Source organism: Canis lupus, chromosome 11 (genome assembly GCF_011100685.1).
Source record: "Canis lupus familiaris isolate Mischka breed German Shepherd chromosome 11, alternate assembly UU_Cfam_GSD_1.0, whole genome shotgun sequence".
NCBI classification, from domain to species: domain Eukaryota; kingdom Metazoa; phylum Chordata; class Mammalia; order Carnivora; family Canidae; genus Canis; species Canis lupus.
In genome coordinates this window covers 22313380-22551752 of record NC_049232.1, presented here as the reverse complement: position 1 = coordinate 22551752, position 238373 = coordinate 22313380, and the positions used below count along the sequence as shown (strand labels likewise).

Below are 238373 nucleotides of genomic sequence, written 5' to 3'. Positions count from 1 at the left end.
CTAAGTGAATCAATGAAGTAGACAGGTACTTTGTTTACTGAGCAGAAAATACAGTTATTAAATAAGGCACCTTTAATAGCTTTTTTCCCCACTATCTTCCACCTACAGGAATAAGACTTTTTAGATCAGTTTTAGAAGTTATTCGTGGAACTTTTATTGGTGTGGGGACTGGTACTGACTGAAGGATGAAGGGGAAAAAATGTGGTTTATAGAAAAGTCATAGGTCTTTTATATCAGAGACTAGAAAGTGTTCCTATATGCAAAACAAAAATGAAGAGGGAGAAAATGGTGGTCGAGAAAATGTCTTCACTGGGTAGATACCAGTCTGTACCCAAGTCTAAACTCAAGTATTTTTAAAAATGGGAGGGCATTTTAAAGTCTATTAGACTTTAAATAATTAGACTAATAGATTAGTATTTTTAAAAACAGGAGGACATATTAAAGTCTAATAGATTTTCTAAAACAGAACTCAATCCCTTAATATCTCTTAAGGAATAGTCTACTTCTTGGCTAAAAGACCAGATTGCCCAGATACAAATCTCAGCTCTATCACTTGCTAGCTTGATCTTGAGCAAGTCACTTAATCTGTCTGTACACTACACTCATCTGTAATATAACTGTACCAACCTCACAGGATTACCGTGTGTCTGAAATGTGGTCATATACGTTAAAGTGATTCGAATAGTGCCATGTGCACAGAGCATTCTATGTTAGTACTACTGCAGAGAAAATGCACCACAAATGCATTTAAACTTTAGCATGAATCCAGCTTCATACCAAAATAAGTTGTTAACTTAGTTCTAGCCTCCTGCTATGCCACACATTTAGAAGATTTACCTAGTTTAAAATTAAACCTTTTTAGTACGGTATAACCTTGTAAATTAAAGGTTTACATCTAGTACTTAACTAAAGAAACAGGAATCTGTTCCAAAGCTGAAGAAAAAAATGGAGGAGTAATTGGGAGAGGAATATTCCTAAGAATTTTCTCCAGTGGGAATGTGAACTAGGTGGTTTTAGGTGTTGAATTTAGGACCTAGAGCTCAGAGACTTCCTGCAAAGTGAGATGTAACCCCCTTCTAAGTATCAATACTTGAAATATTTCAATTTTACATAGGGAAAGGAAAAGAGATTAGGATAAAAATAGATTTTGAAGCAGTACAAACAGCATTTAATAAAATAAGAGGGGAGACTCTCGTATACCTACTGTATATTAAGAGTCAGTCATTGGAGTAAATGTCTCCAGAAGCTACACTTTGTCTCAGAGCTGAATATGAAAGCATCACATTTACTATGACCAAAAAAGTAACTGTAAGCATCTTTTTTTTTTTTTTTTGGCCATTAATTCCAGTGAATGGACTCTCATTTGTATGAAAAGCTTTCTAAGACCATACAATTACTCCCAAATTTGCCAAGTAATAACTTTTAAAGGGAAACATCAACATTTAGTCTTCCAGTGTCAAACTTGGCTTAATAAATAGAAGCTGTAGACACTGCCATCCTGCAGTCTTCCAACAGAGAAGCTGTTAGCTTACTAAACTAGTAAGAACAGGACAAGAAACTATTGGGGTTACTCAAATAGCTGTTTTTAACTACTAGAAAGACTACACAGGTGGTTCAACAGAATTTACTTGTATATTTTCCATTTTCTGTACTATTTGAAGGCATAGGATAGCTTTGTATAAGCTTTCTACAATACTGTGTTTTAAATTTATCCAGTAAACTAAGATGCAGTACAACTTTTATACAACTTAGGAGATTAAAAAAAAAAAAAATCTCCACAAGAGAAAGCAACTCAGCAGGCCCTGATATTAAAACATTTTTCCAGAATAAACATATGCAATTGCATTAAAAGGCAGTTTTCAAATATTTTAAGTTACACCAAGAATCCTTCCAAGTATCTGCCTTACTAAACCAATGCAACCAATTCTTACTCAGTGTTAATAGTGGGGCGTGAATTTTAATAAATGTTTACTGTTTTACTTTCTTCATTATCAAAAATCTTTTAAAGTGCTATCAAGCAGCAAAGTAAGTTGCATTAGCTCTCTATTCCCGTAGAGGTGCCAATTCCTCATGGCAGAGGTACAAACTGTGAAATTGCAAAAGGTACAGTTTAACAGTAAGTAGTGCATGAAGAAACAGTAACAAGTGGCCTAAATACAGAGTTGGACAGAATCAAACCAGTTATGTCTATAATTGCTCAAGTGAAATGGATATAGTTTCATTCAAACATTCAAAATAAAGTTTGAAAATTATAATTGGTGGTTAGAATCAAATTTGAAGAATTTCTTGATAAAATATAAATCTGTTCTTTTGAAATTGGAAATGAAACTACTATCAATTGATGGAGAGCTAGAGACTTATTAACCCCTCCTAAACAGATAAGGAAATAAGTGACAAAGTCTCTTGCACTGAAGTTATGTATTTTAACAGCTTTACATGTAATATTCATATATAAAAAACTTTAAGTGCTTTTCTCCAATTTAAAAATCTAAAGAATTCAAAAATAAGGCATTCAATATTTGAAAAAAGTACAGATTTACAAAATGTGTATTATTCTGTCATGAAAACTCCACACCAACATTATACACTTGGAAAAAAATACAAACAGGATATATTACAAATTTATGTAAGCAATAACTTAGTTCACACCATGCAATAAAAAGTACATTAATCAAGATACACAAGCTTTTGTAGGTTCTAAACTGAAGGACTTTTTTTTTCTGCAGAATCCTTAAAACCTGTGGCACTTAAAATTTGTTAGCCTTTCTACTGAGAGGTAAATTATACACAACAATGATGAAAAAAATTAACAGACCAGTTGTCTATTATGAATCATTCCAGCTTTGTTCAACAATGGCCGAAACTCTTTTCTCATATTCTCGTTTGTTTTCCTGATAAAGCTGTGCTGCCTGGCTATTGGCTGGACTGTTTGGATTCGGTTCATCCAGCAGAGACTGAAAGGAAAGAGAAAAGGGAAAAAAGGATTAGTTGAATTGCTCTTTACATTAACATGGGTCAGATATGGAGCATAGAGGTTGTATAAAAGAACAAATTACTCAGGAAAGAAATGGCAGATATTAGTATATCTTCTGTATTTTTAGGTCTTAAATACTTTCAGAAATGGCTTGATCAATTTAATAATTTCCTGCTGCTAAAGAACTGACGCTTCCAAAACACAGTACTCAACTGCAGACCTCTAATTTCAAGGAAATTGGAAAAGAATATATATATATATATTTAAGATTTATTTATTCATGAGAGACACAGAAAGAGAGAGAGAGAGAGAGAGAGAGGGAGAGAGAGAGGGGCAGAGGGAGAAGCAGGCTGCATGAAGAGAGCCCGACGTGCGACTCAATCCCGAGTATCCAGAATCACACCCTGGGCAGAAGGTGGTGCTAAACCGCTGAGCCACCCAGGATGCCCCAGAATATTCTTCTTTAACATACTTAAGCATTAGCCAGGAAATAAACAGCTTGATTTGGTTAATATACAATATCTGGAAATAGCACAGCAACTAACATTAGTTAGTTGTATAATATTAATTATTGTATAATAATATACAATACTTGGAAATAGCACAGCAACTAACATTTTCCAAAGTTAAACTTTATTTTTATGGTTTACTTTGCAAATGTCTGATAGTAAGCTGGGTAGGGAATCTTGTTTCCTTTAATATAGAAAATATATACACCTAGCAGCAAGAGAATGAAATAGGGAAGTTCAAAATGTTTATACAATGACTTGAATTAAAGCAGAAATACAACAGAAAAAGTTTTAAAAATATCACAAACCAAAATTTGACTTCTGCTCCTTTTACACCCACATAAACTAAAACATCCCTCACTTTACTTCTAAAACTGTCATTCAGGGTCAACTCTGAAATAATCTGCCAGACTGGTTTGGCAAATGGTTACACTATCTGTTTTTAAAAAAGGATTTCTTGGATGGGGTAACATACTTAATGCTTCTCTGCACTTGGCAGTTTCCTGAGGTCACTATGGTTTTTCTAAGCAATCATCTTTATTTCCAAGAAGAGTTTTCCTTCTCCACATCCTCTAGCTATCCTTGATGGTCATAAATAATACTTGACCTGTGAGAACACTTGATTTACACAAGGACCAGGAAAATGACTGTAGGTTTGATCCAATGTGATCACTAAGAGAAAGGCAGGCCAGGGATGTCTGGGTGGCTCAGTGGTTGAGCAATCCACCTTTGGCTCGGGGCATGATCCTGGGGTTCCAGGATCGAGTCCCGCATCGGGCTCCCTGTATGGAGCCTGCTTCTCCCTCTGCCTCTCTCTATTTCTCATGAATAAATAAAATAAAAACCTAAAAAAAAAAAAAAGAGAGAGAAAGAGAGACAGAAAAGCAGACCAGCTGTCTGAAAATCATGGGATTATCTAAACTGTGATATTGGTTACATGGGTGCTAGGAAGCAAAGTTTGCTCATGTGGTCTTTAGACTGCTCCTAAAGAAGCTGACTCCTAAAGAAGCTGACTATCCCACAGAATTTTGAAAATTCATGATGCAACCTAACATACACTTACCTGAATTGATGTTAAGATAGAAGATACATCATATGTTGGACTCCATCGATTCTGAAGGATATCTAAACATATGCTACCATCAGCATACACTGTAAAGACAATACTAAAATTGGTTACATATTGACTTTATCATATTTAACAGTTAAAGAGAAATCTTTGCCACAAACAGAATGCTTGGCCCAGTCAGAAGTTTTGAACATTATTTACCAAACCCTCTTGTCTCACAGAAAAACCACTGTTATAACTAAGGTCTCTTATTTTGCATCTTTTTGTCAGGAGGCTTTGCTACAATTAAATTTTTTCAAATACCCATCTTCTATACAATCTTTTTAAATCCCCTATTTCTAAATTCCTTAAATAAAGCTCCGGAAAAAAAAATTATTTTTTAACATCATAATTACATTCCCAGAAATTACTTCTAAAACAAGTAAGTGTGAACATACGAAGTTTTATTTATAGGAAGTTCACTGTAATACTGTTTATAAGAGTATAAAATTAGAAACTACCTTGTGGTTCATAAAGAAGTGACTGGCTAAATAATAGTACATTCATATCACATAACCAACAGCAATGTAGCCAAGAGAAATGATACATATCTACCTTCTGTTAACTAATGCAGAAAGACCTCCACAATGCATTACACCTAAGATTCCATTTTTAGAGGATGTCCTTTTTTTTTACAAAATATTTAAATATTTTCATTTGAACCACGTAACTATTTTGACATTTTGTGTAGTCACAAAACATCTGTAAGACTAAATGCCAGAATATAAGTACTGGCTCTCTGTAAATAAAAGGATTCTTGTATTTCAGGATTTGTTTTTACGATATGCATTCCTTTCATACTCAAAAAATAAACTAAAAATCAAGTGATTAATAGATTTTAAGTCTTTAATATTTGGAAGGTTCTCCTCCCTCTGAAACTGAATAAATTTTTTTACCTGCTTGTGGGACTCTGTCTATATGACAAATTTCCATAACTGCTGTGTTGACAAAGAATAAATGCATTTAAATGTTATACTTTCAAACTTTGGAAAGTTTCACGGAGCAAGCCAGATCCTCTACCTAAAGACACAACTAAGTAAGGCTTTTGGGGGGAAGAGGAGGCAAATTATATCTAAATACTGTCATTTCTTTTTTTTTTTTTTTTTAAAGATTTTATTTATTTATTCATGATAGTCACAGAGAGAGAGAGAGAGGCAGAGACACAGGCAGAGGGAGAAGCAGGCTCCATGCACCGGGAGCCCGACGTGGGATTCGATCCCGAGTCTCCAGGATCGCGCCCTGGGCCAAAGGCAGGCGCCAAACCGGTGCGCCACTCAGGGATCCCTAAATACTGTCATTTCTCAGGGCCCTCTCAATCCTCTTCCTTCTTGCCCTCCTGTATATATACTTTCTGGGCATAGTTATTCACTCTCATGGCCTCAATCACCATTCATGTGCTAGCTACTTCCACTTACTAGTTTTTTGTTTTGTTTTTTAAAGATTTTATTTATTCATGACAGACACACGGGGGAGGGGGGCAGAGACACAGGTAGAGGGAGAAGCAGGCTCCATGCAGGGAGCCCGACGCGGGACCCGATCCCAGGACCCTAGGACCACGCCCTGGGCTGAAGGCGGCGCTAAACCGCTGAGACACCCGGGGCTGCCCGACTTACTAGTTTTAGAGCAGATTTAAAGCTCCACTTTAAAGCAGCCCAGTCAACTGCCTAGTATTTATCCCGCATGAACATCAAACTTGGCAAGCCTAAAGAACAATGATCACCCCTGTAAAATCCATAAAAGTACAAAATGATTTTAAAATTCTGAACTAGTAACTACTTCTAAGAAGTAATCCAAAAGCAAACAAGAGGGATCCCTGGGTGGCGCAGCGGTTTGGCGCCTGCCTTTGGCCCAGGGCGCGATCCTGGAGACCCGGGATCGAATCCCACGTCGGGCTCCCGGTGCATGGAGCCTGCTTCTCCCTCTGCCAGTGTCTCTGCGCCTCTCTCTCTCTCTCTGTGACTATCATAAATAAATAAAAATTTAAAAAAAAAAAAAAAAAAAAAAAAAACAAAAGCAAACAAGAAATAAACATCAACTGACAAATGAGTAAACAAAGTATAGTATATACCCATAAAACGAAATTTCAGCAATAAAAGGAAATGGAATAAATATAGTTACAACATGGATGAATCCTGAAAAACTATCCCAGCTAAAAGTAGTAGTCACAAAAGACTATATTTATTATAAGATTTCATTTTAATGAAATGTCCATAACTGGCAATCTTTTTTTTTCTTTTTTTTTTTTAAGATTTTATTTCAAATAGAGAGAGAGAACATGGGCAGGAGGAAGGGCAGAGGGAGAGGGAGAAGTAGGCTTGCCACTGAGTGTGGGAGGCCAATCCAGGCTCTATCCTAGGACACTGAGATCATGACCTGAGCGAGGGCAGATGCTTAACCAACTAAGCCACCCAAGCACCCCCCTAACAGGCAAATCTATAAAGAAACTACAACTGCCTAGGGCTAGGGTGCTGGGAGAAAAGGGAGTGAGTGCCAACTGTCATGGGATTTTTTTGGAGATGAAAATGTTCTAAAATTGATAGGGTGATGGTTGCACAACTCCGTGTACCAAAACTCCCTGAGTTGTAAAATTTAAATGAATGAACAGCATGATACGTGAATTATATTTCAAGTAAAGATGTTTAAAAGGTAGACCAGAAAGTTAATAAAACTACTGATAAAAGACAAAGAGAAACCATTGTTATAATACATTGTTAAATTGTATATAATACAATGTATATATAATACATTGTTATAAACCATTGTTAATACAAAAGGATGAAAATACTACACCTATACACAGATCCCCTCTGCACATTCTACAGTCTTTCCCACCTTGATTTACAAAACCTTACTATATTGTGGGTCAATTCAATAACAAGTCTAAGTCAGACAAAACTAAAGTGGAATAAATGTAAACTGACTCCTTCTAAAACTAAGTTAACTGATGGAGAAGTCCATATTTAAATGAGCAAAGGCTACGAAATGGAAAGCTTAAATATTTTGGAAAATAACTTTTCTAATTTGTAATCCAGAAATATACATGCATTAGAAGTGAACAAGAAGTTACGGAAGAGCATATCAATTACACAGAGTCACTCAGCATTTATGGTAAATAGGAATAAAAAAAATTTCTCCAAATGAAAATAGAAACGAGAAAAAAAAATGGAAAACTATATTTTAAAAAGCCTTAAAAACATATGAACTTAAAAAAAAAAAAGATTTTATTTATTTATTCATGAAAGACAGAGAGAGAGACAGGAAGAGACACAGGCAGAGGGAGAAACAGGTTCTCTGCAAGAGCCCGATTTGGGACTCAATCCTGGGACTCCAGGATCACACCCTGAGCCAAAGGCAGATGCTCAACCGCTGAACCACCCAGGCGTCTCAATGTATGAATTTTTTTACCCAATAATACCACTTCTAAAAATTTATTCTGTAATACTCTCACAGGTATTTGGGAAAATTTTTCAAGAATGTTCAAAGTGCTGTTTAAAATTACAAACAGGGGCATCTGGGGGATTCAGTGGTTGAGCCTTTGGCTCAGGTCGTGATCCCAGGGTCCTGGGATCGAGTCCCTTATCAGGCTCCCTACAGGGAGCCTGCTCTTCCTTCTGCCTATGTCTCTGCCCCTCTCTCTCTCTCTGTGTCTCTCATAAATGAATAAATAAAATCTTTAAATAAAATTACAAAAAACTTGGGGTACCTGGGTGGCTCAGTTGGTTAAGCAACTGACTCTTGATTTTGGTTCAGGTCTTGATCTCCGGGTCATGAGACAGAGCCCCAAGGCAGGCTCTGCTGAGTGTGGAGCCTACTTAAGATTCTTTCTCCCTCTCCCAACTCACGCTCGCAGTCTCTCAAAATAAAATTTAAAAGTCTTACAAAAAAAAAAAAAAACCTGAAAATCACCAACTGGACATACATTAATTATGATAATCGCAGAGAACATTTTGCAGCCATTAAGAATGATGCAAAAGAAAAAAATGATGCAAAGGATATTTAACAAGGAAAGATGTTCAATATATTAAAATAAGTCATTTTATATACATGACCTCAATTTTGTATAAGCATTAATTTGTGTTTTTTAAAAAATATTTATCTGAGAGAGAGAGACAGAAATAGTGAAAGAGCACAAGTTGGGAGGAGAGGAGGGAGAAGCTGACTCTCCGCTGAGCAGGGAGCCTGATGTGGAGCTCAATCCCAGCACCCTGGGATCATGACCCAAGCTGAAAGCAGATGCTTAACTGACTGAGCCACCCAGGCACCCTTTTTTGTGTTTTTTAAAAGCTAAATTTTAAGTGACAAGTTCTTTTTGGTATCCTTCACATTTCTACACATGGATAGTATTTTAAAATCAAAAGTATAGGAGCATCTGAGCTCAGGTCATGATCCCAGGGTCTTGGGATTGAGTCTTGCTTCCGGCTTCCTACAAGGGAGCCTGCTTCTCCCTCTGCCTATGTTGTCTCTGCTCCTCTCTGTGGGTCTCTCGTAAATAAATATATAAAATCTTAAAATAAAAAGTATTAAAACCTTACCTGAAATTTGGAACCTTCTAAAGATTCTAGGGTCCAAAAATGTAGCTAATACTGACATGGAAGCAATATCTAGAAGTGGCCCCTAGCAGTGAGAAGTATGGGTCAACTCTTAAAAGGAAGGAAAAAACTATCCCCACCCCCCATCATTTGTGAAGTTTAATAAAATGTTACTTACCATTTGGATGAAACATTTTGGATAAAAACCTAACAGTTGGTGGTTTATTTGGATACTCTTCAGAAAATTCTATTACTAGTTTAAAAGTACCTAGATAGAAAACAAACCAAAATAATTATGGTAAAGACAAGCATTAATTTTTAATCTCTTCATCAATGAATTCCCAACCCATACTAATTTTTGCACAACCATACAAAAATTAATGTCACTTCTGCCTTAGCACATAAAACATACTAAATATACTTTGATTTACGTTAGACTGGTAACATGCAGCATTGGCAAGCACTTGGGAACACACTTTGATGTGCTATTGGTGGGAATGTGAAACTGCCATACTTTTGGAAAGCAATTTGGCCCTAGCTACTGAAATTTAAAATGCACATTTGGGGAACTACAGCTAGTTTATTATAGCTTAGAAGAGGGTATGTAAAAGATTTCAAGAGGGGTTAACGACCACATGACAAAGGACTTAGATTGGAGGCATGGACATTAATCGAAAAGGTCTCTTCTGTCCACACATGAATCCTTGCACTTAAATATGCCAAAAACCAGTAAGTATTAGTGTAACTGCCTATAGACCAATGTGGTACATTCTGCAAAGCAGTATTTTATGGTCAGTACAGACACAGGCTTTTAAAAAAATTACACATTTCTAACAAAGTCAATCTGTTCACAAGGTACAAAGTAGAACTCTCTCAACTCCCAATTCCAAATCTGTTTTGCAGAAATGACCATTATTACTGGTTTGGTAGGTCTTTTAGACTTCTATTTATTCATTATCCAGAGTTCTTTTATTTTGAAGAAATCCACCTGAAGGTTGGAGAGGTATTTTAACTACAGCCCCTTAAACATACTTGGTAAATTGAGACTTTTTCCTAATGAACTCAATAAAAGACATTCCAGATGTCCCTACAAGGTTCTTCCCTTATTTCATCAATGTAGTTTTAGAAAAACTAAACAATCTTCTCTATTTTATCTGATATTTTATCTTTGCATATTTGGTATACAACCGCTACCTTTTAAATCTTTTAAAATTATTATTACTGTTATTTTTAAAGATTTTTATTTACTTATTCATGAAAGACACAGAGCGAGAGGCAGAGACACAGTGAGAGGGAGAAGCAGGCTTCCATGCAGGAAGCCCGATTTGGGACCTGATCCTGGGACCGCAGGATCATGCCCTGAACCAAAGGCAGATGCTCAACTGCTGAGCCACCCAGGTGTCCCAACCTCTACCTTTTTACATTTTTTTTGCCCTTTGGAAATTTGGGATGAGGGAAGCTAAAGATACAAGCAAAATCTGTTGTCTATTTTATATTCCAACTATATCAGACTATTATGAAACATACAGTTAAATAGTGAAGACAGCCTTGTATCTAACTTGAATTTTGAAGGTTTGAATTTTAATTAATTAAAAAAATGTAATTTTAAGAATTTCAGCCTACAAAATATGGAACAGCCATTTTCAAGTTTTTTCCTTCCACTTTATGGAGTCTCAGGACCCCCTTATACTCCTATTCCCAACCAACACCAAGCTTCCAATGGGAAGTCAACTGAATGTGAAGCTGGAAAGAGATACATGGGACAGCATACCATTTTATGTATTTCCACCAAAGATGAAAAATCATTTCACTTTTAAATATTGGCTCTTTAATAAATAGCCTGCAGAAATTCCCCCAATTTTTAACAATCTGTTCTCATGAACTCGTACAAACTGCCTCCAGTGCTATTGGATGTTAACTATTAGTATTTCCTGTATTAGACAGTATTTAACTTATGAATTTCCTTAAAAAGTAATTTCTATTTTCAATGTGAGGCTGTAACTCATGACCCCGAGATCAAGAATCACATGCTCTACCAACTGATCCAATCACGCACCCCTAACTCAGAAAATTTTTAAAAATTCACTAATTACTGTAAACTCACTACAAAATAACCTGAGTAACATTTAATGAGAAGTAATATATTTCCCCACAAAGTTAGTAAAAAGCTTAGCACTGTTTTACATTTTTTGCAAATCTTAAATGATTGACTTAATACAAGACAGCTGGATTCTCTCAGCTGCCTCTGCATTCGATTTGTTGCAATATGTTGTTTTGGGATGAGATATAGAAGAAAATAAGGCCTCACAAAAATACACAAATGAAAAAATATTTTCATAGTTTTCTCAGATAACTGTAGATACTTTTTTTTGGTTACTATACTAAGGAAGTGGTAAGCTTTTAAAGGTTAGCTGCAATGTAGACTGAAATAATATAAACTTTTTGCATCAGTTAAACTAAAATCTGTTACTCATTGCATAAATGTTTTATCCATCCATAATCTTCTAACATGATACATTGGTCATTCAGAAAATATTGGTTCAATGAATTATACAAATCTTGTAAATGTTGCCACATTTCATTTCACACTATCCATAAACATATAACAACTAGGTAATACTGCCTACTGATGTTTATCAGAGAAGTCTTGAAGTACTGGGAAACCATTATTTTATCAGCAGCAACAATACTGTCAGTTACTTTCCTTGATCTAACAGCTCATTTCAGTCACTTATGAGTCTAAACAGTTGAGTCTAAATTATCAATTTGTCTCTCATTCAAGTAAAAATGTTCCATGAAAAAAAGTGTAAGTTGCAACTCAAAACAATTGCAAAAGTGCTTTGCCTCCAGAAAATCATAAGAGAAGTGTTTTATGTGTATTTCCCACTTAATCACACAGAATATTTTAAAAATGCATACTCAAAAGTCAATAATTAATAATATCTACTTTTTTCATCAAGACGAATTTCCTTTGCTATCAAGACATTTTTAAGCGAAAATGACAGTTTTTTAAAAATGCAAAGAATATGGGGCACTAGGCTGGCTCAGTCAGGCTCTTGATCTAGGGGTGTGGGTTCAAGCCCCACATGTTGGGTGTAGAGATGACTTAAAAACAAAACAAAACAAAACCAGGGACGCCTGGGTGGCTCAGCGGTTGAGCATCTGCCTTTGGCTCAGGGTGTGATCCTGGATTCCTGGGATGGAGTCCCACATCAGGCTCCTTGCATGGAGCTTGTTTCTTCTCCCTCTGCCTGTGTCTCTGCCTCTCTTTCGGTGTCTCTCATGAATAAATAAAATCTTAAAAAACCAAAACTAAAACCAACAAATAAAATGCAAAGAATAGGGGTGCCTAGGTGGCTCAGGTCATGATCTCAGGGTCCTGGGATTGAGCCCAATGGGCTCCCTGCTCAGTGGGAAGCCTGCTTCTCCCTCTACCTCTGCTCCTCCCACTATTTATGCCCTTTCTCTAATACATAAAATCTTTAAAAAAAAAAAAAAAAAAAAAAAAAAAAAAAAAAAAAAGCAAAGAATACAATGACTATTAGTACAGTTTAGAGACAGTCTTAATTTGTACCAAGATGCTAAACTGCATAGGTCCAAGTTTAGCCACTAATGTTTTTGTACCATCACTGCAAACGCTGATAGAGCAAAAAAAGACAAATGTCTTAAATTATAAAGACAGTTTTAATTATAAGGAACCCAAGAAAGTCTCAGGGACTTGAAGGGGGTTTATGGACCACCTGAGAACCCCTGGTACAGTGCAAAAAGCTGAAGTCCTTAGAGCTACTTCTCTTCAATTCCTTATCCCCACTTAGAAGAAACCACTGATAATGGTGTGGTTTATAACCCTTTAATACCCACACACTTGGATATATGTGTTTAGTAAAAATATACGTTTTTCTAAAACTTTGTCTCGAGACATATGTCCAGATTTGCCTTATTATTCTTCAACAAGTACATAATATTCCATAATATAGATACCTCATAATTTGCTTAACCATTTTCCCCTATTAAGCATTCAGGTTATCTCCTTAAAAAATAGTATCTTTGTTCAAATATTTTCAATGGGTTAATTCTGGAGACATTTTGATAATTAAAACAAATCTGTTCAATAATTTTTAAAAATCTATGCTGTAATTAGAGAAAATCTAAGAACCCGATTACAATCAATTTGAAAAGTGCAATTATAAATACGTATCAGGACCAGTTTCCCATTTTCCTGGCTTTTGGTGGAAATACTAAATTTAAGAAGTAAAAAGATTATACACAGAATGCTACTTATGGGTGTCAAAAGCCAACTGTATGTGAAGCTACTGGCAGGTCTTTCTTACTTTCTTTTAAGATTTCAGTTATTTTATTTTTAAGTAATCTCTGCACCAAATGTGAGGCTCGACCTTACAACCCTGAGACAGAGTCACGTGCTCTACTGAATGAGCCAGCCAGATGCCTCAGCTATGAAAGTTTAAGAACAATTTCAGCTTGACACTTTATCAACATAGATAACAATGTTAAAAAAGCACCATTATCCACCATTAACCTACTATCTAGGCCTACAGTTCTACAGCCAAATACCAAAGTAACACAAAGAACTGGCAATGGAGGTGGTCAAGCTGATACAGAAAATAGTTTTAAGTATGTTGGTGTTAACAATTATTTACTTAAACGCAGCGTCCTAGTATTACAGAAAACATAATTGAGAATGACTTACCATCTTCAAAGGGTGTCCCTTCTGGTCTGAAAACAAGAAGATTTCTGATTAAAAGATGTTTCATTCTGCCTTTTCCTAATTTTTTTTTTTTTTTTTTTTTTTAAGTAGGGTCCAGGCCCAATGCAGAACCCAACACAGTGCCTAACTCCAGAGATCTAAAACCTGAGGTGAGGGATCCCTGGGTGGCGCAGCTGTTTAGCGTCTGCCCTTGGCCCAGGGCGCGATCCTGGAGACCCGGGATTGAATCCCACGTCGGGCTCCCGGTGCATGGAGCCTGCTTCTCCCTCTGCCTATGTCTCTGCCCGCCCCCCCCCCCCCCCGCACCGTGTGTGTGTGTGTGTGTGTGTGTGTGTGTGTGACTATCATAAATAAATAAAAATTAAAAAAAAAAACCTTTTAAAACCTGAGGTGAGATGATGAATCAGTTGCCCATACAAGCCACCCAGGCACCCCTCTTTTTCTTGATTTTTAAGAGTCAAAAGGATAAACACACAGAGAAAGAGGGGGCTTATTCTAATGATTTGTGGAGTTTTAAAGATACTGATAGTTTAGTACCATCTTAGCTCTAGATTTTTATAGAGATAGGCATAAAGGATAGCTATTCTAGGTTTTCATTTTAGGGGGGATTTACAAAGACAAGCCTCATAGTTTTAGCACCAATTCAGTTCATAAATACCAACCAGTCACTTTGTAAAAGTATATTCTTAAGAGAAAAAATCATATTTTCAATTCACATCAATAAGATGGAAATGCCCCTGCAAGATAATTATATAACACCAAACCAAGCATCCTGCTTCCCAACAAAGCAACACCTCTTGTTCAAAACAGCTAGAGAACTGATGTAACCAAGAAAGCCACTTTCTTTTGCTCAAACCTTTTCCCTGCCTCCATACCCCAATTTCATCTTTCCTAAGCAGCACCATCAAGCGTTATTTCTTCTTGCAAGGCACATTCAGGACCTCAAAGCATGTTAGCCTGAATTTAATGTAATCTATTTTTAAAAAGATTTTATTATTCATTCACGAGAGAGAGAGAGAGAGAGAGAGAGAGGCAGAGACATAGGCAGAGGGGAGAAGCAGGCTCCATTGGCAGGGGTGGGGTGGTGGTGGTGGTGGTGGTGGTGGTGGTTCCTGCTTGATGCAGGACCCCATTCTAGGACTCTAAGACCTGAGCCAAAGGCAGATGCTCAACTGCTGAGCCACCCAGGTACCCCAAATATAATCTCTTTAGAAGAATAAACTACACTCATTTTTCCACTAGTATTTAATATAGTTTCATAACTAATTCAATGGCTACTCAGAATTGTTTATGAAGGTGTACCTTTAAGGTTTTAGTACAAACCCCTGGTTTTAAAAAGTGTGAAAGAAAAAGAGATCAAGTCCAGAAAAATAAAAGACATAAGGAAATTTTAAATTAAGAGGCATATATATACAGGGCACCCATATAGCTCAGTGGTTGATTTGGGCTCAGGTCATGATCTCAGGGTTGTGCCATGGAGCCCTGCGTTGGGCTTGGCACGTGGTGTGGAGTCTGCTTGAGATTTTCTCTCTCTCCCCCCTCTACTCCTGCCTCTATTAAAAAAAAAAAAAAAAGTGTTATATATATAACATGTGATACATTTCTCATGAATTCTTGCCACACTGGAAGCTCTGGGTATTTTTTAGTTCTTAGTCTTTTTACAGTTCCAAAAGAATGCAAGCATAAACATTTGCTTGGTACAATTTATTCTGTACAATAATTTACCTTTTCTTGTTTAATTTTTATCAGATAAAACCCAAAGTGATTGTAAAATCATAAATAATACAACACAAATTTTAGTTAACTGCAGAAATACTTAACAGAATTTCTTTTCTAATTTACTTTGCAGTTTCTGTAAGAGCCCTCAATTCCACCTCAGCCTCTTTGCCTACTTGCTACATTCACTTTTCTTAAAAGAATTACTATACCTATCATTTTTTATATCTTTCCACTCACCCAAATATAACTGCATTCCACTGCATAATGTTGTTTTCAGATGGTGCGCCACTGACACCCACAGGTGGGTCCTCTTGCAATCTAGAAATCCAGAGTAGTAATTTTCAAAGTTGAACATTAAGGTCGCTATGAAGGCCAAAGAGAACCCTTATGGACTATTCTACCTACTTTAACACCATTTCCTTGTTCTTGTGCTTAGGGGGAAAATAATATGACTTTAAAAAAAAGAAATCAACCACATATATACTTCTTAAACACCTCTCCAAATTGACTAAAATTCCAAAGGCCTTTGGACTCATCCTTTTTTGAATATCAAGCTTAAGATGTACCTTTGAGAAGTGATACACACAGAATGCCATCAACAAAAATTAAAGGCCCCGAGTCCGATTTTCACAGACCACCTTTTTTGGTGCTCTAAAGATGCAAAGACGGTCTGATTCCAAACCACAGCTACCTGTGCAACATGACCACCCCCGCCCCCCCACCAAAACCAAAAAAAGGATCCTCAAGGCAAACACTAAATGACTGAAAACACTTATATTCAATTTAATTAGGAAACTAGTTTTAGGAGAGTAGCCTTCTCCTATTTGCTTCAATTAGCAGTAGCTTTTAAAGTAATCAAGCTTCAGTTAGGTTTTTTCATCAGTCGCTATTTTAAAGATCTGCGCTACAGCTAAATCTACCTCTTTTATCAAGAGACTCGATACAAAGCTACCTTCCAACACTTGTCATAATCAAATTTTTGTAACCTGAAGCCCCTTGGAAAACTACCAAAGGTGCCATGTGTTCAATTCAGAATTAACAGAGAAAGGCAGTAATAAACCAGAGTAACAATGGACACGAACTGCAAGTTTTATTATTTGGATTTCACTCTTCGGAGCTAACGTGAAATTTGATTTTAAGCTTCAGAAGACAAACTTTTAAAACAAATATAGCATTTTATATACATATATCAATATGTAGTGATTGTCACATAGATACTTTGAAATTAGTCTACATAAAAATAGTTCTCTCCAGTCAACCTCAAACACATCAAGCCTCGATAACCAGAAGCCTTAATGGATTTATGCTGCTTCTAGCCCACTGAAAGTACATTAGGAATATATTCAATGATAAACTGCCCAAAGCCTAAAACAATGGCTTCCAAATGCCTCACCTATGGCTTTATAATGGCGAAGTTAAAAGGTTGCTTCCTGGACAGCTAACCCAAGTTTCTATGAGCAGGTCTCCCCAAGAAAACAACAAAACCCCCACAAAACGTGCAGTGGATCGTAATGGTAAGTTTTCTTATTTTTATCGGCCTCCGTACTTCCAAGTATCCAAAGGTAAACTGAAAAAAAGGTCACTTCCTCCTTACTAACCCCAACACCTCCTAACAAAACCCTATTTTACAAAAGGAGGCCGAGCGAGTATCAGGTTAGCGCCAGTCTCAAGGAAGGCATTTTTCCAGACTTTGGAGGCTATAGATAGGGCTTTAGACACCAGGCCACAGAGCTGAGTTCCAGAAGGCCCTGGCAGCCCAGCCCGGGCTCCCAGCCCGAGTCCCAGCTCTCTAAGCCAGTTCTCAAGGTCCTTTCGGGCGGCGAGGGAGAGTCGGGTTTCCGAGGATGGGTTAATAACCCCCGGACCTCGCGCTGCAGACCCCACCCTCGCTGCAGAGAGAATGGGGGGGGGGGGGCGCTTTTCATCCCAACCCTGCCCCTCAGCTAAGACCGCAGAGCCATCCAGCAAAACTGGTGCAGCAAGCAGGGAATATGATTCTGCAAGGGTCTGCTTTGGGGGGACAGAGGAAGGGGAAATGAAGCTTGAGCTCTAGGACTAGACGTCGGGGGGCTGACCCAAGTGGGCAGCGGGGAACCCTAGGACAAACCATAGCCATCTTTTTACTTTTGGGGGAGGGGTACCGAAATTTCTTACGTCGGCAGAGTGAGCAAGGATGAAGGAGTGCGAACCGGGACTGGGGCTGGGCTTCCTTCGGGACCCCTGGGCCCAGAGGAGGCCCTCTTAGGGTTAGGAGAGGAAGGTGTCCCGGATCCCCGCCCTGCAGCCCCATAGCTGTGGGGAGGAGCCGTCATCCAGGCGGAGGTGAGCGCCCTTACCGCTTGAAATCCCGCATGAGCCTCCTCCGGGCCGGAGTCGACATGCTCCCCAGCTGCCCCGCGGTCAGTCTGAAAGAAAAGAGTCCCGCGCAGCCCCCCCACCCCCCGGCGCGGCGGCCGAATCACTGTGGGTCACCGCCGCCGCCGAGGCTGCACAAACAACCCTGCAATGACGTCTCCCTCCGCCGCCTCCAGATCCCTCCGCCCTCCGCCAGTACCACGGGGTGAGGGGGTTGGGGGAGAAGGGCACGGGGCGTCTAGACCCGTTTTGGGAGCTCTGCGGCAGGGCTCTACCAATTTTGGCTTCCTAATATAATAGATAAATTAGTCCTCTCTGTTCTCTGATTGGAGGTTGTGGATTAAGAGACCCCGAAACCGAAACACCATCCTATGCCTCCCCCTTTTAGTAGTTTAAGCTCGACCGGGTGGGGACAGAGAGCCGCATCCGGGGCCAGAGATTTCAGGGAAAGGAGGTGGGATGACGTAAGGTCACGTGACCGCCGGCGGCGTTGTCAACAATCCACCCCTGAGGGGGAGGGGACGAAGTATCTAGAACCACGTGTCCCTATGACGAGGTTGGAACGGATCACGTGAAAGTGTCGTCTGAATCTGAGTCTCAGGTCTATGGAGCGGGTAGTTAAGTTTATGGGGTTGAGGGCGGGTATGGGTCTTTAGTAAGTTTTCCCTCCAGTTTCATGAAAAGGGTCTGCGGTCGTGGCGGAAGCAAAAGCTTGTTTTGCTTAAGTTTTAAAAACAGCTAAAAGTAATACGGACTTAAAATCTTTTCTGGTTGATTCAGTGGCTTATCAAATCTGGTACCTGGGGCAGAGTGAGGGAACCTCTGTTTTTCATAATTAGCCCAGCATTGAAATGTTGAGGCCCACACCAACTAAAATTCCCCGAAATGCTTCCATGAGGCCACCAAAGAGCCTGTATGTGCATCACAATGGGGTTTGCAGGGTTGGAAATTCCGAAGACAAAAAAAAAATGGTATAGAGATTGTCTTAAGGTTTGTTGACTATCTCTATGGAATTACAGAATTTTATTTTAACATAAGCCTCCTCTCATTTGAGGATTGGTGTCAAAATGTGTCAAAGTCCATGACTGGCTAAGATAGGGTACATGGAGATGAGATCGCAAAGCATTTAGAAGGGTGGCTGGTTGTCAAGAAAGCCTAAAAACTTGGATGTGGGGAAGAGATTTTGCAGACGTGGGTGGGAGTTATATAGCTAACCTGGATAACTCATTTCAGGTTTCCTACACCAGCAAGTAAGGTGCAGATGGGTCTGAGATGTCCACCAGGTTGCTCAGAGGTGTTGAGTTCCCTCCTTCCATTGCCTTTGATTCCTGGCCTCAGGGCTTTGCTGGTCTGGAGGACTCTGAACACCTTATATCCTTCTGGGTAATTCTTCAGCCCAAGGCATAGTGGGAGCGTTGCACCAAGTTGCCCATAGTTTCCTGGAAACTGAAAGCGTTAATTTCCCTCACTTTCTTGCTGTCTCCTTTTCTCAAAACCCTGAATTCTATCTTTTGCTTTTATAACTTCATTGGTGATCAAGTAAGCCAAACCTAACTCTTGATAGGTTCTGCGATGCATCCACAAATGAAATTCTGAAAGTTAAAAGCTGAATATTCTCATCTTTTGCCTCCCACAGTAGCGATCCTAATTCTCACCATAGCTAAGGATGAAGACATACGGGTCAGTATGTATGCAGTAAAATGCCAAAGAAAATCTTCAAAAAATATCCCTATTGGATCATTAGGTAGCAATGTGTAATTGTTCTGGAATCTCACAGTGTATGGAGGCTGTCAGGCCAGCAGAACCCCATGTCTAGTTTTTAAGCAATTAGATAATGTTTATCCCCCTTTTGCTGTGTCCTTTTATGTCGATTTGTTTTCTCAAGGAGGGCGTTTCTAAAAAGGAGTACTACGAGTTCGAAAAATTTCTAAGCATATAGCAAGTGTTCAAGAAACATTAAGAACCGTCTTAACCCCGTCTTAAGGATGAATGCCGACCCCTGTGGTCGAACTCAGGTCTATGGAATATTAATATAAATAGGTAACTTAGACGACCGTAATTACACAAGACTTCCTTGGAAGACTTGTTTTACAATGTGTCTCTATTTCACGACTCAAGCCATCCTTTTAGGACCCAGCACCTGCGGCATGTTGTTCTTTGGCCTGGGAGCAAGCCTCCACCCTTCTCTAGGAGACAGACTCTCGGGGCAGTAAAATGTGGATCCTCCCCTCACCTCTGCTCAAAACTCAAAACCAACCTTGTGAGTTGGTCTCAACCCATATAATCCCCACCCCGACCCCCAGAAAGCTTTCCCTGAGCCTAAGCCCACCGGCAACTCATTTTCAACCCTTTATGATTTTCTCTTCCGGGTCGGGCCGGGCCGGGCCGGGCGGATGTTCCTGTCTTGCGCAGTAGGTCCCGAGCGCGGGGGGTCTGCGGCGCCGTTGCCATGGTAGCGGGCTGCCGGAAGCTAGCCGCGCTCGCCAGCTCGGAAGCCTCGGTGTCCGGTTGTTCAGCCGGGTCTGCGCGGAGCCAGGCCGGCGGGGCTACAGAATGGGCTGAGAAGTCGGCGGCTTGACCGGACGAGGTCGACTGCGGGGGAAGGGGCGCAGCGCAACACTGGTCCGGGACCATAAGACGTCGGGTTTGAGGAGCCGGTGGGGCTGAGGTTTTCTTGGGTCCGGGGGCCAGAGCTGTAGGTGACTTCCGCCTTTCGGAAACCGCGCTTTTGACGGGGGTATGGCAGGAGGTGTGCGGACCACGCTCCTGATGGACAGGTGGCACGTAGTGAGGGGCTCTGAAGCCTTCGTGTGGACGGGGATGCCTGAGGCAACAGGAAGCCCCCTCGTGGCTGTGAGGTGTGCAGCCCCACACAGACACCCTCCTGCCTCGTGGGCGGAGTTCCCCAAGACGTGCAACCGTCTGTGGAAAAAGAACAGTTTTCGCGTTCACAAATGTCAAAATACGGGTTTATTGTGGAGATGCATTGGCCAGCTTGTACGCATGAACGTACAAATGTCTAACTTTTTTTTTTTCCCTTTCTTTTTATGAAGAAGAATCGGGCTTGAAAATGGAGATGTATGAAACCCTCGGAAAAGTGGGAGAGGGAAGTTATGGAACAGTCATGAAGTGTAAACATAAGGATACTGGGCAGATAGTGGCCATTAAGATATTTTACGAGAAACCGGAGAAATCTGTCAACAAAATTGCAACAAGAGAAATAAAGTTTTTAAAGGTTTGCTTTTTTTACCTTCATTGGTGTAAGTCAAAAGAGGAATTGTTAATGGAACAGAATTTTTTTTTCCTTTAAAGATTTTATTTATTCATGAAAGACACACAGAGAGAGGCAGAGACAGAGGCACAGGGAGAAGCAGGCTCCATGCAGGGAGCCCGACGTGGGACTCGATCCCGGGTCTCCAGGATCGCGCCCTGGGCCAAAGGCAGGTGCCAAACCGCTGAGCCACCCAGGGATCTCTGAAACAGAAAATTGTATGAGGAATCTTTTAGGTAACATGTATCAAGACACAGAATAGGGGGAAAAAAAGTGTACTATCCTTATTGTCTATATTTTGGAATTTTATAGTGATGCAAGATGTTTATGCTTATATATAATGTAACAAAAGCTTTGCCAAATATTATGAAATATTTATTCAGAAATATCCAGGTATAGTTATTAATAAAAATACCTGCTTCATGTAAGGCATTTTGCCAGATGCTGAGATTATAGTGTGGCAAAAGAAAGATGGGAGGGCACATGACAACAATATTGAATAAAAAGTGACTCATAATAAATGCCAAGTGATTAACAAAGTCCAGTTGGGTAGAGAAATTTTCTTGGAGGAAGTGGGACATGCATTTGGCCTTAAAGGATGTGCACAATTTAGGTAGGAGGGAAAAACTATTGTATTCTAGGTTAGAGGAACAATATAAACTTAGAGATGCTCAAGCAGGACGGAGGACAGAGAGCAGAGACATTGGGCTGTAGAGTTTTTGTACAGGAGTAGAAAGAGGTGAGATTAGAGAAGTAAACTAGAGTTAGGGTTTATTTTTTTGTAAAAGATTTTATTTATTTATTCATAAGAGACACACAGAAAGAGGCAGTGACCTAGGCAGAGGGAGAGGCAGGCTCCCTGTGGGGAGCCCAATGAGGGACTCGATCCCAGGACCCCAAGATCACAACCTGAGCCAAAAGCCGACACTCAACCACTGAGCCATCCAGGTGCCCCTAGATTTAGGGCTTAAAGTCTTGTCTTAAAGGGACAAAATTTGATTTTGTAAGACATGGAAGGTTTTAAATTCAGAATAAAGCAACTATGCATATTAATCTAGAACTACCTTTTGGAAAAGATTGGAACACTGGAAAAAAAAAAAAAAAGATTGGAACACAGAGTAAAAATAGACAGGTCTCTTGTAAGTTTAATTCAAGAATCCTGGTAGGTAATCCCTGGGTGACTGGGAATCCCTGGGTGACTCAGTGGTTTAGCACCTGCCTTTGGCCCAGGGCATGATCCTGGAGTCCTGGGATTGAGTCCCACATCGGGCTCCCTGCATGGAGCCTGCTTCTCCCTCTGCCTTGTCTCTGCCTCTGTCTCTCCTCTGTGTCTTTCATGAATAAATAAATAAAATCTTAAAAGAAAAAAAAAAAAAGAATCCTGGTAAATATCATGAGAGCCCTTGTTGGATTGCAGCAATTTGAATTTAAGGTTAGAAAAGCAAAGTTAAAATAGAATATATTGCAAAAGAAGACGTGAAAGAATGTAGAAGGAGACAGAAAGAGGGAGACAAAAGAATTAGTGAAGTTCAATGACTGTTCTCACTGATGGAAATATGAAAGACCCAAACAAGGAATGGTCAGGGAATTACTTCAGTTTTAGAAATGCTGAATTTCAGATGACAAGAATACATTTAAGTAAAGCTAACTAGTATACTTTTAGAGATGGGGAGAAAAATAGAATATTGTGTAGGTATGACATGTCAACTTGGGAAAGAACTCAGGAGTGTGAAGAAAGAAGCATTAACATTCCCTGGGGTACAAAATTAGTGATTAAGTAAATACTTAAATCTACATATTTTATTTATTAGAATTTATCTGCATGCTTTAAGGTTTATGATTTTGACAACATAGGCTAGATGTTTTACATGGTGAAGAAAACAAATACTCTTTCATTTTTATGTGATACAAAAGTAATATTCACCTCTTTATAATTGAAGAATTAAAATACAATGTTATATTAATTTCAGGTATACAAAGTAATGATTTGACATTTCTATACATTACTGAGTGCTCATCATGATGAGTGTAGTGGTCATCTGTCACCATACAATGTTATTGACCATATTCCCTGTGCTGTACTTTTCATCTCTGTGACTTTTTAGTTTTATCACTGGAAGTTTGTACCTCTTAATCCCTTTTATCTATTTCACCTACCCACTGCCATCCCTCCTCCCCTCTGGCAACCTCCCGTTTGTTTTCTGTATTTAAGAGTCTGTTTGATTTTTGTGTGTTCGTTTATGTTTTTTGGATTCCACATGTAAGTGAAATCATCTGATATTTGTCTTTCTTTGACTTATTTCACAGTGTACTACTTTCTAAGTCAATCCATGTTGTCTCAAATGTTAAGATCTCATTCTTTTGGGGGCACCTGACTGGCTCAGTCAGTAGAGCATGCAACTCCTGACCTCAGGGTTGTTTGAGCCCCACATTCGGTTTAAAATACACTGGGCAAAAAAATAACTCATCCTTTTTTTTATGGTTGAGTAATATTCCATTGTGTATACACGTGTGTGTGTGTGTGTGTGTGTGTGTATGAATATATACACATACCAAATTTTCTTTGCTCATTGTCTGTGGATGGATACTTAGGTTGCTTCTGTATATTGGCTATGCAGATAACACTGCAGTAAATGTAAGAGTGCATGTATCTTTTTGAATTAGTGTTTTCACTTTCTTTGGGCAAATACCCAATAATGGAATGACTAGATCATATGGTATTTCTCCTTCTAATTTTTTTTTTTTTAAGATTTCTATTTATCCATTCATGAGAGACACAGAGAGAGGCAGAGAGGGAGACATAGGCTCCCTCTGGGGAGCCTTATGTGGGACTCTATCCCGGGACCCTGGGATCACGCCCTGAGCCAAAGGCAGACACTCAGCCACTGAGCTATCCAGGCATCCCTCCTTCTAATTTTTTCAGCAACCCTCATACTGTTTTCCATAGTGTCTGCTCTAATTTATAGTCCCCTCCCCTGACAGGGTACCCTTTCCTCCACATCTTTGCCAACACTTGTTATTTTTCTGTCTTTTATTTTTTTTAAGATTGTTTTTATTTATTCATGAGAGAGACAGAGACAGAGGGAGAACCAGGCTCTTTGCAGGGAACCTGATGTGGGACTCGATCTCAGAACTCTGTGATCACACCCAGAGCCAAAAGCTGATGCTCAACTGCTGAGCCACCCAAGCGTCCCTTTTCTTGTCTTTTTAGTACTAGCCATTCTGATTGGTGTGAGGTGATATCTCATTGTGGTTTTGATTTGCATTTCCCTGATGATTAGTGATGTTGAGCATCTTTTATGTATCTGTTTGCCATCTGTATATCTTCTTTGGAAAAATGTCTATCCAGGTTCTTGACCCATTTTTTTAAATAGTGTTTATCATTTTTTTTTTAATTTTTATTTATTTATGATAGTCACAGAGAGACAGAGAGAGAGAGGCAGAGACATAGGCAGAGGGAGAAGCAGGCTCCATGCACCGGGAGCCTGATGTGGGATTCGATCCCGGGTCTCCAGGATCGCGCCCTGGGCCAAAGGCAGGCGCCAAACCGCTGCGCCACCCAGGGATCCCAGTGTTTATCATTTTTAGTGCTGAATTGTGTAAATTTTTCATATATGTTGGATATTAACCCCTTAGCTGATACATCATTTTAAAGTATCTTTTCCCATTCAGTAGGTTGCCTTTTTGTTTTGTTGATGGTTTCCTTTGCTTTGCAAAAGCTTTTTACTTTGGTGTAGTCCCAATAATTTATGTTTTGCTTTTGTTTCCCTTGCCTGAGGACATAGATCCATAAACATGTTACTAAGGGGGACCTCTAATAGATTCCTAATGTTTTTTTTTTTAGTCTAAAAAGGTTGCCATAATGACTTCATTTGTATTAAATTTTCATCTGCTAGAGTTCTATTAAATAGATTACAGTTAGAGTAGTGAAAATATCTGTGGAAAAGTTGTCTGGTAATGAAGGAAAACAAAAGTAAACAACGTTTGGAGCAATGGAGGATTTCTAGGACCTTCATGGTTAATCTGAGGAAGTACCTGATGCCTTACTTTGGGGGATCTTCTGTAATCCTTACTAACTCACGTTAACTCTTCTTTGCTTTAACCTTTAAAATAAAGACTGGAAAAAATTTTAAAAAAAGACTGGACAGGGAGCCAGTAATTTTCCTTAGTTGAAAGATTAGTAGTGTAGTGTCCAAAAGCAGTCAGTTGTTTTTTGCTGCAGCTAGCATGGTGTCACTGCAGCATGCTGGCATCTTGCCAACCAGAGAAATTGGGAGCAAAAATAGGAAAGGAATCTGGCATGTTTTTCTTTTAGTCATATTTTAAGAACTTTGATCTATGTGTTAGTACAGATAAATAGAAAAATGGATGTTTTGCTGTTAGAATACAAATATTTTTTCATAAAAAGTATAATTTTGTAATGAATCTAACATTAAAAATATATCTCAATATTTAGTCAAATGAATAAACATTTTTGGTAATTTGAAAATGTTAAATATTTGAGATTGGTAAAAATTAAATTAGTGTGTTAAAAAATAAAGTGGGCAGAATAGAATACTGAATTTCATTTGTTTTCTAAGCTGATAAATCCTATTTTGACCTTTTGAAGCTTTTTTTTTTTTTAAGATTCTATTTATTTATTCATGAGAGACACACAGAGAGAGGCAGAGACATAGGTAGAGGGAGAAGCAGGCTCCCTGTGAGGAGCCCGATGTAGGACTTGATCCCAGGACCCCAGGATCACGCCCTGAGCTGAAGATAGATGCTCAACTACTGAGCCACTTAGGCATCTCAAGAACATCTTAAATTTCAAATGTTAAATTTAAGTATAAACTGAGTTAAAGGATAGAAAGATATGTCTTTGAGGCACCTGAGTTATGCAGTTAGGGGTCTGACTCTTGGTCTTCTTGGCTCAGGTTGATCTCAGAGTTGTGAGATTGAGCTCCACGTGGAGCTCCATGCTCAGTGCCGAGCCTGCTTGGGATTCGCTCTTTCCCTCTCCTTCTGTCCCTCCTGCTTTTTTTTTTTTTAAGATATTATTTATTTATTCATTATTCATTTATTCATCTCTGAGAGAGACACAGAGAGAGACAGAGGCAGAGACAGGCAGAGGGAGAAACAGGCTCCATGCAGGGAGCCCGACGTGGGACTCAATCCCAGGTCTCCAGGATCATACCCTGGGTTGCAGGCAGGCGCTAAACCGCTGCGCCACCAGGGCTGCCCCTGTCCCTCCTGCTCGTGCATTTTCTCTTTCTCTCTTTCAAATAAAGAAATAAAAAAAAAAGATGTCTTTACAGCATACCAAGTTGCATTATACTATGTTAACTCCACAAATTATTTTAATAAACAATCAAATGGCAACTTGAAGTAAGGCAACACATCTCCCCTTGTTCTATACATAGTAATTATGAAATATTTTACCATTTTTAAAGTTTATTATTTTTTTTAGTAATCTCTACCCAACATGAGACTCAAACTTACGACTGCAAGGTTAAGGGTTGTAAGCTCTTCTGACTGAGCCAGCCAGGCACCCCTAGTTTAGCATTTTAAAAGATAGGAATGTAAACAAATAAGTCGAAAGTTTTCAATTGAAATGCATGGAGTAAAATAGGCTGAGGGTATTTCTGCTTTTAAAAATTGTATAGGTATTATATGTACAAATTACTGTTCACAAAATAACTTATCATAAATCTGTTTCTTTTACCAATAGCAATTTCGTCATGAAAACCTGGTCAATCTGATTGAAGTTTTTAGACAGAAAAAGAAAATTCATTTGGTGTTTGAATTTATTGACCACACAATATTAGATGAGTTGCAACATTATTGTCATGGACTAGAGAGTAAACGACTTAGAAAATACCTCTTCCAGATCCTTCGAGCAATTGAATATCTTCACAATAATAACGTGAGTGCTTCAGAGTAAGCCAAAGTATAGAATGTGTATGAATCATAAGTGCCCTTTAATGAAGGTTTTATTTTTTATTTTTATTAAGATCTTATTTATTTGAGAGAGTGGGAGCATGAGTTGGGGCGTGGGGGAGGAGGCAGAGGGAGAAGAAGACTCCCAGCTGTGCAGGGGGAGCCTGACTTGGGGCTCAGTCCTGGTACTTGGGGATCATGACCTGAGCCAACCGAGCCACCCAGGTGCCCCTAATGAAGGTTTTAAAAGTATTTTCCTGTGTAGTCATTATTGACACCCTGAAACTGGGGTCACTATGCTATAGTTGCAGAATTGCAAAACATGTTAAGTACATAGTGATAAAGCTGTAACTCTAACAATAGGGCAGACCAAGTATGGGATGCTAAAGGAGGTATGGTAATTTGGTAAGGAGGAATCAGCAGTCAATTGGGGCACCTTTTATTGCGGGGAAAGTACAGCAAAATGTTTGTGGGTGAGAATGAGGGGAAGTTTGGAGGTGGGAACTGGAAATTAGGACAGGGAAACAGCAAATGAATGTGGATGTCTTTACGAAAAGAGCAGAAATTAAGTAGCTAAGAAGTATAGAGTCTTGTTTAAGATGAAAAAATCAAGACAGTAAAGATCAACTGTTCTGATTTTTAGTGTTGCCTTTGACATTGCCTAGTAAGCGAAATAAGGCTCAGCAGGCTTTTATGGAGGAATTTCATTCCCAACTTCAGCTCTATTTTCTGGAAAGTTAGATATATATTCAGGAAATAACAGGAAGAGCCTCAAAAAATTTATTAGTAAATAACAGGTATAACGTCCACATGTCCTAAGCTTTTTAAGATACCTTGGTTTTAAATTTTCTATTTTGCTAATAGTGCATCTCATTTTGTGGTTTTGAAAAATGAGGTGAAAGTGACTGAAATTCAGATTGTCATTTCCTTGCCGGCTGGATCCATTGGGAGGCAGTATAATATAACAGTTAAGAGCATAGTCTGTGGAATTAGACTATCCTATGTTTTCACCCACCAGCTTTTCTCTGGATAATCACACAACTGTGTAGTTCGTGGCTCACTGCAATAGTGCACAATGATAGGTAGCAGACCCATTACCTCTGGTCCCAGGAAAGTTACCTAACCTCTCTGAGCCTCATTGTCCTCATCTATAAAATCATGTAGTACTTCACAGAATTTCTGTAAAGATCAAATTAGGTGGTAGGTATAAAGTTTTTAGTGCCATGTCAAGCATATTTTAAGTGCTTAATAAGTAGTGCTGGTAGGGAGCCAGGAATAGTTGTGTTATTCGTATCCCTATAGTGCCTTAAGTATTTGAAAGTATTTCTTGAATCAAGGGAGACACCAGTACTGCCTCTACTCAGAGTAGAGGATTTCAAAGAGGAAGTAAAACTAAAGTAAGTAGAAATTGGAATTGTAGCTAGGATTTCTCTTTCTTTCTTTTTCTTTTTCTTTTTCTTTTTCTTTTTTTTTTTAAGATTTTATATTTATTCATGAGAGTCTCAGAGAGAGGCAGAGACACAGGCAGAGGGAGAAGCAGGCTCCATGCAGGGAGTCCAATGTGGGACTTGATCCTGAGTCTTCAGGATCATGCCCTGGGCTGAAGCCGGCACTAAACCACTGAGCCACCTGAGCTGCCCTGTAGCTAGAATTTCACTGGAATAGTAAAGGAAATAAATTCAGTTGGGGTCCCACCATGAGAATAGCGGCAGGCCTGAGCAGGGGACTTCAGAGAGTGGTGGTAAGTAAGCTTTACAGATACTGAGTCAAGGGTGATAAGATTGCACAGATTCCCTGAGGAGAAGTTTCCAGAGTCTTGAAATAAATGCTGAAGAGTTTAGACTTTTTCCTGATGATACTGGAAAACCACGGGATGGTTTTGAACTTGGCTGTTAACAGGATTACAACAAAACCTAAGTTTATTTTGGCAAGCGTAGAGCATAAATATGAGCAGAAGCAGATCAGGTGAGAGGCTATTGTGACAGTCCAGCTATAAAGTGGTGAGGGTTTGAAATAGGAAGAGGAAGGATGGCAAAGGGAGAGGATGGAAAGACTTCAAAAGAGAATAGGATATGGGGACTAAGGATGTTATCTAGGAAAGGGATGTGAGCAAAGTGAGAAATCAAAGATAATTACAAGATGTTTGATTTGAGTGTAGGAGAATTATGGTGCCATTGGCAGTAACTGGTTTTACGAGGGAGATTGCTTTTAGAAATACTGATGTATTTTAAGAGAGAATTTCTAAGTCAAAATAGTGGTTGACTTATTATTTAACATGGCCTTCCTAGGAATTTGCCAGAACTGGATATACAGTTTGGGGAATATTCCTCTTAGAGACTCCGGTTGAAGAGGTGAGGGTGCATCATTCTCCAAGGGACAAAAAAGGAAAGTAAAAGGTAGTTCTAAGCACCAAATATGGAAGAATATCCATGGGATTGTGGAGGCAGCAGCAAAAAAGGCCTAGACAGTAGAACCTCATCAATTCTTTTATTCTCTTGGTCTCACCTAGGGCCTAAGGTAAAACTATCCCTGTTCCTTCACCTGACAGAATATTGTCAAGTTAGTTACTCCTGAGAATTAAGGCAGCCATGAGTGAAGTGGCTTGTTCAAATATTATTAGGCCTATCGTCTGGATATCTGGGTTCTAGCCTTGATGATTTAAGGTTACCTTCACGCTGATAAAAATCAAGAATGGAAAACTTTATTTTCCTAATATCTTCAAATTTCAGATGAATGTTTTTATGTAACTGAAATGTCGGAGATAGTGTCTACCATGGATACTCCTGTTACTTTTCATAAGAATTTTTGAATTCAGATATGGCCCGGTACCTGAAAAAGCTTTTTATCTCCAGAAGTATTTGTCTACCTTCTTTTATTTAATAATGAAAATATATCTCCTATATATGTTTCGAGGCAGCTCAAATAAAAATTTACTATTCAGTTGCAGTAACTAGTTAATTACAGGAATTTAGTTTATCTTTTTCATTCTGGTTGTTTTGTTTTTAAGATTTTATTTGTTTTTTCATGAGAGAGAGAGAGGCAGACATAGGCTGAGGGAGAAGCAGGCTCCCTGTGGGGAGTCCGATGTGGGACTCGTTCCCAGGACTCTAGGATCACGACCTGAGCCAAAAGGCAGATGGTCAACACTGAGCTACCCAGGTGCCCTCATTCTGGTCATTTTTTAAAATTTAAAATTTTGGTGTGCCTGAATGGCTCAGTCGGTTACATCTCCTTTTGTCTCAGGTCATGATCCCAGGGTCCTGGGATCACGTCCTGCATTGGGCTCCCTGCTCATCAGGGAGTCTGCTTCTCCCTCTCCTGCTCCTGTTCCCCCTGCTTAGTCTCTCTCCCTCCCTCTAGCTCTCTCTCTCTCTCTCTCTCAAATAAATCAAATCTTTTTTAAAAAAATAAAATTTAAAATTTTGAGCTGGTTAATAGCATAAGCCTCTTACACCTGAAACGAATGTAACATTGTGTATCAACTACAATAAAAAATTTTTTTAAAGATTTTATTTATTCACGAGAGAGAGAGAGAGAGACAGGCAGAGACATAGGCAGAGGGAGGAGAAGCAGGCACCCTGTGGGGAGCCCGAAGTGGGACTCGATCCCGGGACTCTGAGATCACGTCCTTTTTTTTTTTTTTTTTAAGGACTTTATCCCGGGCTGCCCTGGGATCACCTCCTGAGCTGAAGGCAGACGCTCAACCATTGAGCCACCCAGGCATCCCTCAATAAAAAATTTTAAAAGATATTTTATAAATTATCGAAACCATGTAGCATAAGATTACATGCTGTTTCTGCTGACATGCACTGCTGGTCTCCCACTTTCAAACATGCAAGTGAGAGTTGACTGTGTTTGGCTTTAGCAAGTGAGATGTCATGTAATTTTAGTTCATTATTTTAGCGCTAATGGGTTTGACAGATTAAAACTGTGTAAATAGGGCAGCCCGGCTGGCTCAGTGGTTTAGCGCCTCCTTCAGCCCAGGGCCTGATCCTGGAGACCCGGGATCGAGTCCCGCGTCGGGCTCCCTGCATGGAGCCTGCTTCTCCCTCAGCCTGTGTCTTTGTTTCTCTCTCTCTCTCTCTCTCTCTCTGTCTCTCATGAGTAAATAAATAAAATCTTAAAAAAAAAAAAAAAAAACAAGGGATCCCTGGGTGGCGCAGCGGTTTGGTGCCTGCCTTTGGCCCAGGGCGCGATCCTGGAGACCTGGGATCGAATCCCACGTCGGGCTCCTGGTGCATGGAGCCTGCTTCTCCCTCTGCCTGTGTCTCTGCCTCTCTCTCTCTCTCTCTCTCTCTGTGTGTGACTATCATAAATAAATTAAAAAAAAAACAAAACAAAACTGTGTAAATAATAAATCTTACCATGCTAATTATTAAAAAATACTCAGTTTTGGAATTCCTGTGATAATTCAGACTGCTTATTGTTTACTTACAGAGAAAATAACATACTGTACCCAAAGTTTTGAACTTCATACAAATCAAAATAATTCTTCAAAGATAGTCCAAGTCCTATAAGCTTGTGAAACTTACCTAAGTGATAGGTAAACAGCTTGTTAATTCTAAATGGATAAAGTTTTGTGAATCCTGACAAAAAAAATATTATAAGCTTCTTTGAAACCATTTTGGAAGCAGATTTTAAATGCAAGCATTTGATTACTTATGGGGAAGAAATAGTTATTCATTCCCTCATTCATTTATCCAATAACTATTCATTGAGCATCTTCTGGTAACAGTCATTGATTGTAGTAGGAGCTGAGGATGCAGCCTAATAAAAGACTTGTTCCTACCCTTCTGGAGCTTCCTAAATTTTATTCAGCTTTCAGTAATCTTTATGAATTATGAATTATTCTAATATCTAAGGATTGTTCATCTTTCCTACCCCACCCACCTCCTTTTTTTTTCCATCCCACTTCCTACTGTACAAAGCCTGTACTCCCTAAATTTAGGCCACTTTTCCATAATTCCTTAACTCTGCTTTGAATTTTAAACTCATAGCCTTCCAAATAAGAAATTGTTATTTGAATAATGTTATTGTCAATATTTTACTATTATTTAGTATGTTTTGGGGTGCCTGGGTGGCTCAGTCATTTCAGTGGCCCACTCTTGGTTTTGGCTCAGGTCATGATCTCTGGGTCATGAGATAGAGTCCCAAATTGGGCTATGCACTCAGCATGGATTCTGCTTGAGATTCTTCCCTCCCTGCCTCCACCGTTTGTGCACACATGTGAACACACTCTCTCAAATAGATAAATCTTAAAAAATAATATATTTTAATATATTAGTATTTTGCTATATGTGCTTCATCTATTTTGTCTTCTGAGGTGTTTTAAATTATAGATACCTTAATGTTTTATCCCTAAATATGTCACTGTGTATCTCTTTATAAAAACATTTTTCTGTGTAACTCAGAGTTGTGATTACATCTGCACAATAAGCAATAATTCCTTAATGTCATGTAATACCAAATTTATGCTAAAATGTACCCAGTTGCTCCTAAATGTCTTTTACAAATGATTTATTAAGATCAGGATCCAATCAAGGCCTGCATTTTCCATTTGGTTTTTAGGGCAAACAGGGAATTCCTAGTTTTTTGATGTACCTCATACATCCTTATTTAGTCTCTTTCTGGAATTTATTGACTTATTTTTTCACATACACATTAGCATTCAATTGTATAACTTTCCAACTGAAAAGTTTATCAAATTGAAGTTCTAGTTGATTTAGAATCAGGTTCTCTGAGACTGTTAGATGATATGGAAATTTAAGCTCTCTCCTCAAATGACTTATATTCAAGTACACAGGGCTACATAAGCAGAGGTGTTATGTCAGATTTTTAAAAAAAATTTTAAATGTATTTTTTAATTTATTTAAATTCAAGTTAGTTAACATACAGTGTCATATTAGTTTCAGGTGAAAAATCAGATTTCGACATGGAGTTTTACGTAGTTCTGAGCATTCCACTACAAAGTAAAGGAGAAGCAAACTCTTTGTTTGAATCCTAGGCCTGCTAGTTCACACTATATACAAAAATTAACTCAAAATGAATCAAGGACATAAATATAAGAGCTAAAACTATAAAACTCTTAGACGAAAATGTAGATGAAAAACTGTGTGAGCCATTTATTGGGTATTAGTTCCTTTTTTAAGTGGATTTTATTGTTAAGTAATCTCTACACCCAGCGTGGGGCTTGAACCTACAAACCTGATCAAGAGCTGCGTGCTCTGCTGACTGAACCAGCCAGGCATCCCTAGGCAATAGTTCTTTAGATATAGCATCAAAAGCAAGAGCAATCAAAGAAATAAATGAACAAATTGGACTTTGTCAAAATTAAAAATGTTTGTGATTCAAATGCCACTTTTTTTTTTTAAAGATTTTATTTATTTATTCATGGGAGACACAGAGACAGAGAGACAGAGACATAGAGGGAGAAGCAGGCTCCTCACAGGGAGCCTGATGAAGAACTCAATCCCTGGACCAGGGATCTCACCCTGAATGGAAGGCAGATGCTCAACTGCTGAGCCAGCCAGGCGTCCCTTAAAGGACACTATTAAGAAAGTAACAAGTTGGGATGCCTGGGTGGCTCAGTGGTTGAAAGTCTGCCTTTGGCTCAGGGTGTGATCCCAGAGTCCCGGGATCGAGTCCTACAGCAGGCTGGAGCCTGCTTCTCCCACTGCCTGTGTCTCTGCCTCTTACTCTGTGTCTCTCATGAATAAATAAATAAAATCTTAAAAAAAAGTTAAAAATTTTACAAAATGGGAGAAAATATTTGCAAATCATATATATGATAAGTATCCTGGATATGTAAAATACAACTCAAGAGTAAAAAGACAAGCCAATTTAAATAGGGGCAAAGGACTTGAATAGACATTTCTCCAAACAAGGTATATAAATGGCTGGTAGCACATGAAATGATACTCAATATCATTAGTCATTATGAAAATACAAATCAAAGTTACAATGAGAAGTCACTTCACGCCCACCAGGCTGGCTGTAATTTAAAAAGCAGACAATGACAAATATTGGCGAGGAAGTAGAGAAATTGGAACCTTTGTACACTGCTGGTGGTAATGTAAAATGGTGCAGATGGTATGGAAAAAGTTTGGCAGTTCCTCAAAAAGTTAAATATAGAGTTACCATATGACATAGCAATTCTAGTCCTAGGTATCTATACAAGAGAATTGAAAACGTGTTCACATAAACACTTGCACGAGAATATTCATAGCAGCATTATTTGTAATAACCATAAAGTGAAAACAACTCAAATATATATCAGCCAGATGAATGGATAAACAAATAAGGTATATACATACAATGAAATGTATTCAGCTGTAAAAGGAATGAAGTACTGATACCTGCTACACCATGAATGAACCTGGAAAAAATCATGTTAAATGAAGAAATTCAGATGTAGGGGCACCTGGGTGGCTCAGTAGGTTAAGGGTCTGCCTTCAACTCAGGCGTGATCCTGGGTCCTGGGATCCAGCCCTGCATTAAACTCCCTACTCGGCAGGGAATCTGCTTCTCCTTCTCTCTCTGTCCCTTCCCCTACCTGTTTTCTCTAACTCTCTCAGCCTCTTACGCATGCTCTCTCCCAAATAAATAGAACCTTAAAAAACTTCAGATGTAAAAGACCACACAGTATAAATTTCATTAAAATGAAAACTTCAGAACTGTCAAATTCATATTTGTATATATTCTTTGAAGAAATGTCTATTTGAGTCCTTTGCTTATTTTTAAACTGGGTGATTTGTTTTTTTATTGTTGAATTATATTTTATATATTTTGGGTATTAGGTGCCTATCAGGTATAGGATTTATAAATATTTTCTTCTGTGGATTGTCTTTTTGCTCTCTTGATAGTGTTCTTCTGTATTTAGTTCTTTTTAACAATTTTTATCTCTATGGATATTCTTTATTTTTAATTTTTTAAAGACTTTATTTGACAGATAGAGGAAGAGAGCACAAGCAGGGGGAGCAGCAGCAGGAGAAGGAGAAGCAGGCTCCCCTCTGAGCAGGGAGCCTGATGTGGGCCTCGATCCCAGGACTCTGGGATCATGACCTGAGCCTAAGGCGACGTTTAACTTACTGAGCCACCCAGGCACCCAGATTTTATCTATTTAAAGTGAGAGTGAATGAGGGGAGGGACAGAGAGAGAGAGTCTTAAAGCAGAGTCTCCCTCTGGGCGTGGAGCCCAATGGGGTGCTCAGTCTCACAACCCATGAGATCGTGACCTGCACAGAAACCCAGGCACACCAGGGAAGATTTCTTAGTGACTGCTTTTCTTTCCATTAATGGGCCATACTTTTCTTTGCATATCTTTTTTAGGGGGAAAATTTTTTGAAATTTATATTTTTTTTTGTTGAAAAGTGAATTAAAGATAATATAATGTGGAAACTCTGGAAATCAGTTTCCCATCTCTCAGAGTTTGTTGTTGTGGCTGTTTGTTTAGTCACTTTACTGAACTAATTCTGCCAAATATGTATTCTTCCTCATGTGTGACAGAAATCTCTGCTCATTTGGCTTAGTGGTTAGCTAATGGTTGGACAGAAGTTTCCTTAAATGCCTGAAACCAAGAAATCTCTCAGCCTTTTTTACCGAGGGGCTCTTTCAGTGTGTTGGGACATGCCCTCAATGTTCAGGCAGGCAGTTTGCAGCTCTAACTTAGCCTCACCTTGCTTGCTCAGAACCTCAAGGTTGTCCACAGGTAAGAGCTTCCATACCATCTCAAATCTTTCCTGGACATGTGCACAGCTCTGCATGTGGCCTTTTGCATTCTCAGGAATATGTTAAAGCTTTTTAAACCCTTTATGGACATCTTAGTCCCAACCCTTCTTTTTAAGTATTTTGGTCAACTTGTTGTTTGTCCTAATTGTTTTTTTTTTTTTTTTAAGAGATTTTATTTATCTATTCATGAGAGACACACAGAGAGAGAGGCAGAGACACAGGCAGAGGGAGAAGCAGGTTCCATGCAGGGAGCCTGACGTGGGACTTGATCCTGGGACTCCAGGATCACGCCCTGGGCCAAAGGGGCAGGCGCTAAACCGCTGAGCCACTCAGGGATCCCCTGTCCTTTTTTTTTTTTTTTTTTTTTTTTTAATTTTTTATTTTTTTAAAATTTTTTTTAATTTTTTTTTTTTTTAGGGATCCCCTGTCCTAATTGTTATAGCCACCTCAGGTGGCTATCATGTTATAAAGTGGCTGCTGATTATTTCTGACCAAGGCCCCAGGAAGAAGGCTGTTTGAAGGCAAGCTCTGCCTTAGGTCAAATAAAGGGAAGGCTTCTGGTGGGATTTTCCAGTGACTTGTCCAAAAGCCAATGACAATTACCTGGGAATGGAGCTTTGGAGGAGATACCACCCATTTTACTTTCTCGGATGGCTGCTAGGCTACTGGTTTTCACCATGATTTTGGGGACTGTTGATTTACAAAGCTCCCAGTAGCGAGGGAGAAGGAAATAAAATAAGGCAATCCAGAATACTATATGGGGGAGTGCATGGGTGATTCAGTCAATTAAGCATCCAGGTCTTGGTTTGGGCTTAGACCATGTTCTCATGGGTCATGAAATCAAGATACCCACCCCCACCCCCACCCCCATTGGGCTCAGAGTTCAGTGAGGAGCCTGCTTGAAGATTCTCTCCCTTTGCCCGTCCCTCCACTCATGCACTCTCGTGTGCATACTCTCTCTCAAATAAATAATGAATAAATCTTAAAAAAATAAAAATATTACATGGGTAAGAGTGACTGGCTTCATCAGTAGAGCATGTGACTCTTGATCTTGGGGTTCATGAGTTCAAGCCTCATGTTGGTTGTAGGGCTTACATTAAAAGAAAAATAAACCATATGAGTTATGTGATTTATGTTTTAACTTTTTTGTTTTAACTTTTTAAAGAAACTGTCAAACTATTTTCCAGAGTGGCTGTATCATTTTACAGTCCCACTATCAATGCATTCCAGTTTTCCACTTCCTCCCCAATATTTGTTTATTGTCATTTTGGTTGTAACTATTCTAGTGGGTGTGAAATGGTACTTTTTTTTTTTTTGAGAAGTAAAACTGTCTTTATTTATAGATGATATGATCATCTATATAGAAAAGCCTGTGGAATCTGCAACAAAATTAACAGAACTAATTTGTAAGTTTATCAAGGTTGTGGGATATAAGCTCTATATAACAAAATTAATTATATTATGTATTGGCAATCAGCAATCAGAAATTAAAATAAAAAATACCATTAAACAGGAGTAACTGACTGGCTTCGTCAGGAGAGCCTGTGACTCTTGATCTCAGGGTTCTGAGTTCAAGTCCCAGGTTGGGTGAAAAGATTATTTAAAAATAAAATCTTCCTTTTTTTTTTTAAAACATTTATTTATTTTAGAGAGAGCACAAGAGAGAGTGCATTGGGAAGATAGGGGCAGAGAGAGGAGGAGAGATAGATTCTCAAGCAGACTCCGCACTGAATACAAAGCCCGATGTAAGGGCTCACCTCATGACCCTGAGATCATGATCTGAGCCAAAACCAAGAGTGGGACACTTAACTGACTGAGTCACACAGGCGGGCCAAAAATAAAGTCTTTTTAAAAAAGTAATTAAACAGCTTCAAATATAAGAAATGGGGAGAATCTGATAAAAGATATATAAAACCTACAAACCGAAAACTACTACACATTAAGAGAAATTAAAGAAGACCTAAACAAATAGAAATCCCCTATTTATGGAGGTCGTAGTATAATAGTGGAAGACCAAGGAGGATGTAGTCAAACAAAGAGTTTTAGAAGTTGGGATTTGGAGAGTGCTTGGTCCTCAAGGATCACAAAGTTCCACATATAGTCATGGTGTTAGTTGTGGAAAAGAATGAGAATATTAGGCTATCAACCAGGTGGATCTTTCTGCCCTGTGTTTAAAGGACTGTGGAGGAGGGTGATGAATGTGTAATGGGCAGAATATGTGAAGTGTGGTGTCTTGATGTGCTTTTCTATGTCAGTTTTTGGTCATATTCTTAGGTCTTGGTATGGTGCCTGGCATATAGTAGTCATCTAATAAAGCTTACAGAAATAAAAAAAAGTTGTAGATGGCACATTTAAGGTGGCTCATTACCCTCAAGTTAAATTATTGACCATTTATAGAGTAAGACTGAGGCAGAATAAGAGCCAATCCCAAAGACTTATAGGAGTAAGCTGTATAAGCAAGGAAAGATCTTAGATTTCTGTCCCTGAGACATTTTCACCTGTGCTCTGACACTTTGTTAGTGATGCTTCATTCATTTCATAAAATTTTTAAATGCTTTCTTTGTTTTAGGGACTGTATTGGCCACTGGAGATATAGCTTGAACAAGACAGACATACATCTTGCCCTTGTGGACCTCACAGTCTAGTGGGAGTTATAGACAAGGAAACAGGCAATTAGTAATATGGCATGACAAATAATGCGATGAGGGAAGAGCAAAATGATGTGAGACTATATACAAGGAACATCTAATATAAATATCTAAGCTAAGCCTTAAGAAAATAGTTGGCCAGCCAAAGTGTTCTGGGTAGTTGGAACAGCATCAGCAAAATCTCAAACAAGAGATGAGACAAACTGTGAAAAATTGGGACATATCCTATAGGTTAGGGAAGGAAGGTTGAGGAAGTGAACAAGGGCCAAATTCTACAAGGCCTTAAAAGCCATTTTCAGGAGTTTCAAATTTGTCCTGAGGAATGGGGAATCCTTAAAGGATGTTAAGCAGAGAAGTGACATGATCACACGTGATTTTTTTTAACTTTAAAATTTTTTTAGTAATCACTACACACAGTATAGGGCTCAAACCCATGACCCTGAGATCAACAGTCACATGCTCTTCCTCCTGAGCCAACTGGGTGCCACACACGTGTGATTTTAAAATAGTATCGTGACTGCCTTTTGTTAACAGTGGACTGGAGGGCATCAGAATGAATTCAGGGAGACCAGTTGGCAATGTAGTAATTTTGGTGAGAGAGTTGAGGGGACTTGAACAAGGGACAGAAGTATGTATGCGAGCTGAAGGAGAAAGATATCTTGGTTTCTGGCTTGAGCTATGGGGCCAATGTTTGTTCCATCCACTGAGCTAAAGGACTGTTGAGAACAAATAGGTTTGGGGGAGAAGATGCAATCAGTTTTGGATTTGCTAAGTTTGAGGGGAATGTGAGTCAGCCTTGTTGGACTTCTTGCGGACTTCCACTCCTTGTGGAAATCAGGAGAGAGATCTTGGTTACAGATAGAAATTTGGAAATCATCAGTATATTGTTAGTTACTAAAGGTAGAAGAGTAGATGAGATTGAGATATAACAGCCATTAGGTGAGAAGAAAACCGAGAGTATGGTTTCCCCATAACAAGTGAAGAAAGTGGTCAAAAAAACAAATGAGTATATATGATTGCCCAAGGAACATGATGTATGAGAAAAGAAAGGCTGAGGCCAGAATCCTACTTTTAAGAGATACATAGAGAAAGAGGAAATGCCACAGCAATAAGAGGGACTGGGAGAATTCTAGGCCCCAGAAATCAGGAAGGGAGGAGTAGTTGGCAATATTTTTACACTAAGATATCAAGTAAGTTGTGTATTGAGGGGTATATATTGGATATAGCAACAATGAAGTTCATGATGATTCTGGTTAGGGTGGTCTAATAGAAAGTAGAAGCAAAAGACAGATTATATTTAAGGACTAAGTGAGAGTGGTGAGAAAGAAAAGACTTGGTAGAGAGAATGTCTTCAAGAGGTTTAGCTGTGAAGGTTTGAGAGGGCAGTTAGAATGACGTGGGTTTAAAGGAAAGTTAACCTGTTTTTCATTAAGTTCTTTTGATTACTTTTTGAGAATGTGGTTTACCTTTTTAGTTTTATGTTTGTTTTCTTGGCTGCATTTCATTTTTTAAAAAAATATTTTATTTACTTGAGAGAGAAACAGAGAGCAAGCAAGAAAGCATGGTGGGAGATAGGGGAAGGGAGAGGGAGGGGCAGAGTGGAGAGACAGGGACAAGTGGACTCTGCGCTGAGCATGGAGCCCAATGCAGGGCTCAATCCCACCACCTTGAGATGGTGACCTGAGCCAAAATCAAGAGTTGGAGGTTCAAACCAACTGAGCCACCCAGGAGCTCCTGGCTTCATTTCATTTTGAGACGATGGATGGGGCAAGAATTGAAACTGTTTAGCTTTTGCATTGTGTAGTTAATCATTTGCATGTAGTAAGAAAATAGCTTTACTGGCTTAATTAGTTAGATTTTTCTCTATATAATTTTTGAGTGATCCTTTAGATAATGAAACCTCATTTTAATGTATTGCATCCTCTGTTTGTTTTTTAGATCATTCATCGAGATATAAAACCTGAGAATATTTTAGTATCCCAGTCAGGAATTACTAAGCTCTGTGATTTTGGTTTTGCACGAACTCTAGCAGCTCCTGGGGACATTTATACGGACTATGTGGCCACACGCTGGTATAGAGCTCCAGAATTAGTATTAAAAGATACTTCTTATGGAAAGTATGTATATTTTGGGGTCCTGTCTGACCTTTCTTGGTCATCCTTTTTTTCACTTTGTGTATCTGTCACCCCTTCTACCGACCCTCTGCCTTCTGTTTGTGGATTAGGGATAAGAAACGGACATGTCTAAAAAACAAGGGACCCTGTAGGCACCTGCCATGCCAGATAATGATGTTACCACACTTGCTCTGTACCATTGAGTGGCCCCAACCCCAGGTGATCTATGCAGACATCCCTCAAGTTATATCCAAGCTTGCTTTAAACTGTGCCCCACCCTTGGCAGAGTTGCCTCCTCTGCTTATCTTTAGCCTCTACATTCTGAAAAGATTTAAAAACCATTTACCTCACTCTGCCACTGTTACCATAGGAACTGCCACGTTTCTTATTTTCTGAAATATGGTACCCTCTTTACAAAATCTGGTAAATAATTTTTAAAGTGTACTGTTCTCTAGATGCCTTAAAAAAGTATCATGGCCTCAGTCTATTGTGAAACAGTAGAAACAGTATATGAAATCGCAACCTAATATACGAATAACAAATCTTGAAGTACATAAAGGGACTAAATGATTGAAATTATTACAATAAATAAGAGAAATAAGTGAATAATTTTCACACACTTTTCTTAGAAACCATTATTCTGTTTTGATAATGGTATCTAACTTTGGGGCACCTGTGTGACTCAGTTGTCATTAAGCATTTGCCTTTGGTTCAGATCATGATCCTGGAGTCCTGGAATTGAGCCTGGCATTGGGCTCCCTGCTCAGTGGAGAGCTTGCTTTTCCCTCTCCTCCTGCTGCTACCCCTGCTTGTGCGTGTGTTCTCTCTCTCTCTCTGGGAAATGAAGAAATAATCTTTAAAAAAATAGCAAGGGGATCCCTGGGTGGCTCAGTGGTTTAGCACCTGCTTTCAGCCCAGGGTGTGATCCTGGAGTCCTGAGATCGAGTCCTGCATTGGGCTCCCTTTAATTAGGAAGTATTTTTGTTATTTCGTGGTTTTTTTTTTTTTTAAGATTTTATTTATTTATTCATGAGAGACAGAGAGAGAGAGGCAGAGACACAGGCAGAGGGAGAAGCAGGCTCCATGCAGGGAGCCCGACATGGGACATGGGACTCAATCCCGGGTCTCCAGGATCACGCCCTGGGCTGAAGGCAGCACTAAACCGCTGAGCCACCCGTGCTGCCCCTGTGGTGCATATTTTAAAAAATCCTTTTATTGAAAAACAATACCCAGAAAAAAAGATCATACAACAAATGTATATAGCTTCACTATGAGATAAAAAAATAGAATTTTGGGGCAAAGGGATGGGTGAAATAGGTGAAGGGGATTAAGAAACATTTATCATGATGAGCAATGAATAGTGCATAGAATTCTCTAATCATATGCTTGAAACTAATACAGCATTTTATATAAATTATACTTGCATTAAAAAAATAGAATTTTTCTGCCTCTCTGAAAACCCTCCATGTACCCTATTCCAATTATATCACTCCCTTATCCCAAAAGTAACCATGATGTTGACTTTTATTATATTCAGTTCCTTGCATTTCTTAATAGTTTTATCTACTTACCTGTATGTACTTAGTTTAGCCTTTTTTTAATGACAGCTTTTTTTGAGATATGATTCACATACCATAAAATTCATCCATTTAAATTGTACAATTCAGTTGTTTTTAGTATATTCACAAAGTTGTACAATCATTACTACATTAAATTTTAAAACATTTTTATCACCCCCAAAGAAACCCTATATCTGTTAGCAGTCACTTTCTCTTTCCTGCCAAGCCTTCCAGGCTGAAGCAATCACCAGTCTACTTTTATTCTCTATGGTTTTGCCTATTCTGGACACTTCATATAAATGAGATTATGCAAAATCTGTTTTGGGGGGACCAACTTCTCTCACTTTGAATATTGTTTTGGGGGGTTCATCCATGTTGTTGCATGTATCAGTACTTCATTTCTTTTTATGGCTGAATAATATTCACCCTATGGATTATACCACATTTTATTTATTTATTCATTAGTTGATAGACATCTTGATTATTTCTGCTTTTTGGCTTTGATGATTAATGTTGAGAACATGTGTAAACATATCTTTTTTTTTTTTTAAGATTTTATTTATTTATTCTTGAGAGACACGAGAGAGGCAGAAACATAGGCAGAGGGAGGAGCAGCCTCCCTGCGGGGAATGTGATGTGGGACTCGATCCCAGGACCCCAGGATCACGACCTGAGCTGAAGGCAGACTGGTTACTGAGCCACCCAGGGATCCCTTTGTGTACATGTTTTATTTTTTATTTATTTATTTATTTATTTTGTGTACATGTTTTAGTGTGGACATGTGTCTTCATTTCTTTTGGGTGCATCTCTGGGAGCTGGAATTATGGGTCTTGTGGTAGCTCTATGTTTGATCTTTTGAGGAGCTGCCAGACTGGTTTCCACAGTGTCTGGATCGTTTCATATTCCTGCCAGCAGAATGTAGGGACTATGATTTCTTCATATCCTTGCCAACACTTATTGTTACATTTTTTATGGCCACCCTAGATTTTCTCCTCCACCCCCCAGGCATCCTTTTTAAAATACGCTTTTTATTTTGGATTAATTTTACATTTATAGAAAAGTTGCAAAGATAGTACAGAGAATTCCCATACAGCCCTCACCTAATTTCTGCTTTACCCAACATCATAATCTTACATTACTGTGGTATATTTGTTAAAACTAGTTTTGATTTTTTATTTAAGTCAGATCTGCTATGTTTTTTAAATTTCCTCTATCCCTTTATTTTTCTTACAACTTAACCTGTTGGAGAACCCAGATCATTGAGTTTCTAAGTCTGAAAATTTTTTTTAATTTTTAAATTTTTTTATTTATTCATGAGAGACACAGAGAGAGACAGAGAGGCAGAGACACAGGCAGAGGGAGAAGCAGGCTCCATGCAGGGAGCCCGACTCAATCCCGGGTCTTCAGGATCAGGCCCTGGGCTGAAGGCGGCGCTGAACCGCTGAGCCACCCAGGTTGCCCCTAAGTCTGAATTTTGTTGATTGCATACTTGCAGTGGAGTTTAACATACTTCTTTGTCCTTTATATTTTGTACAAATTGGCACCTGGATCCAGAGGTTGGATTAGTCTGAGATTCAGTCTGTTTGGCAGGATTATAGGCAGTGTTGTTTTCTTGCATCAGCAGAGGCTTGAGTTTGAATGTGTCTTTCTGTGATGTTAGTAGCCAGTAATGCTTAATGGCTAGATTTATTGGGGTTTGCAAAAATGGTGGTATTGTAATTATATCATCTCTTTTTATTACTTATAATGCTTTTATAAAGAGACATTTCCCCTCATCTACTCTTGGTTACTGGGGGTATGGTTCATATAGAGAAGATAGGATAAATGATTAAAATGAAATTTTTCCCAATGGTCACCTTAATTAAAGAAGTATTGTGAACTCATGGACTTATACATATGTAATGGGTTTCAACACATTACAATTATTATTGGTGTTCAAATTTTTCCATCAATGGATGATGGGAGCCTTTTCAAGTTGGCTCCTGAGTTCTTTTAACATGACCAAGTATATAGTCTTTGATAGTTTCCTTGCAACCTGACTCACATGAAGTTCCAGGCTCATCTTTTACATTTTTCCCTCTAGACCCAGAGTCAGTCATTTAACCAATAAGCCCTCACATTTTTAAATTTTTTTTGAGACTTTATTTATTTATTCATGAGACACACACACACACACACACACACACAGGCAGAGATGCAGGGGAAGAAGCAGGCTCTGTGCAAGGAGCCCAACGTGGGACTCGATCCTGGGTCTCCAGGATCAGGCCCTGGGTTGACGGCAGCACTAAACCGCTGAGCCACCCGGGCTGCCCAAGCCCTAGCATTTTTATGTGAGAAATGGTATTTTAAGACCACAGTTGTGTGGATGGCTATATCTGTGTATCTGAATGTGTATGTATATTATAGGATTATATGTCTATGTGTATATATACGTATATCATAGAATATACGTAACTATATATATAAATAAATCTTTTTTTAAAATTTTTATTTATTTATGATAGTCACACACACAGAGAGAGAGAGAGAGGCAGAGACACAGGCAGAGGGAGAAGCAGGCTCCATGCACCGGGAGCCCGACGTGGGATTCGATCCCGGGTCTCCAGGATCAGGCCCTGGACCAAAGGCAGGCGCTAAACCGCTGCGCCACCCAGGGATCCCTGATCATCTCTTCTTGAAGCCCTCTCTTTCATGGTTTATATGTCTTTTTTTTTTTTTTTAAATTTTTATTTATTTATGATAGAGAGAGAGAGAGAGGCAGAGACACAGGCAGAGGGAGAAGCAGGCTCCATGTACCGGGAGCCCGACATGGAATTTGATCCCGGGTCTCCAGGATCACACCCTGGGCCAAAGGCAGGCGCCAAACCGCTGCGCCACCCAGGGATCCCTTGTTCTTTTTTTTAAAGATTTTATTTATTGGGATTTTATTTATTGGCTTTTTTATTTAGCATAATGGTTTCAAAGTTCACCCTAGTTGTGGCACATATTAGTACTTCCTTTCCTTTTTTTCTTTTTTCAAGATTTTATTTTTAAGTAATCTCTACACCCAGTGTAGAGGGGGCTTGAACTCACAATTCCAAGACTAAGAGTCACATGCTCTTCTGACGGAGCCAGACAGGCAACCCCTTCCTTTCCTTTTTTTATAGCCCAATTATTTCCCCATTATTTGGATAGATCACTTTTTTTTTTAAAGATTTTATTTATTTTTTCATAAGAGACAGGCAGAGACCTAGGCAGAGGGAGAAGCAGGCTCCCTGCGGGGAGCCTGATGCGGGACTCGATCCCAGGATGCTGGGATCACGACCTGAGCTGAAGGCAGACACTCAACCTCTGAGCCTTCCAGGTACCCCGATAGATCACTTTTGTTTATCCATTTGTCCATTGATGGACATTTGAGTTGTATTCACTTTTTGGCTATTATGAATAATGCTGCTCTACATATTTATGTACCAGTTTTTATGCAGACATGTTTTAATTTCCCTCCGAGTAGAATTAATAGGTTTTGTGGTATCTTATGTTTAATCATTTGAGACATGCCCAGCTGTTTTCCCAGTGTCTGCATCATTTTAAAATCCCACCAGCAGAGTGTGAGAGTTACAGTTTCTCTGATATCTTCATCAACATTGTTATTATCTGAGATGGATTCTAGTCATCCTCTTGGGTGTGAAGTGGTATCTCATTGTGGTTTGATTTGCATTTCCTTGATGACTAATGATGAGCATCTTTTCATATGCCTATTGGCTATTTATATATCTTCCTTAGAGAAATGTCTGTTCAGATCCTTTGCCCATTTTTTAAAAATTTTTATTTATTTATGATAGTCACAGAGAGAGAGAGAGAGAGGCAGAGACACAGGCAGAGGGAGAAGCAGGCTCCATGCACCGGGAGCCCGACGTGGGACTCGATCCTAGGTCTCCAGGATTGTGCCCTGGGCCAAAGGCAGGCGCCAAACCGCTGCGCCACCCAGGGATCCCTTTTGCCCATTTTTAAATTGTATTGGCTTTTTATTATTGAGTTGTAAGAATTCTTTGTATATTCTAGATTCAAATCCTTACCAGATAATACATTGTAAAATTTTTTCTCTCATTCTCCCTAATTTCTCTACCCAGAACCTCCAGCACAAAGTCAAAAAGAAGTGAAGGGCACCTGGTGATTCTTGATCTTTGTGTTGTGAGTTTGAGCCCCATGTTGGGTTAGAGATTACTTAAAAAAAACAAACCTTAGAAAAAGATCGACAAAACAATATTCATACATTATCATTATAGTCCATCACTTTATATTAAGGTTCATTCTTTGTGTTGGATTTCCTATGGATTTTGACAAATGTGTAATGTCATGTATTCACTATTACAGTATTGTACAGAATAGTTTCACAGCCCTAAAAATCCTCTGTGTTCTATCTTTTCTTTTGTGTGTGTGTGTGTGTGTGTGTGTTCTATCTTTTCATCCTTTCCTCCTTCTCCCTGAACTTCTGGCATTCACTGATTTTTTTTACCGTCTCTATACTCTTGCCTTTTCCAGAATGTCATGTGTGTGGGGTCATATGTTATTTAGCCTTTTCAGACTGGCTTCTTCCACTTACCAATGTATATTTAAGGTTCCCCCATTTTTTGGTTTTGCTTTGCTTTGTGTCTCGATAGGTCATTTTTTAATCACTAAGTAGTACTCCATTGTATGTGTATATATGACAGTTTATCCATTTATCTAATGAGGGGCTTCTTGCTTGCTCTCAAGTTTTGGCAGTTATGAATAAAGCTGTTGTAAACATTCATGTGCAGGTTTTTTTTTAAGGATATAAGTTTTTCAACTCATTTGGGTAAATACCAATTAGTGCAATTATTTTTAAAGATTATTTATTTATTAGAGAAAGAGGGGGGAGCGAGACAGTGAGGGGAGGAGCAAAGGGAGAGGGACAAGCAGACCATACGCTAAGCGCAGAGCCCTACTTGGGGCTCAATCTCAAGACTCTGATATGATTTGGCCAAAACCAAAAGTTGAATGCTCAGATGCTCAACCAACTGAGCCACCCAGGCACCCCTGAGGCATGCTATTATTGCTAGTTTGTATGGTAACACTATGTTTAGTTTTATTGGAAACTGTCAAACTGTCTTACAAAGTGGCTGTATCATTTTGCATTCCCATGGAATGAGAGTTCCTTTGCTCCATATCCTCACAAGCATTTACTATTGTCACTATTTTGGATTTTAGTCTTCCTAATAATAGGTGTGTGTTTATGGTATTTATCTTATTATTGCTTCAATTTCAAGTCCCTGATGACTTATGATGTTGAGCATCTTTTCATATGTGTATTTGCCATTTGTATATCTTTTTTGGTGAGCTATCACCTCGTATTTTTAACTTGATTGTTTATTTTCTTATTGTTGAGTTTTAGGTGTGCTTTATATATTTTAGACACAAACTATTTATTGAATATTTGTTTTGCAGATATTTTTTCCAACTCTGTGGTTTCTTTTTTCATCCTCTTATCAGTGTCTTTCACAGAACAGAATTTAAAAATTTTATTTTATTTTATTTTTATTTATTTATTTTTTTTGAATTTAAAAATTTTAATGATGTACCGGAGCTCCCAGGTGGCTCAGTCGATTAAGGGTCTGCCTTCAGCTCATAACATGATCCCAAGGTCCTGAGATCAAGTCCTGCAGTGGGCTCCCTGCTCTGTGGGGAGCCTTCTTCTCCCTCTCCATCTGCCTGCCAATCCCCCTGCTTGTGTTCTCTCTCTCTGACAAATAAATAAAATCTTAAAAAATTTAATGATGTACCACTTATCAACTTTTTTCTTTTGTGGATTATGCTTTTGGTGTTGTATCTAAAAACTCATCACCTAATATCATCTAGATTTTTTCCTATATTATTGTCTAGAAGTTTTATAGTGTTGTATATTATATCTGTTGTCCATTCTGAGTTAATTTCTGTGAAAATTGTAAGATCTATGTCTAGGTTCTTTTTATTTCTTTGCATATGGATGTCCAGTTGTTCCAGTATCACTTGTTGAAAAGACTTTCTATTCTGTGCTGAATTGTCTTTTCTTCTTTGTCAAAGTTTATTTGAATATATTTTTATTAGTCTCTTTCTAGATTCTGTATTCTGTTCTCTTGATCTGTTTGTTCTTTCACCAATACCAAACTATCTTGATTACTGTAGCTTTATAATATGTCTTGAAGTCAGGGAGTATCTTTCCTCTGATTTTGTTCTTCAACAATGTATTCTGGGTCTATTACTTTTCCATATTGTTAAAACCAAATTTCAGCTGAGTAAAATTTAAAGATCTAAATACTTTTATTCAATGATTTGTGAATCAGGCAACATTCCATCTAGCAGACAGAAAGGCACACCAAAGGGCTATACAAATTAGATTTATATAGGCAGAGTGGGGCAGAACAAGGAAGTTACTAGTAAAGAGTAGATTGTGGCAAGGTCACCTTCCTTTAGGGGATGGCAGGGTTCTGTCAGTTTACCTCACTAGTGCTGATCATGTAATTCCAGATTGACTGATATAAGAGTCCACTTCTGGAAGAAGTTGAAACTGATTAAGTATTTTTTTTAAAGAATTTATTTATTTATTTACTTATTTGAGAAGGGAGCATGTGCATGAGCTGGGGGAGGGGCAGAGAGAGAATTTTTCTTTATTTCTTTTTCTTTTTTTTTAAGATTTTATTTATTTATTCATGAGAGACACAGAGAGAGGCAGAGACATAGGCAGAGGGAGAAGCAGGCTTCTCTCGGGGAGCCTGATGTGGGACTTAATCCCTGGACCCCAGGATCACTCCCTGAGCTGAAGGCAGATGCTCAACCACTGAGCCCTCCAGGCATTCCTCTTTTCCTTTCTTTTTTCTTTTTTTTAAGATTTATTTATTTGAGAGAGAGAATAGGAGCAGGAGGAGAGGAAGAGAATCTCAAGCAGACTCCCTGCTTAATGAGGAGCCTGAAGTGGGGCTCCATCCCACAACCCTGAGATCATGACCTGAGCCAAAATCAAGAATCAGATGCTTAACCAACTGAGCCTCCCAGGCACCCTGAGAGAGAGAATTTTAAGCAGACTGTACTGAATACAGAGCCAGAAGTGGGTTTCAATTCCATGACCCAGAGATCATGACCCAAGCCAAAATCAAGAGTTAGTTGATGGACTGAGCCACCCAAGCACCCCTAAATTAACTATTAAGTCTCAGTTTGGTGATGTGGGCTTAGCACAAGTGACTCCATTTTGGGCCTATGGTCTCTTTTTTAACAATATAAACTTTAGAATCAATCTGTTGATATCCAAATTGTATTTTGACTGGGTTTGCATTGAATCTATAGATCAAGTTGGAAAAAGCGGACATTTTGACAATATTGAGTCTTCCTATTCATGAACATGCAATATCTCTCTATTTATATACATTTTCTTGGAATTGTTCAGTGAATTTTACTTTTTTCACTTGAGGGTTAACCTTGGAGATAAATTTATATTGGCATATACCTTCTTTTTTAATACCTGAATAATATTTAATTGATTGTACAAAATATTACATAGCCATTCTCATATTGATGGATATTTAGGTTGTTTCTAATTATTTTCTACCACAAACAGTGCTTCAGTGAAATTGTCATATCATTTAATTTTTGTGCATGTTAGTAGATCTTTGGATAAATTTCTAGAAATAAAGTTGTTTGGCCAAAAGTAGGTACATTTTTAATTTTGGTAGCTTTTGCCAGTTTTCCCTTCAAAGTAGTTTTGTGATTTACACTCCCACACGAGTGTTCATTTTCCATGGCTTCACCATTACAATTTTTATCAGTTGCATCATTGAATGCTCTATCTCATTGTAATGTTTATATTTCTTCTGGATGTGAGATTGGGCTACTTTTTATCTGTATAAAATTCCTACTGGGGTGGTGCCTGGGTGGCTTAGTGGATTGAGAATCTGACTCTTGGTTTTGGCTCAGGTTGTGTTCTTGGGGTCCTGGGATTGAGCCCTGTGTCAGGCTCTCTGCTCAGTGCAGAGTCTCTTTGAGATTCTCTCTTCCTCTCCCTCTCCCCGCTCTAGTCCACTCACTGTCTCAGATAAATTAATCTTTTTAAAAAGTCCTAGTGGGTGCCTGTCTGGCTTAGTCATTGGAGCATGTGATGCTTGATCTCGGGGTTGTTAAGTTTGAGCTCTATGTTGGGTGTAGAAGTTACTTTAAAAAAATAAAATCTTTATTTATTTACTCATGAGAGACACAGAAAGAGAGAGAGACACAGGCGGAGGGAGAGGCAGGCTCCACATGGGGAGCCCAATGTGGAACTCGATTCCAGGAGCCTGGGATCACAACCTGTACTGAAGACAGACATTCAACTACTGATCCACCCAAGCATCCCCCCAAAATAAAATCTTTAAAAGTCCTAGTAATTTAAACTATCTTTTTTTTTTTTTAATTTTTAAAATTTATTTATGATAGTCACACAGAGAGAGAAAGAGAGAGGCAGAGACATAGACGGAGGGAGAAGCAGGCTCCATGCACCGGGAGCCCGACGTGGGATTCGATCCCGGGTCTCCAGGATCACGCCCTGGGCCAAAGGCAGGCGCTAAACCGCTGCGCCACCCAGGGTTCCCTAAACTATCTTTTAAAAAACTGATTATGTGGGGAAAAAAGTCGGAATTATGGAAGACTCACAATACCTTAAATAAATATGGGTGCCTGGCTGGCTCAGAGCATGTGACTTTTGATCTTAGGGTCATGAGTTTAAGCCCCACATTAAGCATGGAGCCTACTTTAAATAAAGTAATTAAAAAAATAAATATAAGTGGTAAAAAATTTAAGATTTTTAATTTTTACTTTTTATTTATTTTCTTTTATTGTTTTAAAGATTTTAGGGCAGCCCAGGTGGCTCAGTGGTTTAGCGCTGCCTTCAGCCCAGGGCATGATCCTGGAGACCCGGGATCAAGTCCCACATGAGGCTCCCTGCATGGAGCCTGCTTTGCCCTCTGCCTGTGTCTCTGCCTCTCTCTCTCACTCTCTGTCTCATGAATAAATCAATAAAATCTTAAAAAAGATTTTATTGATTTATTTGTCAGCACAAGGAAGTGGAGCAGCAAACAGAGGGAGAAGCAGTCTCCCTGCTGAGCAAGAAGCCCAATGCAGAACTCAATCCCAGGACAGCAGATGCTCAACCGCTGAGCCACCCAGGCACTATCCCCCCGCTTTTTTTTTTTAATTTTTAAATTTAGCTTCCTCACTTTCCTTCGTGAGTCTTCTATAGTTTTCTAAGTACAGATCCTTTGCCTCTTTGGTTAGGTTTTTTCCTAGGTATCATATGGTTTTTGATGCAGTTGTAAATGGGACTGACTCCTTAATTTCTCTTCTGTCTCATTGTTAGTGTGTAGAATTGCAACTAATTTCTATGCATTGATTATATATCCTGCCACGTTGCTAAATTCCTGTATGAGTTCTAGGAATTTTGAGGTGGAATCTTTTGGGTTTTCCACATCTAGTATCATGTCATCCACGAAGAGTGAGAGTTTGACTTCTTTGCTGATTTGGCTGCCTTTTATTTCTTTTTATTGTCTGATTGCTGAGGCTAGGACTTCTAGTACTATGTTGAACAGTGGTAGTGATAGTGGACATCCCTGACGTGTTCCTGGCCTTAGGGGGAAAGCTCTCAGTTTTTCCTTATTGAAGATGATATTTGTTATGGGCTTTTTGTAGGTGGCCTTATGATACTGTTATGTTTCCTTTATCTCTACACTGTGAAGAGTTTTAATCAAGAAAGGATGTTGTACTTTATCAAATACTTTTTCTGCATCTATTGAGAGGATCATATGATTCTTGTCCTTTCTTTTATTAATGTAGTGTATCATATTGATTGATTTGTGGATGTTGAACCACACTTGCATCCCAGGAATAAATCCGACTTGATTGTGGTGAATAATCCTTTTAATGTCCTATTGGATTCCTGTTGGCTAGTATCTTGATGAGAATTTTTATATTAATGTTCATCAGGAATATTGGTCTATAATTCTTCTTTTTGGTGGGGTCTTTGATTTTGGAATCAAGGTAATGCTGACCTCATAGAAAGAGTTTGGAAATTTTCCTTCCATTTCTATAATTTGAAATAGCTTCAGAAGAATAGGTATTAGTTCTTCTTTTAATGCTTGGTAGAATTCCCCTGGGAAGCCATCTGGCCCTGGACTCTTGTTGGGAAATTTTTGATTACTGCTTTGATTTCCTTGCTGGGTATGAGTCTGTTCAGGTTTTCTATTTCTTCCTGTTTCAGTTTTGGTAGTTCATATGTCTCTAGGAATGCATCCATTTCTTCCAAATTCCCTAATTTTTGGCATATCATTGCTCATAATGTATTCTTATAATTATTTGTATTTCTTTGGAGTTGGTTGTGATCTTTCGTCTTTAATTCATGATTTTATTTATGTGGGTTCTTTCTCTTTACTTTTTGATAAGTCTGGCCAGGGGGTTTATTTATCTTATTAATTCTTTTTTTTTTTTTAAGATTTTTATTTATTCATGAGAGAGAGAGAGAGAGAGAGAGAGGCAGAGACATAGGCAGAGGGGGAGGCAGGCTCTCTCTGGGGAGACTGATGTGAGACTCCATCCCAGGACCTTGGGATCACAAGCTGAGCCAAAGGCAGATGCTTAACCATTGAGCCACCCAGGTACCCCTATCTTATTAATTCTTTCAAAGAACCAGGTCCTGGTTTCATTGATCTGTTCTATTGTTCTTTTGGTCTCTATTTTATTGATATCTGCTCTAATCTTTATTAATTATCTTCTCCTGCTTAGTTTAGGTTTTATTTGCTATTCTTTGTCCAGCTCCTTTAGATGGAAGGTTAGGTTGTGTATTTGAGATCTTTCTTATTACTTTAGAAAGGCTTGTATTGCTGTATACTTTTCTCTTAGGATGGCCTTTGCTTCATCCCAAAGGTTTTGGACAGTTGTGTTTTCATTTTCATTTATTTTCTGAAGCAATTTTAGAATTATAGTTACTTTTCATCTGGACTACTACATGGCTTCTCATGTGATTTAAATACAAGCTAATTTTATTAGTAAAATGTGATGATAATGTTTAATATATATATTCTAAAGTTGGCATATGATATTAAAGTGAAAATTTATAAATGAGACTACCTAACTGTTCTTTTTTCTTTGGCTGGAACTTTATTTTAAAAAATTTTAGGGGCACCTGGGTGGTTCAGTGATTGAGTGTCCGTCTTTGGCTCAGGGCGTGATCCTGGGTTCCTGGGATCGAGTCCCACATCGAGCTCCCTGCGTGGAGCCTGCTTCTCCCTCTGCCTATGTCTCTGCCTCTCTCTTTCCGTCTCTCTCATGAATGAATAAATAAAATCTTTAAAAATTTTTAGAAGAGATATTTTACATATTTCTCCATGAAAAAAGTATTTATTCTTGTTTGTTTCAGACCTGTAGATATCTGGGCTTTGGGTTGTATGATCATTGAGATGGCCACTGGAAATCCCTATCTTCCTAGCAGTTCTGATTTGGATTTACTTCATAAAATTGTTTTAAAAGTAGGTAGGTACTACTGAAATACACTGTTACATAACTAAAGTAAATATTGCTATATCAGTTGTGCTTGATTTTCAGTTTCAGAGTTTTTTCTTTATATGAACAGGGAAGCACATTGTTTTGATAGATGGCAGGAAGTGTTCACCTTGTGCTGATAAAGAAGGTAGAAAATTCATCTGTTTTTGTAAATATTTTCTTTGCCAGGTTGTAAATAGCTAAGTCATTTGATAATGGCTGATACTAAGAAAAATGGTGCCATAGGAACCCACTTCAATTTGTCTAAAAGTTGTTTTGAAATTTTGGTTTCTACAAGTATTTGCGTCTCTCAAAGAGGACTTTATTTTATTTTTTTCTTTTCTTTTCTTTTTAAAAAGATTTGATTTATTCATTTATTTGAGAGAGAGGGATAAGCAGACCCCCTGCTGAGCAGGGAGCCTGATGTGGGCCTGGATCCCAGGACTTTGAGATCATGACCTGAGCTGAAGGCAGGCACTTAATCAACTGAGCAAACCCAGACACCCTTCAAAGAGGACTTTTAAAAAATAGAGTTGATCTAGATTTTTTGTAAGCACTTAGAGATAGAAAGTTACTTATTGAGAAAACTTTTTTTTAAAACGACAGTGGATATCCAGGTAGCTAAATAACTTATCCAAAAATACATTTGATGAGCAGTTTTACTTATTTGATGATCTGCTTTGACTACCCAAACATTTTGCTGGATAACCTTGATCATGGAGTTTCAATTTTTTTTTTTACATATTTCTGAATGATGAGCTTGAGGAGCTCCTTTTGTGGTAGAGAAGCTATACATAAACATGTAATTACAGGATCATGAGGAGGATACTGTACGTGACTATAAAAATCATGAAGTATGGATAAACATTAATTAAAGATACAGTTTGAAGTCTTAAAGCATCACACCTTTTTGGTTATCTTTAAAGTTCTAATTATGAGAGTAATGTTAGAAAAAATGTTAGAGGTGGGACTAATTCTGTCACTTTCCAGGTAAGGAAACTTAGAGAAGAAGCATAGAGAGGGAAGGAATTTGCCCAGGATCACAGAACTAGTTGTCGCAAAACTGGCACTGGGACTTAGCTCTCTCCATTCCTATTTACAATTCTTTCTATTCTACCTCTACTCTATAGCCTTGTTTCTTTGTAATAAATAATGTTTGAATAAGGCTTTGAAGCTGTTTGAGTAAGGCTTTGCTGATAAACACTTGTTAGACCATTTAGATACCCATATAGAAATGTGTAAGAGTTTGTGCTTTTCCTGATAACATTATATATGTCTTATATTTGGGGAAATGAAAATGAACCTGGTGGTTTTAAATTTTCTACTGCCTACATGCTATCAAGAGATTACTGGGGAAACTTCCAATTTTTTTGCTATATTCAGATGGTTTCTTATTCAACCTTAAAAATTAAAAGAACATGGGATTCCTGAGTGGCTTAGTGGTTGATACTCTGCCTTTGGTTCAGCATGATACTGGAGTCCTGGGATTGAGTCCCGCATGGGCTCCCTGCATGGAACCTGCTTCTCCTTCTGCCTATGTCTCTGCCTCTCTCTCTCTGTGTCTCTCATGAATAAATACACAAAATCTTAAAAAGAAATTAAAAGAACATACTTGTTATTCTCTTTTTAGTAATTTTTTCTTTTTAGTAATTTAATGCAGACCACATAGTAACTTGTTTATTTTGATTGTAGATTAATTTCCCTGTTTTCTTATATTCATATTTTTTTCTTTTTTCAGGCAATTTGACACCTCACTTACAGAATATCTTTTCTACGAGTCCCATTTTTGCTGGGGTGGTTCTTCCTCAAGTTCAACACACCAAAAATGCAAGAAAAAAATACCCAAAACTAAATGGATTGTTGGCAGATATAGTTGACGTATGTTAAGAATTAAGGACTTATTTCTGGGAAATTTGCATAAATTATAATATAGTTTTGTTATTATTTTAATGAAATTCTAAAAGGATTCAATAACATTCATTTATATTATCTCTTAAAAGTTACTGTATTTCTACTTTCTGTCTTTAGTCCAGAAAAATTAAAATTCATAGATTGTTAGAACTGAAAACTCTCTAGGATGATCCTGTCCATTATTTTTAGTTTATCCCAATTTTAATGATCATTAGGGATAAATTGGAAAATTTTGAAGGACTTAACCATGTTTATCACCACCTTTTAATAGCCAGTCTACCCAAGTTCCTTGTGTACTTGTATCCTGAGAGATCTACTAGGCATTGACAACTGCAGTTTTAATGTTGTTTGAGGTATACCAATGCCAAAATTTACCTTGAATTTGGAGAAAACAAAAACATTATACTATATATAATACTTGCTAATTATTTTTATTTTTTTTTATTATTTTTTTTAAAATATTTATTTATTTATGATAGTCACAGAGAGAGAAAGAGAGAGAGGCAGAGACACAGGCAGAGGGAGAAGCAGGCTCCATGCACTGGGAGCCCGGCGTGGGATTCGATCCCAGGTCTCCAGGATCGTGCCCTGGGCCAAAGGCAGGCGCCAAACCCCTGCGCCACCCAGGGATCCCGCTAATTATTTTTAAATGTAAATTTCTTTTTGAACTAGGTAATAAAGATAGTAACATACTTAGTGCAAAATTCAAAAAGTAAGAGAATTTACTGTGGAAAGTAATGTTTTTCTATTTATTTTGTCTATCTAGCTAATTTCCTTTCCCAAGGTCAACTGAAGTATCTTATTTCTGATGTATAGCCCTTTAAAAAAAGTGGTTACCTAAATTTCAAAGTAAGTATGGTGTAGTGTTTATAGGAAGGAGCTCTGGAATCACGTAGACTAAAACTCAGCTCTGTCACTAATTAGCTCTGTAACCTTGGGAAAGTCACTTAATCTCTGTGACCCAGATTACTGGGCTATAAAACGACATTAACAGTCTTTATTTTGGGGGGCTGGAGGATTAAATGAAGTAATGGTGAAAATGTTCTAAGCACAGGGCCTTGATTAAGCTGTTGACAAATTTTGTCAATTTTAATTGTTGCTGTTATTGTTTAGGTAAACTTGTTAAACATATAATATGTAGCATCTAAAGACTATTCTTTCTTTTTTTAAGATTTTATTTATTTACTCATGAGAGATACACAGAGAGAGGCAGAGACATAGGCAGAGAGAGAAGCAGGCACCCTGTGGGGAGCCTGATGTAGGACTCGATCCCAGGACCCTGGGATCATGACCTGAGCCAAAGGCAGAATCTGCTCAACCACTGAGCCACCCAGGTGTCCCTCTAAAGACCATTCTTAATGGGGAAAAATTATTTCATTGGTATCTGGAGAAAACTAGAGTTTATTAATAATCTGATTTGTCGGGGTCCCAAGTAGCTCACACAGTTGAGTGTCTGACTCTTGTTTTTGGCTCAGGTCATGATCTCAAGGTTGTGAGATTGAGCCCCATCATGGCCTCCACCCTCAACAGGGAGTCTACTTAAGATTCTCTCTCTCTCTGGAGGCACTTGGATAGTTCAGTTGGGTAAGTATCTGATGATTGATTTTGGCTCAGATCGTTGATCTCATGATTGTGAGATCAAACCCAGAGCTGGGCTCTGCACTCAGTGAGGAATCTGCTTGAGATTCTCTCTCCCTCTCCCTCTGCCCCTCCCACTCATGCTCACTCTTGCTCTCTCTCACTCAAATAAATAAATATATTATTTTAATGAATGAATTTAATGAAACATTCACATGGTAGGAAACTTTATAATTTCTTTTTTGTTTTTTAAAGATTTTATTTATTTGTTTGAGAGAGAGAGAGAGTGCATGAGTAGGGGGAGAGGGGCAGAGGGAGAAGCAGGCTCCCCACTGAGCGGAGAGCCTGACTTGGGGCTTGATCCCAGGACTCTGAGATCATGACCTGAGCCTAAGGCAGATGCTTAATTGACTGGCCACCCAGGTGTCCCTTTATTTATGTATCTCATTTATTTTTTACTTTTGTAGCCATAGTGTCCATTTTCCAATTTTATGACTGCTGAGGTGTTCTGACACCCTGTCTTAAAACCTGAGTTGATGTGTGGTGGGAGCCGCCGGACACTTAAGATATTTTCACTTAAGATATTATTCTTTTTTTAAAAAACTCCCGCCTTTTTTGTATATGTAATGATGAAACATGCTCTAATGGTTGAACAAGGAAGGAGAAAGAAAGACTTTAATTTCTGAGTGGAGATGTCTCCTTCTTTGTAGAAAAGTAGATCAAGACTGTTATCAAAATTTTGTCTGTTTTATTGCACCTGACTTTAGGATCCCCCCAAATTTTGTGACCACGTTGTTCCTTTCTTTCTAGAATTGTAAGTTGAACCCAAAGTTTAGTACCTGTTTACACTGTGAAGTGGACATTGTTACAGAGAACACACCGGAGCCTTTCTTACTATTAAGCAAATAATGCCTATGTGAATGTATGATCTGTGGAAAAGCCCCTGTATTTTTACCTGCTGATGCTGTTCTGTTGGAGAATAAATTTTGGATATTTTAAAAAATTTCCCCCAACAAAATAAAATAAAATAAATCTTAAAAAAAGAATTGGGGGGCTCCTGGGTAGCTGTGTTGGTTGAGTTTCTGACTCTGGTTTTCGCTCAGGTCATGATCTCAGGGTACTGAGATTGAGCCCCACAGCCAGCTCTGCACTCAATGTAGAGTCTACTTGTACGTCTCCTTCCCCCTAGGCTCCTTTCGCTTCTCACGCTCTCATTCTCTCTCAAATAAATAAAATCTTTTTAAAAAGTAGAAGAATCAAATTTGTTTACTACATTTTCATTTGAATTTATTTTTTATATCATAGTTTTAATTATACAGAGAATACATAATGATTATAGAAAAAGTAGAGAATGCATGATAAAAAGAAGTTAAGATTTTTCCCAACTCCTACACTCTGGGAAAAATTACTATTGACATTTTGATTTATATACTTCTAGACTTTTGTGAACCAAATATGTGCATAGAAATTTAAGCTTTTTTTCTCCCCACCCCCTGAAATTTATGCTTTTAAAAGATATCATACTTCACATAGTTATGTGACCTGTTTATGTTATGGAACCATGTCAGTGAATATGGAACTACATCATAATTTTCAGTGGTTGCATAGTATCATATATATATATCAACAGCCTGACTGTTCCATAGTTTAACTGATTTACAATTTTGAACATTTGTTTTCAGGTTTTCTCTTTTGGTAAAGATGCTTTAGTGAACATTTTTTAAATAAGTCTTTTTGAACTTGTTTTATTATTTGTTTAGGATAAATTCCTAGAATTGTGATTAGTGGGCCACAGTGTTTATACTTTTTCAGAATTTTTAAATCTATTTTGCTATTTTTTCCTCCAGAAAGATTTTACTGATTTATGTTCAAGTACTCTCAAATAACACTGGATATAAATTCCCACTCTCAATCTAACATTGGATACTATAATTTTAAACATATTTTCCAATTTTTTATAAAGATTTTATTTATTCATAGAGACAGAGAGAGAGAGAGAGAGAGGCAGAGACACAGGCAGAGGGAGGATAAGCAGGCATCATACAGAGAGCCTGACATGGGACTCGATCCAGGGTCTCCAGGATCACACCCTGAGCTGCAGGAGGCACGAAACCGCTGCGCCACTGGGGCTGCCCATTTTCTAATTTTTTTAGAGTAATCTCTATATCCAACGTGGAGCTCAAACTCACGACCCCAAGATCAAGAGTCACCATACTCAAAGAAAAAAAAAAAAAAAAAAGAGTCACCATACTCTACCAATTGAGCCAGCTAGGCGCTTCAAAATATTTGCCAATTTAAGATGCTTAAAATAGCATCCTTTTTTTAGTTGCACTTATATCATCACAGGAAAGGTTGAACATTTTACTAATATTAATTGGCCATTTGTATTTCTTATTTTAAGAATCATTAAACTGGGGACACCTGGGTGGCTCAGTGGTTGAGTGTCTGCCTTTGGTTCAGAGCGTGATCCCAGGGTTCCAGGATTGAGTCCCACATAGGCCTCTCTGCGAGGAGCCTGCTTCTCCCTCTCTATGTCTCTGCCTTCTCTCTGTGTCTCTCATGAATAAATAAACAAAATCTTTAAAAAATCATTAAACTATTTCTCAGACTATCTCTTTTCATATAGATTTGTAAAATAATAGGCATATTAGTCTTTTGTCATGTGTATTGTAAATATTTTTCTTCACCTTGAATAATCCAGTGACTTAGAATGCCACATTTAGCATACACAAAATGCTTATATACGCTTGGGTCTGTTTCTTTTTCATTGATTTCTTTCTTTTTTCTAGTATAAACATCAGTTTGATTATTGTAACTTTAAAATACATCTTAATATCTGGGGCAAAGCATGTATCATTTCCTAGATTTAAATTCTCTAAATAACTTTATTGTGATGTAATTATGTACATTAAACTACACATACTTAAAATGTATAATTTGATGAGTTTTGATAGATGTATACACCTATGAAACCACCATCGCAATCAAGATATCTAACATTTCCATCACCCTCCAAAATGTCCTTTTTTTTTTTTTAAAAAAAGATTTTATTCATGAGAGACAGAAAGAGAGAGAGAGAGAAAGGCAGAGGCACAGGCAGAGGAAGAAGCAGGCTCCATGCAGGGAGCCTCATGTGGGACTCGTTCCCGGGTCTCCAGGGTCAGGCCCTGGGCTGAAGGCAGTGCTAAACCACTGAGCCACTCGGGCTGCCCCCAGAATGTCCTCTTATCCTTTTACAATTCATCTTTTCCTCCATTTCTGTTCCCAGACAACCTCTAAGTTGCTTTTTATCACTATAAATTAGTTTACATTTTCTAGGATAGGTATATATATATGGAATTACATAGTATATACTCTTTGATACAGCATTATGGTTTAGAGATTCATTCATGTTTTTGTGTGTTTCATAGTGAATTCCTTTTTATTGCTGAATAGTACTCCATTGTACAGATGTATACAATTTTTATTAATCCATTCCCTGTTTTGGGTTATTTTCTATTTTTGTCTGTTACAAACAAGTGCTATGAACATTCATATGCAAGTCTTTGTAGGTGTATTTTTTTATCCTTCTGAGTAAGAGTGGAATGGTGGGTTTAAGCTATGTGTATATTTAAATTTTTTTAAATTTGTATTTATTTATTTATGATAGTCACACACACACACACACACACACACACACACACACACACACACACACAGAGAGAGAGAGGCAGAGGGAGAAGCAGGCTCCATGTAGGGAGCCCAACGTGGGATTCGATCCCATGTCTCCAGGATCGCGCCCTGGGCCAAAGGCAGGTGCCAAACCGCTGCGCCACCCAGGGATCCCCTGTATATTTAATTTTTAAAGAAACTGCCAGTCTGTTTCTCAAAGTATCATATTTTACATTTTCCAAACTAGGGCATGAATATAAATTTTCTTTTTTTAAAAAAAGACTTTACTTATTTGAGAGACAGAAAGGTAGCAAGAGCAAGCACAAGTGGACGTAGGGTGTGGAGAGGGGGAGAAGCTGGCTCCCCACTGAGCAGGGAGCTGGATGTGGGGCTTGATCCTAGGACACCAGGACCATGACCCAAGCTGAAGGCAGATGCTTAACCAACTGAGCCACCCAGGAGCCCCAGATTTAAAATTTAAAATTATTTTATTCAGAGAAAGACTCATTTGTCTGCCTCTAATAGGCTATGACTTGAGCAGATTTTTAAGACATTTTTATTAGTAAGTTTTACTGATGGATTACTATCATATTCTAAAATAAGCACATATATTTAGTTAGTTGCAGTTTTAACAGTCAGGGTATTCCTTCATCATAAAGTAGATAATACATTCAGTTTTGCTTTGTGAGTCAATGTATTATTATTGTGGTAAAAAACATAACATGAATCTACCCTCTTACCAAATTTTAAAATGTGTAGCACAGTACTATTAGCTATATTCTTTTTTTTTGTATAGCAGATCTTTGCAAGTTTTTTCATGGATCAGTTTGAGCATATACATTTTGAAATAAGCAAAAATGTAATATTATATTAAATTACCATTGATTTTCTGGATTTAATTCTACTCTTCTAGAGTAGAATCTGTCTAGATCTAGAATTTGATCTAGAACAGATCTGTCTAGATCTGTTAGATCTAGACAAATAACTTCATTTCTCTGGGCATCAGTCTCCTTACCTGTACAATGGGAATAGTAATAATACCTACCTTGTAGAGTTGTTGTTGGCGTCAAGTAATAGGAAAAGGATAAAAAAAAAAGGAAAGGTCTAGGTAGAATGTTATGTGGCACATAGTAAACATCAATAAAACTTACCTATTACTATGTTTTGCCTTTTTCTAAGGGAAGAAATGAAAACTATAAATAGCTTTTATTAAAATACTGTCTTTAATATTTTGGTTAAAAATATCTTCTATTTACAACTAGTTATTTGATTATATATAAATTTATGATATTTGACTTATTTTCAAAACTCATCCTTCCATCATCTGTTTTTGTTTTGTAGGTTTGTTTGTTTCTCTATTCAGTTGAAGTATTCTCAAGATAGGGAAACAAAAAAGAGCTGTTCTCATAATGGTTTATTGAAAGATTCAGGGGTTTGAATGTTTGTGAAGTTGTGTTATGCCATAGAAAAGGCACTGATGGGTAGCCCAGGTGGCTCCGCAGTTTAGCGCCGCCTTCGGCCCAGAGTGTGATCCTGGAGACCCGGGATTGAGTCCCACATCTGGCTCCCTGCATGGAGCCTGCTTCTCCCTCTGCTTGTGTCTCTGCCTCTCTCTCTTTCTTTCTCTCTCTCTGTGTGTCTCGCGTGGATAAATAAAATCTTTAAGAAAAAAAAAAAAAGAAAAGGCACTGATTAAGATTCAGACAATGAGTTAAGATTCTCATATAGTAAATCACTGATTATGCTTCTAGCTCTATAGAATGGAAGTAATAATCCATGAACTTTCCACTTTACAATGCTGATACGAGGATCAAAATGAACTAATTAATTTCTGCTAATTCCAACAGAAACAGACTGACTTCTGTTTTGGCTAGAATCTTAGGACATTTGAACTATAATAATGCTTTACCCAGTACAAATTTCTTAGGGAAATAAATGGTCAGAACTCACTGTCAGATGGGATCCCTGGGTGGCGCAGCGGTTTGGCGCCTGCCTTTGGCCCAGGGCGTGATCCTGGAGACCCGGGATCGAATCCCACATCGGGCTCCCGGTGCATGGAGCCTGCTTCTCCCTCTGCCTATGTCTCTGCCTCTCTCTCTCTATCTCTGTGTGACTATCATAAATAAATAAAAATTAAAAAAAAAAAGTTAAAAAAAAAAGAACTCACTGTCAGAAATTCCTAAGGTCTAAAGCCTTCTTTTCAAGATCATTTTAAAACTCTGGGTGATTATTTACTTCTACATATGTCAAATGAATTTAATTTTTACCTTATAGAGCCCTGTTAAGACCTTATTTAATGTTAGAATCTTTTTTTTTTTTTTCATTTTCTAGGCTTGTTTACAAATTGATCCTGCTGAGAGGACATCATCTACTGATCTTTTGCATCATGAGTACTTTACTAGAGATGGATTTATTGAAAAGTAAGCAAGTGAAGTGTGGACTTCTTAGTGTTTTATGTTAGGGAATTCTACTAGCATGAGAATTGTTAATGTTACACACACACAAAAAATCAATTTAAGCAAGAATTTTACTGAGTTCCTCTATTAACTAGGTCTATCGTAGACTTACAGGTGTCCTAATGAAAATTCTACTAATAAAAATAATTGTAGTTAACATTCATTACAGTTACAATGTCCTACGCGGTGTGCTAAGCTTTTTATACACATTTTCAATGGTAATCATAAACCTGAAGATAGTAAATAAACAATCAGTACTTTTTAGCTTTATTTCCATTTGGACCTCTGAATAGTCTAGATTTTCCTTTTCTGATAGCATCTCTGATCTATATGTTATAATTGGCATTTATTTCCCAAATGATTTTTTTCTCTGCTTTATTTACTCTCTGTTGTAGTGTTTGTTGTCATATTTTTCCTGCCAAAGTGAAAGTTCCCTGAAGAGAGGGACCATGCCTCTAGCCCTTCTGTGTTTTACATTATATGTATAATATATAATGACAGTGTAGATATAGAAATCAACTGTATTTTAAAAAAATGTTTATTTAAATTCAACTTAGTTCACATATGGTATATTATTAGTTTCAAGGGTAGAATTTAGTGATTCATCAGTTGCATTTTACACTCAGTGCTCATCATAAGTGCCTTACTTAATGCCCATCACCCATTTAGTCCATCCCCCTCACTTCCCTCCAGCAACCCTCATTTTGTTTCCTAGAGTTAAGAATCTCTTATGGTTTGCCTCTCTCTCTGTTTTTATCTTATTTTATTTTTCCTTCCTTTCTCCTATGTTCATCTATTTTCTTAAATTCCACATATGAGTGAAATCATATGGTATTTGTCTTTCTCTGACTGACCTATTTGGCTTAGCATAATACCCTTTAGTTTCACCTATGTTGTTGCAAATGGCAATATTTCATTCTTTTTGATGGCTGAGTAATATTCCATTAAATATATACCACATCATCTTTATCCATTTATCCATTGATGGACATCAGGGCTTTTAATGTATTTTGCCTAAAATCAGCTATATTTCTAAAAAACACCATTTTCTATTTGGGCTTTGAAAGAAATAGAAAAGAGTTTTCTTTAATTGCAGAGTCATTCAGTTGGGCTTTGAATGTGAGGTCAGAAAAGATGGACATCATTTAAAATGTGATGGACTTTTCAAAAAAATATTTAAATTTAAATATTTAAATTCAGTTTGCCAATAAAAATGTGATGGACTTAAGATTAGGCACAGAAAAGTTCCGGAACAACCATTGAAGACAGACTAAAATAGAAAAATGCACAGAAAAGAGAATCCTTTAAAGTATTTAGTGTTAAGTTTTTTAGTAAATAGATGGAAATGAGACCGCCAAGGCAAGCGAGAGTCCAAGAACAGATTTTATTGCAGGCACCCTCAGGCGAGGTTCCACGACTCATGCGGGAAAGAGAGTGAGTTGGGGAAGTCGCGCCAAGACAAGGTGGTAGGGGGTTTACCTAACGTTGTAAGGCAGAACGGTTTCCTATTGGTTGGCTCATATGCAAAGGAAGGATTGCAATCCAACCAGTCAGAGTGACCCTCACTATGCAAAGGAAGGATTGCAATTCGACCAGTCAAAGGTGACTTCCTCCTCTGGGGTTTGAAGGGCATTGGGTTCGGTTGGGGAAGTCCAAAGGAGACGTGTAAGGGTCTGCTCAAGCGGTCAGCAGGTCATTGGTCCATTGGCATCCCAAGTGGAGGTGGTGACAGGAACCTCAGCCATTTTGGCGTATCTGCCATCTTGAGGAGTTTCCCTTCCCGCCTGGCCCGAATATTTAGAACTGCAGTCACTTTAAGAATTTTAACATAAGACAAAATAATTTTGATATGAAACAAAAAATGAAAAGATATATTGAAAGTGCCATTGATGAAAAAAATGCCAGTTATTGAATTAAAAAGTTGCTTATATCAGTTCTATGTAGACCAAGTTGATTTCTTTTGGGTACTTAGGTACTAGGATTTTAGTATGTTGGGGTGAAAGTTCTTGAATTACAGTGATTGAATCCTCAGAAATTGTTTGGGGGAAGACCTTTTCCTTTAATAAGAGGCCTCTCTCTTTCACAGAACCTTCTGCAATACAAGGGAGTTTTGACAGAATTATGATAGGTTCTCATTCAGCCAGATAAATCACACTGGTTATTTTCTTCATCTCTTCACACTACACTTTACTTTGACATGTGCCCTGCACAGCTCTGGCAAGATTGGGCTAAACTGGGGAAGAATTCACTCGTGTAATGATATTTTAAAATTTCCGCAAACTAGGGGACACCTGGCTGTATTGGTCAGTAGAGCATGTGACTCTTAATCTCAGGATGGTGAATTTAAGCCCCATACTGGGTGTAGAGCTTACATACAATACAGTACAATACAATACAATATGATATGATAAAATTTCCCCAAGTGGATAAGTCTATCTATTTCAGGAAAGGGAACTGTGCAAGTCAGGAGCAGGGTAGGAAGGAGACTTTTCAATACAGCCTTTTGAATTTTGAGCCATGTGAATGGATTTTCTATTAAAAAATAAATAACTTAAAACAATTCAAACCAAAACCAAAACAATCTCCCTTCAATATTGATGCATTCTCTTACATTTTATACTAAAAATATTTCTCTAGAATAAATTTCAGAAACTAATTGGTTCATCTTTTAAGTATTACTACTTTAAAAAAAAACACAAAAAAGACAAAATGGCCTGAGTTTTCCTTGAAAGAATAACATATTTATCAAAATTAAAATAATACTTTTACTAAGTAAAGTTTGCATTACAAGAGGAATGTAATTCATATAAACCTATTTTGTAAAATTTTTATCTAGTAAATTCCCATGGCAAAGTTTTTGGAAGCTGTGTCTTTACCAGTAAGCAATCTGTATTAAGTATTGTACCATTTCTTGACATGCATTATTGAGAATTTATGTTTAGCTGATATGTAAATTAATTGATTAAATGATCCTTTAAAGATAAAATACTTTACATAAATAAAAAAGAATATTGGTTGATATTGTTTTATCAGATTCATACCAGAACTGAGAGCTAAGTTACTGCAAGAAGCAAAAGTCAATTCATTCATAAAGCCAAAAGAGAATTCTAAAGAGAACGAGCTTATGAAAGATGAAAGAAAAACAACTTATACCAATACACTGCTAAGTACTCCAGTTTTGGGAAAGGTAAAAACTGTTTTCTTTTTAGCCAGTATAACGTTATTTTAGTTAGCACTGTAATGATAAAAATGACTATCCTTTTTTTTTAAGATTTTATTTATTTATTCATGAGAGACACACACAGAGAGAGAGGCAAAGACACAGGCAGAGGGAGAAGCAGGCTCCATGCAGGGAGCCCGTTGTGGGACTGGATCCTGGGTCTCCAGGATCATGCCCTGGGCTGAAGGCAGTGCTAAACCGCTGAACCACCTGGGCTGCCCAAAATGACTATCCTTCTGACTCAAATTTTGGATGTTTCTATTCCAGGAAATGGAGAGAGAGAAAAAACCCAAGGAGATCAAAGTCAGAGTTATTAAAGTCAAAGGAGGAAAAGGAGATATCTTAGAACCAAACAAGATAGAGTGTGAAGGTAGACATTGTCAACAGGATGCCGTTGAAAATGCTCATTCTATGTCTCAAGATACAAAACCTGTAATCAGTGAACCACTACCAAGCCCTGTCAATCCCAGCACTAATTCTAATGGCATGAAAGATGATCCACATGCTGGAGGTAGTATGATGATGCCACCCATCAATCTAACTAGCAGTAATTTGATGGCTTCAAATCCCAATTCAAATCTTTCCCATCCAAATTCAAGGTGAGTTATAACAGAAAATAGAAGGAAATAGACCCAAGTTATACAATGCTCCCATATAATGGTATTTCAAAGAATCAAGTTCATAGTGTCTGATATAAACTGAATTTGAAGATATATTGAAATTATAATCATATAATGGGCCATTACTGTTTCTTAAAAATGCTACACAAGAAGCATTTCTTTTTTTTTTTTTTTTTTTATGGTAGTCACAGAGAGAGAAAGGGAGAGAGGCAGAGACATAGGCAGAGGGAGAGGCAGGCTCCATGCACCGGGAGCCTGATGTGGGATTCGATCCCGGGTCTCCAGGATCGTGCCCTGGGCAAGGCAGGCGCCAAACCGCTGCGCCACCCAGGGATCCCTGCAAGAAGCATTTCTTAATGCTGTTTCTTAATGCTTAAGAACTGTTTCTTAAGAATGCTACACAAGAATGTTTAATTTTTCACTAATGCCTTTTGGAAAAACCTCATAGAAAGAAAAGACTCTTGGAATAATTTCTTCCCATCTGAAGAGGAAAAAGGTGATATGACCTAAGTTCTGGCATTGATGTGCCTTAGTATAACAAAGTAAGCATTTTGTCTGTATCAGCAAATTTTCTAAATGGAGAAAGAATAGTTGAAAATAATCTTTTATACTCAAGTAGCTTTTAAAGATCAAATATTTGGGGGGTAAAACAACATATTGGGCCAGTTGTGGTTTTAGCTACTGATACAGATTGGAAGACTGTTACCACAAGTCTGCTTAATCAAGGGCAGTGTGTTATATAGCAAAGGTCTATCTAGCAGGGCATCACGGCCAGTCCTAAATTTAGGGAAACTACTGTGAATCTAGATGAGGAAGGAGACTATGTTCAGTATCCCAAACTAATACTAAACTAATACTTATAGCACACTGATTTGGGCTATAAGTTGTGAAGCTGAGAGGTCTGCAGAGATGGGCAAGTAGACATTTCTGTTAGTTCAAAGGTACAGCAGATTACAGACAGCAAGAACCCATTTGTTTTTGAGATGATTCCAACACCATGGTTGTAATAACCATGGTTGTCAACGGCCTTGGACAGCAAGCTCAGAAATTCAGAAACCCAATATTTAGGAGAGCCAGATTTAGAGGCACCTGGCTGGCTCAGTTGGTAGAGCATACTACTCTTAATCTCAGAGCTGTGAATTCAAGCCCCATATTGGGTGTGGAGACTACTTAAAAAATTAGAGGGACACCTGAGTGGCTCAGCGGTTGGGCTCAGGGCATGGTCCTGGAGTCCCGGGATTCAATCCCACATGAGGCTCCCTGCATGGGGCCTGCTTCTCCCTCTGCCTGTGTCTCTGCCTCTCTCTCTCTCTGTGTCTCTCATGAATAAATAAATAAAATAAAATAAATTAGAGAGAGAGAGAAAGAGAGAGTGGAATAGATACAGATTTAGAATAGAGACAAGGGCCCAAGTAGGACAGCAAGCATAAGCAAGTTGTTCTTTGCTCTGTTTTTGCCTACTTAGAGCAATTAGCAGTTACACACTCACAATTGCATTTTGGCACTCACTGTTCAAACTTTAGACTACCATGATACAACTTCCTCATTATTGAAGCCCAAACGGAAGTACTTCTGAGGGAGTTCTAATAACTTTGTGTTAATTTTTAAATAATAGGTTGACTGAAAGAGCAAAAAAGAGACGTACCTCTTCACAATCTATTGGACAGGTTATGTCTAATTACAGGCAAGAGGATGCAGGTCCCATTCAAGTAAGGCAAGAAGCTAGTTGTTAAAACATGGCTTCCCTCAACATTATCCTTGACTCCTTCCCCCACCAAATCCTTCTTTCTATCTTTGGGGCTTCTGCATTTAAAAAAATGTGCTTTGGGATCCCTGGGTGGCTCAGCGGTTTAGCGCCTGCCTTCGGCCCAGGATGTGATCCTGGAGACCCAGGATCGAGTCCCATGTCGGGCTCCCTGCATGGAGCCTGCTTCTCCTTCTGCCTGTGTCTCTGCCTCTGTATGTGTGTGTGTGTCTCTCGTGAATAAATAAATAAAATCTTAAAAAAAAATGTTTTTTAAATGTGCTTTTAGGAGTGCCTAGGTGGCTCAATTGATTAAGTGTTCGACTCTTGATTTCAGCTCAGGTCATGATCTCAGGGTCATAATAGCAAGCCCTGCATGGGGCTCTGCACTGAGTGTGAAGCCTGTTTGAGATTCTTTCTCTCTTTTTCTGTCCCTACCCCCCTCCCTGCTCTCACTCTCTCTAAAATAAAATTTAAAAAAATTTTTTTAATGTGCTTTTAGCATTTTTGTTTTTCCTGAGGTGAAAATAGGCCATTGTTTCCTTAGTGCTTTCACAATTTTAGTTAACTTCTTATAATTTGATTTCTGGATTTAATGTCTGACTTGCACCAAAAAAGTTAAGATTTTCGGGACACCTGGGTGGCTTAGCGGTTGAGCGCGTGCCTTTGGCTTGGGGCATGATCCCAGAGTGCCAGGATCAAGTCTCACATTGGGCTTCCTGCATGGAACCTACTTTTCCCTCTGCTTATGTCTATGCTTCTCTCTCTCTCTGTCTCTCATGAATACATAAATATATAATTAAATAAATAAAATCTTTTTAAAAAGTTAATATTTTAACCTTTAAAAGTTATAAAACTTGGGGCACCTGGCTGGCTCAGTCAGAAGAACATGCAACTCTTGATCTCAGGATTGTGAGTTTGAGCCCGATGTTGGATATAGAGATTACTTAAAAAAAAAAAAATGAATAGAATCTTAAAAAAAGTCAGAAGACTTTTGGGTCTTTCACTCCCCCAAAAATGTTTTTAATATCTTATTTTATAGATTAAAGGCAATTGATAAATAGATACATCAAACTTTTCACTAGAAAAATGTAATCAGTGTCGTTCATTCTCTCATTTTTTACATAGGGAAGTAGCTTATTCAAAATTGATACATAATGTTATTTATAATAATAAAAATTGAGAACAATACAAATATATCTAAGAGCAAGTGACTTATTAAGCACATTAATATATATCCACATAGAGGGATACTACACATTGCATTGTAGCAGAATGTTTATTAATTTAGGAGAATTTTCATTATCTGTTACCAAATGACCAAAAATAGGTAAAAAATAGGTAACATGGGCAGCCCAGGTGGCTCAGTGGTTTAGTGCCACCTTCAGCCCAGGGTGTGATCCTGGAGACCAGGGATCCAGTCCCACATTAGGCTCCCTGCATGGAGCCTGTTCTTTCTCTACCTGTGTCTCTGCTTCTGTCTCTCTCTTTTTGTCTCTCATCAATAAATAAATAAAATCTTTAAAAAAAATAGGTAATACTAAAGGTATTCTAGAATGCTGGATTCTCATGTACTCTGGACATGGTTTTGTAAATAGAAAAATAAATAAAATGAACTGAAGCAATTTGTCCAAAATCAGGGTACAATGAATAAGATTACATATTAAAAGTTAAGATTGTGGTTTTCCTGATCAACATTATTCTCAGAATATCCAACATATTTTTAAAAGTTTGCTTCTTGAAACTTTTATTGGAATTTGATGTTTATGTGTTTAAATGGTATTCTATTTCTTAATTATTAAAATAACTCTGCAAAGATAGATGTTTTGTGCCTATCTTATTACCTCCCAAATGGCTAGCAGTTTTGGGCTTGTCATTCAAATAAGTTACACATATTTTTTCATATTAACTCTTGTTTGTTTGTTTAGAGCCAAATGGAGAAAAGTGTATTTAATGAGCGAACAGGTCAAAGTGACCAAATGGCAAATGGACACAAAAGAAAGCTGAATTTTTCCAGATCTGACAGGAAGGAATTCCATTTCCCAGAACTGCCTTTCACAATACAGCCCAAGGAGGTGAAAGGAATGGAAGGTACATATTTGTTGGCAAGCTTTACAAATTTACAAGATCTTTTTTTTAATAAGACAACTTACATTTATGATATGATTTAGATAGAAGATAGCAAATTGCTTTGAAAAATATTTTCAGCTGAGGAGAATTTTTCCCTCATAGTCAAATAAGGAGACCTGAAGGAGAGAATTTTTAAAGAATTATTAGGGAAACTTTAAAAGGCGGATTTTTTTATTAGCTCATTATTGTTGAAATGTTAGAACAGTGTTTGCAGAAAGTGGTTTTGGTTTGGTGTATGACCTGGAGTAAATCAATTTCTTTTGTTTCCCTATGATTTTTGCCCAGATAATAGCAAGAATGATGTATGCGCTTCAGGTATCCAAAGATGTAGTAGATTAAGCTTTATAACATGTACTGAGCTCTTAAAATGAAACTCCTTTTTTTGCAGAGTAAATGTTTTGTTTCTTTGAAGAACAGTGACACCTTGTGAAAAGTTAATATAATAGCAAGGAAATAGTATTTGTACAGTTCAAGAGGAATTATCTGATCCACTTACCAGTTATATGCAGAATTAAAAAAAATATCTTCTTTTAATACCTGGTAGACTATTTATAAAGTTATAAAACAGATAATTTATGATTGGCATATTTTACATTACAAATAATGATTTATTCAGTTCCTTTATAATAAACTGAGAAACTGACTTTAGTGGATATCGGAATTTCTATTTGAACCTCTTGAAAAGGAAAGTAAAATTTCAAGGTAGGAATAACAAGTTGTTGTTGTTGTATATATTTTTGTAAAAGTTAAACAGATGAAAGTGCTGAAGAGGGAATCAAGGAAAACAGATTCATCTAAAATACCAACTTTACTTAATGTGGATCAAAATCAAGAAAAACAAGAGGTAAAACTTTTTTGTTTATAGTTTTACTATGGAGTGCAATTTGGAACCCTTGACTTGGTGTGTAAATTTAGTTATCACTATTGGAAAGTTATATAAAAATACAAAGTGATGTAGTCTTTGAACATGAGAAACACCTGTTTTCTCTTAAAATGGCATATTAGTAAGAGTTTTTAAAAGTTATTTTTTGGAGAGCAGTTAATACCAGCCCTCATTGGAATGTTGAATGATTAGAGTATATAGTACCCAGGGAAAATATTATGTGTATTACATATGATTGGGCAGAGGAAACAAATAATGGTGTGAACAGAGTTATGCTGTCCACAAGACCATATGTATTTATCTTTAGCCCCTTTCTTCCTGTTTTCAGTTTATCTCTGCTGTCCACCTACTGTTCTATCTTCACAAAGATTTGTTCTCAGCCATCTTTCAGATAACTGTGTTGGAATGTCCCAACCCCCACCAACCAGAGTCTTGAATTTTATTGGAAATACTTGAAAATCTCAGTATCCAAATGCATACTTTCTAAAGACCTTCTTTTAAGGAAAGGGGATTGTGCTCAGCTCCCACTTAATTAAAGCATATAGATGGCCTTCTATTCTACACATCTGTAAGGTCATCAATTTCATTATATCAGTTTCTTATTTTATAAATAAAATTAATTATATTTTTATTCATAATAAAATTAGAACATGCTTATTAAGGAAATTTGGAGAAATTAGAAAAAAATAGAGAAACTTTAAAACCATATAAAGAGGCATTTTCACTAAGTCTATTCCATCTCTATGTCATTGGATTAAAGAGTTAGCAGATACCATTAGCATATCTGGTATGCTAACTAGCATATACCAGATAGCAAGATTAGCATAGTGATGCTTAATGCCTTAGAGCTTATGGCTTAGAACTTGTTAAGAACTCCACAGGCCACTTTGTAGGAAAGAAATTTCCAGAACAAGAAAGTCATTAATGGTCAACTTTTAGTTCATTATAGAAAATAATAAGGTCGCTTTAAATTTTTAAACTTGAGCAACTTACTGATGTCCCAGCATGTTGAGCAGCACACCCTTTGCACATATTTTGAGTGATTGACTCATTGAGGCTCCTAATCTGTGTATTAAGCTCCTAGTATGTGCTTGCATGTGTTTATCCTACTGTCATCTGAGAGCTTCTGGAGCTAAATTTATATATTCCAATGCAGGAAGAAAGGAGCTCTCCAGACAGTTTTTTTTCATTAAACAACCTACATTAATAAATTGGAAGGGAAAATCCTGTCTTGCTCATGTGGTGTAGAACTGCTTAAAAGATGACCTTTTTAAAGTGACCTTGAAATAAGGCTATGAGAGTAGTAATCAACAAAGATAGCCATAGATTCTTCGTGTTGCCTATTCATACGCAGTTCTGACAAGCTGGTGAAATTGCATGTAAGGCTGGTCCAGACATTTTTAATACATCAGTGTCAGAATTAAGAAAATGTCCTAAATTTTGAGTTGGTAGTTTGTTATTTTTGAGCACAAGGGAACATGACATGTTTTTAAAAGTGTGAGATAGGAAATATCAACTTTTTTCTTCTATTGGCTGTGCCACTGAGTTGTTTTTGAATTACCTACTCAGATCCAAGTGCTTCGAGTTGTATCTTCAACTCTTTCAGGCATCTTAAATGTATGCTCAATTAGTGTATACGCACATTGAATGGACAATATGATCTAAGAAAAACCCTAAATTACTGCTGATGAAGTGAGGCAAGAGAGGAAAGAGTCCATGCAAGAGTCACCTTCAATTCTGTTTCATGATGATCGTGGGGAATACTTTACTAAATAGTCTCCCATATAAAATAAACCCCAGGTGCAAAGTACAAGTGCTTATCTGTGGCTATTATTTCCTTAGCCAAAGACTCACCATTTCCTCAATTAAGGTCCTGTTTCTATTTACTTTTTAGAATACAGGAAATGCACAAACTGAAAGGAAGAAGAACCTGCCAGATGTAGAGTAGAAAATGCAGCATCTGAAAATTCAGGGAATCCCAGAATCATTGTATGGTTAAAAAATCCTTTTTATTAATATTACATACGCAAAAAATGCTGACTAGAGAATTCTACAGATACATCAAAAACACTTTGTAGTTATGTGTATATTCACCTATTTGATTTTAAATTTATTAATATTTAAATTATTCATGTTTTCTTAATTTGAACACTAGTTGACAAAAATTGCCTGACTGGTACATCAAAATAAAACTGCAGCTTACATTAAATCATATAATTTTATTTGATGATCTATTTTCTTAGTCATGTATGATAAATGGTCATTCTTAGCTTTGGTTTAGAACTTTATAGAAGGAAAAGTTTCTAATTGTATAATAAAGTGAGATCCCAATGTTTGGGAACACCAAACATTTCTGAACAAACAATTATACTTGATAAGCATGAAATACAGACTTGGTTCCACGCAGAACATTCTAAAACAACATTTAAACATATCATGAAGGTCGTTTAAAAGGACAGAAATGGAGGAAAGCATTGAAGCAAATATTTTGGCTTGAGCAGCATGTTTATCAATTAATAGTTTACATAGAATATATTGTTACATATGATTTAACATTATTACAGTCAAGGTTTTGGCAGCATATATTTTAGTTCTTATTGCTGGTTCTTATTGGCTTGGTTTCTGATTTTAGGGTGGAGATGGCCATTTTAAGGGGAAGAATTTGAAGAGGAACAGATTTTTTTTCTGGTAGTGTTTTTTCTTTTAAATCTTAAAAATACAAATTGTCAAGTCTTCTTTTATATACAATAGAAATGTAACGGGCTATCAAGACAGCCATGCGCCTTGCATTAGCATCTTCCAACTTTGTTTTGTTAGCAAACCATTCACTTTTTTCTTTTAAGAATTCTGTTGGTTTAGAATTGTGGAGTCATCTCCTGTCTCTGCTACTTCTTTACTTGCCATGATTACTGAGTAGGTAACACATACTGTCATATGACACACACTGTACTTATACTGATCTCTGCCCTCTGCTGGTCACATAACCTTTATTGTCTTTTATTTCCTGGAACTCTCAGGCTTCCTGAAGTGAGTTCTTAATGAAATATCTGATCGGTTGCTTTAAAGCCTGTTCTTACCCTTAGATGATTAAAAATATGTTCTCAGCTATAACATCATTTATAGTATTTATAAAATATGTGAAAGTTATGTTATTCAAATGTTAAATTCTTTTATTCTTTTTGTTTTGTTTTATTTTTATTAAATTCCATTTAGTTGAGAATTCTTTTATTCTTTTAAACAACTCCCAGCACTCTTCCAAGTTCCTAGTTCTGATAGTGGCTTTTATGTGGTACAGACTTTTTCTGTTCCACAAAACAGATTGTATAAAACCCAGAGGAGGCACACTACCAAAATTCTTGATTGTCCTATTCTAAAAATAAACAAAACAAAAACACAACATACAATAAAATGGGATTATCTGGTGTTTTACCAGGGATGTACCTGATTTGTATTTACTAAATAAACATGAAGAACAAGGGAAAACATAATTTCTTTATTACAATATTGTAGGCTCTTTTCATCTCATTTTAAGGCTGATTGGAATTCATACCTGAGGTTTTTATACATAATATACCTTTCTAACAGAATTCCTGTTACTTTTAGCAACTAATCTCCTCCAAGGAACTGAAAAGTTGATCCTTGTGGTAGATTCAACCAGTATGTCTGCCTTTTACCTATTGCATTTATATATTTGTTGATCCTACATCAATATCAAAGGATTCAATTTCTCAAAAATGCCTACTTGGATTTTAATTGGGGTTGTGTTAAATGTCTACATCAATTTGAGGAAAATTGGTATCTTGATAATATTAAGTCTCCCAATACATGAGCATGGTGTAAACTCCCTATTTATTTAGATCTTCTTTAACTTCTGTCTATAATATTTTGTAGCAGTCATACAGTAGTCATTAAATTTATTTCCATGTGTTTTGTTTTTTGATGCATTATAAATGGTATTATTTTTTAATATCATCTTCCAGCTAGTTTTGCTAATACACAAAAGTACAATTTGTTTTTCCATATTGATTTTGTATTCTGAGACTTTGCAAAAATTCACTTATTGGTTCTAGTAGGTTTTCTTCCCTTGTTTTTTCATTCCTTTCTTCCTTCCTATTTTGCATGTTCCTTAGGATTTCCCACATAAGTAATCATAACATCTGCAGATAAAAATAATTTTACTTCTTCCTTCCCAATGTTTATGCCTTTTATTACTTTTTCTTGACTTGTACTGACTAGGACATGTGATAATGTTGAACAGAAGTAGTGAGAGTGGACATCCATGACTTTTTTCCTATAGTAAAGAGAAAACATTCCGTTTTTTTCACATTAAGTATGATGTGAGTTGTAGATATTATGTAGATGACCTTTATAACATTGAGGAAGGTTCCTTCTGTTTCTCTTTGCTCAGTGTCCTTACCATGAACAGATGTTAAATTTTGTTAAACGATTTTCCCCACATCAACTGAGATGTTCATATGATTTTCCCCCTTTATTCTGTTAATGTGAATTATACTGATAATTTGAATGTTAAATCAATCCTACATTCCTAGGATTAAATTTCACTTGATCCTTTTTATGTTTTGTATTGGATTTGATTGGTTAATGTTTTATTATGTATTTTGGCACTTATGTGTTTTTTTTTTAAAGATTTTATTTATATATTCATGAGAGAGACAGAGACACAGGTAGAGGAAGAAGCAGGCTCCCTGCAAGGACCCCGATGCAGGACTCTAACCCGGACCCACGGGATCATACCCTGAACCAAAGGCTCAACCACTGAGCCACCCAGGTGTCCCTGCACTTACGTTAATGAAGGATTTTAGTCCGTTTTTTTTTCTTATATTGTCTTTGTTTGGTTTTATAAATGAGTTGCTTTATAAATGAGTTAGGAAGTGTTCCCTCATCCTGTTTCTGAAAGAATTTGTGTAGGACTGATTTTATATTCTCCTTAAATGTTTGTTAGAAATCTCCACAGAAGCCAATGAGGCCTGGAATTTTCTTTGTGAAAATATTGTAATGTACAAATTCAATTTCCTTAAATTTATTTAATAAATATGGAGATACCCACATCTGTTATTTCTCTTTATATCAGTTTTGGTAATTTGGCTTTTTCAAAGGATTTGTTCATTTCATCAAAGTTGCTGATTTTTTTGGCATAACGTGGATTATCATTTTTCTGTGGTTATTTTACAGTTGGGAAGATCTATGGTGATGTCATCTTTATCATTTCTTGTATTGGTGATTTGTGTTTTCTTTTTTTTCTTGGTAACTCTAGCTATATATAGGTTTATCAATTTTAATATTTTTTTCAAAGAACTAGCTTTGGGTTTCATTGATTATTTCTATTGTTTTTTTCCTATTCTATTGATTTATGATTTATTGAACTTTGTTGTTTTTTTTTTCCCTCTGTTCAATTGTGACATTGTGATACAAGAAATATGTATATTTGGTCTTCATCACCTGTTCCTGGCACATAGTTCCCAAAACCCTTATAATTTCCTAACTAATGGGGATGAGAAGAGCATCTTTTGTTATTCCTAATAAGTTCCTTACAACCATACTTGAGTTTATTTATTTACTTATTTATTTTTAAGTAATCTCTACACCTAATGTAGGAGCTCAAATTTATAACTCCAAGATTAGGAGTCTCATGCTCTATGGATTGAACCAGCCAGGTGCCACCATTCTTAAGTTTATGATAATGAAGCCACTTTCAGCTACACCTGAGTTTATGTTAATGAGGTGTGACTCTTAGAGGAAGGGGGCTGGTTCCCAGAGGAACTGTCTGTGTGACAGGAGGATTAGAATTTTCAGCTCTGACCTCTTGGAAGAGGAGAAGGGCTAGACATAGAGTTCATCACCAGTGGCCAATGATTTAATCAATCGTGTCTATATCATGGAACCTCCATGAAAACCCTGAACAATTGGTTTGGAGAGCTTTCTAGTTGTGAATACATTGAGATCTTGTGAAGATGATGCACCCAGAGAAAGCATGGGAACTCTGCTCTCCTTCCCATATACTTTGCTCTATGCATTTCTTTCATTTGGCTTTCTCTGCGTTATATCCTATATAAAAACTGATAATAGCAAGGAAAGCACTTGCCTGAGTTCTGTGAGCCATTCTAGCAAATTATAAGACCCAAGAAGGAAGTTGTGGGAGCTCCTGCTTTATAGCCAGTTTGGTGACAAGAGGAGGTCCAAACTTGTGACTGGAGTCTGAAGAGGGGCATAGTCTTAGGCTGAGTCCTTAACCTGTGAGTTAAGTCCTGCTAGTGTTAGAAGTGTTATGAATAGAGGAAGAAGTCTTTCCATTTATTCTTATTTTTCTAGCTCCTGAAGGTGAAGCTGAGGTCAATGACCTAAGACTTTTCATCTTTTCTAATATCATTCAAAGCTTTACATTTCCCTTTTAACTGCAAGCCACAAATTTAAGTGGTATTATTTCAATCAGTTAAAAATATTTCCCAATTTCCCTTATGATTTATTTAGAAATGTGTTGTTTGAGGGACCCCTGGGTGGATCAGTTGGTTCCCTTAAAAAGAATTATTCTTGAAAATATATATATATTTTGCTGAAGTGTTGGGTGTACTGTTTTATAAATGACAATTAGGTCAAGTTGGTTAATAGTATATTTAGGCCTCATATCTTTACTGTTTTTTAGTCTACTTGTTTTATCAGTTGCTCATGGGGAAATATTGAAATCTTCACCTATATTTATAGATTTGTCTGTTTCTCCTTTCCATTCTTTTAGTAGTTGCTTTTTAAAGCTCTGTTACTAGGTGCATATATATTTAGAGCCTTTATATTTCTGATGAAATTGACCTTATCTGCTGTCCAGTATCTGAAAACAGTTGTTTTATATGTTTTGTCTGGTTTTATTATTTAAGGTAAGACCAATACCTGCTACTCCATTATGGCTAGAACTAGAGGTTCAGTTTGAGTTCTGATAGTAGAGGGGTGTGTCAGGGAGGCTCAATCGGTTAAGTGTCCAACTCTTGATTTTGACTGAGGTCATGATCTTGGGGTCATGAGGTCCAGCCTTGCGTCAGGCTCTGTGCTGTATATGGAGCCTCCTTAAAATTATCTCTCTTTCTTTCCCTCTGTCCCCACCAATCCCATGCTCACAGATGCATTCTCTCTCTCTCTCTCTCTCTCTCTCTCTCTCTCTGTCTCGTACACACACACACACACACACACACACACACACAAGTTCTGATAGTGGAGATCTAGTCAATATTGTGAATAAGAGAGATCTATTGAATAACATACGTTATTTATCTTAAGAATTTTAAAGAAGCTTCAATCATTACTAAAAGTTACAGCCTTTTATAAAATGTCCCTGATTGATTTTCCTTGTTTCAGTTTAAGACCATCCCTAAGGATATGGATATGTGGAGAGAAATTTGTTCCCTTACGTGTAAATAGGGGCCTATACCTTTTGTTATTGTTGTCCTTATTCTGGTTATTGGAATGATAATTTATTCTGTGAACTCTTTGCCAATGGCATGAAAGCTTGCAGCATGAAAGTATGAAATGAAACTTTAGCAGTGGACATAGTTGGTAGAATGGATAGTTAATTGGTTGATAATACTTGTCAAAAGGTATTAGGCCAAGTGTGTTTCAGTTGTATTTCTGGTCTATTTTCATTTCTATATATGACTCTGTCTTATAAATATTTGTTACAAAGCATTTTTAAAGCAAATTGTTGAAGCAATGAGTTGCTTACATCAAAACTGAAAATGTTCCTTGGTGGCTAGAACATGATGACATTAGGATGGAGCTTGGACAATCTTTGAAAGAAGAAATAGTCCTGATTTCTATGTTTAAATTATTTCTGTTCCATTCCTACAACCCTTTTATAAACTCTCCCAGAGCAGTTGGATTTCTAGGGCCTGAGTGATCATAGTTTACAAAGTAGTTTCAGTGCCTACCAAGGCCCCAAATGTGGTAGACTGCTGATGCAGAGTTGACATTTTCATGAAATTCAAGTGAGGAAAGTCAGATTTTTTAACTTATAGTTCTGTGAACAGGAAAAACTAAAACAAATACACAGGAATGCCAAGAAGAGGAGGAAGTTAGCTTAATACAGAATTGTACAGCTGCTCAAAGTATAAAAAGGCCTTACATGGAAATTGGCCCATGTTAATGAAACTACTAGCAGAATTGCATAGGGAAATGATCAAGAAATTTTAAGTGATGTACAAACCATAAGCACAAGATGATACAAGACAAGAAGGCATTCTTTCCATTTTAATAAAAAGCAAAAATATAGGGATACCTGGGTGGCTCAGTGGTTGAGCATCTGCCTTTGGATAGAGTCCCACATCGGGCTTCCTGCATGGAGCCTGCTTCTCCCTCTGCCTGTCTCAACCTCTCTCTCTCTCTCTGTCTATGAATAAATAAATAAAGTCTTTAAAAACAAAAATATAGAAACAAAATAAAATATCCTACTATCCTGCTAGCCTCCCAACTGCCTACCTTCCCCCTCTACAGTATTAGGAAAAGATAACTGATGGTAGAGAATTATAATGATTTTTCTTCTTTTCTGAAAAAAACCTGAAGTCAGATAACCAGAAGTATGTATTTAATGATGAGTGGGTTGAAAGCCAAACTAAAAGAGAAGAGGACAAAACTACTTAAAGCTGTGGTGTATTCAGTCTTGTCTAATATACTGTCATTCATCCTAGGATTGCTGAGAAATAGTTGCTATAGATTAGTTATAAGTGATTATTTGGGAGATCTCTCAGAAGGCAGACAAATGTTAGCAACCTTGTTTATTTTTTATTTTTTTATTTTTTTAAATTTTTTTTAAATGTTTATTTATTTATGATAGTCACAGAGAGAGAAAGAGAGAGAGGCAGAGACACAGGCAGAGGGAGAAGCAGGCTCCATGCACCGGGAGCCCGACGTGGGATTCGATCCCGGGTCTCCAGGATCGCGCCCTGGGCCAAAGGCAGGCGCCAAACCCCTGCGCCACCCAGGGATCCCAGCAACCTTGTTTAAAATGTCATTGGCAGAGGTGTCTGGGTAGCTCAGTTGGTTAAGCATCTGACTCTTGGTTTAGGTCATGATCTTACAGGTCATGAGATAGAGTCTCATGTTGGGCTTCACATTTAGTGGGAGTCTGCTTGAAGATTCTCCTTCTCCCTCTATCCCTCCCCTATGTGCTCTTTCTCTCTCTCTTAAAAATGAAATGTCATTTAAAAGAGAGAGAGAGATAACAGATTTATTTACTTTAATTTTGAAATCTGAAGACCCAAGAAAAATCACCAGTTGATTTATAGCTATCTGAAGGAATAATAGATAATAATCATCATGAATTTATTTTATCTGATTAGTTTCTCTTAGTGAGCCCTATAAACAAAGGGAAAGCAGGAGATATAATGGTTTGTAGTTTAAATAATCAAAAAGCATTTGGACTCAGTTCTTAGACCTTTTCTTTTTTGTCTATACTCCCTTAGTAAGCTCATCCAGATTCCTGGCCTTAAATATCATCTACATACTGACGACTCTCAGTTCTTTCTCTCCAGCCTGGACTTGACTCCTAAACTCCAGATTCTTTTTTCTTTTAATTTTAAAAAGATTTTATTTATGTATTCATGAGAGACACACACAGAGAGAGGCAGAGACACAGGCAGGGGGAGAAGCAGGCTCCATGCAGGGAGCACAACATGGGACTTGATCCCAGGACTCCAGGATCAGGCCCTAGGCTGAAGGCAGCGCTAAACCACTGAGCCACCCGGGCTTCCCTAAACTCCAGACTCTTATTTCCAGTTGCCTATTCAACAGCTTCACTGAAATATATAATAGATATCTTAAATTCAGCATGTCCAGAATTAAGGTCCTGATCTCTTCCTTACTCCTGCTTTTCAGTATTTCTCCCATTTTAGTTAAGGGCAACTACATTCTTCCATTTGCTCAGGAGAAATATCTTGGAGTAATTCTTGACTTCCTTTTCTCTCATACCCTATATTCTTTCAGCTGTACCCTCAAAGAATTTCCTGAATTTGAGTACTTTACTCTTCTATTCCTATGCATAACATTTCTTGCCCATTGTTCAGGAAAACTTCCTTACTGGTTTTTACTCATATATGAAGCCTCTTCTACCACTTTACTTAAAATCACAACTTTTACCATTCCTATTCCCTTTTTAGCTTTTTGGTATAGCATTTCTCTACCTGAGAAGCTACATAACTTTACTTATTTTGTTTATTAATGGTCTTCCTCCACTAAAAATATTCCAGGTACCTTCCTAGATGTGAGGAATACAACAATGAACAATACACTAAATCTCTGCTCCAAGAGTTCCTGATTTCTTTGCCTAAATGTATGGATACATATGGCATTGAAAGAATAAATGATCCTGTGAAATATATACTCAAAGCAGTAAAATGAATTTTGCCTTTGATTGACTTTCACACTGACTTTGGGTTAAGATTATTTCTTTTCATAAGTAGCTTTCATTTAGTGGGTAGCCTTATGTAGATTGTAGGTGTCCAGTGGTTATTACATAGTCTATGTACCCCTGTACTCCAAGAGCAAAAACAATTTTCAACTTCTCTTTGAAATCAGATAGTCCTAACCTCCTCCAGAGGGAGCCCAAGGTCCAGCATTTTCAGGCTCTAGAACCAGTCTCTGCCCTGGTTAAACAGAGGACAAGCCGTTCAGTCCTCTGTTGGATTGAACTCTAGTATGTGAAGATGGGGTAACACAGCAATATTTTTTACTCTAATCAATTTTTTTGCTCCCTAGAAGAGAGATACTATAAAAATGCATGCTAGTAATTAGTTTGTTTCACATGAAAGACTCCAAAGTCTGAGGACATTTCAAACCAAGATAAATTATTTATTATACATTTCAGGCAACATCTCTTGGGCTTCTCTGACTAATTTGTTTATGGCTACTAATTATTACATTGAACAGTATTATCAAAATCTTTAAAGCATATGGGGCACCTAGGTAGCTCGATCGGTTAAGTATTTGCCTTTCACTCAGGTCATGATCTCGGGGTCCTGGGATAGAGCCCCTTGCCCAGGCTCCATGATAGACGTGGAACCTGCTTAAGATTCTCCCTCTCCCTCTTCCTCTACCTCTCCGCCCTCCCCCATCCCCTTATGTATGCACTCTCTCTTTCTCTAAAAAAAAAAAAAGAAAGTTTTTTTCAGTGTTGTTCACAGGGACCTTGGAATCTCCTTTAGAGATGCAGAATTATGATCTTTAATTTTAGTTCTATTGTCCAAGCTGTCTGAATTTATCCTGACTTCATTCCCTTTGATATAATATTTGGTCTAGAGATGCTCTCTACTCTTATTGCATGCTACCTGTGGAAATTCTCTACTTTTATTGCATGCTATCTGTGCCTTGTTCTCCACTTGTTTAGATAAGTTGGCCACAGTGACAAATATATCAACTATCTACTCTTTGTGTATAAATGTTCCATTAAATACAAGAACAAACATGGCATTTAGAGCTTTAAAAAAGAACTGTATAACATAGGTCCTTTTGTAGTTAGGAAAAAATAAATCTCTGCAGATTAATTATCACTTTCTAGAGTTGTGGTATGCTAAATGGGAGATACTTGTATTGTAGTTCTCTTCCATCCTGGGAAAAACTAGTGTAGACCAGCAGTTCCCAACTTTCATCTTTTGAGGCTACATTGGATTTTCTCAGACTCTGTATGTTAGTAGACCAGGTAAGATGAGGTTACAAATATGACTACATTAGAGTGTTGAAAGGATGAATTACTGGTTAACATACGGAGATCCATGTATTATGGAGCCTGAAGCTTTCATATTTCAGAGCCCTTTTTGGAGAAAAAACACAAAATTGCAACTTAAAAATTGCTAGGGCTATTTTTTAAAAATTTTATTTATTTATTTGAGAGAGAAATGGAGAGTACCAGCAGGGGAAGTGGCAGCGGGAGAATTAAGACTCCCCACTGAGCAGGGAACCCAGTGCAGAGTTTGATCCCAGGACCCCAGGATCATGACCTGAGCTGAAGGTAGATGCTTAACTGACTGAGCCACCCAAGCACCCCCAAAATTGCTAGGGCTATTCTCATGGCCTTGGAAGAAGCCTATTCAAGGGAGAGGTCTAAATGGCTTTTTGGCAAAAATACTCCTGCTATAGGGATTGCCATTACTTGGTTGTCGATGGCTACCAAAAGTCATGCAGAGAAATAGGTGATGGCAAAGGCAGTGGCAGCTGAATTGGCAATCAACAAGGTCAAATTTTGAAATCTTTTGGGTAGATATCCATGTGATAATTGGAAGTACTGGTTCCAGTCTTTGACCAAGTGGAGTTGTTATAAGTGGAAGGAGCTACACTCATAGCTCAGTAGGTTGCTGCTGTGTGGCATTCATTTCCTTTCATTTGGAAGAAGGAACACAGAATATAGTTGGAGGGGTAGGGAAGCACCTTAACACCTTGAAGAATAAAATTAAAATTTGATTCATTACATATTGAGTCTGGCTTCTGTTTTTACCACAGTAATAAAACCTTGCTTTTGTTGGCACCAATTATTTCCTAATTGTCAAATTCAGTGGCTTTCTTTAAGTCCTTATTTTCCCTGATTTTCTGTCACATTTGATACCATGAATCATCTTTTCCTTCTTGAAATGCGCTCATCTTTTTTTGGTCACATCTTTTGTTTTCTTCTCACCTCCAGACACTTTTCTGCTCTACTGATAATTTATCTTCCTACCCTCTTCCCTGTTGGCATTCTCTGAAGTTCATTTCTTAAGCTTTCTTCTTGTCCCTGTTTCTTGAGAAATGTGTGTTCTTCTATCTTGACTATCACCACAGTTGGTATTTGAGAATATACTTTCCCTGAACTGACATTTATCTGAAGCCCTAGTTTCCACATTTTGCTAATATTTCTACTTTATTATTTTGCTGTTTCTTCAAATTTACCATATCTGAATTAGATTAATTTTCCCCAAACTAGCTTTCCTTTCCCTCCTGGATTTACTTGTTTCTAAAGTGGTAGCATGGTTTACTTGGCTCGAAACTTGGCATCAACTTGATTTTTTAAATTCATTTTCCATGTATCTGATAGCCATTAGGGTGTCAGGTCTATCTGATTCATTCATTCTCATTTGATCCTCCTACTTGTATTAAGTTTTCATGCTTAACATTATGAGCCTCTTTGTATGATTGGGACTCTATTTTTCCTCTAGATTCCCATTTTTTATTGCTTTTACTATATCTAAACAAATACATGTTTCACATCCTGCTTTGTGATGCTAGTTACCTCTTAATTATATCTTTGTAACTTTATCACTCCACCCAAGTGCTTTTATATAATTAAATACCTTAATACATATGAAACAAATAACTTGAACTCAGAACAACCTTGGTAGTTTGGAGACTTACTAAAGAATCAATGAATGATCTTAAAAATGATCAGTAAGAATCTGAGGAATGGTTCTTAGAAGAAATATTCAGACAGGAGTTAGTAGTGTCAAGCTGAAGTTCCTCGTTAAAACTTCAGAGCACTCCCAATTCTGTTTGCCTTTAGGAAGGTAAAAGAAGCTTTCCTGAAGTTTCAGACTTCTTAGATGAAAAGCAAATCTACTTTTCCATCTCCACCAGTATGCTTACTAGCTTATCTGACAAGATGTGTGCTGGATATCCTAAAAATTCCAATTATAATAACCTCTTATCAAAGGCCAAAAAGTACTGGTGGTTTAGAGAATGGTTTTAGCAGATCACTCAGATGAAATGAGATAAAGTCTGGGCCTATACAAGGTGGGAAGTTGTTTGGAAACTGCACATAAAGCTGAGTCCTTAAAAAGTGATATGCTTAGTAAAGGGTAAGTAAGACAAAATCTATTCCTTAAAGAGAGATTGTAAAGAAGTTTGTCTTGCCCTTGGTTGTGGATGGTAAAACAAACAAAACAACCAACAAACTTTCCATTGAGAATTCATAACCATCCTTCATACAGGTCTGGTGTCAGAATTTGTACTGCATGTGTTATCCCAGAAACCGAAGATTAGAATGTAGCTTCAAGTTCTCATGGATTAGTGATGAAACCAGGTGGCTGGCAGAAGCAAAAACAAATCCTCTCTGGAGGAATGCATATTAAACTAGGATCTTAAAGAATTTTCACAGATGTGAACATGAGCTCACTATTAAAAATAAAAAACACAGGGGATTCCTGGGTGGCTCAGCAGTTTAGCACCTGCCTTTGGCCCGGGGCGCGATCCTGGAGTCCTGGGATAGGGTCTCGTGTGGGGCTCCCAGCATGGAGCCTCCTTCTCCCTCTGCCTGTGTCTCTGCCCCTCTCTCTCTCTCTATCATGAATAAATAAATAAAATATTTTTAAAAATAAAAAATAAATAAAAAACACAAAAAAAACCCCCAACATGAATGGAAGTTTCCAGAAACAGTAAACAGAATCAAATCTTCAAAGACTTCTTAACTTAAACTTGTCATATATGTAACAGGCAAAGGTTTATTAAATATATATGAAGAAATAAAGATATTGACTGTAGGCTTGAAAAGCAAGAGACTATCAAAAATAATCAGGCAGGTTTAGAAGAAGAACAAAGTAGAACATCTAGAAATAAAAATATAATAATTAAAATTAGAATCCTAGTGGATTAGTCCAAATCTAAGCTAATTAGTAAATTGGAACTGAAAAGAGAATTAGTGAACTGAGAAATGGATATAAAGAAATTACTCAGATTACAGGCTAGAGAAATAAGAAGTGGAAAAGATAAAGTGGAAGTTAAGAGACTTGGATGAAATGTGTGAAAGCCAACATATGACTAATTAGAACTCTGAAAGGAAGACATAGAAAGAAAGAGGGCAATAATAAAATAAATGGTAGCTGATAATTTTCCAGAATTGATAAGAATTCTTAGATTCAGGAATCCCAGTGAATCCTAAGAAAGATGAAAATGAAACCTACTCTCAGACACATCATCCTTAAAGTACACAACACCAAAGAAGTGAAAATATTGAAAACAGTCAAAGAAAAAGACCAAGCCCTGTAAATGAATGGCAGATAGAATGACAGCTGACTTCTCAACAGCACAATGGAAATCATAAAATGGTTGGAATAATATCTTCCAAGGACCAAGAAAAAATAGCTATAACTCTGGAATACTGAGGCAGATTAATCATCGTCTTTCAACATCTATTCTTTGCTGCTTCTTTTGTAATAAAATTTATGATTTTTAACTGAACCATGAATGCCTAGAATAAAAACTACTTTTCCTAGCCTTCCTTGCAGTTAGCATTATCAGAGGAGTAGTGAAGATAATAATTTATGTTAAAGTCTAACAAATAAAGGTTTGCTTTATTTTAGGCAATCGCTAAGCTAATAGAAAAAATACAAAACAACAGTCTTTGCTGTTGGACAACAGGCAGCCCAGAACTATGATCCTTGATAGAAGGAAGATGAGTTAGGTGGTTGCTATGATCACACCAGCTTCCCACAATTTCTGGATCACAACACGAGGTGGTGATCCAAGGAGAGCCTGTCAATTTTGTTGAGTTGATGAGGTAGGGATGAATATAAGCTCGGAGAGGCTGAGGTGGCTACAGTTTGCAAGGCAGCATACTAGAGAAGAGAAAAGGAACTTAGAAATAGGTTCCCTTCCAATCTTTGAATACTAATCTGTGGATGTGTGGCAGCCATGAAAATGCATCTCTTAGAGCTCCAAATGCAGACAATATAATTGACCTGATATCAAAAGTGTAAGAATTAACTACCAGCAGAAGCCAGGGAAATATCCCTGGGATTAGATTTTTGGGGTATTTGATCAAGGGGACAGAAATATAACTTTAGACATGGAAGAACTCAGTGACTTGGGAGCACCATCTCAGAACATGAGATTTAACACCATCACAAGAACGTCAGGGGATGTAGCAAAATCACTGCTGGAGTGGCATAGAAAACGCTATGGCAAACAGTCAGGAATGTAGAAATATCTGAGTTGCCCTTAGAGTTGAAATAAAAAGGCTAATTGAAGTGGGCAGAATAAATCATGTAAGATCAGAAAACCAACCAGAGAATGATGTTCTATGGGAGAACCCAGTGGACACATTATTCACTAAGGCCCTGGTGAAAGAAGGTGCAAGGCTTGTACACTGAAAATTGCAGCAACAGAGACTAAGGTTAAGCTCCTGACATATTGTTATTCTTTGGGAAGATCAACTGGCTACTTGGTGGCAAGTCCAGTATATCAGAATTGTTCCATTCTTGACGGTCTAGGATTTCATTTTCACAGAGAGGGATACCTATTCTGAATATGGCTATACTTTCCTGCCTGAAGATTCTCAGTAGCCTGGGGCTTCAGAATACCTGATCCATATGTAAATAGACACAGCGTAGCATCTAACTGTTTCATATTGAAGGAAACGTGTTAGTGGTTCCATAACCATGGAAGCGGCAGCTCAGAGACAATCTTATAAAAGGATGATGTGCCATTCTTTAGGGTACAGAATATATATTAAATCAGATATTTATAGAGTGCTATATCCCAGTAGATGTAATAGGATGCTGTATTTCCATGGATCTGGGAACCAAGGCATTGAAGGAGGAAAGGCTCCCATCACTTCCAATGACCTACTTTGGGAATTTGTACTTCTCATCCTTGCAGCCTTGGGGTTTGGTGGAATTGGAGTTCCTGGTCTTCAAAAGGGGCATATTCTTGCTAGAGGCCACAGCAAGAGTGCTACTGAACTAAAGGTTATACTTGCCACTGGAATTTTGGATTCCTTGTGCCCAGGGACTAGTGGTGAAAAAGAAGAGTCACCATATTGGTAGAGGTAAGGTCTGGATCAGCAGGGGGAGGTAGGCCTGCTGTTACATGAAGAGGGCAGAGATATGTGTTAAACCCAGCTATCCATTTGAGCACCCTCCTGGTATTTCCTTACACTTTGTAACCATGAATGGACACATGTAGCCATTTCTGACTGAGAAGGGTATATTACCAAAGTTTCAGGCTTCCTGGGAATGTAGATTTGGGTCACACTACCAGGTGAGCCACCAAGTCCTGCCAAAATGATAGGTACAGGTGAGGAGAATTCAGAAAGAATCATTGAAGAGAATGAGTACAGTTGTAGCCCTGAGATCAATTGCACTTATGAAGGCTGTAATTTGTCTCATTATTTTCTAATTTCTGAGCTTCCTCTCAGGAATAAAAGATAATAGGAATCATGGAGGAGTCTTTCTCTAAATTATGAGGAGGGACATCTGGGTGGCTCAGTGGTTGAGCATCTGCCTTTGGCTCAGATCATGATGGTGGGGTCCTGGGATCAAGTCCCACATTAGGCTCCCCTTGGGAAGCCTGCTTCTCTCTCTACCTATGTCTCTACCTCTCTCTACCTCTTTGAAAAAAAATAAAATTCTGAGAAGTCTTTCTGTGTGGTGCAATGAGTGAACCTCTGGTGGCAACAAAATTGTACCTCTTGGATCTCTGACTTTGGAGAGCATAGTTGAGTAGTGGCCCCAGTTGCTGCAGCCTGACAGTTGGCATGATATTTACAGTAAAGCCACACTTCCCACATGTTAATCCTTGCTAATGACTGAGTTCATCAGGGATAGAGGCAGGCCTGTTTCTGAGAAATGCAGGAGGAAGACCTTGATGGGAGACTTTGTTGCGAAGATTCCCCATTAGCTTCTCAAACTTCCTTAGATCTGTGGTGCTATCTAGATGTCTTCCACCCAGTCTTTCATTCCTCTCTTTCTGAAGATCACAACTGTATTGCAATCTTATGACTCTCTTAGCTACACCTGGCTCCCTCCCATTTTTCTTTATAGGCACTTACTTCATGTCAATTCCCTTCTTGTCATCTGCTTTTTGGAATATCCAAGCTGACAAGGCATGTGTAGAGTGAAATTTACATGACCAATCAAAGATCATCTGCCTGAGCTGAATAATTCTTAGAGATCACATAGCGCTAGGAAAAGACTCAGATTTCTGACAGCCATTGTGGAAGGATCTTGTTGGATAGCTGGGGCATTCAGTAGAGATCTCAGAAGAATTATACCTTAGTAGTAGAGTTAAGCTAGCCTTAGGATAACGGCCAATTTAGATCTGCTCTTAAAAGCTTAGAAACAAATTCTCTTGGACCAAGCTGATCTTCAAGTAACTCAATTACCTGTCACAATAAACTTAAATGCTTTAAAGAAAATTAACACAAAAAAATCCTAATCATCTCATAATGGTCATAATGCTTGCCATTCAAACTAAAATTACTAGATTTTAAAACAACCCAGAACACAGTGACCCATAATGAAAATTAAAAATTAGTCAATAAAAAGAGATAAATAATAGATTAATCACTGCTATTAACATCACTGTTAACTATAACTATAGAAACCATCCAAATTGAAACATAGATGAAAATTGAAATAAAATGAAACAAAACTGAAATAAAACCAAAATGACTGTGGGACAATATTAGTTCTTCTAACATATGTATTCTCAGAAACAGAGGAGAGGGAAGAAAGGGCAGAAAAGATATTTGAAAAAAGAGGAGCTGAAATTTTTTTTCCCCAAATGTGATAAAAGCTATAAATCCTTAGGTCCAGATAGGTCAATGAACCCCAAACAGGATAAATACAAAGAAAATTCCAGCAAGGCACATAATAAATTGCGAAAAAAAAAAAAAACAACCAGGATGTATTAAAACAGAGGTTTAGGGCAGCCTGGGTGGCTCAGTGGTTTAGCGCTGCCTTCGGCCAAGGGCATGATCTTAGAGACCTGGGATTGAGTCCCACGTTGGGCTCCGTGCGTGGAGCTGCTTCTCCCTCTATTTGTCTCTCATGAATAAGTAAATAAAATCTTAAAAAAAAAACAAAACAAAACAAGGGTTTATAAACTATTCAGATAGGGTGAGGTCAACAGATCAGGAGACTCCCAGTGAAAACATAAGTTTGCTATATTCATAGATTTCAAGAGGAAAGGGATCACTTCATGCCACAAGGGAATCAGCAATGTTGGTCAGGAGGCAGAGGGAATGAGGAAGAACCTTTATTTTGGTTTCTATGGGAAGGAATATACAAGTCAGAGTAAGCAGTTTTAAGATTGGCTAATTTGAACAATTTCAGTAGGTTCTGGGGTGGAGAAGCTGTCCATAATTGTCTTGTACCAGGCCCTGAGGTGATGAGAGCAAAGGAATGGTGGTGACCTATAGTGTAACAGTCTCATGAAGAGGGTAGTCAGGGGAGATAGTGCATATAAAAGGCATGCTTACAGGGGAGTTCTTTACTTTCTCTGTGAATTGGCTAGCCTTAGGAGGGGAGGTTCCTTCAGGGTCAGCAAGATCTCAAGATGACAAAGCATCAAAAATACAGAAAGTAAAAATATATGATTAATATCCAAGGATATGGAGAAAATTTAAAAGCAGAGGAACACAATCCACAGAATGGCAAAAAATATTTGCAAATCACATATGTGATAAGGTACTAGTATCTATGATATATAAAGAACTCTTAAAACTCCTTAATACAAGCCAACCCAATTTTTAAAAAGATTTTATTTATTTATTTATTTATTTATTTATTTATTTATTTATTTATTTAGGGGGTGGTGAGCAGGGGGAGGTGCAGAGGGAGAGGGAGAGAGAGAGAGAATTTCAAGCAGTTTTCTCTATGAGTGTGGAGCCCAACTCGGTGCTCAATCCTATGACCTCAAGATCATTACCTGAGCTGAAATCAAGAATTAGACGTTTAACCAACTGGGCCACCATGGTGCCCTAAGTCAACCCAAAGTTTGGGATAGGCAAAGGACCTGCTATAGACTGAATTGTGTTCTCCCACAGAATTCATATGTTGAAGTCCTAACACCCACTGTGACTGTATTGGAGATAGGGCCATTATAGAAATAAGCTTAGTAAGATCATAAAGGTTGAGTCATGACTTAATAAACGAGTGTTCTTTTTACAAGAGACACCAGAGATCTATCTATCTCTTTCTCTTTCCATTTCTTCCAACCCTCATGTGCATGCCCTGAAGAAAGGCCATGTAAGGGCACAGTGAGAAGGTGGTGTCTTAAGCCAGAAAGAGAGACTTCACTACAGCCCGACCATGCTGGTGCCCTGATCTTGGACTTCCAGCCTCCAGAATTGTGAGAAAATAAATTTCTATTGTTTAAGCCACCCCGTCTGTGGATTTTATTTTGGTAGCCTGAGCTAAGACAGGATCTGCTCCAAGGACTATAGAAAATGTCCCATATAAGCACTTGAAAATATGCTTAACATCATTAATCATCAGTAATATGCAAATGAAACCCCCAGGGACATACCACTCCACATCCATAGAATCCAAAAGTCTGATAATAGCAAATGTTGGTGAGGATACGGAGAAACTGTTACCCTCATTTCAGGTACTGGAAATATAAAATGGTGCAGAGACTCTGGAAGAATAGTTTGGCAGTTTCTCAAATAACTAAACATAGAATTACCTTATGACCCAGCAATTCTATTCCTAGGTATGTACCCAAGAGAAGTGAAAACATATTTCTACACACTGGAATTTGTACACAAATGTTTATAATAATAGCATTATTAACAATAGTCAAAAAGTGGAAACAACCCAAATGTCCATCAACTGGTGAATGGATAAACTAAATGTGGCATTTCCATGCAGTGGAATATTTTATGGTCACCAAAAGAATAAAGTACAATGCATGGTACATCATGGATGACCCTTGTGAATATTTTGCTAAGTGAAAGGAGCCAGTCACAAAAGGCCACATATTATTTGATTCCATTCATATGATATGTCTGGAACAGAGAAGCTACACAGACAAAAAATAGTTTATTAAAAGCTTTCTCATACTTTTGCATATTGCCAAAATCAGTATGCTAGTATTTTGTTTAGGACTTCCACATCTATGTCATGAGTAAGGCTGAACTATAATTTTTCCTTTCCTAAAATGTCCTTGTCAAATTTTGGATCAAGTCATGCTGATTTAATAAAACTGGTTGGAAAGTGTGCTATGTATTACTCTTCACATATTCACTCCCCTTTTCTCTAAAAAGATTATACATCCTTGCTTACTACTATGTGGTTTATAGTGGTGCCTCCTATGAAAGAAGTATATTTCTTGACCCATGAAGTAGAGATTGAACATGCGACTTGCTTTGGTAAATGGCATGTAAATTGATAGGCCATACACCATGTCTGATAGGAGCCATTAAGTCTTTGTGCCAGCTCTTGCTCTTTATCTTCTGACATTAGTTGATGAGAACAGTCGGTCCCAAATACGGTTGTTCCTTCAACGTGGACCTTGAACAAAAAAGACACAGGGATGAACACCATAGTATACCCACAGCTTGGAAGAGAACTGTAGCAAATTCACATCTGACATGTATCATGAGAAAGAAACCTCTGTTGTTTTGCGCCACTGAGACTTAGGGATTATTTGTTTCTACAGGGTTAGAGAACAAAATTTGACTATTTTCTGAAAGATTTTGTATAAGATTAGATTTTTTTCTTATTAACATGAAAAAATTTATCAGTGAAGCCATCTGGGCCTGGAGTTCTCTTCGTGGGAGTATCTTCCTAATCTCCTTCCCTCAGCCCTCTCCTCCGTCTCTTTTCTTTCATTTTGTTTTCATGGTTTTGTTTTATAAGGAAGCATTCATACATTTGAACAAATTACTATCTGGACTTTGAATTAGCTATTTAATTTTTTTGTTATTAAAGAAACTTGTCAGTAGATTTTTTTGTAAATTTATTTTTATTTGAGAGAGAGAGAGAGAGAGAGAGAGAGAGGGAGGGAGACAGCATGAGTGGGAGGGACATTAGGAGAGGGTCAGAGAATACCTAGCCGACTCTGAGCTGAGCGCAGAGTTCACAACCTGAGCCAAAACCAAGAGTTAGCCACTTAAGTGTGCCACCTAGGAGCTCTGATTTTTTTTTAATAGGCTCTATGCCCATTGTGGGGCTTGAACTTACAACTCCAAGATCAAGAGTCATGTGCTCTACTGACTGAGCCAGCCAGCTGCCCTACTTGTCTATAGATTTTTTTTTAAGTCCATTATATACTCTTTCTACAGGTTGTGCTGGTATCACACAAACTTACGTCAGATAAAAAACTATAATCCACATACACCGTATGACTCTTCAATGGCAATAACACAACAGCATCACTGTTACTATAGCCCTACTTATTTGTGCATGATTTTTGGAGTATCTAGGGGACTGTGAATCATATTAGGAAGAGGAGGGAGGAGGAAATAGTGTGGTCACATGGCTGAGAGATCAGCCTAAATTGTAGAGGACAAATCTGAATGTGTGATTGGTGCAAAGCTAAACATCAGTAATGTACTTCAATAAAAAGATGAGGTTTATAGGGTGCCTGGGTTAGGGGGCACTCAGTTGACTAAGTGTCTCCCTTCAGCTCTGGTCATGTTCTCAGGGTCCTAGGATTGAGCCCTGTGTTGGGGATCTCCCTGTGCCCCTCCACCCAGCTTGTGCTCTCTCCTTCAAATAAATAAATCAGATCTTGGGATGCCTGGGTAGCTCAGCGGTTGAGCACCTGCCTTCAGCCCAGGGCATGATCTTGGAGTCCCAGGATTGAGTCCCACCTCGGGCTCCCTGCATGGAGCCTGCTTCTTTCTCTTCCTATGTCTCTGCCTCTCTCTCTGTGTGTCTCATGAATAAATATATAAAATCTTTTAAAAATGAATAAACAAATAAAATCTTAAAAAAAAAAAAGGTTGGGGGGATCCCTGGGTGGCTCGGCGGTTTGGCACCTGCCTTTGGCCCAGGGCGCAATCCTGGAGTCCCGGGATCCAGTCCCACGTCTGGCTCCCTGCATGGAGCCTGCTTCTCCTTCTGCCTGTGTCTCTGCGCCTCTCTCTCTCTCTCTCTCTCTCTCTCTGTCTATCATGAATAAATAATAAATAAAATCTTAAAAAAAAAAGGTTGGGGTTTACATTGGGTTTGAACTGAGGATGTAGTTATTTGGTACAGGCTAGAGGTCTTGTGCTATGGTACTATGCTAGATTTTCTAAAATGAAAATCTAGAACTCTTCTCCATGAGTTCATCATTCCCCAGGCACTGCTATGCTTCTCACATTGGCAAAATGCATCAAGATATTCTGCATCTGGGGACTCCTGGGTGGCTCAGTGGTTGAGTGTCTGCCTTCAGCTCAGGGTATGATCCGGGATCCTGGGATCGAGTTCTGCACTGGGCTTCCCATAGGGAGCCTGCTTCTCCCTCTGCCTATGTCTCGGCCTCTCTCTCTGTGTCTCTCATGAATAAATAAATTTAAAAATCTTAAAAAGATATATACGTTCTGCATCTAGATGGGTTTCTTGTTATTAAATATTTAATGATAATTATAGATAAGGCTGGATCCACATTTTCCTTAAATTGGCTTGTCTCTCATTCCAGAGTGTTACCTGACTTCATTAGAATCCAAGAGGCTGTATGATGTTGACAACAGCAGCAATGTGTGGGAAAGTTTTAAATGATGAACTCATTTTATTTGAAAGTTAGAGCCTATTAAGATTTTCTTTTTTCTGCTGCTGCTGCTGCTTGTTATGTTTTTTTTTTTTTTTAAGGAATTTGTCCATTTCACCTAAATTTTTTAATTTATTGGGATAAAATTGTTCATAATATTCTCATTATCTTATAAAAGTCTGTGGGATTTGTAATGAAGTCCTCTTTTTCATTTTTGATGGTGGTAATTTCTATTTTCTCTCAATTTTTCTTGGTGAGTTTTGACAGAGGCTTATCAGTTTCAAAGTTTTCAATGAAGTTGATCCTTTCTCTCTTTGCTTTCTATGTCATTAAGGTCCACTTTTATCCTTGTTATTTCTTTTCCTTCTATCTTGGCATAAATTCTGTGTTCATTTTCTAACTTAAATTGTTATCAGCCATTGTTCTTTTTATAATAAGCATTTTAAAGCTATATATTTATCTCTAAACACCACTTTAACTGTGTCACACAAGCTTCTATATGTAGTATTTTCACTATTTTTGAGTAAAAGATATTTTCTAATTTCTCTTGTAATATCTGTTTTGACCCATAAGCTACCAAGACATTCTTAGTATCCAAACGTGAAAATCTTTGAAATTGGTATTTAGTTTAATTAGAGTGTGATCAGAGAATACAGTCTGTGTTATTTCAGTTCTTTGAAATGTATTGATTTGTTTTATGTGCCAATATATAGTACATTTTTGAACTTTAAAATATTGTGTATTCTCTAGTTGTTGGGTACAGTGTCACAGGCATCAGCTCAAGAGTGTTAATTGTGTTATTCAGATCTTTAAATCATTTCTGATTCTTTGGCCTGTGCCTCTTCTAACAGGTATTGATGGTATGTGTTAAAATTTCTGACTAAGATTATGGAGTTGTCTATTTCTCCTTTTAATTCTATCAGCTTATTTATTTATTTATTTATGATAGTCACAGAGAGAGAGAGAGAGAGAGAGAGAGAGAGAGGCAGAGACACAGGCAGAGGGAGAAGCAGGCTCGATGCACCGGGAGCCCAATATGGGATTCAATCCCGGGTCTCCAGGATCGTGCCCTGGGCCAAAGGCAGGCGCCAAACCACTGCGCCGCCCAGGGATCCCTATCAGCTTTTTTTTAAATGTACATTTAACGCTGTGTTTTTAGGTGCATAAAATACAGATTTATTACATTTTTCTGCTGAGTTATACCTTTTTAAATTATGAAATATTGTGTTTGTTCATTATGAAGTATTTCTATATACTAGCTTTTTCTTTTTAGATTTTATGTGGTACATTTTAATTTTTTTTTTACTTTGAATATTCCTATATATTTATATTTGACCTAAATGGTTCTTTTACAGGCAGTATATGGTTGAGTTTAATTGTTCTTAATCTAGTTTGACTGTTTATATCTTTTATTTGAAACATTTTATTTGGAGCCATTTATATTTAATATAGTTATTGATATGTTTGGTTTTAAATTTATTAGCTTACTATTTACTTTCCATTTATTCTTTTTATTTTTCTTCCTTTTATTGCTTTCTTTGGATTTATTGAGCTTTTTATTATTTAGTATTTCCCCTTTATTCATTTGTTAATAATTATATATTATTTCACAATTCTCTGTAGATTACTGCATGCACCTTTGATTACTAGAGTTTAATAATAAAATTAGTACTTTTACTTGTTTTTGGTCAATGAAAGGACCTGAAAATATTTTAACTCCTTTTACTTCTCTCCTAACTTATGTGCCATTTTTGTCACGTATTTTAGTTTTGTATATTTTAGTTCACTACTGTTTAATTTTTTATTTTTAAAAATATTTATTTATTTTAGAGACAGAGAGCTAGTGCAAATGGAGGGGGGGTGGAGGCACAGGGTGAGAGAGAATCCCAAGCAGACTCTGCGCTGAGTGAGGAGCCCAAAGGGAGGCTGGATCCCACAACCCTGAGATCATGACCTGAGCCAAAATTAAGAGTCAGCAGCCCAGGTGCCCCTATACTATTACTATTTTAGATGGTCAATACTTAATATTTTTTTGCCATTTTCCTCCCTGAATCTCCAGGCTTACATCTGGGATCATTTTTCTCTGCTTGAAAACTACCCTTTCATATTTCCTTTAGCACAGACCTGTTGGTGACAAATCCACATATTTATGTTTTTCTGAAAGTATCTGTATTTCATCTTTATTTTAGGGCTTTTGGGGTTGATTTTAAGACTTCAGTTGAATGAGTTTTGGATTTTTTAGAAAAATATTTTATTTATTTATTCATGAGAGACAGAGAGGGGCAGAGACATAGAGGGAGAAGCAGGCAGTTCTAACACCATAGATTAGTTTTGCCCATCTTTAGACTTCATGAAATTTGAATCATATAAATAGAATACAGTATATATACTTTGGTGTGATGTTTTTGAGATTCACTCATGGTTTGCAGGTGTCAGTTGTTACTTTTTATGGCTATGTAGTGTTCTAGTGTATGGATATAAAACAATTTCTTTATCCATTCTCCTGTTGATGCATATTTGAGTTGTTTTAATGATGATGACGATTAAGGATGCTATGAGTTTTCTTGTACAAGCCTTTTTTTTTTTTTTTTTTTTTTTGTAGATATAAACCTCCGTTTTGAGTGGCTCATTTGGTTGGGCATCTGCCTTCAGCTTGGTTCATGATCCCCTGGTCCTGATATTGAGCCCTGCATCAGGCTTCCTGCTTGGGGAAGAGGGGAGTGCTGCTTCTTCCTCTCACTCTGCCTACCACTCCCTTTGCTTGTACTTTCTCTGTGTCAAATAAATGAACAAAATCTTTAAAAAAATAAACCTCCATTTTTCTTGGGAAAATACTTAGAAGTGGAATTCCTGGGTCATAGGGTAGGTAGGTATATATTTAAAATTTTAAGAAACTACCAAACAATTCTCTAAAATGAGAGAACTGTTTACACACCCACCAGCAATGGATGAGAGTTCCAGTTGTAGCACATCTTATAAACTTTTGATATTAAAAGTCATTTTCATTTTATCCATTTTAGTGGATGTATAATAGTATCTCATTGAGGTTTTAATTTACATTTCCCTAGTAAATAATGATGTTAAACATCTTTTCACATGCTTGTTGGACATCCTATCTTTTTGTTAATTGTTCAAATATTCTGCACATTTTTTGCACATTATTAATTGGAATGTTTGCTTTTCTATTGATAGTTTTTAGAGGTCTTGATATATTCTGGATATAAGTCTTTTGTCACACATATGCATTATAAATATTATTTCCCAATGTGTGGTATGTCTATTCATTTTCTTAATGATTCTTCTTTTTAAGGTATAGTTTACATAAAATAAAATGCACAGATTGTGTTTAGCTTTATACATTGTGACAAATACACTTATGTAACAACGACTCAAAACAAAATATAGAACAATTATATCCCACCGTATCCTTTCTTCAGTTAATACCTCCTATCAGAGGTAACCACTATCTGACTTCTGTTACCACAGATTAGTATTATTCATGTTTGAACATTGTATAAATGGAATCATATAGTATATATGTAAATGAACCATATAGTATATATTCTTTTGTACTTTTTTTGACAGTGTTTTTGAGATTCATCAAAGTTGTACATGTATATTCAATTCTTCCTTTTTGGGATCCCTGGGTGGCGCAGCGGTTTGGCGCCTGCCTTTGGCCCAGGGCGCGATCCTGGAGACCCGGGATCGAATCCCACATCGGGCTCCCGGTGCATGGAGCCTGCTTCTCCCTCTGCCTGTGTCTCTGCCTCTCTCCCTCTCTGTAACTATCATAAATAAATAAAAAAAATTTTTTTAAAATTCTTCCTTTTTTATAACCTTACTGAGATATATCTAATATATCTTAAAATTTGTCCATTTAAAGTAGTTCAGTCCTTTTTAATTGCTGAATAGTAGTCTCTTATATGACTATGCCACAGTTACTTTATTTTTAAGATAATCTCTGCCCAACATGGGGCTCAAACTCATGACCCCAAGATCAAAAGTCACACACTCTACCCACTAAACCAGTCAAGCACTCCCAAACTATTATTTACTTAAGTAAGCTCTATACCCAACATGGGGCTTGAACTCAGGACCCTGAGTCACATGTTCTACCAACTGATCTAGCCAGGTGTTCCAATATGTTTCTTTATCCATCCTTCACATGGGTAACTTCTTTATCCATTCTCCATTGAAACAATTTGGATTGCTTACAGATTTTTTAATTTTAATTTAAAAATATTTATTTGAGAGAGTGAGGAAGCGAGCATGAGCAGGGTGAGGGAAGAGCAGAGGGAGAGGGGAAAGGAGACTCCCCACTGAGCAGAGAGCCTGATGGGCTCAATTCCAGGACCCAGAATCATGACCTAAGCCAAAGGTGGATGCTTAACTGACTGAGCCACTCAGGCACCCTGCTCACAGATTTTTTAAAAACATTTTTTATTTGAGTATAATTGACACACAGTGTTACATTAGTTTGAGGTACATCATAGTGATTTGACAAGTTTCTACATTATGTTTCATTCACAAGTATAGCTACCATCTGTCACCATCACTATTACAAAGGCACTGAATATATTCCTTATGCTGTGCCTTTTATTCCTGTGACTTAATCAGTCCATAACTGGAAGACTTGTGTTTTCTACTCCCCTTCACCACCCTCTGGCAATCATTAGTTTGTTCTCTGTATCTACAGGTCTGATTCTGCCTTTTTTTTTTTTCTTAGATTCCACATATGAGTGAAATCACATGGTACTTGTGTTTTTCGGTCTGACTTACTTTACTTACCATAATATCCTCTAGCTTCATTCATGTTGTCGCAAATGACATGATCTCACTGTAATAATATGGTTGCATAATACTCTACTGTGTGTGTGTGTGTGTGTGTGTGTGTGTGTGTGTATATATATATATATATATATATATATATATATATATATACTTTTTATCCATTTGGAGAACCCTGAGGCTGCTTCCATACCTTGGCTATTGTAAATAATGCTGCAGTAAACATAGTGGTACGGATATCTTTTGAAATTAATGTTTTAGTTTTCTTTGGGTAAATACCCAGTAGCGGAATGATTGAATCACATGATATTTTTATTTTTAATTTTTTGAGGAAACTCCATACTGTTTTCCACAGTGGTCGTACCAGTTTACATTCCCACCAACAGTGCACAAGCTTTCCTTTTCTCCACATCTTTGTCAACACTTGTTATTTCTTATTTTTATTTTAGCCATTCTGACAGGTATAAGGTGATAATTCATTGTGGTTTTGATTTGCATTTCTCTGATGACGAGTGATGTTGAGCATTTTTTCATGTGTCTGTTGGACATTTGTATGTCTTCTCTGGAAAAATGTCTTTTGAGGTCCTCTGACCTTTTTTTATTTGGATTGGTTTGTTGTTTTGGTGTTGAGTTGTGTAGTATATTGAATATATTGAATTCTTTATCGGATATAACATTTGCAAATATCTTCTCCCTTTTGGTAGATTGCTGTTTTGCTTTGTTGATGGCTTTCTTCACTGTGAGAAAGCTTTTTATTTTGATGTAATCCCAATAATTTATTTTTGTTTTGGTTTCCCTTGCCTCAGACATAAGGAGAAAAATGTTGCTGCAACCGATGTCCAAGAAATTATTGCCTGCGTTCTCTTCTAGGATTGTTACGGTTTCAGGACTCATTTTTAGGTCTTTCATCCATTTTGAGTTTTTGAATATGGTGTTAAAAACTAGTCTAGTTTAGGGATCTCTGGGTGGCTCAGAGGTTTGGTGCCTGCCTTTGGCCCAGGGCACGATCCTGGAGTCCCGGGATCGAGTCCCACGTCGGGCTCCCGGCATGGAGCCTGCTTCTCCCTCCTCCTGTGTCTCTGCCTCTCTCTTTCTCTCTGTGTCTATCATAAAAATAAAATAAATAAATAAATAAATAAATAAATAAATAATAATAATAAATAAATAAATAAATAAATCTTTAGAATGACTTTGAGATTTAAAAAAAAACTAGTTTAAAAAAAACTAAAACTAAAATAAAATAAAATAAAACTAGTCTAGTTTCATTCTTTTACATGTAGCAGTTCAGTTTTTTACACTGCACAGCTACATGTAAAGCTGTCTTTTCCCCCATTATATATTCTTGCCTGTTTGTTGTAGATTAATTGACCATATAAGCATGGGTTTATTTCTGGGCTCTCTATTCTGTTTCATTGACCTTTGTGTTTGTTTTTGTTCTAGTACCATACTATTTTGATTACTACAATGGTATATCTTGAAATCTGTGACTGTGATACTTTTCAGCTTTGTTTTTCTTTCTTGAGATTATTTTGGCTATCCAGGGTCTTTTGTGGTTCCATGCACATTTTAGGATTATTTGTTCTAGTTCTGTGAAAAATACCTTTGGTGTTTTTTAAGATTGCATTGAATATGTAGATTGCTTTGGGTAGTATGACATTTTAACAATTTTAATTCTTCCAACCCATGAGCATGGAACATCTTTCCATTTGTGTCATCTTCAATTTCTTTCATTGGTGTTTTATACTTTTCATCATACAGTTCTTTCACCTCTTTGGTAAGTTTATTCCTAGGTTTTTTAAAATTCTTTTTGGTATAATTGTAAATAGAATTGTTTTCTTAATTTCTCTTTATATTACTTCATTATTAGTGTATAAAAACACTACCAATTTGTGAGTATTAACTTTGTATTCTGCAACTTTACTAAAGTCATTTCTTTCTTCTAGTAGTTTTTTGGTGGAGTCTTTAGGGTTTTTTATATATAGTATGATGTCATCTGCAAATAGTGACAGTTTAACTTTACCAGTATGAATGCTTCTAATTTCTTTTACTTGTTTGATTGCTGTGGGTAGGACTTCCAGTACTATGTTAAATAGAAGTGGCAAGAGTGGACATTCTCGTCTTGTTCCTGATTTTAGAGGGAAATCTCTCAGTTGTTCACCATTGAGTAAGATATTAGCTGTGAGTTTTTCATATATGGCCTTATTATGTTGAGGTATGTTCCTTCTAACCTACTTTGTTGAGAATTTTTATTGTGAATGGAGGTTGAATTTTGTCAAATGCTTTTTCTACATCATCTATTGAGATGATCATATGATTTTTATCCTTTTGTTGATGTGGTTGGTATATGACGTTGATTGTTTTATGAATATTGAATCTATGGATCCCCAGAATAAATGCCATTTGAATGTAGTGAATGGTTTATTAATGTATTGTTGTATTAGGTTTGGTAATATTTTGTTAAGGATTTTTACATCTGTGTTCATCAGGGATGTTGGCCTATAGTTCCCTTTTTTTGTGCTGTCTTTATCTGGTTTTATATTTATTTATTTATTTATTTATTTATTTATTTATTTATTTATTTATTATCTGGTTTTAGTATCAGGGTGATAATAGCCTCATAGAATGTATTTGGAAGTTTTCCTTCCTCTTTTGTTTTGTGGATAGTTTGTGGAGAATAGGTATTAACTCTTCTTTAAATGTTTGGTAGAATTCTGGGGTACCTGGATGGCTCAGTTGGTTAACTGTCCGTCTGCCTTTGGCTTAGGTGATGATTCTAGAGTCCTAGGCATGCTCCCTGCTCAGCGGGGAGGCTCTGCCCCCCCCCCCCACTTGTGCTCTTTCTCTCTTTCTCAAATGAATAAATAAAACATTTAAAAATTTGGTAGAATTCACCTGTGACTTTATCTGGTTTTGGGGTTTTTTTTTTATAGTTATTTTTATATTTAAAATTTTATTTATTTGAGACAGAGAGAAAGAGAGAAAGCATAAATGGGGATGAGGGGCAGAGGGAGAAGCAGAGCAGGGCTCCACTGATCAGGGAGCCCAACTTTGGGCTCAATTCCAGGACCCTGAGGTCATGACCTGAGCTGAAGGCAGATGGTCAACCAACTGAGCCACCCAGGCACCCCATATTTTTTGGATAGTTATTTGATTACTGATTCCATTTTGTTACTAGTAATTGGTCTGTTCAGATTTTCTAGTTCTTCCTGATTCCACTTTGGAAGATTGTATGTTTATAGGAATTTATCCACTTCTTCTAGGTTCAGTTTACTGGCATATAATTTTTTTTGTAGTGTTATCTTATAATCCTTTGTATTTCTGTGATGTCACTGTTTATTTGGGTTCTTTTTCTTTTGTTCTTGATGAACCTGGCTAAAGACTAATTAATTTTGTTTATCTTTTCGAAGATACAACTCTTGGTTTCATTAATTATATTTTCTATCTACTTATTTATTTTTAGTCTCTGTTTTAGTCATTTATTTCTGCTCTGACCATTATTATTTCCTCCCTTTCTTGGGCTTTGTTTGTTCTCCTTTTTCTAGTTCCCTTAGATGTAAGGTTAAATTGTTTATTTGAGCTTTTTTTCTTGTTCCTTGAGATAGGACCTTGTTACTATATATTTCCCTGTTAGAACTGCTTTTCCTGATATATGTTATATCCATCTGGTCTAATGTTGATGTCAATTCAAAGATACTGTTTCTTGGGGCATCCCTGGGTGGCTCAAGTTTAGTGCCTGCCCTTGGCCCGGGGCGTGGTCCTGGAGTCTTGGGATCGAGTCCCGTGTCAGGCTCCCTGCGTTGGAGTCTGCTTCTCCCTCTGCCTATGTCTCTGCCTCTCTCTCTCTCTGTGTCTCTCATGAATAAATAAAATATTTTTAAAATTCAAAAATAATAATAATAAAATAAAAATAAATACTTTTCCTCTCCTCACCCATTTAACTGATTTGAAACCTGTGTGTAGTAAAAAAAAAAAAAAAAAAAACTTTGTGTGTGTGTGTGTGTGTGTGTGTGTGTGTGTTGGGGATGGAACCCAAAATTGAATACAAATAGTAACAAATGAGGGATCCCTGGGTGGCGCAGCGGTTTGGCGCGTGCCTTTGGCCCAGGGCGCGATCCTGGAGTCCCGGGATCGAATCCCACGTCGGGCTCCCGGTGCATGGAGCCTGCTTCTCCCTCTGCCTGTGTCTCTGCAGAGGTCTCTGTGTGTGTGTGTGTGTGACTATCATAAATTAAAAAAAAGTGTTTTCATTAAAAAAAAAAAAACCAAATAGTAACAAATGAATAAAATAACCACACTGGAGAGGATAGATAGAGGAGAAAAGAACTAACCTAAGTAACTTTAGAAAAGAGTATTTTGCCTATATACTGTAAAGTAAAAAGAGAAAAAACAATATATATAAATGTCATACTCTTGTTAGTAAATTCATGTTTCACAGAAGCATGTGTTAGCAATTCTGAAACTTTTATGTATTTTATGTATTTTCTGGGGTTGAGCAAATAAGTAGATTGTGAAATGAACTCATGGTTTTTATGAGATAGAGATGTATATATGTGTTTATATATATATATATATATATATATATATATATATATATATATACTTTTGTATTTTTCTTAGTTTTTCCTGCTGACACATCTCTAGCAATGAGTGCATCTAGTGCCTAGATCTTGACTTCTAAATATTATTCTTCAGTATAAGATGACTCAGCTCCTCAGAGAAAGGGCTGATTCCAGGGCTGGGGTAGGGAAAATAAATGATGAGCCTTGGAACATCTGGCACATTGTTGTGCCAGAATATAAGGAAGTCCTTTAAAAATATTTTTGAAAGGACACAGATACCAGCTAGATGGAGTTTTTAATGGTCAACTGTGAAACAATGAGAGCAAGAAAACAAACCATCATAGCAATGGAGTTTAACATATAAATAAAAATGAGTGTGAGTCCATATACATATAAACAAATAATTGAAAAAAATTAGAAAGTAAGGAGAGGGATCCCTGGGTGGCGCAGCGGTTTGGCGCCTGCCTTTGGCCCAGGGCGCGATCCTGGAGTCCCGGGATCGAATCCCACGTCGGGCTCCCAGTGCATGGAGCCTGCTTCTCCCTCTGCCTGTGTCTCTGTCTCTCTCTGTGTGTGTGTGATTATCATAAATAAATAAAAAAAAGAAAGTAAGGAGAGAAGACACAGCTCTTTCTTATAGCAGAATTCCATTTAATGAATGTAAAAGAAATGATGGAAAAAATAATTTGTCATCACACTAATAATTATTGCAGACAAGAGTCATTCATGGATGCTAAAACTAAATAGGATATTTGCATAGTGTCAAAGTGTCTCTCACAGGATATTTATTAATTACAAAGGGAAAAGAGTAATTTTGCAGAGGAGAAACTTGTTAGAAAACACCTTAGTAAATTGGTCAAAGTGAATATTCTTAGTAATGGGACAAATTGACCTATTTGCCACCTGACAGGATGCAATGAAAATAACAGTATTTCCCTGATATTCCTACCAAAAACACATGACCTGAATCTAAACATGAGGAAATATCAGAAAAACTAAAATTTGGGGCACTATACAAAACAACTGGTCTGTAATATTCAAAAGAGTCAAGGCCTTTAAAGTCAAGGAAAGACTGAAGAACTGCTCTAAACTGAAAGAGAAAGACATCTGAAAGCCAAATAAAACACGTGATCTCTGACTGGAGTGTTTTGCTATGAAAGACATACTGGGGGATCCCTGGGTGGCGCAGCGGTTTGGCGCCTGCCTTTGGCCCAGGGCGCGATCCTGGAGACCCGGGATCGAATCCCACATCGGGCTCCCAGTGCATGGAGCCTGCTTCTCCCTCTGCTTCTCCCTCTGCCTGTGTCTCTGCCTCTCTCTCTCTCTCTCTCTCTCTGTGACTATCATAAATTAAAAAAAAAAATTAAAAAAAAAGAAAGACATACTGGGACAATTGGAATAACCTGAATGAAGTGTGTGGATTCAATGACAATAATGTATTAATTTTAATTACCTGCTTTTGATTGTTGTATTGGGGTTAAGTAAGACAATACTATCGTTCACAGCAATTACATATACATTCTAAGTTATTTGGGGCATCATACCAGCAACTTAGTCTCAAATGGCTCAGGAAAAAACGTTCTTTGTACGATTTTTGTGACTTTGTTTACAAGTTTGAAATTATTTCAAAAGAAAACAATGTTCACATCAGCATTATTTGCATTAGCCCCGAACTGGAAACCACACAAATGTTCATCAACAGTACAATGGATAAATGAATTCTAGTATATTCTTATGGTAAAATATTATATAAAGCAACAAAATGAACAAAGTATAGCCAGATGCAACAACTTATACATATCTCATAAATATAATATTGGACAAATGAAGCCAAATATAAAAAAATACATTCTATATTCTGTTTTCATAAAGTTCAAAAGCAGGTAAAACTGATCTATAGTGACAGATATCATGATGGTGGTTACCTCCCAGAAAGCAGGAGACTGTAATTGGGAGAGGCACTAGAGGCTTCAAATGTATAGTAGTGTTCTATTTCTTGACTTGCATAGGAGTCATATGTGTTCTGTTCACTTTGTGATAAATCGTAGAACTCTTAAGATTTGTGCATTTTTGTATGTGCGTTATGTTTTTTTAAAAGATTTTATTTATTTATTCATGAGCGACACACAGAGAGAGGCAGAGACACAGGCAGAGGGAGAAGCAGGCTCCCTGCAAGGAGCCCCATCTGGGACTCAATCCCAGGACCCTGGAATCCTGGCCTGAGCCAAAGGCAGACGCTCAACTACCCAGGCGCCCTGAACTGAAGAAATTTTTTAAAGAACAGAACAAAACCAAAATAAAAGGAATGAGATAATGAGATAACAGAAATTAATGAAATGAAAAAATGGAGAAATAATAGAGAATATATATAATAGAGAACAAAGCCACAAGTTGATTTTTTATAAGATTAGTAAAATTGACAAGCCTGTCGTGAAATGGTTCAAGAAAATGGGGAAGAGGCAGGTAAGGTAAGAAACGTGAAGGTGAGGGACGCCTGGGTGGCTCAGCGGTTGGGTGTCTGCTGTTGGCTCAGGATGTGAGCCCAGAGTCCCCGGATCGAGTTCCCTGCGTGGAGCCTGCTTCTCCCTCTGCCTGTGTCTCTGCCTCTCTCTCTCTCTCTCTCTCTCTCTCTCTCTGTCTCTCATGAATAAACAAAATCATAAATAAATAAATTAAATAAATAAATAAATAAATAAGACTAAAAAATAGAAAGCCTGAATGATCCTATAACCAATCAAGAAATATAACCAATTGTTAAAACACCAGGCCCAGAGTGTTTAAAAAATGTGTTCTTTCAGTAGAGCATGCTACTCTTTGTCTAAGGGTCCTAAGTTCAAACCCAGGTTGGACAAAGGGCTTGAAAATTAGCAAAACCAAAAAACAACAAAGTACGTTCTTCATACATTTAAGGATGAGATAATTCCCAAATTGTACAGCTCCTCCAGAGAATAGAAAAAGGGGGACATAGCCCAACTCATCCTATGAGGCTAGAATGTAATCTCCACCAAGATAGAGATATTTTCTCTTTTGTTCATGATATGTCCAAGTGCCTAGAGTAGTGCCTTATGTATAGTGGGCATTCAAAAAAATGTTTTTAAAGATTGTATTTATTTATGAGAGACACAGAGAGAGGCAGAGACATAGGCAGAGGAAGAAGCAGGCTCCCTATGGGGTGCCTGATGCAGGACTCGCTCCCAGGACCCTGAGATCACACCCTGAGCTGAAGGCAGATGCTCAACCAATGAGCCACCCAGGCATCCCAATTCAAAAAATTTTTGATCAGTGAATGAACGTATGGAATAATCTTGAATCTAAAACCAGGGAAGTTCAATAAAACAAAGATGATAGCTGACCATTATCATTTACATACAGATGTGAAAATCCTAAACACAATATTAGCAAGCAAAATTCAGAATATAGAAAAGTGATATTTGTATGACAACAAAGTTGTATTTGTCTCAGAATACAAGATTGATTGGGAAATCTATTACTGTAGTCTCCACTCTAACAGATTAAAGAGGATGGGAGGAACATGTTTATTTTAGACAAGTCAAGGCAGGTCACAATTGGGAAATTACATAACTTGCATTATTATATCTAAAATGTATAGCAAATTCCTCTAAAAATCAATATGAGAAAGACAACATTCCTACCCCCCAAATGAGCGACAGACAGAATCAGATATTCACAAAAGCAGGAAGGTGAATGAGCACTAACATGGCAAGAGCCTCAGCTTCATTAATAAGCAGGGAAATGGAAATTAAAACCTCAGATTCCGGGATCCCTGGGTGGCGCAGCGGTTTAGCGCCTGCCTTTGGCCCAGGGCACGATCCTGGAGACCCAGGATCGAATCCCATGTCGGGCTCCCGGTGCATGGAGCCTGCTTCTCCCTCTGCCTGTGTCTCTGCCTCTCTCTCTCTCTCTCTCTGTGTGACTATCATAAATAAATAAAAATTAAAAAAAAAAAAACCTCAGATTCCAGTTCTCATTCTCACTCATTAGGCAAAACTAACTGTCAGTACCAAGTGTTGGTAAGGATACAGAGCACTGGGATCTTTCATATACTGCTGGTGGGAGTGTACATTGAGGCAAATGACTGTGGGAAATCTGTTATTCTCTAGTAAAGTGGTAGATGGACTTACCCTATGCCCAACTGTTCCTCTCCTTGATGTCTACTGTACCGAAAGTCTTGCACATGGACTCAGGAGATAAATATAAGGATGTATACAGCAGTATTGTTTGTTATAGCAAAAACTGGAAAAAAAAAACTGGAAACAACCCAAAAGTCTGTCAGCAATAGAATTGGGTAAATAAATAGTAATTTAATACACACACAGTGAAAAGGAGTGAGCTGCAACACACGCATCAACAGCAATGAATCTCGTAATATCTCTCACGAAAAAGGCAAGTCAAGGTATGATTCCACATGTACAAGTTAAAAATATGCAAAACTCTATCTTAAATAAGGTATCATTAAATTATAATAATAAACACAAAATTCAGGATAGCAGCTCTATCTACTGCGAATGTGAACAGAGAGAGTATACCAAGGAACTTCAGTGATACTAGTGCTCTCAGATTTTTTGAGTCATAGTTCAAGGGAGTTTGTTCTATTACTATTATTAAAGTATGTTAATTATATTTTTGTCAGTATGATTTTTTAGTAATAATAAAATATTTTAACAGAAAAAGAAGCAATTCTTACAAGTTGAGGGTTGGGGTGCCAATGGGTATTGTTCTTAGAAATCAATACAAGAAGTGCAGGACTCTTCCAGAACATTCCCACAGGTGATTATCCACTTTCTGTTTCATTTTTTAATTTTAATTTGTATGTGTCCTTTTATTGTGGAATATTTCACAAGTACAAAAGCACATAGAGGATAATAGACTAATCACATATGTGTTTATAACCTTATGTAAAATGTCACAAAGATAGTTGAAGCCCCCATGTAACCCTCCCCAATTACATTCCTCTTCCTGCACCCCAATAACCATGGTTCTGAAGTTTATATTTGTCATTCTCATACTTGTCTTTCTAACTTTATTCATATATCCTTGAGAGTTTGTATTGTATTGCTTGACATGTTTGGCATTTTATATAAACGGCATCATTTATTATTTTTTTAAAAGATTTTATTTACTAATTCATGAGAGACACACAGAGAGAGGCAGAGACACAGGCAGAGGGAGAAGCAGGCTCCTTGCAGGGAGTCCAATGTGGGACTTGATCCCAGGACTCCAGGATCACACCCTGCGCCAAAGGCAGATGCTCAACCGCTGAGACACCCAGGCGTCCTTAAATGGCATTATTTAAGACCTATCCTTCTGCAACAGTTTTCCCCCAACCTTTTTTTGTTGATCCATGTTGATATATGGTGGGATTCTTTTTTTTTTTTAAGTTTATTTATTCAAGTAATCTCTACACCCAGTGTGGGTCTCAAACGAATGATCCTGAGATCAGTAGTTGCAAAGTCTACCAACTGAGCAAGACAGGTACTCCTGGCAGGATTCTTTGTATCCAGTTTTAATTTGTGTTTATAATGCTTCAAAATAAAAAAAAAAAACCTTTTTGTTATGGAAAATTTGAAATATATGCAAGGATAGGCAGAGAATCATAATGGTCCCTCATGTACTCATCATCCAGATTTAACAGTTATTAAGATGTGGTCAGTTTGGTTTCATCTGTTTCCCCACTCATTTCCTCCCCTCTTACATGATTCTGGAGCAAATTCACGATATCGTATAATTCTCTCCTACACATTTCAATATATATCTCTCAAAGCTAAGACTTCTTACAAAGACATAATTATAGGTCTTTATAACAGTTATTTTTTTATAACAGTTATTAACACTTGGTTAATATCAACTATTCAGTGTTCAAATTTCCATATTTCTCATATTTTTGCATTCTGTTTGAGTCAAGCCTCTGTTTTAATTTTTTTAAAATTCCTGATGGGCTGCTCTGCACAAGGCATTGAGAGAAGTTCTATTGAACATGTGTTGGGCTGAAGAACCCACTGAGTGGAGGGCAGTTCACTCCATTGGGCTGAGAATCTAGACTTCTTCAAGTAGCTTGTGGAAACTGGCAGCCATTTCCACAGATACTTGGTTTGTACATCACTGGTAATCATGTAACTCTGTGATAATGTTGTTTTTGGTCAATTTGTAGAGCCTGTGTAAAGAACGCTTGTGACATATCTTTATTCTTAACACTTCATCAGATGGTTGTGTGGTTACTCAACATTTAGCATCAAGTAAGATAGAAACATAATACTTCTTTGTTTACTAATAATTCATGCTAAGCAAATGCTGATTTTGTCATCTTACCATTTTGGTTCTTTCTTGAAACTGAAGAAGGGTGTGGGATGAGATGAAAGAGTGAGGTGATGACCAAATGTAATATATGTGGAAGTAAATTATAACCCTTGAGGTGTTATACAAAGGAAGTTTTAACACAATGAACAGCATCATCTCTCACGTTTTACTTCTGTATTCACAGTCCTTACAGCTTTGCCTCAGTCCATCGATCTAACATCAGACTCTCATCCATCAGTTGGGCTGATGTAGTCTGGCATCCTCTGCCACATCCATCATGAAGTCTCATTGTTGGCACAGTGGTTCTTAGGTGACAATTTGAATGTTTGGGGAGGTAAAAATAGAAATTATTAGGAATGGAAACATGAGGCTACTGATAATAGTGATTAGAAACATCACTTTCCGAATTTGATACCATTAAGACAAAGATGAGCTCCTGAGCGGTACAAAAGCATAAATCTTTAGTCCCATCTGGCCTCTTAGTCACATGCCAGATGATATATTCAGTTATGAAGAAAAGGGGGAAAGAAAGTATAAATATCTACAAATGCTGGAAATGTATTATTTAATACTATAATTAAAATACAAGATATAATTAAGGATTTTATAATGTGTTTAGCTTTCTGGCAAGAATGGTCCTTAACCCATTATTTGATCATACATTTGACATTTGGATCTGTTTTTAGAAACACAAAACTGCCCAGAGTCGAGTAACATTTCCTGTCTCACAGGTACCCACAGAGCTAGAATTACGGAGATAGACTGAGGAAACCAGCCTAGCTCTGCCATAAGGTTGTACTGCTCAGCCAGCCTGCAGTGGAAGGCAGCAGGAGAAAGGGAGTGGTGAGCTCTATCTAGGAGAATAAACCATTCCTCTTTTCATTAGCAGCCCAGAGCAATTATTTCATGAGGAGCCATCTTGATGACATATGCCCAGTCACATAGTCAAACTATGCTGTCCAACTGCATTGTTTCCTGTTTTAATAGGCATTGTAGGTGTCATCTTCTGGTATTTGGGTGAGGCAGGAACCTGAGCAGTCTCACTTGAAGTCTTGTTGACATTGAGAACTTGGCACTGACTTAAAACATTATTTAGTACAAGGTAGAGGGCTTGTTCAGCAATTAGGACTGCTGGTTTTCTGCAGCTGAAACCTAGTTGTAGTCACTGATCTCATGGTTTTGACTATCTACAGGCAGGGTTAGACAATGCAGTATAGTTGTGCAGCCTTCACCATCTCCTCTTCCCTTGAATTACAGATACACCAAGAATGTACCTCACAGTTGCATCCCCAGGAGAAGGTGGCTAGAAGTGTTTCTAGCTCTGTGCCACATTTTAGGTCTAACACTTTGTGTATTTATTTTGGCAAAAGCTTTGGGAGCAGAGGAAGTCATTAGTTTGATTTTATCATTTCAATCTCAAAACATCACTGATAATAGTTTGCCCTTGACAGTTACCTAAACTCAGCTATGGCCAATTGTATTTTACTACATTTGCTTTCCAGAGGTAAATTCTGTTTAGTAGGGAAATGGTCCCTGTATTAAAATCTAGCTCATACAATATCATAATAATGACAACGAACCACAACTTTATTAAACAAAGATTGGTAAGTTGTATTTGAGTTGCCCATGTCTGTTTGCTAACTATATTCTAAGCACTACTTGCATGGCAAAGAGCCAAGTGTTCTTCATCTTTTATTCCCTGTGGCACCTAGTACATGGCAGGGATTCAGCGAAATTGAACAGAAAAGATGTGTATCAGAATAATAACACAAGGCAGAAAGTAGTGCTGAGAAAGAGGTATGAGTGATTTGTAGGACCCTGGAGGAGATGTGACTGTCAGCTGGGGAAATCAGAAAGACTTCAAGGAGTGGTGTCTCATGACAGATAGATGGACCTTAATAGACTAACATAAGAGCTGTTATCTATTGGCTGTTTACTATGTGCCAGGCACTGTGCTAAGTATTTTGCCTACTTAATCCAACCAAATCTTCCCAGCAACTCTATGGGAAAGGTACTTTCATCATTCCCATTTTAGAGCTGAAGAAACTTGTGGCTCAGACAGATTAACTGATTTTATCAAAATCACACAGCTGGTAGGTGATAGAGCCAGGATCCAAACCAGTGTGACATGAAGGTGGTTATGCTCTTGAACACTGGACTATACTGTCCCTTATTGTAAGAAGTGAATTAAGTGTCTCATTGTTTGAAAAATATGGCCTATGTTCTGAAAACATTTACTAGTTGATGTGGCTGGAGAATAAGGAATGTGGAGAGTACAAAGCAATGAGGAATAAGGTTGTTCCAGTAAGTCAGGGACAAATCTCAGTACTTGGAATGCTATCCTAAAGAATTAGGGATTTTTGGAAGGTAATAGAAACATTAAATGCATATTAGTGAAGTGACAGGACTAGATAATTGCTTTAGGAAGACAACTCAGTGTGAGAGGGGAGGAAGAGAGGCATACAAACCAGTTTGGTGGCTATTGCAGTAATGGTGCAGGAGTGAAAAGGCCTGCACAGCCCCAAGAGTATGTGATTTCCTCCTGCAAGCCTCACTAGGATTGTTTTATTTTAAGAAAATGTTCAAAAATCTAGTCTCACAAACAATATGAATTAGAGAACATGAATTGGCCTTACAAAATGTGCTCTATTTGAAAACTTTAAAAATAGGATTTGACATAGAGAATATTTTGTACATAAATCTTTGGGAACTGCATGAACTAACCTTTGTGTTTATGTAACATTCTTAAAGGAGCATTTGTTGATTAGTACAAAGAAATATAGGGAATATTATATATCCCTTACAACCACCCCCCTCTTTTTTTTTTTTTTACATGACTCTACTTTCTCTTCTAACCCTTGTGAATGACACTAAATGTTATTACAGGTCCAATACATTCCTAAAATATTTCCAAATAAACAAATTAGTAGAATTAGGCATTGGAAACCCCTCATAGACTGTTGCTTCTGGACTGTGCTCTGGATATACAAGTGATTCCCTTGCCCACGGAGCTCGCTCACATGCCCAAGTTATGTGTATAGCTCTGAGGCAACGTGTGACACCATGACATTGCCTAATTACACAGAGTCTCCTCTTGTTCGAAGGGAGTTGCTCATGAGGAGGCAGGCTCTCTAATTTTCCCTTCAGGAGGACTCCATCCCATGATTCTCCACCCTGAAGTGCAGAATAGACAAATAATAAATATTGGATTGACTAAGAGAATTCATCACCCACCTTTTGAGGTTTTATAGGCAAATCTAGGAATATGTCCCATTTTATTGTACAGTGTGTAGGAATAGCAATATTTCACGCCTCTCCACTAGTCAACACTTTTTATATGCTGACTAAAACATAATCACCTGGATATTACAGAATTATTAATTTCAAGTATGGGAGTGATTAAGTTTACAATGAGTTTTTATCTTTTTAGAGATACATGTTGAATATTTATTCATGAAATGTTATGATGCCTAGGAGTTGCCTCAAAATAACAATGGATGGAGGAAGTTGGTGGGGGTGCAGATAAAATATTAATGAGTATAATGGGTACGAGTTGGTGATTGCTGAGGCTGGATAATGAGTGCATGGGGGATCATTAAAATACTCAGTATATTAATTTAGTGAATAATAATTATCTTTACAAAAGTTCTACTCCATGTGTATGTTTGAAATTATACATAAATTTTAAATGATCACCCTTTAGATTTTGGGCCAAGTACTGCAATGGAAAAGAAATATTAATGAATTGTTTCTAGAAAAACATGCATGTCCAGTCATTTCTCTTCTCAGTACACAGTATACAAGTCAGTCTGTTCCCTGTCTCCAAGACTTCATTAACTCTGTAGAGCTGTGATTAGTTTCCTATGCCTTGACCCATGCTTGTTTCTCCTCTGGCTTGTCTCTTCCATTAGATCAGTTATCTCATCATGGAAAGACTTTCCATGTAACCAGCTCTTCATCCGTGCAGTACTCTGATTTTTCAAGGATGATAAAATAAAATGTTAAAGATAAGAGAGTAGATCAAATAGTGTAAGTCAGTATTTTTCAAAAGATTTGCAACGGGGGATGGTGATTATCTAAATGTCAGTATATGTGTCAGGAACATGAGTTCAATTCAGTAACAACACTGATTCTCCCTAAAGCTAGGGGGAACACATCATACTTTTTCTTCTTGTAAATGAGAATCTGGCCTCAGGGTAGCAAAGAGAAAGGAGGGAAAAAGGAAGGATACAGGTGAGAATGGTAGTCAATGGTTATTTCAAAATTCACTCCCAAATGGTAGGGAACATGCACTTGTCCCCAGGTGGCTATGCTCGCATCCCTGGGCCTGTGTCTTACTGGTGTGGCTCTAACATGGCTCTTATTCTTCCAGGTAGGTGAAATTATCACTAGAAGTCTTCTGCAGTGACTGCAGCCCCTTTTCTTCTTTTATTTATTTTTTAAAAGATTGTATTTATTCAGGAGAGACACACAGAGAGAGGCAGAGACACAGAGGGAGAAGCAGGCCCCCTGCGGGAAGCCTGATGGTGGGACTTGATGCCATGATCCCATGACCCTGGGATCAGGACCTGAGCCAAAGGCAGATGCTCAACCACTGAGCTACCCTGGGTGCTCCCTTTTTCTTCTCTTAGCCGAGAGTTGTATAAAGTCTTATTGCTGAGAAAGATCAAAGCATCACTTTAGAGGTTTTCCAAAGGCCCTGAATGTGCATAGATTCGAACCACATCATACAATTAGGCAGCAGGGTCCAGAGCACAAACTAGGTCTTCATACTATTGGCCAATTCTCTACCTCCTGGAGGTGTGTTTTGAAAATTTTAGTCTGTTGTTAGGATCAAGAGATACGTTGAGTGCCTTGTTTAGAAACTGTAATCTCTAGTTTGGCCATCAAAGGGAAGTGTAGGCTTACCTGCAGAGATGACTGAGTGAACCGCTGTGGGGAAGTGGTGATGTCGTCAGCCGTCTCTGGCCTCCACACTGAAACTGGAATACTCTCTCGGTTAGGAAACAAAGGAGGAAGTAAAGCAGATTCGTCATTGCCTAAGTAGCCTGGTATGCTAACCTAGAATTCTTGATTCTCTAGCTGTTGGTTGATGCAACAGAGGGAAACTTTTTCATGCACATGCTAGGCCCCAACTGAGAAGAGCCAGGGAGCTGCCAGCTGTTTGGAATGGACCCATTCACCTGTGTGCTCTGAGGAGCTCCCTGGGAATTGCAGCAATCTCGTGCCTTCTCTGGCATTGCTCAATTCCTCCAGGAAGTTTGCTTTAGGAGAAATCTTTTATCCTACTTCTGCATGGGTAATAGCCAAATGTAGCTTTGATATAACGGGTAAGATTTATTTGATTATTTGAAAGTTTCAGCCACAAAATGGACATTATTTTTTACAAAGATTTTATTTATTCATTCATGAGACACACACACACACAGGGGCAAAGACACAGGCAGAGGGAGAAGCAGGCTTCATGTAAGGAGCCCAGTGTGGACTGGATCCTGGGTCTCCAGGATCACGCTCCGGGCTGAAGGTGGTGCTAAACTGCTGAGCCACTCAGGCTGCCCACAAAATGGACATTAACATTTAAGATTCCCCATCCCTTGGCTTCTTAAAAGTGGTTTAGAAAATCAATAGTGAACACATCCATTCTCCAGGGGCTGGGGAGGGCAGACATAGAAGGTTATCTCTTGGAATCTTAGGCTCTCAGCACTCCTTTTTCCTCTAGAAATAAGTTCTTGTTCTGTTATTAGGAATAAAAAAATTCAGCTGGCTAGAGGGACTAGTCATTCTTCTGAAGTGTTACCAGATCTATAAGGAACTTTGGCCTTTTCCTGCTTGCAAGCAGGCACACCTTGAGTCTAGACCTATGTAAAGTCTCCTGCTCTGTTCCTTGAAGGGCTGTGGAATGAGATAGAGTCCCATCCTCCTGCCCGTGGCCTACTCAAGCCTGGATTTTCCTCTCTTGTCCAATGATTCATCAGGAACCAACTCAGATCTCCTTTGCTTTAATTTGGGCTCATTTCTTCTTCTACTTTTTAAAAAACATTTTATTGACTTGACAGAACAAGAGAGAGTGAGAGAGTACAAGTAGGGGGGAGCAGCAGGCTTTCTGGTGACCAAGGAGCCCAATATTGGACTTGATCCCAGGACCCCAGAATCATGACCTGAGTGAAAGGCAGACACTTAACCGGCTGAGCCACCCAGGCGCCCATGGGCTCATTTCTTTTTGATTAATCATCTCGTGACACAATAATTTCTTGATCTTTATTAAGCTGCTATTCCTTGAAATTGTTTTAAAAGGTTATTTGTTATTTATTTTTTATTAAGTAATCTTTATGCCCAGTATGGGCCTCGAACTCAGGACCCCAAGATCAAGAGTCATATGATCCACCAACTGATCCAGCCAAACATCCTTTTTAAAAATTGCTTATGATCTTGAGCTTCTCAGAATAAAGATATTTTTATTTATTTTTTTAAGTTTTTATTTAAATTCCAGTTAGTTAACATACAGTGTTGTATTAGTTTCAGGTGTACAATTATAGTGCTTCAACACTTCTCACATCACCCAGTGCTCATCACAACAAACACACTCCTTTACCCACATGACCTATTTCATTCATCCTCCCACCCAGAAGAAAGACAATTTTAAATCCAATAAACAAATTATAAGTAAACTAATATGGCATATCTTAGACTCGGAACTAAATAGGAGAGGGTGGCAAAGGAAGCCTCAGAATCCAAATCCAATCTGAGACCTTGTGGTGAGCTACCAGGAGCCATCTCTGATCTCCATTCCTTCCTTCCTTCCTTCCTTCCTTCCTTCCTTCCTTCCTTCCTTCCTTCCTTCCTTCCTTCCTTCCTTCCTTCCCTCCTTCCTTCCCTCCTTCCTTTTTCAGCTTTCCTGAGATACAGTTGACATAGAAAGTTGTTTAAGTTTCAGGTGTACAATGTGTTATTTAATACACTTCTATATTACAAAATAACCACTACAGCTTTAGCTAATACCTGCACCACAGCACATATTTGCCATTTCTTTTTTGTGGTGAGAGCATCTGAAATCTACCTGTAGTCTCTGTCATTCTTTTTTTTTTTTTTAAGATTTTATTTATTTATTTGACAGCACAAGCGGGGGAGAGGCAAAGGGAGAGGGAGAAGCAGATTTGCCACTGCAGGGAGCCCAATGAAGGGCTTGATCCCAGGACCCTGGGATCATGACCTGAGCTGAAGGCAGATGCTTAACTGACTGAGACACCCATGTGCCTCTGTCTGTCGTTCTTAATGATAAAAAGCAGGGGCCAAGGCTGACAATGCAGGGAAAGATGTTGATTTTGGATTCATATGGTGTAGAAGGCACTCCAGACCTTTTTAAAGGTCCTAAAACATTAACAAGCCAATGATGTCAGTTAGTGACTCCAGAATATAAGGATGGGATCTAACCAAGAGATCCTGTGGGTACAGGTAAGCTCTAGGACCCTGACAGGGCCATGTATTTCTCGTGCAAGGTACGGAAAGGGATGAAGTTATGCTAGAACCATTTGAGAAGGGTAAATCTGGTCTCTGTGGATGGTGGATGCCTTGTCTTGTGTGAAGCAGCCAGGTCAGTTGTGAATCTCTGAATCTTTCTTGTCTCATGGCAGCCATCTCTAAGTTTTAACCTGTGCTGCTCTTTTTAAATGTGAAGCTTCTATTACATTTTTTTCTGTCACAGGCCCACTTAGTGATCAGTATTTTCCAGACCCTAATGTTTGTTAATCCATACAACTGTTTTATACTTTTGTTCTTTTGCATTGTTTCAGAGCCCACCCCTTGCTATTCACAACTGCATACAGTAACAGTAATGCCCGTGGTATTCAGTGTGACTCACATCCTTGCATGATTGACTGTTATCCAGGCTTTTTTTTTTTTTTTTAAGATTTTATTTATTTATTCATGAGACACACAGAGAGAGAGTCAGAGACATAGGCAGAGAGAGAAGCAGGCTCCCTACAGGGAGTCCGATGTGAGACTCCATTCTGGAACTCTGGCATCATGACCTGGGCCGAAGGCAGATGTTTAACCGCTGAGCTACCCAGGTGTCCCCAGGCTTCTTATTAATACTGAAGTATAGTTCTAAATTCACAAGCATAATTCAGAAATAGAGTAATTAGTTTGATTTTGGGGGTTGCTTTTCTCCCAGAAATCTGAAAATTCCCATGATTCTTTCCTTAAAAATTGTAAATTAAGACTTCTGTCTTCTAGAAGTTCTCATTGTGTTTATCCTCATTTGACAGCTGAAAAAAACAGCATGAAAATGACAACTTTCTGTATAACTTAGGTGTTTCATTGACCTCCACACAGTTATTTTAAGAGTATTTAGATATATCTGAATGGTCACTAAGAACTTCTGAGGGACTTGAAATCCGACCTATTTAAAGGAGTTGTCCTGGATGGTTCAATTCTGGCTTGTCAAGGTGACCTTGAGTAGGGACCTAAGGACCATCAGTTCTTATTTGTGTAGGCCACAGGATATTCACCAAGGGGCAAAGGCAGGATGGCTCAGGGCCAGATGTCCATCATTTGTAGCAAAGCTGCCTTGTGAACATGAGGCCAACCACTTCACCTATGTCCTGTGACAACAGTATTAAGAGAGATGTTTCTCTGCCATCTCCAAGACAGTGAGGGAGTGAAGTACTTGGGCCTTTTGCCTTGTCCTCAGGCGGGTGTATCTGCACTACCCCTGTGTATGTATGTAGCCATGCTTGATTCCCCAGTTCCTGTAGAGCTCATAAACTAGCCATGGTGCTCCCATACACTATATCAACCCAAGTATAAAGTCCCCAAGGAATATAGCCCTGCTTGATCAAATTAAGTATACACAGATCCTATAATGAGATTTCTGTGGTCAAGTGACACCCTCCCATGTACCAACCAGGAGTGATGTTGCAAAACAGTTGAAACCTAGTAGAAGTAAGAACTGGGGACAGGGCCACCTCCTACAGTTGTACCCTGAACAAGACTCCAACTGAGGGGATGAGTTGGGGCTGAAACCCAGCCTGAAAAAAAAAAAAAAAAGAAACCCAGCCTGAGCCTCACCTTGCCAAGCCTTGTATTTTACTCTGGGCAGTTTTCTCCAAGAGGAAGAGGTGTCTTTTCTAATGCACTTAAGGACACCTATGGGTGAGATGTTGTCTTAAGAGGTTGATATACAGGTCCCAAATTGGTGACATATGAGGCTGCTGCTCGTGGCAGCATTTTGTTTTGGGTGGTGAAAAGTCTGAGGCACTGGAGGTGCCCATTACTGGAGTACTCTGCAGCAGTCAGGAATGATGGCCTGGATGTGTGCATAGCAACGTGGATAGGTCTTAAAGTATGGAGTGGAAACAGTAAGACACAGAGTGAGATCTGTAACACAATGCTATTGTGTAAATTAAAATACATGCAAACGAGACAGTAACACACAATTACATGAACACATACATACAAGCCAAAAAAATAGAATTAAATGGATTAGAATGGTTGCTTGCAGGGGGGAAGGAGTGAGGAGCAAGAAGAGAAAATACAGGCATACATACTTATAAGAGTTGCCTTGTATGCACTGACTAAGATAATGTGCCCTGAACTGGAAAGTGTGATTAACTTAACACTTGACACTTGAGGCCAAAGTTGTTGTTTTTTTTAAAGTGCCCTGGGCCTTGCCATTTGAGGCTTTCCTCAATGCAGCTGTTGACCAGCAGCATGGCTAGATCAACATGATCACAGCTTTTTAATAATCTCATCAACAGACACTTCTGTCTGGACTTCTGTGAGCTTCCTTGTAACATACCTGTCTTTATCAAACTCAGGGAGGCTACTGCTATCCTGGTCCATAAAATCCTTTGAATTTACCTTGCCTTTATATTATTTCATTTTCTTGATAAGCCATAAACAGAAATGAAAGCATTTACTTCCCTGGGGATTTAATCAAACTATAAAAGCTATGTTAATGAAGAATAGGGACTGCAAAGAAGAAAAGAAAGCCCTGGTTTCCTCTACGTCCTGTATCAACTTGCATTCAGCCAAGGCTTGCAGCAGGTGGGTCAGATTGGGTTTATTGGGACACAGTGTGTAAGCTTCTTTCAAGATACATCTGGAACGTTCTAGACCAATGTAATCAAAAAGTACCTAATAGGTAGAAATTTGCACCATTTAACAAACACATGAGTAAATCCATTACCATTTTTGGGATATTTCTTGGTCAACTCTGTGCTGCTTAAACCAAAAAACAAAAATAAAAATAAAAAGACATAATATTCTTCAAAGTAGCATGTGTTTAATAGGTATCTAATAAGTGTAAGTTAGACTGAATGACCTTTTACTATCCATCCAAGGACACCTCCTGCCCCTACGGTATCTTACATGTTTTACAGTAGGTGCCTCTTCTTCATGGTGACACAGTCCCAGAGTCAGGCACACGTATAGCAAATGGAGTTGAGTCTCAGCCCAGTCACCTCCTTGGTTATGAAGGATATTATCTACACAGCTGTAGGATGTGGCCCTGCAAACAAATAAGCTCCCCTACTTTTCTCTCTTCCGCCAGGTTTCCATGATTTGCAACATTTTTCTGGTTGGTGTCAGAAAGGCAGGCTTGATTGACCATCCTATCCCCAAGTAGCACAATAACATCTCCATCCTACCATGCTCTTCTGCAACTTTGCCCCCTTGCCTCTGTAAAGGTGGAGTGGAGTCTGATTCTACTCTTTTTGAGTCTGGGTGAGCTTTAGACTTGCTCACAACCAACAGAACACCGCAAAAGTGACAATGTAATTTCTGAGGTTGGGTGATAAAAATTGATGATATAGCATCCACCCTGATGGCTGGAATGTTTGGACTTGGAGCCCTAAGCTGCCCTGTAAGAAGTCTGACTATCCTCAGACTACCAAGCTGTAAGGAAGTCATGCCACATGGTGAGGCTGTGTGTAAGTGCTCTGGTCAGCAGTCCTGGGTTTTGAGTGCTCCAGGTTCAGACGCCAGATATGTGAGTAAACAAACCTTAGATGCTTCTAGGTCCCATTTATGAAGTCGTCACCAGATTCTGAATCTCCCCAGCTGAGGCCCCAGATAGCTTGAAGGAGAGAAGCTATCCCAACTGTGGCCTTTCTGAATTTCTGACACATGAAATCCATAAGCACAATAAATTGGTGCCTGTTTTATGTTACAGACCAAGAGTAACTAAAAGACCCATTATCCTCAGTAACACTGAGAAGAAGAGCAATAAAAAAGGAGAAGAAACTGTTATAATTTAAAATTTAAAAATTAAAGAGTTATAAACTGCTTTAAAAATTTTAAATCATATATATAGACGAGCTATATCAACAAATACAAATGACAGTGTTTGACTCCTGATGAGAATAAACCATTAAAGAAAGACACTTAAGAAAATGAGAGCAATTTGACCTCTGACTGTATACTAGATAATATTAAAGAATTACTGTTAATTTTAAATATGTGATTAAAGTGGTTATTGAAAAAGAGTCCTTATTTGTTAGATACCTACAGAAGTATTTATGAAAATATCTAATTTGCTTTAAATTGGACTTAAAATGGAAATGAGGGAAGAATGGGGTACAGATAAGATTGCCATATTTTAATAATTTTCGAAGCCAGGTAACAGGTATGATGTCTACTTTTGTGCGTATTTGAAACTTCTCATAAGAAAAAGTTTGCCAAAGTGAGGGTAGGAGGAACTTACTTGTCCTGTGTCCCATTCTTCCAGGCTGTGGTTAATGTGCTAACAGGTTCCAATGGTTTAAATAGATTGCTCCTCATACAAGCATGACCTCTGTGTACTCCTGGAGGCTTCTTGAGACCCAGGACCCTAAAGCAATGTGAGATTTCAGGAGGAGAAAAGGACTAAGGAAGAAAGCATATTCTTAGGCAAATGTTTTAGGCACTCCTCAAATCAATATAATTTTGAGTGGCAAGAATTCCCCTTGAAGATAGAATTCTCTTTTCTGACAATATGTAGTCCAGCAATAGGTACACAAGTGGACATCCATGAATTCCTGGTGAACTGATTTCAGAAATTGTTCAGGATTTACTCATCAGTTTACTATGAAAATTAGGGATTGTTCAATTTTCCACTTTGAAATGTATCTGTCAGCAGAAAGACAAGCAAATGGGCTGCACGTTGCTATGCAGATGATGTACTTTGGAAGGTCCTTCTGTTTGCCTGTAGGTTCTCTTCCCTTGAAGAAAGACTATTAACTCATGCTGCAGCCTGCTGCTCTCTGCTTGGTTTGGGCTATGTCACTGAGCCCAAAATAGAAAGTTCTTTTACTGTAGAACAGGGAAAGAGGTTTAAATTTATCAATTCAAATAACAAAGGCTAGCATTATACTGGCTTTTCTCGGGTTGGGGGTAGGGAAGAGATAATGCCTGCTTCATCAAGTAGGAGTGATCTGACACTGGCAGGGGCTGGGACCAGGAAACAAGCTTCCACTGTGGTGAGCTGGGCGTCTTTCCCATCTTGGCTGCCCTCATTCCCGCCTTCCAACCATATCACCTCTTTTAGGACATGGGAAAGCAGCTGAGCTACTGGGGAGTAAGTCCCAGAAATGTCACTGAAGTTATCAGACTGGAAAAATTCTCTGAGACAAACCCTTTCTCTCTTGGCTTTTAGAGGAGTCAGTACCTTGCAACAAAGTTACACAGAAGGGAGATGTATCTTTTCCTTGTCAAATGGCAAAAAAAAAAAAAAAATAATAATAATAATCATAATCATAATGATCCCTAGGGTTGGAAAGCATTTCTAGAAATTGGCATTCTGCTGGAGGGAGGTAGACTGAGCTAGCCACCTTGAGAACAACCTGAGGACACAGATCCACAGTATACCAGAGAATGTGGATCCAGAAGCTCTCTCATTTATAGCTGGTGGGAGTGCAAATTGATTCCCTAGACAAATTCTTGTACATACACAACAGGAACATTTACAGTATAATGTTCATAGCAGCAGTGTGAGTAAGAGCTAAATCCTAGAAACAATGTACTTGCCCATCAGTGGGAGAGTGGATGATAAACCATGGTATGTTTACACATTGGGGGATTTCTTTTTATACCAGGCAAAATGACTACAGTGGAATGCAATGATGTGGATGAGTTTTAGCACAGTAAATAGAAAAAAACAAGTCCCCAAACATTACCTACAGCTTAATGTCATTTTTATAAAGCTAAGGACAGTTCTAAGAAATTACTTTTTAGGAATATATAAAGATACAGCAAAATCCTACACAAAGAAAAGGAAATGAACATATGATTTGGAATGGTTCCCTTGGATAGGATGGGATGTAAAGCCTTATGCTTCAATATTGATTATTTTTGAGGTCCTAACTTTTGGGTTGTGGATTGACAGATACTGACTACATTAGTAAAATTAATGAATTTATTACCTAAATTAACAAAATCAGGACATCCATACCAATTTTGAGAGTATCAGAAAAAAGGATTATGGTTAATCCAATTCTATATGCCTGTCAGTTAAAAAAAAAAAAAGCAAAACAGGGACGCCTGGGTGGCTCAGTGGTTGAGTGTCTGCCTTTGGCTCAGGGCGTGACTCCAGGGTCCTGGGTTTGAGTCCTGCATCAAGCTCCCTGTGAGAAGCCTACTTCTCCCTCTGCTTATGCCTCTGTCTCTCTCTGCGTGTTTCTCATGAATTAATAAATAAAATCTTAAAAACAAAACAAAAACAAGTTATAGAGCCTTTGGCACAGTTGTCCCATTTCTAAGCATTTATCTTAAGGAATAAAGATACAAATAAATATTTATAAACAGGACACATATCATGGTATTTATAAATATAAAAATAGGGAACAGGGGCACCTGGGTGGCTCAGCAGTTGAGCATCTCTCTTTGGCTCCAGTCATGATCCTGGGGTTCTGGGATCGAGTACTGCATCAGGCTCCCCACAGGAAGCCTGCTTCTCCCTCGGCCTATGTCTCTGCCTCTCTCTGTCTCATGAATAAATAAATAAAATCTTTTTTAAAAAGAAGGAACAATCTAATTACCAAACTAAAGGATTAATTACATAAATTGGGTTACATTGATATACTTGAAAACAAGCTAATCTTTTAAAAATATTTTCTAAGAGTATTTAACTATATGAGGAAAAGGTTATGATATATAAGTTGAATAAAACAGATTACAGAAAAAAGATTACAGAACAGACATACAACATGAACTTAGTTTTTTATTTCCCACAGTATACATATGTCAATCAAGAAAAGTTGAGAAGACTATACATCAAAATGATTATAGCTCTCATTTCTGGATATTGTGATTGTTTCTTCCTCAAACTTGTCAGTAGTTCACAGATTTTCTGCAGTGATCACTCTTTTACAACCAGAAATAATTTTATCATAAAAAGTTAAAAATAGGGCAGCCTGGGTGGCTCAGCGGTTTAATGCTGCCTTCAGCCCTGAGCATGATCCTGGAGTTCCGGGATCGGGTCCCATATCGGGCTCCCTGCGTGGAGCCTGTTTCTCTTTCTGCCTGTGTCTCTGCCTCTCTCTGTGTGTCTCTCATTAATAAATAAATAAAATTTTTTAAAAAAAAGTTAAAAATAGGGGTAGCCCCGGTGGCTCTGTGGTTTAGTGCTGCCTTCAGGCCAGGGCAGGATTCTGGAAACCAGGGATCAAGTCCCATGTCAGGCTTCCTGCTAGGGACCTGCTTCTCCCTCTGCCTGCTTCTCCCTCTGCCTGTGTCTCTGCCTCTCTCTCTCTATGTCTCTCATGAATAAATAAATAAAAATCTTAAAAAGGGGGGGGGGGATGGTTTCCTAAAGCCTCCTACGTTGGAAAAGCATTCTAAAAAAAAAAAGTTAATAATAATAATAGCTAATGTAGATGGGAACACTTGTTATGCGCTAAGAGCATTACATGGATTCATTTATTTAAAGCTTAAAATAAACTTATGGGAATGGTACTATTATGATACCCATGCTACGGATGAAAATACTGATGGTTAGGGGGTTCAATAACTTTGAATGAGGATGCAGAGGCCATAAAAAGTGGTGCCTTGAGTCAGGCTTCCAGGAGGCCCTTTAAACGGTGGGCCTGATGGTAGGGTGTTGGTCTCCCTGGTACAAGATGGTTGCAGTTCCCTGTGAATAACACTGGGAACTGAACAGCTTGATGTGGAACCTGCAATCCACCAGAGAAAGAGGCCACCAAGGGGTGTCTAAGCCTGAGTCCACACAAGGCAACTATCAAACGTGGATGTGTGTAGGGGGCACAAATGGGGAAGCCAGGGAGCCCAGTTCCTGAGGGTTTCTGATGAACCCCTGTCGCAGATCCCAGTAAGTGGAGCCTGACTGTAGAACAGAGATATTTTACTCATGGCTCTGACTAGCTCTGGTTCTCACCGGTCACTGTAGGATTGGCCTCTAGAGCCTTCAGTGGAGAGGAGGAGGGTGGCTCTAAGGATGGGATAGAGCCAGGGACTAAGCTGCGGTCTCTTCTCATCACTCATGCTTTAAATATAAGCTCTGATGTGATCAAGACACCAGAGATAAAATGCCTTTCTCAAGCTAAGCAGGCAGGATCTGGTATCCAATTTGGACAAGACAGTGGAAAATAGACTCAGGGGGAAAAAATCCCTTGGCCTCAACACCAACACACGGGAGTTGAAGAATCTGACACCTTAACATTGTAGAATAAACAAATGTAAGCATAGTTTCCTATGTTTTTTTCAAAGCATATAGAATAGATACGACGTAAGAAGGAGTGATTTTAACAGTTAGTTCTTCTCTTCTCAGCTGAAGAATTCTGGATTATCTTTCAACATGTAGCTCAAGCGTCAGCTTCTGTGGAATACTTCCCAAGCCGTCCCAACGAAAAAGTCCATACCTCTTCTGTACATGTTTAATAAATGATTTATCTGTTGGAATGTCTGTCTTCCCCTGCTGGAGCATAAGCTCAGTGGACTGTGTTTTATGCACCTGAGTTTTCCCTTCTTTCCCTGTTCTTCTTCCCATTATCTCTCCCCCATACACATGCATCCCTCTGCCAGCCATATGGTGGTAAGTGCTAATTGTTGCTTTTGGAACAGAGAACTATAAGGTTTGGTGTATGGTCTCCTAGAATTCTCAGAGCTGGGAATCAAACTCTCTTTTGCATCTATGACACTTGGGAATCTGATGAAAGCTGAGGACCTTTCCCCAGGGGGGACAAAAATACATGTACAAAAGAAAACTCCAAATTGTACAGCAGCAAAGGCACACACACCCAACACATACACAAATGAATGCATATAAAATTGGGGAGATCTGAATAAGATAGGTGGGTTGTATCCATAGCAATACTCCAGTTGTGATACTGTACTATAGTATTGCAAGGGGTTACCACTGGGAAATCGGGATATCTCTGTATTATTTGTTACAACTGCACATGAATCTAAAATTGTCTCAATAAAGATTTCAGTAAAAAAGGAAATTCCTTTGGGAGTTGATGGATTTCCCCCTGAATCCACCCCATGAATCCTAAGTTGAGAGCTCCCCAGTATAGTCCAATCTCTCCCACTGATGACCTAGAGTCATCACAGAAGGCTCTTCAGAGAATGTGGGGCTTGAACTGGTCTTAACTGACAAGTAGGGTTCATATAGATAAAAGTGGCTATCTGGGGAGCAGGGACATATTGAGCAAAGAGGTGAAAGTAGGAATGGAGTGGAGGCAGATAGCATTTGTCTGAGAGTAAGAGGGCCACCTGAACTGAGGGTAAGACCTTTTAATGAGAGGGAAGGCAGGAGAAAGAACCATATTGAAATGGTTTGTGAGGAGGCCATGTGAGAAGGCCACAGGGAAGGGGGGACTTCTTTTCACAAGAAAGTGGGAGCTCCTGAGTGAGTAATATTCCAGGGCATGGTGGAATATTTAAGCTACATGTTGCTTGATTCTGTGATTCCCTAAGAGGTGCCTAGTCAGGTTTACTCAGATATTCTGAAAATTTTCTTTTCACAATTATGAGCAATATATTTTCATTATAGAAGAATCAAGCACGTAAAAAGAAAAAAAAATCCCATTCACTAGAAGCAACTGCTATTAATACCTCATCATGTACCTTTCTAAAGTCTCTCATAAACATCTATTTATACTATATAATTAGTAAAATTATGGTTATACATGTTTTACAAGGTAATTTTGTCACTTAATACTATATTATGCATAATGTTCCATGTTGATAAACATACTTCTATGATAAGATTAATACCTGCATAGCTGGTGACAGTATTTTTAAGGCTTATCCAGCCCTCTGGAGTGATAAACTTTGCTTTTCATTTCAGAGATTTTCTTTCCTCTGTAACCGAAAGAATTATTTTCTCTGTAACTGAGAATGGTATTTAGATGTCAGGGATATTACCAAGGGACACAGTCATTTCTCTCTCATATTTTTTTCTTTAGACAAATTGCAGTAGCTGGATGAAAAGGCTGTATTCTCTCTGTGGCAAAGTTCCTGGCCACAAAATTTTGGCCACATCTATAAAATTCCAATTTCAGGCAAAAGGGTAATGTAAGTTTAATTTTTCTCAAAATTGCAAAGGAGAAAAACAGGGGTGGATACCAATGAGTCGCAAGCATCACTGTGTATGGTGAATACAGAAATCTTTTGGTAGTTGGGCAGGTCCAGTTGGCCAGAGTATGACGGGTTTCTCACAGGCATAGCCACTAAAATGTTGACTAATTGGAGCTTCTGGGGCACAGAAGACCCTGGTGCAAAGTGCATGTTACCGGATATGGCACCCATATTATATAAAAGATTCCACACAACAGGAACATAAGACTGACCAACTGTATTCATTCTTGGATTTATTCCTCATTGACTTTTTCTCTACACAACAGGTCTTCTGAATGTTTGCATGATGTCAAGGGAAGAGGGGGGGTGTTCTTTAACCCATCTCTACCCTCTATTCTTGAATCTCCCTCCTCACACAACCCATCCTCATTTCATCTGATGGCTTTGTGTCTCTATGACATTTTTGATACCATTATGTTCTGTTTCCATTATGTAAACCACTATGTATTTTACAGCAGGCACTGAGGTGCTCCAAGTGGCATTAGAGGATGTTTAGAATCAGAGTCCACTTAGAAGTAATACAAATAGAATATCTATGGGTGCCTGGGTGGCTCGGCCGGTTAAGTGTCTGACTCTTGATTTCAGCTCAAGGTTGAGATGGAACCCTGTGTCAGGCTCTGTGAATGAAGCCTGCTTTGGATTTTCCCTATCTGTCCTGTCCCACTGTCCTCCTCCCTCTAAACAAAAACAAAAACAAACACACACACATACACAAAATGGTAAGAATATCTAACACTTTAATACTTAGTGGACATTACGGTATGCTGTGTTGTGTTTTACATTTATAATTTAATTCTTAAAAGAACCCTATTATTTGGCAATTACAATTATCTCCACTTTATCGATGAAAAAATTGAGAAAAGTTAGTTAACTTGCCAAACTTCATGCAGAGCCAGAATTCAAACCAGATCCATCTGACTTGAGCCATTTCTTATCTACGTGGCTCTACTTTCTGTATCAATAAGCTTAAAAGTCAGGGAAGTGGATGGAACAACAGTATAAACCTAACGTAAGGTGAAGAAAAACATTCCTTCATGTTTAATGTCCATTTTTATACTTTGACTAAGTATCTATTATAAAGCTATTTGCTGAAGGTCATCTTTCTTCTACCCCACCCCCATCATCAGATGATTTTTATTTATAGCTATGTTTAAACATCACAGGCAACACTTAGACTTGCTGTATACTGAATTTACCATCTGAGCAAAGATTCTTTCTCAAAGCATATTTGCTTTATTCACTCTCTGGTCTTTGCCAAGAAATTAAAAGGACATTATTTTTTTCTTATTGGTTTGCTTTTTACTTTTTGTTCCAAGTATTCCTCAGCTCTAGAATTTAGACTGTCAGGTCCAATTAGTCAAGACCAGATTAATCAAACTGAAGCTTTAGATCCCTTGACTAGTCTGAGTTCTACAGAGTAGGAAAACATTCTAGAGTCTTTCTAAAGGAAAAGACATTCTGATTTAGTTCCGTATTGTTTATAATAACATATGCTTTACTTCATGGCTTGAATGCTAATAAGTGCTTCCTAGAATTCATTCCTTAAGAAGTTAAGTCATGGCATCTAATTATTTGGCAGGATGTTTTAAGTATATATAATTATATCTTCCCTCCATTTTGTGGTGGTGGTGAGCCAAGTAATCTGCACCAAGAGAAAATAAATAATACCTACATAAGGGCTACCAACTAGAGCTCACATCACTTTGGAAAAACCCACTCATTATAATCTTAACACACAGTAGGGGCTTAATACAATTTTTTTAGGGTAGATAAAACACATGAGGTTTTTATTATTTGCTTTTTTTTTAACCATGTGATTTCTGACAATATAGCATTTTCTAAATTTTCTTTTGAAAGGAACTTGTTTCTCATGGTAATCATGGTCCGTGGAAACTATTGTGTAAAATGTTGCTGCAGACGCTTAAAATCTTGATGTCCCTCAGTACACATTTGCACCCATTCAGGACTTCTGTCTGAAATATGAATGCATGGGGGCCCTTAGGGTCCTCAATACTTTTTAGTGAACCAAACTACTATCACCTTCAGCTTTCTAGATAAGATAACCCAGGCAAAGGGAAATCATATTGATCCTGTTCCATATTTTAGTCCTTGGAGGTCAGTTAGTTGTGTGAGTGTGGCCAAGACTCTGCACTTGGGAGTATAAAGTTTCAATTCCTGGCTGACCAGTACCTTGGGAATATCCCTTCTCTTTTCTGAGTGCTTGTCTGTTTCTTGCCCTATGAGACAGGACCAGTTCTCACACAGTACGGGGCAACAGTGAAGAGGAAGATGACAGCACACTGGGCATGGCTTTATAATCATGAGGGCTAAGTGAAGATTTTTTCCTCATATATTCCAGATTAATTCTATTATTTGGGGATGTTAACTGTAAAACGGGGTTAGAATTTGGGCTAAAATAACTTTTTTCCAGTCTGGCAAGTAAAGTATGTTATAAGCCTTTTGGGGAGTAGACCTGAGACTGTTTCCTCTGGGCACACCACTGAGAGGTAGAAAGGAAAGCAGAATTGCCATTTTCAGCCTGGGAAGGCCGAGCCAGTGAGCCTAGTTAAGCAGGTTGTTTTGGATGAAGAATTTTCAGTCCTACCACTGGCTGATCCAGGCCTCCAGAGCTTTCTTCAGCCTTTTGATTGGGATGATGCCCTCAGAAATGCAGAGTGAGTGCCTGGGTTCAGCAGGGTCAACTGCTACTGGGGGGTAGGAAGTCTAGAAGAAGAGTTAGCTCTTGCCTCACGCTTTAAGGTTGTTGTTGTCGTTGTTGTTTTTAAGATTTTATTTATTTATTCATGAGAAACACAGAGAGAGGCAGAAACACAGGCAGAGCGAGAAGCAGGCTCCATGCAGGGAGCCCGGAAGTCGATGCCAGGTCTCCAGGATCACACCCTGGGCCAAAGGCGGCGCTAAACCACTGAGCCACCTGGGCTGCCCTTACGCTTTAAGGTTAAATGTCCTTTGGAAAGTTACACCTCTCAGGTCCTATGGACCCATGATCTATCTCTCTTCTACCTATTCCAAGAGGGAAAGATACCTTGTCTGTTTGGATGACCCCTCTTTATCCCAAGCATGGGATCCGGCACATAAACAGGGCTTTACCGGGCCAAATATTTCTGTGAACGCAGGGACAAGGGCATGTGAAAACATTTCGCCAACTCCAGATTTCTAGCCAGACTGAGGTCCGATCCTAAGGAACCTGAACTTTCCTTAAAGCGCGGGTTGTAGCCGCTTCTAACACCCTCGGGTCGCGCCTCTCTCCGGAGTAGGCCAGAAGCAGCAGGGGTTGGGCGGGGGGTGGTAGGAGGTGTCCTCCTCCTCCCCGGGAGGGCGCACACCTGGGGCGGACGGCGACGGCGGGCGAGGCTGCGTGGGGCGTGTGGAAGCCAGGCTCAGGAAAGCCCCAGCCTCGGCCGCAGGCATCGCGCACTGCCCGACAGCCGAGGCCCGAGGACAGGTGTGTGCGGAGGGAGGCAGGTGCACCGCGCGGCCCTCCCAGGGCAGACACACCCTCCTCCGCCCACGAGTGACCTAATTACGAGGGGCCTGCCGCGCCCACAGGCGGAGGTGGCCACTCCAAACAGGTCACCCCTCGGCGCCGGCCCCTGCCTCCCCAAAGACCTGAGATTCCACACGACAAAGACCACACGATTCCAGCGCACCACGGGGTCCCAAGTCTAGTTTCCGTGGCCGGGGTGCAAACGCGGGGGGAAGCGCACGCGCACAGCCGTCTCACCGTAGGGAACGCGTCTCGGGCGGCGAGGTCCTGCCCCACCCGCCAGCCCCCGGCCCGCCCCCGGCCCGCCCCCGCCGCGGAGGACGTCGCGCTCGGGAACTAGCCCGGCTGCGGGCTGGAGGCCCCGCGGCGGCCCTCCTCGCCCGGGTCTCCCCTTCCCCCTCGGCCCCTCCCGCGGGGCGACCACGCCCTAAGAGCGAAGGCGCCTCAGTAACCGGCCGTCACGTTGCGCCTGCGCCTTGGCCCCGCTTCCCGCCCCCCGCCCCCCGCCCCGGCGGCGCCCGCGGCCGACCCGGTTGGCTCTGCAGTTGCGCAGCTCCTGTCCCGGCCCTTCTACCCCGCCGCCTCCTGACGCCGGGCGTGATGTCACCACGCCGGCGGCCGCCATTACAGAGAGCGGAGCTCCGGGGCTAGATCGAGCGGAGGAGGGCAGCGGCCGGCGGCCGGGCACCGCAGGGAGAGTCCGCGGGTTCGCGCCAGCGCCGGGCAGCCGCCAGCAGCCGCCAGCAGCCACACAGGTACCCCGGGAACCGGCGGCGGCGTGTGCGTGTGGCCCGTGTGCGGGCGGCGGCGCCGGAGTAGCGCGGAGCGGCAGCCGGTTCGGGCGGGTGGCATCATGGACGAGAAGGTGTTCACCAAGGAGCTGGACCAGTGGATCGAGCAGCTGAACGAGTGCAAGCAGCTGTCCGAGTCCCAGGTCAAGAGCCTCTGCGAGAAGGTGAGCTTCTCCCCGCCTGCGGCAGCGGCGGCGGGCCGGGCCCGCCGGGAAGGAGGCGGCGACGGGGACGGTGCAACATGGCGGAGGCGGCCGGCCCGGGCCCCCCGAGCCTCCCAGACCGGCGGCCGGCGCGGCCCGGCAGCGGCTCCCGGGCGACCCGGCGCCCCCTGCCTCCAGCGCGGGGATTGGTTGTCGCCGCCACCGCCGCCTAAAATGGCGCCGTTCCCCCGACTCCGGGGCTTCCGAGCCTCCCGGCTTTGGTGCGGGGCAGGGTGGCCGGCGGGGCGGAGACCCTGCAAGTCGGGGTCGGGGACGGTTTCGAGATGCCTGTGAGAGGACCTGGGTCCTACGGCCTGGGCCGCGGGGCCGCGACTCTTCCGTGAGCCGCGTGCCAGGCTTTTGGCTTGTTCTCGGGCCTAATTCTTTGGTCCAGAGGGATCCCCCAAAGGCCAGCTCGCAGGCCTGATCCCAAGACCTGTTTAAAGGTCACTCGGCTTCAGTTCTGTCCTGGGTGGTCTGTGTGAAACTCACGGACTGAGCAGTCCTTCCCAGAGGCTTGACTTTAAAGTGGGGTTACAGGGATTTAAAAATCTGTCCCTAATCTAATTTCTACGAAAGTCATGGTGGGAGATGCAGGAAGGAGTACAACTTATATTTCATAGTTGGAAGAAATGGAGAATTTGGTGAGTCATACTACATAAGGAGCTTTGGGATTGGAAATCAAGTGTCAGTTGAATCTATGATTTATATGCTGACTCAAATTGGGTACTGTGAAATCCTTCTGTAAGCTGGACGTACTTGGCATTTTGCCTTGTGTTTTTAAAAACGAACAACGTAAACTCGGAGCCGCAAATTTTGTATACTGGCTCTTTGTTGGAAAAGTTACTTCTTTGTATTTTTGAGGCTTTCAGTAGCGATAGTAACTGTTGATTGAGCTTTTACTCTGTCCCAGTCATTGTGCTTTTTAGTGTTTAAATATCTTACAGATGTTGAAAATAGAATGCTATAGTTCTTTTGAGAAGTCCATTTTAAATGGCCCAATTTCGTTTTGTTTTTTACCTAGGGGTTGAGAAACAGGTAGCCTATTTGGCTATTGACTGTGTTGTGTTTTTGAAGCCTTAGGAGTCAGTTTTCTAATACATGGAATATGCTTATCTCCACTATAGGTAGTTTAACTTCTCTTGTCAAAATTAACTTGGCAGTATTTCATTTTAGTTCAGAATTTCGGATTGCTGTATTTGCATTTTGTGTTAGTGAAGAGTTATTAGAGAGCAATTATACTGACTCGTTTGCGGTTTGATGGGAAAATTAGGTTCATGAGTTTGATGTATATGCTCCTAAAGCAAGCTTTTTTGGAAACTGTGCTGTGAATAATTGCAATTTAAATGAGTCAAATTCAGATTTATTTATCCTTAGCCTGAGCAAGTCTCCTGCTAGTTGATTAGGTGGCACATTTTCTGTTGGAGCTGAATTTTAATGTTAGCAATGTATTGAGTCTTTTTTGTTCCTTCTTTACTCATCAGATGAGGATGGTGTTTGTGTTAAGGGTTTAGAAAGGGGCTTTTAAAACTTTTAGTGTGTATTGTCAAGTCTCAATTTCTAGGTGCTCTAAGTAATGGTTTTAATGACTTTTAAGGATCAGTACTTTATATATAGACTTTGAGTCAGCATCTGGCTAGATGACTAGTCATTTGTGTAGGAAACATTGGAAAAGAAGGTAATGATATAATTGGAAGACCACTGGACTTCAAGTTATACCTGAACACTAGTCCTCTTTCTGTTTCAGAGTAATTGTGACTGACCTTGGGACAACCACTTAGTCCACATTTTCCTATTTAAAGAGTTAAAACATGTTTTAGGGTCCCTTCTAATGTGAGATTATATATAAAATCAATTTAAATTAGTGTGTTGTGTTTAAATATTGAGCACCTACTGATTTTCCACAATTCCTTACTTTTATGAGTGAGATGAAAAGCAATAAAGTATAATCCTGTTTGTCTCAGGAGCATGAATCTAGTTGGAAGTTAAGTATACATGAACCAGGGAAATAGAGGATTTGTGTTGGAGACTGTAGGAGATAATTTTGGGTGCTTAGGGTTGGGTGTGTGAAACTTGATGAATCTGGTAAATGTCATTGCTTTCCCTGTCTTTGTAAAACTAAGATATAGTGAGATTAAACACTCTGTACTCAGGGTGAGATTAAACACTCTCTACTTGGTGGCTCAGTGGTTGAATGTCTGCCTTTGCGCAAGTTATGATCCCGGGGTCCTGGGATCGAGTTCCGCATCGGGCTCCCCACTGGGAGCCTGCTTCTCCCTCTGCCTCTTTTTTTTGTGTCTCTCGTGAATAAATAATCTTTTTTTTAAAAACCCAACAATTTATGCTTATCCATTGTGTCCAGATTTCTGTTCTTAGGGCCAAAAAAGTGGAAATAATATTTGAAATTAGATTCCCAAGAAATGGATCCTTTGAGGGGGAATATTATGCAGTCTTCATTCTCTTTTTAACTTTGTAAGTATTTGAACTTTTGGAACTATGTTAACTTTGCAAACTAAATTTTAAGGCAGCTTCTCTTTTCACTTTTAATTGAGTAGCCAATAGCAGCACATCTAGTGAAAGCTACATATTTTGAGAATCTTGAGGGAACCATTTTTCATTAGTAGAATAGTTTTTTCTTTTGACGAAAAGTTACTTGTTGGAGATAGGTACTTGGTGTAGTAGTTGATTGTTTAATTATAAGAAGGAAGAATAATACAAAAGCCTTCCCTTTTATCTCCCTGAAGATGACTGCTCTGAATGAAATATTTAAATGGTACAGATAGAAGTATACCATGGGAGGTCATGGTTATTAAAAAATTCAGAGACCATTATTATGGTCTCCCATCAGCAATTAATTAACAGTGGTAGGTGTTCAAAATGCAGAGAATCCAGTTGTGTCTTTATAGACAAAGGTGAATATGGTTTTTATACAGTTGACTAGTTGAACTTTTTTTCCCCTTAAGGTAGGATTAAAGTTTATATCAAAGTCAAGATGAGGGGATCCCTGGATGGCTCAGCAGTTTGGAGCCTGCCTTTGGCCCAGGGCGCAATCCTGAAGTCCCGGGATCGAGTCCCACGTCGGGCTCCCTGCATGCAGCCTGCTTCTCCCTCTGCCTGTCTCTGCCTGCCTCTCTCTCTCTCTCTCTCTCTCTGTACATCATAAATAAATAAATAAATAAATAAATAAATAAATCTTAAAAAAAAAAAAAGCCAAGATGATACTTGGTATACTTTGTCATTTTGAGGATCCTAATTTTAGTTGATTGTTGAACATTTATTTTGTGGTGAGTGAATGCAGTTTTGTCTTAGGCACAGTTCTATAGTCAGTAACATTACTATATTTGTATAACTGGACTGGTATGTTTCCATTTACAGATTGGAAGAAGTAAATAGTATCAACTACAGTAAACAGTCTTTTATTATGTGACTTCACCAGTGGTTTAATTTAGGTATGATTTTTGGCTTTGTCCTTTCAGGTCTTACCAAACTTGTGGAGAATGTTGTTTGATAGCCAGTTTTGTTTTGTTTTGTTTTGTTTTGTTTTTTTCTCCAAAGGAGTTCTTTACCTACATATGCTCTTTTCCATGACTTTACAAACACTATAAATAAAATGCAGTCATTAAGGCCTCACATTTGTTACATAAGTATGGGAAAAAGCAAACCCTCCTTCTAACTGGATGAGCCGCAAAATATATGACCAAGGTTAAATTTCTATATGAAGTGAGTAATTTTTGTGAGTTGGTATTTGTGCTTAATTTAAAAGGTTGTTTTGGGGTACCTTGGTGCAGTTGGTGAAGCATTGGACTCTTGGTTTTGGCTTAGGTCTTGATCTCGGAGTTGTGAGATCAGTCCCCACATCCAGCTCCTTGCTCAGCCTGGAGTCTCCTTGAAATTCTCTCCCCCTCTCTGGCCCTCCTACTCATGCACAGACGTGTTCTCTCTCTCTCTTTTTGGATAGATAAATCTTTTAAAAAGATAAAAAAGGTTCCTTGGTTAATTTTTATTAGAGTCATCTGAATATTGAAAACAAATGGAAGTGTTGATGCAGAATGATGTTTGCATCATATTTTCACATACACAGTTCTCCTAACAAGTTTATGAGATAATTGTTATCCTCAGTTACAGATGGAAACCAGAGGCTCAGAAAGGTAAAGTGACTTGACTTTAGGGGCTAAAGTGAGATTGCCCAGGCTTACAGATTCTAAGCCCAGTGTTCTAGTCTTGCTTCACAGCCTCCCCTTTATTTTCTTAGGTAGTGTTAATAATGAAAAATAGAGGTGAATTGGGGTCAAACTGAATTGTACAGTCAATAGCTCTGTAAAATAAATAAAGCATTATTTTTATTTTGAATGCTTGAAAGCTTCCTATTCATGTCACACACACTGTTTGTCTCATTTTGTCCTGGAGGAGGAAACAGTAATTATTCTTCAATTTTGAATGTGGTTGGCTGCATTTGCCCCTCAAATAACATTAGTGAGAAGAAAATGCCAGTTAATTTTCTGTGTATCCTCAGTGCAAATCATGATCTAGAAACTGAACTTTAAAACATTCCAGGAAAGTATATCTAACATTTATATTCTTCAATACAGCTTGTAAAATGCCTTATTATCATAGCTTCTACAGTCCGACCTACATGTGCCTGTGTGTGTTTCATGAACTCCCAGTCATGAAGTAGTAATGCAGTTGGTTTGGAGTTGACTTAAGGAGGAAGTATTGATAAGGTGAACAGCCCTACTATTTGGAAACACAGGTTCCCCCAATTCTTTTGTTTTCTCTGTCAATGTCAAGAGTTGTATCTGCAAATATTGGCAGATACAACTCATGGCTGTAGAAACCATAATGGACACTGGAGGGGAGTGTATGGGTAACATTTGTGTCACCTGTCCACCCTCACTTTTATGGCAGGAGGTATTGCCTATTGTGTTGTAAGTTGTTTGTGGAGTATTCTTTGTTTAGGTTGGAGGAGGTGAGCTAGGAAAACCAGGAGACATTAGGTTTGCATTGAAGTAATAACAGGGGTCTTTTTTTGAAGGTGCTCAGAAGAAAGGAAAAGTTAGGTGTGGCAGAGAAACACTCCTCTTTTTTTACTTTTTTGACCCATCATTTTTGTTTTCTTTATTAATTTCTCTTTGCCATCTTTGTCTGAAAAAGCCTTCCAATTGCAGTTTGCTACACAAGTGAGATAGAAATTGGACTAGAACTATGAAGGGGAAAGAATTTGGGTTTTTTTGTTGTTTAGATAACTTTTACAGCTTCTGGTGCAGAGGTGGTAGAAGAAGCTGAAGTAAAGAGAGATCTGGCTGGGGGATGGGTTCTGAAAAAATTGTAAAGAGCAATCTGGGATTAACTGCTTAATTTCTTAACAATACAAAGTTACTGTTGCCTACTTTTATATTGGTAGCGTGGTTTAGAATGGATGAACAAGGCAATGACAGAGATGTGTGTATATGAATCTGGATATTTTCTAAACTGTACATGACCAGTTGGCCAGTCACTCTGGCACTCCATGTCCTCACCCTCATTTTAATCATTTAGTCACTGTTACAGATGGGAGTGTGACTGATGTCGAGGGGACTGAAAGAGGATTGAGAACCTTTCTCTAGAGTGCTCCTGGAGACTGCATCATTTACCTAGCTAGACTTACATACAAAGTGTAGTTCACAGAGACTGCAGGGTCTGTGATGCTATTAATTATGTGACAGTGTATGTTTAGTTTTGGAATTCATTCGGTCAAAATTTATTAAGCTCCTATTTATGTGCATTATCCATTTTTGCTGTTTAGCTTTGTCAAGATAGCATTATCTTAGGGATTTGTTAGTTTTTTGCTCTAATGGTAAGGTTTCACATTAAGAGATTGAACTTGTAGTAAACTCTATAGATAAGAAAGGTTTTTAGATTTTTGTGCTAGTGGTGATCAAGTGCATTTTATTTCTCTGCCATGCATTGTTTGTAAACTGGCAGTTGTGCCCACTACCTGTTTCTTTTGGGTGGCTGTGACTTAGTGAAAAGGCTTAAAAATGCTTTAGTAAAATTTTAGTGATAGAAGGAACCTTAAAGACCATCTAGGCCAAGTCATCTGGTATAGATGAGGGAGGAAACAGACACCTAGAGCGAATATTATTTGTGATGAATTGTTGTCATAAGAATTTTTAAACAATGGCATATATATATATATATATACAACATTTCTCTTTTGAGTAGATTACATATATTTTTCCCCTTTGCAGGAATGATTGGGAATGTTTTAATTCCTGCACATGTTTATTTGACAGAAAGAGGTGGAAAAACATCAACTGATGTTTTTTCTTTTAATACGGTTTTAGAAGGACGCCTGGGTGGCTCAGTGGTTCAGTGCCTCCCTTCAGCCTGGGGTGTGATCTTGGAGTCCTGGGATCGAGTCCCACATCGGGCTTTCTGCATGGAGCCTGCTTCTCCCTCTGCCTGTGTCTCTGCCTCTCTCTGTGTCTCTCATGAATAAATAAATAAAATCTTTATTAAAAATACAATTTTAGAATTATTCCTTATTCCTGAATGTTTTTCTTTTGGTAAGATCCTAAGCCTTAAAACCAAATAGTAACTACCAGTTCCTAGAACATTACAAGGAAGATTATAGTACTTTTATAGTATAATCACACAAATATTATACATTCAGTATAATCATATAGAAGACCAAAATGTTTCATAAAACGTTAGAGGCATCTGTTCGGTGTAATTAATGAAAGACAAGTAATAGGAAGAAAGGTTTGATAGTTGAAGATGATTAACACAAGATTTATTTGCTTCCGAGGCTAGTCCTACATACACCAAATTAAAAATTTAGCGGTATACACTAGTCTGTCATGAACCTTAATTTTTTTGTACAATTATGAAAACCTACTTTCTTTTTATCTTTCATAAAACAGTATGAAGCAAAATGAAAATCTGTTGTGGTTTTGAAAAAAAATTATTGTTGCTTGCAAATTTGCCCCCGCTTTTAAAGATTTATTTATTTATTTGAGAGCAGAACGGGAAGGGGTTGGGGGGAGGTAATCTCAAGCCAACTCCCAGCTGAACCTGATGATGGGCTCCATCCCGCGACCCATGAGATCACAACCTGAGCCGAACAGAAGAGTTGGATGCCCTGTTCTTTTTTTAAAAAGTTTTCAAATGTTTATATTCTGAAACAAAAGTAAAATTCAAAAATTATTTGTTGCATTTTTTTCAGGTTTGCTTGTCTTATGTCTTTTTGGCTGTATTAGTAGAAGATATACTCAATTGTGATTAAATTGTGAAATGTTTTATTTATGTGAAGTAGAGTTCCATTGAACATTTTAATTAATCAGATTTTTAATAGAAAAATATCTAAGAGCATCATCTAGCTATCGATAGATACTCAAAAAATTTGTGCGGATAATCTGTGTAAGAGGAGAAATAACTGATAGTAAATAAACATAGAGTAAAAAAGTTTGAACTCCAAAATAAAAAGCACCAGGTAAATCAGAAGGTAACATTTTGTATTTGAAATAGATTAGAATGAGTGTATTCTTCCATTTATTATTACATATAAGTTGGAAATAATTGAGCTTTATAAACTACGTATGTAACCAGAAAATGTTCATATATTTTACTCTGTAAATTGAAAATCTCCGGAAAGGAAATAAGTCAAATAAACAATAGATGTGTAAGTATGGGAGGATAGTATACATCACTTTATTTTTTATTTTTATTTTTATTTTTTTAATATTTTGTTCATTCATGAGAGAGAGAAAAGCAGAGACACAGGCAGAGGGAGAAGCAGGCTCCATGCAGGGAGCCCAATGTGGGACTTGATCCCGGGACTCCAGGATCATGCCCTGGGCCAAAGGCAGGCGCTCAACCGCTGAGCCACCCAGGGAACCCCTATACATCAGTTTAAAATGATTGCTATAATGCTATAGGACATTGGATTCGTGAATATGAACTTTAAATATTTTATTTCTTTGGGAGAGAGAGAGAGAGAACGTGCTCATGCGTTGCGTGAGTAGAGAGAGAAAGGGAGAGGGCAATGCAGACTTCCCACTGAGCAGGGAGCTAGATGCAGGCTCTATCCTAGGACTCTTGGATCATGACCTGAGTTGAAGGCAGCCGCTTAACTGTGCCACTCAGGGACCCCCTTAAATATTGAACTTTAGGAAACAAGTTGAGGCATTTACCAGTTTTAAGCATAAGATTTGTATATGGGTAAAAGCTGGAAGGGAATACAAAGAAATGAGAATAGTTTTTGTTGATGTGGTGGGTTTAAGACTGCTATAACCCATCAACACTTTAATGTTCTTCAGCGTTCTTATACAACAAATTTTTACATAATTGTAATCATTTGCATTTTAGCATGTTTGCTTGGTTTAATAATAAAAATGCATTAATATGTTGTATGACTTTATTTAATATAAAAATGCATAAGTATCCTCTGTCTTTTTCTGTGGTACATGTTAAGGAGAAATTATACTGCTGTTGTGTGCTCTTAAGGAAATTAATTTATAAATGGTTTGTGAATCTGTTGTTGGTTCCCTATTTTCTCTTTTTCTTGTCTATCTTGACTTGGATGATTTTAGGAGTCTAGTTTAAATTTGCTTTTTTGTACATGTTATTATGGTGGTTAGGGATAGCCCATACCCAAGAAACCTGATGGTAAGTTGAAAATAAAAATTGTAAATTTCTGAATCTGAACTCAGATTAATTAATAATTAATTAATAATTAATAATAAATTAATGTTCTTAGAGGTTTCTTTTCTTCTAGTGACTCTCCAAATTGTTTGAATTTTAGGACAGTAGAAAATTTTAACTTTTCACAGTTAAGCTCTTATTACTGGACTAGCTTATTCTAGTTTCAGCCTTGTTCTCGGAAGTTTTGTATTAGATCTTTTTTCCTTGAATTCACTGATTTCAGTCTATGCCATTTGAATTTTAGTAGAGTTCCTACTGAAGAATCAATAAATAATAATCAGTATGGTGCTGATTACACTATTTTTAAAAACCTTGATCTTCTGTTTTGTTTTGTTTTTCCCCCAAATGTTTATTACTGAGACTTTTGAAGGCCTGAAAAAATGTTTTGGGGGAAGCAAAAAAGTTTGGGGTATGTGTCTTTTGCTTTTGCTTCTCTGTATAATTCAGGTGCAGAGGCTGAGGCTCTAAATTATAGGAGTCAATACCAGAAAGTGAAAAGGTAGTTATTAAAAGTATAAACATCTTGAATGTTAATTAAGTTGCTTTGAAAATCTGGTTTTGCCATTTACCTTGAATATTAAGCTAGGAAGTTGAAGTTGTATATCTATCTACCTTAGAAGCTGATGGTTGGTGAAGGCGGCCTGCATGTTCTAAAGGAGACTCATTAGATTGCTTTTTGGCCTTTTGGGTAAGATCAAATATTAAGGTGACTGACTCATTAGAGATCCCATTAGGTGGCCCATAGAGGAGGTTCTCTTATGTGCTTCTGAGACTTGAAAGGCCTTGTGATAGCATAGCTCCTCTGGCATTTCTTTTTCTGTGATTAGTTTTTCTTGACTGTAAAATAATCTTCAGTGAGGACATCTGCAACTGTTATTGCTTTGGTGTTTGGGATAGTGTATTTTGGTGTGTAGTAATGATTTGGGAGCTGAGATGAGACCCCACCGACCCTCCCCAAAACAAGTATACTTAAATTCTTTGTAAGCTTGAATTTTTGTTGTTAAGATACACTTTATAGTTGTCTTGATGGCATCTGGTGCATAATACTATTTTTCTCCAGGATTTAATTATAATTGTTCTGGTCTCAAATTTGGTAGGAAGAGAAGAAAGAACTTTGGCTTTCCCAGATGTAGAAGTTTAAGATGTTAATTTTATAAATACAGTGTCCTTTCCCTTTTGGAGGACAATTTTGTCATGTCAACATAAAAAGGAGCTGATAGATCTGCTAATAAGATATTTTCTTTCTGGGAGTGTCTGTATATGTATACCAGGTGTATACCAGGGAGCAAATACTAGGATATACATTGTAGTGTTTTTGCCTTCCCTGGTAATGGCCTCTCCCTGAATCATAATCCATCAGGGAATATTCTACTTCCATCATGAGAAATTAATCAGGTCTGTATATATTCATTATGGTCTCCCAAGATGGATTATTGGAGAGAAAAGCAGGCTGCCTAAATAATACTGTTCTTTGTTTAAAAGTGCAAAAGAAAATGATTATGTTTTTGTAGGCACGTAATATGTATGTAAAACTTGTAAACAGGGTTTCAAAAGAATGTACATCAAAATACTCTCAGTGGTAACTTTCCCAAGGGATGTGGGATTGTGGAGGGTGGTCAAAGGTGACATTTGGTTTTATCTGCTGCTTAAAAAAAAAAAAAAATTAAGGATGTGTCACTATAACTTGCATATTTTTTAAAAAATTAAAGATCGAATCACCTAGCTGGCTCAGTTGGTGGAACATCTGTCCAGATCTCAGGGTTGTGAGTTCAAACCCTATGCTGGGCTCCATACTGGGAGTGGAGCCTATTTTAAAAATAAGTAAGTAAAAGTAAAGATAGAGTGTTTATCATTGTGATATGTTGAAATTGAAATAAAAGGAACAAATAGCATTTAGGTTTGATTGTCCTTTTATGATTTGAATGGGAATTTTGAGTATATTGTAATAAGGACCTTAGGATACTTGGGAATGGCAACTTTTTATCATTCATATAGTATATCATTGTCCCTTTAAAACTTCTGAATAACTTGCAAATTTCTTTGAAGTGGGACCTATTATTTCATTTGTGACTATTTCCATTACTGTGTACCAGGTGCTCAAAAACACTGGACATGGTATTAATGCCAAATAGACTAGGGAATATCCCTAGTGAAATTCTGCATTTTAGTTACAATAAATCATGGGAGATTGGAATTACCCTAGCAAGATGGATTATTTCTTAAGAAAAATACCACTTTTTGAGACACGGTGAAATGTTTTTCTAAATTTAAAAATAGATCAAATTAATTATTAATTTTTGGATATCAGTGATTGGTCAGTGTCTTGAAATAGGCTCCCCAAATGTTGGGAGACTTGGAAATAATACTTCTTAGGGGCAGCTGGGTAGCTCAGTCAGTGGGGCATCTGCCTCAGGTTCCGGTTGTGATCTCGAAGTCCTAGAATGGAGTCCCACAGTGGGCTCAAATAAATAAATCCTTTTTCTTTTTTTTTTTAAAGAATGATTCATAAATTTCACTGCATTTGGGGAAGCATTGGTGTGGAGTGAGGAGGGAAGACTAAAAAAAATTTGGTGCTTGGATCCCACTCCTAAAGACTCTGGCTTCATTGAGAGAGGAGTAGCCTCAGTATCTGGGGTTTTCTTTCTTTTCTTTTCTTTTCTTTTCTTTTCTTTTCTTTTCTTTTCTTTTCTTTTCTTTTCTTTTCTTTTCTTTTCTTTTCTTTTCTTTTCTTCTCTTCTCTTCTCTTCTCTTCTCTTTCTCTTTCTCTTTCTCTTTCTCTTTCTTTTCTTTTCTTTCTTTCTTTCTTTCTTCTCTTCTCTTTTCTTTTCTTTCTTTTCTTTTCTTTCTTTTCTTTCTTTCAAGTTCTCAAGTGATTTTTCATGTGTGGAGAAGTTTGTATACCACTGCCTTAAAACCAGTCCTGGTTACCCTTGGTTGTCGCTCAGAATGTAATCAGCAATGGCTCATTAGCAACAATTCATTATGGCAATTTCACCTCTATGTTCTAGTGTGTTGCCTTCCCCCCGATGCAACTTCCCACTGTACATTCTGGAACACCATTTCATAATGCTAGCTGCATATAGAAGAAAATGCTCAATAAATCCTGAGTGTATGAAATAAATACTTCTAATCCACTTTGAGAAAAATTTCTTTTTACCTTCTTGGTTTAACTGAAATCTGGTTCTTCCTGAGAAAGTCATGTACTTTCTCTAATAGCCTTCCCAGATAGTTGGATGCTGCCTTTCTCTAGGATAAAGTTACCTGTCTTTCGGGCTGCTTTTCTCTGTCTAGGTACCCAGACTCTTTTCCTTACTACTCTTAGCTGTTATTTCTTCATTCTCCGGAGACGTTGGTACCAGTTTCCATGCCTGTACTTCTGATATTGTCCTGAGAGACATCCATGGCTTTCCCTGAAGATGATCTATCCAGTACCCCCAGTATAAATTCTTGATTTATTCAGCAAATAGATATTAAATGCCTTTTACATCTCAGACATTGTTCTAGCAAGGTTCTGTGTATGCAGTCGTGAATTAAAGGAATCTGGTGAACATTTTTTAGCTCTTAGTCTTGATAGTTGAGTGGAAAATTGATTAGAAGCAGGCAGAATGAGGGATCCCTGGGTGGCGCAGCGGTTTGGCGCCTGCCTTTGGCCCAGGGCGCAATCCTGGAGACCCGGGATTGAGTCCCGCGTCGGGCTCCCGGTGCATGGAGCCTGCTTCTCCCTCTGCCTCTCTCTCTCTCTCTCTCTCTCTCTCTCTCTCTGTGTGTGTGTGTGACTGTCATAAATAAATAAATTTAAAAAAAGAAAAAAAGAAGCAGGCAGAATGAAAGCAGGGAGTTCAGTATGGAAGCTAGCACAGTAATCCTGGTGAGGTAATGGTGGCTTGGACCAGGATAGTGGCAAGAAAGATAAAAACAGATTGATTTGTGTTTTGGAGGCAGACTGGGCAAGACCTTTTGGTGGATTGGTCCCTGAATACTAGTGGCCTTTAAGCGCTACTCTGATACCCACATGTGTAGCCCTACCTCGGAAATCCGAAATTCACTCCTCAAGTTTTCTACCAGTAGATCTTTATTCTAGTATTACTTTGATTAGACTTGTTCTTTGGTCCATGTTCATGCCCTACTCTTCCCTTGCATTTCCTACGTGGAGTGACCAACTGTCATGGTTTACCTGAGCACAACTGAGGCATTTCTTGGGATGCCAGACTTTAAGTACTAAAACCAGGATAGTTGGGTCACCCTGCACCTACCCCAGTCTACCCCCTTCTCTACTCTTACTGGTATGTATGCTTCAGCCTTTAACCTTTTCCTCTTCCTGAGAATTTATACACAAGATTGTACCTTGCCTGTGTTGGACCTCTCATTTCCTTTTCCCATCCCTTTCCTTGGACTTCAGTCAGGCAGATTTCCTAGCTGTCCCACCCAGTGTTTGTGATCCTGGAACACTGCTGCTTACTCTAGCATGTCTTAGCACTTGGCCTGATCATTTTATTTTCTGCCTCTCTGCTCCACTGTGTGCTTTAATGGGCTGTCTTGTTGTGTTACCTTATTAAATGAATCTCCACCGTTTACTTTGTCCCTTTCTTTTATCACTTAACATACATAGCCTGTACTTTGGTGATTGGTTACTTGTTTGTGGTCCCCTGTCCCAAGTGACCTGTCTTGTATACTGTGGTCCTCAAGTGGCTAGCACAAGGCCTGGCATCTAGTATCACTCAGATGATTGAGCAAATGAATGATGGTCTCCCAGTGAACTTTGGTTTTGGGGGTAAGGTAGATGATCTATAAACGTGTGTCGAATGACTGATGAGGTTTCAGTTGAGTGAAATAACGTTATGCTGCCCTTAAAAGTAATGTTTGAATTTGTGATTATGTGGGGGAATGCATATGCTGCCAAACAACTTTATAAAAAGCATGTATATCAAATAGTTACAGTTGTAAAACAAAGTTTGTATTTTTAGTATTAAGAGCTTAAAAGTCATGCAAAATTTTATAATGCCCCCCCCCCCCCCAAAAAAAAAAAAACTAGTTAAGGGGGGAATTAGAAAGCTTTTCTTATAGCCTGGAGTGCCAGTATACTATAATTAGAACTTTAAGGTTAAGGAACTAGGTACCTGAATGTCTTGTTCCATTTTCATTAATCTTATACGGTTGCTAATAATAATCTGTTTAACATTTAATTAGATGGTACTTGATAGATGAGAGGAATGGAACTATGCATCTAGATACATGATTTTTCTAAGTATCAGGAGTGAGATACCTAACAGAATCTGGCCATATTTTGCCCTCTTACTTTAATGGAATTATCAGTGCCTACAGTTTTGTCTTACATTGTGTCTGCTCGTTAAGCTACATTAAGTTTAAGTGAACATCTTTGTTAATGTTTAATGCCAAATGTATTGGTTTATTTTATCTCCCTTCTGTAGGCTAAAGAAATCCTGACAAAAGAATCCAACGTGCAAGAGGTTCGATGTCCAGTCACCGTCTGTGGAGATGTACATGGGCAATTTCATGATCTCATGGAACTGTTTAGAATTGGTGGCAAATCACCAGACACAAACTACTTGTTTATGGGAGATTATGTTGACAGAGGATATTACTCAGTTGAAACAGTTACTCTGCTTGTAGCTCTTAAGGTAATTTCACTGTTACCTTTGGGACATTTTGCAGAGGGTGAGACAGTCTCGTTCCTTTTTTCCTGGTGATTTGTGATTTTCTCTGAATGTTAATTTTTAGAATAAAACTCCATATTTAAGGAATGCAGGTATTCATGTTTAAGATTTATAAATCATAGATCTATCTTCATTCTAGATAAAGGGATGGTACAGAATAAAAGTAAAAAAAATTATTCTCATTCAAGTTTTTAGGAGAATATTAGAAGGCTGGTCAAATAAAAATGTTACTTCAGTTAATCAAGGTGTGGGGAGATAATATTATTACTTTTCTTGAAATAAGTAATTTTTTTAAATAAAACATACTACTAATTATTAGAATGTTTACAGATTTTTGACACAGTGATCCTATAATTAGACTTCGCTGAAGACTTTTCTAGAAATACACTTTTAAAAAAATACACTTTTTTGAAATAAAACATACTAAATATCAGAATGTTTATACCTTTTGACACAGTAATCCTATAATTAGACTTTGCTGAAGAAGAAATTCAAGAGGAGAAGAGCTTTATTTGTGTGAAAACATTAATTGCAGCATTATCTTCAATACCAGAAAAAGAATAGATCTAAATATCCAACAGAAGTGAATATGTAAATTATGATTTCTCTCTATGTGGAATAGTTTGCAGCCATTAAAACTTGACGATCTAGAACAATAGGAATGATAATTAAAGGAAGTTGCTTTATACCAATTGTAGCTTTGGGAAATGTACAAATATCTGGAAATGAGACACAAAGTAGTGGTCACTAGTATTTAGAATGACAGGCTTCTCTGCCTTTCCCCGAAAAGAAAGTGTGATTTTACCTTTAGGGGAGATTTTATTAAAGAACGTTCACAATGGTAAAATGGCTTCCAGAAACCTCTAGTATTCCAAGAGTGGGAAGATGTGGTTTTGGCATGAGCTGAATTTTAGACAATATATAATGTGTGTGTTCATGAAGCCACTAGTCTGAATCATGTAACGTGCTACACAACTTGGAGGATACTAAGTTCTGTATCTGTAAAACAAAGCAGTTAGATTAAATGATGGAAAATTACTGCGGTGCCTCTAGATACAATGGAAACAGCCTTACAAGCTAATCTGTACTTAAAGCCTAAGATGAGTCCCAGTGCTCAGCAGAGGAATGAATATGCTGCCTTTAAGAATTTATATTTGAATGTTATGGGGCTGAATTGTGCCGCATACACCTCCCTCTATTCATACACTGCAGTCTTAACCGGTGGTACCTCAGAATGTGATGGTATTTGGTGCTAGGACCTTTAAGAGATAATTAAGGTAACATAGGTCATAAGGGTGAGCCCTAATTGAATATGACTGGTGTCCTTGTAAGAAGACATTAGGACAATATAACGGAGGGACGAGGATAAGAAATGTGAAGATGACCTTTTATTAGCCAAGTAGACAAGTCTTTAGAAGAAACTAACCCTGTTTACACTTTGATCTGGACTTGTTTCAGCTGCCCGTTTCCTCTACTTTGTTATAGCAGCCCTTACACAGAGGGTTTTAATACAGAGGGTTGGGGGAGGAAGTTAAGCAAGTAGTGCTAGGACAGAGGGCTATCTATATACAGAAAATGGACTTAGAATACCTCATACCATACAAATGGATCAAAATCAATCAGAGACCTAATGTAAGAGCTAAAGGTACAAAACTTCCAGAATGAAGCATAGGAGAAAATATTGTAACCTTGGATTAGGCAATGATTGATACTATATGAAAAGCACAGTCCATTAGAAAATTTGTTAAATTGGACTTCGTCAAAATTAAGATTTTTTTTTGTTCTTCAAGAAATATAACTAAGAAAAAGGTATTTGTGTTCATATAACAAAAACCTATTAGGATTCAGTAAGATTAAAAATGGATAAAATACTTACATAGATACTTCATCCAAGAAAATACATGAATAGTCAATAAGCACATGAAAAGGTTCCCCAAATCATTGATCATCAGGGGAATGCATATTAAAGTCACAATCAGGGATCCCTGGGTGGCGCAGCGGTTTGGCGCCTGCCTTTGGCCCAGGGCGCGATCCTGGAGACCCAGGATCGAATCCCACATCGGGCTCCCGGTGCATGGAGCCTGCCTCTCCCTCTGCCTATGTCTCTGCCTCTCTCTCTCTCTCTCTCTCTCTCTATCATAAATTAAAAAATTAAAAAAAAAAATAAAGTCACAATCACACCCATTAGAATGCTGTTGTCCATAAGGCTGATAATAGCAAGTGTTAGTTTATGAAGAGATTAGAACCTTCATATACCAACCATTTTGAAAATGGTTTGGCAATTTCCCTAAAAGTTAAACATACTTTTTTTTTTTTTTTTTTTAAGATTTTATTTATTTATTCATGAGAGATACAGAGAGAGAAAGAGGCTGAGACACAGGCAGAGGGAGAAGCAGGCTCCATTCAGGGAGCCCAATGTAGGACTCGATCCCGGGTCTCCAGGATCATGTCCTGGGCCAAAGGCACCGCCGAACTGCTGAGCCACCCAGGCTGCCTAAAGTTAAACATATATACACCCATAGACTCATCAGTTATATTGGACTAGGAATATACCCAAGAAAAATGAAAGTGTATTTTATGTTTGTATGTATTTTATAAAAACTTATAGGCAAGATGATCATATTCATAACTCTCAAAAAGTAAACCATCCAGAAGTTCATCCTAATAGTGAATAAAGAAACAAAATGGGGCAGCCCAGATGGCTCAGTGGTTTAGCTCCACCTTTAGCCCAGGGCCTGATCCTGGAGACCCGGGATCGAGTCCCATGTCGGGCTCCCTGCATGGAGCCTGCTTCTCCCTCTGCCTGTGTCTCTACCTGCCCCCGCCCCCCCGTCTGTCTCTCATGAATAAATAAATAAAATCTTAAAAAAGGGGGGGTATACTCTAGGAATACTCTGCAGCAATAAAAAAGATCTGCTGATGCATACACAAGTGAGCCTCAAAAATACTATAAGTAAATGAAGCCAGACACATAAAAAAAACTATATATTGTATTACTCATTTATATGAAATTTCTATAAAAAGCAGATCTCAAAAGACAAATCAGTGGTTGCTGGGAGTAGGAGTTGGGATAGCAAATGGGGGATATTTTTGTACTGATGGAAAGGTTCTAAAATAATCATGATAGTTACTACAGGACTATGCATTTTACCAAAAGTCATCTAAGTATAGAAAAAATTTCATGGAATTTTACAGCTGATAATTATGCTTAGTGTAAAGTTGGTAGTAGGGCAGCTCCAGTGGCTTAGTGGTTTAGAGCCGCCTTTGGCCCAGGGCATGATCCTAGAGACCCAGGATCGACTCCCACGTCAGGCTCCCTGCATGGAGCCTGCTTCTCCCTCTGCCTGTGTCTCTGCCTCTCTGTCTCTTTCTCTGTCTCTAATAAGTAAATCTTTAAAAAAAAAAATAAAGTTGATAGTAGTAGGAGTTTGATTGTAGTTGAGATGGGGTTCACCAAAACTCCGTGGACAGATGTCATTAGGTGTAGGGTCTCATTTCAGTGTAATATGGAGGCATGGAAGGTTTTCTTCACCAAAATTAGAACTCTGAATTTTCCTGTAGAAAGTTTGCCGAATTGTCATTTGGTTTTTGAAGGAGCCAGGTATTCATATTGTTTTCTATTTTGTTGTTTCAGGTTCGTTACCGTGAACGCATCACCATTCTTCGAGGAAATCATGAGAGCAGACAGATCACACAAGTATATGGTTTCTATGATGAGTGTTTAAGGAAATATGGAAATGCAAATGTTTGGAAATACTTTACAGATCTTTTTGACTATCTTCCTCTCACTGCCTTGGTTGATGGGCAGGTATGTAGGTCTTCCTAAAACTTATATTGCTGATTGTTTTCATGAATCTGTTTTCTTAACGTTTAGATGCCACTTTTCCACCCACACATCCCTTTTAGACTTTTGACGTCTGTCCTTTGTATCAGGCACTGAACTGTATGTTGGTACCACAGGGATGGAAGATGTAGCCCATCCATCCTCTGAGGTTGTTTTTGGACAAGTCTTGGAGATATGATTAACTATTTAATGGTTCATGTAGAGGAGTGTACAGAAGAAATCGCAAGAAAATTCTATGAGAAGGAAGATAGTCTATGGTGAGGGTAAGGTCACAGAAATTCTTTCTGGGTGCAGCAGTAATCATTTATCAGGAAGAAGGGGGGCTGTATTCAGTAGTGTAGAGTAGGCTGGAAGAAAGCTCTTGCAGAGACAAGCATGGTTCTGGCAGAACACAGAAACCCTAGTCTCACTAAATGATGTGGGCTGCTGCCTGTAGCTTAGTCCAGAATGTTTAAAGTTTATTTTATGTGAGGTTAACATTATAAACTACTCTTTTCAGATATTCTGTCTACATGGTGGCCTCTCACCATCCATAGATACACTGGATCACATCAGAGCACTTGATCGCCTACAAGAAGTTCCTCATGAGGTATTGCCTTTTTTTTTTTTAAATAAGTTACTCTGTTTGGTAGTAAAATCATTTCAGAAAAGTTTTTAGAGGGGAGAAAGTTTATTGTAACTTTCATAGGTGTGTTCTCTCTTCTAATGCTTAGAAATGACCCTGTGTGGGTGGTATCAACACTCTTCTCGGCAACCTCATCCTTTAGAGGCTAATATTAAGAAACCTTTCAAGATCATAACACCTTTGAGACTGGGCTTAGAATCTAGGCTGTTGTCTTCAGAGCCTCTACCTTAATTACTCCTCTATACTGTCTGATTTGAAATTTGCATACTATAGGGCCTATTGCTCTTGGGGCACATTGATGTGGGGTATGTCTCTTAAAGACATTTGGAAATAGTTTATTTGACACAGATATTTGACTTTTAAAACAAAACCTTAAAAACAAAACAAAACCTTAGACTGTGTTCAGCAAATACCCCTCAAAGTGTGACTTCATTAAGGTCATGAATTACTCAAATCATTTTTGTAAGAAGTCAATTTATAACTTACTTTTTAGGGTCCAATGTGTGACTTGCTGTGGTCAGATCCAGATGATCGTGGTGGTTGGGGTATATCTCCTAGAGGAGCTGGTTATACCTTTGGGCAAGACATTTCTGAAACATTTAATCATGCCAATGGCCTCACATTGGTGTCCAGAGCTCACCAGCTGGTGATGGAGGTATGTTCTCTGAAACCTGATTTACCTTTTAACTAAATGCAATGAAGGAAGATACTAAGGAAGGGATTGGAGGTGGGAGGACTAATTAATGAGGATACCCTATGTATCCCTTCCAATGAATTTGCCATGGTAGCTTGAGCCTTTACAGAAGATGAGTTGACATGTTTTCAGAGAATTCTTCATGACTGAATAGTGCTTGGGATTTAAGCCTGGGAAAGTAAGGTACAGGGAACAGGGGAGAAGGGAATGTAACATTTTTAATCTCGATTTTGTTTCTTTAATGTATTTAAAATGTATATATAGAGGAGAGATTGAGATGAAATACCAGATATTTTGGTAGTCCTTTTGGATGGTAGGATTACAGATAATTTAAGAAACTAAAAGGGAAATGGGACATTGATTAGCATACTTAGAAAATGAAGTTCCTATTAGATTAATACTCTTAACAACTGTGATTATTATGAAACATATGGCTTTGCTAAAGATAGGGAAAGATATTTGTGTACAATGCTTAAAAAGTAACTTGAGTATTCAGATGGACTTAACAAAATGAGGCCAGAGATCCTAGAGGCCTCTTTTCTTTGTACCTGGGCAGTGACTGACTGGGGGACCTTCCCCTTTGCCTTAGAGAATTAAGACAATTTTGGTCTAGAGGAATATGTTATATGCCTCTATAAGGAGTGGCCATATACTCATTCATGAATCATGTTTGGGACCATTGCAGTGGGAAGCTGATGAGATGCTGCTGTCCACAGAAGGCAGCCAGATGAAGAAGAAGCAGTTAATTCTTCAGTGATTAGTGCTGTGTTTTAGTGTCTTTTCTATTTCTAGTAAATTAGCTTTGTAATTTGGGAAAAATTAATTCATATATACACATTTTTCAGTTATACACAAGAGTACAGAAAATTATTAATATGTCCAGAAACAAAGCATTAATAGTTTTTAAGCCTTTTGGGAGGGAAGGGGAGATCTTTTTTTCTCTCGAGTCACATTTAGTTGTGTAAATAAGGAAATAAATAAGTTTTTAACACCTTTCTTTTCCTTATAGGGATATAACTGGTGCCACGACCGGAATGTAGTAACGATTTTCAGTGCTCCAAACTATTGTTATCGTTGTGGTAATCAAGCTGCAATCATGGAACTTGATGATACTCTAAAATACTCTTTGTAAGTATTTACACCTTAGTAGTTGGCTGCCATTATAGTTGAGTCAAACTGTATCGTTTGAATGGGAGTTAGTGTAAGAGTTAAAGGGCTCATGCTAAATCCAGATTCCAATTTGATTTTTATGTTTCCTTTTGTTTGCTTTTAAGATTTTATTTATTTCATTTGAGAGAGAGAAGGTGTGAAGAGAGGCAGAGAGAGAGAGGAAAAGAACCTCAAGCGTCTCTACACTGAGCAGGGAGCCAACATGGGGCTGAGTCTCATGACTCTGAGATACCCTGAGCTGAAACCAAGAGTCAGATGCTTAACCTACTGAGCCACCTCTCTGTTTCCTTTTGAACGGACTTAGGATATATTGAAACACTAACAGAAACTTGTCCTATATAGACCCCAATGTAATTTATTAGGATTCTAATTTTTTTTTTTTTTTTTTTTTTTGGATTCTAACTTTTAAACACATGTTTTTATTATCGGGTTAATAAAATATATCCTAAGGTTGAGATTACAAATACAGTACATTAGGCTTTTTAAATTATATTTATTTAGTAGAACTCTTCTTTCAAATAATCTTAGGAATCCTGATGTATAAAAAGTCTCTCTGCCTTGGCTCTTTGAGAAGGCATGCAGCTATTACACTCTTAATAAATGCATGATTTTAAATAAATAAATGCACGATTAGGCTACAATTAGGGTTCTGTTCCATTGAAGGCAAACTGAAATTGTATAGGAAAAAAATTATAAAGTTTGAAAGAATAGTGTCTTGATTTTGTCAGTAAATTGATACATGGAGTATAAACAACAAACATGTTTTGTTTTTCAGCTTGCAGTTTGACCCAGCACCTCGCAGAGGCGAGCCACATGTTACTCGTCGTACCCCAGACTACTTCCTGTAATGAAATTTTAAACTTGTACAGTATTGCCATGAACCATATATTGACCTAATGGAAATGGGAAGAGCAACAGTAACTCCAAAATGTCAGAGAATAGTTAACATTCAAAAAACTTGTTTTCACATGGACCAAAAGATGTGCCATATAAAAATACAAAGCCTCTTGTCATCAACAGCCGTGACCACTTTAGAATGAACCAGTTCATTGCATGCTGAAGCGACATTGTTGGTCAAGAAACCAGTTTCTGGCATAGCGCTATTTGTAGTTACTTTTGCTTTCTCTGAGAGACTGCAGATAATAAGATGTAAACATTAACACCTCGTGAATACAATTTAACTTCCATTTAGCTATAGCTTTACTCAGCATGACTGTAGATAAGGATAGCAGCAAACAATCATTGGAGCTTAATGAACATTTTTAAAAATAAGTACCAAGGCCTCCCCTCTCTACTTGTGAGTTTTGAAATCGTTTTGTTTATTTTCAGGGATACCGTTTAATTTAATTGTATGATTTGTCTGCACTCAGTTTATTTCCCTTCTCAAATCTCAGCCTCATGTTCTTTGTTATTGTCAGAACCTGGTGAGTTGTTTTGAACAGAACTGTTTTTCCCCCTCCTATAAGACGATGTTACTGCACAAGAGCACTGCAGTGTTTTTCATAATAAACTTGTGAACTAAGAACTGAGAAAGTCAAATTTTAATTGTATCAATGGGCAAGACTGGTGCTGTTTATTTAAAAGTTACATCAATTGATAAATTTTAGAATTTGTAGAATTCTAGGTAAAGAAAAAATAAAAATCAAGGTCACTATATAATCTCTCTGGTAACTCCTTGACATTCTTCAGAAGATTTTCAAGACTCATTTGTAATCCAGATAGTACAATTTGTCAGATAGCCAGCGTGCTCTTCGTGGGTTCTTCCTGCATATTACTTTGTCTGCAAGAAAGGAAATCTGTGCAGCTTCAGTAAGACTGGACTGTAAATCCATAGAACTTGAGATTTAAGTGTTTTGGGTTTTGTTTTAATAAAACATCATGTTTTCAGATAGAGCTTGACAAACTAATGTGTCTACTTTTCAGTCAGTGCAGTTTTCTGGTTATAAATATATTGCTATGTATGTTAGATGGACTCTTCATAAAAAACCAATGGACAGCTTTTGTACACTTGTCATGTTATCTTAGCGTTAACTTTGTCTCACATAAAGCTCTTAAAGTATTATCCTGTATTAAGCTCCTTTAGTACTACTAGTTAAACCAAATAGAAAACTATTGCGAAGATCATGGTTTAGTGTTATATACATTCACCCAAGGACAAAAATGGCATTTGAAATGAAGTGGCAGTGCTAATGAGTTTCCTCCACCCTTTTCTCCTTTGAATAGGATTAGAAAGTTAAAACAGTTCTGTGGAAACTAATATTTGGTAATCTTAAGCTATCAGGGTAAACTTCAGGGCACTTAATCATTACTTGTGTGAATGTAGTAATAAAAGTTCCTTTGCTTTGTATTGTGTTGAATTTGGAACTGACAAGGAAGTTCTCTCATACCTTAAGATACTTTAGGAAGATACTCATACACTCTATGTTAAAGAAATGGGCTAATTTCTTTTTATCTCTCCTGATCTAATTGACAGTATTTGTGGTGGTTTGCGGATTTGATGGTACAAAGCAAAAAACCCTGTTTTTCTACGTCTCCATTCCATTTTATTCTTTTATGCTTTCACAAGAAATACATCTATCTCTGTTTTTGCTTTGTTGCTTCATGCCCTTCCTCTTTGAACAAATAATATATCGATTTATAGCAGTTTTAACCCAGTATCCAAGTGATCTAAATACCAAGCAGCTGTTTTTCAAGTCCTGTGATAACTGATTTTGAAAGAATGCCTGTCTTCTAATCAATGTGGTAGTATCATTCAGGTGTACAAATTCTCTAATTCTTGTGGTTAGCAGAAAAGGGCTTGTGGCCAAAATGGCTTGGGTTTAGAACGATTACCAGAATTTAAGTTTCTAATCATACAGAATGACTGGGCCGATGCCTTCTAAACTGGAAAGTGATAGTAACCTACCTGATTATGAAGTGGGTTAGACACACACACACACACACACACACACACACACGTCGGTAAGTATAGTAATTTCCTTTAAAAATATTTAATTCCTGTTGCTGATTTTTCAATTAGTAGATTAAAAGATAGTTTTTATAATAAACTTTTTTAAAAGCTTTTTTTTAAAAAAAAGACTTGTCAACTAAAAATAAGTGCTTTGAGATTTCTATACGGGGGGAGCTTGGAGAAGTTTGCTTTAGAACTTTTAAGGGTAAAATGAAATGGCAAAATGGTGTACTCATTTCTTAGATTAACTATTCTTAGCAAACATAGATGGCTTTTTTCCTTTTCTTGGTTGCAGTAGATGTTTTAAATAGAAGTATAATTAGTATTATTTTTCAGAAAGACTTAGCTTTAGATTAGTAGGATAAGGATGGCTATTTCTGTAGTTCTTAGCCTTGATGACTACAGATTCCAATTTAAATTGGAGGCATATCCAGGCATTGGTATTTTTAAGTTTCCCAAGTAATTTTAATTCACATTTAGACTAAGAGTCTCTGCTCAGTGTCCGACCTACAAATTTAGGAAAATTGGCTTTTGTGGTGATTGGTGGTGGTTGCGGCTTTTGATAAATAGTTAAAATATACCATATGACTTTTTGTTTCAACAGTGAGTTTTATCTTGTACAGTATACACTCTCACATTTTAGAAAAGCCATAATGGGTTCCTAGAAATGAGCCTTAAAGTTTAGTGATGGGCTTTTTTGCTTTGAGTGGACTCTGTCCCCATGAACTGCAACTTTTTTAAAGCCTGAATCTGTTCTGTTCTTTGACATATTTCTATTTTTTGTAAACTTTTTAACTTTTTTCCCTTCACAGTTACACGTTTATTTTATCAGGATTGTGGATGTATTATTTCAGTCATTTTAACGATCTCCATTTTGTTTCAATTTTAGTTTAAGCCTATGTCTTAGAACTATAAGTACATTTTATTTTTGCTTTTTATTCTGTATATTTATACAGGTACTGACATATTGACAGAGATGGGATGTTGCTGAAATGGCACTGTTGCAGTCCTAGTGCTATCCTATAAATAAACGTTACAGTGTGGATCAGCTGGTTTATAAATTCAAAGGAAAGAATATGGATTGTGGATATTTATAATGTACAGATTTGTTTAAAAGTTGATCTCGCAAAGATCAGTGATAAGAGTAAGTGGACTGAAGAAAAAACCCCAGATGTCTGTTTTTTTCCACACCTGGACCAGAATTCCTCTCCCAGAGGATAAAAGAGATAGATAGTGAATAAATGCTGGGAAAAGCCATGTCTTTTTCTTTAAGACAAAACAAATTCTCATGGCTGCAGGTTTTTGTTTTTGTTTTTAATTCCAGTGTAGTTAACATACAATGTATTAGCTTCAGGTGTGTAATACAGTGATTCAACAATTCTGTACATTACTCAGTGCTCATCACAGTAAGTGTTCAGTCAATCTCCACCTATTTCACCCATCCTTCCACCCAACTCCCCTCTGGTAAACCATCAGTTTGCTCTCTTGTTTCTCAAGTTTAATTGTTACATTATTTGTATACTCAATAGGTTTGGGATAAGTAGACGGGCTGTTGAGCTTTCTTTCCCTAAAAGGCTACTACTAATAATACAACATGTGGCTCATATTGCTACTTAGACCCCTTGGGAATCTCTCTGGAGATACCCTTAACCATCCAGAGTATGGTCATTGGGAAAGTCCATTTAGGCTTCCATGGACAGTACCAGTTGTGTTCTTCAAAGATGATTAGTAGACATTTCCTGGTGCAATGGTAAGCTGTTGGTGCCAGCAAGTCCAGAGCCCATTAGTGGAAGTCAAAGATGAGAATTGTGATAGAAAAGGAAGTTAAGAAGAGTGCTTGCTGTGGAAGCATGACAAAGACTGAAATGAAAGGTTCAGTGAAAGCTATTGGAAATGGCAAACACCACTACCTCTATGTCAAGGCTTAGCATACCTTCTGAGCTGTAAGGAGACTGCTCTAATTTGGCTTAAGCTTCTGCAGTAAATTCAGAGCTGCTTCAGTATGGCTAGTACTAGCGGGCAATGGGCAAAGGCTGGTAGTTAGCTTTTGTCAGCCTGGTCAAGGGTAGGCCTTCTGATTCCCAAGGTCAGGTGTGTCCAAACATATCTCAGCAAAAGAGCCCGGTTGGGAGGTACAGTGAAATATACCAAATGTAAAGTGTGTAGAAAAAGCCCTTGCTGTGTTGGGTCCAGCTTCAAGTACCTTGTCAGCAGTAGTGAGAATCTGAGAAGTGTGTTGAATGCAGCAGGCAGAGGAGCTGGAGGAGAGGCTATATAATCTGGCCCTGAACATACTTCATTTCCCAGAATCATGCAGAAGAAGGGTGATTAATCTCTATTTTGTTCCACTGTAAGTAATCGTGGAAATATAATAGTAAAACCACTGTTTTTATTTTAATCCTTTGAATGATCTGTGACTAAAAGACCTCAAAAACCTAAACCTGGGCAGCCCGGGTGGCTCCGCGGTTTAGCTGTTTAGCGCCGCCTTCAGCCCAGGGTGTGATATTAGAGACCTGGGATAGAGTCCCAAGTCAGGCTCCCTGAATGGAGGCTGCTTCTCTCTGCCTGTGTCTCTGCCTCTCTGTCTCCCTCTGTATCTCTCATGAATAAATACATAAAATCTTTAAAAAAAAAAAAAAAAAAACCCTAGCTCACTACTACCTCCTCACAGCCCCAGTAGAATTGGTTGGTTGTAAAGTAAAGGGTTGAGGAGATAGTTCATTCAAATATGAATGAAGATCTTTGGGGTGGGGGCGCCGGAGTGGCTCACTTGGTTAAGCGTCTGCCTTGGACTAAGGTCATGATCCTGACAGTCCTGGAATCTGAGCTCCCCATAGGGCCCCTTGCTCAACAGGGAGTCTGTTTATCCCCTGCCCCTCCCCCTGCTCCTGCTCACTCTCTCACGGTCTCTCAAAGTCCTTAAAAAACAAAAAAGGATCTTTGAGATGGCAGTGTGATACCTCTCATGACTTTGAAGAGGTCAAGCTGATGAGAGATATGATTATACCCACTTTTTGTGTGATGCTAGTGCAGTATGTTTTGTCCTTAGCTTTGGATATCTTTGAAACAATCTTGATGGGCTTGTGGCTGGCTCAGTCATTGGAACACGTAACTCCTGGTCTCAGGGCAGGAGTTTAAGCCCCATGTTGAGTAGGGTGACTGGCTGACTCCGTCGGTAGAGCATGTGACTTTATCTTAGGGTTGTAAGTTTGAGCCCCATGTTTAATGTAGAGATTACTTAAACAATCTTGAGGGGCACCTGGGTGGCTCAGTGGTTGAGTATCCCAGGATTGAGGCATCCTGGGATCGAGTCCCGCATCAGGCTCCTCCAGGGAGCTTGCTTCTCCCTTTGCCTTTGCCTCTGCCTATGTGTCTCTCATGAATAAATAAAATCTTTTTTAAAAATTACAAATTTTTATTTATTTATTCATGAGAGACGGGGAGGGGGGAGAGAGAGAAAAGCAGGCTCCATGCAGGAGCCTGACGTGGGACTCGATCCCAGGATCACCCTGGGCTGAAGGCGGCACTAAACTGCTGAGCCACCCAGCCTGCCCACAAATCTTGATTGTGTTACAGGCCTTTGAGTGTTTCCAGCTTCACCTTACATCCTAGGAAAAATAGCCGTACTCTAGAAATCAAGCCAGGATTTTACTTTTTAAAGTTTATTTAAGTAATCTCCACCCCACATGGGGCTCGACCTCAACGACCCAAAGATCCTGAGTCACATGCTCTTCTGACTGAGCTGGCCAGGCACCCCAGAAGCCAAGATTTAAAAAAACAGAGGCAGAAATGTGGATAGAGGACTTACCGATTTTCATGAGAGTATTTGTTGAAGCCACCTCTTGGAAGCACTTGGACATTTCTGCTCTCAATTGGCAAATGGCCTACATCATTAGGTATGTTAGAAGGATGCAGGGTAAGTGATTTGTGGCTTCTGAAATATGTAACTTCAGTGTTAAAATCCTAAAAAACGGTAGCTGACATTCTGAACTAGGCTAGGGTTTTGATGCTCTCAGCATCTGAATGAGGAAAGTGCTGGAGTGACCATTACCTAATGTAAAGAGTGTAGCTGGATCCAGAATAACTTGGAAGAACAGTAGGTATTGGACGTTCACTTTGAGATAGCAGAAATAGGTAATGGTGAATAATGTCTAACACTGAGGGTTCCCCATGTACCAGGCATTTTACATGGATTATTTTATCGTCCTAGCAGTTTAAAAGGGCAGAAAAGGTAAAGCTATTCAGGTGTCTGTCACAAAAATTCCAGAGTTACAGAAAAGCGTGAGATTTCTCTTTTCCTTTGCTGAGGTTAGTATTTAGTGGCCTTTGAAGGATGGGCAAAACCCTCCACAGCTTTCAGTTCCAGAGAAAATGACTTGTGTCTGTGCCTGACCCCTGTGTCTAGAAGCTGATTGTGGAGCAGGCCCTTAGAGAAACATGGCAAAGGGAGGTTGGCCCAAGTCAAGTATCCTGGTCACTGCATTCTTGAAGTTAATGGAGTGACTTGACTTGTGTGTCTCAAGGACATTTATATGAACCAGATTTTGAAAGCTAGCTGAGGCTGGTTGAGAAAATAATTTTCAACTCAGCACCTCATACCACAGCCTATTATTCCTGAGAGTAAAGGAACTTTCACACTGGTCTTGGATTAACAAATGTATTTAAGATGGAAAGGAAAATCTATGGTTTCTTTTAAGGAGGTATATATGGAATAGGACACCCCAGTTCCCAACTTCTAACTCTTTAAGAGAATTTTTGGGTTTACAAAATGGAGAAGAAGGTAAGAGATTTCCTATCCTGTCCCCACAAAAGCACAGCCGCCTCTTATCAGCATACCCTACCACAATGGTAGATTTGTTAAAATTGAGGAACCTGGAGCACCTGGCTGGCTCAGTTGGAGGATCATGAGTTTGAGCCTCATTTTGGGTGTAGAGGTTACTTAAACTTTAAGGGGCACCTGGGTGGTTCAATTAAGCATCTACCTTCAGCTCAGGTCATGATCCCAGGGTCCTGGGATGGAGACCCACCTTGGGCTCCCAGATCAGCAGGGAGCCTACTTCTCCTTCCTCGCTGCTTGTGCTCTCTCCCAACCTCTTTCTCTGTATTAAATCAATAAATAATTTTTTAAAGATTTTATTTATTTATTCATGAGAGGCAGAGACTCAGGCAGAGGGAGAAGCAGGCTCCATGCAGGGAGCCCGATTCGGGACTTGATCCTGGGACTCCAGGATCACAACCAGAGCCAAAGGCAGACCCTTAACCACTGAGCCACCCAGGCGTCCCGTCTCAACAGTTTTTAATGTCGTGGTTGCAGTAATACTAATACACAATTGCCTGCAATTAGCATTGTAGTAAATATTACCCCACCGGAAGTCTTTGTGACCTCCTTTCCTCAAGGCTATGAATGCTCTATAGAGGGTGTAAGCTTCAATTTGCTCAAGCTGGAAACCAGGCCGTATTCCATCCTGGGCTGCCATACATCTTTCTGAAGCTAGTATTCCCCCTTCTTGGGATTGCTTTAGCATAAGGTTCCCAGGAGCAGGTCAAAGGAGTAGGTTTATGATTCTTGTTATATATTGCCTAATTGCTTTCCAGGAATGCATCACTTTATACTACCTCTCCTGATAAACCTCATTTGGCTTTCAGGAAAAAAAAAAAAAGTGCTCTCATTTTATAGTAAAGGTATTATATCTCACTAAAGAATATTTGGGAAATATAGAAAGAACTAAAGGAAAAAAATCAGTCCCATAAACTGATCTTTTAAAAAGTTTAGTTTTTTGTAAACTCTATACCCAACGTGGAGCCCAAACTCACAAACTGATGACCAGGAGTCACAAATTCCCATAAATTGAAACACAACTTCCATTAATACTTAATATATTTCTTTCCTTAAAAAAAAAAAAAAGATTTTATTTATTCATGAGAGACAGAGACAGGCAGAGACAGGCAGAGACAGGCAAAGGGTGAAGCAGGCTCCATCCAGGCTCCATGCAGGCTCCATGCAGGCTCCATGCAGGATGTGGGACTTGATCTTGGAACTCCAGGATCATGCCCTGGGCTGAAGGCAGCGCTAAACCACTGAGCTACCCAGGCTGCCCAATAAATAATTTTACATTGATGAACCTACATTGGCATAATCACTGAGTTCATAGTTTACACTAGGGTTCACTCTTGGTGGTGTACAGTGTAGGGGTTTGGAAGCATGTATAATAACATGTACCCATCGTTACAGTAAACAGTATTTTCACTGCCCTAAATGTTCTCTGTGCTCTGTCAATTCACCACCCCACCTCCACACTCTCTTATCCTATCCCTGTTACATCTAAATGAAAGAATTCCTCCTTTTCTCCCTGAAAACCCAGTTGATTTGAGGGCATTCTTTAGCAGAGGAATGATCTTGATTTTTCAGACTCTAATAAACCTCTGGTATTCTATGCAAGACTGTGGAAACTAGTCAGTTGTTGGGACTTTAACAAGGATAGCAAATGGAATCTTGTGCTAGCCCTTCATTAACTGGCCATTTCCTCATGTTTCTGAAGACCCTTACTTACCCCGTCATCTCGGGAGCCAGAAGCCAAGACCAAATTACTTTCTTGTCTGGTCTTGTGGTACCCAGTTAACCATCTATAAATTCTGATAGAAAGTACTTGACCCAGGGATCCCTGGGTGGCTCAGTGGTTTGGCGCCTGCCTTTGGCCCAGGGTGTGATCCTGGAGTCCCGGGATCGAGTCCCATGTTGGGCTCCCTGCATGGAGCCTGCTTCTCCCTTTGCCTGTGTCTCTGCGCCTCTCTCTCTCTCTCTCTCTCTGTGACTCTCACGAATAAATGAATAAAATCTTAAAAAAAAAAAGAAAGAAAGAAAGCGCTTGACCCCTCATACACTGCCCAGCTCTGATCCGTATGGGTGCCCAGTCTTTGGTAAAAAAAAAAAAAAAAAGATCTTTTCTACTATTTTATGATAAAATACATACTTCTCGTAAAGTCAGTGCAACAAAGATGTATACCAAAAAAAGTCTTCCCTTAAACCTTACTCCTGTTTTACTATTAATGGTTTGTGGATACCTTCACCATAGATACTACCATACCCAAGCCTACCTGTTTGTAGAGTAGCAGTTTTACCTCATAATCATGTATAATTTAAATCACCTCCTTTAGAAGCAACTTAGTTTTGTGTGTGTATGCATGTCACTCCTTACCTTTTTAAAACGTACTGGTACATTTCTCCTTCAACATCTTGAGTATTGTGCCAACCATTATTTTACAAGTAACTAGTAGTGAGTTGGTGAAAAGTACGCTGGGTCCCTGAAGTAGTTTAATGTTAAACAGGGAGGCAAACCTGAGGCAACTTACCAGGTTGTGTGGATGTGTGGTCACAGTTGGGCACAGCCCTAATACAGGGTAACCAATTGTCTTGGTTTGTCTAGGACTTAAGCATTTCCCAGGATGCAGAGTTTTTAGTCCTCAAACCGGGACAGGTGGTCCTCCCACTATGTTTTGTGCCTACATCTTAGAGGCATAGAAAGCCTTTCCCACCCTCACCAACTTTGCAGGATCCAAGCTGGGCTTTGGCTCTCCTCTGTGTTCCTGGTAGGAGAGTAGGAGAGGTGGTAGTTGGATGAAGTGACTCAGACCTGAGTCCTAAGTCCATCAGTTGTGTGGCTGGCATCTTGGGTCAAAAGGAAACAGTTTTTGCATTTAAAAAACTTATGACTCCAGGACCTGCTGACTCTCAACATTCCAAGCCTTGTTCTATATTGATAGCTCTTGCTTGTGAGAAAATTTCAAGGCTATCCAAGTCTTGAAGCAAAGGACAGAAATATTTGTTGAAGGGGGAGATGAGAGGTAGGAAATAAATCAATGAAAAGGCTAGGAAGAAAGGGTGAAAGCAAGAGTGTGTGCAGTGAGGGGGTGGGGGAGGTTTGTGATTCTAGCAAGAGGGCTTAGTTCTCTCAGCCAGAGTGTAGTAAGGGGCGGCTTCTATCTGGGGGAGCATAGCAAATGAGCTCAAGAAAGCATGTTGCATGGTGTCTGAGTAATGTCCATAGGTAAGGGGCCCCTGGGTGGCTCAATGGTTGAGCACCTGCCTTTGGCTCAGGTCATGATCCTGGAGTTCCAGGATCAAGTCCCGCATCGGACTCCAGGCAAGGAGCCTGCCTCTCCCTCTGCCTGTCTTTGCCTCTCTCTGTGTGAGTCTCTCATGAATAAATAAAAATATATTTTTAAAAATGTCCATGGGTAAGTCAGCCACTACCTGATACCAGCTGAATTGCATGGTTGGGAGAGTGGGTGTGGCTGGTACAGGTGGTATAAAATCTTTAAAAAAGTTAAATTTTAAAATATTTTAAAATATCACAACCTAATTTAAAAGGGCAAATGGGAGAAAATAGATTTAAGCATGCCCTCAATAACTACTTACCGAGTAGCTGTTATGTGTCAGGTGTTATTAGGCACTGGAAATAAATACAGTGATGTGCAATACCAAGTGTCTGCCCTTGTGGAGGTTACATTTCTGAGAGATAAATACAAAAGTCAGATAGGGACAATGTGCTATGAAGAGAAATAAGGCAGGGTATGAGGCAGGGAGGTAAAAAGAGGTACCCTTTTATCACAGCCTACACAAACATGCTGTTGCACAGGTTGTCCACAACTCACCAAGTTTGTGGATTACAACAATTTTCTACCTGATAGCATAATACATATTGATACAGTGGCTTTTAAATGTCTCAATTTATATAAATTTTATTTAAATTTAGCAGTGCACTGATTGGGCTGGTAATGAGCCTGGTGCTTTCTGAGGAAGTGGCATTGAGCTGAGACCCATAGGATGAAAAGGAGCTACCCCTTTTCACCAATCTGTATGAGACACTATCACAAGATCATTATTTATCACTTCTTTTATTTTAATTTTTTTAAAGATTTTATTTATTCATGAGAGACAGAGAGAAGCAGAGACACAGGCAGAAGGAGAAGCAGGCTCCATGCAGGGAGCCGAGTGTGGGACTCGATCCCGGGACTTCAGGATCATGCCCTGGGCTGAAGGCAGGCACTAAACGACTGCCACCCAGGGATCCCCTATTTATCACTCCTTTTAAAAGAGAAAACTAGCGTGTTGTTTGTAGAGCGACACCAAGAGTCACCTGATGACATCTCCAGAGATTTTTGCTTTGACCTGCTGAGGGCAGGAGGTCAGGGGCAACAGGAGGGAGGCTGCAGGATGGGAACCTGTTTGTAGCCCAGGCTAGGACTTGCTATCCAGAGACCGAATCCTGCACCTGAGCAGCAGAACACGGCTAGAGAAATGCATAACTAAGCTCATGGGAGGGACTCATTTATACAAATATCACAGTAACCAGTCACTGCCAGACAGTTTCCTCTGCTTCCTAAGATTCCTTCTCAGGCTTCAAGAGGACTGATTCACATGGTCTCTCTCTTCTCCAATAGCCAGCACCCCCTCTCCTGTACTCCAGAACTCTGATGACCTTGCCAACTTATACTTTCTTCTTCCTGCCACCACCTCCACTAACCTTTCTGCAGCTGTGCAGCTGTATCTGTAACGTTGACCTCACCTGGATCATTCCCAACAGCATACAAGCATGGCTCCAGCATCTTCAATCCTGAAAACAAACTCTGTTGACCTCACAGCCCCCATGTCTGTGCCTTTTCTATGCTCCTCCTCTTGGCAAACCTTTGTTAGCTATTCTCTGTTCATCTCCTCTTACACTGTTTGCTCGGGACATTGCTCCACTGGAATAATAGACTTTATCAAGGTTATTTTTTACATTGCCAAGCATAGTAGACATTTTTCTTACTATATTAAATTCCAGTTTGGGGCACCTGAGTGGCTCAGGTGGTAAGTGTCTGCCTTTGGCTCAGGTCATGATCTAGGGGTCCTGGGATGGAGCCCAACATCAAGCTCCCTGCTCAGCAGGGAGTCTGCTTCTCTCTCTCCCTCTGCCTGTGCGCCGCCCGCCACCCCCCCCCCCGCCTCACTTCTGCATTCCCTCTTTCTGAAATAAATATTTTTTTAAAAACTGCAGTTTTTAGGAGCGCCTAACGGACTCAGTTGGTACAGTATGTGGCTCTTTTTTTTTTTTTTTAAGATGTATCTATTTATTTTAGAAAGAGAGAGTGGGGGGTGAAGGGTGGGCGGTTGGGGGCAGACGGAGAGAGAATATCCTGAGCAGGCTCCACACTGAGTACAGAGCCTGATGCTGGGCTCCATCTCACAACCTGAGATCATGACCTGAGCTGGAACCAGAAATTGAATGCTTAACCACCCATGTGCCCCAAGCATGTGACTCTTGATGTTAGGGTCAGAAGTTCAAGCCCCATGGTGGGTGTAAAACCTACCTTAAAAAAAAAAAAAAAAAAAAAAAAAAAGTCCAGTTTTTAGCATTGGATTGGAGGCAATTAACCAAAACAACTTCTTGGAAATAATTTCTTTCCTTGTCTACTATGACACTAGGTGTGCTTGTTTTCCTCCTTTTTGACCACCACTTCCCAAGTCTTTTGCTAAATGTTAGTGTCACCCAATGCTTAGGTCTCTGTCTCTCTCTCTTTTTTTTTTTTTTTAATTTTTTTTTTTTTTATTTATTTATGATAGTCACAGAGAGAGAGAGAGAGAGAGGCAGAGACACAGGCAGAGAGAGAAGCAGGCTCCATGCACCGGGAGCCCGACGTGGGATTCGATCCCGGGTCTCCAGGATCGCGCCCTGGGCCAAAGGCAGGCGCCAAACCGCTGCGCCACCCAGGGATCCCTCTGTCTCTCTTCTACCTCGGTGATTTCATCTCATCCCATCTATAGGCTCAAGAGTCCCAAACTTAGATTCTTAACCCATGTTCTCCCTTGAGCTCCAGAGTTATATATCCGATGGCCTCCTTGGCACGACTCAGATGTCTAACATGCATCTCAAGCTGGATTCCTGATCTTCCACCCAAACTCCTGGTGGTCCCTAACTCAGTAAATAGTACCACCATTCATGCACATGAAATCCACTAGCTATACCTCCACATATATCTTTCTCCTCATCTCCACTGTCCCTGCCCTGGTTCAAGCCTCCTGAAAGATCTTACTATTTCCCTTCTGCCTACCAACCACATTCTATGCACAGTCACAAAGTGAGCATTCTAAACTGAAGATCAGATCAGGCCACTTGCTGCTTACCTCCAACCCCTGAGCTTGCTAAATGCAAACAGAATAAAATCCAACCTTCTTTTGTCTTCCCTGCCAAGTGTCATGCTTTGGTCCTTGCTTGCTCCTCTGTCTGTATTGCATTTCACTCTCCCCCTGCCTCATTAAGCTCTGATGATGCTGGAACATACCAAGGTCATTTTTTTTTTTTTTATGATAGTCACAGAGAGAGAGAGAGAGAGAGAGGCAGAGACAGAGGCAGAGGGAGAAGCAGGCTCCGTGCACCGGGAGCCCGACATGGGACTCAATCCCGGGTCTCCAGGATTGCGCCCTGGGCCAAAGGCAGGCGCTAAACCGCTGCGCCACCCAAGGATCCCCCAAGGTCATTCTTAACTCAGAGCCTTGCTCTCCTTGAATAGCTGTCCCACTGCTTTCCGTGGCTGGTGCCTTCTCCAGCAGGTTTTTGCTTCCTGCTGCCCCTACCTTCCCCGACTTCACTTTCTACATCAGCCTTTATTTTCCTCACAATATTCACCTATTTAACATTTTCTCATTTGTGTGCATTTATCTTACCCACTAGGGGCGCCTGGGTGGCTCAGTAGGTTGTCTACCTTGGGCCCAGGTCATGATCTCAGGGTCAAGGTATGGGGTATTAAGGTATCGAGCCCTGCATCAGCCTCCCTACTTAGCAGGGAGTCTGCTTCTTCCTCTCCCTCTGCTCCTCCTCCTGCTCATGTTCTTTCTCTCTCAAATAAAATCTTTAAAAATATATATCTTACCCATTAGAAGACAAACTCCCTAAGACCAAAGTCCCTTTTCTGTCTTGTTTACCACTGCCTATGACATTGCAGATGGAGAGGGTACTAGGTAAATATTCTTTGACCGGTTGACTGGCACAGTACACACTGGCAGCCTTCTGGGCCAGTTAGTAGGTCATGGGTTGGGCCTGTACTCAAGAGATTCTCCTGAGGACGTCCTTGCCACTCAGTGGCCCCTTGGCAAACAGGCCTTCATAACTAGGCATTCAGCATTCACAGACTAGCCCTTGGTTTGTGAGAGATCCTAAAGTCATACTTGTCAGGATGCCTGGGTGGCTCAGTTGGTTAAGTGTCCAACTCTTAATTTCAGCCCAGGTAATAACCTCAGGATTGTGAGCCCCACATCAGGCTCTGCACTGGGCATGGCGCCTGCTTAAGATTTTCTCTCTCCGCCTCTCCTCTCTCTTTCTCTCAATAAAGTCATACTTGCCTGCCCCTCATTGATGTCTCCCCAAGTCTAGCTCCTGGAATGTCCAGCATATCAGGGCCTGGACTGGAGCTCTGTGGGTAGCCAGCTGGCAGGCTGAGCTGTGGACCACTCAGACTGTCCTCTTGTGGTTTTGCCCCACTGTGCTGGTTCCAGATGCCACACTGATGCTGGTGTCCTCTGGTTCCCATAGTGGGAGAGAGCAGAGCTGTCATGATTTTGTCATCTACAAAACAGTTCTCGATGGCCTACATTGCCCTGCTTTTGTCCTGGGCCCTGTTGCCAGGACTTGTGTGTGAACTTGATTTCCCAGAGGGACGCTGTGGCCTACAGGGCTGGAAGCTACTTCCAGAGTCACACTGTGGGTATGTAGTCAAGCTGTACACAAAGTCAATCTCTCTGTCACACCAGGGATCTGGACAGGACGACTGGTCCTGGAGAGGAGAGGAGGCAGCTTCTGGAAGCATCTCTGTGAGGGGACAGGCTCAGTTAATGACTACTGGCCCTCTGGCACCATCTGCTGGCCAAAGCCAATCAGCTCTTGGGGACTGGCCAGGACCAGACTGTATGTAGGGCAACCCCCTCCCTGTCCCTGTCTTTGCGGGGCCCTGGGAAGCCACTCTGAGCCTACAGAGGGTACCCATGTATCCCCGTGGACTTTCCTACTGGGGGGAGCTGAAACAGAGGGTAGCCCATGCTCTTCTGGAAAGCTTTGACTCATCTGTGGTGAGTCAGTCAGACCTAGGTTCAGTTCCACGCCCCATTTCCCTGCTGTGTGGCCTGGGACAAGTTACATACTAAGCCATCTCAGCTTCATGGGCAAGCCCACTCTGGTTTGATAACCCTTCAATCCAGCCTAGACCCACGGGTCTCTGATGGAGTCAGAGTAAGAAGTTTTCTCTTCTTCCATTTAGGTGTGGATGCCACTTTTGACTAGAGCTTCCATAGCAACTTCCTGGGGATGGGTCAATAGCCTACCAGGGGAGGCAGTGCCCTGGCTGGCTGAAGTAGAAGCAAGGAAGCTGATGAGTGGCTCTCTCTGCAGCTTTGTCCAAGGCCTCAGTTGGACTTGGGCTCTGGGCAGCTAAGTCTTTCCCAGGCGGAGGAGCCTTGCAACAATCTCCCACCTTCCTCCCTAGCATCTTCCATTACTCCTCCAGCCTTGAATTATAATAATACATGAAATAATAAAATCTTAAAAAAATATGTCTGTAAGATTCATCCATGCTGTTGTTAAGATCAGTAGTTTCTTTTTCATTGCCATTTACTCTTCCACTATGTGAATATACAAGGTTATTTTTACATTTACAGTTGGTGGATTTTTTATTTCTAGCTTTTTCTGTTAAAGTTGCTGTGAACATTTTAAAAAAGATTTTAATATATTTATTTGACAGAGACAGAGAGGGAGCACAAGCAGGGAGAGGGGTAGAGGGAGTTAGAGAAGCAGGTTCCCTGCTGAGAAAGGAGCCTGACATGGGGCTCAATCCCAGGACCCCAGGATAATGACCTGAGCTGAAGGCAGCCGTTTAACTGACTGAGTCACCCAGGTGTCCCACTGTAAACATTCTTTTTTTTTTTTTTTTTGTAAACATTCTTAAACATATTTTTTGGTAGACAGGAGAATGTATTCCTGTTGGGTATTTGTCCATAATTGGAATTACTGAGCCATTGGGCATATGTATGTTTAATTTTAGTAGACTGCCAATTTTCTGGTGTACCGATCTGCTCTCCCACCAGCGGCATGTGTTGCAATTGTTCTTTGTCCTTGCCAACAGCTGGTAGGGCCAAGCTATTAAGTTTGGCTGTCCTAGTGACTAAAATAATTAATTTTCACAAAAATCCTGTGAGGCAGATAGTGCTGTAAGCCCCATTTTACAGACAAGAAGACTGAGGCTACAAAGGACAGAGGCGGCCACATATCCCACGATGACACAGGATGTAAGCAGCAAGCGGGCAGCAACTGGTCTGCAGGATCCTTGTCCCCCTGTGGCCATATACAATTTTAAAATCAGAAAACGTGGCTATGCCAAAATGATAGGTCTTTTGTTTTCTTACTTGCTCTCTATTCCATTTGATAGCAGAAATGTAATTTGCTTACTTCCTGGCACAGTCGGCCAAGGGAGTGTATGATCATTAAGTCACTTCAGGGGTACATGCAGTCAAATTGAGGATTTTTGTTCCTTTTTCTTTTTTTTAAGATTTTATTTATTTATTCATGAGAGACACAGAGAAAGAGGCAGAGACACAGGCAGAGGGAGAAACAGGCTCCATGCAGGGAGCCCCATGTGAGACTCGATCCCGGGACTCCAGCATCACACCCTGGGCCAAAGGAAGGCACTAAACCGCTGAGCCACCCAGGGATCCCTTTTTGTTCCTTTTCTATCTAGGGTCAGAGCTACATCATGCAGAACTGATGTGGTCATGGCGTGGAGTGGGAGGAGAGGGTTGGAGGTTGTCTGGTCATTGGTCATCATCCATTATCCATCACCCAACTTCCTGTACTCTGTAGGGAGGCAGCAACACCTGGTTGTAAGTTGTCATCCTTGGTTTCTGCTATGGCCACAGACGGATGCATTTGTGTCATGGCTTTTGGCTTGGACAGTGTCAGTTGACCTAGGTTCATCTGAGTTCCCTTAATTACATTTCACAAGCCCCTTCCTGGTCATCTCTCTCCTCTTTGAGCAACTTCCATGCTGTTTTAGGGCTCCAGGACACATTTAGAGGGTCTCTGAGATCTCTACTCATGAGGCCTGATCCTGACACACTTCCAGGCCCACTTGCCTAAACACACCCAGCTGCCATTTCTACTTAACTGATCCCATATTTTCTCATCATGGAAGACTTTAGCCCTTTCTCACAGACCAAGGCATAGATTCTCTTCATCCTGAGAGCCCACAAACCTTTCTGGGGTTAGTAAGCTCTATCGCTGCGCAGAGAGGATGGGAGGAGTCCTTTCTCAGAGACCCACCCCAGTGGTTAACTGCAATGCTCCCTTTGCTTCAATTTTCCCCCCACCCCTATCCTTTGGGAAAATTGGTTCTGGTATCATCATACCTTCTTTTTCCTAACACTGCTGTTGCTGTTATACCATTTAAGATTTGAGTCCTTCAGCGTCTTGGGCTTTTTGCTCCAAAAAACCTTCTTGCTCTAAAGATTCCATTTTTTTTTAAATTTTTTTTTATTTATTTATGATAGTTACAGAGAGAGAGAGAGAGAGGCAGAGACACAGGCAGAGGGAGAAGCAGGCTCCATGCACTGGGAGCCCGACGTGGGATTCGATCCCGGGTCTCCAGGATCGCGCCCTGGGCCAAAGGCAGGCGCCAAACCGCTGCGCCACCCAGGGATCCCCTAAAGATTCCATTTATTCTAAGAGTTCATTTTGCAAATCAAGATCCAAAAATTTGACTTTTTTCTTTACATCCAGCCCTTTCTCTTCTGGAGTAATAAGGTAGTCTGGCTTTTAGATGGAAGGCTTAGAGTTTGGAAAAAGGAAGAAAGAAGGTCAGAGATCTCCTGGGAACTGGATTACTTCTCCGCTTACATGCTGTCCTATGGGCTGGAACACACCTCCAGATTCAGTTAGTCCCAAGGGTAGGTGCCTGACAAAGGGAGTGTGAACTGAATTCTGGGCAGCAAAGTCCCATTTTAGATGCACTGAGAGAACTGGTCCTCATAGGAATTCTCCTGTGAACTCTTTATAGCAATGAAACTCGATTTACAAAGCGAGATAATCCCTGGAAATGAATTCACCATAAAAAGCAGATTTTCCCACCTGGACTTGAATGTGAGCCCTTTAGCTTCTCTGCAAGTAGTATGCTGGAAACAGTAGTAAATCAGAAAATATTCCTAGCATTTGAGGGATGTAGCTACAATTCAGTATTTGGGCTGTGGTGGCAGCAACATAGCTGGGACTGGAGCCTCAACCTTGTTCCACACAGTGGCTTTCTGACAACGGAAATGTCCCTTCTCTTTGGCTTTATTTCCTTCCTCTGCAGAACAAAGAGCTTTGATTACATGGTGTGTGGAGTGGCTGAAGTAAGGACAAGACCTAAGCCTTCTCAGGGCCAGCTTTGAAGTTAGAGGAATCCCTATTTCCTCGCACTTTTACCCAGCAAGGGGACTCTGTGGGGGCCAGTCCTTTCTGACCTGGGTTGGTGATTATGGATAAATGAGTGGGGATGAATAATCACCAGCCTGCACCTGACAGTCCTCCAATTGCCTTGTCCATCCTAGAAGGAGAGTTTGAAGGCTGATTCAGAAAGTGTGGGGCTAAATGAGTCACCTTCAAAAAAAATTATTCATGAGAGACACAGAGAGAGGCAGAGAAATAGGCAGAGGGAGAAGCAGGCTCCCTGTGGGGAGCCTGATGTGGGACTCGATCCCAGTACCCTGAGACCACAACCTGAGCCAAAAGCAGAGACTCAACCACTGAGCCAGTCAGGTGCCCCTAAATGAGTCACCTTTGACAGACACTGCTGGGCCCTTCTTAGCAGTAATTCATCACTGAGACCCTACTACAGTGGTTTCTCAACTAACCCTCAGCTTAAGAATCCCTTGGAAAACTTGTTTAAAAGGCAGAAAAACCGGGATGCCTGGGTGGCTCAGTGGTTGGGTGTCTGCCTTCGGCCAGGTGTGGTCCCGGAGTCCCAGGATCGAGTCCCACATCAGGCTCCCTGCGTGGAGCCTGCTTCTCCCTCTGCCTGTGTCTCTGCCTCTCTCTCTCTCTCGGTGTCTCTCATGAATAAATAAAATAAAAAAAAAAAAGGCAGAAAAACCTGCCACCAGGGAATCAGATTCATTAGATCAAGAGTGGACCCAGGAATCTGCATTTTTCTTGACTTGATGCCAACTTATTTTTTGAAGTAAAACATTTTTGAATATGTAATATATTCATATGGATCAAAATCCAAAAGGTAGAAAAGGGTATAAAGTGAACAAACACTCCAGCCCCTTAAACCTCGTCACCTGGTTCCCTTCGCCATGAGGCAATTTCTTATGTAACTTTCCTGAGATAATCTATGAATATAATAGACCAGATATGAATAAATGAAATCTGCATTTTGAAAACAAACATCTCAGGCACCTGGGTGGCTCAGTGGTTGAGTGTCTGCCTTTGGCTCAGGTGGTGATTCCAGAGTGCTGGGATCAAGTCCCACACGAGTTCCCAGCAGGGAGCCTATTTCTCTCTCTGCCTATGTCTCTGCCCCTCATGAATAAATAAATAAAATCTTTAAAAAATAAATAAAGAGAAAAGAAAAACAAGCATCTCTTGGTGATTCTAACACTGGTGGTCCCCAGACATATTTGGAAAAGCATACACCTACTCCATGCTGGGTCCTCAGGCTGGACACATGACCTATTATTGCTCAGTCCTTCCTTCTCAGGATGTTTAACAGGAGTTTGCAAGGTGTCACCTGTATGCCACGGGCAAGGGAGCAAAGGGGCTCCAGTGGGCCTTACCTAGGGGACCAGAGTCCTGAGCTGCAGAGGGCAGGGCTGTGTTGTGGAAAAAAAAGTATGAGAGGTGTAGGTCCTTTCATCTCCCTGCCATCAGCTGTGGCACCTGGCAGACACTGGATACCACAGCTTGTAGACAAAGACCTGGTAATCCAAGAAGCTGCTTGGCTTCCCTGCCCAGTCCCATCCCAGAAGAGCTGTAGGCCTCTGATTTCTTTAGGGGGCCCTGTGTGGAAGTGTCTTTTGTCTCCCTGGCGTCAGGAATCCCATCACATGCTCGGTGGTTAGGTGAGCCAGGCGCCTTAGTCGGCCCGAGAGGGGCGGCAGTGCTCACCAAGCAGCAACACAGCGGAGTCCCGCAGAGCCCCTGACTGCAGGGCGTGGGGCTGGGTTGGGAGGGGTGGGGGGCGGTGTTTTGTCACAAACTCCCTTTCCTTTAGCGTTAGCTTCATCCTATGGACCCAGCAGACCTCAGGGAACATCCCACAGCAAGAGTTCTGTGCAGGCAGCACCCTCCCAGGCTGCCTGGTTCACCCCTAGAATCCTGCTGCCCTGCCTCACACGCACGTCTGCTCAGTACACGAATTTGCTTCCAGAGAGGCCTCCTTTCCAGACTCGGGGGTCGTCTGCAACAATGGCTCCTCCGGCCTGGAGGCCTCTCGGGAAAACAACGGTAGGACGCAAGGCTGAAGAGCACTAAGCTGCGTTGGTCTGCACGTGTTCGGAGGTCCAGAGCAGGGAGAGGGCAACGACCCTTCAACCTCACGGGTTACCCCGGAGAGTGAGCTACCGCACGCTGGGCTCGGGGATGTCATTCCTCCCGCGGGGCCCCTCTCCCCGTCCTGAAAGGGGGGGGGGTGCGCAGCCCCTCCCCGACACCAGTCCCTCGGCGCCCACACGCTCACTAGCAGTTTCTAGGCTTTTCACGGAGGGAGTCTTTAACTCGGCAGAGGCCAGCCCCTGCCTGAAGGACCCTTGCAGGCGGCGGAGCATCCCAGCCGGTCCCGCGGTTCTGCGGGTTCTCGAGCCGCGGCTGCGCAGGTGAGGCGGGTGAGGCGGGTGAGGCGGGTGGGGCGGGGCGGGGCGGGGGGGGGGGTCAGAGCGAAGCCCCGCCCCCGCGCCGTAGCGCCCGCTCCTCCGCCCCGCTGTCTCCGCCTGCGTCAGGCGATCTCGGCGGCCAGCCCCGCCGGCTCTGTGACGCCGCGGGCCCGGGGTCCTCAGCGCCTGCGCCCGCCCTTATAAGGCCGACGCCGCGCCGCGCCGCCGTAGAGGCCTTGTTCTCCCCCTTTCTCCTCCGGCCGGCCAGGGTGCTCCGCTCTTGGCAGCCTCCAGCCCGCCGTCGGCTCGAGACCGAGCACCGTGAGTAGCCGCCGACCGAACGCGGAGGGGCGGTGGTGCCGTGGATTGCGGGCTGGGCGGCCGCCCGAGGCGGGAGGCGGGAGGCGGGAGGCACCCGGGCCAGGCCTCCCTCAGGCCCAGCGCGCCCGTCGCCGACCCTGTTCCCGGGAGGTGCCGGCGAGCCCTCTCCCGGCCGCGCGTCCTCACGACGCCTCGGGGGCGCTGGGGCGGCCGGGAGAAGGTGCGAGCCGGGCCGGAGAGTGGCCCCTCCTCGCAAGGGGCGAGGGTCCGCCTGCCTGCGCGGAGCTCGGCCGCGAGGCCCAGGCTGCGGCGCGGGGCCTCCGTTGGCCGGGAGCCTGCGGGCCTCGGGGACCGCGTGGGGGTGGGGTGGGGGCGGTGGCGGGGCTCTCGGCGGAGGCCCCCGGGCCGGCGTGGGCGTGCGTGCCTGTTTGTTGTCTTGGCGTCCCGAAGGCGCGTGGCGGTGGGAGCCCGGGAGCGCTGGGTGGTTTTCGCTCCCATCTTTTTCCCTCTTCCTTGTGTCTGGCGTCACTGGCCACAGTAAGCTGTGGCTACCTGCTTGGGCCGCACGTTTGCCCGGCAGGCCGCCTGCTGCTTCAGAATATTTCTCTCCATTATTTTGCCACAGCTTGGAGTTGCTGAAACAACTGTTGAAATAGCCAGATGTTCTCGTCATCGTGGTGTGACTTTTAGGAGGCCTAACTCTTTCGAAGCCAGGCTGCTTTTAAGTTTTAACGGGGATAGGACGTTCACCTGGATAAGGATCTCAGGTTTGGGTTTTGGGGTCATGAATTTTTCACCAGAGCGTCACGATAGAATGTATCTGTGTCATAGAGCAACGTAGAGTTCTCCATTCTGCTCTCAAAAAAGTGTCAACAATTCGGGTCACTGAAAACACAGGTTTCTCTTATGTTGTTGATAGAATCTGTTTCATGCCAGTAATGGAAGGTGATTGATTTTCAAGATCAGAAGCTTAAGGAATTGTCTTGAAAGCATGTCCAATCAGAATCTCGTCCATTATCATCATTACAGTTTCGTCCTGAATTCCAACTCTATGACAGTAAAAAACGAAAACAAAACGACCCTTTGAAGTATTAAGTTTGGGATCACAAAGTGAATTCGATTACAAATGAACCCATTGCCTCCCTGCTTATTTAATAAGATCTCAACTCCCTTAAGAGTAATATAATACCGGAATTTGACTATGACTAAGCAGATCTGGTTATTTACCAACAGTTACTTGAAAGCAATATGAAATGGTCATTGTGCTCACAAGTAATTTTATCAATTGTATTGCCAAGCTTGCCTTTCTGTAGTAGTGCTGATTGCAGCACTATGGGATATAAAAAGAGCATAGAATGTTTTGTAATTAAAAATTGGATTCACACTAAAATATTTTTGGGAGGGATACCTTTTGTTATTGTCTTGTCACAGGGAAGGTCCTCTGCTCTGGGCCCTTCTCCATTGAATAGGACAACTGCATTATTGGCAAGCACTAAGCAACATGGAGGAACAGACATATTTGTGAACTGAAAAGTGAAATCTGATTCTCTCCAGCCCTGGACCAGTGAGAGCAGGATATTGCAGTGGCTGATTTTAAAACAGAGCTTTACCTTTTTTTGCTTCCTTTCTCTAACAGCTTATTTGGGTAATAGAGATAATTGTCTAAGAAAAGTGGAATGAATATTTTAACTGATTTAATGGGTTTGGAATCTTTGATCCTAAAATAGGTGCAATGAATATTTTAAATGGCGAATTCTACACTCTAGAGTTAATAGGGCCATTGCAGGATTATGAATACCTGAGAAGCATGGGCCTGTAAAATATTTATTTGAAATTTGAAGAGATTGTAAAGTAATGTTTAGAGTCGGGTATTGCTGCTCTTCCTACTTCCCCTAAGAATCTGAAGATAAGAAATTGATGGCTTGGAACTTTTCATTTTAAAGAAGTGGGGTTTTTTGGTTTTGCTAGAACTCAAGTCCTTTGTAGTTAATTGCTTAATTTTTATCTAAGAGGTATCTTTTTCCCAGTCTGAGGTAATAAATACATTTTTGAAGCTAGTAACAGGTTATTTCTCTGAGGATTTTATTTTAGCAGGAGAACTCAAATTTGGACACCTGGACAGTCAGTAATGGAAGATAAAAAGGGCTGTTAAATTTAAGTACTTTTAGTTTAGCAGATGAGATTGACATTTGTTTGTCCTTAAATATATTATTATCTTCTATATTTTACATTGATGCAAACATAAAATAAGAATATTCTCATAACACTCCTCAGATCTGAACTCATTTTTTACTGGTAAGTCTCACTATTGGAACATTTGTATCTTACTTGGTAACTTCATTTATTTTGGACTTTGCAGGAGGTTTATTGTGACAGTTAACTATTCAGATGAGAGTAGTCAGCATTCAGTGACAGCAGAAAGGCAGGCAAATGGGTGCTGGGTGACGTAGTTGGTTAAGCCTCTGACTCTGAATTTTGACTCCAGTCCTGGTCTCAGGGTGGTAGGATTGAGTCCTGCGTGGGGCTCCCTGTCAGCACAGAGTCTGCTTAAGATTCTCTCCCTCTGCCCCTCCCCTGCATGCATAAGTGTGTGTATGCATCCTCTAGAGCTCTCTCTTTAAAATCTCTCTCTCTCTCTTTTTTTTTTTTTTAAGGTTTTATTTATTTATTTGGCAGAGCACCAGCACAGGGAGCGGCAGGGAGAGGGAGAAGCAGACATCCTACTGAACAGGGAGCCCGATGTGGGGCTCAACTCCAGGACCGTGGGATCATGACCTGAGCTGAAGACAGATGCTTAACCAACTGAGCCACCCAGGCGCCCCAAAATAAAAAAGCTTTAGAAAAAACACCAGCAACAACAAAATGCAGGCTCAGGCTGAATAGTTTATTTTAAATATATCTTACATTAAAAATACAGAATGTAACTCTAAAATTTATACCAGTAATAAGTTCAGTAGGGCAAGCCTTAAAATTAAAAGCTTGTATTCCTAGGAGTTACACTTTGAAAAAATTGATAGCAATACTTCTATGCTAGCCTGGGAATAACCACTGGCCGTGTTTTACAGGATTATATATATACTACAGGTCGTTAGGATTTTATAGTTAATATGTTAGATGTCTTTTAACAACAGACTAGTTGATGAAATGTAAAAAAGTAGTATCTCTTATATTTCAAATTCAGTGTAGTACCTTTTTTTTAGATGCCTTCAATTAAGTTGCAGAGTTCTGATGGAGAGATATTTGAAGTTGATGTTGAAATTGCCAAACAGTCTGTGACTATCAAGACCATGTTGGAAGGTAAGTTTATTAGAAAACCTGAGACAGGGGAAAGAGGAAGTAATGTTTAGTTGGAGGTAACCTGTGAACATTGAAGTTAAACAAGTCACGATTTGTCATTAAATGCTCAAGAGTATGAAGGGGTAAAGTTTACATTTTTTGAATTAAAGAATTAACTGCATCTTTTTGATAGAGGATATTTTCTGCATTGTCTGAATTAATGGATTTTTTTTCATTACTAAATAAATAAGATCATAAGCTAATATTGAAGTGATTTCTAAGCATCAGACAATGGCCTAATTATCAAGTGAATTTGGATTCACAGTTTCTAATGAGAAAAATAAAAGGCTCTGGAAAAGAGATACATTCCTATATGATATCTAAATAGAGTCCTTTGTTTCAACAGAGAAGTAAGCTGAGTAGATGGTAAACTGAGATGTCCTTTTTTTTTTTTTTGACCGAGTTTTTCCTTTTGTCCATTTTGTCATTCCCCTGAAACTGCTGCAAAGCATATACATGGCACATTGAAGAATTAAGGTTAGAAAACAGGCTCTGAAACATTTCAGAACTTTACTAGTTAAAATGAATGTTTTCTTAACATTATTACTGGATTGGTGGACAGTAATAGTATATGGAGACATTACAAATCAATTTCTAGCATTTTTTACTGGTAAGTCTCTTTTTACTGGTAAGTGAAAAAAAATTAACAGTAATAAGGATGTTAAGTACTCAAATATCAAAGGTTTTTATTTAGCTTATACTTAAGTGAAAAGTGCAGTGAAAGGAAGGTGAGTGAGAAATAGTCTTTGCTCTTGAATTTGTAAACTAGGAGGGGAGAAGGACACCAAAGAACACAAACCGTCACACGGTGTAATTAGTGCGTTAGTAGAGTGTGCCAAGTGGTACTGGTGGAACGTCTTGGCTGATGTTACTTTTCAAGCTTGTGGAGAGACTACACTGGGTAGCAGTAGTGATGTGATATTTCAGTTCTAGTAAAATTAGAATGTTTTAGGAGATGATTCTGAGGTAAAGTAGACAAGATGTGTTCTAGGAAAGTAGAGGTTTTTATTTGGGGTTTATTGTTATAGAATGAGATTGTGATACTGTAGTTGGTAGATCTGAAGAATGGGTTTGAGAGAAATGGAAAGAAAATGACTTCTTAGGTATGTTTACTTAACCCCTCCCTGCCCCAAGAAGATTTTTGTAATAATCTATGTGGCTCTTGGTCCAGTCTTGGTGGACTGCTGGAGATACATAGTTTGTGTAGTGGGTTATAGGAGTGTTTATGGGAGTAAATGAGATTGGCAGTCAGCCATATTGGAACGGGAGGCAGGTGGTGTCAAGTGAGTAGAAGTCAGAAGTGGAAGATGAGTGGAGTAAGATTTGTGGAAACCAAGGGACGAGGGAGGCATTTTGAGATGACCAGAATGATTATCAGATTCATATACTATACTCTGGTCATTTGAGATTTCACAGTAAGTTAGAGCATTACTTACTGCGTTTATTAGGTATGGTAGAGGCAAAAGCTAAATTGCAGAGGGTGTGTCTTCTGTTTTCTAAGCTGGTGACTTCTGTTTGCTGATAAAAGCTGAACGTGTAACTCTTTTTTGGTAATTGGTACCACTCCTGTGGCACTTACAGTCCTGTATCCTGATAACTTACAAAAATAGATCACTTCTATTAAGTTGTAAACCCCTTGGTACATCCCACAGTCACTGTTCATCAAGTACCTGTTGAATGAAGAACTATGGTATGGTCACTAATAAAGAGTGTGAAAGCAATCCAAGTGTCCCTAAAGGCAGGTGAGTAAGGCATTACCTAGAAGGTGTAGAAACTGATACCAAAATTGCTGCCTGAACTCTTGCTTTGGCAATGGAAGTGTTCTTTATTTCATCTTAGTTGGTGTCTGGCACACTAATCTGTCCTGTGCTGCTTCAAAGAAGCATTTGCCATGTAGGAACGTAGGGCTCCTTGAAGGTTTTCCAGGCCTCTTTAGATCACTGAAGCAAGTGGAGTGATAGCAACAGTTATATGATTCTTTTCTTCCATAGCCTTTGGGCATTAGAGGTGAATGACTTTAAGTACCAGTGGTACTTAAAGAATATAGAATTCTAGCCTCTTCAGAATTAGCGTCTATTGAATTTGGCAACTTAACTGTTTTTCTTATTTTTGATTATGGGTTTTTTTGTGACTTAAAACAAAACAAAAATAAAACCTAATCACAGGATAATCAGAAGTGAAAATCTCAGCATGTGTACATGTGAGTTGACTGATTTGTTCAGGTCCAGGATGTGGTATCAGGATACAGGTGTCTTTCAGAAGTCTTTGAAACTAAATAGCTTAAAGGAATGACTATTGATACTTGTGCATTCAGTCTAAAAGTAGAAAGGAATTGCACATCCTTGGTTTAAATGCTAGAGAAGTGATCCTTCAGTTGATCCTACAGTTGTACTGTAAGGTCCTTATTTTTAATGTGACTTAAGCCTTTCTTCCATATAATGTTTGGATCTAAACAAGTTAGTCTTCTGTATTATGTTTCCTCTACTATCTCAAATTCCCAAACATAAGTATTTTATATAGTGTAACTTCATTTTCTCCCCCAGATTAAAAATACTTCATACTAGTACAGGAAAAGCAAAAGTGGCTTAGTCAAAATTGACACACTCATTTTTACAGTTTTACTCTTAGATTGAGATGGGATCAAGGAACAACATTGGTAGAAAGGAGGAGGGGAAATGAATGATCCATCTATACAGGAAAATAGGATTCTTTTTGAATATACTCTAATCTTTACCACTCCAGTAAAATTGCCTGTTAAGCTCATTGACCTCCATGTTGTCAAGTGCATAGTCTGATTTCTCATCTAGACCAATTGACACCATTTGATCATCCTCTTCTACATCCGACTTCCAGGATACTTTACTTGTCACTTCACTCAGAGCTTTGGTGTCTTCCTATCTTTAAAGCCCGTAGTTCCTCACGGCTGGCTTAATCATTGGACGTCTTCATCATATTCATACTCCTTCATTCCTTTGGTCTTCTCATCTAGCCTGATAGTGTTGTAAGCCATCTAAACACCAATTCCCAAAACTACCTACAATTCTGTGTCTTCTTTTTATTTTTATTTTTATTTTTATTTTTTCTCTCTTTTGATTTTTAGACTTGGCATATTTAACTGCTTGGTCTACCCTTGGTTATCTAATAGGTACCTAGACTCAATAAGCTAGAGTTCTTAATTCCCAGCCCTTCAAAATAACAGTTCTCTGACAGCCTTCTGCCTATCAGTTATTGGCAACTCCATTGGCAGTTTCATCTAGTTCCTTACGTCATAAACCTTCGTCTTCCCTGACTCACATTCTATTTCCCATCCATTGCCTCTGCCATCAAAATGCATACAGAATTGAATCATTTCTTCTTCCGTAGCTGTAAACCTGTACAAGTCACCATCTTGTGCTTGGATTATTGCCAGCCCCATAGTAGATTTCCATCTTTTCTCTGCCACTCTCTACCATCTCTTCCCAATACGGTAGCCAAAATGCATGGGGCCCTGTGACCATCAGGTCCCCTGTCACTGGTCTCATCTACTCCTTTCACCCTTGCTAAACCTGCTGTAGTAACACTAGATTCCTTTAGTGTTATTGGAACATGCCAGAGCATCCTATCACAAGGACTTTGCGTTTGTCATTTCCTCTACTTAGGTGTTTTCTCTCCTTTAGGATTTTACTACGGTGTCATCTTGTCACTGAGACATCTTGAGCAGTTCTGTCTAAAATTGCAACAATTCTTTGTATCCTCTATATTCACTGTTCACTCTCCACTGCCAAGGACACCTGTTACACATCAGGAACTCAAATGGTTTGACTCAATGCTGGCCATGTCAGCATAACTGGTACTCTGCTACCACCAATATAGTGCTAAAGTAACTTTGGCCTCTAATCTTCATACTTACTAACAAATAACTTTGAGCAGCTCTTTTTTAGTCATAATAGAGACTGAAGGACAAACAAACCCATTTAGCATGAAAATACACTTTATTTAGAATCTTTAACAGGGATTTTAATTTTAAGGGTTTTTTTGTTTTTTGTTTTGTTTACCAGTCACTTTGAGAATATGAAAGTTAGGCTTTTTACCAGGACAATCTATAGATTCACAATTATGGATAATATGTGATGAATAACACTAACAGGTATACACTGAAACAGAGTCCCTCAGCCCACATTATTAACTTTTATTATTATTATTAACCCTACACATGATACTGTTAACAATTCCATATGTATCCTTCTGGAAATACTTTAAATATATGTGTATACCCATTTTTATTCAGTAACATTTATTTTCTTATACCTGGCTTTTAAAAACTCTAATCCTGGAATCATACCCAGTATGTATGGCTCTGCTTGCCTTATTTTTGTTTGTCAGTGGCTGCATGATTTGTGTGTGTGTGTGTGTGTGTGTGTGTGTATATCTCTTTGGGCTTCAGATTTTAATAGACTGAGATTCTGTTACTTGAAATACTTTTTATTTTAGTGTTATTTTTCTAAATGCAGCCCATCTAGAGAGTTTGGTATAAAGAGGAAGACTAGGAGTCTGGCTTTGATCCCCCCCACCCCCACCCCAAAGTCATCTCAATCTCACTTAATTAGGTTACTTTTCTTCCTCTTTAAGGATTCTGTTTATGTAATATTCCTGTATTTGTCTAGTAACACAGTTTTATAGTTTTAGGTGGTTTATGGACCACTTACTAGGAACCGCTAATTTTAAATGCTTATAAGAGACTATTTCTTAGTAAAGTACTTTTCAAGGACTTTTAGACAATGTTTTACAAGGTACTTGTTTGACACGTCTGGTTGGTGTCGATCTTACAATAGAATTAGGAAATAATGGCAACTCTTCATATAATTTTCTTAGATTTGGGAATGGATGATGAAGGAGATGATGACCCAGTTCCTCTACCAAATGTTAACGCAGCAATATTAAAAAAGGTAAGGTAACAAACTGTGTGCTTGAATATGTACTTTTCTTTTGTCACTTAACATCCTGATGATCTTCCTATACTGCTACATAGGTAGCTTCATTACACAGACGGATTATGATTCTAAATGTTTGTTGTATTTATTTAAACAGGCCCTGAGAATATTTGAGTTGTGCAGTTTATTTATTTGAGTAGGCTCCATGCCCAGTGTAGAGCCCAATATGGGGCTTGAACTCACCACCCTGAAATTAAGACCTGAACTGAGATCAAGAATTGGACACAACTGACTGAGCTACTCAGGCACCCTAGGTTGTGTAGTTTTTTTGATTAACACATTTAAATTACTGAAATAATAATAGTATGTGCTTAGCAAAAAGGAAAAAATTGTCAAGGGGAGCTTGAGAACAAATGTACCCTCACCATTGCTCACCTTACCTTATATTTAAGCATAAAAGGCTCTTTACATTGAATCAAATTTAGTGTTTCAGGGCACAAGGCTCCTTAACAGAGCCAGCTATTCAATTGGATGTTCATTTGGAGAAAGACCACTCAGTTTTTACAAGGTAGAGGAAATTAGGATTAGAGATGGGAATGGTTGGTTCCATTTGGCCCCTTTCTCAGAGATTTTCAGAAGTCATTGCCCATATGCAGTTTCATCTCCTGCTTTCTCGTGACCCTGGTGTGAAATGCAGCTATGCTGTATATTTTTTCATATCTTACCATGATTGGCTATTAACAGTTCTTTTAATTGCCCTCGAGTGGGTAAAAAGTGATTCTCTAAGCATGAACAATTTTTACATATGTTACTGGCCATTTATATTTTCTGCTTTGTTTTCCTTTGCACATCTTTCTGATGGACTTAAAAAAATTGTTATAAAATATACATAACATAAAAATTACCACTCTGGGCAATTCAGTGGCATTAAGTACATTTGTATTGCTGTGCAATTACCACGACTCACCATCTCCACAAATTTTTCATTATTACAAACTGAAACTATGTACCCATTAAACAAACAATAACTCCTCAATACTCCTACCTCCAGCCCCTTGTAACTAACCACTATTCTATTGTCTGTCTATATGAATTGGACTGTTGTCGGTATCTCCTATAAGTGGGATTATCCAGTATTTGCCTTTTTTTTGTCTGGCTTATTTCACTTTGCAAAATGGTTTCAGGATTCATCCATTTTGTAGTTCAGTGGGCTTTTTTACAAGAGTTGTTTATATAGTGTTTCTATTACTTTGCATTGTCTTACCTCATTTATAGTATTCTATGGTTTAGAAGCTTTATATTTTATCTTCTGGGTATTGTCTTGGAGTTAACATTCTATTTTATACTAACGCAAAATGCATCTGATGTTTGCACTCATTCAAATGCCAGATATTTTTTAGGTGCTGGCGATATAGCAGTGAACCAGAGACTAAATCTCTGCCCTTAGGAACTAACATTCTAAAGGTGTGGGGGAAATGTATAATGTAAGAAATATGTCAGATGGAAAAGCTGTGGAGTATAAGTGGGTTGGTTGGTGGAGAATTACCTATTTTTAAGATAAAAGTGGTAGGGGAATCCCTTCCTGAGAAGTTGATCTTTAAACAAAGACATTAATTAATATGTAGGGGAAGAGAATTCTGGGCAATGAGAGCAAGTGCAGTGACCCTAAGACAAGAGCATGCTCTACCTTTTGAGGAAAGGAAGGGAGGCAAGTGTGGTGACTAGAGCATAGTGAACAAGCAAAGAATTAGTAAGAAGGACAGGGTTGATGGGCTGGGTGATTATAGAGCCACTTCTGAGAGAAAGTTTTTTTTAACCTATTTTCATTATTAAGTCTTAAGAATGTTTAAGCTTATGTATTGAATAATTGCATGATCTAAAACATAAAAGTATACAGTAAAATCTCCCATTCTTATCTCTATCTGACCTGAAACCCTCTCAAGTAATGATAATCAACATTCATTTCATACATCCTCTTTTAAGAGTTTTTTTTTAATCCCTACATAAGCAAATATTGATAGCTTTTTTTTTATACAACTAGAATAATTCTTAAAAAGGCATTATTTCTTTATTTTTTTTTATTTTTTATGATAGTCACACAGAGAGAGAGAGAGAGAGGCAGAGACATAGGCAGAGGGAGAAGCAGGCTTCATGCACCGGGAGCCCGACGTGGGATTCGATCCCGGGTCTCCAGGATCGCGCCCTGGGCCAAAGGCAGGCGCTAAACCGCTGCGCCACCCAGGGATCCCTGCATTGTTTATTTCTTTAAAACTCCTAGCTTGGCTTATCCTTCTAAAAATAGTTCTTTCCTTTTTTTTTTTTTTTTTTTTTATATCCTGGCAGTATAATTTCTCAGCTCTGCCATTTTTTTTTCAGCTTTGTTTATTTCTCCAGCATTATATACTCTAAAGAAAATTTAGTCATACAGAAAGTGATATTACACAGCAAACACCCATTTACCTATCACCTAGATTCTACAACTTGTAATACTTTCAGTGTTCATTTTGGTCTTAATGATGGTACTTGGGATCTAACCAGCTTCCTGAAACTTGATCTGTTTATTCTCCTACTAAGGGAACATGTCGGCTTTTCTGGTATCCTTATACCCAGTAGTCTCATGCATATGTGAAGGATATTTAGAATTGCTTGGTGATATTGTATCCTTGCCTTCATTAGGTAGTTGCTAGATTACTTTTGAAAGGGGTTATGCCAATTTACACTCTCTAGTATAAGAATTCATGTTATCCTCACACTGTTGACAGTGATGAGTATCAAAATCTTGATTCTTCCCCCCCCCCCCTTTAGTCATTCTAAAGTAGGACCTGACTAGACTGTTGATTTTTTTTTTTTGCATCTAATAATACTGAGCATTTTCTCTTTTTTGAGTATTCAGATTTCTTTTGTGAGTAGCCTGTTCATATCTGTAGCCCATATCTTTGTAGTGATTTTCTTTTTTTTATTAAGTAAGCTCTATGCTTGACATGGGCATCCTGAGATTAAAAGTCACATGCCCTACTGACTGATCCAGCCAGGTTTCCCGCTTTGTATTCTTTTTTACGATTTATTCTAGAGAGTAATCATTGCTGGTTGTTCCTGTTGCACGTATTTTCTATTCATTATCCTGTCTGACTTCATGTCTCTTTTGCACAGGAGCTTTTTTAATGTGGTCACGTATAGTAATCTATCTGCATGGTTTGCTGTTCTCTAAGATTTTCTAGCCTCAAGGGTTGTGAAGATTCTTCAAGCTTCAGTTTTCCTTTTCAAGCCTGGCCACTAATTTGGCCATTCAAGTTAGCTTCTATCTAGTTCTTAGCCCAGTGTAGGAATAACCTTGCCCCAGTAGTGGAATGAGTACCTCGTGATATAGTGCCACAGAGAAATGAACTTTGTTACAGGTCATTCAGTGGTGCACCCACCACAAGGATGACCCCCCTCCTCCTGAGGATGATGAGAACAAAGAAAAGCGGACAGATGATATTCCTGTTTGGGACCAAGAATTCCTGAAAGTTGACCAAGGAACACTTTTTGAACTTATTCTGGTATGTTTTTAATGCATACTTTAAAATATCTCTAGTTCAGCACTTCTAAGACTTGTAAGAGTTTAGTTTGCATTTCTAAGAGAGTTTAACTTGTTAAATTCATTGTTACTAAATTTTAATTCTCTAAACTCAAATGCAGTGCTGTATTTAAATTCATACATTAACAATCACATTAAATATAAATGGATTTAAACACAAAGAGAGTACAGATTGTCACCTTTGAATTAAAAAAAAATTCAGCTATGCTCTCCCCAAAATACCTGCTTTATTTTTTATTTTTATTTTTTGAAGATTTTATTATTTGGAGAGTGAGAGAGCATTAGCAGGGGAGAGCAGCAGAGGGAGAGGGAGAAGCGGACTCCCTGCTGAGTAGGAAGGCCAGTGTGGGGCTTGATCTCAGGATGCTGGGATCATGACCTGAGCCTAAGGCAGACAACACTTAACCAGGGAGACAAGACTTAACCAACCAAGCCACCTAGGCACTGCTCCCAAAACACCCACTATAATGACACTCTTAGTTTTAGAGGGTGGAAGAAGATTAAATTATGCAAATAGTAATCAAAAGAAAACTACAATGATGTGTTAAAGTAGATTTCCGAGTTAAAAATATCACCAGGATTAAAGAGAGGGTTGTTGCATAATGGTAAAGAATCAGTCCATTGTTAAGACGACATAACAATCCTAAATGTTTATCTGTCTAAAGGCAGAATTTCCAAAAAGTGAAACAAAAACCAGTAGAACTCAAAGGATAGACATACCCACCATCTTCTGTCTCTCCTTAATTGATAATACAAATAGAATGAATAGGGATATAGAAGATTCAGGTAACACTACTGGCCAACTTGACCTGATAGACATTTATAGAACATTAAATCTCATTACAGCAGAATACTTTTTCAAGTATGTACTATTAAATTAAGATAGACATGTTAGAAATAAAAGCAAGTCTCAGATTTGAAAGAACTCAAGGCACACATAGTGTTTTCTGATTGCAGTGAAATCAAATTAGAAGTCTGTAACAAAGCTCTCTGGAAAATCCTAAGTATTTGAAAACAAGCACTTCACAGTAACACGAGTCAAAGAAGAAATAGAAAATTAGAAGCAAGAATTGGAAATTTTACACCAGAAAGTATTTTGATCTAAAGGGAAATTAAACCCAACACAAGAGAATTTGTGAGACGTAGCTAAAGTAGTATTCAGAGGAATACTACTTGATAGCACTAGAGCACACCTATATTGGAAAAGAAGAAAAGTGTCAAATCAGTGATCTAAGCTTTTACCTTAAACTAGTCAGAGATGAAATTAAACTCACAGAAGAGAATATTAAAGAGCAGAAACCTGTAAAGCAAAAAATAGTAAAGAAAACCAAAGAATCCAAAAGCTCATTCTTTGAGAAGATCAGTAAAATGTAATGTTATTGCTTCTGTTTCTTTAAATATTTTTGTCAAGATTTGCTATGTGGTGCTTCTGTGCACAGAGCGCACACATACACACACCCACAAGTAGTGACCATTCTTGAGCATTTGAGGTGGTGTATGGTTTACTTAAGGCAGCAGCAGGACTCCATATTACAGAAGGTGTAACAAAGGGTTGTATGAAAATATTTCACAAAAGCATCTGATTTTCCCTTTAATTTCACAAAATTAACTAGCATTTTAAGTTTAATTACATATGGATTGGCAGTTGCTAACTTTGGATTTAGTTGAAAACATCAACTATATAATGAAAACAACCATCACATTCCAGGCTGCGAACTACTTAGACATCAAAGGTTTGCTTGATGTTACATGCAAGACTGTTGCCAATATGATCAAGGGGAAAACTCCTGAGGAGATCCGTAAGACCTTCAATATCAAAAATGACTTTACTGAAGAAGAGGAAGCCCAGGTAGGTTGCTCACAGCTTGTTTCTAATCACATGCTTTAAAAAAAAAAAAAAAAGAGTAAAACTCAGAACGTACCTGGAGAGGATGTGTCTCTATCAGGGAGTCTTGACTTTACTTGAAAGATGATAAACTAGGTACCTCTGTGTCATAAAAATATTCTTGTTGAGAGACTGGTCTGTCTGTGATTCTAAATACTTGCATGCTCCCATTCTTGTATGAGCATAAGAACAATTAGCAGCCATAGGTGTTCTTTGATACTTCCTCCTTCACAGTTACTAGTTTTGTCACCTGGAGCTTACGTGTAAGCCATAAATACTTGACTTCAGAAAAGCAAGCACTGTGGCTAGTGTACTGCCAGGATACTTGAAAGAAAGCAACTTAGTGAATGGGGGAAGAAACAAAGGAGTAGATCAGAATGTTGACACAGCTACAAACTGAAAGTATTTAAATTGGCTGTTAGTTCTGGTGACTGAAGTTTTAATTGCCCATTGCCTTTGCTTTTTTGATAATTTCAGCAGGGCAGAATAAAAACCTGGGGAGGCAAAGGAGGGTAAGGAAGTGTACTTGTACCCTCGTATTTTTCTAGTTTTCCGTCTGTCCCTTGGTAACCCTCCTCACAAGCTCTTAATGAATCATGAGGGTAGTAGTCTTAAGAAAGGCGGTTTAAGGTACTTCCTTATATCTGTCTCTTCTAGGTACGCAAAGAGAACCAGTGGTGTGAAGAGAAGTGAGATGTTATGCCTGACACTGTAACACTGTAAGGATTGTTCCAAATACTAGTTGCACTGCTCTGTTTATAATTGTTAATATTAGACAAACAGTAGACAAATGCAGCAGCAAATCAGTTGTTTTAGCAGAATATTGTCCTCCTTGCATGTGTAGTTTGAGTACAGATTCCAAACTTATGGCTGAGTTTCTTCTAGTATGATCGAAAGTTTCTTTTTTTCCTTGCTCTTAATAAACTGAACTGTGGGTTCTCTGTAGAAGGTGGCATTTTGGGCTTTCCCTCTCTTTGTAAAGCGATTTCTGCCTAGTTTATTGTCTGGTTAACTTTAGTTTAATGACCTTTTAAAAGTTGGCATTGTAAATAAAACAAGTTGAAAAAAGTTTTCTGAAATAGAATTAACAACGTATTATCTTTATTCATGAGTTGGAAACTGGAAAAAGGCTACTTGAGGTAAATGTTTTGAGTGGGGTTATTAGGATGTCTTCCAACTTCCTGGAGTCAAGGAGTACCACTGGTATTGATGAGCCTGTATGTAGCTGGGCTCCCTTAATTGGATCTAAAGACTTGTTTTTGCATTTTTAATCCTTAGCTTTGAATACATTGGCTAGAGACTCAGTTACTACTCAGTTTGTGGTTTTGGGGGAAATTTAACTAGCCAGTCTGTTAGCTTTTCAATTAAAAAAGGCAAATAACCCATGTAGTATGTCATCTTTTTATCATCAGTTATCCCATGTGGGGGAAACTTCACACTACTTGCATGTAAAAAAAATTAATTTAACCTTTAACATTAAAGTGTCTGGCAAAACCTAGGAGTATCCATCATGAATGCAAGATTCAATAAAAAGTAAGTTACACAGTAGGTGGTAAATGGTTTGCTTTTGTGTAAATTAACTGTGTCTCTTCACTTATTATGAAATGAGTTAAATATATATGTATGGTTGTGTAGCTGGAGACAGCTTGCAAGGAAGTTCATGTATGAGCTCACTGGAGGCTGCTGACCTAACACTTGGGTTCTGATAGACTTCTGTCTCCTGATTGTCATGATCCAGTTCACTGGAGCCAATGCTTCAGTTCTTAACTGGTGTACGTGGCCTCACAGAATGGCCCTGCCATTGTTTCCAGCCTCTGCCCTATAGTAGAATTAAGTTTTCTTGGTGGCTTAAGATGGCCCACAAATTGTTCTTTTTTCTGTCCTCTGTGCTCCTTTTTTCCTGCTTTCCCATTTAGCATCATCTGTGTTCACATGTAGTCTTACTGCATTCTCTTCATGTTTACTATGAACTGTTTCAGCTCAGATTATTCGCTGACATTAGTTTGCCTTTATACTTTACCTCTCATTTGCTCCAAATCTATCTTATTTAATAAAGTCCCATATACTGTCTCACATGAATTCCTATTTGTGGTCTGTACCAGAGATTGCAGATTGCAAACTACAGCCCTTGTGTGGGTGAGATCCAGCACACAGCCTGTTGTTTTTGCAGTTTCTGAGTTTAAAATGGTTTTATGTTATTAAAGGATTATTTAAAAATCAATGCAGGACATGGTATTTGACTAAAAAGCCTAAAATGTTTCCCTCTGGCCCTTGACAGAAAAAGTTTGCCAACCCTTATGACTACTTCTGGATCCATGATTCCTTTTATTCTCAGGAATTAAGCTTGTTTTCCATTTGTCTTGGGTTCACTTGGGGAGGTAGCAGAATTCAGTCCTAGCTGGAGTGTCTTTATCGGCTAATTCCCACCATCATGGTCAGTTCTTGAAAAAACTTAATCACCCCCAGCAAGATCTCTAGCAAGATCATGAAAAACCAAATTCTTAACTGAAAGTTCAGGATTGTTAACATATGTCTCATTTAGTTTAGAAAGGAACAAAACCTATTGCTGTTAGTTCTCAATCTGTATAACCCCCAAGAATTGTTGGAATTACAGGACTAAATAGCATTACCCCTATTTAAAGGACACTGGGATCTTTTTGATAAATGGGTGAGACTGAGCGGACAGACAGTATAGTAGTTAAGATTTTTGTTCCCTTCCTGATTTCCTATAGACTGTGGCCCTAAGCTTTAAACAAGACATCCTGATAGTCTTAAACTCTCAGGTTTTATAGAGTTCTGACAGCTCATCTCAGAGAAAATAGGCCATTTGTGGACATCATGTGCCACGTAAGTCATAGATGGGGTGTCAAGAGGCACTTCAGGCTGGCTACACAGGCCTATTCCCTGCCTGCCCTATTCCCTGCTAGATGCTCACTTTTTCTTTAATACTTACCAAGAGTTTTCTAGGCCCTCACCTTACCCTGGGAAAGCAAGTGGCTCTTTGCCATTATCTACAGTAGCCAGACCTATCTCCAGAGATATACCCTTTCCCACCCTCTCATTTCCCAGCTGCCCTAAATCAATACCGTGGCATGAAGTCCTGTTGTGAGGCCAGACTCCTACTTCTGCCTCTTAGTGCCCTTGTGGCCTGGGGTAAGTTAGAAATGGTAGCTACATGCAGAGTGGTGCTTTTGGTGATGAACATTCTTCTGGGACAGTTCTTTGGCTTCTCAGCTTTTCTTTGACTGTCACTTAAAATTGAGAGTAAACTAAACTCCTGAGTGTTAGTCTATTCCTTTTTCCCTCACATTATCATGGATTAAGCATATGCCCCCTCAAACAGATTCTAATAATTCTTACATTGTAGAAGCAAGTTTTATATTTGAAGTGCCATTCTATTAGCTTGCCTTCATGAGGTGCCTTGGGTATTGCTTTGCAATTTTTAAATTTTTTCCAAAGATTCACAAACTCATCCTAGTAAGTTAAAGATTCCTGAACAGCATTATAGCTGTGATGTTGATTCTGCACCTGTTGGAACACACCAGCTGCTGGAATTAAACAAGATCTTTAATTTGGTGGACTGTTAGGACCGCATCCTGGTAATATGAAGTAATGGTAATGCTGAGTTTAGACTGGATCTAGCTGAAGAAGGCAGCTAGTAGCAGTCACAATGAGCATGTGACTCAGGGCAGGCAGATACTCTAAACGACATGGTCTCTTAGTTTGCTTACACAGTGGCCATCCTGTAGTTTGTTTACTGATCCCAAGGTAAATTAAGAAACGAGGTAGGTTACCTAGACTCTTAACAGGTCAATTTATACAGATATAGGAAGTGACTTCCATGAATTAAGAACAGAGAGAGGGATCCCTGGGTGGCGCAGTGGTTTGGCGCCTGCCTTTGGCCCAGGGCACGATCCTGGAGACCCGGGATCGAATCCCACATCGGGCTCTCGGTGCATGGAGCCTGCTTCTCCCTCTGTCTGTGTCTCTGCCTCTCTCTCTCTCTCTGTGACTATCATTAAAAAAAAAAAAAAAAAAGAAAGAGCAGCTGACCTCTTGATCTGAGCACTGTTCACCTTAGCCGTGGCAAAAGAAGTGCATTTATCTTTTAAAGCTCTTTGTTTTTTTTTTAAAAGATTTTATTTATTCATTAGAGACACAGGCAGAGACACAGGCAGAGGGAGAAGCAGGCTTTATGCAGGGAGCCTGATGCAGGACTTGATCCCAGGACCCTGGGATCATAGCCTGAGCCGAAGGCAGATGCTCAACTGCTGAGCCACCCAGGTGTCCCTTAAAGCATAACTTCTGCCACTACTTGTGAGAAGAAACTAATTTGATTTCAGAAGTCATTTTGGTTTTGGTTGGGAATGGAGGAATGCCAAGGTGAGGGGGGAAGCAGTTCTCAGTCTGGAACTGCCAGCAAAAAGTTGAGTATCAGTTGGTTGGCTAGAGAATATAGGCTGGAATGAAATAGTGCTGGATTAGTGATAGAATTTTAGTGATGGTCCAGGAAGAGAGTTCATCAATCCCATGTCAGGCAGTGCAGTTCTTGAATGGTTGAACAAAAACATTTTTTAGTATTCTACTAAAGGACTGTGACAGGGGGTTTTATAGTTGGAGTTCTAATTGATGCTTTTGTTGACTCTTGTTAAAAATCACTCTCTAGGAGTGCCTGGGTGGCTCAATTGGTTAAGCGTCTACCTTAGGCTCAGATCATGGTTCTGGGGTCCTGGGATTGAGCCCCTTGTAGGGCACCCTGCTCAGCAAGGAGTCTGCTTCTTGCTCACTCTCTGTCAAAGAAATAAATAGAAAATTTTTTAAAAAAAGAAATCACTCTAAAAGGCAGAATGAGTAAGAGAACTGGATGTGCATATCAAGACAAATGATGTGAGAAGTTTAGAACGTATCCTTTGGCCCAGCATTGAACCTTTTGGCCACCTAAGCAGAATGGACTGAATGCTGTCCTTACTTTTGAGTGGTCAGTGGATATGAACATTATTGTTGGCATAAAGGTGTTGGTCAGGGTGCTCTCGTTTGATGGATTTCCATTGTGGGACTTGAGTGATAGTTTAACTCATGGATGACATACATACTTGCTGCCTTGTGGCATCTTACACTGTTGGCTACATCTGGTCTGCATGCCAATACCGAGAGGCATTTTGTGGGAGGAATATAGAATATAGTTGCTTACAACAATATCTGTCTGTACATTCTGTGGTTCTCATGACCTTCTGACACTGCTTAACTTGAAATTTTCAGAAGTATTTACTAGGCACTTGACCTATATGCCAGCTCCCTCTTCTTTCTCTCTGAGGATCAGTCTAGTCCATAAAAGTGCTCTCAATTTCAGCACTTACCTCATATATTGTACAAATTAACATTTGTCATTGTGCTGAGTGTGCTCTTTTACAACTTCTCTTACCTGCCTCACATGCTTTGCAGATACTTCTGCTCCAGGAGTCTTATAGGATGGGTGGGACTACAGAGCAGCATGGTCAGAGTTTCCAGAAGTCTTCGCTGGCTTGCTTGGTTTCCTTTCTTTGTTCCTTTGACCTAATTCCTCCTCCTCCATTTTTCTCCCCTTTCTATCCCCCGCCTATTGACCACATAACTTTAAATAAGTCTTCAGATAAAGGAAAGAACACCTGAATGAAAAAAGGAAGATCTGTTCCAAAGCCCCAGGGTGAACTTAAAAGAAGTATCAGATTGAACTAATAACTATTTCTTATGTAATTTATAGCTGATGAAATACCTCTTACCTTGTCTGACTGAACTCCTGAGAACTGCTAGAGATAGGATAGTTCTACCACTAGGACAGAATGTGCTTTGTCTTACTACTTCTGTGCCTGATTCCACATTATTGTTAACTTTGAAATCTCTCGTGAGGGGAGCTGAGCTAGGCTTTTATTCTAGCCAACAGACTGGGAATGTCCCCATCTATGTCCCCTGCTGTTTAAGTTAGGACTGGTCTCAGACCCCTCTGGCCCATTGTGGGCAGGTAGGCAAAGATCCATTAGCTGCTCTGGGCCATTAGAGAGCCTGAGTTAGAGATCTGGGACACAGGGGATTGGAATAATTGGCATTGATGGAGCCTAGGAACCAGGGTTTGCTTGAGTGGTCAGCTTTCAGGGGCCCTTGGTGAACCTTTTTTTTTTTTTTTTTTTTTTTTTTTTAAAGATTTTATTTATTCATGAGAGACACACAGAGGCAGACACACAGGCAGAGGGAGAAGCAGGCTCCATGCAGGGAGCCCGATGTGGAACTCAATCTCGGGTCCCCAGGATCACACCCCGGGCTGAAGGCGGCGCTAAACCGCTGAACCACCTGGGTTGCCCGCCCTTGGTGAACTCTTAAAGCTCTGTGTAGAAAGTAATGATAAAGTAGGCTTTCTAACTTCAAAGCCCAAATCAGCTTTTTTATATAAGGAATTGTTCTTGTCCTCAAATCTTCTACTTTGACAAGTCTGACATGTCTTGATTACCCTTACCCTTTCTAGGCTGTTTTTCTAAAAATGTGTGCAGAAACCTATTTCATTTCTTTTTTGGAAAAATAAAAAGAATCAGCCTGTTTCCTGGCACCTGTGGCCTTTCTTGCCAGACTTAAACCATACACTCAGTAGAAGCTGGGCAGCAGTGCTTTTGGGGACATTCAAAAAATAGTCACAGCTAGAAAAGAGGTTAGCCACAGGGCTTCTTACATTAAAAGGGGAAACATGTTCAAACTGAGAGACTTGGCAGGCCTTGCCAGCTGGTGAGCTGCGTCCTCACCATATTTCTAAGCCCAGGAGGAGCAGCTGCAACACGGATGCCAAGTCAGTTTGCCTGTTTTCTGGGAATGTGGAAGGGAGGTTGGGATATCTGGTCTCATGAGGTCTTAGAAACAGGGCTAGTTCTTGGCTTGTAGTGAGGTGGGACTGGTGTGCTATTTGAAGTTGAATTTGGGCCTTCACTCAAGTCACCTGTGGCCTGAGGAATGTGCTGGTTTGACCTGGGAGGATTTGAGTTTCATCTTTGAAGTTACCTTTTTAAGAGGCTGGTTGGATTTTAACGAAGTTGCCAGAGCCCCCCTCTTTACCCTCACATACACAAAGGGTGCATTGTTCCTGTACCCAGTGTGCTCTGAATTAGACACCAGATCAGATGCAGCAACCCATTCTTGCATGAGCCTTAAAGTGTAGTTTTTGAAACATCTAGGCCAGTAGCCAGAGTGGAATTCTTTAAATGGGACAGACGTCGAGAGAATGGTCTCCTCTTGTACCCTTCCAGAAAAAAAGCAAGTCTAGGATTACAGCTTGCAGTGGCCTACTTTAAATAGGCACTACTCTGGAAGATGACTTTATTTATAAATATTTTCAAACATAAAATCCCAAAAATATGACTCAGTAAAAATTACAGTGCATGATGGTGAGTGACCCAGTGGGTGGCTGTTGTGATTTTTTTTCTTGCCCAGCATTTGCATCTAATGTTTGACCTACTGAAGTGGCCTTACACCTTTTACATTCATGATGGGTTTGAGGAGTTAACGCTATTAAACATGATGGAAACCCCTGTGTAAAAAGTAACCTGCAGACTGAACTGGAGAGGATTTACATAAAAATAATGAAGATACTTCACCTAATTAATTAGCTTTTGGGAGGAAAGAGCACTATTAAAATGCCCTTTCAAATTTTCTGACACCACATTCCAAAAAACTCCAGTTTGCTCATTTTTTTCAAAATAGGATGTACACCAGAGTGTTTGGTCTTTTCTCTCTGTGGAAGGATAGTGGAGGGGAAGATGGAGCCTAGTGGTCTTGTGCCCATTCTCATATGCAGGCAGCCTAGCCCTGCATCAGTTGTGAGGTCCCACAATTTGGGACTTAGGTGCAAAGCTTGGAATGGGAGTTTACACATAGAATGAGCTTAGCTCTTGTGGTTGGAGCAAGGCCTAAGCCCCCCTATGGGAAAAGTGAGGAAAGTAATCTTTGGCTTCTGTAGATTGAGTCTCAAGAATGTGTCCCATGATCGAGAATAAGCCCCAAGTTCTAAGCTGTGGATAAGAAAAGGAGAGTGTAATGCTCCATTACTGAAACAGCTTATTCCTCAGGGTCAAGTTTTGAAAAAGAAACCCAGTAAAAAGTATCTTTATTCTCATGTTAAAAAAGTTTTTGTATGATGATGCATTAACAATACAAAAATATTTTGAATACTACAATAGTCTTTTCTTTCTCTCAAGACTTCTTGCAACACTAAACTAGAATATACGTTCTTTGGATTCTGAGAAGCCAGTGGCTAAAGTAGGAACTAAAGGCTTTTGTTGAGGGGTACATGGGTATAGGAACAGCCTTTTTTCTTTGGAGTCAGGCTATGTACAGTGAGGAAGAGGCAAAAAAAATTTTTTTAAATAAAAAAAAAGTTTTGTTTTTTAAGGCTCAGGGTTGAAGCTTGGCTCAGAAATGGGTTAAAGTAGGCTGTGGTGAAAACCCACTGACTACCACTGGAGGTTCTCTGGACTCCTTGCTTTGATGGTGATGGTACCTTCCTGCAGCCCCATCAGGGAAAGGAAGCTGACCTGTTTCATGCTGGAAGGTAGGCACTGGCTGTTGTGAAGTTTGGGCTCCCTCTCACAACTGCCCAAGGGCTGCCTAGACTGATACGGCTAAGCAGGAAATGGAGCTGTGGCAAAGGCTCTGGGACTGGGGAGGGATGCACACCAGGTTTGGGGACATCGTTTCTCTCAGCTGTTAAGTTCAGCCACTAGAGACAGACTTGGGACCTTGGTATCACCTTTTGGGGAGGTTGGGTTTCTCTTGGAAACAATTCTAAGTAATGTGAACTAGAGCCAGGTACCTCTCACTGCCCATACTTGCCTGATAAGGTAGTGTCAGGTTATTCCTGTTGCCTACGGTGATAGGCCTAGATTTAGCCTGTTCCATTCCCTCCTTGTCTTACAAGCTCTTGAGAACATGGTAAGAGGCTTCCTTCTGGTCTAGTTTATGAATAGTTACTGCATTCTATCAACAGGGCTTCTCCAGCCCCTTTTGAGAGCATGGTCTTGAGCATGTGGTTGTGACCATGCTCACGTGTTGTTTCATAAACTAGCTCTTCTTGGTCCATGAAGTGTCTGGTATGGGGAGGGCATGGCAGTGGTGGGGCTAGGGAGGTGTAGGGTAGGGCAGGCAGCTGGGCTGAGTCCACCCCTCTGTGACCTATAGCAGAAAAGCAAGGGAGGCTGGGACATTTGGCCAGCAAGACAGGTGGTAAAAAGAGTCAATGCAGGCTGCTGTAGGCACAAGGGATGCCCTTAATCAGATACCACAACACAGATCTGAGTCCCACCACTTGGAGCGCTTGGAATTGATGGCTCCAGGTTCAGGCAGAAGTTGTACAGCCTCGGAAGTCTCCCGGGCCTGGTCCCTGAGCAGGAGGTAACGGGGCCCCTGGCCAGTTTCCACGTGCTTTGGGGCTCTGTCGCTTCCTTTCAGAGGATGGGCCTCTGGAGGTAGCCAGGTGTCCCGTGCATGCTAGGTTGCCTGTCTCTGAGATTGCTGTTGTTGCACTTGTGTACTCTGCAGGGTGCTGGGGGGGATCTGGGGGGGTCCAGGGGGCTGGGAGGCTGAGAGCGGCTGAAAGACCTGGTGATGTAGGCGCCGGCTCCGCAGGGCTGGCAAGCAGTTCTGTGGGGAAGTGGGGCAGCAGGAGGTATGAGGGCGAGTCCTGGGGGGCTGGGGACCCGGGGCAGCCTAGAGCACTGTCATCGGAAGGAACGGGGCTGGGGCAGCGGCCTTCTCCGGGTAAGTACCGAATGCATTTCTTTTTCCTCCTAGGAATAGTGAAGAGAGTTATCTGTAAACAGAGGGTGAATTCATAGTCATACACCACAACCAGAAAATGCTGTCCTTGCACAGGCCTAGCTGACCTCTTGTTCCCTTCTCCCCAGGACTTGAGTGGTGGGCCTGTGCCTTCAAACCTAGCCTTGCAATTCTGCTGGGCCGGCCCAGACCTGGATCAGGTGCAGTTCCCTGCACAGCCAGCGGGTGGCACAGGAACCGCTTGCAGGCTAGCCCTGTGGGCCACCTCGTTTTCCAGAGGGGCCATCTCCTAATTTGGGCCTCTGAGCCGGTTTCACGTGTTTGGGGAGGGGCTCCTATTTGCATTAAGGCGAAGGGCTGCAATGCCTGTGGCTTGGCCAAGAGGTGCTTGGGCAGAGTAACATGAATATGCTCTCCCCACGTGTACGTGCACACACTTACATGCTACCCAAATGCCCTTGTCCTTGGAGAGGGAACATGGTGGGCACTCTGATGGGCTGGACAGTATTCCTTAGAGTCTGTGAGTTACTCCCTTCTCCTCACATACACATTTCTCTGTTGTACAGGGAGACGCACAAGTTTAGTGCCATAGAGCCTAAGTATGGCCCTTTCGCTAGGACAGCTTAGGGATACCGCCGGTTCCTCCCTGCTTACCTCTGCAGTCTCCTGGTCTCAGGTACAAGATAAGATACATGGACACTTGGCATTGAGGTTATTCTCTACCCTAGGGCACCTTGGTTTTAGATTCAAGGGTTCAGGATAATACAGGTAGGGATCCTAACTTGAAGTGAGGGAACTGGTGGACCATCGTGAGTCCTAGACCTGGTAGCAGGGGCTCAGGCCACTGACTGGGATGCACAAAGACTGGTCGGCTGAGAGTCTGCTAACCTTAGCATCAGACTATCCTTAACAGAGGACCCTAGGCATCAGAACTACCTTATTTTGAGTCTGCTTTTCTTCCTTTCTAGAACATCCTTCCTCCACTTCATTCTTAGGAGGCATGGGCTCCCTGATCTGTGGGTATGCTATGGGGCTGGGAGACCAGAGGAGGGCTACAGGCCCAGCAGAACATATGCAGAGTCAGGGAAGCAGCTTGAAGCAAAGGGAGGATGGTGGTGGGGACAAACCCACCTGCACGGACCACACCAATCCGTCTGCTGGTTGAGGCCAAAGCGAGCACGGCATTTCTTAGGCGAGCCAGGGTCTGCTCACAGCCATGCCAGAGGGGCAGAGCAGGGCAGAGGGCGAGCAGGCAGGCAGCAGGGCAGAGCAGGGCCCAGAAAGAAGAGGTAACGTCAGTGTCAGCCAGTCACAGATACCCCATAGGCCCCATAGGCAGAGGGCCTCTCTGTGGCACAGCCAGCCCCAGTGGAGCCCCAGGACCCAGAGCCAAGTTCTCAGGAAAGGCGGGCGCCTAGCTAGCAGGAGAGGCAGTGGGAAAGAGTGGGGGATGGAGGAAGGGAGGGGATCCCATCATGTTACGTCCTCCATCGGGTTGCCCCACGGAGCTGTGGGAGGAGCTGGGGGGCCCACAGGGATCTAGCCCACTTCATCCAGTTTTTCTTCTTTTGCCAGTGCCCAATCTGCCTGACCCCTAACCCCATCATGCTGTAGCTTAAACCAGGTAGACGGTGGAGTCCACGCTTCAACCTCAGAAAAAGGGCTAAGGATTCTGCTCCGCCTCAGTCCCAGCCTCGAGATTTGGGGGGGTGGGGGGGTGGGCAACGTGGCTGAGATGGTCATGGACATGGAGTCTGAAGTATCAGACGTGGGGCAAGAATTCACCTACAGGAAGGAGACCTGAAGCAGTGTGGCTTTCTCGGGTCTTCCATCGGAGCACTCTGCACTGCTGAGCTAAGGGGGGCGGGGGTGACTGAGGGATGGTCGGGCAGCAGCCAACAGGCTATATGACTTCGGGCCGAGGTGGCCCCACCTGCACGGCCCATGTGCCTGTCTCCACGCAGCACAGGGGCAGCTTCCCTGGCAGAGGCTGAGCTCGGGGAGGGCACAGGAGGCAGCACAACAACACAGCGTTACACTGTGGACACTTGCAGCACCATGTGAACGCGACTTAGGAGGGCCAAGCCCCAAGGTCCTGGGGCTGAGGGCGTTTTCTACCCTCCCTTGGGGCCAGAGCAGCGTGCTCATGACCACTGCTGAGAAGGCCTCACCTGTGGTAGATTCCTGGTGCTTTTCCCGTGACCGCCTTTTCTTTTTCCCCTGCAGGGAACAAAGGGAGGGAGGCTCAGATCTGGGAAGTGGCCCCTTGGTTAATTCCAGTGACTGAATGGTTGGGAGATCTGCAGCCTAGCCTGGCTGTTGCTGAGATTCTGGGTACGCTGTTCCCTCCTCCCCACAAGGCCTAGTGTTTCCTGATGGCAGTTTTTGCCAGAGTACCTACCACGGGGCAGTTTGAATGGAGGAGATGTACAAGGCCCCGCACTCCCTTTCCACTTAGGTGGCCAAATATCAGGCGCCAGCCCTGAGGGGGAGCACATCCCAGGTGGAAAAGAGGACGTAGGCCTACCGTGGGGGCAGATTCCCTTGCTTAGCTCTCTCCAGGCTAGCCCTGTGAGGCCTTGGGCCCTTCATGCCACCACCTGGCCACCTCATTTCTGCCTTCAGGACGGTGGTCTGGGGCATGGCATCTTAAAGGTTCCCCTACTCGTCCCTACTGTGTCATTGGCAACTCACATAGTTGTCCCGCGCTGACCAGCCTGGGTACAGCTGCATGTGCAACTGCCTCTCCTTTCGGGCCAGCTCGTAATACTTGGCCTGCTCTTCCCGAGATAGCGCATGCCACTGCAGTGGGAAAGAAGGGATAGATGGGGGGCATCGGGGAGTCAACAGGCACCACTGGGGTGAAGCTGGCCAGGGACCCCCCCCCCCCCCACCAGCCCACCTGCCCCTGGCCTCACCCTACGGCCCAGGATCTGGTTGATAGCAGCACTCTCCTTGAGTGTGCACTCTGCAATGACCTTGGCTCTCATCTCCTTCATATACAGCATGAAGGCGTTGAGGGGCTTCTTGATGGTTGGCTTCTTGGCCTCCTTCTCCACCTTGGATTCTGCCTGTGTCTTCCTGCGGGGCACAAATCCAGGTCACTCAGTAGCCCTCCAGTGTGCACCTAATGCTACTACCTTCTAGTGTGTTTGCAGTGGGTGTGTAAATGCGTGGAAACTAGGGTTTCATAAATGGTATCTTCTTAAGCTGGCTGGCTCAGTTGGAGGAGCGTACAGCTCTTGATGATGTTGGGGTTGTGAGTTCGAGCCCCACACTGGGTGAAGAGATTGCTTAAATAAGGAAAAGAATAGAATAAAACACCGGTCAGTGGCAAGAATCATAAGATGGCTTGACCGGAGGCTGCCCCTGGTAGTCCCTTGAGTTTCTAGGCAGCAAGGGTAGAGCCTGAGGGGAGGAATGGGTATCTGGCTGAGGGGATCCTGAGGTCTCCTCACTGGTTCCCCTCCCTCTTCCACATTGTGTGCCCTTTCACTCACAGGCTGCGGTCATATGGCTGCAGCTCCTGCTTCCCCGAGGGAGGTACGATGGCCGGGTGGGGGATGGCTGCGGGGTGGCCAGGTACACCAGAGCCCAGCATCAGGGATGGATGGGTGAACCTGAAGGCAGAAGGAGAGTTAACATTGAGCCAGGAAGGTACAGGCCAAAGCCCTGGACACGTGGAGGCTCCAGCACAGTACACAAAGACAGGTGAGGACAGCCCACCCCCAGTGGTTTGCACACAGGTACACAGATACACACAAATACCTGCACCCAACATACTACACAGACACACTGCAAAAATCTACATCCATGTCCCTCAGGTGCTACTAACTCAAATAGCTTTTGTTTTTGTCTTTAAAGATTTTATTTATTCATGAGAGACACAGAGAGAGGCAGAGGGAGAAGCAGGCTCCATGCAGAGTCCGACGCGGGTCTTGATCCCAGGACCACACCCTGGGCCAAAGGCGGGCGTTAAAAGGCTGAGCCACCCAGGGATCCTCTATAAACAGCTTTTGAATCTGTCCCCTTACCTTGTGCTTTTATCAGCTCAGCCTCCTGAGCCTGTGCCTCTGCCCTGGGAGCTTCCTTCCTCTCCTGCTTGAGCCCTTCAGGCCTCTCTCCACACAACACCCAGAGGGACCTTTTAAAAACTCCTGAGTGCTCTTGGCCACTCCTGCTGAAATTCCCCCAGAGCCCACAGAATAAAACCCAGGCTCCTCCATGGGACTTGCCCCACCCTGCAGGAACATCACTTGCCCCACCCCTGTGCTCCATCACTTGACCCCCCTAGCCGTCCCCAACTAGTGCTGCTCCCCTTTACTCTGGACATGTTTCTCTTTTCGGGAAGTTCTCCCTGGCCGAGATCTGATTAGGGCTCTCCCATCACCCCAGATAGCCCATTGGCCTGTTAGTGTTTTGTCCATACCTCCCACCCTGGGCTGTGAACTCCAGTCGGGCTGGAAATGTCTGCTGAGGTCCTTCTTCCATCCCTGGCTTGGGTCTGTCCCCTCTGAGGGCGTGAGTGAAGGGAAGGGACACAAACGTAATACATACACCTGTCACTTCGCTCTTCTGCTGTTCTGTGGAAACCACCATGCCCTTGCTCCTTTCTCTGAGCAGGCAGTCCCCAAGGGTCCGAGGTTGGAGACGCATGTAAAGGGATGATGCCTCAGCTTGGGCAGAGTTCACGGAATGCCCAGCAAGCGAGTATGCCTGACTCGCCCTTCGGCAGGGATGCACAACAGAGGCGAGTGCACACACGCCTGCATGTGCACAGGCAGGAGCACAAGCATGCGTGTGCGTGCCCTCTCCCTGGCTGCTCTAGGGTACTTGGCTGCACAGTATGGCCTGGGCCTGGGCCTCTCGTTCTCCCACTGGCTTCATTCTCAGGCACAGAGCAGCAAGGGGCTGCAGAATGACAGACGGACGGATGGACAAACAACTAGCACAGGGCAAGCACTGGCCTGGGCAAGGCCTCGTGTGGGCACTGAAGCCTGGGCAACAGGAAGCAGGAGCCTGGCTGCAGGGTACGGGACTCACCTGGGGTAGGGGGCGCCAGGGGCTGCAGTGGGGGCAGGGAAGTGCTGTCTATATCCGCAGGAAGGGGACAAGGGGTAGAGAGGAGGACTGGGCCTGTGGTTGGGAGAGACAGCCGTTAGCAGTCTGGCTACTGGCCAGATGTGGGGAAGGACTTCCCCACCTTGCTTGGGCCTGACCCATAGTGTGCAGGGTATCAGCCTCTGCTAGGACGCCTTCGGTGTCTGTACTCGGCCTCTGCCACCAGAGGGCAACCTGTGCTGCTCCTATTTCCCTCTGCAGCTTTCTGGCACTTCAGGAGCAGAAATAGCAGCATTCTCCTAGGACTCAGCTTAGGAAGCCTCAGCCCATCCTGCTCACTCCAGCCTGAAATTCCTGAAATTTCCTGGTCAATACAGGCTGGACACCTCTCTTAGGGCTTCTGCATACACTTGTCAGGACGACTGGGTGGTTCTGCTCCTTTTCATTCTTCATCTTCCTTCAGGCCTTGCTTGGCTACACAACCTTTTCTCATGGAAGCCCTTGAAATCCCAAGCAGGACGAGGCACCCCTCTGAATCTGTACAGTACCCAGTGCTAACACTGTCCTGTGCTGTCAGGCCTCTGGCCTGGGGAGCGCACCAGGTGGATCAGGTCTCAAGAGGGCAGTGGCCTGAGGGCTGGCCAGCGTCAGCAGTGCCATGCCACTCTGCTGTCCAGAACCCTGCCTACCCAACTTCAAACCTGAGGGCATTAAGAGGTACAGCCCTGACTGGTATTCAGAATGGTGCACAGCCCAGGGAGAATCTGAAAATGGAGGCATGAGTTGAACGTGGCTAAAGAGCACATAGAAGAGGGCAGGCCTCTGGGCTTCCCTTCCTTCCTGGGAAAACCACGCTTCCCTGCTGGGGGGTGACTGCCCCAGCTCAGAGGCCACACACCTGTCCAGATCACACTGTGGCTGATGGGCTGATGCCCGCTGCAACCTAGCTCCAGCTGAAGACGGGCCCTCCGGCCTACAGTTGGGCCTACTGACTTCACGTTCAGGCTGGCTCCTGCTGGCCCAGCCTTCACAGACTTGCAGCAGGCTCTCCAGGCAGCTGGCCAGGGGCCTGAGCTCAAGCAGGCACGGAGGGGGCACAGAACTCTGCTCTTCGGGGAGCGCAGCCAAGGGACTAGTCAACAGTAGGCACTGCGAGGAGCAGGAAGTGTTCCCGTGCCTACCATGTGGCCGGGAGGCAAAAGCCTGTCCCATAGCCATTCACACATACTGTCCCCTCCCTGCTCGGGCAGGTCTAGCTCTTCCTTACACGCTCATGACCCTGGGCAGCTCGGTGTCCCCCACCCCCAAGCCATCCAGATATCTCACACTGGGGCAGAGTTCAGGTGCCGTGGGGCTAAGGCCAGGAGCCAAGGGGAGCGTGACGGGCTGGCTACCTGGGGAACGGACCGAGCTGCTGGGCGGCCCGTGGGACTGACACGGCTGGCGGCAGAATGCTGAGCAGAGTAGGCTGGAGAGCAAAGTGCCACGGCAGGTGTGGGTCTCATGAGCGCAAGGTGCCCTCTTCCCACGGGGCCCACACTCACCAGCTCACGGTGTGGGGGAGTTGTCCCATGCTGCCTGAGGTCAGAGAGTAGAAGCCGGAGAGGTCAGGGGTCTGCAGAGGCCTGTGAACGCCTACAGGAGAGGGGGCTGCGTGAGGGATCCAGCCTGACCTGGAAGCCACTGCGGCTGGTTACTGCATCCTAGCGCCTCCTGTGGGGCCTCTTCGACCCCACCTCCATCAGCTAGAGGACCAGACATACTGGTTTGTTCAGGACCATGCCAGCGTAAGAACAGTGCCCCACTTCCAGGCTAGGAAACCGAGGGCAGAGAGGCTGGGTAGGACAGCCTTAAGGATACCGGCTGGCCAGGGGCAGAGGTGGAGTCATTCAAGATGGGGAAGGCCGGCCCCACCATGCCCCGGTCCACCACCGGTCTTCAGCTGGGGGTTCTGGCCTGGCTTTGTGTGCAGGAGGCAGGCCCCCTGGCCTGGGCAGCCCGGGTTCCACCCAGCCCCCTCTCCTCCCCACGGTTGAGTCAGCAGGTTTCCCACAGCCGACAATGGCTGATTTCAGAATGACTTTCCCTGAGGCTGAGGTGAATCAGCCATCACAACCACCACTTTCCATTTTCTCACTGGGGGGAGGGAAAGGATACAAGTTTTATTGTCCTCAGCTTTACACAGATGCCTGCTCCCACATACCGGCCCTGGGAGGCCATTCAGGAGTAGGGTCCGGCCTCAACCTGAAGCCTTCCAATCTGACCTGGCACCACCTGCCCTCAGGCTCCCCATCCACCCTTCTAGCATTGTCTTTGGGGTTGGATTTTGCGCAGCCCCAGGTTCTCCGGCTGTGAAAAGGGCCTAGCCCCCTGGACTCAGAACCCCCCTGGGGCTGTCAGGCCCCTCCCCTTCCCCCCATCCATACCTTGCTTCTGGCTGATGTCGGCTGGTGCAGATGTAGGGTGTGGGCTGCTGAAATGTTCATAGAGAGGAGAGAGTTGTGGGACGCTGTGGGCTGGCTGACTGGCCTTGTTGTGCTGAAAAATGAGGGGTGGGGTGTGAATGTGGGGAGACCCGAAGGAGGGAGGCCCGGGGCTAGGGGTATACATGAAGACAGAGCCTCTTTTAGCTGTGTGGGTAGCCCAAATGTCAAAGCAAAGTGGGGGTGGTTAAAAACCACAGGCCTCTGGGAGGGGGCACTACTCGACCATCCTGTGTGCAGTCAGCGGCCCTGCCCACAGCCTCCCAGACTTGGCTCAAGCAGCCCTACTGCCTCGAGAGCCTCTTGGTTTCTGTACACTCAATTCCAGGAGGCACCTCTCCCTCCCCTGTCCAGGAAATTCTTTCTGCCTCTGGATCTGAGACACTCCTGCCCCCTCCTCCCGGATTTCTCTGTGGCGGCCCTGTGGCTTGTCTGGGGGGGCTGGTCAAGGCTTCCAGCCGTGGACAGCAGGTAATGGTCAGAAGACCAGGCTTACTCCAGGACAGCCTAGAGTTTTCTTTCCTCCTCCAGCCCCCAGACTTAGGCTCCCGCATCTGACCCACTATTCCACCTCAGACTTTACAGGATTTGTGGGTACAGGGAAAGTTCCCATCAGCCCTTTAACTCAGAGCAGGTGGGCTAGATGGGGCCAGGGTTTCTCTAGGGCCAACCCACCCAGTGCCCCCACTTCCTGTTTCCTCAGCAACACAGGACTCTTACTTTTCACACTGGTCACATGGATCTGTCATGAGATGACTCATACTGGGAAGGGGGCTCCCCATACGACCCGGCCACAGGGAGGTGCTGCTTGGGGCCAAGGCACAGCTCTGCACATCCCCAGCACACACCTGCACAGGCCAGGATCCTGGGAGCACCATCTACCACTGAGGCTCAGCTTCCACTTGGGAAGTTCACCTGTGGGGATTCTGATGCTAGGAGCACAGATAAGTGACTTCTGATTCATGCACAGAAGAAATAGGACATCTTTGGAGGACAGCAATGAGAGGTGGTGACTTGGGTTCCATCCTACCCTGTGGGTGAAATTTCCCACTGGGTGAATTGAGCCAGACTCCCTAACATCTCTGGGCTTCAGTTTCCTCTCTTGCGTAATAGGCGGGGTTCATGATTCCTTCATCACCAGGCCTGGGGAAGCTCAGGGTAGCTCATGGTGAGGCCTGGCACAGGTCCCTTGGGATTGGCTGTTTGGGGTCCAGGGTGAGCTGAGAGGGAAGGCCAGGTAGGAGCTGCTACTTAGTGTACTTAGTGTGAGGCTCCCAGCAGCAGCCCTGGCTGCCCTCTGCCCCACACCCCTGCCTTCAAAGGGGCTTGAGGCTGGGCTATTAGCTGCAGCACCTTCCCCAGGGGTGTGGGGCAGGTGCTGACACTGCCACCTGTCCAGTCCCCTGCCCATTCATCTGCCCACTGGGAAGAGTCTCACAGACCAGGACTATGAGCCTTCCCTCAGGCAGATGAGGTTCATGTCCCAGTGGCAGTGGCTCCTTTGTGGTTAGCATGGATTTGTGAGCACCTCTAACCGGAGCCCTCCCTTGGCCTCCTGGGGCAGCCCATAGGGTGCTCCTCTGTGAACCCAATGAGGAGTTGGCTGGCCTGTTCAGGTCCTGGTTCTGACGTATGTGGCCTCTAAGAACTACTACAGGATCTGAGTATCTGTTTCCTTGTCAAATGGAGAGGACAATGGGGTTGTTGTAAGGGTACAGCCACACAGCACCCAAGAGCTCAAGGACTCAGGTGTTGACTTGGGAGGAAGGGACATGCAGAAAGGCCCTCCCGTGCACCGAGGCAATGCTATCGGAGTCCCCGCCTGGCAATGGACTTGCCGCAGAGGATTTGCCTAGACGGGGAAGACCCATGCCCGGCAGCCCACTGGCAACATCAGCCCAGAAGGCTGGTGACCGGGCCATGGTGGCTCCAGGCCTTGGGTGCTGCCGACTTTCCTGCTGCTGTTCTGAGGCCGGGCTTTGTGAGCAAGCTGGGGGCCCATGCTGCACTCTGGCTTTCTCTACCCCCAGACTGACCCCAGACACCTCTGGGACAGAATCAGGGTGCGTGTGGGAACAAAGGATACAATGTAGGATCCTCAGGCTTGCGGAGGAAGTGGGGTGGGACAGCCGTGGGGGATGTGGACACCTGCGGAATCCTTCACCTACTGAGCGCCTGCCATGGGCCCAGCCGCGTCTCCAGCAGGGGACCAGTAGGCTGCCATTTCTCCCCCTTATAATCCTCCTCGGCCACCACCTCTTGTCTCTCTCACTCCCCTTTGCTGCACACCTCAGCAGAGCCGTCCTTGCCCCATTACTTCGCCAGATGGCCCTGCTCAAGGTCCCCGGTGCCTGCCACACCACAGAGCTCAATGCTTAGGCAGGAGTGGACACAACTCATTCCTCCATCCACCTGGAAACAGTTTCTTCGCTTTGCTTCCAGAATGCCACACTGGCCTGGTCTGCCTCCAGGCTCACAGGCTGCTCTGTCGGCCTACCTTCTGGTGCTCATCTTCCTGACCTGACCCAAAACGGGCACTGGCTTTCCACCTGCCCTCACGCCCAGAGTGCTCCCATCTGGGGGCACAGCTCTCCATGTCTTCATCTGATGACTGCCATTTGTTTCCACGTCAGCCCCTGCTTCCTCTGGGAAACTCCACTCCCCCAGTGTATATTCACCAAGTCTACCCAGAAGTCTGAAATGCTGCCCAGACTCAACACGTCCAAAGCAGAGCCTATGGTTTTCTGCCCCAAATGCTCTTCTCTTTCAGTTGCTCAAATACCTTGGAGTAACCCTAGACTCTTCTCTCACATCCCACCTCCAATTTATCAGGTACTACTGGCTCTACTTTCAAAATAATCTAGAGGGCACTCCACCGCTTCTTCCTCCCTGTCCCTGACTCCGTCCAAGCCACAGTCGCCTCTCACCTGGACGACTCCAGGGGCCCCCTGTTCCTCCACCAGGCCTCCAGCCAGCAAGAGTGTAAATCAGATCACAGCTCTCCTCTGCTTGGAGCTGCCAACACCCTTAGAGAGCCTGCGGAGCACTGTGTGGTCAGGCCCCACTCTCCCTCCCCCCACCCCACCTTCTCCTCCCAGCTCACAGCCAGCACCTCCCATGTGTGTCCGGCCTCCTCCTCCAGGTAGTCTAGTGGGAACTTTCAAGTGTGCCACAGTGTGAAGCAGGCTTGGAAGCCCAGCTCCAAGGCTCTAAGACCTTTACATGAACCTTCTCATTACAGGATGCTGGGCCAGTTTGCCCCTTGAATAAAGAGGATGAGAAAAGCAGCCCTGACTACCTCAATGATCACAGATCCAAAAATTCTGCCTCATGTCAGAGTTTTGGGGAGCAGTGGCTGACAGCCTAGGAAGCTTCCTGGAGGTCTCTGGGGCCTTTTTATTCTGATAGATCCCCAAAACAGTGAAAGGCAGACATCAGCCCTGACCGGGCCTTGTGACAGACAAGGCCACGGCCTCAAGAACCTGGGACTCTGGTGGAAAGCATCCCACCATTTGCCACCTAAGGGTACAAACGCTTGGAGCCCTTGCCCAGTGGGTGGAATGAGCACCCTCCACAGGTCCCTCCAGCCTAGGGATTTTTGAATGTAAACCCCCGCTTCAGAGAAGGCCTTGCCATCTGAGCCCTGACTCTGGCTCTTAGGCCCCCAAGACTATAAGCCTGGCTGGCGGGGCGGGGGGGGTGGAGGGGGATACCCTTGGAGGGAAGTCTTAGAACCAGAGCCTGGGCTCCAATGTGCCAGGTACAGGAAGATGGTCTCAGAGTCCCACTCTGCCCAGGAAGGGGGTAGGGTGGGTTTGCTCTGAGGGAAGGGAGGGTGGCTCCACAGTATGTTTCCCAGCAAACCTCCCATCCCTGCGAAGGGCTAGCTTTGGCCAGGGAACCAGGGAGAACCCTCTGACCTGATGGGAGGACCAGAGCTGACTGCTGTAGGCCAGGCTGGCGCTAAGCCCCAGGGTATAGCAAAGCCAGGCCTAGGAAACCCCAGAACCAGCTCGGCCTACAGCCCGTGGCCTGGGATGCATGTGTGGAGCAAGGTATTGAGGGGGTGGGAGGTAGAAGGCACCGCCCGGTGGTCAGAGGGCTCATCCTGTCCACCAGCCCTCCCTGGGAAATGAGGGAAAGCCTCTAATTAAACCGGAGTCTGCAGCCAAACCACAGGAGAGGTGCCAGGTGGGCAGGGGTGGGACAGAGAGCCTGCCGTTCACTGGAGGCCCTGGGTGGCCAGGGCTCCAGGGCAGGGCACTGAGGACTTGGCCAGTCCTTCCCACGTTTTATGCAGGCTGCCCCTCAGCCTCGTGCCCTTGCCCCCCTCCACGTCTGCGATGGTAGCCAGGGGGAACCGTCTGGCGGAGGGCCCAGTGCCCCACACGCCCCTCAGCCAGGGGAACGTCCCGCTCCACGGCCTCAGCACAAGGCTGTCCCAGGGCCAGGCTGCCCAGACAGCAAGCTGGGGTTGCCTGGGGCCTGGCATGTGTACGGGGAGCCCAGTGACTGGAGCTACCCCTCTCCTCTCCTCTGATGATGACCGCCGGCCTCCAAGGCAAGGGGCAGGCCTGGGCTGACCGTCCTCATCAGGCTCTCAGGATCTCCACGGCACATCCGTGATCGCCTCTCCTACCTGGGGGCAGAGTGCCAAGCACAGAGCTGGGCCCTGCGTTCCCGGCGTGGTGGAACGCACACAATCAGAAGGCTCAACAGCAGTCCATACTCTTCGGTCAGGACACTCCAGGATCCCGTCCCTCTGCCTCCGCCCGGATGCCCCCCGCCCCGGGGCTACAGCACCAGAGGACAGGGCCAGGACTCAGAGACCCTGGGGCCGGGAGGCCATCCTTCCTGCCGGTGCATGGCTTTTACTGCTCTTCACCTTCCGACTCAAAATGCCCCATCCCAGAGGTGGTCGGTGGCCTTCCGGACACTTTCCGTTAGCCCACGGCTCGAAACTGCTCACTGAGCTGCCCTAGCACCGCTCCTCTCCTTCGGAGCCTGGAGCCAGGAGGAGGTGGAAATGAGGGGCTCCGGGGCAGGTCTCCTCTGCTCCTAGGCTGGGCCCGGCAGGGCTGGGCTGCTCTCCCTCACCCCCTCGCCCCCCTACTTCCTGCGGGCTCCGGTGAAAAATAAACACCGTCTGCATTTTCCCTGCAGACCGCAGCGGGCCTGTGGGTCCGCTCACAGGCCCTGTGCGCCCTCAGAGCCCTCGCCGCCACCGGCAGACAAAACTCCCTCGCCTCTGACGGTTGACTCTGAAAACCCCCACACGCGCTAGCCTCTCACACTTTCCCAGCGAAGAAAGTTGCCGCTTCCTCTGGCCTCACACGGGGTGGGGGGAGTGCGTGAGGCCAGGCCAGGCCCCCCCCAAAGCGGCCTCCCTGTGGCAGGGGCTGTGCCAGGAAGGACATGTCCCTAGCGCCCCCAGTCCCCGGCCCTCACATCCAGATGCTCTGTTGATCACCAGCGACAGACATGGTCGGTCAGCTTGGGTCACTGAGCGCCTGGGTGCCAGGCCAAAATGTTTCAGGGGGAGAGAAAAGCGTTTCCTAATGATAAGTGGGGGGTTACCATGTGTCAGGCCCAGTTCTGAGTACCTTCCAGAGGGTAACTCCTATGCTCTTCAGCGAGAGGCAGAAATACTCTCTCCATCTGATAGAAGAGCAGACGGGCACACAGAGGTGGTACTGCTTGCGCAAAACACACAGTAAGCAGCTGAGCTGTGACGCTACCCACTCTTCCCGAGGCCTATGGTGGTCATGGATGGAACCAGAGGGCGCATGTGAGGGGATACCTGTCCACCCCAGCTTCCCTTCCTCACACTGGTGGCTCAGGTATCCAAGCCAGCACTTCCCTGACTCTAAAAATTCTTCACAGGTTCCAGGGCCATTAGGATTGGGGTTCTGGCCACACCAGCTGCCTGCCTGCCTGATGGCCCCACCGCACAGGCCCGCCCCTCTTCCGTCCCTCACCTGCCTCGGTGCCTAGCTCTTCTGGAGCCTAGCTTTCCTCAGCCTCAGCACCTTTGCCCACCCCTCCTCTGTCCTCTCAGAACTTTCCCTGCTTCCTCCTGCTCTTTGCATGCCTCGTTCCTTCTTATTCTGACCTCAGTCTACGGGTCACTTCCCAGGAAGGGACTGTGACCTGACTGGGGCTCCCCAGCCCAGCAAGCACAGGTACCCACCTGGTGCAGAGGTCAGCCTGGGGGTCCTAGAGGGCACAACGGGCTTGTAGTCCTCTAGGCCTGGCTCGGTTCTGTACTCGGCACGTTCACTAAGACTTGCTAAGGGGAGGCCTCCAGAATCCCTGGTGCCCCAGAACCTCTGCACACCCCACTCCCTCATCCACCATGGATCGGACTCCCGTCTCTGCTTCCTGGCTCCCCTGTTCCCTCTGGCCTGTGCTGGAGCTGGAGAGAGCCCCATGGGGACGAGCAGATCCATACCCCGAGCCTCGTGTTTCTTCCAGGGCAGGAAGGTGGGCTATTGGCACAGTTACTGTTTGCTGCTGGCAGGTGCAAAGAGGGGATGCGAAGTACTTACTGTAAAAGTCACCTGTGACAACCCATTTGAGAAAAGCATTCTCCCCGCTTTGCACACGAGGCAGATGAGGCTGAGGTTGAGAAGATTGCCTGTGGCCATGCGGCCTTCTAACAGGTCCGTGCTGGGACCCCTTGGTGGGCTCTCTGGGTCTTTGGTGACACCGGACAGCCACATCTCTTCTCCCCCCCTCTCCTGCTATGCTCCAGCCATGGGAGGGCCCACTAAATCTACCTCTAGAAATCCCCCCCCTACCTGGCTTGGCCAATTTCCATCCATCTCCCAGGCATTGTCATAAATGAGACTTCGCCCTGGAAGCCCTTCCTACCCTCCCCGTGTGAGCAGGGGTCCCCTACTGTGGCCCACCGACCGCAGCACGCAGACCGACCCTACTGCGCTGAAGTGTCTGTTCACTTGTCTGTCTTCACTGCCTCCCTGAGATCTGAGATTGCACCCTGCACGGTTTCTGTTGCCTGAGTGAAAGCTGGGCCCTCCAAGTTGGGTCTCTAGCAGGAATGGGGAGGGATCCCAGCATGAGCCAGTGTTTAGGGAGAATGTGGCAGTGCTGGACAAAGCACCCTGGCTGGAGCTGGACATAAGGTCACAGCAGCACTCGGGAAGCTGGAAAGAGCAGGGGCCACTGCCTAGAGTCAGGGACATCCTGCCTGACATCTGAGACCCCACGTCGCCTCCGACCCACCCTCCCCCCAAGTCTCTTCCTGTCTGCAGTACTTTGGCAGTCAGAATAACCAGAAAGCCAAAGCCAGGGCTGCTGCTAATTCATATGGAGCCTTTGTACTAATTAGAAGAAGTACATCTTTCTGTGGACAGACACCTGGACCCACACAAGGGCACACGGCTTGGGCAGGCATGAGTATGGGCTGAGCTTCAGCTCCCAGGCTCAGCACCCCCACATAACCCCCCATATTGGCCATGCTCAACAGTCCCCTCTGGTTCTCACTTCTCTTCTCCCCACTCTTGCCAAGAGCCAGGCTCCATCCACTCTGGCCTGGATCAGTCCCTTGTGGTTCCTCTCCCACCTCTAGGGCCCACCAGGTAGCCCCACAGCTCCCCCAGACCTGTGTCCAGAACTGGGACCCACTGTCCAGCAACAGTGGTTGCTTAAGCACCAAGGAGTCTGGCCAGTTGCTGAGTGGGAAGCTGCCCCAAGGCCTGGGATGCCGGGGATGAGTTTCTGAGAAGAAAGCAAGCCCCCCAAAGCCCTTCCAAGTGGGACTTGTCTGCATATCAAATGGGCCTAGATTTGGCGATCCTGGCGGACCCTACCTCTGCAGACATACCCTAGCAAGGCTTGTGCCATATTATCCTCAGCCCCCGCTCTGGGCCCTACTGCCCAGGACACGGTGCTCTCCAGAGGACGGCCCGAGAGCTCCCCACCCACAGCGTGCCGGACGCCTTGTGCCCGCCACCCACCGCAGAGCACGGAGCCGTGGCTGTGTGGCTGGCCGAGCTGGAGGCCTGGGGGATGGCTGGGCCACACCCTGTGGACCAGGAGGCTTCGGTCCCACCTGCCAGCAGAGGACTGTTGCTGTGGTTGCACAGAGCCCTGCCAGGTGCGTGTGGCCAGTCTACCAGCTGCCTGGCCTCAACATCAGATAACGGGGCCCTGCCACAGCAGAGGTGAGGACCAGAGCCCTTGCAGGAGGCCTTGGCAAACCACAGGCCTGCTCTAGACCCAGCCTGGCCCCAAGGCACCCTCCGAGCTAGCTGAACCTCACTGAGCTGAGTGGCCTGGCCCATAGCCTCCAGTGGTTTCTGTGCATTCGTTTACTTGTGTTTTCCTTCCTCCTCTTTGAGGTGAACGCCCCTCAGGACAGGATGTTTTTAGAGGAAAATAGAAGCTTCCGGGAGCTGCTGCAGCTGAGCTGCTAGTTGATGCTGCTGACACACCGGGTGGGGACTCTGCAGCAGCCCTGTGGCAGGGCACCCCTGCCCTCTCCACCCTCCCGGCGCAGGTGGTCTTGGTTGGCTCCTCCTCGGTGCCCGGCTGTTCAGGAGCCTGCCAAAAGCCGAGTAGGCCAGGACGGCTTCGGAGCTCAGCCTGTCTTTGGCAGGAGGGAGAGCAGGCTCTGCAGATGGGGGGATTCAGGGAAGTTCAGAGATTTGGTTCCCCGGAGGAAAGCCAACAGGCTCTGTAGGAAAGGCAGGAAGAGACGGCAGCCTGGGCTGCTAACAGCCCGCTGTGTCCCCAGGCACGCACAGCAGACCTCCACCCCCTGCCAGGATCTGACCAGTCTTCCCCTGTCACCTGATGACCCGTACAGACTTTGCAGACAGGGAATGGGAAACCCAGAGAGGCTAAATAGCGTGCCCAAGGGCTCATGGCAAGTAGCAACAGATTGGGATTGGAATCCAGCCCTGTGGGGGTCCTGGCCAGAGATCTTCTCCACTCAGGGACAGACCTCAGACCAGCATGGAGACCCTGCACGCGAAGCCAGGGCTTCCCAGGTTCCCTTTCCCTCTCTCTGAGCCTCCCCACTCAGACCTCCAGCCCGCCAGGGACCCAGGACCCCTGACTTGGCCAATGACCCCTGTTGAGCACCTTTCTGACTGACCAGCAGTGTGCCTTCGCCCTGTCCTCACAAGTGACTCAGTTTCTCCATCATCAATGACTAAAGGAAACGTGATGGGTCATCCTTCCCATGGGGTCTGGCCTGTGCTCACCCCTTCGCAGGCGACGAGGGCTCGGGACAGCAGCCAGCAACAGGGGTGGCTTTCACTGGGGCCTGTCTAGACGAGTAAGCAGGCTGCCTAGGAAGGAGAGCCCAGAGAGCCCAGGCAGAGCCTAGAAAGGCAGGGGGGCTGATGGGACCCCTGGGGCCGGGCGGGGGACACCTGGAGATCTCAGCACTGCACTTCTGCCCTGATTAATCTGAGCCAACTTCTGAGAAGCGAAGACAAGACGGGTGTCTCTGGTAAGCTGTCTGTACTAGACCCAGAAGGACCATCCCTCCCTGGGGCCGTGGTCAGGAAACTCACTTGGGTCTCACCTTCATAGCTCCCGCCACTTGAGGCCCCGGGGCTCTGCGTGGACTGAGCCCAGCAGTTTACACCAAGGCAGGCAGGGCACAGAGCGGAAAGGAGCCGACCCAGGCTTCAGCGCCCTCACCAAGCCCTTCAGACTCGATGTCCACAGAGAGAGGAGCGCAGGGCTGCTCCACCTGCCACAGGGGCCCTCCAAAGAGAGCCCCCTGAGGAAGCTGAGTTAGGGGGTTCCAAAAACCACACCAGACAGCTGTTGCAGACAGATACTCACCTAGGTTTACCAGTATAAAAACACAAGGGAGAGGGGGAAATCCCAAACTCTTGGGGGGTAAGGAGTGGGGACGGAGGTGGAAGGGGTTCCCAGGGGGACCCAGCTGGGGCTACAAAACCCACGTTTTTAATAAGGAGTATATAGGCATGTTGTCTGAGGCCAGGAAGCTTGGTGGTAAGGGCAGGAAACACAGAGGCCTGGGTTCAAATCACTCCTCCAGCATTTGGAAGGTATAGGTCTCCCCAAGCCTTGTTGGGCTCCCAATCCAGGTATGACTGTCAATATCTCAGGAGGTTGATGTTGGGGTTAAATTAATGAAGAACAAAATAAAAGGGAAAAAAAGAAGACAAAAGCAAGCCCGTCCCTAAACCAGGCTTTTCAGGAAAGCCGGATTTTGGGTCAGGCTAGGTCCACTGGCCCTTGATTTTTCCTTTGGACTCCTGCCTGACTGCTATCAGGCCCGACAGGCCAAGCTCCTGACCGGCCTTCAGTGACCAGAGCCAGGGGATGGGAGGCAAAGGAGGGCAGCGGTATAAGGAAACGCTGTTCTCAAAATGCCCCAGCCGGACTTGCCCACGGGGGAGGGGAGCGACACAATGCCAACAGACATGATACACCATGCCTGGGGACACGGCCATTCCCAGTGACTCGGGGCATAGGACAACCTCCAGCCCAGCCCCACAGCACACAGAGGAGGGCACCTGCTCCAGAGAGGCCCCACACTGAGCTCGAAGCCAAACCACGACCAGAGCTAGAAAGAGCAAAGGGTCCACTAACAGACCATGCTTCCGTCAGCCGCCAGCCCTGATCTATCTTAAACGTTATTTGGAAACATGTTCCAGGGCAACATTTATTCTGGAAACCCTGAGCTCCTGCTTCCAACCACAAAACACAACCCTGACTTGTCAGATGTCCAGGGAGGAAAGTATCCAGCCCTGACCTAGGCCCAGAGCTGTGAGGTCATGTCCAGGAGGGGCATTGAGGGTCAAGAGTGTCCTCGGGCCCAGAGCACCCAGCTGGTTCCAGCTCACAAACCCAACAGGCGTGAAGGTACCACTCAGCATTAAGGCCTCCACACACTTAAGAACAAAGGGGCAGAGCCACAAGGAGCATGGATCTTGGGACAAAAGAAACCTCAGTGCAAGCCCTACTCTTCCAGGTCCTAGCACATTCTTCACCTCTCTGAGCCTCAGCTTCCTCATCTGTAAAATGAGAGCAGTAACAGTAACCACTTTCTCAGCGTCCTATAAGGATCCCAACTCTGGGACTCCAAGTTCCGGGCACAGTCCTGGCACTTGGGAAGCTCTCGACACATCCACCACTAAAGCTGCTGTTATTCATTCTTTCTTTCATTCTCTTTTTCTTTTCTTTCTTTCTCTTTTTCTTTTCTTTTCTTTCTCTCTTTCTTTTCCTTCTCTCTCTTTCTTTTCTTTCTCTCTCTCTTTCTCTCTTTCTTTCTTTCTCCTCGCTGAGCCTGGAGCTGGATGTGGGGCTCCATCCCAGGACCCTGGGATTGACCTGAGCTGATGGCAGACGCCTACCCCACTGAGCCACCCAGGCGCCCCTGCTGTCACTCTTTCAACAACGGTTTGCTGAGCACCTGCTCTGCAGGGCTGTGCGGGGCACTAAGATGCCAGCAGTGAAGAGGACAGATGTGGCCCTGGCCCCATAGGTCTCCTCCAGCCCTTTCTAACCCAAACCACCAGCCCTGAAAACCTACCTCAACACAGCCATCAACCCTTGTGGCCTTGGCAATCCTGGCCTCATCTGCCCCTACACCCTGCAGACTGGGGTCGCCCCCAAGCCCCACCCCTGGAGCTACCCACCACAGCTGGGCGGTTCCCGCCAGCACACTGCTTCAAGCTGGCCAGCAAGCTGTGGGGCGGCTGCCACAGCCTGGCACACACTAAGCAGCCGCCCTGCCTGGACCCCGGCTGTACCAGCAGTGACATCGCTGCTGCTGCCACAGAGCTCTCTGCAGGCTGTCCCTCGGTGTCCCCGAGGGCCCACCCACCCTCTGCCCGCCTGGCCACTGGGCCAGCCACAGAGCCATCTGATTTGAATGAAACTTCAAACTTAATGACTTTCATGCTGGTTATTTAAAACGCAATGTAATTTTCTTAAACACCCTATTATTTCCTTTGATAGCTACAAAGCTTCCCCCAATCCCATAAGCATGTTTATTTTTAGGGAAAAGAGTGGTTTGCAGTTGGTCATACAGACCATAGGGAGAGGGAACCCACAGAAAAGCAGGGCAAAGAGTCAACCCCAGCAGCCTGGAGATGCACAGCTGCCCTGCCTTCCTGCCAGGGCTGGCATTCCACCAACACCGTGGGGCCCTGGGCAGGCCCCCTGCCCTTCTCAGGCCACCACATCAGCCAGTGGCCAGCTGCCCCCCTACAGGGCCCCAGTCTTCTCATCTGTAAAATGGTTCCACTAGCCTCCCAATCCGTGTCCCACAGACACTCCAGACATGTATGGAGCTGGGAAAGTGGTCCTGGGACCACCGACACACCCTGAGCTGCCTCCCGCCTGGTTCCTTCAGACATTCTGCTCCGGGGAAAGCCTTGCGGCCTGAAGCTTTGACCAGCTGGATGAGATCTGTGCCCAGATAAAGTGACTCCAGGCAGTGGCTGCCCACACTGGGAGGGTGGGTGGGTGTGGCCCTGCCAGTCGGGGCTCCCCATCAAGGGAGGTGGCCTGGTGGTGGGTGTGCGTGCAGAGGTCAGCTGAGCCCCGCCAATGCGGGGCGTCCTCTGGGAGTGGCTATTTTTAGATTCTAGGCTTTCATGTGGCCAAATGATGTGGAATTTACAAAGCATCAGTAATGCGTTTCAGATGGCGGCCCAGCAGACCGGGAGGCTGGGCCTCTGCCACCAGAGCCAGGTCAGAGTTAGTCAGAATGCCCTCTGCCTGGATTCCCATCACCTGTCCCTCCATCCCATCTCCCTTGCCTGATGGGGAGGCTGGCCCTGGAGCAGTCCTGGCAATGCCCAACAAGAGCCACCTGAGGCCCACAGGAGCTGCAGGTGTCTCCAGCCAACACTTACCTGAACCTCAGAAATCCTCCCTGGCCAGGGATTCCCCACTGCCAATTTAGTGAAGGAAACCAAGCCCCAGAGAGGTTAACAGATTTGCTAGAGATCGCATAGCCAGGGAAGAAAGTGGCCCTGCCCTCTGGCTTCCTTCTCCATCACAGCTCCCTGCCCTCATGGGCCTAGTGGGCTATTTCATGCCAACCCTGGCTAGGCCAGCCCAGATACTGTGGGGAGGGGGCCCTCTAACTATGCAAATCCCCAAAGCCCAAGTTCCTGGGGTGGACCGCGTCCTGCCTGTCTGTGCCTTAGCCATACACTCATCATTTAGAAGCACATAGTGTAATGCTCTGACAACTCTCCTGTCTCTAGAGAGGGAAACAACTGATCATTTTAATGAGAGAGGTAGGGGAAGCTTATTTGGCAGAACGTCTGCCTCCTCTGACCTCCAGGGAGCTCTGGCTCTGGAGTTGGCTATGGCACAAAAGCCATGTCTGTTGGCAAAAACCAGGCAGTCAGGCTCCATGGGACAAGCTACGTGGGCAGCCTCCCCACAGGAGGGGGCCCAACTCACACCCATGTTGGCCGTACCCCAAGCCATGGCCCCTACCCAGCAGGGACCCATGCACAAGGGGACTGCGGCATGGGGAGCCCAAGGTTCTAGCAGGACCAGAATAGGCCAAACCCTATGACCAAGACAAACCCACCTGGGACACCCCTGAGAGACTTTGCATGCTAAGGCCACATCTTTGTAAGGCGGGGTGGTGGTGCCCAGACCAAACCCCAAGCATCACAGATCTGTAAGAGGAGGCCCCAAACTGCCTGAAGGAAGAAGCTAACAATGTCCTAGGTTCTCAGAGACTCTCCCCAGACTCCAGTCCTGCTGAAGACAGTGCTGGTAAGAGGCCCTGACTAAATCACTGCTGGGCCGAGGGACTCAACCTCTGGGGGTGCAGTTCCTTTCAGTAAACAGACCCTAAATGCATGACCCTAGAGACAGACTGAGCATCAAATAACATGGAGATGCAAACCTCCACCTCTGAAGCTCTCTTGCCTGGCCTGTGCCTACACACCAGGGTCTCCCCTGCCCAAAGTCCACCCCCTCCCTCAGCCTTGCTCGTGCTCCTCCCACCAGCTCTGGGCCTCCCAGCATCCACCCTGCTCCAGCTGCTGGCCCTGTCTGCCTCTCCCTCCGTGTCCAACTCAAACCATCTGCCAATAGTCACCACCTGGTCTTTCGTGTGCTCGCCAGCCACTGCCAGGCTCTAGGACTAGTGCCACCGGCCTATCAAGGTCACGTGCTGGGCCCTCCCTGCTGGCTCTTCCCCAGCCTCACCTGGTACTCCTTGCCGGCCCTGGGCTTCGGGCTGCCCTTCTAGTGACCAAGAACATACTCATTTCTGCTTTTCTCTGCTCAAACTGCCCCTGCCCCCTCAGAGCGTTCCCCCATTTCACCTGTGCAGGGTTCCAGCTGGTCCTTTCAGGAAGCTTTTCTGGCTGCCCGCCACTGGCCTCTCCTTCCTTACTGCCCTTCACCAACTTGGGCAGAACCTCAAAGCTAACTGTGAGCCCCCAGGAGTCTTTGCATCAAGAGAACTGAGCTCCGGGAGGCAGTGACTACCACCCCTCTGTGCTGAGCCAAGGCTAAGCTAGAAAATGCCAGTAGGGGCCTGGAACCAGGGTTCTAGATACAGCAGCCACTCTGTCACCAGCCACGTGAGGCCCTGGGGCCAGGCAGGCTGGCCAGCTTGGCTCCACGCCGCTGAGGGGAGCCGGCTGCGGAGCTGAGGAGGAACAGGTGTCGTGGTCGCATCTCAGTCCAGCTTCAGGAGCACCCAACCACCCTCTGAAGGAGCTCTTTCACCCTAGTGTTAGCAACCCGCCCCCAGTGCTTGCACTCACAGCATGTGCCGTGGACCATGGACCCCAGACACACTGCCTCCTTCCATGCCCCAGGAACCCAAAGAGGTCGGAGTCCTCCTTCTCATTTCTAGATGAGAAAACAGCCTCCCAGCAGTTAAGGAACTCACTCGAGGCCTCTCAGCCAAGGAAAGACAGATACGGTATTCGAGGGTGGATCTTCCTCCCTTTCCGTGCCTCGAAGGGGCCTTGGAAAGGTCCCTTCCCTGACCTGGCCTTCCTGTCCCCACTGGTGGAAGGAAGGTGATTACCCAAAGATCTATGCACTGTACTGCTGAGGAAGGGAGGCCCTGTGACCTGATAAAACACCTGTTTCCTCCACCAGAGTCTTGTTTGTACACAGTGGCAGGAAGCAGCCAGTCACAGGCATGAGGGAGTGTGACTTTACGGCTCCAGGACCACAGGCCCCTGAGGAGGCTCACAGGGAAGAGGAGGCCACGGCACCACCTGCCCCTCCCTGCAGCCAGACCTACCCTAATCCAGCCTGACCTCAGCAGTCACGACTAGAAACCCAGGCCCCCAGAGCCCATTCTCATAGCTCAGCTACACCTCCTTTGCTGCCGGGGCAAGGCGTGGGGGGTAGCCTCAAGAAACCCAGGAGGCCATGGGCTGCTGGCAGCTTCAGGGAAGTAACCACCAAGCTCTCTCCTCTTCAACCCTACTCAGTCTCAGGGTACCTGGGGAGATGGATAGAGCTATGGAAGCTGGTCCGGTGAAACCCTGATACATTTGAGGGAGGAACACCTGGCCCTTGGTGACCTCAGCCCACTGAGCTAGAGGAATGGGCAGGGGTCCTGGAACTGCAGCCCCTGGGGACAGGGTGGGGCAGGACCGGCAGGATGAGCCTCCTTTTGGTATTTCCCTGGCCCTGAAAGGCAGCAAGAGGATAGTCTGAAGGTTAAGATGCACCTTGGGGGCCACAGATTTTCCAAATACCACAGCCAATGCCACACAGCCTTCTAAGTCAGGAAGGAATGCAAGTCAAAATAACTTTTAAGTCCTATTTCCCACCATGAACCTATTAAATGAACCAAAAAGAAACTCCATGTTGGAGTTTGCATGCAAGGAACCCGCAGTAAACAGGGCTCACAGGGGAGCAAAATGCTATGATTCTTCCTACTATTTTAAGATTTTATTTTTGTGGGACGCCTGGGTGGCTCAGCGGTTGAGTGTCTGCCTTCAGCCCAGGGAATGATCCTGCAGTCCCAGGATCGAGTCCCACATTGGGCTCCCTGCATGGAGCCTGCTTCTCCCTCTGCCTTTGTCTCTGCCTCTCTCTCTGTGTGTGTCTCTCGGGAATAAATAAATAAAATCTTAAAAAAAAAAAAAAAAGATTTTTTTTTAATGTAGTCTCCACCCCCAGTATGGCGCTCGAACTCACCACCCCAAGATCAAGAGTTGCACGCTCTACTGAATGAGCCAGCCAAGCACTCCTGATTCTTTCTTTTAACCTCGTAATTCTCCTCAAGCATATTGCTCCAAGAAAATAATCGAAAAGGAACCTGAGGAGTCATTTGTACATAGCATCACTCCCACTGGCAACGAAGGCAACCCATGAGCAAACTAGAAGCTATATGAGAGAGAATAAAGAGGCTTTATGTGGGCACCGTCTCGGGGCCTGCAAACATGCACCTCCACGGCAGGGGAAGAACCAGGGCAAGGCACAATGGGGTGCATGCATGGGGTGACCATGTGAGCAAAGGTCTGAGAATGGTATGGAAGCCAACAACCAAATGGGTCTTTTCCCTAGCTTTTCTTACAAAACAGCTTCAGCCCCACACTTCTTACATAAAGGGCTTCTACATGGCTAGGGAAGGGGGACTTCTTTCAGATAAATCTTTGGGGGTGGTAGGATGGAGTGAATAGTGAGGGCTCCCATCCTGGCTCTAAGTATAGTACTTCCCCTCCCAAGAATCCCTAGGTGAAGTCCAGCAGCAAGAAAGGAGCCACTGGGGGGGGGGGGTGGGGGTGGGGGCACCTGGTGGCTCAGACGGCTGAGTGTCTGACTCTTGATTTCGGCTTGGGTCATAAACTCGGGGTCTTGGGATCAAGCCCCGTCTGGGCTCCCCACTCAGTGGGAAGTCTGCTTGAGATTCTCCCTCCTTCTCCCCTGCTCTTTTGCTTGCTCTGCCTCTGAGAATAAATAAATCTTAAAAAAAAAAAAAAAAAAAGGAGAGGGGGGAAGGGGCCTGTACACTTGTGTCCCTGCCCCAGAGCTGGCCCCCAGGGTTCAGACCTCCAGACTCCGGTTGCCCAAAGCAGAGACACAACCCTCCAGATGGGAGTCTACGTGGGGTCTACCACTGAGCCACCACCAGCCTCAAAAAAGCCAGAACAAGGGAGAAGGGATCAATTATGGCCAACCCCCCGCCTCCCAAGCCCAGGACAAGCTGGCACCTTCCTGGGCACCTCGCTGGCACTGCTGCCTCTCATCCACACTCCCAACTCTGGTAGGGGGGTGCTTACCACTTGGATAAACAAATGAGGAGACTAAGGTAGAGAGATACTTTTGACAGACGGGCAGCCTCTGGTCTCAGTATAGTGAGTGCATCATAAAGCAGTGCCACCCACCGTGGTGAGAGCCACCAAGGTGGGTGAGGCAGCAGAGGTCTGGGGGAATGACAGAGGGCCACACTTGGATGTTCACAGGAGGTGTCTCTGGGGAAGTGATATATTTTTTTAATTTTTAATTTTTATTTTTTTTATTTTTTTTATTTTTTATTTATTTTTTTTTGGGGGGGGGGAAGTGATATTTTAATAAAGCACTGAATGAGGGCAGCCCCGGTGGCTCAGCAGTTTAGCGCTGCCTTCAGCCCACGGCGTGATCCTGGAGACCTGGGATCGAGTCCCACATCAGGCTCCCTGCATGGAACCTGCTTCTCTCTCTGCCTCTCTCTCTCTCTCATAAATGAATAAATAAAATCTTTAAAAAAATAATATAAAGCACTAAATGACAAAGGAGAAGGTGTCAGCTATATGAGAGCTGGGGAAGAGAATTCCAAACTGAAAGAACAAGTGCAAAGGTCCTGAGGTGGAAAAGAATGGGATGAGTGTAAAACAGATAGGGACACTGCAGTAGCTGCTATTCAGGGAGAGAGGAAGAGGATGGTACAGACGAGGAGGGGCTGTCAGCAGGGGCCGGCCACCCAGGCTCTTGGGCTGTGGTGAGTGGTTTGGAGCTTACTCCAAGAGCAAGGGGAAGCCACTGCAGGGTTTCAGCACACAAGAGAAGAGATCTGATTGATGCTGGGCTGCTATGTGGAGTCTGGATCGGGGGTCAGAGCAGGGGTTCAGGTAGGGGCCAAGAAGGCAGCCAAAAGGGAGCCTAGAGGCGGCCCTTACTACCTTCTGGGTGAGGGATGGCGGAGGCCTGGGCTTTAGACGTAGAGAAGTGGGAGATGTGGCATGTGTGCAGGGGAGCTCTGGTACTCTTTGTCCTCATCTGCTGGCCAACTCTGTACCTTCAAGAAGCTGCTCGGTGGACCCTCCTCCATAGCCCACATGGGGGCCAGCTCCAACCAGGACGCCCCAGCAGGGCCTGCTGTGACTGCACTTGTCCAACCAGGACCTGGTTCCAGCCTGTTCATTTGTCTCCTCCACTCAGCTAGGCACTCCCAGAGGCAGAGACTGGTCATGCTCTGTCCAGTGCCCAGCCTGGTGCCAGACCCCTCCAAGCAGGGCTGGTGATCAACCCTCACTAACCCTCCCCAGCAAGCCCTGGCTGCTCCCTCTCTCTGAAGCTACAGAGGGCTGGGTGGATGCATCTCTGCAGAGCTTCCCTGGACATGGTGGCCGTGTGTCAGCAGCACTTCCTTCCTCTGCTCAAGTCTTGCTCATACCTGTACCTTCCTGCCTCCCACAGAGCTCATTAGCACAGCCCTCATCTATCTCAGACCTTGGAGTCCAGGAATGTGAGCTCAAGCAAGGGTCCACTGCCTTAATTGGGATCCCCCACATTGAAACTGATGCCTGGGCCCTGGCTTGAGGGCATGCACACACACCAGGACGGTTGTGGAGGTCAGGCACTGGGGAACGGCCCCAAGTCCCTGCAAGAGCCAAAAGGCTCAGCCTTTTTATTTTTTTCAATTGAGATGTAATTTGCACATCATAAAATTCACTATTACAAAGTATACAATTCAGCGGCTTTAGTATATTCACGAGATTGTACAACCATCACCGCTGCCTGGTTCCAGAACACATCCATCACCCCAAAAAGAAGCCCCATACCCATTAGCAATCACTCCCCATTCCCCTCTTCTCTTAGCCCCTGGCAACTGCTCATCTATATTCCCTCTCCATAGATTTGCCTATTCTGCACAGTTCATCTAAATGGCAAAAAGCACAGCAACCTTCTAGGCCAAAGACTCCAAGTGGAACCCACAGAAGGGGCCACTAGAGCACATCCAAGAATTTGAGTTTCCCTAGGGAGCAATGCCTTATTCATCCCAGAATTTCCTCAAAGTCAGGCCCAGGACCAGCTCACTGGCCCTTCCACCCTAACCCTCACCCCCAACTCAGAGCAGAACAGAGCAAACAAAACAAGAGATAAGCAGTGGCTACTGGCCCAGGCCAGGAACTACCTGCAAGCCTATATTAGATGCCTCACAAACATCAAAGATAAACTTTGACCTAATTCTTCCTTCCCAAAACAGAGTTCACTAGAAGCCATGTACCAAAAAGAAGCACCCTTATGGGGGGAAAAAAATCTCCCTCTATCCCCTGGCAGATGGCTGTGAGGTGGTCATTTGGTCCACTGACCCTGGCAAGGTTTGAGTCGGCCTGCTTTGAGGCATCCAACATGATAGCCACATGGGCATTCCACCCACATGTGGGCAGAGGAGGATCCCAACATGCGCCTTCCCTGCTGTCTGGGGGAAGTTAAGCGACTGGCCTTAAAAGCTCTTCAGCACAACTGTTGACCGCCTAGATTCTCTCAGAGGGCAGTGGGGGCAGGCGGGCTAGTTCTAAGGCCTGTGGGCAGCAACTGGGCAGCATGTCTTCTGTCCCCTGAAGATGGGCTCAGGAAAGCAGAGCTTGGGAGGAAACCTCCAAAAGGAGTTTATCCTCAGAGCCCCTACAATGGACTCCTGACCCACTGTGAGTTTCTTTTCTAATGAAATGTGGTCCCAAAACTTGGAGTCAACCAATTTTGCTTTTTAAAGCCAACTGTATTTTTTAATATCCACCCAACAGCAATTACTCCTATTTGCTATTCATTTTTAACTATCAGGTTTGCTTAAAAGAGGCTCCTCTATATTCATGTACATCTTCCTCACCCACTGTCACCCCAAATTAGGCCCTTGCCTCTGTCTCTGTCCCCAGCCCTGCAGAACAGCTGGTTCCAGCACACCGAACATCAGCTCCAGATCTGGTCCTTCCTCCTCCTGTGTTCCCAGAAGCCAGGCAGTGGGAGGCTGCAGCTGGGTGGGGAGTAGGACAAGGGGGGTTACCTCTATAGGAGAGGGTGTGACATACAGTAGCTTGAGAAAGATGCCGAAGTTGAAAAAACAAACGACCCAGGCCATGGGGAACAATGGTGTGCCTGCCCTCAGCCCCTACCCCCAATGCTGATGGCTGGAGTTGGCCAGCCAGCCGTTCGCCTACACTCTGACCAGTGTGAGCTTAAGGACACCAAATGGTCCCATCACCACACCCTTAAAGAGAACGAGGCCCTCCCACTCTGGGCATTCTCTCTGGGCCATGAAGGAATGCAGAAACCCTGCCTTTTCCCTGCACCACTGTGAAGATCACAAGAGGATGGAGGGAAGCCTGCCCTCCTGGGACTGTTCTTGGGCCTGGGCCTTTTGTCAAGTCCTGACTGTCACAGTGACCCCAGCGTTCCGTGCAAGCAGCTCACCTGCCAGCAGTTTGGAAGTGTAGGGTTATGCCAAGTTGGACTAAAAAGCATCTGTGTTAAGCATCTGCTACTGCAGGGCAGAGGTCTCTGGGGAGAGGTAGAGGTGTTGCACCAGGTGGCCAGGCCAGAGGGCAAGCCCCCTGACCCACAGCCTTGAAAGAAGCAAACACCTCATAGATGGAGCCACCCTAGAGCAGAAAAACTACTCAACCAACATGCTCCTTCTGTCTATGAGGAAATGAGGAGTCCAAGGGACAAGGGGCTCATTTCTATAGTCAACAGTTTACCAGGTTTTCCATTCTGAGGTTTCTAGAGAGAAGCCTCAATCTGTCTTCTCACCTCCCACCGGCTTCAGTATGAAAACAGCTTTCAGAACCAACTCCCCTCACTCCTGGTCTGAGACAGCCTGGCAGTTACCATCCTCCCTCGGGGAGACTCCCCAACTAGCCACGTGAACCGTCTACCTGCTGGCCTCTCTTGCACTGGGCCTCCATTTGGAGCCATCAGAGTTCTTCAAACACTTCGTGTACTCTAAGAGCTCTGAAGTCCCCCTTGATTTAGGCCAGCTGAGGACAGTCTGAAACACTAATCTCAATTTTTTCTAAGTGCAGCTGTACTGCCCCAATGCACTCAGAATAGACTCTTCGCCCTTTAGATCATCTGTGCCAATGAGGGAGAAAAGCAGGGTTTATAAAGACCGAGGGATCTTTTCAAAGTGCCTGAACATATTTAATTAGCAAAATGATTAAACGGGCCCCTTACCCACACCGCTGATTTCAAACACCTCTGCAAACCCTTCCTGGTACATGTGAGAGCAAACCAGCCTCAGAAAAACCTACTCTCTACACATTGCTTTTGGGGTCTTTCTCTGGCAAGAGTGCACTGGTGCCAATAAGAATAAAGTAGAGCCGGTTTCTCCCCCACACCCAGGAGCTCTGAAGCACACTAGTGTCTCTGCCCTTTCCTCCAAACACCTAGGCTTGGGGTGAAGGCTAACTGCAAAGCTTCACAGCTCAGACCACACTGCGAACAGCATCCTTAGGAAGGGAGCGGATGGTGTCAGCTCAAAAAACTCTGGTAACAGACTGTACCCTGGCATTCCCTAGCACCAGGACAGGGCCTGCACCTGCTTGTGGGCCAGCTAGGAAGACAAAAGCCAACAGCTGGAGGAAAGGAGTGGTGCCTGGGGCCCTCTCTCCTGCCTTCAGCAAAGTTCTCCTGGTTCAGATCCCACTGGGTATGTGTGTGTGGGGGGGTAAGACGCCAGTATCTATCTTGTTGTAGGCGAAAGCCACTCGTTGCCCACGCCTCCCCTACCTGGTCAAGGAGGTGGCAGGCCCAAGGCCGCCGGGTGCCGGGTGCCGGGGCCACTTACCAGCGGAGGCTGAGGCTGGGGGTGCTGCCCTGCTCCCGACGGGGGTGGGTAGTGCATGAGCAGATTGAAGGCGGAGTAGACCGTGTCTTTGTACATGCCGCTGGCGCACTCCGGGGCCTTCAGGCCTGAAAAACCACAGCTGGGTCAGCCGCGCCGCCCGGCCGGTGGCTCCCCAGGGGAGGAAGAGTTGCCCAGGGGTCCCGCTCGAGCGTGTGGCCGGGAAGGCACGGGCCGGGGTGCCTCAGCTCGGGTGAAGGACCCCGGGTCCAGGCCTCCCCTCGGCGGCCCCTGCGTGACCCCCAGCCCGCCCTGCGGCCAAGGGACCTGGGCCAACGCCTTCTCCTCTAGGACCGGGGATTAGTCAGTCACCTGGGCAGGAGGGGAGGCGGAGATGGCGGGGGTCTGTTTACTCCTATAAAGGTCAGGGCACCGGAAGTGACTCGGGCCGGCGGCGCCCGGGAAACCCGCCCCCCGCTCCCCCCGCCCGGGCTTTGCCGCCTCCTGCAGCCTCGGGAGGCGGGGGGGCGGGGGGGAGGGGGGCAGGGGGGGGCGGGGGGGAGGCCCCCACCCCCCCCCCCACCCGCCACCGGCCCTCAGCGGGGCCAGGCGCGCCGGGCGAGACTCACCGTCCTCCAGGGACTCTGGAAGTTTGTCGGGGAAAAGTCTCTGCGAAGCGTGCTCCCGCCCGAGCGCCTGCGGAGAGACCCAGAGGGGCCGTGAGGGGCGCCGGGCTGGCGGCCCGGGGCGGGGGGGGTCGCGGGGGCGGGGGCCCCGGGGGCCCGGGAGAGGCGCGGGGCGCGGGCCGGCGCTCACCTCGGCCCCGACCTCCGCTGCGCCGCGGGCCCCGGCGCCGGCCCCCGGGACCCCCGCGCCGCCCGCCGCGCCCTCGGACTCATTGACCAGCGAGGACTTGAGCTCGGCCAGGTCGCGCTCGGGGCCCGCGGCGCTGTCGCGGCTCTTGTCGTCCTGCTCCTCGCCCTCGTCCTGGAAGGCCAGCAGCTCGTCGGGCGCGCCGAGGTCGTCGCCCCCGCCCGCGCCGCCCCCGCCCGCGTCCAGCTGCGGCATGGTGCGCTCGGCCCGCCGGGGCGCGGGGCGCGGGGCGCGGGAGTGCGGGGCGCGGGGCCGGCCCGGCAGGCGGCGAGCCCGGAGTCCGGACCTCCGAGCCCGAAGCGCGGCGGGCGGAGCGCGGGCCGACTCCGCCTGGGCGGGCTGCGGGCGCGGGGCGCGGGGCGCGGGCGCCAGGCTGCGCGGCTCCGGGAGCTGGCGGGTCCGAACATCAAAGGCGCCGCCGGCCGAGTGCGGGGGGCGGGGCGGGGGCGCGGGGGCGGGCCCGGCGGGGGCGTGGCCTGGCCGCCCCGCCCCCTCCCGCCTCTCCGCCGCGGGGCTGGGGCTGGGGCTGGGGCGAGGGCCGCGCGCACAGTCTTAAAGGGCTCGCTCTCCGCGGCGTTACTGCGAGGCGTCCGACCAGCTTGAAAAGCATCACCCTTCTTCTGAAATGTGGGGCCAATAAACGAGACCCCTGGCCCCGCTTCCTCCCCTACAATAAGAGACTCCGCTCTGCGTCCAGGCTTCTCCCCCGAGTGCACAGGGAGCGGGTCCCCTAGGCCCCGGGGCGGGGCGGGGCGGGGCGGGGGCAGGAGGGCACTGGAAGGCAAGCCGAGGTGTAAATGCGCCGGCGCCCCGGGCCATTAGTACATCGAGGGCTTGAGACTGGGGACTTCTTAGAGGTTGGAGGCTGTTCGCGAACCCCGGCTGGCAGGGTTAGGACTCCTCAAATCCCCATTCTCCGCTCAGTTCTCCAACCCTAGGCTGGCCTGGGACCTCCTTCCAGGCTGCCCTCGTGCAGCGCCAACCCAAGCATATTGCCCTCACACATTTACTGAGCGCCCGTTTGCATGCGGGGCTCATGCATCACACGTCTGTGACGTGCCTCTCGGCCGTGTGGCATCTCCAGGGCGCGAAAAGAGGGATCCCACCCTTCAGCCACCCACGCATCCTCTACCACCCTCCGCACCCTCCCAACTCAGTTCTACGCCTAGAACATGCGGCCCAGGGATGCGAGCCTTTGGGCAGCCACGTGGGCCGCGGGATTCCGACGAGGGGTGGGTCGTCAGAAGCAACTCTACACGGGAAGTCGCATTCGCATGGAGCCAACTGACGCTGAGCCTGACACCCGCGGACTCCGGCAAGATCCAGGCTGCCGGCGCTATTAGAGCCAGAGGAGCGCGCGGGAACCTGAGCCGGCTTCCATCGCCTTTACAAGGCACCCGGAGTCGTGTCCACGCAGGCCTCCGCAGCACGCTTGGCCTCGACTCTAGCACTGCATCTGGGAAAGACACAGGTCCTTTAGAAGCGCGGTGCAGTGAGCCGCAGCAGCCCCCAGCAGGTTTCAGGGTTGGAGTCACTGTAGACTTTCCCATCTCTCCGGAGAGCACAGGGACAGAGGGTATTTGGAAAGGAGGGTGTCTTGGACGCCGCTCCGGCCCAGAGCCCCAAGGGACCCCTGGCAGCGGCGCAAATCCGGGCCGGAAGAGGGCCGCGCCGCCCCTCCGGGTCCAGGCCCAGCCCGGCTGGCTGCGGATCAAAGAGCCAGGGCCGTCCTTCTGCGCGTTCAGATCCTATCTGCGCCCGCGCAGCGGGGCGGCTCGGCCTCCTACCTCACGGCTGGAGTGCCCACTTTTCCTCCCTTCCGGGGGCTGGGAAGGGGGATGAGGGCTACTAGTGCTCAGTCTGGCGATGGAGAAGTGGAGAAGATCCTGCACCTTAGGTTCCCCCAGTCTCCTTTTCTGGGTGTGAGCTGAGTCTCACTTGATCCCCACTGGACAGTGGTGTGTGTGTGTGTGGAGGGGGGTGTGGTGGGGCGAATCCAGCAAATCTTAGCCCAGTAGAGAGGGGAGAGGGTACACGAGGAGGGGCCCATGCCCCCCTCCTCCTCAGCCCTGAGGTTATAAGATCTGACTTGGGGGGGATCCCTGGGTGGCTCAGCGGTTTCGCGCCTGCCTTTGGCCCAGGGCACGATCCTGGGGTCCGGGGATCGAGTCCCGCGTTGGGCTCCCGGCATGGAGCCTGTTTCTCCCTCTGCCTGTGTCTCTGCCTCTCTCTCTCTCTCTCTCTCTCTCTCTCTCTCTCTCTCTGCCTATCATAAATAAATAAATCTTTAAAAAAAATAAAGATCTGACTTGGGATGAACCTCTTCTGGGAAAGCTGAATGGGAAGATGATCTGCCTAACTCATAGGCTTTGGGGGTCCCCTTGTGATCCTGGGTGATCCCAGCTTACAAGGAGCCTCCTCCAGGATAAAGGTCCCTACACCCATGAGTAGACACAGGACAGTGGGGGTTGTGTTCTCCAGTCCATGGAGAAAGCAGAGAAGTCAGGGCAACAGTGAGGTGGTTTGTTTTTCTCAATAAAGTTGGATTTTTTTCAGCCTAAAGTATTAGCTTATAATCAGAGATTATGGATTTTCTGCTTTATTGGTATAAAAACAGCCTTTCTTTACTAAAGTAATGGTGGAAATTGATTTTTTTAAATGTTCTTATTTGGCAAAAGAAAAAGTTGGCCATTCTACTCACTCCCCCACTCCCAAATCTCTTTGCACATTTTATAGGGCTGTGAAATCTCAAAGTCTGGGAACCACTACCCTACAGGATCAAGCCCTGCTGGGTGGAACCAGGGGAGGAGGCAGGTGAAGCAAGGAGAACAGGGATGTGAGGAGGAGCAATAAGGGAGGGAGAATCAAGCTGCGTATCAGACATCTATAGCCACACTGAAATCAGCTTGGATACCTGCTAGGAGAATCTACTGCGTACCTAACCCTTGACTCAGGCTGTAGAGAGGGGAGAGGCAGTGGTGGGGTTCCTCTTCCCCAGGAGGTATTGTCTGCTTGAGAAGCAGAGAGGTTATTAGAGCTATATTTGTTAGTTATTAATGTGTTCAGACCATGGGCAGAAGGAGCTCAGATATGGTAGATGAATGTGGCTGGAGTGGTCAGATGGGCTTCCTGGAGGAGGCAAACTTCGTCTGGACCTGGAAGCCTCTGGAAGGCTTGGAGAAATAGGGAAAGGAGCTTGGGCTTGTCCACAAAAGGCAGGCATGGCCCTGCAGCAGCCCCTCGTCTGGCCAACACTGATTCTATCATCATCATCATCATCATCATCATCAACATCATCATTACCATCTGCACAGTGACTTCCTATTACTGAGTGATTGCTATGTGCCAGGCATCAAATCAAGAGCTTCACACACACATCATTTCATTTAATCATCCTACCAATTCTGTGACATAGGGACTATTATCCCCATTCACAAATGAGGAAACCAAAGCTTAGAGAGGTTGAATAAGTCACCCAGGATCTCACAGCTTGGAAGTGAGAGTATCAGAATTCCAAAAGCCTGACAGTCTGACTCTGGAATCCTCACCCTAACTACCACACTGTAGTGTTCTATCATGATCTTTAACTTCCAGAGGAGTGCTCTTATCTGGTTTGTGGTCTCTGCAGACAAATGCTGATGAATGAGCTGTGACTAATTGAATCCTGACTTTCAGGGTGGCTGATGTTGCTTGGAGAGACCACCAGGAGGACGGGGGAATCTCTCTGGTTGGTCTGCATAGGGTGGCTCAAGCTCTTTGCTAGCTAGATAGGAGGGCCCAGTGTTTCCCTTGAGTCAGACCTCAGTCTGTACCATCTCTGGGTCCACCCTACACTACCCACTCTGGGCACTGACTCAGAGCCCATAAGGGAACAATGGCCCTGGGGTTCTTCCACAGGGTGGTAAGTGGGATCTGCTATGGCTCCCCCTCTAGTGGTGACCAGGGAATTTCAGGATGAGGGCCAGAGTCTTCTGCAGGGAGGCCCTGGAGCCTTCCGGACACATGAAATCCAGAACAGAGCTGAGGATTTATTTATTTATTTATTTGAGAGAGAGAATGTGTGTGTGCGCACACGCCCATGATGGGCACATGCACATGGGGGGAGGGGCAGAGGGAAGCGAATCTTCAGGCTCACTCCATGCCTAGTATGTAGTTGGGAGCTCCACCTGGGGCTCAATCTCCGGACCAAGGAGATCACCACATGAGCTGAAACCAAGTGTTGGAGTCACTTAACTGAGTCACCCAGGTGCCCCCAGACCTGAAGATTTAGTGAGGTTTCATCGACATGCGCATGAGCTAGGTGGACATGTGCTGTCTTCAGAGGCTGAATGTAGGACACAGTCAGAGCTCACAAGGGTTGAGGGTCTGATCAAGGGAGCTCCAGCTTTGGATTTGGGCAGACCTGGGTTTGCATCCCTGCCCTACCTTTGATGAGCTGGGGGATTCCAGACAAATCACTGATCCTCTCTGAGCCTCAGCTTCCTCCTGGGTAAAATGGGTATCAGCCCCCAAGGCTGCCTTGTGCTGCAGGAGTGATACGGAGCTGATTTCCGTATCCTAGGAAAGAGCTTAGTGCAAGGCCTGGCACATTCCAAGCGCTCTAATAAATGGGTGCTCCTGAGCTAGATAGTCTTCGGAAGTTGTTAGGTTAATTGGCTCTTCGTGTAACGTCATGTAAGCCCTCTAAGTGTTCTCATGACCTGGGCCCACCTCATCGCAGCTAAGGCTGAAAATGTGCTTTTCCTTTCCTTTTCTTTCAAGTTCCTTAACATGAAAGGCCTGTGTGAACTCCTTGACCTTTTCTAATGGGGAGACCCTCGAAATGTGGCATTTCCAGAAAACAACTCAAAGGAGCCCCAGATGGGTTTGGTAAATTACAACAGGGAGAGGTTCGGATAGGCATCTCTTCCTGCCCGCCAGCCCGCCTGGCATCCTGTCGGGACTTGCCGAGAACAGCCTGGAGGCCTGGCTGCCGGCTCTGGGCAGGAACACTTCCCGTGCGAGCCTTCTCTCTCGGGGCAGAGCCTGGTCACACGTCCTAGAGGCAGACTGTGGTTTGTTACTAGAAACACAGTTTGCTCTTTGGAAACTGTGTAGTTTCACTGTATGTTCATGTGTGTGTGTGTGTGTGTGTGTGTGCTTGCATGTAGGTGGCTGTGGCCTGCAGGATGGCAGACACACAATTGCTGTAATGTGACTGCCCTGGGTCAGATACCAGGCAGCTGCCTTCAAAATGAAGCAATGGACAAGGCACACCTTGCTGGCTCAGTCAGTAGAGCATACAAACTTTTGCTCTTGGGTTCCTGAGTTCAAGTCCCATATTGGGTGTAGAGATTACTTAAATAAATAGATATGTAAAAAAATAAAATGAGGCAAGAAGGATTTGGGGTCATGTCTTCCTTCTTTTTTTTTTCATGTCTTCTTTCTTTATAATTTTCTGTGGGTTCTCCTCCACCCCACTCTCCAGACTTTATGCGATAACTGAGAGTTGCTCTTAAAAGTAAAAATGTAACGAAAAAGATTAATGATAAAACTAGGTATTAGTTATTCCTGATGAAACCCCAAGGAAATTTGGCCAAATTGGTTTGTAGAGTGGTGGTGGTGAGGCTACAAAGAGCTGCCCCTCAACTTCAGAGGGCTTGCGATGACAGTTTCCCACAGGCTAATTTCCCACATCGTGCCAGCCACGGTCCCCAGGGAATAGAGCTGGGATTCGCTCACCAGGAAAAAGAAATCACCCAGGGTTTCCACAGGAAGGGGTCTGGACTCAGAGGCACCAATGTGTCAGCCCCAAAGGCAAGCCAGGAGGAGCTGCCAAACGCCACACACTGTGCTGTCAGAGTGCGTGGGTCTCCAAAGAGCTCAGGTAGTGGGAGGTCTGTGTTCCGGTCCCTGCATGACTCCTTGACCTACTGGATGAACTCGGGTAAGTCCTCTGCCTTCTTTGGGCTCAGGGCCCCTTACCTAGTACCAGGGATATAGTGAGGAGCCCACAACCATGAGATCAGAGGTGAGGCAAGAATCATCACAAATGCAACAGGAAATGAGGGGGACAGACCCAGGGTCCACGTGGGAGTTGCCTGCAGCTTCACAAGGAATGTGCCCATACCCACTCATGTTTGGATTGTGGGAACAGCCGCAGACACATGGATGCAGGAATGTCTTACAAGAAAAGTACCACTGGATATTTAGTTTTGAGACAGGGTTGTAAGGGCTTTGCTGCCTGATACAGGGCTTGTTATAGGGCTGGCAAAGTGCAGTGTTCAGAAATTTTTGGCCTGAATGATTGGATGGGTGGATAGATAGATGGATGGATGGATGAATCGTTCATAGCACTGATCACTAAATCTGGGAAGGAAGTATTAGGTCTTGTACCTGCTTTCAAGGGACTCTTGTGGGACACATTAGGATAGAGAGAATTTCCAGGAACCAGGAGTTCAGAAACATGACTATTGTTATATGTCTTGGCACACAACGTGGCAGGCAAGGGGGGCTTCCTGGAGGAAGAATGTCAGCCTAGGAGGTAAGTAGGATTAAAGAGAACAGGGCTGGGGTGCCTACCTGGCTCAGTTAGTGGAGCATGTAACTCTTGATCTGGGGATTGTGAGTTCAAGCCCCATGTTGGGTGTAGAGCCTAAAAAAAAAGAGGACAGAGCTCTGATCAGGTGGGGTAGTAACCACATTCTAGATTATGGTTGACTTTAACCCCTAGCCAGGATCCTTGGGGAGTTTGGCCATCTGTTGAACATTGCCCAGAATGGTGCATCTTCATGTCCGAGGTCCTCTGATCTCCCTATCTCCACCACCTAGGACAGTTCCTCTCCTCCCCAGATCCTAGCTCTCCCTGATTGTCCTCTCTCCTAGGACAGACTCGTGGGTGCATGATCTACCATCTTCCATGTGGAGATTGTCCCCTTTTATTCCCAGTAGCTCATGTGTTGCAAGAAGGACCGACAGGGGGATGCTTGGGTGGTTCAGTGTTAAGGATCTGCCTTGGGTTCAGGGCATGATCTGGAGTCCCAGGATCGAGTCCCACATCGGACTCCCTGCATGGAGCCTGCTTCTCCCTCTGCCTTTGTCTCTGCCTCTCTTTGTGTGTATGTCTCATGAATAAATAAATAAAATCTTTAAAAAAAAATACCAACAGGACGTGCTGAGCATGGGGTACCTGAGGCTAGCCTGTGCCAGACCCTATAATCATGGCCAGTCCCAATGTGCACAGCCAGGAAAGACGCAAGAAGCCCTGTACCGGAGATGTCCTGTCTAGCCTTCTTCAGCCAAGTGTCTCCCAAACTTATTTGACCATAAAACTGTTTTTCGGGATCCCTGGGTGGCTCAGCAGTTTAGCGCCTGCCTTCAGCCCAGGGCATGATCCTGGAGACCTGGAATCGAGTCCCATATCAAGCTTCTTGCATGGAGCCTGCTTCTCCCTCTGCCTGTGTCTCTGCCTCTCTCTGTGTCTCTCATGAATAAATAAATAAAATCTTTAAAACAAACAAAAACCTGTTTTTCCATGTATGATTTTCCAAAGAACAGAATTCCTCTGGAAGTCTTTTGGAAAATGCTGGTATCCTTTTGGAAGGCAGGAAGGGGCACTCCTTATCCAAAACACATTCCCAATTCATGTCCCTGATCTGGAGGAAATGAGCAATAGCTGAACCCCAAACTGGTCATCACAACTCTAACCAGGCTTCACTCCTGCCCTACTGGCTCATCACCTTCTTGGCATCATGGACCTTTCATCATCCCACCTGCTCCTGACCACAAGGATCTCTCTCCCTTCCAGATTCCCATGGCCTTTAGGATTGGAGTCATTCAACTTCTCCTGAGCAGTTGGGTCTGTGTGCTTTGAGTGGGTCTCCCACGTCTCCACTGCTGTCTTTGTCACCCGGCAATCAGGAGCCGGGCTGGAAGCTCATAGCCTGTGTGTAAACTGGGGCTTCTCCACCTATTCATTGTGGGTGGGAGCTTGAGCCAGCCACCTCCCTCTGAGAGCCCTCATTTGCATACCCGTTCAGTGGGTGACAATAATAATATTTGTCTCAAATATTAGCTGGAAAGATGGGATAAGTTCTTGCCTGTAAAGTACTCAGCACAGTGTAGTCTAATGAAGAGCAGGGACTTGCTAAGTGGTGTCCAGTGCCACTAACTATTACTGCTCCCAGCCAGCAGTGCTGTGCTCAGGACCAGGCCTTTAGAGGAGCCTGTCCCTGTAACCCCACGGTCCTGCTAATCATGGGTGGAAAGCGCAGACCAAGGTAAGAAAGGCACTAGGAGCCCTGCCTTCTGAGGCCAGCCTGAGTGGAGGTTCCGCCTGCCAAAAGATGGCCATCTCCAGACGTCTACGGGCTGGAGGGAGCCGGCTGGCCTGTGGGCCCCGAGGGCAGAGACAGGACTAATGGGAGGAAATTACATGGAGAGATTTCATCTCAGCTTGAGGAAACACGTCTACCAGTCAGAGCTGGCCAACCATGGCCTGCCCAGGCTGCCAACAGAGGCAGTGAGCTCCCTGTCACCAGAGGTGTGCGAGCAGAGTTCCCTTCCTTCCCAAGGGAGGGAAGCTGTAGA

At 42.0% G+C, this 238373-nt stretch overlaps 6 protein-coding genes across 27 annotated transcripts; 3 read left to right on the top strand and 3 right to left on the bottom strand.

The window, feature by feature from the left end:
* Window positions 1-1567: 1567 nt before the first annotated feature.
* On the bottom strand, window positions 1568-19279 carry UBE2B (ubiquitin conjugating enzyme E2 B). The gene is made up of 7 exons (XM_038552182.1): window positions 19136-19279; window positions 17902-17970; window positions 15803-15883; window positions 13829-13854; window positions 9299-9388; window positions 4547-4635; window positions 1568-2954 (listed from the first exon to the last, which is right to left on the bottom strand). Exons 2-7 carry the CDS (start codon window positions 17943-17945, stop codon window positions 2826-2828), a joined length of 459 nt encoding a protein of 152 aa, XP_038408110.1. The 5' UTR covers window positions 17946-17970; window positions 19136-19279; the 3' UTR covers window positions 1568-2825.
* On the top strand, window positions 18400-127357 carry CDKL3 (cyclin dependent kinase like 3). 22 transcript variants are annotated; one of them, XR_005366682.1, is made up of 16 exons: window positions 20356-20542; window positions 20974-21155; window positions 26902-27096; window positions 29399-29461; window positions 40423-40601; window positions 53568-53680; window positions 55428-55567; window positions 63161-63249; window positions 66319-66472; window positions 66773-67104; window positions 68741-68834; window positions 70798-70960; window positions 71746-71843; window positions 73777-73871; window positions 74515-74570; window positions 76530-76951. XR_005366682.1 is itself a non-coding variant. In XM_038552167.1 (15 exons), the coding sequence occupies exons 2-15, from the start codon at window positions 20991-20993 to the stop codon at window positions 88549-88551; spliced, it is 1899 nt and encodes a 632-aa protein (XP_038408095.1). In that variant the 5' UTR covers window positions 18400-18521; window positions 20974-20990; the 3' UTR covers window positions 88552-88566. The 22 variants fall into 22 exon arrangements, 20 of the variants coding, with proteins under 20 accessions (XP_038408095.1, XP_038408093.1, XP_038408090.1 ...); XM_038552167.1 differs by lacking the exons at window positions 20356-20542; window positions 73777-73871; window positions 76530-76951 and adding exons at window positions 18400-18521; window positions 88494-88566; XM_038552165.1 differs by lacking the exons at window positions 73777-73871; window positions 76530-76951 and adding an exon at window positions 88494-88566 and having other exon boundaries at window positions 20355-20542; window positions 20977-21155.
* LOC119876780 lies at window positions 19229-20925 on the bottom strand. The gene is made up of 3 exons (XM_038551657.1): window positions 20887-20925; window positions 20250-20842; window positions 19229-19366 (listed from the first exon to the last, which is right to left on the bottom strand). Exons 1-3 carry the CDS (start codon window positions 20923-20925, stop codon window positions 19312-19314), a joined length of 687 nt encoding a protein of 228 aa, XP_038407585.1. The 3' UTR covers window positions 19229-19311.
* Window positions 127358-132911: 5554 nt separating the features above from the next.
* Window positions 132912-154591, top strand: PPP2CA (protein phosphatase 2 catalytic subunit alpha). Its single transcript, NM_001003063.1, is given in 7 exon segments — window positions 132912-133014; window positions 147165-147374; window positions 151045-151218; window positions 151754-151843; window positions 152373-152534; window positions 153583-153701; window positions 154519-154591. Coding segments are annotated over 7 exon segments (930 nt in total). The 5' UTR covers window position 132912.
* Window positions 154592-176510: 21919 nt separating this feature from the next.
* On the top strand, window positions 176511-190358 carry SKP1 (S-phase kinase associated protein 1). Its single transcript, NM_001252408.1, has 6 exons — window positions 176511-176652; window positions 179086-179182; window positions 184073-184146; window positions 187527-187670; window positions 189417-189557; window positions 190251-190358. Exons 2-6 carry the CDS (start codon window positions 179086-179088, stop codon window positions 190284-190286), a joined length of 492 nt encoding a protein of 163 aa, NP_001239337.1. The 5' UTR covers window positions 176511-176652; the 3' UTR covers window positions 190287-190358.
* Window positions 190359-196877: 6519 nt separating this feature from the next.
* TCF7 (transcription factor 7) lies at window positions 196878-230000 on the bottom strand. Its single transcript, XM_038552161.1, is given in 13 exon segments — window positions 196878-199168; window positions 199170-199223; window positions 199225-199393; window positions 200514-200586; window positions 201554-201602; window positions 202077-202184; window positions 202301-202463; window positions 202883-203002; window positions 205988-206078; window positions 206870-206981; window positions 228936-229060; window positions 229562-229628; window positions 229749-230000. Coding segments are annotated over 13 exon segments (1500 nt in total). The 3' UTR covers window positions 196878-199051.
* Window positions 230001-238373: the final 8373 nt, after the last annotated feature.

Coding starts and splice junctions, on each gene's coding strand:
- UBE2B (XM_038552182.1), bottom strand. CDS start 17,945: ATGTCGACTCCGGCCCGGAGGAGGCTCATGCGGGATTTCAAGCG. Junction 15,884..17,901: donor CTCATGCGGGATTTCAAGCG/GTAAGGGCGCTC, acceptor CTGGATTTCTAG/ATTGCAAGAGGACCCACCTG. Junction 13,855..15,802: donor TGGAATGCAGTTATATTTGG/GTGAGTGGAAAG, acceptor TCTTGTTTTCAG/ACCAGAAGGGACACCCTTTG.
- LOC119876780 (XM_038551657.1), bottom strand. CDS start 20,925: ATGCGTACAAGCTGGCCAATGCATCTCCACAATAAACCC. Junction 20,843..20,886: donor TGCATCTCCACAATAAACCC/GTATTTTGACAT, acceptor CTTTTTCCACAG/ACGGTTGCACGTCTTGGGGA. Junction 19,367..20,249: donor GGGTTGAAAATGAGTTGCCG/GTGGGCTTAGGC, acceptor TAACGCTTTCAG/TTTCCAGGAAACTATGGGCA.
- CDKL3 (XM_038552167.1), top strand. CDS start 20,991: ATGGAGATGTATGAAACCCTCGGAAAAGTGGGAGAGGGAAGTTATGGA. Junction 21,156..26,901: donor GAGAAATAAAGTTTTTAAAG/GTTTGCTTTTTT, acceptor TTTTACCAATAG/CAATTTCGTCATGAAAACCT. Junction 67,105..68,740: donor CTTTCCCATCCAAATTCAAG/GTGAGTTATAAC, acceptor TTTAAATAATAG/GTTGACTGAAAGAGCAAAAA.
- SKP1 (NM_001252408.1), top strand. CDS start 179,086: ATGCCTTCAATTAAGTTGCAGAGTTCTGATGGAGAGATATTTGAAGTT. Junction 187,671..189,416: donor CACTTTTTGAACTTATTCTG/GTATGTTTTTAA, acceptor ATCACATTCCAG/GCTGCGAACTACTTAGACAT. Junction 189,558..190,250: donor CTGAAGAAGAGGAAGCCCAG/GTAGGTTGCTCA, acceptor TGTCTCTTCTAG/GTACGCAAAGAGAACCAGTG.